Source organism: Brachionichthys hirsutus, chromosome 8 (genome assembly GCF_040956055.1).
Source record: "Brachionichthys hirsutus isolate HB-005 chromosome 8, CSIRO-AGI_Bhir_v1, whole genome shotgun sequence".
Lineage (NCBI taxonomy): Eukaryota > Metazoa > Chordata > Actinopteri > Lophiiformes > Brachionichthyidae > Brachionichthys > Brachionichthys hirsutus.
In genome coordinates, this window is record NC_090904.1 from 1,134,105 (window position 1) to 1,379,400 (window position 245,296).

Sequence of the window (245,296 nt, forward strand, 5' to 3'; positions counted from 1 at the left end):
CCTGGTGATGGGAGGCGGAACTCATTGATACGCGCTGAGGATCCATTTTGACTGGTTGTAAAACAGGAATTCACAGATTTGGCTTTTATGCTTTCATCCTGAGAAATGCATGAAACAAGAAAGGAGCGCTCTGTAAACGGGCCCACGCCGAGCGGGAGTGTTGCCGCGTGCGCGTGGCTTCCAGGTTGGGCGCAGCCTCCTCACTCGCTCACGCAGCGTGGATCTGAGGCACGGGGCGGACCAGGAGATGCTCTTGCAGCCGCAGCGGCCTCTCCTCCGAACCGACTGGAGGAGAGGTACCAGGGAGAGGACCCGTGTCCCGGGGGCGCAGGCCCAGCTGGGAGGGCAAAGGCAACACATCGCCCATGTGCCAACCTGTTTGCAACCCCGTGCTGACCAATAGGAAGCCAGCAGCGTGTGGAGCAGGGATCCGCTCGGAGGATCGGCATGTCTGTGTCTGCTCGCTGACAGCAGAGAGCCGGTCCTACCTGTCCTCCCACACGCGCACACGCGCACGCACACACACACGCACACGCACACACACGCACACACGGTTCTCTTGCAGCAGGCCACCGCTCACTTCAGGTTTTAACTTGCACCAGTCCTGCATGCCTGTGATTGTGTGAGAAAGAATTTATGGAGAATATCTGAACCGGTGATCTTGCCCCCCCCCCCATGTTCCTCCTCCCCAGCCATTCTTTTTACTCCCTCACCTGCTACTCGTTCAGCCTCATGACGAAACCCGCCTAACGCCTGAGCGCCTGCCGTTGAGTTGCTGGTTGTAATCTCATTCCCAGAGGCGTCTGCGCTGGGGCAGCTTTGGGCCCATCTTCTCTGGGGGTTTACATACATTATTATCCTTGTGATTATATTTTGGCCATATAACCTTTTTTTTTTTTTAGACTGGGGCATATTAAATGTGATAACTAGTTGTACCTTTTTAATGATTTCATTTTGTGCACACATTTCTGTTGATTGAGTTTTCCATGGACCCATGGATTTAAGGTGATTCTGAAAGCTGATCACTTCTCTTGATTCACCAAAGGATTAGAGGAAATCTCACACACTGATCTTCGGTTGAGCATTTAGAGCTCAGAGATGGAAACATCAAGTGGTTCTAGTTTAAATCTCAACGTAGTCTTTGGTTTAGCGTTCATAAAGGGAAGGATTAATTTATACTCCGTCATTTCACTGACTCTATAGTTAAAACTCCTAATATGCATATGTGTGGGGTGAACTGTTGCCTAGCAACAGCTTCTGTAAGTGAGTCAAATCAGAGGCCGGAGAATAGAATACATAGACTGTACATAACGTATGGATGGAGGGATGAAAAGGCAGCAACATGGATTTTAATTTCCAACAGGAGTTTCAGGACGTTTGAGTTTCTGGAGGCATCTGTTGATTTCTGTCAAATCCTCTTTGTTCCGTTCTCAAACCGTTCATGAGAAGAAAAGCTGCACAACAAATGCCGCTACATTTCCAATAGTCTAATTCTTCTTCTTGTAGTTGTTGTTTGTAGTTTGTGAGTATCGCGCTGAAATCCTGTTTGGTTTCGTTATCTGCAGGCGGGTAACTCAAATGAGTGTCTTCACAGAGTTAGAAACTGACCATGCGAGGATGAGCAGTTTTCAGAGATCTTCATTTCTGACCTGTGGTTGCTATGGATACCTGAAGGATTGCTAGTTGAGACGTCATAACCTGTCGTTTCCGTCAGTGCGCATTTCTTCTAGCGGCTAAATGAGACATGTCTTATTGTGACTGAAGGGATTTTTTCCTTCCTCTGCACCTTCTCTTTCTTATAAATATAAATGTAGTTGTATAAATACATGACGTAGTTGTATAAATACATGATGTAGTTGTATAAATACACGATGTAGTTGCTGATGCTGCTGTTCTCGTCCCAGTTGCTTGTGTTTTGTCCCATAATCATTAAGATAACAAAAATGTGTAGTTTTCATTATTTTAGTCGTGTTACTGTGAAATAATGTTGGAACCCAAGAGCCACACTGTGATGCATTCTGAGGAAAAGGAGTATTAATAAATTGTACTTTGAATGTAATATTAATTATTACATTTTTTAAAAGCATGCCTCCATTTATTATCAAATAAACGTCATCATTTTATTTTCTTAAAATGGGCTGTGTTGTTCATCAGCCTTTTAAATATGTAAATATACACTACACTGTCATATTTATCCAGATGAGCTGCTGCTGCTGTAAATGTGATCACTGTGGCTGCCATAGCAACCACCCCACTGACGTATATAGGAAGAGAGACAAAGGGTTTTCCCGCAGAGAGACCAAAGCATTGAGGCGGAGTAAATATATTTATGTATTTTGACCTTGAAAAAGTGCTAGTGATTAAAATATTATTATTTTTTTACCAGAGTTTTGCGATTCATCCATTGTCCTTGTCTTCCTGTCTAACTGATTGTCGAGGAGACCTTTTCAGAGCCACCGTGACTGTTTGAGCTTCAACATAAATAGATCCTCTCTGCAGCATCGAGTCCTTGACAGAACTTTTAGAAAGATTCCAGACTGCTTGCATTAAGGCTGTAATGTCAAGGCACTCATTTCCAGCCACTCTCTCTAATGCATCCACACAGAGGCTATCTCTGATAGAAAATGGTCTTATCCTCTATATATGGAGGCTCTCTGTTCTTTTTCAACCTTTTATCAGTCCTCTTTATGATTAAGCCAAGACATCGTTAACAAAATTGTTCTTCTAAACAATTCTGCACACATTAAAAATCAGCATGCAAATCCCTTTCCTTTGGTCTTTATCTTCAGGGATTTTCCTCTCAGTGCAATCGGGTTGCCCTTTAAGCCATATGAAGGTCAAGCAATTTATTCATGCTTGACATATTTACGCGGGTTTATTATCTTTATGTAGCATCTTCAGCAGAGATGTTTCTTTTAAATTCAAGGATTGCTTTTTGGACCGCCAGATGTGTTTGTCATAAAAGATACACCCAGGTCACATCCTTTTAGCAACTTTAATATGAATTTGAATATTTCAAATCCATTAATATACTACTACAAAATCTATACAATATACTACGGATATTTCTGTCATAATTCAGACCATCCATTTCTGCATTTGTTGATTCAGTAATTATTAATGGAATTGACACCCCATTGTTTCGTAGTTATTTGTAACAACCTTTGTCATGTTTGCTGTTGCAGAAACGAGCAGTGGCGTGAACTGACTGCAGTCCTTTTGATGTGCGATGAGCTCATTTGACTAATGTTGGTAATGAGATCAGCTGCTTTGTTCTTTATTCATACAGAATCAGCAATTTGACCATCGATGGACTTTATAAACTGAAAATAAAGTTTCACAGAAAGACAAAGCAGAGCCTCTGGGCCCCGACAGGTCTCTGCTGTCCCTCATCCATTCACATAAATATTTTAGTTTCTGCTGTGAGCTCAAAGGTTGGGGCCTTGTTCGCGTCCTTCATTTCACAACCATGGAAAACTGTGGCATTTCCGATTTGGTATTTGAGAGCAGGAGGACAGGGTTAACTAGATGTCGGCCAATTGGCGCTGTAGCATATGTGCTATTTGTCATTCTAATATAAATGTCTGTGGTGTGTTTTCTGAGTTCTACAAAGAGAGTTCACTATTGAAAGGCACCAGTCCTCTTAACATCTTGGATTATTTTACTTTTGTGTGGACTGATTTGATCTTTACCCAGTGGTGATCTCTATGAGTCTCCTAAGTGGAGTTTATATGTGGTTTTCATTGTCTGCATTAGCATTACGTCTACACAGATTGGCCTAGCCTGCTGGCTAACATGTCGGCTGATCATAGATCATACAGCCGTGTGGCCGTTTAATAGGCTGATGAGAAAATGGTCCAACACGTCGTCGCTTCGCTCCGGAGCCACAATGCAGTGGATCTTTTTTTTTTGCACCTCTGCTGCACGTGCTGCTCGGGGACTTAGTGTGGGACCCTTATGTGAAATAGGATTATCTCCAACCACACTCTGCTTAAATCAACAGGGTCGCCTACGCACCCTGTTAAAGCTCACACACTACACGTATCCTGAGAACCTCAATGCAATTTCTCTTCCTGCGCAGAAGGAGTTTGCACAATGATTTTATGATTGCAGAAATTGGTTTGACACACATTATGTGTGAATACAGTTCAAAGGCTTTGTGAGCCCTCAACATGTTGATCAGATGATTTCTGCTCTTGTTGGGAATATTAATATTTTCCCACTTCAGATGCCGTTTGCCAGGCCTTACAGTTTTATTCATGACATCAGTCTGACCTTTTAACCTATCAATCCTGTGTCATTTTAAGTCCTGTCCTCATTTTGTAAGTCTGTCATGCTTCCTTTCAATGCAGTTTAGTATTTTGTCCATTTTTCCAAGACTAAAGTGCATCAAGAAGCATCTTTGTCACAGATTTAGTGTACAAATGTGCCTTGAAGTTTCTGCTGCACTTCTGCTCTGTGGTTGAGGAGCTTCCACACCTGCCGTTTCCTTGTTTTGTGGACACCGTAGGCTGATTTTCTTCATTGAGTTAGCTGCTAGCTGCTTGATTGTGGTGCTGAAGTACATTTGTTAGACTATGACTGAACAATTCTGTCTCAGGGGAGAAATTCAGCAAGTCTATTAATGATCACGGCTTTAATGCCTCTGTCTCTCTACTCAGATTTACAGTTGTAAAACAACGGCTGGTCCATCAGTAGCATAAAGGGCAACAGACAAAATATTTAATAAGTCAATCTGATTGCACACTTAGTGTAAAACTAAAACTTAAAAAACTTAAGGTGATGGGAATATGTTCTGTAGGGTAATTTCACCAAAAACAAATCTGATGTAAAGATTATTGCTCTGATAGATAGACTAAAACTAAAATATTTATCTGGTCATATTCTGCAGGACGAAAGGTTCAGTCATCCAACGGTTTCACACAATCACAAGGTCTGAGAAGAAAAATATCTCCATCTTGATTTTTACCAAAAAGGTTCTTTGTCTGCTGGAAAATGACTCTCAGCTGATTTCTTTGTGTTTGTTTTGGCTTCTTCATGCACAATATAGTTCTTTATACGGTAGAGTTGAAGGATTAGTGGATAATTCCCCATCCCAAAACACTCCTTGGCAATAAACCGAACTAAAAATCAACTGTAGGCCTTAAAGTTGACATCCTGTGACTCGTAGCAATACAACAGGACAATCCAGTTTTAGCAGCAGTTTATGATGCATACACTTTTTCTCTTTTCAGTCTTTTGCCTGTTTATCGCTCAAGATCATAGCTGGTCAAAGACGTCCCTGATATTGGTGTAACAGTTCCTAGAGACATTTATGCACAAGGATGTCTGTTTGTCATCTGAACACAAAGTGAGGATTGGATTAGGTGGCGTCACCGAGCCCTGCTGCACCTTCAACAACAACAACCCAACTGGTTAAACCAACTCGGAGTCAGAAGTCCTTCTTCAACACCTGTCTGTCGTTTCTCAGTGACTCTCTGGTGAAGCCAGACGGTCGCCCACCCAGAGCTCAGGTTTCTGTCCATTAACAGGCAGCATTTACTCACAACTGTCACCAAAACGTGGTCTAGAACTGCTCTTTAGGAGAGTGTGTTTCTTTTTTTGTGATTTGGGGCTATCTATAAAATATGAAATGAAAAAATTCCAGATTTTGTAAAAAGTTACACAAATTAGAACACTTTATATAAAAATGTTCCATTACTTCATGGTGCGGGCTTTAAAGGGTTAAAGCCATTAAAGGATATGACTGTTTTTAATCTGAGAGGTTTTTGTAGGTTATTCTGTGACAATGGTGCCTGGTGGAAGGGCGCTGTGTTCCCAGAGATGATGGGCGACAGACAGGAGGGGGAAGATAATCCAAGAACAGGCATTTATTGGAAGGAAGAAGCAAGAGTGCAAGAGAAAGATGGAATGACTCAGCAGAGGGCGTAGACTCTTACGATGAAAGACCGTTAAGACGGATTAATGCTCCGCTGTTAAAGTGCTGCGTTGTTGTCCTGCTAACGCCCCTCGTACTTTACACTGATACAAGATCACCAAAATAAAGCAACCAAAGACGAGTAGAGGAAGAGGACAAATGGGGGGGGGCACGGCTTGGACCCAGCCTCCCTCATGTGACAAATAAAAGAGTCACGCAGTTCACTCTGATTCATTGGCGTCAAATACAGGGAGAGATGTGTGCGTGTGTGTGTGCGTTGGCTTTCATTCCCACATCTGGTTTAAGTCAAGCAGCTGGTTTAGATTTGGCCCAACTTTCTCTGTCTTCGTTTTATTTCTGCTCTCTTAGTTTCCTTAAAATCCTATTATTGTTTGATGTATCATTTTCTTTCTTCCTATATAGTCTCAAGCCATCTTCAGCTCTGTCTCTCTTTCTCTTCACCCACCTGTCTCTACATTTAATAAGCGATCATGTGAAAAGGAAATGTGCCGTCACATTTTCAGACCACTGATGCCTTTAGCTGGAATGAATGTTTAAGATTTTTACGTTTTTGTTTTTCCCCCCATCTCCACAAGTTGTTCCATTGTAATGTCGAGTCCAGACATTCGTCACTGACCAATGTGCCCACAGCTTGTTGACACAGCCTCACGTTTGGCTGCCCACCAGGCCTGATAGCTCACTGAGCCCAAACGCCATTGCTGCACTGAAACCACAACCATCCTCCTCCAGTCGAGAGGCAGGAACAGGTTTGCTCTGTTAAAAACGGGCACATCCTCCTTTCACGTTTCACTTCCTTTACATTATTCGGCCTGCATCCCGACTTCAGATCTCTGTGGAATTCCTTGTAACCAAATGAAAACATTCCCATCTGCCATGTCAGCAGTCCTGCATTTTGGTGGAATCCGTCATTCCTGCCCCCGCAGAGTCACACAGAAACACATGCAGCCTTTCTCTTTGTGAATGCCTCCTTCCATTTGTTGAATGAATGAAGCAGATGAGTGGGAACAGCTGAAGGAAAAGTTACTGATCAGTAATGGACTATATATCTCGGAGCAGAAAGAAGCATGATCGTGCGCAATATACCGTTGCTGTGGCGGTGGAATTATGGTGGAAATCAGTGGGAGTCGTCGACTGTGTGTGTGTGTGTGTGTGTGTTGAGTGGACAGCTGTAGCTAGAACAGTGAGGTTTTGTAAATGAAATAGAAGTGCTGGTTGGCTGTCCTTAAACTACATGGTTCAAGGGGCCCAATTCCGGTTTCTTTCCTCCCATATGGTGCCGATCAAATAACAATAAGAAGTCCATGGAATCTGATATTCTGAGATCAGAATCAAACCTCATTCAAATGTGGAAATCAATTGAATATGAATTGGATATGTGTATTTGTGGTTTGAACCCCAGCCCAAATTGCTACCGGCAAATTTCATTAGTGTGTGTGTGAGTGTTGAAGGGACAGAAAATGCCGATGGCACCATAAGGGGTGAGTAATTTTTTTTTAAAGTATATTGTAACGTCGGTGCAAACCATGAAACTTTTTTAGGTGAAAATCTTTTCAAAAGCCAGTAAAATCTTGGCCAGGATGGTTTGACTATTAAAACAGACGACATCAATGCGACGTCGTCCTGTCGGGATGGAATGCACATGAACATAAAGCGCTGGTTTTCACCACTCAGAAGCTCGTAATGTTATTACGGGTCAGACGAGCTGGTCAGGATCCCTGCAGAGATTCACCTGTTTCTGTTTATCTGAGTAACTTTAAAGACAATGGTGAAAATGTCTCTCCGTAGAAAATGAGCTGAGCTTATTCTTGAAGTTGTCTCGATGTTCTTTGGTTCACATGTTGAACTGGGACTCGCTGGTCTGCACAAAATGAAGGTTGTTCCCTGCTCCCTCCTTTAATCGGTTACAAGCTGATCCTGGAAGGGAAATCCCTGCTGGTTTTCTCACCTGTCCAAAGCACCTGTGTCCTTCTAGTCTTTTCTTTGTTTTCTGGGCATTCTCATGTGTTCTGCTTCTCTCTGCCAACTCCTAACAGAGATCCGTGCTTGGGACACCCCCCCCCTATCATTTTTATAAAACCAGTAATAATGAAATGCTCTTGGTGTGGTAATCATCACGGTGGTGTATTGTGAAACCAGTAACAACACTCTCGCATACACATCACAGACTCCAGCTATCTGTCCTGCATGCTTTGTTTCCCTAGCTGTCTCTGTGTGCGGGGGGCCTTACGTAAGACCACCCCTTGTGTTTATGTAAACCTGTCTGCTCGGTATTTCTCAACCCCTTAACATTCCCTCTATCTTTTCTCCCACCGCACCCACACTACACGTCTGTTGGATCCTTTTCGTGCTGCGTGCTCCAACGGGTAAACTCGGTCGCCGGCATCATAATCCGGTGAATTTGGAATCCTGACTGTCAGAGATGTCGTTCGGGACAGATGAATCACCTCATTGGGTCAACAACGCACTTCCATGGTGTCGTGGAACTTCATGGACCAAGTGTTCACCAGACATATAAATATTATCCTGAACGAAGCTCGTCTGCTCCGTGAGCTTCCCAGACCGTCCATGTGGTCTCGCTCCGGGATTCCATTTCCTTTCTTACGCCGCACACATAATAATGACGATAGAGCGGTTTGTGTCTGGCCGGGTGACTTGTTGACTCACTCGTTGAATAGATTGAGTCTGTGTGACTTTTAAAAATGACTTTTTGTTACTATCAGTGTTTGTGAGTCTCAGTCATTTGCGGGGAATTTCTGCTTTAACGTTTGAAAATATGTATATTGATAAGTCTTTGTATACTTTAATTCATTGGCGTCCTAGACAGCGTGATATTTATGTTTCCTATTTCTATTTATTCTTCTTGTGTTCCACTTATTTATGTTTTAATCTACGGATGTACAGCACTTTATATAAACTGCTTTTTTTTTTAAAGTGCTTTATAAATAAAGTTGAGTTGTGATTCTGTTGTCACAGATCAAATGGATTAACTTTTATGGAGATGTACGATTGCATCCATACGATAACAGGTTTGTTCCACCAAAGCTGAGAGGAGGAAGCAGGTTTCTTCCTTCTGGTTAACAGCATCACTTCTCTGTCACATGCACACACAGAGCCATAAATAAATGCCTCAACCTAGAACATGTGTCTCTAGTTCTGCTACTGTGGGTTAGTGTGGGAATAGGGATATAATCAAATATTAATAAACACTGTACTTGCTGTAATAAGCCATGTCCTATTCAGTGTGACGGACGTCAACCTCTGGCTGCAGGCGGGCGTCCTGGATGATATTTGTGTAGTGACTAAAAAAAATCTGTAGTTTACAGTACTGTTAATCACTGCAATAGAAATTGAATATTTACCTGGGTCACTTTTAAACTGCCTTGTGCGACTAAAAAAAACAAATATATATATATCATAATGAATTTTGACAGACTACAATACTGAAGCACAATGACATTCTAGAGTTGTGCTTGGCTGCAACGATACTGAGAGATTCCAGAGATCTATAAAAATGAGTTTTTTAATGATGTCCTGTGGTCACCAAATATCAGTTCGTGTGAACATGAAAAATACTAAAGTTGATGCCATAACATGTGTGTGTGCGTGTGTGTTCAGTCCTTATCTGTGCCAGACATTTTTGAAGTACGAGGTCACGCTTTGCTCTCAGATAATCAGAACAGTGTCTCCTTGTGCAAAGCCGAAGGAATTCAGCTTTATTGCACCTGTAAACTTATCAGCGTAGGTCAGTTAATAACTATATTATCTTCACTTCCGTTCAGATTGGATAATGATTTTGAAAGATGATATGATATTTTATTTTACCTGCTGTATGAACTGCAGTTTCTACTCTGTGTATAATGACGTGTTTTAACAGGACAATATGCTCTTTATTCTGAAGCTTCCCTCTGGCTTGCCAGCATGTGGGGGTTGTGATAAATATCTGACTTAGTCATTCCTTTCATGGCATCATAATATCTCTTGCAATGTAGAGTCGTCGGTAACTGGTTAGAATGAGAAGCGTGTTTCACACATTCAATGAGAGAAAAGCAATCTTTTTATGCTCAGTTTGTCCGTCCATCTGCCTGTTTTTGTGTAATATAACTGTATGCAATAGATAAACTTCAGTTGGATTATTTGTCCGTATTAATGAATAAGTTATAGACGTGACCCAAAGAAAAATCTGCTATATTTAGTCAACTAATATAAAAAAAATCTGGATTTTTTTGTACAAAAACAAAACACATTTGTGGGGCTATTTTTGCTATTTAAAGTAAAACATTCTAAACTATCTACATGCATTTGTTCCTAATTTTAAATTGAATGGCTTAACCAGTGATATTCCAGATCTAAATTTATACAGCTCACAGAAAAGTTTGCTGCTGTGAGATAGCAAATAAAGAGCCAGAGGAAAACCGAAGTCAAACTAATAATGATTTCGATGTGGTTCCAAATTCTAGGGACAGGCTTTCATGATCAATGGATCATATTAAGAGCATCAAGCTATCATGGGATTATAGCTTTATGGGTTCACTCTGGTTCAGTGACATAATGGGAAATCTGATCTGCGCTCTGGTTTACAGTCTGCGCTGAACATAAATTATATTTTAGTCTTCCAATCTGAAGAGGCAACTGGTAAAATAAGAAGACGCAGTAACTTTAGTTCATGGCTCATGTTTTTATTTGAGCCAGGCATAGTGTGCAACTACAAACTGACCCTGTGTGGGTCGTCACATGGACAAAACACAACGGAGGGACACGGCATCCACTACACATAACTTCACGTGTCTGTCTGAAGAGGCGATTCTTGCTGTGACATACTAGTAACTAGTATTTATCACACTTTGCCCGCATTCATTCCCTCTCAGACTAATACAGAGATGAGATCTCGCCGTGACCTTCGCAGAAGACGTAGCGCGTGATTGCTGTTTGTCCCGCACTGCTTTCTGGAGGCGGGTAATTGTTTATTTCCAGATTATTTGCCTCTGGTATCTATCTGCTCTTCTCTCCGCCATTCTTTTATCTATCCTCGTGGATGCAAATAGGACAGAAGCAAAAGTCCTGGGAACAAAGTGTCTCATCACAGGGGGTCTTCCTCCGCTATGCGCCCATATGCGTGTCACATAACCCATGAGGAGGCCAGCAGAGGTTAAAGACGTTGGAGTTTGGGATGGGCTCCCAGTCCCACTCTCTTTTGCTGTCTAAGACATGCAATCACAGATTCGTTTCTGTTAGTTCTTTTGGGTTTTGGGGCAAACTAGCTTGAGAAATATCCCCTTGATGCACCCACCTGTCCACCGCTGCATCTTCTCATTTATTTCTTTAACTTGGTGGAGATGAGATCTGTCATGTGGACCACAGACTGTCGAGTACATTCCTGTGTGAGTGGGACATGATCAAACAAACACTTGAACCTCCATTTGTCCAACTGCAATACTTCAAACGGGCCACATTTTTCCATGCCTGGAAAAGAAGCGTGTCGGGTTACCTTGACAACATGTTGGAGGACTGAGGTACCCATCATCAACTTGTGACTGCAGCTTTTATGTTTGCCTTTCCTTTGCTGGAAATGCATAATAGTCATAATACCCACCAAAAAAACACAGAAAATGTCCTTGAATGCACCGAAAGTGCAGTATCGACCGTAGGCTTGTTTTATTTCTTACCTTAATCATCTCATCTGATTCTCTTGCTCGTACAGGTTGAGTGTCAAACCAGCACAAAAAAGTTCACATGTTGATGATACAACACATGTTGCATTTGTCCAAGTCAGCAGAGTGGCTTCCTGTGGGAAGCAGCTGTGCTTTCCTTGTTTCAGCTCTTCTCTCTTGTCCAGAGTCATCAAGAGAGGAGAGCAAACGCTGTACTTTCCAGCAAACCGTAGTTCCACCTGGCCAGAGTTGGGGTTACGGTGCACGATGTGACCCAAGCTTCCAGCGCACTTCCTGTCGAACTGTCGGTGGAATGTACACAATGTGAAACACAAAATCGTGGGAAAGGTCGTGTCAGAGGAAAGAGTTGCTTTGGTTGTCCCCTACAAAAGTCGTTTCCATGTTTTGGCCGAGGCTTGTGACTCACTACTGTCATTGGTTATCCATCAGTGGCGTTGGAAAATGAGCGCAAGTGTTTTTCACAGTGGCAAACGGCATCCTCTGACGTATCTGTCTCGTTCTTTAGGCATTACAATGTTGGCTGTTTTTTTTTTATTATTGAACGAGCACTTTTTAATGTTTTCTGTAAACACTTCATTGTGTTGTAGTGTTTGCAGTGCATTGTCTTTGTGTGTTGTAGCGTTTGTGGTGCGTTATCTTTGTGTGTTGTAGCGTTTGTGGTGCGTTATCTTTGTGTGTTGTAGCGTTTGTGGTGCGTTATCTTTGTGTATTGTAGCGTTTGTGGTGCGTTATCTTTATGTGTTGTAGGGTTTGTGGTGCGTTATCTTTGTGTGTTGTAGCGTTTGTGGTGCATTGTCTTTGTGTGTTGTAGCGTTTGTGGTGCATTATCTTTGTGTGTTGTAGCGTTTGTGGTGGATTGTCTTTGTGTGTTGTAGCGTTTGTGGTGGATTGTCTTTGTGTGTTGTAGCGTTTGTGGTGCATTGTCTTTGTGTGTTGTAGCGTTTGTGGTGCATTGTCTTTGTGTGTTGTAGCGTTTGTGGTGCGTTGTCTTTGTGTGTTGTAGCGTTTGTGGTGGATTGTCTTTGTGTGTTGTAGCGTTTGTGGTGCGTTGTCTTTGTGTGTTGTAGCGTTTGTGGTGGATTGTCTTTGTGTGTTGTAGCGTTTGTGGTGCGTTGTCTTTGTGTGTTGTAGCGTTTGTGGTGGATTGTCTTTGTGTATTGTAGCTTTTGTGGTGCGTTATCTTTATGTGTTGTAGCATTTGTGGTGGATTGTCTTTGTGTGTTGTAGCATTTGTGGTGCGTTGCCTTTGTGTGTTGTAGCGTTTGTGGTGCATTGTCTTTGTGTGTTGTAGCGTTTGTGGTGCATTGTCTTTGTGTGTTGTAGCGTTTGTGGTGCGTTGTCTTTGTGTGTTGTAGCGTTTGTGGTGGATTGTCTTTGTGTGTTGTAGCGTTTGTGGTGCGTTGTCTTTGTGTGTTGTAGCGTTTGTGGTGGATTGTCTTTGTGTGTTGTAGCGTTTGTGGTGCGTTGTCTTTGTGTGTTGTAGCGTTTGTGGTGGATTGTCTTTGTGTGTTGTAGCGTTTGTGGTGCGTTATCTTTGTGTGTTGTAGCGTTTGTGGTGGATTGTCTTTGTGTGTTGTAGGGTTTGTGGTGCGTTATCTTTGTGTGTTGTAGCGTTTGTGGTGCGTTATCTTTGTGTGTTGTAGCGTTTGTGGTGCGTTGTCTTTGTGGTTTGTAGCGTTTGCAGCATCTTCTACAAATGGTGTACGTGTCGTCACATCGATTAAAGTTGAAGATGCTTTCTTAATTTGCTTGTCTTTTGTCCATTTGCTTGTGCTTTTCTTATGTTGCAGTGCATTCCAAAATGTGCACGAGTTATGCCCGAATGGCTGCTGCAGTTTAGATGATTTGAAGGCTCAAGTATTGGTTATCCTTTCTGGAAGCATCATGTCTGGTCTCTTTGTCTCATCGGCCAATGATGCTGTTCAATACAGCATCAATACAGGGAATGAGTGTGATGTTTGTTGGGTGATGGGAGGAGGGATTCAGGGGACGGCAGTGGAGGCGTCTTTGTTAGCCACACATAAAATACCAGTGTTTGGCTTTGCTTGTTATTGGTGTGAAAAGGCAGTTTGTTTCAGCAAGACTGCTTTTATTGTAAGAAGATCATTTACTGAGGACTCTTTTAATTGAGACTGTGACGCCTGCGTTCAGAGTGGATATGGCGAATCCACGACTCAGCAGAATCTTTACATTTAACTACAGAATGGATGAGCCCTTGTGAACTCAGGAGAATATAAATCAATTTATGTTCACCAGTTCATTTCCTCACTGAGTGGCCAATGAAGAGTTGTAGAGAGACAGCAAGCAGACAGACAGACAGACAAAGAGAGAAAGGGGTACAAATGATAAATGATTTCTGAGGGGAACATTTAGCAGCAAAGAGTCCATTTCATTATATGATTAAAATCTTTTTGTTCCATTAAATACAATTATTTGATATTACAGATCAGATCAGTGCAAATCTTTTCTTTGACCAAAATCATTATTATTTCAGGAACTGGATGAATTTAGTTTCAATAGTAAAAAGAAAGAAATTAAGGCTCGGCTGCAGTTACTGTCCCCGCCCTAATTCCCACCCAGCGTGTGATTAGGCAGATTCAGCAAAGATCCACTGACAATGGGACAATAGGATAAAACAAATTCAATAAAACAAGGAGTGCCGTGTAATGGCGGCTAATATTGCAGCGAGCAGGGCTGACCACAGTGCTTTTAGAGATCAGCATGATATTCAAGGACACGTTGTCTGTGGTAGCAGATTCATCAGGCGGCACAGCCATCACTAACAGAAACACCCCGGCCTGCCTGTTGCAAAGATTGTAGCAGCAGGTTGTTGGATTTGGGCAAATATCACCACAAAAAAAGACGTCATAGACAAAAGGGGAAGCTGGTTAGAGAGGCAGATGCTCGGGGACCGACACATCACACACAGAGGAAATTGGTCAGTTAAAAAAAAAAGCTCTTTAATGCTGATGCCTGTTTCCATGGTGATTGGGATCAATGAATGGTTGCCATGGAGCTTACCACTTGGAATTCTGGGAAGGGAATTATTTGTTATCCGTGTATATGTGTGTGTACCATCTGAACCTGTGGGTGGGTTTCATACAGAACAGGCTAACTACCCCTCAAAGGTCAAATCAGGAGGAGGTCTGGCTAATGCTAATCTGATAAGGTGATTTGTGTGTGTGTGTGTGTGCGTGCACACTGCTTATTAGGTATTGGATTTGCGCTCCCATCCACCTGATGTCAATAGAAAATGAGGTCATAGCCCCCACAGCCTGATTTGCTGTGTCAGCACAGGAATAAAGCTCAATGAAAGAAGCAGGCAGTGCGATGGAAACGTTTGCTGGGCTGCTTTTGAAAGTGCAGCTTGTTGACTGTTGGCTCAGTCCCCTTGCTGAGCAGATTTGCATCTCTCCTCTCACTGAACACTTGTTTTACTCAAAGCACATCATGTCTACCAAACTCGCATCGCGTCGTCTCCAGCGTGCGCCTCCGCCAATGTCTTGATGCGTGTCACCACTTCAGCCGTCGGGGCCGTGCTCGTCTGGTATACGTTGTTCCCTTTGCCTCTGCCCCTCTGGCCTATGAAGTGATGCTGATGTGGATGCGATGTGCCATGTGACAGGATGGGTCTTGAAGACATGGGGTGTGTGTGTGTGTGTGTGTGTGTGAGAAGATGTCTATGCTACAGTTTGCAAGCGGCATGGCGGACCAGAATACCAGAATAGACCAGTATGCTGATGAGGATGGTCACTGGGGTTGATGGGAGTGCACGTGAGTTTCCCCTCCCCCTCCTCACTAGTGATGTCAGACCACTGGCAGTAGGAGCCCATCCCCCCCCCATCCAGATTGAGCTTCATCATCTCCATAAGAGGAGCGGCTTTGGGGTGTCCCTACAGGAAGTAATGTCATTGAGGCTACATTTGATCATTTGTGCGTCTTCTTTGCTGCTTTCTTATCACGTCTTGCAGCATGACACAAAAGCTAATCCTTAAAAAGGACAAATAAGGGCACCATACACGCTTACACACACACACACACACACACACACTCTGAATCACTCACATTTTCCTCTGCAGTCCTATTTTGTTTCCCCCCAGTATTTAACCATGACAGGGTTGACAATCTTCTTAGGCTATTGATTTCCAAAGCCTTCTATAATTCCTAATACACTTCGACGTACATAACCTGCAACACAAAGCACAACCGGCACCAGATAAATAGGCTGTGCAGCCGTTTGTCCGTCGGTGTAGGTTAACAGGGACACGCAGCAACTGAACTGCGCCCTCGGGCTTGACCACACGTGTGTACCTGTTGTGTCGTTGTCGTGTTGCGGTTTCTAAATGAGAGGTAAAGGAGAAAGGAGGTGCAAGTCAAGAATCAGCTCCTGATGTTTGTTTTGGGTTTTCCTTTATAAAAAGAAAAGCTGAGCAGCCGTTGTTGCTTGAGTGTTAAAGGGCTGAAGATGAGGGTGGGGTTGACTGTGATGAGGTCATCCTCACCCAACGTTTTATGGCGTTCTAGCCAACGTGCTGCAGCTCGTGCGGGTGTGAAGCTGATCTCCAATCTGCTCCAGCTGTAGAGAGCAAAGAGGAATGTGTGCAGTGGCGTTTGTTTGAGAAGACTTTTCACTTTTGGTGTATAAAAGTCTACCCCCCCACCCTGCTCAGGGTCTGTATAGGGAATACTTTCTGTTGTTGCTGCGTATTCATTTCAAAGTTGCTGATTTCCAGTCGAAAGCGTTTGTGCTGCTGCTCCCTCTTTCGACTACATACATTATGGATGCTTAAGTACTCGCCTCCGTCTGAGCGTGACGTCATCCATTGATTTTGAATTTTAGCATTTGCCACTAATCTTCCAAAGGGCTGCCTGTCGTCGATCCAGCATTCAGGATTGATCAAAGTGTGTGTGACTGATTGCAGCTTAATGTTCAGGGGGACGCAGACACCAAATGTTAAGTTAGTAAAGCACATGCTTGGGAATCCTGCAATGACTCGCTGCCTTCGATGCACCAACACAAGGGAAAGCATTTCAACACTTTTATTGTTCGCAGCTTCTGTCTTTTTTTGCCTCTTTATGCGACTGCAAAGCTTTTTCAGCCAGACATTCATGGTTGATGGTTCATCTTCCTCACAAAGGCTGACATTGCTCATGAGCAGGTCTGATAACGACGTGTCTCTGTGCTCGCTCTGCAGGGCTGGCATTGATGATGTGGAGACAGACGTGGGGGAGATTGAGGCGAAGCTTGACAAGGTATCTGCCACTCCAAATATATTGTTGTTGTATCTGTACTGCACAATAAGCCATCAGATTTGAGTAACATACTTGATGCATTTGTTGTTTTTAAACTGGTGTTAAATTGTGATTCCTGTATCTTGTGAAAATCTTTCACAGAGTAGTATCTAGAAATTATATTGCATAGAACTGGATTTGATTATCATTACTGACATCAAAGTAATAGTTGTTGACTATAAGTAATACTTCCCTTTCTTTGAGACTGTCTGTGTTAGGAAGTCACTCCTGATACATTAAATTCACACTTTGAAACATCTGGCAATGCATTTAAGCTCCTCATTTCAGCAATGCTAAACTCCAGTATACACAATAATTATCATTACATTGTTGTAGTTTCATGTCATTATGTCATAGATTTTGCAGAATAAAAAACACACACTCTCCTGGCATAAACCCTGAGATCTACTGCTCCAGATGAGAGAATTAAAGGTTTTCAGAACTCTCTCTTGGGCATACAGTGCCCCTACACACACACACACACACACACACACACACACAGCTTATCCTGTAGCCTGTAAAGTGAGAAAGTGTAGTTGTTGCTGGTTTATGTGGCGACTGCATTCCTTTTCTGTGAGCTGTCTGCACCTGGTAATATCCATGTTTATGAGGCTTTAGCACTCGTACGGCTGAAACCATAGCCTGCTTGCTACCGATAATGAATGTGCACGACATTACTTTCCGTCTCAGTGTATGTTTTTATGGTTGTTTATTTCCTGTTTTGACATAGTGTTGAATTGACTGACTACATTTTCTGACTTATTATACATTGTGGTGAACCACACCACACACACACACACACACACACACACACACATTAAAAAAATATTAAAGTGATTGACAGACACACGAGCTTGAATAATTCCCACACTGTCCCAGATAAAGACATGCGGATTATTCTAAATGAATGTGTCGCCCTGGTTTGTGCTAACACTTATTCTGAAGCTTTGTTTTCATGTCATCAGTCTATTAATATCCGAGAATCATGCTGTGTAGAACGTGTGATCTTTAAATAGCCAGTGTTTTATGCTTCGGTGCTTTCTCCTAGCTGGTGAAGCTGTGCAGCGGGATGATCGAGGCTGGCCGGGCCTATATCAGCGCCAACAAGCTGTTTGTTAACGGCATCAAGGATCTGTCCCAGCAGTGCAAGAAGGAGGAGGCGATATCGGTGAGCCGAACTAGCCTCTCAACAAGCGCCATCTCATCTGGCTTTGCTCGGACGTTCCTGTGATTGCCCACATGAACAGTAACAGCAGCTCGCAGTATGAACACCATCGACCTTAGCGAGCCACCCAGCGGTTTACAACGTGACAGATGTGACCACATGGGATGTTACTCTAAAGCCTCCTTATGGTTTTCTTTTTTCTTGGGCTTCTAGTCGGTACGCACGTTGCCTGGGGGGGGGGGGGGGGGGGGCAGATTCCCGATTGTGCCAGTCATTGATCGTTCAGTGTTAATCTTATTTTATGGCTACAGATGCACATTATAGGTCAAATTAAGCTGCTTGAGATGGTGAAATGTGTTTAATGCTACTTAATGATGGAACGTTATTCCTTAGCAGCGGCGTTAGTTTTCAGCTCGAATGCCCCTAAACATGAAAAACGCATCTAAAACAGAAAGGAGCGCCTTCATCTGCTCATGACCCAATGGCTTCAGGATATGGCAGGGAAGCTCAGTCATTGTGTGTCCATGGTGCAGGATGCAGCAACTGTTACGCTGATGTCCTCGTGAACGATACGACGTGGCGTTCTCCTCATCCAAATCGTGTTTGGTGGACCTTGTGGTGTTCTTCGTATGTCGAAAGATGGTTCAGGTTTACACAGAAACTTGTGTTCATGTCACCAACTTTGCAGGAATGCCTTGAAAAGTGTGGAGAAAGCCTCCAGGAGATCGTCAACTATCACATGGTAAGAAACACATCGGCTTCAGACACACGCCAAAGGTTGAGGGGGAAGTGTTGTTCCAACACGCCGAGGTTCTTTTGGCACGTTGGCGTCTTTCAGACATCCAGTTCCCCGTGGGTCCAGGATTGCACAACACACGCACGCAAAATGTAACTGTGACCTCACTCTGTGACGGTGAATCTGTCCACACAGGCCAGTCCACAGGCGTGTGTCTGATTCAAACCACATGCTTCACCAGATGTGTACGGCGGCTTTAACACACACACACACACACACACTCACATGCATGCTCTCCCATAGACGTGTGAACCTTTTTCATTCACTCGACCAAGTGTGATTTGAAAAGTTTGTTCTGCTAGAAGCCTCAAGGCAGGTCAACATTAGAAGAGACAAGGTGACATGTTTATATCTTGAAGCCATAATACTTTATGATTATTTGCCACATTTTATTTTAGACACGGTGGCGAATCGCGTTTCGAGTCGTTGGCGTGAACATTTCTGTCCAATGCACACGTGCAAAGCTAGAACCCTGAGCTGTGGGAGGGCAAGAAGAACAGGGAGAGAGAGAAAGACTAGACGCATTTATCATAATTGCAGCTGCTTTTTGTTGCAGGGTATCATTTTGGTCTCAGAGTAGATTGCTGTCATCCAGAGATTTAAGGTTTGACATTTGGCATGAAGATATGAGACCTAAGAAAGATATGAAGGCATCTTTGTCTGTTATATTGTATAATAGATAGATCTTTCTGCTGAACTCTCGAGGCTGTAGGTGTGGACAGGATGCTGACCTCACCACCTCTGATTTTCTGATTTGGTTGAAGATCCTTCAACTTTTTGCTTTATCTTTTCTTACCATGCTATCCAGACAATGGAGCCAAGTTTATTAAATTAGATTCATATTTTAACATTTAATTAATGCTTGTTAGGGCTTGGTGTAGGCATATGAATTCTTGAGATGTGGCTAAGAACATATTTTGTGAAGTCACAGTAACCTTGACCTCCACCCAGTGATTTTAGGGACTGTGATCTTTGGAGGGTGACGGGGGGGATTAAATATTCACATGCTGCACGATGGGTCGGATCAGGACCCCGTTTTCACACTCCGTCTGCAGATCTTTAACCTGAGCAGTTTGGAAGTAGTGCTACTAGTAGTGCAGTCAGTGTTGGCCATCTTTCAGCTATCACAGAAGGAAACATCTGTTTCATTTCAAATGCATAAAAAGGGAACATTTTCTCATACGTATCGCACAGTTTAAACCACAGTGAATATTCTCTTTCTTTCATGTTCTGCATAGTTGGGTGTTTTTGACTAAACTGCTGACTGCTGACTTACACTCCTGAAGCATTTAATTGTAATTCACCAGTTAATCTTTCATTACTTGCGTTCATTACAGCTGCAGTGCCGTTTAGGAACCAGTAAAAGAGAAATGTATGTTATAGGTTAACAGAAGCAGACAGGAATGGAGAGACTGTAACACCCACCACAGTCGTCCAGTTTAATCTGAAGTGAATTCTAAATGTTGCCTCCTGTGTTAGTTCACAACAACAGTATATTGGTAAGAAGAGACGGAACACAGACATTTTACAGCCATCTAGTCATTCATCAACTCTAATCGACTACAGATGTGAAAACACATGACAGCTATAAAAAAAAGAAAGCCAAAGTCCTGATGGTAAAGTCATCACATGGTTTGCACACACACACACACACACACTCTCATGTGTGTTGCGAGTACTGAGGCGGAATTGTTCTCCTCGTCCTCGGACATCACAAAGCTGTATTAATAAATATTTCCTAAACGTAGATTTGCTGGAATGTGGAAACAAATTTGGAAATGTATGAAAAGTCCCTGCCTTGGTGGAAGATCTGTCAGATGAGGAATAGGATAGAAATAGAAAGCCTTTACTGTCATTTGCATAGTGGATATACAACGAGATTAGAAGTGCTGCAGAGAGCTTGTCCAGTAGTTGAGGGAAGAAGAGGGATTGGGAATCCTCCAGATGACGAGGGGCGTCGCTGTAAGGCTGCTGATGTGTTGAGGCAGCAGCTGAGTGAGTGCACATGGATGCACGTCCACATCGCTCTTCCTCTCCCCTCCTCTGCCTCTGGCCCAATCTGCCACAGTAATAACACAAAGGAGTTCATACCGCCACCTGCTGGCGAGATGTAGCATCTACAGTTTGGGGGGATGCATTGAAGTCGTCGCTCTTGAGCCTCCTTTGCCATTTCAAGCAGTGAGTGTTGATGGAGTATAACTTCTTCTACCTCTTCTCTGCACAGATCTTGTTTGACCAGGCTCAAAGGTCCATCAAGCAGCAGCTTCATACCTTCATTAAAGAGTGAGTATCTTTAATAGGTGGCATGCCAGAGAGGAACCTAGCAAATATTGTGATCTCCACATTTAGATATTTAAATTGCTTCTTTTTTTCTGGCTATTAAGTGTTTATATAATAGGATTTGTAACCGTATGTTCAAATAACCAGTAGTGATTAAATAATATACTGTATTTCAAACTAAGAGACCACTGTAAATCAAACCGTGTCTCTATTTTCCAACTTTTCCCTCAGAGATGTGCGTAAATTCAAGGACACCAAGAAGCAGTTTGACCGGGTGCGTGAGGACATGGAGCTGGCCCAGGTGAAGAACGCCCAGGCCCCCAGGAACAAGGTGCACGAGGCTGAAGAGGCCGCACAAGCCCTCATCCTCAGCCGCAAAGCCTTCAGGCATCTGGCTCTAGACTATGTGCTGCAGGTGAATCACACTGACACAAACTCTCCTTGGAAACACTTGAAGCTGTCTTTAAACGGGCTCAATGGCCTCACGCAGCCTAAAGTACTTGTTTTGCGTTTTCTCCCGGTTCTTGGTAGATTAATGTGCTTCAAGCAAAGAAGAAGTTTGAAATCCTGGATGCAGTGAGTAACCCAAACACATGAACGTGTGGGTTTTGGATATTCGAATACTTGTGATACCTGAGGCGTATTGGAACGCTCCCTGTCTCCCTGTGTTTCCTGCAGATGCTGTCCTTCATGCGTGCCCAATACACTCTGTTCCAGCAAGGCTTTAACATCCTGAATGAGATCGATCCTTATATGAAAAAACTGGCCACGCAAGTGAGACTAAACTAACGCAGCACACTGTGTCATTCATGCTAAAAGCAGCAACACACACACACACACACACACACAGATGCTCATATTAACCCTAATATTTCCCCTGAAGTGTCATAAGATGTCTTGATGCTGTGAACTTTCACCGAATTTCTGGTCGGGACTTTTGAGCCTTATAAATACAGATGTTTATCAGATATCATGCATGCATCTACAAATATTTGTATTTGAGTTTAAATGCACAAACCACACGAGTGTTTAAATCTGCGTGTGCATACGCTGTCTGCTTGTGTTGTTGTTCTTCTCGCTGTCACACAGATTGACTTTAGCCTGTCACTTTGCCCCTGCAGTTGGACCAGCTGGTCATCGACTCGGCCATGGAGAAGAGGGAGTTGGAGCACAAGCACGCCCTCATCCAGCAGAGGGTGAGACAGTAACAGACTTCTGTCCCCTGTCGCCCACATGCAGCACTTCTAGTACACCAGATTCACTGCGGTGGGCTTTTGGTAGAAGCATATAGAAGTCACACATATCAAACATTTGAGGATATTTTTATTTAAATTAAATTTCCCACTGATGGTAGAGATGTTAATAAAATAAAACTAAAATACAAAATCTCTCAAATTTAACTGTAACTTTTACTCACTAACATTAATTTGTAAATGTTGTTTTATATTAATATATCTTTCTACGGGTGCTTTGATATTCCTAAAACACTTTGCGGTCTGAAAATCAATTGGTGGAGATCTTACACTAACATCTCTCTCTTTCTGTCTCCTCATCTGATTCTCACCTGACCATGTTGCGGCTCCAGACTCTGATGCAGGTGACTTTTTACGTTTCACTTCCAACAGAATGTACAGTGTTCTGTGAGCTGCACGTCTGGATGGACATTTATTTTCACTTCTTGACATAGACAGCACCAGATGCTTCTCATAATGCTGCATATTTGCTTAAACTAACCAAAATACCCTACATAATTCTTTACATTCTTGGTTTCAGTCCCTGAGGATCCTTGTCAGCGTAAGAATGGAAAGATTGTTTGAATCTAATCAAGTGTGAACCATTCTGCTCTCTGTCAGGTCCAGCCATTGTTCTCAGAGATCCGTTATGAGACTTTTCTGAAGGGATCAGAGGCGCATGGAGATTTTGATTAATAGTAAAATGGCCCACATACCAGGTTCTTACAGGATGTCCATTCATTCAGTCTGTGGAAGTCATCCAGGCCCAATTATACAAAATAAAATATAAACTAAGCAGTGTTATAGAGATTATAGAGAGATATAGAGAGCACTGGAAGCGGAAGCTCCGGGCTGGAGCTTGGGGAGCAATATTGTCGGCTTGATTAAGCAGAAATGGCGGTGAGTTCCACGGACAGATGGACGGCTGAGTGGGCGAACGGGAGCGCCTTCCTTCGGGGAGGAGCTCTGCTGTGACGTGCTGTGTTTGATCTCCGGCTGCCGCTACGAGGTCAGCGGGGGGCGTGGCCAGTGTGGCAGCTGTATGCTAATGAGCCACAGCCAGGCTGCAAGTGGTGTCGAGTGGAGGAACGTCACGCTGCGGATGTCGGTACATTAGTGTGGGATGCTCGAGTAGGTCTCCGCTCATCCGAGTTAACCTGTGGAATACTCCGATGATGCTCGACTACTACCACCACTACTCCTCTCTGTAGAGTATTTTAATATATTATATATATAATTGAGTATTAACGAGTATGAGATGATGTTGGATGCTAATGTGGTGAAGATGAAGGTCTTTGGCTGGCTGGACTATGGACTGGTGAGGAGCGACATTTCTTTTTTGACGGTGTTTGTTTGTTTTTTAGCAGGATTACATGACCAGTTGTGTAAACACATGACCAGATGGGTGGCGTGGGGAGCATTAACCAGGCTCAGAAAGAAAATGCGTCCGTAGCAGAGGAATTATTCATCTTGTGACAACTACTGATAGAACCGTGTCTCCGTTTACCCCTGTTCTGTGAGAAAGAAAGAAAAAGGTTGCATGACAGAGATGGAATTAGGAGCCATGGAAAAACCGGTTTTGGTTTAAAGAAATGAAAGGATGATGACTATTTGTTTTGACAGTAAGAATAAAAATACTTCCTCCAAAGGAACAAAATAAACGTTTGAACTTCTTGCAAATGTAGCGATAAACTGAGAGGAGTCCAGGAACTAGCATCGATAATGATGTGCAGCGATGTGTTCCCTCTACAGGACTTTTCTTACGATGACCCCAAGCAGGAATTCAATGTGGACGCTCCTAACGGTGTGGTCATGGAGGGCTACCTCTTCAAGAGGGCGAGCAATGCCTTCAAGACCTGGAACAGGTGAGAAGAGAAGTCAGGTTCAGAGCGCAGTACAGGAGGTCGTCGACTTACGACCACAGTCGGTTCCGTGGGTTTTGTCGTATGCCAACTCGGTCGTAAGTCGCCCCATGTTAAATTACCGTAAGTATTTTATGCTGCGTCATGATACGGAAAATATCGGAGTAGAAAGAGACCATTTCCTCTCGATCGTAGAAACCGTCGTACGCTTAATTCGCTCGCTCGCTTTCCAGTATGTCGTAAAAACCCCTCGTAAAGTGCGGTCATATAAAGTCAAACAGTCGAGTCACACAGGTCGTAAGTCAACGATCCCCTGAATCGAGGAACTCGAGAGACAATTTAACTTTTCATACAAAGACAGGACAAATGTAAACTGGTTCGCACAATGAAAGAGACATGCACCATCAGGAAAATGACGATTTAATTTAAAATCACTGAATGTTTTACTGAAGTTTTACTTGCAGAAACTAACTTTGTACCTTCTTTCCTGCTCAAGGCGGTGGTTTTCAATACAAAGCAGCCAGTTGGTCTACCAGAAGAAGCTCAAGGTACAGAATGAGAATGAATTCTGCTCTGATTGTTCTGAGCTGGGATCACGTACAAGTAAAACGCTGACGTTAGCAGGAGAGCCTGCTTCGTGACTCGTCCTAAACGCGTCATGTGACCCCCCTCAAGGACTCTTTGACGGTGGTGGTGGAGGACCTGAGGCTGTGCTCTGTCAAGCCGTGTGAAGACAATGAGAGGCGGTTCTGCTTCGAGGTGGTTTCGCCCACAAAGTAAGTGTGTGTGTCCGTGAGGTCCAGTTCCCTGCAAAACGAAACCTCCCCCACAAAACCTTTGCTTTTATCATGCCTATTAATATTTTCAATTATTAACCCGTCGTATTTGGGCAGCACGGGGGTGCAGTGGGTAGCGCTGTCGCCTCTCAGCAGGAAGGTCACAGGTTTGAATCCAACTTGAGGAGTTTGCATGTTCTCCCCGTGTCGAGGTGGGTTCTCTCCTGGTTCTCCGGCTTCCTCCCACCACCAAAAACGTGCGTGTGCGTGAATGATTGTCTGTGTGTGACCCTGCTATGAACTGGCGGCTTGTCCAGGGTGTGCCCCTCCTCTCACCCGCAGACTGCTGGGATATGCGCCAGTAAAACCCACCACCCAGATTTCAGATGAAGCAGTTAACAAAACGAAAGAATGAATGAATGAGCTCTTCATATTTGGCATCTACTAATCGTAGGAGCTGCATGCTGCAAGCTGAGTCTGAAAAGCTGCGGCAGGCCTGGATCCAGGCCGTCCAGGCGAGCATCGCTTCTGCTTACAAAGACATCAGCGACAATTATTACATCGAGGTAAACACACGAGCACAAAGCCATGCAAGGCAACACTCACATGATAGCATCATGTAGCTTTAGCATCTCTGACATGCCCACATGTCTCTGCAGCGTCTGGACCGGACAGCCTCTCCCTCCACCAGCAGCATCGATTCCGCCAGCGAGCCCAGGGAGAGGGGGGATAGGGGCGTTCGGGGGGGTGGGGAGAGCCTCCTCCAGAGGGTACAGAGCCTCCCAGGAAATGATCTGTGCTGTGACTGCGGCCAGACGGCTCCCTGCTGGGCCTCCATCAACTTGGGCGTGTTACTCTGCATCGAGTGCTCAGGAATCCACAGGTAACGCAGTACGGGGGGGCTGAGTGCCCAAATCATGACTTTACTGTCACGTAAAACAAATCTCAACTTGTTTCCTTCAGGAGTTTGGGTGTCCATTGCTCTAAAGTGCGTTCGCTGACGTTAGACTCGTGGGAGCCAGAATTACTCAAGGTGTGCGCCCCCCCCAACAAACTTGCCGAAAGCTTCAATTTTCAATACTGCACTTTCTTCCCCCATAGCTGCATCTATAATTCCTTCCATGCATTTAATTGTGCTTCTCGTATTGTTTACGTACCTGTCCGTCTCTCATCTCTGTCCTCCTCGTGTTTAGTTGATGTGTGATTTGGGGAATACTGTGATCAATCAAATTTATGAGGGAGCCTGCAAAGAGCAAGGAGTGAAAAAACCTGGGCCATCCAGCACAAGGTCTGTCTTCTCCATTCTACATTACAGTGGGGTTTTTGAACCAATCTGAAGTCAGTTGGGGTATAAATGTGTGTTAGTTGACTAATCTGTAGCTCTCTTTCAGTGTCCTCGGTTTGATTTTAGTGCTCGAATTAATTCACACATTCAGTTATCTGGACATGTAATATTGTCAGTTTTGGATCATCTCTCTCCAGACAGGAGAAAGAGGCCTGGATCAAGTCTAAATATGTGGAGAAGCGCTTCCTGAAGAAGATGAGTGGCAGCGAGGTGTTTGCGGAGGGGGAAAGAAAGTCTCGGCCTTGGACAGTGAAGAAGTGCCAGCGACAAAGCAGCTCAGTTCGAGCCCCCCACAAGGTCCGCAGGAAATACCATCGCTACGAACCGGGCAGCGCATCACCGGCAAGTCTCTCAGCAGGTATCTACAGGATATACACGTATATTTGCGTAGTACCACCACGCTGTGAATCCCTGCATCAAATCTTTGTAATAATATTCTGTCTGTCTGCAGCAGCTGCAGCAAAGTTTCGTCGGGACTCCCTGTTCTGCCCGGATGAGCTGGATTCCCTGTTTTCCTACTTTGACACTGGCTCTGGTCCCCGCAGTAAGTCCACTGCTCAGCACACAATAGAGGCAGGAACAACGCACAAGAATTGGGGATTATCATAAGACACACAAACTAGAAAAGCACTCGGAGAGTGTAGACCACCGCCAAATCAGACAGTATCCAGACAGATGTATCCGGATCGCTCTCAAAATGTAATAGGATCTAAGCTAGACCAAGAACCATCTTCAAATTGTTTCCATCCATCCAGCACTTTTTCAGTGCAGACAAACAGACAGACAGATAAACGCCAGCAAACACATAACCTTTGCAGAGGTAAATGACTCCTTATACTTCATACTGTATTTCCTATGCTTCTTCTTCCTCATGCGGTACTGGCGTTGTGTTCAGGAGTCGTACGGGATGCTTGGTAATCATTAACGTGTCCGTGGCTTGGCGATCTTTGGCCCTGCAGGTCTCAGCAGTGACAGCGGCCTGGGAGGAAGCAGTGATGGCAGCACGGACATCCTAGTTTTCGGGTCAGTGGTGGACAGTGTCACAGAAGAAGGTATTGTCCCATTATTCCACTGTATCGTTTTTGTGTCATCTTTAAATGCATTTTTACAAATTAGACCCTTCATACAATTTAAATTTTGACCTCAGAGGAGGAGTCAGAGGAGTCCTCCAGTGGTGAAGTGGAAATCGAACAAGAAGTATCTTCTGACCCCGAAGACCCGAGAGAGCTCCACCCCGGGGCGCTCCTCCACCGATCCTCGCGTCTGCACAACCTGTCGCTCATGGCAGAAGCACTGGCTCACGGTGCGGATGTACATGCTGCATGTGAGGAGGAAGAGGGGAAAACTCCACTCATCCAGGCTGTGATCGGGGTGAGACACGTGTGAATGGAGTAGACTGAATTATGGAATACATGAGTTCATGTCCTTACTAGTTCAAATATAAGATTATAATGTTGATGGTCTGTGCTAAAATGAGCAAAAAATGATCTTCTAAATGGGCCAGAATGAACCTCAAATGCTGTCAGAAATGTCCATAACAATGAGTTAAACCTGTCCCTTGCTATAAAGTACACAACTAAAATATTAAGTAATGCAAAAACACCATAAATCAGACTTCTATTCTAATGATCTGTCCATGTGTGTCTATCAGGGCTCGCTGATCGCCTGTGAGTTCCTGCTGCAGAACGGAGCCGATGTGAACCAGAGGGACATGAGAGGTCGAGGCCCGCTTCACCACGCAACCTACCTGGGACGCACTGGGTAAGGAGCAGCTGGGAGGAAGCTCATTTACATCTTCACGGGATGCCAGTTGATTCTGCTTGAATGTAATAAAGATGAAATTCACAAGCCGCTGGGGTTTCTTTCTTTGAGTCACGCCAGAAGGATATTTCAGAGTAATCACTACAACAAGTGACACATAACACTTTTTCAAACAAGCTGTCAGCACAATAAAAGTCTTGTGCTGTTGCCAAAGCATTGACTAGATGGAAACGATGAAGACAACAGTTGATCTTCTCTCCGGTCTGCTGTTTAACCCAAATGTAAATGTAGATTCCCATTGAACAGCATCGTTCATGTTGTAAGTCTCTCTGTAAATCTGTTGTTGTCCTATTCTCCTCTTTTCTCCTTTCCTGTCTTTTTGTGTGCAGCCTGGTGTGTCTGTTCCTGAAGAGAGGAGCGTCACAGACAGAGCTGGATGAGCAGGGTCGTGACCCCTTAAATATTGCTGTGAAGGCTGCGAATGCAGACATCGTCACCCTGTGAGTGATCCTGGTTCAACTTGAGCTTAGCAACCAGTTTAGATACATATCCAATGCAAAAGTGTTGAATTTGACGACAGTTACAAGTAACAAATAGTTTATTTTTCTATCATTACAGCAGATGAATTCTCAATGTATTATCTTTGATTCTCTCCTGTCTGTTACTAATTCCATACTATTCTTTTTCTCATATCTGCTCCTATCGCTGTTCACATTTCATTTTATTGTCTGTTTGTTTGTTTGTTTTGGGTCCAGATTGCGTCTAGCTCGGATGAACGAGGAGATGCGAGAAGCTGAGCCTCCATTGGGTCAACCAGGTCAATACCACAGCAGCAGTCCCACTGAACAGCAGTATAGGAAATGCATCCAGGAATTCATCTGCCTCTCAATAGAGGAATGCTAGTGGTCATGCCTCTCTCTCTCTCTCGTTCTCTCGCTCTCTCTCGCGCTCACACACACACACAGATCTCATGTAGATCTAGGTTTATGGGGATTCTGCAGAGAGAGCCCGGAGGGTGGGATGTTATGTTGTCGGGAGACCCCTGATGGACGTTTCTAACTGTACTGACACGATGGGTTTTTTCTGCATCACCACCATGTTTCTTCGTGCCATTGCTCAGCACCATTGCTAATCTAGCTACACATCTTTGACATCTGCTTTTTGATGTTTCTGCTAACGGGGTTATCCTATAACTTATCTCCCTGTGGTGTAGCCTCTTGTATGAGGTTCAAGTTCACTGCATTAACCCCCCCCCCCCCTCACTATATCGCTCCAGAAGTTCCGAGTTATATCCATCTTACCCAATTCTTCTTAGTCGGAGATGTAAATAGACCCATTTCGAAGTTATGAGGGTAATATGTGAACTAGGTGCTGTTGGATGAGGTGAAGAACGTGGTCTTTGTTCCATTGTTTAAAGCGACTGAGGAATCGGCGTGCTGCAGTTGGGTGGACGGTCCTGTTTGATGTGTATTAAAGTGGTCAGGAACTGAAATCTGTGTAAAACTGTGACAACAATACTGACGGCCTTGTGGAGACGAGGCCCTTCCTTGCTTTGTAAGATATGTTGTGACATGAAGAGTGAGTGAGTGGAAGGGAGAGTATATGAGTGCATGTGTTTAAGAATACTGAGACAGTTAGTCACGTGATATTATGGTACATTATGTAAAGGAATAAAATAAACTGCACTTTTCCCATCTACAGTATTATAATTTGGTTAATTTCATTCATTAGTTTAGTTTCTTCCTAGATTGTTCATGTATAGTCAATTTATCTATTGTCTATTTTATTTATACTTAATCCCCAGAGGACCAGTGCAATGCATTTGTAGATGCAGTTTATTCTGCATTTCTTTTAATGATTGTCATTTTAATCTGAAAGGATTAGATGGAATTTATAACAGGCCTTGTTTATGCCATGTTATAGCCCTCATGAAAGACATTTTGCGCTTGTTTTCCATTTGGAATGGCCTTACGTTGCATTCAATGACACAATTGACAGGATATTTTTTCCCAGCCTATTTTTGAACCTACAGCTACAATGTTCTGCGTTTTATTCGCTGAAGTCATTGTTTACTCGTAAGAAAGGAAGTGAACGCTGAGATGAAGATGACCCAGAGCAGCAAGTTCTGCGATGAGGCAGTGCTCAAAGCCGAACTCAATTCTCCAGTTCACAGATACTCCAGAAGGAGGCTGATGGCGCCGCCATTTTGGTGCAATTGTTCTACTATCTGCGATGAAATAAACGAGCAAATGTTTTTGAGACGCTATACACGCATGTAGGGTCAGAGGACGTACGTATAAACGTGGCTTTCTTCACTGCTCAATGCTTACGGCATCCTCTGCATGCTTTGCCACAACTGTTTTTGGGAGGTTTAACATTGTTTGCATTCTGAGCATGATGAATATCTCTCTATGGTTTGATCACATGGTGCAGTGAAGTCCTGTGGTGTAAGCATGTACCACCATGACCCCTCGGGTGTTTCCTACTTTTTGCACCTCTGTGCGCTTTCTTCCATCTGTGCACCAAATCTGTGGCGACTTCCTCTGTAATATCTAATTATTTTTCTAGTTTATTTTCCTCAACCAAAGACTTTTTAAAGGGAAAGTGTCTGACATTGTATGATATTGTTTTTGTTTCGGTAGATAGAGCATAGTCTTACGATGCTTTGTGAAGTGACAGAGTGGTAGAAACACTGTTAGTGTACTCACATGTTCAAAGGGGTTGCAGAAATGTAACAGACGCGGGAGATTCGGATACTGCAGGAGAGATTCTGCAATAGTTCAATGTACTGCAAGTAGAACCTCTCTAGGGTGTGATATAACAGTACTGTGAGGAAACTGTTAAGGGCCCTGGCCCGTGTGGACGTATTAAATGTTGTGTCCATTGTGTGTATTGACATAGGAGTGGTTACAGGTGCTGTTCAAAGTAAAAAAAAAAGAAGATGTAAACTCTAGCCTGACTTGTGTATTTTAACTCCACACCAACTGCCTGCCTCTCTATATTCAATCATGAATTCTGGCTGTCTTTCCTGTTTCCTGTTTTTGTCTTTGTATTCTCTTTAAAAAAAAAAAAAAAAAACCTGTCAGACAGAACTGTAACACAGCTCTGCACTGCCCGAAGGCGTTCTTCTGTTCTTCTGACATTTAGATATCTTTGTAATACTTTCTTCCTTGTCATAAACACTGAGGGGGAAAAAAGAAAACCAAATCCATACAATAAAACTGAGAAGCTATTAAAAAACTAACCCTGCTTCCTGCCTGTTGCTCTCATTTCGGTTTCCTATTTATCTCTTACGCGTAACATTCTCTCGGCGTCTCAGCGATACATTTGTAAATCGTTCTGCTACACAGTGGCTTAGTGAAATACATATTTAAAGAAATGTGGCTGTGTAGACGTCCGGAGTGTACCCAGCGGGGGTAGGTGTGTGTGGAGGGGTTCATTGTAGTCTTTAGGCTTTTATTGTCTCAAATAGTGCCTCACTTTCTGGCCTCTGGCAGAAACACTGTCCCTTCAGTGTCTCCGGTGTGTAAAACTTTCATCTGAGAATTGTTACACAAAGTTCTCTCAGGCCATACATTTCACATTATTTCACTCTTGAATGATTTTTCACTTGCAGTTGAGGCACATGTCCACTTGAGCACAGAAACACTGACTGACATACCATTGCTTCTGTTACCACAGGGGTTGCTGCACGCAGCAGGAGAGTTAAATCCATGGATAGAGTGAGTGAAGCATTCTGGGCCGTCTTACTCGAGAATCAGTGGGATTATGGGATTCTCTCTGCTTTGGTGGTGGTGGTGGTGATCTTTAGGGTTTCCACATCTGTTCCTCTCTCTCTCTCGCACACACCCACACAATCTGGGAAAGTATGCGGTGCTGTTTTAATGTTTGGAATCTTTGATTATCCCTCGGGATTAATGAGGCATTCAAAAGAAATATATATAATTGTGTCCTCGGAAAAATCTGACTTGCTATTTATCAAGTAGTGGGGTACTCAGAAAGGGTAAGTAACGGTATACGTCATTTAATGTGCTGTCATTAGAATATGAAAACATGAATTGGTGCTGTGATGACTGGAATATTTGTAAAGGAAGAAACGAGATAAATTATGCCCTTAAGGAAAATTAGTTTAAAATATCCTGAATGAAAAGATGTCACGAAGAAAAGCTCAGGAGTTCCCCACATCTTTATGCTTCTGGGGCTTTGTTTTGTCCTTTGTCTGCCATGTCTTCCTTATCAGGCAGTGATATGTGAGCTATTAGAGTATCTGATTTTCATTGCATGTCCTGAAAAACTTTTGTTGTGTTTTACATTTTAACTGATGTTAAAGTTAGAGAAAAATAATTATCTGTACAGCGGACAATCTCTAGCCTGACTTAAATATCCCATTTTGCAGATTACATCTCCTGTGTTGATGTCTTTCGCGAGTTTTCTCTCCTTGCGTCTCTCCAGCCCGAGAAGTTGAGGAGAAGGAGCACACAGTTCAGCCACTGCAAGAAGCTGCAGTGAACACTGACGACTTTATAAAGCAATGGTTTATTCTAGAGGGTCAACACTGCAAGCACAAGCAAAAATGGCCTCCGCACAAGACTTCTTCGCAATTGCTCTTGTAAATATATGTTTGAACAAGTTTAAGATGAAAGTCCTTACGCTAGTCAAAAAGTTTATTCGCTGTAGGTCAAGCAATTATTTTGCACAAGTGATATTTCAGTTGATGTGACTCAGTTTTGGTAATGACAATGAAAAGGCAACATGTTGCTTTCAACACTTTGGTGTTTCATTTATGTATGCATAGAAATAATTCTCAAAATTAATGTAGCAGAGGCTAAGAATTTTATTGATATGTGTTGACTCACTGAAATGCCACATTAATGTTTCACATTGTATTTTTTTCACTGTCAAAGATCACATTAAATTATATACAATTGAATGCAATTTAAGGTAGAAATAAAATAGTTTAAAATTTAAGGCCTCACTGAATGTTTTTTTTTGTGCTTTTTGATTGCTTTTCTTTTAAGCTTTAGAAAACAAAATAGTATCAACAAGCTTTATGCATAGCTCTCTGTCATGCGTTAGGCATGGCCCACACTTAAGGGACGAACATGTTCTGGTAGGATGCCGTTCATACGAAGACAAAAGAAGAGTGATGAGGGACAAGTTGAGACGTCCGGGGGTACAAGAAACAGAACTGAACAAAATACTTAGTGAGGGTGGTGCAGCGAAATCAAGAGTTTATAAGAGAATATGAAGGAAAACACTTTTATTTTTATGTATTTATTTATTTTACTTCCTCCCCTCTATTATTTATTTAAACACTACAGTCTGGTAAGGGAGTTGAGGAAAGGAGCCTGGTCTCCACCCCGGATCAGTAGGAGGCGGTAACGCTCCTTCCCAAAGGTGGCCAGCCGCTGCTAAACACCAGAAGAAGAAGAAGAAGGAGAAGAAGAAGAAGAGGACGAAGAAGAACCCGGAAGCAGAGTTCTTCCTCCTGCTGCCGATAACGTTGCCTGGAGCTAAGTCGGTGTCGTCGTCTTGTCGGTCTGGGACCGAAACAACAGTCGTATTTCGTGTCCGGTCACGAATGCTTGCTTTCGCTGTGGTCTCAGGAGAGGTACGTGTTTACTAGAACCCATGTCGTGGTGAACGCGAGAGATATTCGCGTCATTTCCCGTTACTATCACAACTGGTGATGCTAACGATCTTTAGCTAACCATTGCTTCGGCCTACGTTAGCTAACGTTAGCATTTGGCAGCGAACACAGAAACGGTGACAAACAGACTGCCCGATAGCTCGACCTGCTACCATTAGCTATAAGACGCCGTGTGTTCTGTGATTTCGGCCTTCTGCCGCCGAGGACTTGAGTCTGGAGCTGGGAGGTGGTCTGCACTTTGTTTACGCTACTCTCAGCAGCGGACTTGCTATCTGATATTGAGCTAAACAAGATATTTAATATTAACTTAGTGTGGGAAAATAGAGGATTAGTGCCGGCTAACAATTGGGTCCGCATCGAATAGCCTATTATCTAATAGGAAATGTGACATCATTTGAAAGCTAACGATGCTCGAGCTAGCATTGTAATGTCAGCTGTTAGCCACATGATAGTTTTTCAGGAGGGAGCGGTGCAGCTGATTTGAAACTGAAGTCGAGTTAATTATGGAGAAAAGGCATCTTAATATAAGCGAAGGTCAAATCAAACAATTGATTTAAAGAGATCTGTGATCAGTCATTCTGTCTACTCTACAGTATTTATTCCACACACATAAAACGTTTACCAAGAACCATGAACAACTGAGACATGGCTGTGTTGAGTTCGAACATATTTCACACACACAACGTCGTGATCACGAATCAAATAGAACAGCTCCATACAGACAAATCTCTGATTTGAGAGTAATCAGATCAAAGGTGTTATGCAGTAATGTCAGGATTGACCTCGTTAGAGTGCTGCAAGGGACTACGTATGTCCTGATAGTGGTTCTACTTTTAAACAGTAACACATTTTGAGAGAACTAATTTGACGTCTATATCCACAGATGAACAATAACGGGAATAAGAGGGCACCGACCACAGCCACTCAGCGACTGAAGCAGGATTACCTCCGGATAAAGAAAGACCCCGTGCCTTACATCTGTGCAGAACCTCTGCCTTCCAACATCCTGGAATGGTAAGGTCTCCATCCTAGCGAGGCTTATCACAAGTCACCAAAGGTGTGGCCTTCTTGACGGTCATTGTCGGCGACTTTACGGTCATTGTCGGCACTTTAAGTTCCCTTACTTTCCAACGGCCAGTTCGGACTGAAGAGGACATTTCTTTCTCTTTTTCATCGTGGCTTTTTCCGGTGGCCGTGCATGTCCTCGTCATGCAGTGTGCGTGATGATATATGAATGGCAAATTAAGCAAAAACGGAAAAATGTCTTTGTTAAAAAGTCATCACAGTGCGAATTATTTCCTGTCTCCTCCAGGCACTATGTTGTCAGAGGTCCTGAGAAAACGCCATATGAAGGTAAAAACCTGCTGACAGTTAATTGTCACACCCCCTGTAAGACGTTTCTGCTTCCTGCTCTGGCATATTTGTATTTCTTTACTTTATTTTGGGTGGGGCTATCGAAGTTATGATATAATCCAATATGTCAATCTTTTCTGTAGGAGGATATTATCATGGAAAACTTATATTTCCCCGGGAATTTCCCTTTAAACCACCAAGTATCTATATGATAACACCAAATGGAAGATTTAAGTGTAATACAAGGTAAGAATCAGTTTTCTTGTCTGAGTTGAATTAAAATTTCTGGAAAGTCTTTGGTGGTTGCTTCAGACCTTTGACAAAGCTTCATCGGTTTTCTCCACAGGTTATGTTTGTCCATCACAGACTTCCATCCGGACACGTGGAACCCGGCGTGGTCAGTCTCGACCATCCTCACAGGTCTGCTTAGCTTCATGGTGGAGAAAGGCCCTACCCTCGGCAGCATCGAAACCTCTGACTACACAGTGAGCACAAACACCCAACATGGCGATGCATGACCTGGGCTGTCCCGGGTATGTGATGGGTGTTATTTATTTATTTATTTCCCTCCTCCAGAAAAGACAGCTTTCAGCCCAAAGTCTGGCCTTTAACCTCAAGGATAAGGTGTTTTGCGAGTTGTTCCCTGACGTCGTCGATGTGAGTATTCTGGCGTCTTTAGGCTTCTTGTCCGTTGTTCATTCTTTTCTTCGGCCTAATATTGTTAAATCTTTCTGATTCCCTCAACCAGGAGATGAAACAGAAACAAAAAGCTCAAGAGGAGTTAAATGTCCGCACTCAGCCCCTCCCCTTACCCGATGTGGTGCCTGATGGTGACCCTCACCACGTTCACTATGGCCTCCCCGCCCTCAATGGAGGTCCTGTCCCACTCGAGGGTGCCAACCCCGCCCCTGGCCTCCAGCAGGCCAATCGCAATCATGGACTTTTAGGCGGGGCCCTAGCCAACCTGTTTGTGATCGTAGGCTTTGCGGCATTTGCCTACACAGTCAAGTATGTGCTGAGGAGCATAGCCCAGGAATGAGAGGCGCTGGTGGTGTAGGGCGGCGCTCCCCCAGCAGGTGAGCCAACGAGTGGACTCCACATTCTACAAACACATGGGGGAGGGAGGGGGAGGGATGTTAAACCCCTCCATTGCCACCAACACGGACTTTGAAAGATGGAAACTAAAAGCCAACCCACCTGGGGAGAATTGAGAGAAGGTGGGGCAGTGGCTGGGGGGGGGGCTGGAGGGTTTCTTAAAATGGTTGTGATCCACTCTGCTTTGGTGGTTTATGTCAGCAGTAGGAACAAACTTGGCTCATGGGTTGTTGAAGGGTGTAGAACTTTGAGACGGGGAATGTACTGTTGCTCTGCTGACCCGACGAGCCTGTTAAATGTCCCGCATCATCACTGCAAAAACATGACTCATCGTAGACTCCTCAGGGTGGGACCGTACACGCTTTCAGTCACGAGACAATGTGCTGCAGAAGCCATTCATGTGGTTCTCCTTTATAAATGTGTTTAAAATCCTTTTTTTTCTGTATCAGGTTTCATCAAGCTGCAGTTCAAGAACCACTTCCTCTACTTTCACCTTCATTGTGTCAGGTTTGATCATATCTTTAGGAATAGGTTTTTAAAAACATGAGTCTGAAAATTCCCAAACATTTAGTGTCAGCATCATCTTGTGAGCTTTTTCACCTGAATCTTACAATCTGTAAAATATGGTGGAATATTACAGCATCCAAGCGCTCGGCGTTATCCTGTTAATCTAGCAGTAGAATGCCGTTATGACAACCGCAACTTGCCGGTAAAACGTGAATAAATTGAAGTATAAGGTTTCACCTTGTAATATTTTAGTCTTAGATTTGTTCACATTTCCACGGGTTACCATGGTTACCTATCAATCCATCAAGGAGGCTCTCAGGAAGCGCCGTGATTTGAGCCAAAGCAGATGATCCATCACAGGCCGAGCAAATTAGGAAAAACTGAGTGTTCTGACAGTGGATTCGTGTGTGTGTTTCTTGGGACAAAGAGCTAATGCTAACTTGAGAACTAATGGTACAAGTCCAGACATTCTTTCCCGGCAACCCATGAGCCAACAAGTGTACCAAGTGTCTGCCGACGGGTAATTAGAGCTGTGATTGGCTTGGCTGACAACTATATTGTCCAATTTAGGACTCGAGAAGAACAAGTGTTTGTGTTTTATTTTTGTTGGACCCCCCCCCCCCCCCCTCTAAATTGTCAGTTCATATAATTTTTGCCTTGTGTTTCGTTCCTATTTATATACGGCCCCAACGTCTAGCGTTGGCTTATCGGGCGTGCAGACAAAAAGGCAGGCTGTGGCTCAGGCTCACAGAATTGCTAATAATTTACTGCTGTGTTTTGCAATTAGTGAAGCTGGTTCTGCTGTGTATCTGAAGTTCCACATGAAAGGCAGGTCGCATCTCGGTTGCCCTTTTCTTTGCAGCATTTTTAAAATAAAGACAAGCTGCCGTGTTTGCGTGATTACAGCAAATGCCCAAAGTTCCATGCTTTTTCAGTTGATCTTGTGTGACATTGTAAGTTTTCATAGTAAATGCAAATAAATTTCCTTGCTTGGCAAGGCATTTTAGTAAACCCCTTGTATCTGATTCTGTTAAAAATTACGATGAAGGTTGAGTTGAGTCCGACACAAGGAAGGAAAGAAGCCATTTTTCTTCTCCCTGCATGGTGGCGCTGTTGCCTCACAGCAAGAAGGTCACAGGTTCAAATCTGAGTTGGGGAGTCTTTCTGTGAGGTGTTTCCATGTTCTCACCGTGTCTGTGGGTTCTCTCCGGCTTCCACCCAACACCCCAAACATGCAAATTAATTACACTAAATTCTCCGAAGGTGTGTGTGGCCCTGTGACGAACTGGCGGCTTGTCCAGGGTGTGCCCTGCCTTTTGCCCGTTGACTGCTGGTATAGGCTCCAGATACGAGGCAGATGAACAAATGAAATGTTTTAGTTCCGGGTTGTTAAAGGAAACAAAGTGAAAAGCTGTTCCCATACCGGGAGTTGAACCCAAGCTGCCTGGGTGAGAGCCAGGAATCCTAACCACGAGACCGTATGGGCTGCTCGGTTTCTCTGTTTTTCTTTTGGTTTGAAGAACTGTCAGTGCACCTGAAGCCATCAGTCCACTGATTGGCTGAGCCTCATCATGTGACTCTTGGACCAGGTAAACCTGCCCCCAGAATCTGGATCCCATTGATCACAAAAAGAATCCAGAGCTGTGATTGGTCTGCTGCAGAGCTAGCGAGTCGTCAGCAGTGGGAGGGCTTATGGGTGGAGGTCACCGGCCCAGCTGCAGCCCATGAAGCGGACCTCCAGGACTTTCACTCTGCAGCTCGGATCCTAACTTCATGATCCAGAACCACCGACCCGCTCTGAGCAACCAGCTACCGCATCATAGATAGATTGATACATACTTTATTTATCGTGAAGGAAATTCTGTAAAAAAATAGACTGCTGTTCCCATACCGGGAGTTGAACCCAGGCCGCCTGGGTGAGAACCAGGAATCCTAACCGCTAGACCATATGGGACCACGTGGGCTCAGCTGAACCAGGTTTCCAGGTGGTCTTTGTCAATGAGTTGTCCTCGATTGATCAATAAAGTATCTCCTCCATGAACTTTACCAGCTGTGTGAATTTAAAATAATCACGTCAGCAAACACCTGAGAGTCCCGACTCAGAAAAATGAGCCCAAAAAAAGCCTCGGTCCAGGTGAGGGGATCGAGCCCAGAACCACCTGAACCATAAAGAACTGATAGTTGTCTAACTTCTCTACCCACTGAGCTACTTCAAACAGCTAGAACAGAAATAGTTTCACCAGCTCTTCCTCTTTAAGCCATTCCATTAGGCGGCGCTGTTGCCTAGCAACATCAACAGCTGGAGTTGATCAGTACTGACTAGTTAAACTCCTTTCAGTCAAAGCAGAAATAATGATTGTAAAATACCTGTAGACGTCGTAGCTTGTTAATTCACAGGCGCAAAATAAGTTAAATTTAGAGATCACATGGAAGAGGAGCCGGAGAGACTTGAACCAACAACCACCCAATCATCAGACAAACGTTACTCCGAGCTGAGCTACAGCTGCTGCTGGGCTGCGGGGCCTCCTCAAACACAAGATGGGTCAAATCCGTTTCCTGCAGGCGCCTCCTTCGGAGCGCTCTTCCTCTCTCTGCTCGTCAGCGTTCACCAGCGCTGAAGACGGCTCAGCGGATACCGGCGATGACCCAAAGCGATGGGACGTCGGATCAAATCCTACTCTGGACGACAGGTAGGACGCAAAAGGGTGTGGGTGGGGTCAAACAAAAACCAAAAACTAAAATCCAAAAATGAAACCAAACAACTTCAAAAACTAAAATCAAACCAAACAACTTCAAAAACCAAAATCAAACCAAAAACCTAAAAACCAAACAACTTCAAAAACCAAAATCAAACCAAAAACCTAAAAACCAAACAACTTCAAACAAAATGCGATTTCCGTGCATTTCCGTTGCGAATTTCCGAATTTCCTCCAATTTCAACACAATGGACTTCGTGGGAACCAAGAACACAAAAGGTAAGTGGAGTTAATTATTTTTGTCTGTGTGCATAAGAATTTAAATATTACAAATTAGACCTTCTGTCTAGTTTACGTGAGCAAAACCTACAAATTTAAAATGTTACTTTTTTATTTATTCTATCTGAACTGGTCCTGGTTGTGGAACTGGTCCTGGTTCTACTGGATCATGGTCTTGATTCTCTAGTCCTGAGTGGTTCAAAGCTAATCTTTCCTGCAGGAATTTTCTGTTTTTCTTTTCATTTGAAGAACTGTCAGTGCACCTGAAGCCATCAGTCCACTGATTGGCTGAGCCTCATCATGTGACTCTTGGACCAGGTAAACCTGCCCCCAGAATCTGGATCCCATTGATCACAAAAAGGATCCAGAGCTGTGATTGGTCTGCTGCAGAGCTAGCGAGTCGTCAGCAGTAGCTGGTTGCTCAGAGCGGGTCGGTGGTTCTGGATCATGAAGTTAGGATCCGAGCTGCAGAGTGAAAGTCCTGGAGGTCCGCTTCATGGGCTGCAGCTGGGCCGGTGACCTCCACCCATAAGCCCTCCCACTGCTGACGACTCGCTAGCTCTGCAGCAGACCAATCACAGCTCTGGATCCTTTTTGTGATCAATGGGATCCAGATTCTGGGGGCAGGTTTACCTGGTCCAAGAGTCACATGATGAGGCTCAGCCAATCAGTGGACTGATGGCTTCAGGCGCACTGACAGTTCTTCAAATGAAAAGAAAAACAGAAAATTCCTGCAGGAAAGATTAGCTTTGAACCACTCAGGACTAGAGAATCAAGACCATGATCCAGTAGAACCAGGACCAGTTCCACAACCAGGACCAGTTCAGATAGAATAAATAAAAAAGTAACATTTTAAATTTGTAGGTTTTGCTCACGTAAACTAGACAGAAGGTCTAATTTGTAATATTTAAATTCTTATGCACACAGACAAAAATAATTAACTCCACTTACCTTTTGTGTTCTTGGTTCCCACGAGGTCCATTGTGTTGAAATTGGAGGAAATTCGGAAATTCGCAACGGAAATGCACGGAAATCGCATTTTGTTTGAAGTTGTTTGGTTTTTAGGTTTTTGGTTTGATTTTGGTTTTTGAAGTTGTTTGGTTTGATTTTAGTTTTTGAAGTTGTTTGGTTTCATTTTTGGATTTTAGTTTTTGGTTTTTGTTTGACCCCACCCACACCCTTTTGCGTCCTACCTGTCGTCCAGAGTAGGATTCGATCTGACGTCCCATCGCTTTGGGTCATCGCCGGTATCCGCTGAGCCGTCTTCAGCGCTGGTGAACGCTGACGAGCAGAGAGAGGAAGAGCGCTCCGAAGGAGGCGCCTGCAGGAAACGGATTTGACCCATCTTGTGTTTGACGAGGCCTTGCAGCCCAGCAGCGGCTGTAGCTCAGCTCGGAGTAACGTTTGTCTGATGATTGGATGGTTGTTGGTTCAAGTCTCTTTAGCTCCTCTTTCATGTGATCTCTAAATTTAACTTATTTTGCACCTGTGAATTAACAAGCTACGACGTCTACAGGTATTTTACAATCATTATTTCTGCTTTGACTGAAAGGAGTTTAACTAGTCAGTACTGATCAACTCCAGCTGTTGATGTTGCTAGGCAACAGCGCCGCCTAATGGAATGGCTTAAACAGGAAGAGCTGGTGAAACTATTTCCGTTCTAGCTGTTTGAAGTAGCTCAGTGGGTGGAGAGGTTAGACAGCTATCAGTTCTTTATGGTTCAGGTGGTTCTGGGCTCGATCCCCTCACCTGGACTGAGGCTTTTTTTGGGCTCATTTTTCTGAGTCGGGACTCTCAGGTGTTTGCTGACGTGATTATTTTAAATTCACACAGCTGGTAAAGTTCATGGAGGAGATACTTTATTGATCAATCGAGGACAACTCATTGACAAAGACCACCTGGAAACCTGGTTCAGCTGAGCCCATGTGGTCCCATATGGTCTAGTGGTTAGGATTCCTGGTTCTCACCCAGGCGGCATGGGTTCAACTCCCAGTATGGGAACAGCTGTCTATTTTTTTACAGAATTTCCTTCACGATAAATAAAGTATGTATCAATCTATCTATGATGCGGTAGCTGGTTGCTCAGAGCGGGTCGGTGGTTCTGGATCATGAAGTTAGGATCCGAGCTGCAGAGTGAAAGTCCTGGAGGTCCGCTTCATGGGCTGCAGCTGGGCCGGTGACCTCCACCCATAAGCCCTCCCACTGCTGACGACTCGCTAGCTCTGCAGCAGACCAATCACAGCTCTGGATCCTTTTTGTGATCAATGGGATCCAGATTCTGGGGGCAGGTTTACCTGGTCCAAGAGTCACATGATGAGGCTCAGCCAATCAGTGGACTGATGGCTTCAGGTGCACTGACAGTTCTTCAAATGAAAAGAAAAACAGAAAATTCCTGCAGGAAAGATTAGCTTTGAACCACTCAGGACTAGAGAATCAAGACCATGATCCAGTAGAACCAGGACCAGTTCCACAACCAGGACCAGTTCAGATAGAATAAATAAAAAAGTAACATTTTAAATTTGTAGGTTTTGCTCACGTAAACTAGACAGAAGGTCTAATTTGTAATATTTAAATTCTTATGCACACAGACAAAAATAATTAACTCCACTTACCTTCTGTGTTCTTGGTTCCCACGAGGTCCATTGTGTTGAAATAGGAGGAAATTCGGAAATTCGCAACGGAAATGCACGGAAATCGCATTTTGTTTGAAGTTGTTTGGTTTTTAGGTTTTTGGTTTGATTTTGGTTTTTGAAGTTGTTTGGTTTCATTTTTGGATTTTAGTTTTTGGTTTTTGTTTGACCCCACCCACACCCTTTTGCGTCCTACCTGTCGTCCAGAGTAGGATTTGATCTGACGTCCCATCGCTTTGGGTCATCGCCGGTATCCGCTGAGCCGTCTTCAGCGCTGGTGAACGCTGACGAGCAGAGAGAGGAAGAGCGCTCCGAAGGAGGCGCCTGCAGGAAACGGATTTGACCCATCTTGTGTTTGACGAGGCCTTGCAGCCCAGCAGCGGCTGTAGCTCAGCTCGGAGTAACGTTTGTCCGATGATTGGATGGTTGTTGGTTCAAGTCTCTTTAGCTCCTCTTTCATGTGATCTCTAAATTTAACTTATTTTGCACCTGTGAATTAACAAGCTACGACGTCTACAGGTATTTTACAATCATTATTTCTGCTTTGACTGAAAGGAGTTTAACTAGTCAGTACTGATCAACTCCAGCTGTTGATGTTGCTAGGCAACAGCGCCGCCTAATGGAATGGCTTAAAGAGGAAGAGCTGGTGAAACTATTTCTGTTCTAGCTGTTTGAAGTAGCTCAGTGGGTGGAGAGGTTAGACAGCTATCAGTTCTTTATGGTTCAGGTGGTTCTGGGCTCGATCCCCTCACCTGGACTGAGGCTTTTTTTGGGCTCATTTTTCTGAGTCGGGACTCTCAGGTGTTTGCTGACGTGATTATTTTAAATTCACACAGCTGGTAAAGTTCATGGAGGAGATACTTTATTGATCAATCGAGGACAACTCATTGACAAAGACCACCTGGAAACCTGGTTCAGCTGAGCCCATGTGGTCCCATATGGTCTAGCGGTTAGGATTCCTGGTTCTCACTCAGGCGGCCTGGGTTCAACTCCCAGTATGGGAACAGCTGTCTGTTTTTTTTACAGAATTTCCTTCACGATAAATAAAGTATGTATCAATCTATCTATGATGCGGTAGCTGGTTGCTCAGAGCGGGTCGGTGGTTCTGGATCATGAAGTTAGGATCCGAGCTGCAGAGTGAAAGTCCTGGAGGTCCGCTTCATGGGCTGCAGCTGGGCCGGTGACCTCCACCCATAAGCCCTCCCACTGCTGACGACTCGCTAGCTCTGCAGCAGACCAATCACAGCTCTGGATCCTTTTTGTGATCAATGGGATCCAGATTCTGGGGGCAGGTTTACCTGGTCCAAGAGTCACATGATGAGGCTCAGCCAATCAGTGGACTGATGGCTTCAGGTGCACTGACAGTTCTTCAAATGAAAAGAAAAACAGAAAATTCCTGCAGGAAAGATTAGCTTTGAACCACTCAGGACTAGAGAATCAAGACCATGATCCAGTAGAACCAGGACCAGTTCAGATAGAATAAATAAAAAAGTAACATTTTAAATTTGTAGGTTTTGCTCACGTAAACTAGACAGAAGGTCTAATTTGTAATATTTAAATTCTTATGCACACAGACAAAAATAATTAACTCCACTTACCTTTTGTGTTCTTGGTTCCCACGAAGTCCATTGCGTTGAAATTGGAGGAAATTCGGAAATTCGCAACGGAAATGCACGGAAATCGCATTTTGTTTGAAGTCGTTTGGTCTTTAGGTTTTTAGGTTTGATTTTGGTTTTTGAAGTTGTTTGGTTTGATTTTAGTTTTTGAAGTTGTTTGGTTTCATTTTTGGATTTTAGTTTTTGGTTTTTGTTTGACCCCACCCACACCCTTTTGCGTCCTACCTGTCGTCCAGAGTAGGATTTGATCCGACGTCCCATCGCTTTGGGTCATCGCCGGTATCCGCTGAGCCGTCTTCAGCGCTGGTGAACGCTGACGAGCAGAGAGAGGAAGAGCGCTCCGAAGGAGGCGCCTGCAGGAAACGGATTTGACCCATCTTGTGTTTGACGAGGCCTTGCAGCCCAGCAGCGGCTGTAGCTCAGCTCGGAGTAACGTTTGTCTGATGATTGGGTGGTTGTTGGTTCAAGTCTCTTTAGCTCCTCTTTCATGTGATCTCTAAATTTAACTTATTTTGCACCTGTGAATTAACAAGCTACGACGTCTACAGGTATTTTACAATCATTATTTCTGCTTTGACTGAAAGGAGTTTAACTAGTCAGTACTGATCAACTCCAGCTGTTGATGTTGCTAGGCAACAGCGCCGCCTAATGGAATGGCTTAAACAGGAAGAGCTGGTGAAACTATTTCTGTTCTAGCTGTTTGAAGTAGCTCAGTGGGTGGAGAGGTTAGACAGCTATCAGTTCTTTATGGTTCAGGTGGTTCTGGGCTCGATCCCCTCACCTGGACTGAGGCTTTTTTTGGGCTCATTTTTCTGAGTCGGGACTCTCAGGTGTTTGCTGACGTGATTATTTTAAATTCACACAGCTGGTAAAGTTCATGGAGGAGATACTTTATTGATCAATCGAGGACAACTCATTGACAAAGACCACCTGGAAACCTGGTTCAGCTGAGCCCATGTGGTCCCATATGGTCTAGCGGTTAGGATTCCTGGTTCTCACTCAGGCGGCCTGGGTTCAACTCCCAGTATGGGAACAGCTGTCTGTTTTTTTACAGAATTTCCTTCACGATAAATAAAGTATGTATCAATCTATCTATGATGCGGTAGCTGGTTGCTCAGAGCGGGTCGGTGGTTCTGGATCATGAAGTTAGGATCCGAGCTGCAGAGTGAAAGTCCTGGAGGTCCGCTTCATGGGCTGCAGCTGGGCCGGTGACCTCCACCCATAAGCCCTCCCACTGCTGACGACTCGCTAGCTCTGCAGCAGACCAATCACAGCTCTGGATCCTTTTTGTGATCAATGGGATCCAGATTCTGGGGGCAGGTTTACCTGGTCCAAGAGTCACATGATGAGGCTCAGCCAATCAGTGGACTGATGGCTTCAGGTGCGCTGACAGTTCTTCAAATGAAAAGAAAAACAGAAAATTCCTGCAGGAAAGATTAGCTTTGAACCACTCAGGACTAGAGAATCAAGACCATGATCCAGTAGAACCAGGACCAGTTCCACAACCAGGACCAGTTCAGATAGAATAAATAAAAAAGTAACATTTTAAATTTGTAGGTTTTGCTCACGTAAACTAGACAGAAGGTCTAATTTGTAATATTTAAATTCTTATGCACACAGACAAAAATAATTAACTCCACTTACCTTCTGTGTTCTTGGTTCCCACGAGGTCCATTGTGTTGAAATTGGAGGAAATTCGGAAATTCGCAACGGAAATGCACGGAAATCGCATTTTGTTTGAAGTTGTTTGGTTTTTAGGTTTTTGGTTTGATTTTGGTTTTTGAAGTTGTTTGGTTTGATTTTAGTTTTTGAAGTTGTTTGGTTTCATTTTTGGATTTTAGTTTTTGGTTTTTGTTTGACCCCACCCACACCCTTTTGCGTCCTACCTGTCGTCCAGAGTAGGATTTGATCCGACGTCCCATCGCTTTGGGTCATCGCCGGTATCCGCTGAGCCGTCTTCAGCGCTGGTGAACGCTGACGAGCAGAGAGAGGAAGAGCGCTCCGAAGGAGGCGCCTGCAGGAAACGGATTTGACCCATCTTGTGTTTGACGAGGCCTTGGAGCCCGGCAGCGGCTGTAGCTCAGCTCGGAGTAACGTTTGTCTGATGATTGGATGGTTGTTGGTTCAAGTCTCTTTAGCTCCTCTTTCATGTGATCTCTAAATTTAACTTATTTTGCACCTGTGAATTAACAAGCTACAACGTCTACAGGTATTTTACAATCATTATTTCTGCTTTGACTGAAAGGAGTTTAACTAGTCAGTACTGATCAACTCCAGCTGTTGATGTTGCTAGGCAACAGCGCCGCCTAATGGAATGGCTTAAAGAGGAAGAGCTGGTGAAACTATTTCTGTTCTAGCTGTTTGAAGTAGCTCAGTGGGTGGAGAGGTTAGACAGCTATCAGTTCTTTATGGTTCAGGTGGTTCTGGGCTCGATCCCCTCACCTGGACTGAGGCTTTTTTTGGGCTCATTTTTCTGAGTCGGGACTCTCAGGTGTTTGCTGACGTGATTATTTTAAATTCACACAGCTGGTAAAGTTCATGGAGGAGATACTTTATTGATCAATCGAGGACAACTCATTGACAAAGACCACCTGGAAACCTGGTTCAGCTGAGCCCATGTGGTCCCATATGGTCTAGCGGTTAGGATTCCTGGTTCTCACTCAGGCGGCCTGGGTTCAACTCCCGGTATGGGAACAGCTGTCTGTTTTTTTACAGAATTTCCTTCACGATAAATAAAGTATGTATCAATCTATCTATGATGCGGTAGCTGGTTGCTCAGAGCGGGTCGGTGGTTCTGGATCATGAAGTTAGGATCCGAGCTGCAGAGTGAAAGTCCTGGAGGTCCGCTTCATGGGCTGCAGCTGGGCCGGTGACCTCCACCCATAAGCCCTCCCACTGCTGACGACTCGCTAGCTCTGCAGCAGACCAATCACAGCTCTGGATCCTTTTTGTGATCAATGGGATCCAGATTCTGGGGGCAGGTTTACCTGGTCCAAGAGTCACATGATGAGGCTCAGCCAATCAGTGGACTGATGGCTTCAGGTGCACTGACAGTTCTTCAAATGAAAAGAAAAACAGAAAATTCCTGCAGGAAAGATTAGCTTTGAACCACTCAGGACTAGAGAATCAAGACCATGATCCAGTAGAACCAGGACCAGTTCCACAACCAGGACCAGTTCAGATAGAATAAATAAAAAAGTAACATTTTAAATTTGTAGGTTTTGCTCACGTAAACTAGACAGAAGGTCTAATTTGTAATATTTAAATTCTTATGCACACAGACAAAAATAATTAACTCCACTTACCTTTTGTGTTCTTGGTTCCCACGAGGTCCATTGTGTTGAAATTGGAGGAAATTCGGAAATTCGCAACGGAAATGCACGGAAATCGCATTTTGTTTGAAGTTGTTTGGTTTTTAGGTTTTTGGTTTGATTTTGGTTTTTGAAGTTGTTTGGTTTGATTTTAGTTTTTGAAGTTGTTTGGTTTCATTTTTGGATTTTAGTTTTTGGTTTTTGTTTGACCCCACCCACACCCTTTTGCGTCCTACCTGTCGTCCAGAGTAGGATTCGATCCGACGTCCCATCGCTTTGGGTCATCGCCGGTATCCGCTGAGCCGTCTTCAGCGCTGGTGAACGCTGACGAGCAGAGAGAGGAAGAGCGCTCCGAAGGAGGCGCCTGCAGGAAACGGATTTGACCCATCTTGTGTTTGACGAGGCCTTGGAGCCCAGCAGCGGCTGTAGCTCAGCTCGGAGTAACGTTTGTCTGATGATTGGATGGTTGTTGGTTCAAGTCTCTTCGGCTCCTCTTTCATGTGATCTCTAAATTTAACTTATTTTGCACCTGTGAATTAACAAGCTACGACGTCTACAGGTATTTTACAATCATTATTTCTGCTTTGACTGAAAGGAGTTTAACTAGTCAGTACTGATCAACTCCAGCTGTTGATGTTGCTAGGCAACAGCGCCGCCTAATGGAATGGCTTAAAGAGGAAGAGCTGGTGAAACTATTTCTGTTCTAGCTGTTTGAAGTAGCTCAGTGGGTGGAGAGGTTAGACAGCTATCAGTTCTTTATGGTTCAGGTGGTTCTGGGCTCGATCCCCTCACCTGGACTGAGGCTTTTTTTGGGCTCATTTTTCTGAGTCGGGACTCTCAGGTGTTTGCTGACGTGATTATTTTAAATTCACACAGCTGGTAAAGTTCATGGAGGAGATACTTTATTGATCAATCGAGGACAACTCATTGACAAAGACCACCTGGAAACCTGGTTCAGCTGAGCCCATGTGGTCCCATATGGTCTAGCGGTTAGGATTCCTGGTTCTCACCCAGGCGGCATGGGTTCAACTCCCAGTATGGGAACAGCTGTCTATTTTTTTACAGAATTTCCTTCACGATAAATAAAGTATGTATCAATCTATCTATGATGCGGTAGCTGGTTGCTCAGAGCGGGTCGGTGGTTCTGGATCATGAAGTTAGGATCCGAGCTGCAGAGTGAAAGTCCTGGAGGTCCGCTTCATGGGCTGCAGCTGGGCCGGTGACCTCCACCCATAAGCCCTCCCACTGCTGACGACTCGCTAGCTCTGCAGCAGACCAATCACAGCTCTGGATCCTTTTTGTGATCAATGGGATCCAGATTCTGGGGGCAGGTTTACCTGGTCCAAGAGTCACATGATGAGGCTCAGCCAATCAGTGGACTGATGGCTTCAGGTGCACTGACAGTTCTTCAAATGAAAAGAAAAACAGAAAATTCCTGCAGGAAAGATTAGCTTTGAACCACTCAGGACTAGAGAATCAAGACCATGATCCAGTAGAACCAGGACCAGTTCAGATAGAATAAATAAAAAAGTAACATTTTAAATTTGTAGGTTTTGCTCACGTAAACTAGACAGAAGGTCTAATTTGTAATATTTAAATTCTTATGCACACAGACAAAAATAATTAACTCCACTTACCTTCTGTGTTCTTGGTTCCCACGAAGTCCATTGTGTTGAAATAGGAGGAAATTCGGAAATTCGCAACGGAAATGCACGGAAATCGCATTTTGTTTGGAGTTGTTTGGTTTTTAGGTTTTTGGTTTGATTTTGGTTTTTGAAGTTGTTTGGTTTCATTTTTGGATTTTAGTTTTTGGTTTTTGTTTGACCCCACCCACACCCTTTTGCGTCCTACCTGTCGTCCAGAGTAGGATTTGATCTGACGTCCCATCGCTTTGGGTCATCGCCGGTATCCGCTGAGCCGTCTTCAGCGCTGGTGAACGCTGACGAGCAGAGAGAGGAAGAGCGCTCCGAAGGAGGCGCCTGCAGGAAACGGATTTGACCCATCTTGTGTTTGACGAGGCCTTGCAGCCCAGCAGCGGCTGTAGCTCAGCTCGGAGTAACGTTTGTCTGATGATTGGATGGTTGTTGGTTCAAGTCTCTTTAGCTCCTCTTTCATGTGATCTCTAAATTTAACTTATTTTGCACCTGTGAATTAACAAGCTACGACGTCTACAGGTATTTTACAATCATTATTTCTGCTTTGACTGAAAGGAGTTTAACTAGTCAGTACTGATCAACTCCAGCTGTTGATGTTGCTAGGCAACAGCGCCGCCTAATGGAATGGCTTAAAGAGGAAGAGCTGGTGAAACTATTTCTGTTCTAGCTGTTTGAAGTAGCTCAGTGGGTGGAGAGGTTAGACAGCTATCAGTTCTTTATGGTTCAGGTGGTTCTGGGCTCGATCCCCTCACCTGGACTGAGGCTTTTTTTGGGCTCATTTTTCTGAGTCGGGACTCTCAGGTGTTTGCTGACGTGATTATTTTAAATTCACACAGCTGGTAAAGTTCATGGAGGAGATACTTTATTGATCAATCGAGGACAACTCATTGACAAAGACCACCTGGAAACCTGGTTCAGCTGAGCCCATGTGGTCCCATATGGTCTAGCGGTTAGGATTCCTGGTTCTCACTCAGGCGGCCTGGGTTCAACTCCCAGTATGGGAACAGCTGTCTGTTTTTTTACAGAATTTCCTTCACGATAAATAAAGTATGTATCAATCTATCTATGATGCGGTAGCTGGTTGCTCAGAGCGGGTCGGTGGTTCTGGATCATGAAGTTAGGATCCGAGCTGCAGAGTGAAAGTCCTGGAGGTCCGCTTCATGGGCTGCAGCTGGGCCGGTGACCTCCACCCATAAGCCCTCCCACTGCTGACGACTCGCTAGCTCTGCAGCAGACCAATCACAGCTCTGGATCCTTTTTGTGATCAATGGGATCCAGATTCTGGGGGCAGGTTTACCTGGTCCAAGAGTCACATGATGAGGCTCAGCCAATCAGTGGACTGATGGCTTCAGGTGCGCTGACAGTTCTTCAAATGAAAAGAAAAACAGAAAATTCCTGCAGGAAAGATTAGCTTTGAACCACTCAGGACTAGAGAATCAAGACCATGATCCAGTAGAACCAGGACCAGTTCCACAACCAGGACCAGTTCAGATAGAATAAATAAAAAAGTAACATTTTAAATTTGTAGGTTTTGCTCACGTAAACTAGACAGAAGGTCTAATTTGTAATATTTAAATTCTTATGCACACAGACAAAAATAATTAACTCCACTTACCTTCTGTGTTCTTGGTTCCCACGAGGTCCATTGTGTTGAAATTGGAGGAAATTCGGAAATTCGCAACGGAAATGCACGGAAATCGCATTTTGTTTGAAGTTGTTTGGTTTTTAGGTTTTTGGTTTGATTTTGGTTTTTGAAGTTGTTTGGTTTGATTTTAGTTTTTGAAGTTGTTTGGTTTCATTTTTGGATTTTAGTTTTTGGTTTTTGTTTGACCCCACCCACACCCTTTTGCGTCCTACCTGTCGTCCAGAGTAGGATTTGATCCGACGTCCCATCGCTTTGGGTCATCGCCGGTATCCGCTGAGCCGTCTTCAGCGCTGGTGAACGCTGACGAGCAGAGAGAGGAAGAGCGCTCCGAAGGAGGCGCCTGCAGGAAACGGATTTGACCCATCTTGTGTTTGACGAGGCCTTGGAGCCCGGCAGCGGCTGTAGCTCAGCTCGGAGTAACGTTTGTCTGATGATTGGATGGTTGTTGGTTCAAGTCTCTTTAGCTCCTCTTTCATGTGATCTCTAAATTTAACTTATTTTGCACCTGTGAATTAACAAGCTACAACGTCTACAGGTATTTTACAATCATTATTTCTGCTTTGACTGAAAGGAGTTTAACTAGTCAGTACTGATCAACTCCAGCTGTTGATGTTGCTAGGCAACAGCGCCGCCTAATGGAATGGCTTAAAGAGGAAGAGCTGGTGAAACTATTTCTGTTCTAGCTGTTTGAAGTAGCTCAGTGGGTGGAGAGGTTAGACAGCTATCAGTTCTTTATGGTTCAGGTGGTTCTGGGCTCGATCCCCTCACCTGGACTGAGGCTTTTTTTGGGCTCATTTTTCTGAGTCGGGACTCTCAGGTGTTTGCTGACGTGATTATTTTAAATTCACACAGCTGGTAAAGTTCATGGAGGAGATACTTTATTGATCAATCGAGGACAACTCATTGACAAAGACCACCTGGAAACCTGGTTCAGCTGAGCCCATGTGGTCCCATATGGTCTAGCGGTTAGGATTCCTGGTTCTCACTCAGGCGGCCTGGGTTCAACTCCCGGTATGGGAACAGCTGTCTGTTTTTTTACAGAATTTCCTTCACGATAAATAAAGTATGTATCAATCTATCTATGATGCGGTAGCTGGTTGCTCAGAGCGGGTCGGTGGTTCTGGATCATGAAGTTAGGATCCGAGCTGCAGAGTGAAAGTCCTGGAGGTCCGCTTCATGGGCTGCAGCTGGGCCGGTGACCTCCACCCATAAGCCCTCCCACTGCTGACGACTCGCTAGCTCTGCAGCAGACCAATCACAGCTCTGGATCCTTTTTGTGATCAATGGGATCCAGATTCTGGGGGCAGGTTTACCTGGTCCAAGAGTCACATGATGAGGCTCAGCCAATCAGTGGACTGATGGCTTCAGGTGCACTGACAGTTCTTCAAATGAAAAGAAAAACAGAAAATTCCTGCAGGAAAGATTAGCTTTGAACCACTCAGGACTAGAGAATCAAGACCATGATCCAGTAGAACCAGGACCAGTTCCACAACCAGGACCAGTTCAGATAGAATAAATAAAAAAGTAACATTTTAAATTTGTAGGTTTTGCTCACGTAAACTAGACAGAAGGTCTAATTTGTAATATTTAAATTCTTATGCACACAGACAAAAATAATTAACTCCACTTACCTTTTGTGTTCTTGGTTCCCACGAGGTCCATTGTGTTGAAATTGGAGGAAATTCGGAAATTCGCAACGGAAATGCACGGAAATCGCATTTTGTTTGAAGTTGTTTGGTTTTTAGGTTTTTGGTTTGATTTTGGTTTTTGAAGTTGTTTGGTTTGATTTTAGTTTTTGAAGTTGTTTGGTTTCATTTTTGGATTTTAGTTTTTGGTTTTTGTTTGACCCCACCCACACCCTTTTGCGTCCTACCTGTCGTCCAGAGTAGGATTCGATCCGACGTCCCATCGCTTTGGGTCATCGCCGGTATCCGCTGAGCCGTCTTCAGCGCTGGTGAACGCTGACGAGCAGAGAGAGGAAGAGCGCTCCGAAGGAGGCGCCTGCAGGAAACGGATTTGACCCATCTTGTGTTTGACGAGGCCTTGGAGCCCAGCAGCGGCTGTAGCTCAGCTCGGAGTAACGTTTGTCTGATGATTGGATGGTTGTTGGTTCAAGTCTCTTCGGCTCCTCTTTCATGTGATCTCTAAATTTAACTTATTTTGCACCTGTGAATTAACAAGCTACGACGTCTACAGGTATTTTACAATCATTATTTCTGCTTTGACTGAAAGGAGTTTAACTAGTCAGTACTGATCAACTCCAGCTGTTGATGTTGCTAGGCAACAGCGCCGCCTAATGGAATGGCTTAAAGAGGAAGAGCTGGTGAAACTATTTCTGTTCTAGCTGTTTGAAGTAGCTCAGTGGGTGGAGAGGTTAGACAGCTATCAGTTCTTTATGGTTCAGGTGGTTCTGGGCTCGATCCCCTCACCTGGACTGAGGCTTTTTTTGGGCTCATTTTTCTGAGTCGGGACTCTCAGGTGTTTGCTGACGTGATTATTTTAAATTCACACAGCTGGTAAAGTTCATGGAGGAGATACTTTATTGATCAATCGAGGACAACTCATTGACAAAGACCACCTGGAAACCTGGTTCAGCTGAGCCCATGTGGTCCCATATGGTCTAGCGGTTAGGATTCCTGGTTCTCACCCAGGCGGCATGGGTTCAACTCCCAGTATGGGAACAGCTGTCTATTTTTTTACAGAATTTCCTTCACGATAAATAAAGTATGTATCAATCTATCTATGATGCGGTAGCTGGTTGCTCAGAGCGGGTCGGTGGTTCTGGATCATGAAGTTAGGATCCGAGCTGCAGAGTGAAAGTCCTGGAGGTCCGCTTCATGGGCTGCAGCTGGGCCGGTGACCTCCACCCATAAGCCCTCCCACTGCTGACGACTCGCTAGCTCTGCAGCAGACCAATCACAGCTCTGGATCCTTTTTGTGATCAATGGGATCCAGATTCTGGGGGCAGGTTTACCTGGTCCAAGAGTCACATGATGAGGCTCAGCCAATCAGTGGACTGATGGCTTCAGGTGCACTGACAGTTCTTCAAATGAAAAGAAAAACAGAAAATTCCTGCAGGAAAGATTAGCTTTGAACCACTCAGGACTAGAGAATCAAGACCATGATCCAGTAGAACCAGGACCAGTTCAGATAGAATAAATAAAAAAGTAACATTTTAAATTTGTAGGTTTTGCTCACGTAAACTAGACAGAAGGTCTAATTTGTAATATTTAAATTCTTATGCACACAGACAAAAATAATTAACTCCACTTACCTTCTGTGTTCTTGGTTCCCACGAAGTCCATTGTGTTGAAATAGGAGGAAATTCGGAAATTCGCAACGGAAATGCACGGAAATCGCATTTTGTTTGGAGTTGTTTGGTTTTTAGGTTTTTGGTTTGATTTTGGTTTTTGAAGTTGTTTGGTTTCATTTTTGGATTTTAGTTTTTGGTTTTTGTTTGACCCCACCCACACCCTTTTGCGTCCTACCTGTCGTCCAGAGTAGGATTTGATCTGACGTCCCATCGCTTTGGGTCATCGCCGGTATCCGCTGAGCCGTCTTCAGCGCTGGTGAACGCTGACGAGCAGAGAGAGGAAGAGCGCTCCGAAGGAGGCGCCTGCAGGAAACGGATTTGACCCATCTTGTGTTTGACGAGGCCTTGCAGCCCAGCAGCGGCTGTAGCTCAGCTCGGAGTAACGTTTGTCTGATGATTGGATGGTTGTTGGTTCAAGTCTCTTTAGCTCCTCTTTCATGTGATCTCTAAATTTAACTTATTTTGCACCTGTGAATTAACAAGCTACGACGTCTACAGGTATTTTACAATCATTATTTCTGCTTTGACTGAAAGGAGTTTAACTAGTCAGTACTGATCAACTCCAGCTGTTGATGTTGCTAGGCAACAGCGCCGCCTAATGGAATGGCTTAAAGAGGAAGAGCTGGTGAAACTATTTCTGTTCTAGCTGTTTGAAGTAGCTCAGTGGGTGGAGAGGTTAGACAGCTATCAGTTCTTTATGGTTCAGGTGGTTCTGGGCTCGATCCCCTCACCTGGACTGAGGCTTTTTTTGGGCTCATTTTTCTGAGTCGGGACTCTCAGGTGTTTGCTGACGTGATTATTTTAAATTCACACAGCTGGTAAAGTTCATGGAGGAGATACTTTATTGATCAATCGAGGACAACTCATTGACAAAGACCACCTGGAAACCTGGTTCAGCTGAGCCCATGTGGTCCCATATGGTCTAGCGGTTAGGATTCCTGGTTCTCACTCAGGCGGCCTGGGTTCAACTCCCAGTATGGGAACAGCTGTCTGTTTTTTTACAGAATTTCCTTCACGATAAATAAAGTATGTATCAATCTATCTATGATGCGGTAGCTGGTTGCTCAGAGCGGGTCGGTGGTTCTGGATCATGAAGTTAGGATCCGAGCTGCAGAGTGAAAGTCCTGGAGGTCCGCTTCATGGGCTGCAGCTGGGCCGGTGACCTCCACCCATAAGCCCTCCCACTGCTGACGACTCGCTAGCTCTGCAGCAGACCAATCACAGCTCTGGATCCTTTTTGTGATCAATGGGATCCAGATTCTGGGGGCAGGTTTACCTGGTCCAAGAGTCACATGATGAGGCTCAGCCAATCAGTGGACTGATGGCTTCAGGTGCGCTGACAGTTCTTCAAATGAAAAGAAAAACAGAAAATTCCTGCAGGAAAGATTAGCTTTGAACCACTCAGGACTAGAGAATCAAGACCATGATCCAGTAGAACCAGGACCAGTTCAGATAGAATAAATAAAAAAGTAACATTTTAAATTTGTAGGTTTTGCTCACGTAAACTAGACAGAAGGTCTAATTTGTAATATTTAAATTCTTATGCACACAGACAAAAATAATTAACTCCACTTACCTTTTGTGTTCTTGGTTCCCACGAAGTCCATTGTGTTGAAATTGGAGGAAATTCGGAAATTCGCAACGGAAATGCACGGAAATCGCATTTTGTTTGAAGTCGTTTGGTCTTTAGGTTTTTAGGTTTGATTTTGGTTTTTGAAGTTGTTTGGTTTGATTTTAGTTTTTGAAGTTGTTTGGTTTCATTTTTGGATTTTAGTTTTTGGTTTTTGTTTGACCCCACCCACACCCTTTTGCGTCCTACCTGTCGTCCAGAGTAGGATTTGATCCGACGTCCCATCGCTTTGGGTCATCGCCGGTATCCGCCGAGCCGTCTTCAGCGCTGGTGAACGCTGACGAGCAGAGAGAGGAAGAGCGCTCCGAAGGAGGCGCCTGCAGGAAACGGATTTGACCCATCTTGTGTTTGACGAGGCCTTGCAGCCCAGCAGCGGCTGTAGCTCAGCTCGGAGTAACGTTTGTCTGATGATTGGATGGTTGTTGGTTCAAGTCTCTTTAGCTCCTCTTTCATGTGATCTCTAAATTTAACTTATTTTGCACCTGTGAATTAACAAGCTACGACGTCTACAGGTATTTTACAATCATTATTTCTGCTTTGACTGAAAGGAGTTTAACTAGTCAGTACTGATCAACTCCAGCTGTTGATGTTGCTAGGCAACAGCGCCGCCTAATGGAATGGCTTAAACAGGAAGAGCTGGTGAAACTATTTCTGTTCTAGCTGTTTGAAGTAGCTCAGTGGGTGGAGAGGTTAGACAGCTATCAGTTCTTTATGGTTCAGGTGGTTCTGGGCTCGATCCCCTCACCTGGACTGAGGCATTTTTTTGGGCTCATTTTTCTGAGTCGGGACTCTCAGGTGTTTGCTGACGTGATTATTTTAAATTCACACAGCTGGTAAAGTTCATGGAGGAGATACTTTATTGATCAATCGAGGACAACTCATTGACAAAGACCACCTGGAAACCTGGTTCGGCTGGGCCCATGTGGTCCCATATGGTCTAGCGGTTAGGATTCCTGGTTCTCACTCAGGCGGCCTGGGTTCAACTCCCAGTATGGGAACAGCTGTCTGTTTTTTTACAGAATTTCCTTCACGATAAATAAAGTATGTATCAATCTATCTATGATGCGGTAGCTGGTTGCTCAGAGCGGGTCGGTGGTTCTGGATCATGAAGTTAGGATCCGAGCTGCAGAGTGAAAGTCCTGGAGGTCCGCTTCATGGGCTGCAGCTGGGCCGGTGACCTCCACCCATAAGCCCTCCCACTGCTGACGACTCGCTAGCTCTGCAGCAGACCAATCACAGCTCTGGATCCTTTTTGTGATCAATGGGATCCAGATTCTGGGGGCAGGTTTACCTGGTCCAAGAGTCACATGATGAGGCTCAGCCAATCAGTGGACTGATGGCTTCAGGTGCACTGACAGTTCTTCAAATGAAAAGAAAAACAGAAAATTCCTGCAGGAAAGATTAGCTTTGAACCACTCAGGACTAGAGAATCAAGACCATGATCCAGTAGAACCAGGACCAGTTCCACAACCAGGACCAGTTCAGATAGAATAAATAAAAAAGTAACATTTTAAATTTGTAGGTTTTGCTCACGTAAACTAGACAGAAGGTCTAATTTGTAATATTTAAATTCTTATGCACACAGACAAAAATAATTAACTCCACTTACCTTCTGTGTTCTTGGTTCCCACGAGGTCCATTGTGTTGAAATTGGAGGAAATTCGGAAATTCGCAACGGAAATGCACGGAAATCGCATTTTGTTTGAAGTTGTTTGGTTTTTAGGTTTTTGGTTTGATTTTGGTTTTTGAAGTTGTTTGGTTTGATTTTAGTTTTTGAAGTTGTTTGGTTTCATTTTTGGATTTTAGTTTTTGGTTTTTGTTTGACCCCACCCACACCCTTTTGCGTCCTACCTGTCGTCCAGAGTAGGATTTGATCCGACGTCCCATCGCTTTGGGTCATCGCCGGTATCCGCTGAGCCGTCTTCAGCGCTGGTGAACGCTGACGAGCAGAGAGAGGAAGAGCGCTCCGAAGGAGGCGCCTGCAGGAAACGGATTTGACCCATCTTGTGTTTGACGAGGCCTTGCAGCCCAGCAGCGGCTGTAGCTCAGCTCGGAGTAACGTTTGTCTGATGATTGGATGGTTGTTGGTTCAAGTCTCTTCGGCTCCTCTTTCATGTGATCTCTAAATTTAACTTATTTTGCACCTGTGAATTAACAAGCTACGACGTCTACAGGTATTTTACAATCATTATTTCTGCTTTGACTGAAAGGAGTTTAACTAGTCAGTACTGATCAACTCCAGCTGTTGATGTTGCTAGGCAACAGCGCCGCCTAATGGAATGGCTTAAACAGGAAGAGCTGGTGAAACTATTTCTGTTCTAGCTGTTTGAAGTAGCTCAGTGGGTGGAGAGGTTAGACAGCTATCAGTTCTTTATGGTTCAGGTGGTTCTGGGCTCGATCCCCTCACCTGGACTGAGGCTTTTTTTGGGCTCATTTTTCTGAGTCGGGACTCTCAGGTGTTTGCTGACGTGATTATTTTAAATTCACACAGCTGGTAAAGTTCATGGAGGAGATACTTTATTGATCAATCGAGGACAACTCATTGACAAAGACCACCTGGAAACCTGGTTCAGCTGAGCCCATGTGGTCCCATATGGTCTAGCGGTTAGGATTCCTGGTTCTCACTCAGGCGGCCTGGGTTCAACTCCCAGTATGGGAACAGCTGTCTGTTTTTTTACAGAAGGAAATTCTGTAAAAGAAAAGACAGCTGTCCCCATACCGGGAGTCGAACCAGGAATCCTAACCACCAGACCATACGGGACCACATGGGCTCAGCCGAACCAGGTTTCCAGGTGGTCTTTGTCAATGAGTTGTCCTCGATTGATCAATAAAGTATCTCCTCCATGAACTTTACCAGCTGTGTGAATTTAAAATAATCACATCAGCAAACACCTGAGAGTCCCGACTCAGAAAAATGAGCCCAAAAGAAGCCTCAGTCCAGGCGAGGGGATCGAGCCCAGAACCACCTGAACCATAGAGAACCGATAGCTGTCTAACTTCTTTACCCACTGAGCTACTTCAAACAGCCAGAACGGAAATAGTTTCACCAGCTCTTCCTGTTTAAGCCATTCCATTAGGCGGCGCTGTTGCCTAGCAACATCAACAGCTGGAGTTGATCAGTACTGACTAGTTAAACTCCTTTCAGTCAAAGCAGAAATAATGATTGTAAAATACCTGTAGACGTCGTAGCTTGTTAATTCACAGGTGCAAAATAAGTTAAATTCAGAGATCACATGAAAGAGGAGCTAAAGAGACTTGAACCAACAACCATCCAATCATCAGACAAACGTTACTCCGAGCTGAGCTACAGCTGCTGCTGGACTTGCTCTCGTTCTAACCCTAACTGCCACATGTTTCAGGTCAATATTTTTATTTGGCAACCATGAGTGTCTTCGCATGTAAAAGATTTACAATCAGGGCGGATGATCCGAAGAATCCCATTTAAGGGTGGAATTCTGCTCTCAGCTCAGACAGAACAATAATAACGAGGCACAACTTTCACAGCAGACGTTCTTCCCTCACCTGAAATAACTGCTTTGGGGTCTTTACTCACAGATTCAACCTAAAACCTAATTAAAAACTCTGCATCCAAAGCACCAAAGCATTACGAATAACACTCACATGACTCGACCGATCTGTTGGTGCTAACAGTCCTGCTCCGCAAAGTCAAAATAAATGTTTCTACATATTTCGATTGGCAGCATTAATCTGTTGCTTTTCATTTCTTTTTTCTTGATAGACATTTCAGTCCCTCCCTCCTATAATGAATACTGTACATGGAATTTGTTGTAAAGTATTCGTGACATTGGGAACCTCCCACAAGCAATATGCGGCGTTCCCATCTCCCATTGTTAATGGAGACAAAAACTATGTCAAGTTTGTCAGAATGAATTGACAGATAACTGATCGACAGGGAGTTCGGGGTTGTGATCAATGAATAAAGACAAACCATTCTGAAATATTCCAATATTTATTGAAAACAGTGATTGGATTATTTTAGCTAAATCTTTTTTTTTTTTCTTTTTCCCTGAATTAGTTCTACCAAATAGCCTCTTGACTATAATATGTTTAGATGACATACAGTTAAATATTTAGACAACACAAAGTTAAATCAAACACAACAGGGAGGACTTTCCGAGCAACACAAACCCCACAAACCCAAAGATCAACCGTCAACCACAAACGGTGGAAGGAAAGTCTCTCAGTTGAAGTAATGGTGTGGAAGCAATCGCACAATTATCCCTTGTGAAAAAGACGTTTGACAATCTATATTCAGACATGATTGAGTGTGTTCAGTGAACGGCACCACCTTTGACTAAGTGCAGGACACATAACTTCATAAATTAGACAAAGGTTGATCAATCAGAAGGCCCGTCGCTGATGATTCTCACCAGTCATTGTACAGCAGTGTGGATAGTTTGTCGTAACTTCCTATGGAGCCATCCCGAGTGTAGGCGGGCTATAACAGGAAAGAAATTCTTTTTCCCATCAATATGAAACGATTAAAAACTGGCCATCGATCGATCACACAGTCAGGGTTCACAGGTGAGTCTCTTTCAGCCCACGTGAAACATATTTTGAGGAGGGAAAGTCAGGGTCCTTTCCCATTTAAATTAAAAGCTTTTCATGTCACTCCTGACAACGGCGTTCCCACTCCTCTGTACTTCATAAATACATTCAACACTCAGTTGACGCGAATAAAACAAACAAATCACTACATACACACATACACTCAAATTAAACGTATATCCATCACGGTTCTTATCACACCGTTACCATAGTCGACGTCTTCATGGACTTCCCTCTTCTTGTGTCACACTAGCAAAGGATTTAAATATGGTAAAAGCCTTTCGAGAATAAGCAGACATGGTTAAGAGAGAGCCATTGTTGCGTTGGGCACAAACAAACGGGCCTCATTGGATTAGTGTGAAAACATTTGAACAAGGCTCATTAAAAATTAACGACTTTTAACTATCGGCTAGACTTGTACTAGCCTTGTGAGTCAGGCGTCTAAAGGTTCAAAGGTCATCGCAGTGTGTGACAGGAGCATCATCTCTCTTCTCACAACGCCTCAAGACAGACAGGAGTAAAATTTACCACAATACATTATTTATACATGTGGATACGCCGGGGGGGTAAGATAAGAACAAAAATCTACAATATCAGATGATACCAAACGACACGCGCATGTGATACGGGTTGGAGGTGAAACGCTGCCTTAGATGCATAACAAACAGTTATACTACTAGGAATAGAGATTAAAAGTCCCTTTGTACTAGTATGTGGGGAAGTATACGTTCACGTTCCTTTGTTCGGAGCGTGCAGCCTCCTATAGGTAGGGGTACTGCGTGAGACGCCGGGGGCTCAGCTGGTAGGCGCCGTAAGCGTCGGCCCGCGTCGTCACATTGACGTAAGAAGAGCCAGTGGCAAACTGATGCTGGTAGGCCGCAGGGAGGCCGTGCAGAAGACTACTGACGGAATCCTTACGACTGGCCGAGTCCCTCCTCGACGAGGACGAGCTGTACACCGCTGCATAGGTGGAGGGGGAGGGCCCGTGGCTGCCGCGGCCGCGGGCCAGCAGCTGCTCCATGGCCTGAGAAGCTGAGGAGAGGGCGGTGGAAGCCGGGTACGTGTACAGACCGGGACCGGGCGCCGAGGCAGCGGTCAGGGCCGACACTTCCGGGAAGCCGTAATGAGGAGCCGAGACAGCCGGAGGAAATGTCTGCTGGCGGCGCAAAGACGAGTCGCCGTGGGCGCACTCCTGAGACGAAGAAACAACGGGCTGAACCTGAAGAGGAGCGACATCAACAATAATCATGTTTGATGAACACACAAAGACCGACACGCTCGCTCTCGAGGCTTCACTTTCAAACGGAGCGTTCCACGTTTATTAACTAATCAGCACTCGATATCCGTGAAGCTTTGTGTCTCCAACTCGACTTGAACGTTACATCCCAGGAAGCTCAGGTCCCTTCTCTTCTCTCTCTGACCCGCTGCAACGGCGTGTCGACTGTTGTTCATGTGAATCTACCGTGCACCTTTTTAGACACAAAATTCACTAAACAGAGTATCGGGTGCTTAAAGCCGCCGCCCTCCTGCTCCGAGCAGCTTGATGACGCCCTTGACACAAATATAAAGACAGAAGTTCTCTCGTGAAACCAGCAGAGGCTCACCTGGCTGAGGTTTAAGGGGTGCAACTGGCTTGGCACCGGTCCGTGACGCTCCACGCCCCCCCCTGAACTACAGGGCTGATGGTTGGATGACCTCTTGGGCTTTACGTAGTTCACTGTAAAGTCAAAGATGGAACGCAATTCTTTTAGTTTTACACCCAAAATTAAAAGGCATCATTGACAGAGCAACAACAACAACTCTCACCAGTCTCCACGCGTGCATGTGAAACCGCCCCCCTCTCAGGCCCCTGGGTTTTGACTGAAGGCGCCACCACTGCCAGAGACTTGGTCTGGCGTGAGGACGTGGTGCTGGTTTGGTTGGATGTGCGGGGCGGAGGAGTCAGGGGACTCGCGGTGGACGAGTCCGAGTCGTGCACCGTCACGCAGCTGATGACATTAGTCCGCTGGCTCATGCAAACGCTAACAACAGTTCAAGCGTGTTATTTCAGAGTACACGATTATGTGTATCAAAGTACTGGAGGATAATTCCCAGATATGATCTACTTTTGGAAACAAATACTGTTCAGGTACTTTCAAATCTATATGTGTTTTTGTGTTGTACGTTTTTACTATTGGGTCTAGAGCCTGTAATAAAGTTTATATATATGTATTAAATAACTAATCAATAGGACCTAATAAGTCCTAGCACAGAAAATCACTCGAGCGCTTTCACGCTCACCTGGCGGGATGGAACTTGCGCTCATCCTCCGTGTCTGTGTCGCTGTGAATGGTGATGATGCTGACGGCCGGGCTGGGCGTGTCAGAGATCACAATCGGCTGGGACAGTGTGGCGCTGGCTGGGGTCACGCCGCTGCTACTCACTAAGGATGCAGTGGCTATTCCCCTAAACAGACAGGAACAGAGGGAGGCGAGTGATCAGCTGAGCCCCTCAAAGCAATGCTGATTTCAAGTGTAACAGAAACTTGAATGTGTATCGCTGATCACAAAATATCCAGCAGCAGGTTTTTAGCTGCATGTCACAGTAGCTAGAACCCCCAAGGAAAGCCCGGGGCGCTACCAACCTGTTCCTGTTCTCTCCACGTCTGCCTTTCACCTTCTTCCTCTCCTGCAGGGTCCTGGTTTGGGCTGTGCTCCTAATGTGGCAAAGACCAAACACGTTAGTTAGTTTCTATGCAAAGATTTTAGAGAGACGAGTATGAGGTACATTGACCTGAGAAGAATAAGAAGTGGAGGGTGAGTTGCTGAAGAAGGACAGTCGGCATGTGTGTGTGTGTGTGTGTGTGTGAAAAGGAGACAAGCACACAGTCCCTCCTCACCAAAAACAAAGCAGCCGACTCTGATCATTCTTAAATATCTGACTGCATCACAGTAATGGGTGAAGTACTGGTTTGTGTACTGGCGTGTGTACTGGTTTGGAACTTTAACACGGCAAACAGAAGCTGAGCCAAGAGGCTTTGTACTAAAATACGATCGATGAGAGCGTTTGGGAGAAGTAAAAACCTGCTTCTAATACAATCCGCTCCATTTATAGTCATTACGCGCCGTGTAGCCCACAGTCGATGTTAGAGGAAATACAACCTATCACCAAGGCAACGTAAATCAGGCAACAGGATGGAGATTATTTATGCTACGCTAACCCCCCCCCCCACTTAATGTTCTTTGGTTCCCCCACCTCCAGTTGTGTCCCTGTTGTGTGGAAGCATCAAGTGTTTCCAGAGGTGATTCAGCCACGTTTGACTGGTGAGCAGCGCTGTGGATGGCCACACCCGGTACCTGCTGCCATGACGACGGAATGAGGATCTGCTGAGTGCCACCGGGCCAGGCCTGCTGAGAGAAGACAAAAAGAAAACTTCAGCGAATGTAATACTCATCGCATCAACAAAAATTATGAACGCTGGAATGGGCCAAACAAACTGAGCCATGCGGAGGATAAATACACATCAGCACGTCTCTTCTACAGGCAAAAGACAAAGCCAGATAAGCGAGCAACCTTTCCCAAGCCATTCCACATTACAGCATTGGCCCTGCAACAAATAAATGTAAATGGAAAATGCACAGGATGATATCATGCAAAGCACAAAGGAACGAAGCAGTGTAAACAGATCGGTCTGGCCTCATTCTCTCTGTGTATATACATTGTTGCTTTGAGAGATTGTGGTTTTCGTTTATGTTCCGATGAGTGCCATAAGCCGTGCCCTTCACACAATTTTATCACGTTCGCTTAATGATAATAAAGTATCTTGAATCTTGAAAACGATGGCGCCTGCTAAAGAAGAAACACTGAGGAAAAAAAATTGTTTAGTTCGATGATGTCAAACAATCTGTTGGGAATGACAGGCCACGTGTTCTGGTGCTGAAATGTAAAGAGATGTGTCAAAGAGCAGGACTTTAGTGGGCGTGGCAGCTGCGATCCCCATTTCTGAAGGAGGGACAGGACAGACCATTGCAGCGATACATGCGCTCCATGCCTTCACACCTACGAGCGAGGGGAATGAAAGTGCATGAGCAGCGTGGAGGGCGTATCCTTCGGGTTGGAAAGAGGTTGCTAATCACGTCAAGTCAGATTCAGTCACAAAGGACTACTTTATCCACAGGGATACTGGCATCTCCAGAACCCCCCCAGAACCTTTCAATTTAACCACAAAACAAGCATTGACCAACCACGATTCGGAAAACCAAGACACATCTGGATGCACCATGGAACAATACTGGAATATGATGAACAAAAACAAGTTGCCACAGAGGGACAGGAAATGTTGCAAACAAATAAAAAGACAAGGTCGAGTGGGGCCGGAGAGAGGTGGCATGGTTAGTAAGAGGGGGGGGGGGGGGGGGGGGTGCATGTGCCAGGCTTTCTTCAGGGATATCGTTGCTTTACCAGCACTGTGGCTGTGTGCTCCAGAAGGGTGGGCCGACCCACCCCGGTGCCCAGCCCGAGGGGCAGAGAATACTGGGGCGCTATGCCTGCTGAGGGTGGGTGAAGAGTGGCCACCATCAAGGGTGTGCAGGAACCCTGGAGGAGGGAGGAAGGATAGGGGAGGGGAGGGTTAGAGCACGAGTCCTTAAAGGCCGTATCGGCTCCGACAAAGGGGACAAAGCAGAACAAACCGATTGCACGAGAGACACAAGTCGGGCGGCCGGACACCTTACTTCTGCTGTGTGCAAACAGTATTCCTAATTCTAATTTTAGTGAGTCGGATGTGTCCCCTGCATCAAACATCCAGCCTCCAGATGGACACTTCAGACGCCGCGATGCGATGGCAGATCTTAGGGAGTCGTACCTGTGTGAGCATGCTCGGCTGGATCTGCAACGACTGAGCCGACTGGTTCTGAGGTACTATGGGGTTCTCCATCCTCACGGGGAAAGTGGAACTCTTACTGGATGGCTGTAGCCCTGAAACAGTCACACGCAAGCTTATTGATGAGTAACATCAAGACTTTGATGATCAAGTCGATTTTTTTATCCATCCATCCGACCGTATCCAAGTTAAATCACTTTGTTTGGAAACTATTGAGAAACTCAAAGCCGGGATGCGTAACTTCTTTACCTTGAATAGTGGAGGGTGGGCAGACGATGAGCGTCTGCTGAAAGGGTTCCGTCTGGCTGCACAGACCAGCAGGACGACTTGGAATCGGAACGCTTTGTTGAGCCAGCCCGGGAATGTTGATCGTTGCCTGCTGGTACAGAGCTGGCTGGTAGTTTAGCAAAGGAACTGCTCCCCCTGCAGAAGGCACCTGTTAACAGAAATCAAAAGCCACAGATTGAGGACTGGATTATATTCTGTAACAGATGCATCCATGGAAAGCAGCAGATTAGTTTATATTCGTTTCAAATGTGTAAGAAATGAGGACGTGAGACGTACCTGGTTATGCTGGTTGAGTTGGCTACTAAAGGTAACCGTGAGGTTGCCTGCTGCAGCGTTGGGGACGGCATTGGTGGAGTACAGGGATTTGCTGCTATCGTAGGAGCTCCTGCGCTTGCAGATCTCCATGTTCTGGAAGCAGGACTTAACACTAGAGACAGATAGCATAAACATTAAGAATCACTCATCACCCGCCCTCCAAAGAGAACCTCTTTAGATGATGAACTTACTGGGAACTGTGAGGATAATCAACAAGGTGACTCATTGTGACAAAGGGGTGTCCCAGGGTTTTCGTCGGTGTGATCCGTTTGTCGGCATCCAGGCGGAGCATTCGCTTCAAGAGGTCTATAAACTCTCGTCTATCAGCTTTCTCCGCCAACATATCTGTCCCCTCCAAATGAGAAGACAAGTTCACCTGGAGTGAAGAAAATATGGCAAAATTAAGTCAGACACTGAAGAATGGGTGGAACGATTCCTTAGTTTGATGCACGCTGCGTTTGGCGTTCACAGCATGAACATTTCTCAAAGTGGAAAAACCTCAGATTAAATGCCGTGCAATATTTGTCAATTACCTGCATCATATCATCCAGACAGTTGAAGATGTACTTCCTGGCCTCTTTGGACTTGATGCCCATCTCCATCTCATGCTCTGACGGAGTCTGGAAAACGGAAATGATTTCTTATTACCATTATTTGTCAACGCCATTTCTTACAGAGTGTTAGAATTCAAAGCAATCCAATCACTGGACGTATGAAAATGCCTTCACGGTTTATAATTGAGTTAAAGGTCGAGGTTATTAACCTTGAGCCTCCAAAGTGGGTAGCTGGAGTCGGGCCCTCGATTGAAGAAGCGACTGGTCTTGGTGCCGGCACTCAGCAGGTACTCCGCAGGAAGTCCTTGAGTCTGAGAAATGTAACGGATCTGGAGACAAAAACGTTCATGCGGGATACGTGGTTAGGACCAAGGAAAATAGCATGAAAGGATTCCTGCAATACCTTCTACAGTACAAATCAGTTGACTTCTAAGCATAACTAGCAGCATACAGTTCAGAGTTCTATATAGGAGCAGCTGCAGTTCTCTCTGTGGGCAGCCTCAACCAGCATATCAGCTCGATTTATTTCATGTTCAAAGATAAGATATGCTCCACTAATGGTAGTACTGACCTGATCGTACTCCGATGCTCCAGGGTAGAGAGGCCAACCCAGAAATAGCTCAGCAATAACACACCCTAATGACCACATGTCAATGGCCTCGCAGAACGGCAGACCTAAAATGATCTCTGGAGCCCTGAACAGCAAGAGAAGATTAAAAGGACCCGAGCAGCAAACGTTAGACATCGGAGCACGTGGAAATGAGCCTTTAGATAAAAGCCTAAACAAACGCTGCGTTTCTCGTCACCAACCTGTAGTAGCGGGACTGCAAGTACGTCGAGCAGACGGCTTTAGATACGTGGCTTGCCGAGCCAAAGTCAATGACCTTAACCCTGTACGGCTGTCTCAGAGGATCGACGAGCATAATGTTCTCAGGCTTCAGGTCGGCGTGAATCAGACACAGGCTTTTCAGTTTCATCAGTGCTGTAGCCACCTAAAGATACAAGCACACAATGATACTCAGGACAGCAAGCAGGGCGTTCACAAATAGCAGTAAAGATTTGATAAAAATACAACAAGGGGATTTTGGTATTTACCAACCTGCTGTAAGATGGGTCTGATGTGCCTTAGGGGGAGGGGGCTAAACTTGCTGTGCTTGAGAAAGTCATACAGGTTCTGCTCCAGCATCTCAAACACCAGGCAGGTGTGACCCTTGTGCTGGAAGCATTCATACGAGCGCACAAAGTTGTATTCATCAGCGTTCTCTGCACTCAGCCTGTTCAGGATGCCCACCTATTGAACGAGAAACAAATACCTCCATGGAAGCGATCGCCACTCACAGCATGAAAATGCCAGCGAGTTGGAGTGTACGCCATTTCTCTATCGCTGACACAGGTCACGCTGCATCAAGCGCATCTTAAACTGATCTACCCAACAACAGGTAGCTGCGATGTGTGAGCGACCTGAAAGGGAGCTGGAACCCAACACACAACACCACAGTATGATCCGAGTTTAGCAGCGGAACCAGTCACTTCTACCACGCAACATAACGCCTCCGCCGAGCACCTCAGTCCCCCGTATTGTGATTTACACAAAAGAGTATTGTCCGTCATTTATTGTATCGATATATTTAGATTCCTTTCCCATGAAAACGTACATTTAGCAAACACATAACCTCCTCGGCGGAAATGTTAAGCTGTCGGGATCCTTTTTAAACTGTTTACACACCCAGTCCTCTCAACCAAATTAACCAAGCCTCCCTCCAAGAAAAGAAACCGTGTCTACCATAATTCTTTGATCGCGTTGGTTTTACCAAGTTTACACACTTTTGATTTTCATTTCACTGAAAAACCCAGTAATTCATATTTCTATAAGTCAACCACAAAGTAGTAGCCGTGGATTAATAATTGGTTATATATAATTAATAATGATCATATGACGCATCTTCACATTATCAAAGTGGCCAGTAGAAAATACCGTCTGTTGAATTGGATTTTTAGAGTTGATATTTAATACGACTGTACTACAGAGGACGCATGTTACTGGGCTGGGTCTCAGGAGGATAAATAAAGCTCGCACATAGCAAAAAACAAATGCCTTTGCTAGCATTTCAGCATCAATACATTAAGTTCAATCCACAGCCAAAAATGATCAAATGAAGCCAGTCGGTCTACTTTGAACTTTGTTATAAAAGCAGGACCGAACATTTAGAATTACCTCAATCTGGCCCTGGCGAGCATATGACGGATGGTTCTTCAGGATCTTGATGGCCACAATCTCATTGGTGCCCCTCTTCCAACACTTGGCCACTTGTCCAAATGTGCCTCTCCCCAAAAACTCCAACACTTCATAGCTGCAGGAGACGGAGCAGAGGATCTCATGCTGCACTAGCTGATAATCGCCTTCGCCGTTGGAGCTGCTGCTCTTGGTAGTCGGAGCTGAGTGGGGTATAGACTGGCCTGTTCCCCCTCCACCAACACCTGTACGGGTGGAGTAAGTAGCTGCAGGAGCAGAAAGCTCCTCCAGAATTTGGACACTGCCACATCCACTTCCACTCCCTCCGTTAACTTCCTCAATTTTTCTCTTCTGCCCATGCCGGTGGCCTCTCGTTTCAGAAGACATCTCAGCATGAGCATAAGAAGACGACGTCGGTTGCTCTGTGACGCGTCGACTGGATCCACGGGGAAGACTGCCAGTGCTATCAGCTGCTCGCACCACCACTTGACCCCTGGTGCCCGGTGCCGCAGCGGGAAAGACCAGGGATGGTGCGAAGGGCGGCACAGCCATGGCTGGGGCGAAGGTGTATGCCGACTGGCCAGCTATGGAGCCGTAAGCCTCGGTGGTGGACACGTCCCAAACATTGCTCTCCACCTTCAGCTTCTTCACACGGCAAAAGGCACTGGACGAGATGGAGGGAGGCGAGAAGACCTGCAGCTGAGAGCTCATAGCTGAAAAGAGATCGGAGCAAATTACACAGGCGTACGAAACAGAACTTAAAGCACCCGAGTCACTTCTTCATGTATGTTAAGAAGAGAGAGAGACATGGACATGCTTAAGGTTGGCTGAAGGTGTCCCAGCTCTCATCCGAGAGGCTTGGTCAGGTCGAAATGACTGGTAGAGAGTCCAGATCCTCCTACGAAGGCCCGAAACCACCAGGACAATAAGACTCATCGGGAGTTGTTACTATTCATAAGGCCCGTTGCCCCACCCCCACCCTAATGGGAGCGGTTATGTCGAGTAGTTTCTGTGGATAGAGGTCAGTACTGCATTGTATGTTGCTGATAGTTCGTGTCTAAATCCTCCTACTCAAATATGTTTTTCCCAGTTCGATTAAAAAATGGCTACAAGGCTCTCTGTCTGGGTGTTTTGTCTTTCAGCCAACCTTTAACCTTTAGTCTAACTGATTCTTTATCATTTATTCTTCCGGATTCACCTTGACCTGAATGACTGAAAACCGACATCCATGTTCTTCAACTATGAATCATCTCAGCACACTGAATTGGCTCATATTTTATTGCGTAAAACGCAGTTAAAGATAAAATTATCAGTCTACTGGGGAAACGCTGATTGCGACTTACGTCATATGTTATAAGCTATAACACATCATATAATGACGAATGCAGGAATTTAACTTAATTTACGATTTTAATATTGGATAATAAAGTACAGCAGTACGCCAAAGAGTATCTCGGTGGGCTCAGTATTAGAGCTTTAGCCTGATCGTTCACTAGTATATGTTGGCAAGATCGATAACGTTTCAACCTAGTTGTACCATGATTAGAAACCAGATATTGTAAACTAAATAAAACTGATTTACGATTATTGGAAAATTCAACTAAATCGTGACGATTATTTCTCGTAGCAACAACACATCCCAGTTTGAGTCCCGAAAGGGCGATTCTCTGCGGATCTGTGCGAACTATAGACGGAAATCAATGATCACCACGGTGTGCACGGCCCTAGCAATAGCAGATCATTACGTTGATTACGCTACCTACCCTTTAAGGATCAAACCAATAATCTGCGACAAGTGTAATATCATCCAACTCGCTAATGCTACCAAGCTAGCCCGTTAACATTGCAAAAAATATATGGTTATCAGCAGTTTACAGCTCAAAATAAAGTTAACGCGACGTTAAATCACGTAGAAAGTGTAAAAAACAAGACAGACGAGGAATATTTAGTGAAATACCGGTTTGGATGTTGTCACAATGTCGAAGAAGTTCTTTCTCCGAGGTTTAAATCCCACTGCAGCCTGCCGCTAGCGGATTAGCTCCCGTTCGCTAACAGGCGGCGCTAGCTAGGCCTGCATTGTTTCCTCAGTCTTGAGGGCTTGGCAGCAGCGAAATGCGCTAAAGCGCCGCGTTTTCGGAATAAAGACACAGAGGTCTCATTGTGTTGTTGCGCTAACTCATCCAGCCGCGAAAAGCGTGCGAATCTGCGGCCTAAAAAATAACTAATCCGTGAATAAAATCCCGTAGCCTGTAGCAACGAAGTCCCACTTTCACCGGAACAACCACGTCTTTATCAGCTGCAGCTCTGACGTCACTTCCAGTCACTCCCTGATGATGGATGATGAATATGATGAATATATTTATTAGATAGAATGTTAGAGTACAAGTACAGTCACACAGTAGCATGTATTACAGTACAAGTACAGTCACACAGTAGCATGTATTACAGTACAAGTACAGTCAAACATCCTGTCTAAGAGGAGCATTTCAAAAAAGCCCTTGCGGGCTTGTTTCCGTTGAAAGTCCTTCGTACATAAATCATCCACAAAAAACAATACAAATAACAATACAAATAAAAATAAATCCAATATTAAATTACGCAATTGATGCAACGTAACATTAGAAAGACAAAAATAAAATGTTATTACACCGCCAGTGCAAACTAACAATTAATCTAAAATAAATTACACCACTGATGCGAGATGACAATAAATAACTTACATAAATTACAATAAATTACTAAAGCAATTAATACGTGCAACATAGGTGGACAAAAAAAAAGGAGGGGGGGTTTGACCCGGAGAGAGTCGTGATGGCTATCTCCGTTTGTGTCCCCCTGAAAGGTGTATTTTTAGGGCCTTTTTGAAGGAGGCCAAAGAGGTGCATGTTTTGAGGGCGGGAGTCAATCCGTTCCACCCTTGGGTGGCCGTATTGTAGAAAGATGATTTACCCATGTTAGTCCTATAGGAGGGGGTAATCAGGTTGTTGTTTGAGCTCCCTCTAGTGTTGTGGCTGTGGGTGTCACTAAATCTGTGGAGGTGTTCCGTCAGGTATGCAGGGATTGAGGGGACTGAGGGCAGAGCTGCATTGACTATTTTAAATGCCAATCCCATTTTGAGTTGTTTAACCCTATCTTCTACCCTGAGCCATTTTAGGCTAGCAAAATGTCCAGGAAGAAGGTGGGTCATGGGCCCCAGATTGAGGAGTAGCCGAATCAGTTTATTTTGGGAGGTTTGGAGCCTGGTTTTCAGGGACATTTTGATGTTTGAATACCAGGACGTGCTAGCATAGTCAAAGAGGGGCTGAACGAGGGCTTGAGCAAGCGTCCGGAGAGCACTTTTGTTGACAAAAGCAGACATTCTGCCCAAAAATCTTGTTCGCAGGCGATGCGCAAAGAGATGAACGAGGAGATCTCAGACGAGCAATGTCTGGTTTTAAACGAAGTACAAGATACTGTGCACAACTGTTTGTGTGAAATAAATTATAACATTTCAGCCTTTGACAGCAGTTGTGTTGGGAGATTTACGCTTGTGCCATATATGGTCTGCAGGTCTGTGGCGATGCTCAGTGATCCAGGTAAAGGTAAATCAAGAACAAAAAAGAAGAATCAGCTAGACTTGTTTAAGGTTAGTTGAAGATGTTTCCCTCTCATCCAAGAGGCTGTTCTAACTGACTGGTAGAGAGTCGAGAGACTCCTTACGGCCTGCAGTTGGCATGCTGGATGAGACAAGTTGAAAATCAGGAAAAACATAATATAAAGTGCAAATTTTCTTTTTATTCTGATTTCATTTTACAGCAGAAATTATGTAAAGCATTCAGAAGACATTTTCCACATATAAGGGCAATATTCAAAACACTTTGCATGGCCTCAGCAGCAAAATATTCTTTTAAAAACATCAACATTTCAGTGATGCTTGTGCATGCACATTTGAAAAACAAAGTAAAATCTAGGCTACAGAAAAGAGGAATGAAAGACTGAGATAGGCATGGAAAACACAACAGCAGGCAAGGTGGGAATACTGCAGGAAATGAGAAAGAGCGGAGACAGGGTGAAAGAAGAGGACGGCAGGGAGAGGTCTAGCCATAGGTTATCTATAAGGGTCCACCATCCCAGCATGCAATGTGGTGTTTGGCCACGCCCTCTCAAAACAAGGCCTGAAAGGTAATGCCACTCATGTCGAGGCGGAGGCCATCTCTGTGCATGTCTATCAGCTGTCTACTATGGCAATATGTCTCTATTTTTTCATATTCTACATACTTTTCTTTTCTTTTTTTTACAATAACCATCCTCCCCAAACATATGATCGTATTGATGAAATATTATGAAATCAGTGTGTGTGTAGATTTGCGTGTGTTGATATGCATTTGCCTTTTGTAGTGTGTGTGTATAGCATATATCAAGGAGTCCAAAGCAATGTTCTTTGTGATATAAGCTGTGCTGATGTTAAAGAAGGGGCCGTTTAAGTGGAGGTTCAGGTGTTGCTGTAGCAGGAACGCTCCTGGCAGCAACACCTGACTGTAGCTGTCTCTCAGTACGATGAAGAATTCTGAAAACATGTGAAACACACATAAGAGAGATCCTCCGATTGTATATCTTTCAATGTACTTTCTGTTACAACTGTTTTAATGAAGTAAATTGAGGTGCCACATGCTCAATACTTCCTTGCATTATTTAAGAAATGTTTAAAAAAATCTTGTGCGTTTGACAAGAGCATGTGTAGAAATAAAAATACAATTTCTCACTACCTTTGAGCTTGGTTTATATTCAAAACAACCTTGTAAAATACAAGATTTGGGGATTTATTTGCATATAGAAAAAGTGATGCAAACTCAAACAGATCATATTTGCTGGTTATGGGAGAGGAATATCATGAGTGCATCAATCAAGGAGATGATTTAAACAGTAATGAGGAGGATTATCGAATAAACAACTGGAGCATTCCTAACATCCACAGATGTACACACACACACACACACACACACACATACACACATAAATGTCCACAGACAACTGTGTTAGCGATCATGACACTCCACAAACCATCTCCCCGTTCTTCAACCCTGAGTAAAATCTAAGGGAGAGATTTAATTGTTCCCAAAGACAAAAGCAGAGAGAGAAAGAGTGCAGCACATTTGTTTGCCTGAATGTGTACATTTGTGCATGCATGTGTTTTGGGTGCGTGCATATCTTTTTGAGACAGTGAGTTAAACACAAAGAAAATAAGTGCATATGACAGATATTTTGTCTTCTGGTAAATGGTTGCTTTTGTTTAAATGCCTCTTTCTGAGGAAAGACAGACAAATAGAGTCTGTGCAAGAAACCCACAACTTCCAATAGACTCATTGACAGTGCCCTTCACACATTGGTGCTTAATTCTAAGGTTCGCTTTTTTGAATAATGAAAACTGACACACAAGTGGGGATATGGTGATACTATAATTAGCGTCTCAGGAAGCGACACACAGCATCAATGATCATCCATTCATACCACTGACAAATTAGAACTTTTAATTTAGACTCAGATCAAGTTTAACACTGTCAAGTTCATTTTTAACACACAATTTAGGAAAATAAACAGGTAACTGGTAACTTTTAGAGGACATATAATAGATATTTCCTGATAGTTGTTTGTAATTTTCTGTTGAGCAGGCACTTTCTAAACAGAACTTTCCAGAAGTCTAAAAAACACATCATACAATAATGGCAGTGACAATGGCAACAGGAAAATGAAACAAATGATATGTCAAACACGGGGAGGAGACATTCTATTTGTAGATGAAAGCTTTGTCTGGAGGCCAGGCTGGATCTGCTGCAGGTGTGATTAGTAGTGTGAATAAAAGCTAGCATGTTGCTGAAGCACAACCACATTGTAAAGAATGTAGCGCCCTCTTCCCTTTTTCAGAATATCTTTCATTGCATCCATATTAAAAACCATTATGATCTTCATCACCACTAGTATCATCATCATCTACATGAAAGACTTCAGAACGTGTAGGTCTACGGGTGAGCTAGAACTAGATCTCTTCTACTGTTAACTGTCTGTGTGCTGCCTCTGTGGATCTTACTGTTATCTTTTGGATGTTGGTTTCTCCAACATATATTGTTAGGCAGAAAAAGCATTCATAATAGTTGGCACTACTGGCAAAAGGGTTAGATTTTTGCTAGCCAAGAAACAAAAGCGCAAAGTGTAGATGTTTTGTCTGAAAGGTCAGTTTCAGCTAACTTTGTTTTCCCACTTATAATTCTAACATTAGAGTTTTCAGTTGCATGCTTTAACAAAATGTTATTTTCAGTAACACTTATAATCTTAAAGTGAAGCAGTTAAAATCTGGTCACAGTCCATAGCCACTAAAATGTTCTTTTTGCTGTTTCTTTGTCTTAAATCTCATGCAAATTATCCCATTTGCATTATCTACATTATTTACAAGCAATACAGCCATCCTGTGTACCCAGGTCTCTGTCCTAAGTTTTTATTATGGGAGTAAAATAATTTATAATCTTAAATACAGTCCTCTTATGAAAAAGTGTCAGGGTCCTTGTATCCCCTTACCTCGTCAGTTTATATACAGGAATATGCAATAGTCCACAATATGGATTTGATCGCCCTTTAGGGCTAATATGGGGACCGACGCCCTTTTAGGTATAGGACCCATGTCCCGTACAGAGCAAGCATAGAGACCTCTCAGAGTCAAGACAAAGTCAAGGCAATGGTATGTGACTCTCGCCTCAAAACCACAGTCAGGATTTAGAGGTTCACGCAAAGAACAAACTAACATTGAACCATTAGAACGTGTCATATATAACCACACGGGGAGGGGGGGGGGGGGGGGGGGCAGTCTCAAGCTAAACCACTCTTGAGCCACTGAAATAAATAATCAGACCCTCAAATAAATAGAGTAAAAAAAGCACCCAAAATAAGTCATTTGTCCTTACAGAGTTCACATTACACAGGGCAAGGATACGTTGATGAGGACATAAGTGGGACACAACTACACACAGAAATACAAAAGAAACGACACTAAAGCAGTTTGGCAAGCATGCAGGAGCTTGTAGCTCAAACACATGCATTGAATTGAACAAACACAGACACACCATATCGGGCGAGCGAGAGCTGCCTCTGAGAACGACTCCATACAAAGTCCATGTAACAAATTAAGACATCATTAATCAGACCCAACCCTTATCGAACAATGCTCCTCTTACATTCAAGTGCAGTTCCTCCTTTAATGATCAGGTGACTAATAAGAAGATCTATGAGCCTGTGAGGCATCGCGATACATTTAATCCCTTGAATGACTTGCCACTATTTTCAAGATGATAGAGAGGAGGCATAAGCGGAAAAAAACACACACAAAACTTTGCATGCAAATGCAACATAAAAGTGTGTTTTTTGGTTTATGTTTTCTTATTCTTTCATGGATCACTGCTTGGATACAAAACACAAAATGTTCTTTATATTTTCTGCATGTTAAAGTAGCTTGCATCTTGAGTCAGCTGTTCGTCACTGCAGTCTTCACGTACATCCAGTCGGAGGTTGGCGTTACGTGCTTCCTTGTGTCCTCTTGTCTGACTTGTCAAATTGCAAAGAAACATACCCATGAAGAGTGCAAAAAATGCCATGAGGTTAATGTGATGGCCTCCCAGGGAAACTGTGGAGGAGGATCAGTGCTGTGGGCAGAGCCAGGTGCCCAGGCCCTCCCCAGCAGTCTGTCTGTCTGAGCTGCCATGATGGACACCTATCCTGTCCTCAGTCTGTCTGGGAAAGAGTGTTCGTTCCCTCTTGAGATAAGGGGGGGGGGGGGGGGAGAAAGTAATGAGCAGGGGAAGGGGTTGGGGAAAGGAAAAAAGGAAGGAGGTTTTAGAAGGATGTATGGCAAGAAAAGGGAAAAGATGAAGGGTGGGGAGGGATTATGGGTTGCTCACAGGCTGAGGGGGCTATGTGTGGGGCCTGGTGTTGGGCTCTCAGGACCCCTGACCTTTTCCTGCTCTCTGGCCCTGGGAAGAAAAAAACACACATCAGAGACATATTCAAATAGGCTCATTAACATGTATTATGTGTGCATGTTTGTGAGACTGTGTGCACTTCATTTTCAAAGACAAAACTTTGAGTTACAGGAAAAAATGAATAAACCACCACCACCCCTTTCCCACCCACACACACACACACGTACACAAAATCATCCTTCCCACCCATCAGTGCATTAAGGAAACTGGCAGGCGAAGCAAGACACTTAAAGTCTCCAAGTTATGTCAGTCAGAACATGCCCCGGTGAAGACCATACACAATCACTCTTCTAACTGCCAATCATGCAGAGGTATCACCATCAATCAGCAGTCCTTAGAGAGAGAGAGAGAGAGAGAGAGAGGAAGGGAGGGAGGGAGGGAGGGAGAAAGAAAGATGGAGGTAAAAAGGGAAGTAGATCAAGAGAGGAAGAGCAAGGATGATAATCCAGGATTTCCTTTCCTTCTGCCTCTGCTGTCATGCAAACAGGCATCAGCCACCAAGAAAGAGGGGAAGAGAGAAGAGAGAGAGAAGACTCACCCATTTAAGAGGCCTGTGATCCATCAAGGGGCTTCACAGGAACAGTAAAACAATACCAACTATTAGCACCAGTGTAGGGAGGGAAGGTGTGGCAGTGGGCGTTGAGTGCATGTGGGTAATGTGTATGTGTGTGTGTGTGTGTGTGTGTGTGCAGGGGCGTGTAAATACTATGCCTGACCTGTGGCGGCATCGGAGCAGGAAACGCAGGATCTTACGTGCAGCCTGATTCTGTTTTTTTGTTAGGAGGCTGCTGTACATGACACAGGAGTAAGGAAGAAATATTTATGCAAAGTTCTCTGTGTGTGTGTGTGTGTGTGTGTGTGTGTGTGAGTGTGTGAGAAAGGAAGTACCTGAGGGAGTGTCTATAGGAGCGGTAGTATTGCTGGATGAGGACTGCTGCTCTACGACTTTGTTGGAACTTCCTTTGCTCATGGAAACTCCGGAAACGGCTCTGGATCAGGATGGCTGCTAGGGTCATCCTCTTATAAAGTGCATACTGAGAAGGAAGACAGCAGAACATAGTGAAGCCGTCCTCCATGAGACATGTACAGTTTACAAAGTTCTTAATCCTAATACACAAGAATCTTATTTGCAAATTAGTGTAACCGACAAAGATGCCCTGAGTACCTGAGTACTGGAAAAACTCAATTTGACGGGTACAAAATTTCCAGATTTTGTACCCGTCTGTCGGTCAGCTTGACGTAATAGTGTTTAGTGGGTTAGGCTAACTCTTACCTGTTTGTATCTCTTATAGCAGCGCTGAATTACTGCCGCAATCTCTTTGTGATGTTCCTGAATGGGAGCCTGAAGAGAACGTCATATATATTAAACATCTTAAGCTTCACGTGAGTGGGATTTATGATAAAGTGAAAGACTGTTATGTATCACTCTGTGTGTGTGCGCAGATGAGAGTTGTGCATACCTTGTGTTTTCTGAGGGAGTGCAGAGCATGTCTGATGGTTCCGTACAGCTCACTCTGTTCTGCCTCAGTCATATCCAGGCACGACGTGCCGGTTTTCAACCTCTCCTCTTTTATAGCTGCACAGAGGAAGGAGCTCCAGTCAAAGGGGGAGGACGAGGCTTGCGTAGCCTGAGGACTCTGCTGATCCTCAAGCCCTGAGTTAGAGTTTGGTTTCAGGTTAGGAGTCGGGGGCTTGGGGTTTAGTAGCCTGCAGAAAAGTACGGAGCAAACAGAAGTATTTTCATAAAAAAACAAAGATATTTCGTGAGTTAAATGACGTAGATGTGGTAAGGAATTCTAACTCACCCCTCTACCTCACCGAGGTAATCAGACAGTAATCTGACATCACCGCTGATTTCTGTTTCGGTTTCATTAGCCTCTGGTTTCAGCCTACCAGTTGAAACATCCATGATATGATCAGCGAGCATGGTAATGTCCATCTGCAAGATGCAGTTCAGGAATTACTACCATATTTTGCAATCTGTTGGCTTTGCAATTTATCCTAATTTTATTATGGCATTTATTTTCAAACCAGTGCTCAATATACTCAAAGGTGCATAATGCTTTACATACATCTTATATTAAGTATGTTGTAAAGTTTATGTTCATTGGTGCATCAATCAATAGTGAATTAGTTCCTTCAGTGTGGTGTTTAAATACATTTATATAATGTTCTTCTTGCCAGTGAGGCATCAGTGTCTTTGGGAGTTTTCTCTCTTGTACATGCAGTTGAACAAAGAAGACAGCACTGATGATTCTTCAGCAAGTGAACTCAGTTGATTAAATCATGTAAAATACCAACCCTTGTCCGTGATCTATCTGGTTTAAAGTCTACATCTTGTTACTCTTATCTCTGTTTGGCCTTTCTCAGAGTGATTTTGTAAAAATGTTATTCCTTCTATGTTTTTGTTTTGTACATAGTTGTATCCATGGTCCATAACAAGTTCTGTTGTGGTAAAGATTAAATCTGTACACCTACTTGCAAATCCTCTGAGTTATCCTGATAGGTCAGCAGCTCTGTCTCCTCTCCCCTGTCAGACAGTATTCTCTGTCGAAGGTGAATAGCCAATCTCTCTTTTCCAAGAATCCTCCTGGCTAGACTACGCCCAGGCCCCAGAGTCTGACTCAGACTCCACCTGGTGCTCCCTCCAGATCTCCCTATCCTGGCCTGCAGGTGAGAGAATGGAGCACTGAGGTACCGAGTCTGGTTAGTCCTGGAGCTGGCCGGAGGTGAGCTCTTACAGTTGAGGTTGGTGAGTTGAGTTTGTAAGGTGTGGGGAGGGAGAGAATGCTGAGGGTTAGGAAGAGGGGGTGATTTGAGGAGGGGGTTGAGGTCATTAGTGCCAGCAAGCTGTTGCTGGGTGTCTGGGTTTTGTTTAAGTCTCTTGGCTGGAGGTGGGCCTCTCTGATCTCCCTGGGTTCGCTGTTGCGGTCTGTGTCCTGCTTGGTTCCAGCTCTGATTCTGGTTTTCTGGCTGGCTCTCTGATCTGGATCTCTTCAACTCTGGGAAGGAAAGAAAAAAAGGATGAAAAAGGAGAAACATTGATTCCGATCACACCAGACTTGTTAAGTTATTAAAGTGTCAACCCTTACATAAAAAGAGAAAATAACACCGATAAAATGCTTGAAATTGAGATACTTTGACAGTTTTCTATTTCAGGCTGGCTGAATGTGTGTTGGGAGTAACTAGAAAGGCGCATTGCTGTTAAACCCTTCATCTCTAAAGCTCTCCCTGTGACTTTGGTTACATCTCTGCAAAGCACAGCGCATTTAACCTGGGACATAGGAAGAATGGTTTCCTGGCTGGAAAAACCTGACAGCCAAGTCTCAATGATGGATAATTTAAAACTACTTCTGGTGACAAATTACACACAAAAAAAAATCATTCCCACCTGAGCTCGGATTTGGTGAAGGGGGGGTGTTTATCCCTCTGGTTTGTAATTCTCCTCTCCTTCGGTCTTGCCAAGTGTCAGCGGGCTGGCCCTGAGCTTGAGGAGACTGTTGTAGCTGCTCTAAGAGCTCAGCCAATCGAGTGTGGCCCCGTGATCGGGCGATGTTTAGTGGCAAGCGTCCCAGCGAATCAGGAATAGCCAGAGCTCTTGGGTCCCACTGGTAAAGCACCAATGCTGCTTCAGTATGCCCCAGAGCACATGACCACATCTAAGGAAGCCAAAGGAATGCACAGATCACACACTGGCATGGAAAGAAAGGCGCTTACACTGAAAAACACTATTCAGAAATCAGAAATCACTCACCAGTGGAGTGCAGGAGAAGTGGTCCACATTGAGGGGATCCACCTCCAGCTCGAGGTCAATGCTGTCACCATGCTTTGTGCTGCGGAGAAAGCCAACGTGAAATTCACTGCACAGTCTGTCAGTGCACAACAGGACGCCATGTTTGTGTGTTACTCACCGCCAGCGAATGAGCGTCTGAATGAGCCCTGCATAACCCTGAGCTGCAGCCAGATGCAGTAAGGTCATTCCTCTGGAGTTCTTACTGTGGATGAGCTGATTAGATGCAGCCCAACATGACTGAGACATCATCTTTTCACACACCACCACCACACGACCCTCGAATGAACCCTGATCCAGGGAAATCTGGATGGTTGGAGAAAGAAGAGGCAGAATTACTTTCTAGAAATGTTATCAACAGTAGTTCTGTGTCAAAATAAATAAAAAATTTCACTGCCATACAAGTTTTGCTTTAACGTCACAACCTCACAAAGCCCCTCACTTCCTCGGAGCTACAGACTAAGGTATTGCAGCATGCTTAGTTTGTTGTGAAGTAATAGACAGGACACGTTCAGGGTGGTGACTGAATGAACAAAAAACCTTAGTGGAATCAGTAGGTGATTAAACCATGACTCAGTCTTCAAATATACTCTCAGCATAATACAATGAAGAATTGCTTTCACAAAATGATTTGGAATGATTTTGCACAACGCTGTTTATCTGACCTGCTCACTATTAAATGATGGAGATGAAAAGATACATTTCACAGAAACTAAACCCCTTCTCCGTGCCTTACTTGAGACTGCTGATCAGTGGCTCCTCCTTCTTCCACTCCTCCACCCTTGGTTGCCATAGTTTCTGAGCTGGGGTTAGGATTCGTTATCTCAGCCATCCTCTGTTCCATTTGCTCAAGACGCTCTAAGATGGACATCCTGAACTGGGTATCTAAAGAAGTGAATGCGAGACACGTTGAGCATTAAGCATTAGCGAGTTGTTTGATGCATTTAAGTAAAATAATAATATATCTTAGCAGAGAAGCTTAGAGATATGCTCCAAGAAAATGAAGGGAATCCAATAAATCCCCCCAAAATGGACAATTGAAACCGAAGAGAACTGGGTACATTTGTGTGTATGAGAAATGTGTGTGTGTATTTGTGTGTGTGTAGCATGGCTGTGTGTGCTTCGCTGCAGTGCTCATTATGCCATCACACCTGCTGCGTCTCAATAAATCCGTCTGTTTTCCCTGCTCTTATTTTGCTGATACATTCCCATCTACTGTCTGCAGCACACAATCTGAGCCGAAGGAGCGTAATCATAGGAGTGACACAGAGGCTCAGTCCCCGCCCTCTTCTCTCCTCTCCACCAATCAGGTGAAGAGCACATTTCTCTGGAAATTCAGCTTGTTTGACTGTAATGCTAAACACTCGGCTATCAAAGCTGCAAAGGATCGGGTGTCCTTAAGAGCAGAGGCTTTCTGGTCACAAAACAACATTGTAATGCAGGCAGAGAATGATGACTTATCATTTATTATAATAAAATAATGAATTGATATTTAAAGGCATTGTTATAAAGTTGACAATAATTTAAATTACACAACTAATCAGGAATGAAATGGTAATTTCATGACCCCCACCTAATTGAAATGTTTGTATGTTTTCAAACAGGCCTTCCTATTTATCTTCCAGCCATACATGCTTCCTCTGTCAGGTTGTTGCAAAGCTCATGTTTGAAGAAAACAGGATTACAAATAGACCACTAGAACACTCCTTTAAAAGTAGAATACATATTATAACATGCAATTATAGTCTAGCTAATATTCTTTAACTTATAAATGCTAATACAATAATATATTCTAGTGTAAAAGGACTGAAGTTCAGTTTATAGCTTTTCTTCTTTTGAGAACAAATGCAGCAACCTTTCAAAATGTTAACGATTTCTCGTTTTTGTATTTAATGTGTTTTAAAATGTTTTGTTTCAGTTGTACCATGCAGTGTTCATGAAGGAAATAATATACTGAATTTTTAAATCGGACGAACGCACGCATTGACAGCGTGCGTTCGTCCCCGGCGCAGTGGAGCTGTCCGCTACTGGTGGTGCTGAAATCAACAGGCCGACAAAAGGACAAACATCCTCGAGTTCCAACAAGCAAACAACGGGGGGACTTCTAGCGAGGCTATATCCGAGGCGACCCTCTGGACTAACATATGTTTCACCACACACACACACACACACACACAGCCTAAATTAAGCCTGTGAACAACCACATGTTGGCCCGCCTAAAACACGGAGACGTAACCCAACACAAGAGGAACCAAATCAACGAAGCTACGAACCCGGAGAGAGATTCTCTCTGTTGCTGCTTCTGGTCGCCTCCGTTAGTTTGAAGCGTGTCACTCACATAGTGCTGCACGAACCGAGCAAAACGCAATAACAGCGAGAGGGGGGGGGGGGAGAGGGGAGAGAGAGAGAGAGGGGGGGGGGGGGAGAGAGAGGAGAGAGGGAGAGAGAGGGGGGGAGGGAGAGAGAGAGAGAGAGGGGGAGGGAGAGAGAGAGAGAGGGGGGTGGAGAGAAAGAGAGGGGGGGAGGGAGAGAGAGAGAGAGAGGGGGAGGGAGAGAGAGAGAGAGGGGGGAGGAGAGAGGAGAGAGGAGAGAGAGGGGGGGGGGAGAGAGGAGAGAGAGAGAGAGAGGAGAGAGAGAGAGGGGGGGAGAGAAAGAGAGGAGAGAGAGAGAGGGGGGGAGAGAGAGAGAGGAGAGAGGGAGAGAGAGAGAGGGGGGAGGGAGAGAGAGAGAGAGAGGAGAGAGGGAGAAGGCAGCTCTAGACCTAGACAGACAGAGACAGAGACAGAGGGGGAGAGAGAGAGAGAGACAGAGAGAGAGGGGGAGAGGGGGGGGGGGAGACAGAGAGAGAGGGGGAGAGGGGGGGGGGGGAGACAGAGAGAGAGAGCCTGCGGGGTAAGACCCGCTTCAGATGGGCCCGCCACACTCGGATCAGCGGGACGCTTCACTCAGATGGAACAACGGGGCGTGACAAAGTCGCGGGTTGATCCGTTATGTCTGTCCGTCTGTCCGTCTGTCTGTCTGTCTGTCCGGCCGTCTGTTCGTCTGTCTGTCTGTCCGTCTGTCCGTCTGTCTGTCTGTCTGTCTGTCTGTCTGTCCGTCTGTCTGTCCGTCTTTTAGGCGGTGGTTCACGAACAAAAGACCAGAGCGCGCATTCACAGGCGGCGCTCACACACACAGACGCGCGCGCGCGCACACGCACGGACCCTGCCCGCGGTGTCCAGCATCTTTCCTGTCACGTGCTCGTGCCGGCGCTGTCCTTGCCCTTCAGTCTAGCGAGCGGCAGCCTGCTGGGACTCCAGAGCCGCAATGCCGCATTGCGCAACGCAGAGACGGGGGCGAACGGAGCGCAACCCGGGACACGTGCACGTTTCCATGCCGCATCTCATAATCTAACCCCTCCGGTGATAATGTACGATCTCACTGAGATCATTTGAAGTACAATTCATTCTTTTGGACCATTTTTAATTTTTTTTTTTTTTTGCTGTTCTCGCTAATTGCATTTTAAATATGTGAAAAGTTTTTGACACTGACTCATCATGTAGTAGAAAGCACGTTTTGACACTAATCAATTGTTGTATCTTTGCAGCCAGGGCTGACCACACGTTGTTATTGTGATGGCGTCACATTAATTCAATTAACAATCAATATATCCATCCATCCATCCATCCATAATGCCATGTAATTCCACCACAGTAATTAATACCGCCACAAGAAGTAGTCCATGAGATATCATCAACATATTTGATCGTTGCAGAGCCAGATTATTAATGGCTCCCACTGTCTAAACCTATTATTATGATTATGATTGACCAATTGTTGTTTCTGTGACCCCTCAAAAAATCGTCAAAAATTACCTGCAATGTTGAGGAACGTTAAAAAGTGATCCAGTCAACAGCCGTACTTGCATCAACATTTTATAAACGGCTCCGTCGCCTAAGCTCCACCCTTACAGAGCATTTCATAAAACCTTTCAAACAACCGTTTGAGATGTCTTGTTGACAGTAAAGCCAATAAACAAAGGGTTGATCGCATATCCATCTCCAACTCTAGCAGCTTTATCAGAGTTTTATCTTATTCAAAATGACAGAGGGTGAGGCATAAAGGCTATACAAAACATTTTAAATAGAAAGAACAGGACACACTTCCATGGTGATTCAAGGCTAAGGGTAAAAATACATGAATTAAATACATAGCCTTAAATATTCAACATGTAAAAAAAGAAAATCACACGCACTCCATCTCTGTTACTGTTGCAGGCAGTTCTACAGGCACAAAATGAAGTCAAGCGGACGCTATGCTCAATTTGCTTATCGCTTACAGTCTTGATGGCGTACACAACAGCAGGCAGCAACAGGGTCACCATGCATCCCTACGAACGCTCACACAAACCAACAAATGCTCTCACCATCGAGGGACAGCCAGTCGTGCTGAGAAGAAGGCAGGGCAGGAAGGTCGCGGGCCTTGTACTCAAACACCACAGAGGAAGAGATGACCTCACCACCCATCGCTACTTGCAGCATCACCAGTCCTGTGTCGTGAGCTGGAAACAGATGCCATTTAAGGAATTAGGGAGACTGGGTGGTGATAAATATCCCGGAAACGCATATGTTTAATAGTTACACACCTCGGGTATTTTACCCCTGCGTACCTGTAGGAGACTATTTCACATGCAGTTTTCCTTAGATCACATTTGATGATTTATGTATTACATCCATTACCATTATAAAACATGTTTCTAACACCCAGAATCCCTTGCGATGTAACAATGGCGGCCTACATGCAAAATACATTTATAAAAAAATAAAACTAATGGAATATATTTATGAAATGTCACTCATATAGTTATGATTTTGGCAGTATAATAAATAATATAGAGACAACAGGCCATATTTATGTATTATTTGTGTACTGAACACAAACCTTTTTTCTAGAACCTGCTTTAGTTAAGAACTAGTGGCGTGACAGTTGGGGTACGGTTTAAATCTAAAAATAAACAACGTTTTTGTTTTTTTCTGTATCTGAGACATTGAAAATGAGACTGTGGGCATAAACAGGTGTGTTACCTGGGCAGTAGCAGCGCAGCACTCCAGGTTGGATGAGGGCGGCAGGGACGCTGATGTGGTCAAAGAGACAGCTGTAATCACTGTTCGACTCCAACCAAGGACCTGTGATCAACACCTTCACTCCACCCTGCAGAACACAGACGGAGGGCTTGATCTAATCACACGCGGTGGCTTCTTTGTTCACGGGAACTTCTTTTGCGTACAGAAAGGAGAGCCTGTGCAAGAGTACAGTATTTAACTGCATTTATGCATAAGCAAGTGCACAAAGGGTGTGCTGAAAATGAGTCCTGACTCCATCTTTTACGACAAACCTCAGAGATACAGTGGCCTAATTTAGTTTGCTCAATAATATGAACATAAATTGATTGATGTAATTTAAAAAGTGAGTCTGAAATTGTATTTACTGAAGAAAATGTCTTTGTTCATGAAATTAAAAAGTGTGATGTAATTGTAATATGATAAAATTCAAGTGTTCTTGGGTCAAAGTTGCAGAAACCTACTTGCTCTGTACAGTTTGTGTGCATTATGGAGATTTGGTAAATTAATTAAGTTTTTTAAATATCCCCCCCCCCAACTTATATTAATCACCTTGTTTTTGTAAATATAGTTTTAAATGGATGTTTCCTCAACTTTAATCATAATTCAATGTAAGAACTGGTGTCTGAGATATTTTAAGTGGTACCAGAGTGAATTAATGAAGCCACCCAGAGGAATCAGTGTAATGTTGAAATTTCATCAAAATCCAATCAGTTGAGTCGGCGATATTCTGACTCCTTAATGACCGCACTGCCAGGCTGGTGGTCTTGGTAAAAAAATTGCACTAAGACTGATTTGAATCTTTAACATCAGTTGAAGCAACATGCCATCAAAAGGACTGATTTTCCAGCAGGGAAGAATGCTGAATAAATAATGACCGATAATCATGTTGGGCTCGCTCACCTCTGGGTAGGACCACTCTGGAGAGTAGTCTGTCACATCGAACACTCTCCCAGTCTCCCGGAGCAGTCCAAGAGCTGCTTGCTCCACCTCTGAGCCCTGCAGGTGGCCTGGTCCTGCACCCTGCTCCTCTCCCGCTGCCCCCTCCTGGGGCATGAGAACCCCAGTGACAGAGGGCCCCACCCCACCTCCAGATTCTTCAACAGAGATGAAATCATTGATGAGATCAGAGAACTGGCTTCCAAACGAAGCCTCAAAGCCTTCCAGACTAATGGCTGCAACTGCCCCAGCTGCAGTCGCCGATGCCCCTCCAGAAAGAGGAGAGCTGTAGAGTGTTCCTTCGACGCTGGCACCTGCAGCTATAGACTGTGGACTCGCCGCTACTGAATTGCCGGCTTCTGATAAGCTGACACCGTTACAAAGGATCTCATTTTCCCCTCTTCCACTTCCTGCTCCACCACTCCCCCCACCTTCCTCTCCTCCTCCATTGTCATGTGTGGGTCGCAGGTAGTGCTCAGTTTCGACATTTGTGTAGGCCTCATGCGGACTTGGCTTGAGTAACAGCTCCGCTCCATTCTCAGGCGTTTTGTCCGAGCTGCCGACCTCTTGACGTCTCCCACCGGCCGAGTGGTCGGTGGTTGCATCTTGTGGTTTCAGAGGAAAGGAGCCCGCCGCTGCTCCTTGCCTGTTCCTCCCACAAAGGCCTTGTTGATCAGGGCTTCCTTGGGGAAAATGAGCCTGAGGGTCTCCATTGGTGAGTGGAGAGTCTGTTGGCAGGCCTATGTAAGTCTGTGCCTCGCCTGCTTCCTGGGCTTCCTTAGTTCCATTGATCTGTAGTTGGGACACCTGACTGGTCTGGGGGGAGGCCTGTAAGAAGAGACTGGTGGAGGGGTGGTGTGCAGGCTGGGTCAGACTTGGGACACAGGCTGATGACATGACAGCGCTGAAGTCCATCTGCTCCAGGGTGGTGCTGGGGCTGAGGCCCGCCCCTTCTCCCACGTAGCTACTCTGAGAAGCCAGTGGCTGCTCAAGGGGCGCACGTTCTGTCTTGATGTTGTTGACAAGCGCTGGGTCGTAGACAAAGCCATCAGAGGGGCAACGCAGTCCGAGATCATCACCGTCACACCCTTCAGTCTTCCCTCCACCTCCTCCATATGTCTGACCCTGCTTGGGGTTGTTGAGGAAGCAATCGGGGTCAAAGGTCATGGCAGTCTCAGGAAGGCTGACTGCGGCACCAGAGTCTAGAGAGCTGGACAGAACCAGCTCCCCTCCCTCACCTAATCCCACGCCACCAGGAAATGAAGCAAACCTCTGGTTTTCAGGAGTAACAGCCAACAGGATGCCAGTGGCGGCGCTTTCATGGGTGGATGTCAGAAGGTGGGTGTGGCCAGTCGAGTAAACAGAATCCCCAGTTAGCGTGGTGACCTCAGACATGAATACAGCTGTGCTTTGTGACAAGCCAGCTCCGATGGCAAGAGCTGGGCTGTCAGCAATATCGCTGGTGACCGACAACGGGGAGCTCTGGGTGGTGTCCGGGACCTCCGCCTGGCTGATGGAGGTAGACGAGGACACTTCCATGCTACTCTGTGGAAGTAGGGAGGGTTTGGTTATCCGTCCATTCCTCCTCTCTCCTCCACCAGCTCTGCTCCGGCCCCCCCCAGGGCTGGGCTCTGTCTGACCTTCTGACACATCGCTATTCTGAACCTCTGTGCCATCCGCTTCATCGGCTCTCTGGCCTGCTGCCATGCCTGCTCCCACTGCAGCTCCACCTCCTGCCGCTCCCCCTGACTCCTGCTTGGATGAGATGATTCGCTGCTTGACACTGGAACATTTCTGATGAAGGCTGCTTCCAGCACCTGTTTGAAGAGATACACAACATTGAACACAATGCACACTGTCTTCCTTCTCTGTCCTGCTATTTGACTGTGTTAGCAGTTCCTGTAATGCAGTTTTACAACCCGTACTTCACATGCAATACAGGGCAGAAGGGCGCCCCCCACTGTTCAGAAGAGACAACAAAAACTGTGATCTTAAACACGCAGAACTTAAAAGCCCAATATATGGTCATAAAGCCCCAAAATACATCTTTGAAGTTTATGACGTAAAACATCACGTGGATCACGCATGTTGAGATGTGTGTATAGCCCTCTGGCTAAACATCTGAATGATGCTTCATGATAAATATTTTCTGACAGGTGGAGCATGCGAAAGAAAGAGAAGATGGTCTCATGTTGTCTGTAGAGGTCAGGGTCCCTGAAGAAGTAGAGTCTGTATAATATAGGACCTTTAAGATGCTTATGCTTATTTTAGTGAGCTGTGTGAAGTCTGAATTCATAAGGACGTTTAGGTTTTCCCACTACATGTGTTCATCTACATTTCTTCTGAATACACTGATATATTCCCAACAGTTTAGGTGTCAGAGACTGAAGGCCTTAAAAACCCAAATGAAAAGTGCTTCAAAGGGCAAGAAAATATACACTCCAATGTTAATTTGTCTGAACTAGTTAAGGCAGCAAGATGAGCGAATAGTGAAGTGCTAATTACGTCAACCAGCCACTCAATTTGGCCAGCTGTCCGTAATATCAGATTAAAGATGCGTGTGACAAAAGTGTGTGTGTGTGTGTGTGTGTGTGAGTGTGTGTGTGCATATCTCTTAGTATGTAAAGCGTAGTTAAGAGTAGTTATCTATTCTGTGATGCTCATTTATGAATTATGCATGCTGGATATTTTTAGCATCTCTCTCTTTTTTTGGTTCCCACTTTCCTGGTTTCACATGGATATTTGCCTCTAGGTGGCAGCATGGTGCTGACCTGTAAAACCATTACAAGCGAAACAATCTACATTTGTATGAACCCTGATTGAAATAGAAACATATGTACTGAATCGCCTCACAAGGTACATTTATAAAGGACAACTATTTAAATAATTAAAATACTACTTTATCAAGCATTCTGTGATGTTTCCAAATCTTCATTCTACAAATTTAAAAAGAACATACAACTTTTTCGGTGGTTGAAAAGTTCCTTTATTTCATCTTATTTATTTATTAAGTCTTGTTGGCACATTTTGGCTGGGACGTTCATCTTTACTTTGAGTAACACAACATGATGTTGGTTTGTTCCTAAATTATTAACGCAGGTGAAACATGATATTCTTTTCCTTAAGGCAAGAAATAAAATGTGAAATCATTTCTGGCGAACCACCCGAAGCCCATGTCGCTTCATGCAGATAAGATAACGCCATACTGCGTCCCGCTCAGCTGCCGAGTTCTTTTTCAAAGCACACAAGAGACCCAGTGAACCAAATGAGTGTGTTTTAGATTTATTATACTGGTTTCTTACACATTCATGTTGCAGCTTGGTAAGCGTGTGTTACCATCTTTTTCATCATCACTGTTTCATGACAACTGGTATTGTTATTGACCGAAGGTGACTCATAGCCTGAAGTTCAGCTAAAGAGCGAGGGCTGATACATGAGAGCTTGGTGTGGGGGGGAAGTGAGTGCTGAAATGATGGTAATGCGAACTCACACATGGGCTTGAGCTGTCCGATGAGCTCCTCCTTGCTCCACTTGGCCCACTCCTTCCGGTCTGTGTTAATGGAGCAGAGGACGGGACCACATGGCTTCCCACTGTCATCCACTGCTGGTACATTCAGATAGTGCACCAGCACTATGTCTGGGTTCTAGGGTAAGGGCAGGAACACATGTACATAAAGACATGAATGTTGCGTTAGTTTGACACGGCCTAGGAGGGAAAGGATAGAATGAAAGAGTTTATTTACAGAGCGAAGAGGGAGAGAAATGGAGAGGGTACGCAGGAGAGAACATGGAGGTCAGGGAGGAGGCCAGACATAGCGTGCCAGATAAGATTCTTTCACCTGCCCATAAAAGATTTAGCAGCTCCAGCCCACTCATCACTCTCTATCAGCCGGCAGAGGCTGTGGAAGTGTCTACATGTGTGTTTGTGGGCACTGGTAGAGAACAAATGAGAGAAACAGAGGGAGGGAGAGCGCTTCAGCTTAGTTCTCCCTATACTGCAGGCCTCCCAGAGACATATGGAATTTCTACCCCATGAATGATTCAACAGGTGAGTTCACAGGAATCTATCTGTGTATTTGTGTGTGAGAAGCAAGAGAGAGAGAGAGAGAGCGAGAGAGAGAGAAACTCCTCTTGATGAAAGATTCAGGAGACAGACTCAGGTGACGGGGAGGGCCTGCTGAGGTGGAACAGTGGGCTGCTACAGCCCCCCCACTGTAATGCAACAGCACCCACAGTATCATTCATGATCGTAGTCACTGACGTGTTCATTACGTACTTTAGATTACGATCGGAGCGTACTAAATATTTCCTTTGAGATGAACATTGATGGAGCGCGGCAGTGTAAACAGTCACGTTTAGGATTCATCATGTAACACGCCTTCTGAAATTAATGTCCTCGTCTATCCCTTACAGCAGCTTGCCAAGAGAGGCAGATGTTTGTGTGTGTGTGTGTGCATGTGTGCGTGTGTGTGTGTGTAACACTGCATCTGTCTACTGTCCAACATCTTTATGAAAATCAACATGCTTTTCCACACAGGGGGACTCATATGTGTGTATTTGTGTGCTGTTGTGGGTATGGTGTGTGTATTGTTTTTAGCTCCAGGGTGTTTTCTCAGAAAGGACCACATGGAGAAGAGTCCTTGATACACACCGAGTCTGGGTTCGATGATACGCGCTTAAAAAGTTAGTCAATTTCTGCCAAAGTAATGTTTTTAAAACTCTGCAAAAATAAAACAGCTATGGGCCCGGAATGTTCTAAATTTATTCTAGTGTGCGCATGCATGTGTGATTGTGTGTGTGTACAGTATGTGTGTGGGACGCTCAGCCAACAGCCAATATTCAGCCAATAGTGATAATGTGAGGGGATAAGAAACAAGAAAGCTACGCTGATATGAATATCAATGTCAGCTATTGGTCTATAAAAGTAGTTTCATTTTTAGAGATTGTCTAATTGTTTGAGAAAAGTCAAGGTGGGAAAGGGGGTGGGCTTACCTGCAGCAGCCAATAGCATCTACGGTGGAAGGTGGGGATGATTGAGGAGTGGACGTAGCAGCCATACAGACACTAGAGAGAGGAGAGGAGGGGAGAGGCGAGGCGAGGCGAGGAGAGGAGAGGAGAGGAGAGGAGAGGAGAGGAGAGGAGGCCAGACAAAAAGTGAACAAATATAAGAGGAGGTGAGGACAGAAAATGGCAGAACAGGAGAGGAGAACAGGTTATACCCACTTAGATTATATTGTTTGCTCGAATGCAAATGCTGTATGTGTTCTTTTTCTAAAATACCATAAATCCGATGTTGACAATTACAGCAAAAGAGATTGTGAAATTTACTGCCTCAGCAAGACTAGACATAACCCACTTAGGATTCACATAAAGCCACCATGTTGTCATCGTGCAGACACCTGAAAAGAAACGTCCGTATTAGTAAAGGGGGACGGGGGTGGGGTGGGGTGGGGTGGGGACGGTTCAGGAAAGTACAGAGTGAAGGTTAAAAGGTGGACAAAATGAAGATGGTAAGAACTCTAACCACTACTTTCTCTTAATTGTTTGTTTTAATCTGAGTTTTTGTATCCTGTGATTCCGCCGAATTCTCAGCCAGCAGTCTCAATGACAGCAGGAGTTTGTGGCATTTAACGGAGGAAGAATAAATTGAGAAAAAAAAATCTTCATCGCTCACTTTTTCAGACAAGCATTCAATTCTAAGATCCCACACATCCAGAAAAAACACGCACTCACACATTCTGGAATAAATACGTTGTGTTTACAGACAAAATGACAGAGACACGCAAACAACCAGTGGCCAGGCTGATCAATCATCACGTACAACTTCTTTCTCCGACAGGCCTGTGCGCTTATATTTTCTCAACATTTTTTGCCTCTTCTCAGAAGTAGCCCGCCCACTCTCTAAAGTGCGCTTTGCCAAAGGCAGAGTGCATTTCCATATATTTCCATTCGATATGAGGAGCCTCTCCATCCACGGTTATGTTTTCTCTGCTGCTTCCTGCCTCTCCCCATCCTCGTTCTCCCCCTCCACTTATGTCTCTGCTCTGCTCGGCCCCTCATTCCATCATTCCCGTGCCCTGCTCGACACACTGCTTGCTTGCTTGCTTGGGGGGGGTCCTGGGGAGACATGACACAAACAATTACTGAGCAACTACCGGGGAGAGACGCTTGCCTTTGTATATGCGTGTGAGTGTGTGTGTGTGTGTGTGTGTGTGTGAGTACTGTATATAGAATTGTAGGAACATGTGTGTGAGATGAATGTCAAGGTGGATGTGTTCTTGTAAATAATAGAGCTACAGATGGGACTACTTGATGGCAATTACTGCCTCTACCTCTGGGTCTTCTTTTCCTGTCTCCTCACCTTTAATATCAGACTATGGCGCCCTCTCTGCAAACATTCACGCAGCTCCTCGCTGTCTCCTTTGCGTTGCCTTCTACCTCATTTTTTCCTGCTTCCAACACGTATGCTCAATCCTCTCACCTCATGGTATATTCCTGCTGAATAATCCATTTTCCAGTTGGCTGATGTGACTCAAACACTCACAGCCGACACGCACACACACACTCTCGCGCACAGACTCTGGCTGGAGGCCGGATCGATACCCCTCCCTGTTCTGCTGAAGGAGGCATTGACATCATTCCTGGCCCGAGGCCAAACATACTCTTATCCTTCAGAGAGAGAGAGAGAGGAAGAGAAACAGGGGGTACGAGCAGACATGGAGATAAAGCAAGAGGGGCTACTCTGGCTGTAGCTTCCGTTTATGTGCACCCTTGTGTTTTGTATATGTGTCTCTGAGTCAGAGAAAGTAAGTTAAGGACAGGACGGACAGTGACGCCATGCTGAGGCGCCATCATTGATGTTTTTCCACTCCAGCCTCTCACCTCCACTCCCTGGACTTTGAGCTTCATGTGGTCCTCTCGGGTGGTCTTCCCGTCTTTCCTTTTCTTCCAACAGTAGCCATCTTTCCTGTACTTCACCTTCTTACGATTATATAGGATCATAGACCCATTTTGAGGCCTGATGGAGAACAGGATGTAGAGTTAGTGAGGCACACATAGCCTTGCATTTTATTGATGAAACAATATATAGTATATATGCATATATATACTATACATAAGGTCTGACAACTGACTGTAATTTAATTACCTCCGCCGAAGCGGGGGTTATATAAACGCCGGCTTTGGTTGTTTTGTCTGTTTTTTTAACAACATAACTCAAAAGGGTCTGGACTTTTCAGACTTTTCTTAAAGCAAACAACATAGTTTTGTTCCCATAGTCAAGCTAGCGATTCCCATGCAGGTTGCCCCGCCCCTCTTATACCCAGACTCACAGTCCAGCCTGTTAATATTTTAGTAGGGTTATTTATCCACTCAGCAGGGACATTGGCCTCTAATCTCCCATTCTATAAACACCTGGTGAGATCAACATGCACGCGCGCACGCACACACACACACACACCAGGAGCTATGCATGTCGACTGAAAGAGATGCTGCAGAGATGTCATGGAGCGCAGGACCGACTGCCGTGTGTTCTGTGGGCTCAATGTCAAACCTGCTGAGCAACAATCAATCATTACTTCTGAAACATTAAGGACAGGTGTGTGTACATACCCCCCCTGCCCCTCTCGCTTTCTGTGTGTGTGTGTGTGTGTGCGTGTGCATGAGGAGGAAAAATGATTCAATGCCTTATCTCATGACAACAGAAAGCGAACATGTCTGTTAACAGTCAATAAACACATACACACACGTGTGTCTCTCTCACAGTCACATGCAACTTCACGCGCACACACACACACCGTCTCCTTTTCCCTCTGACCTCCTCTGAACAAGCAACATCAGGTATCTGTATCACACCATCTCTTCCCTAGATCTTTACTCCTTTTTCAGTCTCTCCATTCATTCACACTTTACTCTCAGCTCCTCGCCTCATCTATTCCTTCCTCCCGTATCCTAGCCTTAGTTCCTGCTTTTCCTCTCCTCTCCTCTCCTCTCCTCTCCTCTCCTCTCCTCTCCTCTCCTCTCCTCTCCTCTCCTCTCCTCTGTGCAAGAATGTGATGGAGACACATCTATATATGGACTAAGATGATTGCAATTTACTCAGAACACTGTGTGTGGTGAAATTGAATTTACTGTGAGTTGATTTTCTCTGACACCTTGTTTTGGGTTGTGCCTGCCAGTTTCTTAGTGGAGTGGAGACCCCCACCCTCCGATCAAGGCGGAGTTTAGTCCCTGAATCGAGCAGTGTGAGTCATCTCAGAGCTGCTGATTCTAATGATGTTATGGAGAAGATGGATGAGATCAGATGTATGCCTGTGTGTGCGTGTGTGTGTGTGTGTGTGTGAACAGACATACATGTTCATATTCATGCGTGAGGCTGCAGAGGTGCGTGCACGTGGACATTGCTCATGTTCCTTGCAAGCTCTCCAATTCAAGCAGACATAAATACTATTGATTGTAACTGGGCTGTGATGTGTGGGATATAAAAAGCTTTTCCACTGTTCAACAGTGTAGCAGAGCGAAAACAGAGAAGGCAAGGGGAAGGGAGAGACAAAATAGAGAAAGATAAAGAGACACAGTGGGCGAGAGAGTGAGTCCGGTAACAGGAAGGGAGGGAGGAGGAGGAGTAGAAGAGAAAAGTGAGAGGAGAGGGGGTGATTACCGAGAACTGATGAGGTATTTCACTGAAGGTCATTGATTGTTATCTTAATTTGACCCCTCAAATATGTATTTGAATAAAAACACACACATTTAGTTGCACAGCTGCGCGCACACACGTCACCGGTTCTGTTAGCCGAGCTCCTTTCCATTTGATGGGATTAGCTGTAATCTGTTCTAATCGTGCCTTGTGTCATGTGTAAATGGGATTATATCTAACTGCTGCTCAATAACACCAATATGACTGCTGCTACTGTTGCTGTGGGGAGGCTGAGGCGACACAGCAGCACAACCAATCAATGAGAAATCCATCCACAACATAAACTGTGCTGCTGGCCTCAGGCTCCTCCTGAGAGGAGTCCTTCAGCTCCGACAATGGGAGCAGGGAGGCATCACCTCAGGCCTCCAGAGGCATCGGTAATCAGAAGCAGACCCACAAAGTCACCTCCCCACGCTTCCCCCCATACATTTCTTATTTCCTGTCACTCGTTTCTGTATTTCTATTTCTCTCTCTTTTACACCGACATCTGTATTAACTAAAGTAAATGTCAATAAGGTGATTTATCAATAATTCAAGTTGCCCTTTTTCTTCAGTCCTCTTTTTTCTTTATCTCCCTCCTGCATTCCTTCCTAACTATAACCTCTCTTTGCTCCTTGTTCATTCACTTCAATGAATATTCAGCTTTGGGATTTGAATTTCTGTTCACCCCCCCCCCCCCCCCCCCCCCCACACACACAGCCTCCTATGTCTACATTATACATCATTTATCCTTATACATTTACATTCATTAATACTCTATTTCCAGCTGACAAGGTGCTTTACGGTGTGGCCATGTCCTCGGGCATGTAGGGCAGGAACCTTTCCACATCAGTCGATGCATGTTTTAATCCAGCAGGCATCGCGTCATTGGGATTAATCCAACATGAATCCGTGCTCGACTGATGCTTGTACAACCGCTGCGTGAACCGCTGAGCATTCTCCTCACCTGGTTTTTGGCGATGTCGTCAGCCACTCATCGTGTTTCTCGAAAGTGATGAGATACGCAGCAATCTCCTAAAGAGGCAAAGACAAGACAGAAAGGTTATGCTGGTGTGTGTGTGCGTGTGTGTGCGTGTGTGCTCCAGAGTTTGTGTGTTGCCAGGAGATGAAACATAACAGGTATTTCCAGATGACCGGCCAATGCCCACAGAGAATATGTCACTATCCGATAGCCACGGTGGGGTCTGGGTACCCAATTGGTCACAGAGCAGTCAGTCAGGAGACAGATATAGCGGACAGACCCTAAGGGCCAACAACCAATCACCCTCACCGACACACCAACGTATCCCTCCTCTAGGGAGGAAAAGCTATCTCCTAAACACACACACACGCCAAATAAACACACACAAAAGCAGACCCATACACCAGCGGAGAGAGCAAGCTGATAGGAAAAGTTTTTGTGTACTTTCCAGTTCCTCAGTTTACCCTTAGATAAATCCTGCTCCTGACTTGATTCCTAATTCCTCCGGCTCTCCTTTCATCTCCTTAGCTCACACTATTTCTTTTCTTCTTCCTCACTCACAAGAATCCATTAAGAAAAAAAGAAGAAAAGAAAGTTCAAATCATACAGGTGCATTCCACTGAGAGTGAGGCTAAACAAAGTGTCCGTACACAGACTCAGACACACCAAAGGAAGGATTGTTCATCGCGCTGGCTTTATAGCTGCGCATAGAACGACACCTTTCCTCTTCGCTCGCTGAACTCTCTCGATCCTCGTTTCCTTCTCAAAACATCTTTCCTTCTGTCTGAATGTCTGACTCCCGTCTTACCGACTTGTTGTGAACGACTACGAAATGTAAATGGTCCTCATAAGATAATCAGTGTCTCAAATGCAGCACAAAGCAACGGTGAGGAAGACATCAACACTCCAGCCCCTTCAGATCAACGGTCCCCTCGCCTGTCCTCTCCAGACCTCCTCCTCTTTTCCGTTTCTGTGTGAGTATATGTTAGCTATTTGCCCCAGTTTGACATGAGAGCACTCCAGCAACCCGCCGGATCGGAGGAGAGGGAGGGACAAAGAGTGAGAGGGGACAAATGGTGAGGAGACAAAAAGAGAGAGCAGCTGGAGGATGCTGGAGGATGCTGGCACTTATCTGGATTGTGTTTTTAGTATCCTCCATTCGATCCTCACATCACAACCCCCCATCCTCATCCTGCATCTATATGCGAGTTTACTTAAACAGTGTGTGTGTGTGTGTGTGTGTGTGTGTGTGTTGGGGGGATGTCATCATACACGATCATAATTATGCCTGTTAATGTCTATCAGAGGCATATGAAAGTTTTTAGCTCAAGCGAGTCACACACACACACACACACACACACGCACACACACACACACACACACACACAATGCCTCGTTCTTTTATGCATCTATTCATTAGCTGTGACAGGCAGCCACCTCTCCTCCTCCCAAACCACTTCGCAGCAAGTCAATATCCTATACGGCCCCTCAGTCCTAGCCAGGCACTTGGGCTCCCCTAGTGACTGTCTGCCAATGGGAGGTGGGAGGAGAGAGTAGAAGAAGAGGGGAGATGAGGGGCTGGGAGAGACAGAAGGATGGGAGGATTAAGGAGGGAGAGAGACTTGCAATTAAAGGCCTGCCCCATAAGAGCCATTAAAAAGCCAGAAACAGAGGAGTCAGCTGAAAAGGCAGCCTGACACACACTTTGAAACACACCCACACATACACACACACACACACACACATTCACTTAGCACACTGCTGCTCACTCCCTCACTGGCACACACGCCCATCTGAAGAGCGACAGAAGTGAGATGGTGAAGGTCGATCCTCAGGAAGTCACAGCTATTGTCACAGTGGAAACCAGTGATGGAGTGCTTTGGGGATGTCTGGTGACACACTGACCCTTCAGGAATACTCTGTGTGTGTGTGTGTGTGTGTCAGGGACAGGGACAAGTATCTTCCTCCAGAGAGATATACTCCAGAAACCCAGACATTCTGCATGTCTATGTAATAATACATTATGACAGGCCCAGCTGAATGCACACAGACACTTCACCGAATAAACACTATTCCTGTCTGTCTGTTCATGAGAGAAAGTGAGAAAGAGAGAGAGGCTTAAAAAATATCTTCCAAAGCAGAGCACATAAGTGGGAAATGGATCGGAGCAGCAATGCAGTTGGGGAAATCAGCCTCCCACTCATGCATAACTGAGAGCATCGCCCTCCAAGAAGTTTCTTGGAGTTGCATGTACAAGAAAGCAGACAGGCAGACACACACGAATTAGCACAGAGGCAGACACACACACACACACACACACACACACACGCATTCACATACCCTTACAGGCCTAAGGGAGATTTCCAGAGGAGGGATGGGAAGGGGAGGGGCGCCGACACTGCAACAGACTTATCCAGGAGCTTTCCCCGGGGAGACTCCGTTATAGGGTCTAGCCACAGGCTAGCGTGCGTGTGCGTGTGCGTGTGCGTGTGCGTGTGCGTGTGCGTGTGCGTGTGCGTAGGGGTGAGTGTGCGTGAGACTGAGTGCATGTGTGAAGCTTAATGATGAGCATCAACCCGACAGAGATCGGGGGGGAACAGAGTTGTCTGTAAACTGGAACTGTCACATCCTTTTGAAACGCCTCGAATGAAGGCTGCCTCTGGTTCTCACCACATTATCATTTGGCCTTGAAGCGTTTATTTGTGGGGAGGTGGAAAACTGAAGCATCCTTTTGAGCTACAACAGCACGCTTCTACCCTTTTCCTTGAGCGCGAGTCTTGTATGAATATCTGGTGGAAAGAACTGCATTAGCATGACCAGGGGACGTCTAATTTGTTCCTGAGCACCTCCACTGCTTCTCTTCTTCCTAGAACAACCTTGTCAGTGTCCGATGTTGATACGGTATCCAAAATGAAAGATTATTCTGATGCAGACCTGCTGGCATCACTCCAGAACACCATCTCAGCCAATTGCTCAAACCCTATTTTGTTGATTAGGGTCTATTTAAAAACATTCTTTATTTATTTTTTGGAAAGCGTGTAAAATAATAAATATATTAATAAATAATAAATATTCTAAGAATGCTTTCATTTGAAAAATATCAATCAATAAGCCATCAGAATTAAGAGTTGCCTGCAGGCATGTTGTTAAGAGACGTAGGATGGAGCCGATCGCTCTCAATGAACAGCTGTGGGTGACCTTTAAAACCACCAATGTCATGGAGCACTGGCCAGTCTCCCAATTAAAGAGTGTCACGAAGATAAAGATGAGTAAACTCGTTCAATCGTTACAAGAACCAGACCAAAAACGTCTCGTTTGCACGCCGTTCCTCTAGCCGGGTCAAACATGCGGCTCTGAAGGCTCCTTTTGCTCTCTTCTTCCACACAACACAACTGGATGAACGCGATTGTAAACCCAGAGCAAATAAAATTGTACTTTGTATTATAGTATATTCCCAAAATGCCTCACTCCCCGCAGTGTGTTACTTTCAACAGCCTTTATATTACCTTCACTGGCTAATGCGACTGCTTAATGCTGTTTCCATAACAACTGTTGCAAAGCCCCTGATCAGAATTCCTCTCAAGCCTGCCTCTTGTTTATCATATAAACACCTCATCACACACTGGGCAACACACACACTCGCATATCCACAGATGTGAAAAAACTTGTATACACATGAATACAAATGGTGGGCCTATTATTGTAAAACCCCACTTGTGTGAATGAATAAATGCGAACTTGGCAGGCTTTTCTTTGTTCTCTCAGTGGCATGCTACACGGATGACACACTGGTTCTGACCTTCAGGGGGAACCCGCCCGTCACCTTGCTGACAGAGAGGCATGGGTGTTGTATCCGTCTCTGTCACAGTATTCACACACACACACACACATCTACACACATGCTCAGATATAGGTGGACGTGCAGGAACACGCATTCACACGCAGCCCTGCAGAGGTTGGGCCTCAGAAGAGTCTGTGGTCGCTGCTGCCCTCGTGAGTGACGGCTTTATAATGAAACGGTCCCACTCCCCTCTCCTTCGCCCCCGTACTCCTCCTACTTTTGGTTTGACCTCTTTACTTTCTCTCCCTTGTCACTCACAGAGAAGTCTAAATATTGAAGGTGGCTAGTACACACACACACACACACACACGCACGCACGCACGCACACACAGAGTAATGTCACACGAACTTTTTTGCCTCTCACCTGAGAGCAAAGAAGAGTCAGGTCCAATCCACTGAGGGAACATCAATCGTACTTTTCTAAGACTTTCTTTCTTTTGCACACTTTACCGGTTCGCTTCCACCGGCATAGTATTTGCATTTGAGGAGACAGCCCCCCCCCCCCCCCCCACCCTCACAGCAGGCAGTTGAACACATCAAAGACCGCTACAGGTGTGTGGTGTCAAACACAATACCAGGACCCCCACTGTGTTTGGGCTTCTGAGATAAAGCCTGTCAGAGTCATCAAAAACTTCCACATAGTTAACCAAGAAATAGTGCACACACGTACGCACGCACACACACACACATAAACATAAACACCGAGAGGCATGTTTGAAATCTCTAATGACAGTTGTGTTTTATAGTGGAAGGTTGACTGAGACCGAGTCATGGTGGGGGGGGGTCTCAATGTGGTTGTGTTAACCCCTGATGTTTTACCTCGCTGTGAGTCATTTTGCCTCCAGAGGCGCATCACTGCTCTGCTATTGTTGGTGTTATTGTTCTGAGGGGATTTGGTATGGTAGAGAGAGAGGGAAACAAAGAACGAGAGGAAGAGATGTAGTGTTGGAGAGAGAGAGAGAGAGAGAGAAATAGTGTGCGCCACCTCTCATTAGCATAAAAACTTGTTTATAACAAGACATAAATTTGGCATCCTGTCAGTCTCTCTATTTCTCTCTGTTTCCCTCTCCTTTACCACCCTCACTCTCTTTCCCGCTCCGTCTCCGTCTTTCTCCTCTTCTGCTCTCTCCCTCTGTGCTGCTAAGCGTATTACAACACTCCCTGGTTCAGCCCTCTCTCATTACCATATTCTAATTACATTCGTTAAGGGGAGCATTTGGGAGTTTAATGAATAAATTTGAGAGATGGGTCTCCGTGGCGATCTTTAGGGTTTTTCTCCTCCTCAGTCAACTGAAGGTGGGAGCATAAGCGTGTGTGTGTGTGTGTGTGTGTGTGCGTGTGTGTATACGTGCGCACTCTCAGTAAATATCTCTGTAGATCCTTTTCAGAAAAAACAAACAACTCTACTGTAGTTAACTGCTGACTCCTCTCCTGAAAAAAAATCAATGTGGAATTCCTTCTGGCTCTACTAAATAAAGATTTCATGTCATTTGTTTGTTGTTCTGGAAAAGAAATCAGAGCCACCCGTGTTGAAATCATGCATATTTCACTCTCCTCCAGCATCAAAAACAAACTGCCAAAGACAAGCGTCAGTATACAGATGTACAAATCGCCTTTAATCTTGGGTATACACTATGCAGCATTTTTTTCTACCAACATTAGTGCTGCAGACTTCATACTAGGAGACAGACAGGTGGAGTTAAAAGAATAATACACAAAAGTAAACATTAAAGGTTATCAACTATGCTCTGGTGGCTGGTTTCCACTGCTTGATCTCTCTCTGCCTGGGATGAAGCCCTGGGCTGTAGACCTGAATAGACTGTTACGATCAGCCTTGCACTAACTCTTTCAGGGTATTGCAAAATGTGATCTACCTTACACATGGTTTAATAAATGCGTTCATCCATTTTGACACACAACTGCTGGCAGAATTTGGGCAAAATCCATGAGCAAGTATCTGCAAATCGCAATGCCTGCTGAACATATGGCTATGCCGTTATTAGTTTATAAGTGTATCGAATCGCACAATAATAGATCCAACGGGCCTCCTCACTGAGGCAACAGTATATTTATTCTTAGTGATGAAGCATTGTAAAAGGTAGAGCACAGCATTTGTCATCATCCTCTTTTCAAACGCTGTGACTCATGCAGTGGGTGCAAAAGTATGCTTGCTATCTTTAAACGTCTACATAATGTGTATATACTGTATGTATGCAACTAAATAAGACGGGGGATGAAACTGACAATTTAAAGGTCCAGACAAAGGCATCAGCAATTTCGCCATATATTTAGCGTTGACTATGTAAACTATTTCTAAAAATGAAGGTTTACGTAAATAAAGGGGTAGACAGATACGGCCGATGGTGTAACTTCCCACATCGACTTTGCATCAACAGGCAACGACAGGTTCAAGCATGCAGAGACTAGAACTTAAAGCCTCACGAGAAATAGTCGATATAGAGCAATGTACAGGGCAATGTTAAAGGGGACATATTAGGGACATATTATCCAGTCAATCCTAGTTTCAGTTTCCTTTTCAGAGGCGTTTCTGGCAGAGCGGTTTGAGACAGAAAAGAGGGACGCTGTCCTGCAGCATCTGTTTGAGACAGAAATGAGGGACGCTGTCCTGCAGCATCTGTTTGAGACAGAAATGAGGGACGCTGTCCTGCAGCATCTGTTTGAGACAGGAATGAGGGACGCCATCCTGCAGCATCTGTTTGAGACAGAAATGAGGGACGCTGTCCTGCAGCATCTGTTTGAGACAGAAATGAGGGACGCTGTCCTGCAGCATCTGTTTGAGACAGAAATGAGGGACGCTGTCCTGCAGCATCTGTTTGAGACAGAAAAGAGGGACGCTGTCCTGCAGCATCTGTTTGAGACAGAAGAGAGGGACGCTGTCCTGCAGCATCTGCGTGCTATTTTGACCAAAGACTGTCACAGATATTGCATATAAGTGTCTGGGAACTGTGTTAACTTGTGGAAAAGGGGTATAATATGTGACCTTTAAGACTTAACATACCAGCAGAGCATATGCTGTATACTGTCAACATGAGGCAATCATGGCGTTAGCCTTAACGTCGGTTAATACCTCATTTTGGGCTGTTGTCATGTGGATTAGTGAGCAAATACGACATACAATAAGTATAATGCGTGGGCTGTTTTCTTCCACGCATTACCAGCGTGTTCATTGCAAAGCAGCTAAAGACCTGAACGAACAGCGTCACTAGCCCAGAGAAGAAGTATGATATCTCCGTTCCGTGTTGTGGTGTTCATCATTCTCCACTCACCACTTTATGTGAGACATTCAAACAATTAGATGTCAGGATGCAAATGTAGCATCAGTATGCCTTTTATATCATTACCTCCTTAGCGTACAGGATGATGGATGCTGTATTACCGCTGAACTAGTCTTAGAATAGCGACACAGCTGCATTAAAACACAAGTGTGTAGACAGTTAGTATGGTGTATACACAAAGACAGAGAACACACAAACGCACACACTCACACAGAAATGCCATTTTGTTTAATCATGACTTTTACAAACACATTCCATATGAGAGCAGACGTTCCGTACGGGAGGCAGCGGAGGGGAGAGGCAGGTAGAGTAGGGATAAGGGGAAACACACAAACACATAACAATGTACACATGCAAATATTGTGTGTACATTTCAGGCTCATTTTATTTGAAAATGCAAACCATAGTTCTTTCACTGTATATCTTTTCTTCTATATTTTGATATGATGTAGTGGATGAGTAATATTCCCTTTTGGGCCGGACGCTGTATTAAACTGAGATCTGTAATATTCTAACATTAAAAATAAGAGATGACATGCATCTGGCTGACCCCTTCCCCTGAAACGCTCCATCAAATGCTTCAGTATGGAGAGCATAACCTTGAAATCCTCTTTTGATTTGAAACTCACAAAAAAAAAATTGTACAAGTATTAAAAATGATGAAACGTACTTTGAAACTCGCCCCATAACTAAGAAATCTAATTAATCTAATGTACCTTCATTCTCATTTAAAAGATATAGTCTTTTATTTTGAAACAAATCACGATGAGGCCAGAAATAAGTCAAAGAACAATGTTCAGAATGTGCAGCTGGGGGGCTCCGTGATATAACATAATATTTATATGTAACATGGGAACACAGACATGACGGTAGATCCTGGAGGTGCTGTTTTTCTCGCAGGAACAACTTAATTATTATTTTTTAATCATTATACTGTATTTTCTGAGTAACAAAGACAATTGATGAAGGAATTACACACCGACACATGCGTGCAGGTTTTAATATAAAATAAGAACGAGAGCCTGTAAGTGGCCATTAGTGGGTTGAGACCTAATATGAGCCAACACACTCAGATCCATATCAACTAAACAGACAGTTTGACACCCACAACAGTTTTAAAGAGCACAAACAAATGGGATATGACATACGGTTTAGCCTTTTGAAAATATGTCTCTGAATTCTGGTTGGCTGCTTCTGTAGCGTCTTCTGTGTATCTAATAATAAAGTGTATGTAAGATTTATATTGCACGGCAAAAACAAGCATGCAGAAATTGCATAAGTTCTTAACTATTTCTACAAAGGACTCTCTTTAACTTCAAGCATTTATTTTGCTGTAAACTAAAAAAAAAAAGCAATCGTTAAAATCGTCCAAACAAGCAATGTAGAAAATCTCTGTGGAGACTGAATTAACATTCTGCCAGCAACAGCAAAAATTAAAGATTCCACATTCATTTCTTGAGCAAAATTATTGAAGTGTTAACTTAGTCACTTATTCATGCATTAATCTTGTGAATATTTGATCAAGGAGGCTTAAGTGAGTAGTCAAAGAGATTTAAAATACAGCGACACAATCTGGGATTAAGAAGCTGTAAAACTGAACGCTATCTCCAACATCAAAGCCCACCATGATAGGTGGTCAATACCATAACCCTTACACAACAACAAATCCTTTATCAACTGTCCTTATTACACTCTAAAACAACTCAAGCTATGTCCGTTTTTTAAGGAATATATAAAAGTGAAAGTTAACTCTAAAATAAGGAAGCTGTTCATAAACTGTATTCAAGTATTCGAATGCTTGATTATTATAAAAGATCCTTTACTGAAACCTATACTTATGTAACCCATGAGTAGAAAGTATAAAATATGTATTAAATTCAGAAATCCTGAAATGAGCATGTTCCTTTATGAGTCTCTGCATATATAATTATGCTAAAAACACTAATGGAAAAAAACCCCAAGAGGTTCCAGCACATGTTAAACTTGATTTACGGTGTACTAGGAGTTGTACTAGGAGTATTTTATTGGCATATCACAGTTAATTGGGAATGCGAACATGCAAAATCGGCTTTTACGGACATAAAATATATTTCTAAGTCTTGCTGCTCATCTAAGGAGAAAACAGTTTGTAAAGTTAAAGTTATAAAGTTATTGAGACAAACTTCACACACACATTACAAGCACTCAAAATAGGAGTGCATGAACGATCTGTGTGTGTGTGTGTGTGTGTGTGTGTGTGTGTGTGTGTGTGGCACTTTCATGCTATATCTGTCTTCAATGAATTTAATCTAATTTACACAGTGCTCAGATATTACCGGGGTTCTATGAGGGGACATTAAATGATATAGAAAGTGTTGCCTTTGCCTTTGCAGCAGCATTACATCGCAACAGTCATTGCTGGCCTTTCAGTTGTGTGTGTGTGTTAGGAGCGTATACACAACACCCCCACACTCATAGTGTCTAATATCATTCAGTATCTACAGTTAACATTTTCTTTGATAAATTATTGTGGGGAAGATATTTATCTAGAAAATGTTTTTGTCGTGAAGGCAAATAACACTGTCTGAAAGTTTAGTAGAAATGGGACAGTTAAAAAACAGTGATATAAAGATAGAAAATGGGGGGGAGAGAGAGAGAGAGAGAGAGAGCGAGAGAGAGAGAGCCTGGAGGAATAATTAGTGATAATAACTTGATCCTCTCCAAACATAGAATACATCTAAACCCAAAACCAAAAGACAGAGATATGCTTAGAGATGATAGAAATCAAATGTAAGGAGTAGTGAAACACTCCTCTGGTATTGTGCGAGCGCATGTCTGTGTGTGTAGTGTAGACATGAGCAAGTGTGCGCCGGCTTTTCTGCCCCCTCATTAAAGAATGCTTTACTCTGGTAAATGGTCACGGCAAAAAACCTCAGTGTCAACAGGAGAGGTTGCCGCCATAGGCTTGGTCTGATACGCTCCTAGCACACACACACACACACACACACACACAGACAATAATACAATACCAATTTATGAATAGTACAAACTCACATTTAATTATTTTACTTTTGGTAAGCTCTCACACAACACCAGAGGTCTATTACTTTTGTCTTTGTTTCCGACACAGCAGACAAACCGGGTGTCAGCCGCTCCTGGTCCCGTGCCATTGTGCGTAGGACATTAGCGATTCACACATCAAAATCATAAATCAAGGGCACCTTTCTCCACAGTATAAAGGGGACAGAGAGTAACAGCCTCCTACTGGCTACCTGCTTACGCAGTGATTTTCAAAGTGGGGTTTGAGGACTTTAAAGTGTCTTCAAGGTTGTATCATGGGGTCCCCATAAAAACAATGGGGAAACGCAGATGCATGTGCTGTCTTGTATCTATCGGGGAGGGGGGGGTCTAACTTCTGAAGTAGAAGTCTCAAAATCCCGAAATCCTGGCAATAAAGGGTTAACAAACAACAACAACAGGATGAATAACAAATCGAACATGTACACAGGCTTTAACACACACTCATAGAATAATGTTTAGGCTACAGGCACACAGGTGAGTGGGAGTGGCTTCCTTTACATTTGAAGCTGTCCTTGATCTTCTTTTTATTCATCAGACATCTTTGGCATCACGAGCAGACATACTGACTATCTCACGCCTCTCTCATCGCCTTTCGTGCACTGAACACTCACAAACAGCATTTGTGTCACACGTGCATCGATCAGACCATTAGCGGGAAATACGTGCACGCCCTCACACACAGTGTGTTACCATGGCAATGCCTGCTCTTTAAATCACAAGCACAGACAGGAAGCAGATGGGGCAGTCATCTAAAATATATTTCTGCTTTAAGCAATCATGATAGTCTCATGGAGCAGCACAGCCAGATATGAGCATGTGTGAACTGTCACATAGATGTTAGCATCATGTCGCCACCACTATTTCACTGCATGACAAGGAAAGAGCTCTATAATAGTAATACTGCATGTTTCTATAATAGTAATACTGCATGTTTCATGTTTCTTACGGTTCGACAAAGAGAGTAGTTGACGGCGCGAGCGATTGCAGCGGCCCGATGCTCACTCATAGAACATATTTCCGTTGCCGTACTTGCAGTATTCTATTCTATTCTATTCATTTTTCATAGCACTAGTACCAAACTAATGTCGTCCTCCAGCGCTTGATTTTTGCACCCACGCACGGTTGACATTGTGGCACAGACGATGCCCTGACGTTTGCACCAACCCATTTTATAGTTGCATCATTTGAATAATTTCAGGGCTGTTGCTCTGAAGTTGATAACTTTAAAATGTGCATTTGATCATGCATTGACTTGCACATTTACATAGTGTATGAATGAACGTTTCACTGTCCAATAAAAAATAATGCTTTACGTTCATGAGCCGGAGTCTAAAGGTTGTCTTTGTTAACATTTACAGATGTTTGACAGCCTTTTTATCATTCTTATTCCAGCAATCCATGGAATTTACTGAAAACAACAACACAACCAATAACAAATCTTTCTGATAGGTGGTTAAAACATTCTCTACCATCAATTTGTCCACTTGAGTGTAGTTTGTTATCTACAACTAGTCTGTAGTCTATTAAAATGGACAGATACACATACATCCCCAATCTATTATTGAACAAAAGGCTCACGCCTCCGCTCAGCCCTTCGGGGAGGAATCCATCCCTCCATCCCAGAATAATTTCACACATCAGTAGATACACAAGAGAGAGAGAGAGAGAGGGGGAGAGAATGGTGGTGGTGGTGGGGGCACTCGGATGAAGAGAGGAAAAGAGAACAGAGAGGAGGACGATGAAGAATGTACAGAGTAAATATGGATGGGGTCACAGCTCAGTGCTTGTGGGAGGCCAAGGTGTCATGTGTGACAAAACAGCGATCAAAGGATCTTATGTCATCATGCACCCATGCACGACCCACACACACACACACACACACACACTCACTCACACACACGCTAAGGATAATCCTAATTCTACTGCAGAAACATTGAGGATGGGGAAATTCAATGCCAGTCTTGATTTCCTGCTAAAAAATTAAAAGAAGAATTGTATCGACACTCACTCATGAGCAAACATGTACATTCACAACCAAACGCAGACACACAGTCGACACAGCAAATAATTACTGGCTGCTTTCATTGCAGGCCTGTCAATAACACATTACCAGACTTCATGGGCAACATCTAGACCACAATTTACCGCACGCACAAACACACACACACTCACACGGGACTGAAACAATAAATTGAAAGCTTCAAGTCTGACGGCTGATTGCTCTGGAAATCCCACATATGAAATTGCGTTATGTGGCTGCTGTTGAAGCCTCGTCTACTTCTTTAAACGTCTGCAGTACAGGAAAATACAAATCTAAATCAAAACGATAAAAGAATCGCTTACGCTACAGCAGCTAGGAAATAATCAAACGCAATTATTTGGAGCTGTACACATCCCAAACAGACACAATGACTGAAACACATGCAGACATTGAAAGATATACGGTACGTGTCCGGGACACACAACGAGCCTACACAGGACTCCCCTCTGAGAGCAGCGGGCGAGGGGAGCAGCAGACACAATGCAGTGTTTAAGTATGCAACAAACTTCATGCCTGGGTGGAAGACGAGCTTTGAAGGAATCCACTGAGGGACACCCAACCTTGCCCTGAACTGAGCCTGCACCTCCTCTTCACAAAGCAAGTCATGGGAAGAGAGAAGGGGGGGGGGGGGGGGGGGGGTAATGAATATATGGCAAGTAGGAAAGGAGATTGGTCGAGAAAAGAGGGAACTGAGGCAGGAGAGGGAGCAATAACAAGGTGCTTTGCTCTACTCCCTGTACGGTGTGCACAAAGTTCTGCTCTTGGTTCTGCTTTTGTGTGGGAATCCCAAACCAGCAGCGGTCACGTTGTTCTACACACACACACACACGCACACACGCACACACACACACACACACACACACACACACACACACACACACCCTGTACTTAGCTCCATGTATGACCTTCATTGAGAGAATTGCATGAAAAATGTAATGACTTTGCTGGGAGAAAAACCACAGGCCAAATCAGCTTTGCATTGCATAACAATGCTAGACTCGGTAATCAATAACACAAACACACAGACACACATCCATAATGGAGTGCACAGCCTGCACATGGAGAAAATGTCTCAGCAGAGGCCGACCGCATCACAACGGATGGAGAACTGTGCAATGCATAACCAAGGAGCTATTGATGATAAATGTCTGCATCCATTTCCACCCATCAAACACTTCCCTAAGCTAACAGCGGAGTCTGGAACTACATGCAAGCGTTTCACACCCCACAAGTTGAGCTTGGGGTTTTCCAGCCCTAAGTAAAGAGTTCTTCTAAACCAATTTGGTCTCAATTTGCAATTTACCGGTTAGCCAGCAGCACAGTTTGAGTTAGTTACTGTTCATTCAGCAAATATGATGCGAATGTTTGGCCAACCCTGCCCAACAATAATGAGCGGTAGTCATGAGAATATGAGAAGGTTTAAAGCTGAATTTTAATGTTGAAGTAATAGTCCTTAAGTTACTTTAAAATAATTTGCTCTTCTTTGTGCATGAGCAGTCAGTTTTTCATGTTTTCCTCTTACGAGCAAAAATATGCTATGCAATCAACAGTTATCTATGGTTGCATAGCAACAACGTTAGGTTCAGATAGCAATCCTTAGCTCTATGTCCATAGGGCTTTTGAACTCAGCGGCAATCATATGTGGAAACATTCAATCTGCAGCCTCATGTCTTGGTGCATCGCCTCCAAGCTCTGTATAGTTTGAGACCCAGGAGCCCCTGATTCCAAAAATCCTGAAACCAGAGTTGTGTGGATAACAAAGCAAAAGAGACGACGACTCCTGAAACCGAAAGTACAGTCTGTGGGCTTTTCAGCTGTGAGTTCAGGTTGATGCGCCTTCTTTATGTCTCCGTGTCACAGTTTTAGGGTCCCCTAATGAAAAGCTGAGATTGTGTTTGGTTGCTTCCTCCTCATCGCTCAATGTGACATTAGCTAGAAATGAGTCGCCAACAAAAGGTTTGTCTCACTGACACGATATTTCCCTGCTGTGTGTGTCTCATTCCCACCTCGTTGGTGTTCCAGCGATGGCGCTCCTTGGGCAGAGAGGAACATTTGGGTAGACACTCCAGCAGCTTCTTAGGCAGGTAGATCTTCAACTGGCCCGGTTCATCTGGAGCGGGGGGGGGGGGGGGGGGGGGGGGTATTTAATCAGTCATACGTTTCAGAACACATCATCTGCATCAAATGCAAATACAAACTCTCCTTGTGTAGTATTATCATTTAGACAATTGAGTGTGTCAATATTTGCCATGTAATCTCAGAGAGTCCTGTGGTTAAGGCCTCAATTTGATATTTCCTGCCTCATTTTAGTGTTTTTAATTAAACACATTCTTTACTGGTGCTATATTGGTATTTTCACAGGGAAAAAAAACCACACCATTATTTCATTATGTGTCCTCATTTAGGTGTATTTGCACAAACATCTGTTCAGGAACTTGAAATATATAAATTAATTTTGTTAAACTAAATGACAAATCCAGCTGACCCATGTGTGGAGGAAGTGACATCGCACCTATTTTTGGGCAGGTGGAGGTGCATGGTGCACTTAGGGTCCACCCAGAAAGCCATTTAGATTAAGAAGAAGCCATTACCATAAATTATCCGTGCATTTGGGGGTTGGTAACCATCATGGCCAATAGCTTGGGAATCTCTTATCCCCTTTAAAAGCACTGTACTCTCAACAGTTTTATACAGACAATTTGGTAATGGAGTGGAGACTCCAGATTAGCTCCTCCTCAGAGGAATGAAGACAAAAATTATCAATGAATTGATCCCACTGACAACTAATGCCTGTGCAGTCAAAGACTAAAGTGGCGTATTTGTCCCAGAAATAGAACTCTAGTCTCGCTCAGCAACACTGTTGTGCTGGGTGACATATTCCTTTATTATTATGAACAAAGATAGTTGCATGTTTTCAGTCAGTATCTAATACACCATCATAACCAAATTTGCAGCTGAAAGTGGTCGGCAACAATGCACTCTTTATTCTGTCTAGATAATATATGTTTGAACCAATAGGTCCTAGATATTTAAGTAAACATTTACCATGTCTTTACAAAGCAGCTACACATTTGTGACCTTTCTTTAAAGATCCAACGCTGTCTCTGAGACGGGGAAGTATTTAAGTACTGAGAGATGGCCTAGCATTTGCCGGCTTTGGTCTTTTCAGGGGATTTGTTTACGATGACAAATATTTAGCTCACTCGATCCCTTTTCAGTGCAATAATGTGACTACTGGTGGAAGAACACAATAATAAAACAGGGAAACAAAGCAGAGCGAGACGTTTGTGTAGTTTTTGAAGGCGCATTAAGACTGTAACACCATCTGAAATATATGGCACTGCTGGAATAGCAGTGAAACTTTCCCCACTGCCTCGCGCGAGCAGACACCAAAACACTGAATAGTTGCTTATGAGGCAAAAATCCAACTGCACCTCAGGAAAATAGCAATTCACCAGTACAAAGTGTCCATACATAGATAGAGCCCCTGGTGTGTGAAGCTGTGAGTGTGCCTGTTTGTGAGTTCATGCCCAACGGGTGTGCTGCTTAGAAGTCAAAGAGAGCAAGCACTCAGAGGTTATTGATAAGCATTTGAGTAGAGGGCGTCCATTCATGACTCTCCTGGGAAGATAGGAATTATACTCTACCTGAGGGCAGATGACAGAGAAATGGAAAAAGCGAGATAGGTGGAACGGGAGAGTCAAAGTAGGAGACAGGAAGACGCAGGGAGACAATGAGCCAGGGACAGACAGTTAATGAAAAAATAAACTAAGGCAGACAGAATATTTAGAAAGTAATACATTTACAAGGACAAGAGGTGGAATATGGTGACACACAAAGAAGAAAGGGACTTGGTCAGGGTGTGTGTGTGTGTGTGTGTGTGTGTGTGTCTTCGTGTAGGTGTCTGAGTATTGTGTCAGTCAGAGGGGTGTTCAGGCACGTACGCTCACCCTAATCAATTATGCATTTATTAATAGAAGGCCTGAGAAGACAAAAAATCAAACAGCTGAACGCTGCAGCAGCTTAGTTAAACAGCTGAATGATGTAGTTTAGGTAAAGCCTAATTTCGTTTTTAGCAGCACCCCGTCTCTGCTTTGAATGCCAATCAGCGTTTAAACCACACCCCTCCCCCCTCCCCCTACTGTTCTGGAGAATTCTCATCGGAGCCTTGCCTTTGAAATAGACCAGAACCACCACATCAAACAAGCCCATTGCACATGCATATGTGCACGTGCGAACACCCACACATGCATGCACACCCACATACGCGTGCAAATCAACGAACGGCCATCACAGAATTTGCCTCAGAGAGGCTTTTTCATTTATTTTTTTTACATTGACCTTGGTAATCTCTTTCAAAGCACACCTTCATGGACAAGAACATCATCTTAAACAATCCTCACATTTGCTCTCACCACTGATGTACAAAGGAAGACCAACTTGGCAGATGTGTTGAATGCAGATTAGCTTTTACATCCCAAAGGGTTGCATCCAGTATTTCTAACAATGCTGAGCCAGGAATTCATCACTGTTTTATTTCAGAAATAACAAATAAAATCCCTCTAAGTACTGTCGCGATCCTCTTTTCCATCTGCTCCAAATGGCTCTCAGTGGAACTGCTCTATGGTGACATGGAGCAAAGACTCTTTTGTTACTGGATGATTCTAATGAATCATCCTGGGACATGTGGAAACACTTGAAAATTCACACTTATTTTTGAATCTGAAAACCGTTTTCGGACGTCGTGGTTTCGTACCCTCAGCAGTGAGCCACACTTTTATAGATCACTCGTTCAAAAGAGTGACAAAACCAGAATGTAAATATAGAGCTGGTGGCTCAAAGAGACACAGAGATGTGTGCTAAAAAGTGAAAATTGAGGGCCAAAGTGAAACATTGCTCTGGTATCCAATCAAGGCCATCATTTAGACTGGAATCACAGGATCACGGCCACAGACTGATGAATATTTTACCTCATAAAAACGTCATCTCCATATTTAACACAGAAACAAGCCAATGCCCTTGTGAGATGGCTGTCAGTTAATTATGAAACTCTCCTCAGTAACGAGAGAGAAAAATGCTCCAAATGCAACTCTTAACTCTCCCCCCACTGATATTAGGAGGCATCGGGGGAAATTTCCACATTTCGCCCCTTTTCGGAATGAAATTAATGTGACAGAAAGAAAGGCTCATTGCACAGCAGCTAGATAGAAGGGTGGCAGGGCAGGAGGGAGAGCCAGGGCATGGGGGGGGGCAGCAAATGAGATGAGTTAGAGAGCAGGAAGAGGGCTCGAGAGGCAAGAGGAAAGAGGGAGAGCAAGGGTAGGAGGGGGGAAGGGATGGAGAGATGGGTGTGCATGCTAATTTTATCATTCTGCTGATAAACTTTTCTTCCAGTAATCCTCCAGCTGGGACGTGAGAAAAGATACAAGACAGGGATAGGCTCGGCAAATCTCATCTTAAATTAAACCGCCATCCGAACCAGAATCCTCTGCTTAGTTCAGTTGTTTTTTTTATATTTATTGTGATAGTAAAAATAAGATGGTATGATGTAGGTATGAAACCATCTGCTGCTTTTGAAATGACAAATTGAACTCTGTGTGTGTGTGTGTGTGTGTGTGTGTGTGTGTGTGTGTGTGCGCGCGCGCGCGCGCGTGCGCGTGTGGGGAAGCGGTGTTACAGCATGTCCTTGCTTTGCTATACCCATCATTTCCACCTGCACCACCGTCTCACTAAGCAGTGTGTTTGTTTGCACAGCCTCATATCTATTAAATTCCCTTAAATTTGTCCCTCTAAAACACACACGCATGCACGCACACACACACACACACACACACACACACACAGCAGCAGCAGAGACATGCATCTCCATTGTGTCCTCTGAAATCAATAACCAATCACAGCAATCATTGCCTTTGTAGTCCCTCTAACACACCACAGCAATGACACGTTGCTACAAATACACAACCAGGCGGCGACCTCAGATTACACACTCCATCTCACTTCTGGTTTAACCAGGCCACTGAGGATTATAGATACATAATACCATGTGCACAGATTAGGTGTGACAGTAAACTACTGATGGCTAAAGTAAGTTCTGCCTCCTCTATGTCTATGTAGAGTAGTGTGTGTGTGTGTGTGTGTGTGTGTGTGCGTGTCTAACAATGTAGTGGCACGCATGAATAAACATCGTGTCGTTGAATGAAAATGGAATAAAGCCTTTTGGCGGGATGATGTGATGCAGCAACTGAGGTCTCCTTGTCATCTGCTCTGTAACAGATCACACACACACACACACACACACACACACACTCCCAGAGTCACCCTGGGCTACAGACAAGTGCGCACGTGCATGCACAAATAGTGTGAAGAGCATTTGTGTGTCTTACTGGTGTCAGTATCGTCACTCTTTGGAGGGGCGTGTCCTGTGTAACCGACTGCGATCCTGACCATTCGCTCTGGATTTCTTATCTTCTTCAGTCCTATAAAAAAAGAAACGGTGAGACAGAAAAAGACATGAGAAGATGCTCCAGACAGGTTCTCCTCCGCAGTTGCACACCTGACCTTAGGCTTCCGCCACTAAAGCCTGGAGTGCCCCGCATGAGAGCGGATCCATTTTCTGATCCACTAACTCGCAGCCATTGTGTTCGCTAATCAATCGGCCACAGTCGGCACACTGCCTCCATGTATGTGACTAACTTGCACCCGGCTTTAGTTTCTTTTCTCTCTCATCCTTTCTGTTTCCCTGACCACTGTTGCTATGCTACAAAGTAGACCAACCAGCGCAGAGGGAGATGGTCTTCATTTCTGTCTGCTGAATGTTCTTCTCATACCCACGAGTGTACTCCGCTGATCACGCCGCGCACATCTGCCAGGAAATGGAAAGAGTGGAACGCTGCGTCCAATTCATCGGGCTTTGATTCAAGCATCTTAGATTATTGCATCTGCAAATAACACTGAGAGGGCAATGGACAGTGTGTGTGTGCGTGTGTGTGTGTGTGCGTGTGTGTGTGTGTGCGTGCAGGTACAGTAGGGCAGGGAGATTGTTTTACATTTATGTGCCTGCTGATCAGACCATGGGCCAGCCTTCCTTTTGCCCACAGCTGCACTCCGCATGCCTGCATGCCTGCATGCCTGCATGCATTTTGCATGTATGGATGCTCACCTGAGAATATATTTCACAATTGCAATATATTACTTGTCTGGTTGAAGTAAATCAATAATTAGGTAGACAGAGCAATCTTGCTCATCATCACTCCCAAGTGGAGAGATGACTAAACAGTTCTGCCATTTCCAGAGTCAATTTACAGCAATCAGGAAAATCAATTAAACAAAACAATAAAATAAATGAGTACCGATTTATTTCTACACGACTTTCCACTGATGAGGAACACCTCTGGAAAACAGATTCTGACCACTTGGAAACGTTTTAATCTGGTTTATTTTAATAGATTTAAATGTGTTATTAAATCCTACTTATCTTTTTAATTAATTTTAAAACGCATTACCAATAACTAAAACAAGTTAACTTCATTCAATTAAAAGTAATTGGAAAAAAATGATGTGCAGATTTAATTATCACAGCCTTTCCTGTGTGCGTCTATCGGATCACCATTCCACTCACCAATTATACGTACAAATTAAATATATGTATATGAATCGAAATGAAATTATCTCGGACAGAAAGCTGACGTAATAAAATGACGCAAATTCAACCGGCTTTTTAACTGTTGAGTTTCAGCTGAGAAATGAAGGCGATACTGAGAATAGGCCCTTATGGGATGTTTAGAATGTAGGAGTCAGAAAAAAGAAAGAATCAATGAGTTTAGCTGGAGATATTGTCATGCCGCGACTTTTATCATTCTCAGAGATCTCATGAACAGCGTGAAACAAGGGTCTCACTGAGGGAGTAAAACTATATCATGAAATATGATATTCATGACCTGAAACGGACACACAGGCGCACACACACACACACACACACACACACACACACACACACACACACACACACTCCACCCCTACGCAAACATAAACAAGCACGCACGCGCACGCCATGACGGGATGAATCAAACGCCGGGTTGAGAGATTTGTTGTGAGTCGGTAGATTCAGGTTTCCTCGTGCTTAAAAGAGGGCAGAGATAAACACGCGCGCGCCCACGCGCACGGAGAGCGTCTGAATTCCTTCAGCGAGAACAACTCTCATCCTTCCTCATCCCGTTCCCTCTCATGGAGGAGACACCGGAGGGACCCCCCCCCCCCCGCTCCACACAGTCGCTGCTTCAGCACCAGTCCGGACGGATGAGAAGATGCTCAGCGCTCGGCCAGGACCTCCGTCCCCCCTCTGTCCCCCCTCCCCCCCCCCTCTGTCCCCCCTCTGTCCCCCTCCCCCCCGTCCCTTCATGGCTTCGTATCGACCCCAAATATCAGGATTCTGCCGCCTGAAATAAAATCCGTTATTCCTCTCTTACCTTCCGGCTTGTTTTCGGCAGCCATTTCCCCTCCGCCGCGCGCCTCATCCCTCCTCCTCTTCCTCCTCCTCCTACTAGACCTACTGGTGGCGGTGAAGGGGGGGGGGGGGGGGGGAGGCACGCGCGTGCACCGAGAGGACAGCTCAAGGAGGGGGGTGGGGCTGAGATGAAGGGGTGGCGGGGCGAGCCTGCTGCGTTCAGTGAGACGATTGGACCAAACGGGGATCCGTGATGGTGACTCGCGAAGTGATCGATCCCTCCCTCTGTTTCGTCCAGTTGGCCACGCCCCCTGTCGCGCACGCGCAATCTGCCTCACGTCACTGAAAAACGTCTGTATTCGAGGACACCTTGACAGCCTCCCACAGCATCATCATCATCATCATTCTCATCATCGCCCCCCCCCCCCCCCCCTTCGTGCGCTCATTTCTTCACATGAAACTTCTGATAAACCCGATTTAGGATCGCGTCTCGCCTCAAACTGCGAACCTTTCCGGACGGTCCTTTGTGCAGGCGGCGTCGGGGTTATTATGGTCTGGCGCGCCGCTGCCTCGTCCCAGCGCTGAAGGCCGCGGTGCTGAAAGGACAGCTCCTCTCGCCGGTGCGCTCAGACGCCGCTTCCCGTCTGGGACCTGCGGGAGAGAAATAGAAAGCGCGTCTCTCGTTTTGTCTCTTTCAAACGAAATAAAATATTTGTCTTATATTGACACTATATCATTGTACACCAGATTATCCCTTTTAAATAGTGGAATTTAATCTAGACCACATTTTTTTATTTATATTCAAACACACTCCCACTATGAGAAACCCAAACCCAAACCCAGCTGGTGCCTTCTCCATTTACTCTTACTTGTGAGGCGTGAGGATCTGGCTCTCGGCTGGACGAACCTTTCACAGAAATGTTGTCAGCATGTCTGCCTCAATCTCCACGTGGATCTTCCCACAAGTTTGCATGCAGAGAGCCGTTGAGCCGTCTATCAGCTTCCACTTTAGCTGCTCCGGGGTTGTGGAATCGCCGGCGTTTGTCTTTCCGTCAGTCTGTTAGCAAGATAACTCAAAAGTTATGGACAGAAGTGGAAGACATTTTCAGAAGATGTTCGGACTGTTACCAGGAACAGATGATAACATTTTGGTGATGATCCAGAAGAGATCCTGGATTATGGATCGGTTTTATATTTTCAGTAACATTGCGCGGTGCTCTATGCTACCACCGAATTTCAACTGGACCGGATCCAGAATGACGTTTGGAAACAATATTTTCAATTTTAACATTGAAAACCCCACTTACGGATTCAAAAATCTGTTAAAAATACGCATCAACTAATTTTTACTTTTCATGGTTGGTGTATAAAGATACCAAGAACTTTTTTTTTTTTTTTTACTTTTTTTCAGAACAGAATAGAACAAAGCATCTTCTGAGGCAAGTAATTAGGTAAACACTCGTAAAATAAAGAAAGAAAAAAGGAAAAGTAAAGAAAACTCTTTAATGAAATAATAATAATAATAAAGTAGTAATAATAACAATCACAATAAAAGACAAGATAAAGAAAGTAAAACTCAGTAAATACATTTAGAACCTTTAGCTGACGGTCTATGAGCTGCTCGACGGCTCAAAATTAATGTTTCTTCTCGTGTAAAAATGTTTGAGCTCAAACGCGACAAGCAGAGCGCGTCAGACGAACTTCCGCCTCTGACGCGCCTCTCCTAAACCAATGAGCCTTCAGAGTTAGAGGCAGTGGGCGGGACCGGGCTCAACGCAAGCATGGCGGCGTCCGCGGACGATGATTTTGAGTTAAATAACCGAGACTACTACTCTCTACTGAATGTCAGCAGACAGGTACCGTCTGCGCCGTGACGCGGGAGCATCAGAGGTCTTTGGTTCGAGTCTCCAGACTCCAGTCGATGCATCTCCCTTCGGCTCAGGCACTGCTATCTGTGCGGGTTGAGACCGGCCGATGATGCTGAGGCTGAAGATATAAAAGATAAAGATAAAGACCCTCCCAGACTCGAATTCACGCAGGACTTGCATGTTTTTATATAATATATATATACGTATCGATGAGCGCCTCCTCAAATCACACCTTTGATTTGATTAGATTTCCTCTGGATAAATATTAGCTCGGTATAATGAAGCATTTGCTGATATCATACCCTTATGAAAATGACATTGCCACAACTTGACTCTGTTTCTTGAAGGGTAGGATGAAAGAAGCTCAAATTAACATTTGGGCTGTATTTTTTATATTTTATATAAAAACTAGAATCGTAAAGACTTCACATAAAAAGAAGAAACCAGAGAGGTAATCTAATTGTGTCCTCTTTCGTCACAGGCGACACCGGAGGAGCTGAAGGCATCATATCGAAGGCTGTGCATGCTCTACCATCCGGATAAGCATCGAGATCCTGAGCTCAAAAGCCAGGCTGAACAGCTTTTCAACCAAGTTCACCAGGCTTACGAAGGTAAGGAATTTAAACACTTCAGATCAAATCAGAAAACACTCGTTTGCTCTGGACACCATCATTTCACTGTGTCCTCTCAGTGCTGAGTGACGATCACTCCAGAGCCATCTATGATATCTTTGGGAAGAAAGGTCTCGAGGTGGAAGGCTGGGAGGTATTTCATGTGTATATAGCACAATACTTTTGTGTTTCACACATCATGTATAGGATAAGCATGTTTTCACTTCCAATTTCTTCTGGCGATGATGCTGTGTAGTTGGTGGAGAGGAAAAGAACGCCAGCAGAGATCCGAGAGGAGTACGAAAGGTTGCAAAGAGAGAGAGAAGAGCGGAGGCTGCAGCAAAGAACTAACCCCAAGGTTTGCTCGTTCCCATTTACACGCCATTCTTTTTATCAACATTGCTACCTTTCTGTATTTACATTTGGACCAACACATTTTCTAATTCACCTTATGTCCCTCTCCCTTACTGTTGTCTCACGCTTTCCCTAATTACCTTTGAGTTTAGGGAACCATCAGCGTCGGTGTGGATGCCACAGACCTGTTTGACTGCTGTGACGAGGATTTTGAAGCGGTGCCAGGTGGAGGGATTCCCCATATTGAAATCAGCAAGATGCACATTTCCCAGTCCATTGAGGTGCAAGAAGAAAGTCGCTCACGTTGGCCGTCCACACACCTACTTTCCAGGGCCGGGGTGACTCTTGCATTGTCAGCGTTGTCAGCTTTCGTGTCTCGTTTCAGGCTCCTCTGACAAACTGCGACACGGCAGTGCTGTCGGGGTCGCTGTCCACCCACAGCGGGAGCGGAGGGGGCAGCATTAACATGAGCGTCCGAAGAGTTACTTCAGCTCGGGGCTGGGGAGAGGTACGCACGCAGCATGCACGCAACACGCACGCAACACGCACGCAGGACGCACGCACGCAACACGCACGCAACACGCACGCAACACACACGCACGCAACACACACGCACGCACGCAGCATGCACGCAACACGCACGCAACACGCACGCAACACACACGCACGCAACACGCACGCAACACGCACGTAGCATGCACGCAACACGCACGCAACACGCACGCAGCATGCACTCAACATGCACGCAACACACACGCAGCATGCACGCAACACGCACGCAGCATGCACGCAACACGCACGCAACACGCATGCAGCATGCACGCAACACGCAGCATGCACGCAACACGCACGCAACACGCATGCAGCATGCACGCAGCATGCACGCAACACGCATGCAGCATGCACGCAGCATGCACGCAACACACACGCAGCATGCACGCAACACGCACGCAGCATGCACGCAACACGCACGCAGCACGCACGCAACACGCACGCAGCATGCACGCAACACGCACGCAGCATGCACGCAGCATGCACGCAGCACGCACGCAACACGCACGCAACACGCACGCACGCAGCACGCACGCAACACGCACGCAGCATGCACATTAATTACAAAGCAGAGTGTAATAACTAAACTCTCAACCACAACGACGCTTTTAGAGGGTTTTTGATGAGGCCTTTTGGATGTGCTTATTATTTCATGTTAGAATTATATCATTCAGATTTCTTTTCAAGCACGAACGCTCGTTTTTTCTTCTGTGCATTCATCTCTGCAGGTGGAGTTTGGCGCAGGAGACGTACTCGGGCCACTCGTTGGGTTAAAGTTGTTCCGTAACGTGACTTCCCGGTGGTAAGGCGCGGCGGATTTATGGCTCAGCTGCGTTCGTCTGTGTAGAATATGTTTCTATCCGTTTCACGTTCTCTTTTCTTCGGCGCTGACATTTTTCTTTCCAGTTTCGTGACAGCTCAGTGGGGTTTGCAGTTCTCACCTCGAGGTTTGAGGCCAAGCTGCTCTCTGATGACAGCACGCCACCTGGACCAGAACACCATGGGTTACCTGCAATGGCGATGGGGGCCCAACAGCGCCATGACCACCAGCCTAGTGCGGGACACAAAAAGCAGCCACTTTACTCTGGCTCTGCAGGTGCACGCGTATCAAAGCACACATTCTCATGCTCTGAATATGCAGCACGACGCTGCCTGCCCTCAGTAAGCTCAACGTTTTGAAATCCACCTTAGCTAACGCTTAACCCCCCCCCCCCCCCTCCCCCATTATGGATGTTGTATTTCTATATCCTGACCCCTTCCAGCTCGGTGTGCCTCACTCCTACCTGATGATGAGCTACCAGTACAAGTTCCAGGATGAGGAGCAGACTAAAGTAAAAGGCTCTGTTAAGTATGTCTGTCTGCTTATCCTGTTTTCAAGGACTTACTCTCTGTAATTTGTTTTGCTCACTAGACAAGCACTGCGCCAAAATATTTGTATTCAAATACTTTTTTTCTTTCCTTTCCTTCCGCTTCTATTCCTGATATCAAATTGTTCATAATACTGTATTTACATTGTTTTGTTTTTTAAGAATATTGTGATGTTCATTTCTTTTTTGTGTACCTTTGTAAACCTTTGTGTTCCTCCTTGCCTGTCCAGGACCGGCTGGTTTGGGACTGTGGTAGAATATGGAGCGGAGAGGAAAATCAGTCGCCACAGTGTCCTGTCAGCCACGGTCAGCATTGGGGTTCCTCACGGAGTCACACTCAAGATCAAGTAATGGATAACTGAAAATGTGACCTCGTTCTGCTGTGGGTCCGACTGCCACGGCATGACAGTTAGATGTGTGTGTGTGTGTGCGTGTGTTACTGTGTCTTCCTGCAGGTTGGCACGTGCCAGTCAAACGTACCTGTTTCCCATCCACCTGACCGATCAGCTTCTCCCCAGCGCTGTCTTCTACGCCACGGTGGGACCCCTGCTGGTCTACACGGTCATCCACAGACTGGTCATCATCCCATACACACAAACACAGAAAGAGCAGTTAGTACACCTTCTCACTACCTCCCATTTTAATAGGACCCCTGGTAATTCACTTAGCCACCATGCTAGAATGTTAAAAGAACACGTCTTTATTCGTGTGAATGAGGAAGAGTTAGAAACTTCACCAGCGGCTGAAGTCCAGAGTACAACACTTTATGGATATTTTTGGTTATGTCTATTTGTATTGCTATCAGGGTTTCTTTAAACTCACACTGTCCTCATGGAGAGTTAATCCCAGTGGACAATGGTGTCTGTTTGGTGTGTCTCTGTGTCTCTCAGAGAGCTGGAGCTACAAAGGAAGAGCTCCGCCACAGACATTGCCAGGAAGAAGCAGGAGGCGGAGTCTGCTGTGGGTACATGAAACCACACAGTTTAGGAGTTGTGCATGGGATCATCGATCGTTGTTTCAAGAATCCGCTTTCTTCATTTGGTCTGAACATGTCTCTCCTATCCTATTTTGCGTTCCTTTACCCCTCCTCCTCCTCCTCCTCCTCCTCCTCCTCATCTTCCTCCCTTGGCTCTTCTGCAGGTTCTGCTGATGCAGGAGTCTGTGAGGAGAATCATAGAAGCAGAAGAATCAAACATGGGTGAGGGAACGCGCGCACACACACACACACACACACACACACACACACGGATGCTAAAACAGGGCGAGACACAACGTTTCATAAAGTACGCAGCCAGCAGTGAAAACTTTGTGGAAATTCAAGTGTGAACTTCAAACGCGTTTTTCATGCTTGTTGTTAACGTCATCGTAGCGTATGTTGTCGCTCCAGATCTATTTTCTGAGTCAATCATTTCCTGCTGTTTGAGACGAGTGATGCTAAAGTCTGTGCACAGACCACACGCATGTTACACCGGTATGATTCCATTCAGTCGGGGAACTGTGCCAACAGTATTTCTGTTGTAATATTCCGATGTGAAACACCCGCAGGAAAAATGTAGCTGAAGCAAAACTGAACAAGTTGACAGCCTCAATTTCACAATTTTTTTCCGACCATGTTAAAAATGTCCTTATCTATTGGCCTGCGCTCTGGTTTTAAATTGAGCTTCCACAAAGCCAACTCAACATTTGTGCCGTTCATTATGGTTCAGGTCTGATCATCTTGAATGCGTGGTACGGAAAGTTTGTGTCAGACACCAGCCAGAAGCGGGAGAAAGCTAAAGTCATCGACGTCACTGTTCCTCTGCAATGCCTCATAAAGGACTCCAAGCTCATCCTCACAGAGTCCTCGAAGGTGAGTGTCCGTCTCATCATTCGCCTCTGCCCGTCGTCATCGCCCGTTTCTCAACTTTCAGGCTTTTACTCATCCTTTTATTATAGTTTTATCGCCACAGCAACCCAACAGCAACCCAACGTTCTCCACTTCACCCTGTCCTTTGCATCGTCCTCCCCAACACCAGCCACTCATGCCCTCCCTCACTACGTCCATGTCTCTTCTCCTGGGTCGTCCTCTAGTCCTGTTCCCTGACAGTTCCATCCTCAGCATCCTTCTACTGATATAGTCCCCGTCTCTCCTCTGGACATGTCCAAACCATCAAAGTCTGGTCTCTCTGACCTCGTCTCCAAAACGTCTGACCCTCACTGTCCCTCTTATTTCTAATCTAATCTGGTCGCTCCCAAGGAGAACCTCAGCATCTTCATCTCCTCCACTTCTAGCTCCGCCTCCTGTCCTTTCCTCAGAGACACTGTCTCTAAGCCGTCCATCATGGCTGTCCTCACCACTGTCTTGTAGACCTGTCCCTTCGTCCCATCACAGAGCACACCTGATACCCCCCCCGTTCCAGCCTGCCTGCACACGATTCTTCACTTCCTTTCCACCTTGCATCATTTTTTTTTTTACTTTAAATTTCACCAGTGCAAACAGATACCTCGACATCAACACCATGCAGGACAATGTTCAAATATACATACCAAAGAATGGATGCTGTTCTGAACCCTCCGCTGGTGATGCACGGAGCTGCCGTCACTCATTCATGTTTTAGTTTCTTCCATAAAGCACCGGCTGGTAATAAACATTAAGAATATATTGCCGATTATTAGCGACACAAGAAATTAAACAGCATGAAAAATATGATTATTAATGACCTCATATGTTTCAGCGCTTTCAATCTGTATGCACGTGTAGGAATTTGTTCTTTATGTGCAGGCAGGATTGCCGGGCTTCTATGACCCCTGCGTAGGAGAGGAGAAGAGTCTTAAATTACTGTACCAGTTCAGAGGTGCCATGCATCAAGTCATCTCTGCAGACACTGATCCATTACGGATACCCAAGCAATGTCAGTATGCAGCCACTCCGTTTGAGAACAGAGCTGCACACTAAATGCAGCATGACTACAGCCCGCTCGATACTCCCATCCATGGCCTAACAGGAATGCGTTTTGTGTTTCAGCTCACAGACTAGAGGCCGAGTCCTAAGAGCCTGTCACTGCTGGAAGACGAGAAGGCAGATGCATGTAAAAAAGAGACGTTGCATAGACAGAAGAATCCAAGGATGGAGGGGGAACGTAAAGTAGTCTGCTTCTCTTCCCCGGTCCTCCTCTGTCACGGTGTATTTATTGAGTTGCTCCACTCCTTCCTTTCCTGCGGGCCGTCTCTGAGGTGCAGCGGTATACGAGAGGCAGCTCAGAGCTTCGCTGAGGTGACGATACCTTGGTGTCCCTGTCGTCTGCTCAACCTGACGGGGCTGCTCACCGATCTACCGATGCAGGAGCTCAGACACTGTCCCTGAATTTAGTTTGCACTGATGCTGCAGCGATTCCCATCAACGATGAGCTAACACCCGAGCTGTATTTCCACCCCGGATACCGATACCATTGTCTCGTGTGCGTCGCCCTGGTAGGTTTGAATCACGTGTTATAATATAAATGTTTAGATTAACACTATGCAGAATTGCTTCTCAGTGACCCCAAGGCCGGGCTAAACTGTGGATTGCGTTTTGTGTTTCCTGGTTCAAGTGTTTCATCCTAATTTTAGTTATATATTATGCCTTTTTGTGACATGCTGCTCGTCGGGGTGCCAGTCAGCGGGAACACACTGGTGCTCAAAGCTATATCTGTGAGGAGCTGGGAAGTGGGATGGGGGGGGGGGGGGGGTCCAATATCCTCTGATGCATGATGCACTCTGTTTGGATGTAAATAGCTGTAGCTACAAATGTCCCAAAGTTCTTACTATCAAACACACATTACATTGACATTATTACAAATATCCTTTTAATCCAATGTTAACCCGATCATTAAATGTGACAAATCATGCTTTATAGAAAGCAAAGGTAATATTTTACACACATTCATACAAGGGTCAGTTACCAAGTTGCTGCTGAAGCACTGAATTGAAGATGTACCTTTACTGAAACGTCCATGCCGTCGCGAGTTCTCTTGATTTGATCAGTTGCTTTTGCCATTGCTGATGATTCTGCACAATAAGGATATCAGAGCAGATACATTTTGATATTAGATGTTATTTTGGGGGATTCCTCCTGCAGGTGCTACATTATATCTATATCCTCCTGAGACCCAGCCCGTTAGCATTCTGTCCACTACAGAGGACGCGTGTCAACGGGCCGGGTCTCAGGAGGACATGTCCCTTATGCCGGAGGCCACTAGTCACTATCATAGTAGCCATTTGGCACCGGTTGTCTACGCTCATGTTGAAAAGTGGGATGTGAAGTATTTTAACAGGACAGCTGTTCACCTCTGCTCTAGTGCCACCATGAGGCCAACAGTGGAACTGCTGCTGGCTGTTCCTCAACCATCCAACTGACTCTGTCAATGTCCTGAACATTCATCCAATAAATACGAACTGATCGGATTATTGTTTCATTTCTGGAGTATTTTTGACCAGGCAGGTTGTTTGTGCGTTTGTTTGTTTTAAGCAGAGTGATATAAAAAGCAAGTTAAAATGGTAAATCTTTATTTACAGTAGTTTCACAGAAACACTTTGCACTACAGCACAGACAACGCTTTCTCAATAAAGGGGTAAGACAAGCCGGGATGTGAATAAACAAACCGCATCACCGTGAGACTTGTTAACGGCAATAACGACGATGCCTGTGAGACAGACTAAACGTTTGTCAGACGCGCATGTCCTGAGAAACGGCCAGTGGTCTGTAAGCATCGTAACAAGCATCGCTGCCTGGGTTCATGCTGGGCACGAAGCAGTCCCAGCTGTAAATGATGGATAGTGCAGAGATGAGCTTAGTCTAGCTGTGTGAGATTTGACCAAAAAATTATCACAATGTATTTAACTGCCATTGCAAACTCTTGTCCATGTTGCCAGACTTCAAATACTGAATCTATTCATTTTCACCATTAAAACACAATATTGCATTAAAGATAGTTCTTCCCGGCACACGCTCATCCGCCATGCAGTCAGCGCAGCCATCTATTCGCTACATCACGACAGCGTTATTCACGTAGATCTGCTAGTCGGTGAGGTTGTGTGAAGTTCGGACACGGCTGAAGGAGACAGACTGCTGCTAGACTGATCATCACATACAATCAATCATCAGATCGCCCAAACCAAACCACCTTCAACTCTACCGTCTCGTGTCTTTACAAATCAAACATTCATTGCGTGGCAGTCGCTCCCGGTCAGGCCATTCATTCTGAGTCGAACATCAGTCACTCCAGTGTGGCTTGCATTTAATCTGAAACCGCAGCAGATGGTGCATTTGAGAACCGAACGGCTGTAAACGTGTCCGTGAGGGTCGATAAGAGACCGAGGGGGGGGTTCTTCTGATCTTACCCCTCAGAGAACAATAAAACCCAATTGTGCCCATGCCCACAACCTTACAAAGGACTCAACACCATGGATCTTAATCGAGACAACTCATAGCAGCACATGCACTTCCAACGCCATCGGAGTTAACCATTCAAACACACACACACACGCACACACAACTGGACTCTAGCTAGGATAGCTTTATCTCTGTAGATACTTCTGGATGGCCACTGAAGATCCCTTCTATAAATATACTTTTTTCTCAAAGCATGAAAGTGTTCAAAGCAAAAACATTTTAATTATAATAGAACACCAGCACTGTTCAGCCACGTTCGATGACAGACAGTGTGAAAACACCTTTACTGAGTACCGTCACGTTACCCACAGAGCTGTCACACAAATAAGGTGAGATAACACGGTTTTAAGTGTTTTTGTAAAGCAGAGTGAGTGAAAGGACCAGGTTTGACCAAGTAGCACCTTGAGCCAGAGGCGTAGCAAGGCCGGAAGACAGTCTAGGCAGCAGAAAGACGATAACCAGGAGCTTGGTTCAAAGCCAAACAGACACAAAGCTGACGCTGGTCTCTCACCCTACATCTCCGTCCTACTGGATTATAACCTCAGTTTTATTCTATAGCACCGTCTGAAGCACTCAACACAAGCCAGCTATCATTTCAAACTGTTCAATCTGTCACATTGATGCAGGCATCTAAGAACGGACGTCAACTCCAGTTTAATCAGGGAGACCTGAAAGGAAGGTCTTCCTGACCGTTAAAAAAAAGAGAGAGAGAGAGAGGGGTGCAAATTGTCTTTACCATAAACTAGCAAGTCGGCATATTGGGTGGCAGTTGAGAGAATATTTGCTTTATATGGCAGTTCAAATGTTTCCAGTGTTTCCAGTACTACCGTCACCTACGGCCGGACATCTTTTCAGTGATTGCCTTACGCACGGAGTCTGTAGGGGGGCAGGAACGAACCTCAGTCAATCCTAAACGGCTCTCGGTCTGTCCTCCCCAACGGGGTAAAGGGATTCGGATAGAAAACGAGGGTTCTTGGCTGATTGTGATACTCAAAGATGCAGGACCTGAATTTAAGTGTCAGTCCAGCAGGTGGAGGAGAAGTAGGATGAGGACGGGACAAAGTCCTCGGGGTTCAGCTCGGGGGGGGGGGGGGTCAGTCTGGCAGATGTTTGTTGGGAACTACGCGCGGGCGGTGAGAGCGGCGGGCGTCTGAAGATCCATGTGTTTCTCGGCAGCTCTGGCACACGTATGTCTCCGGCACGTGGCTCTTGCGGATCTTTGCACAGGACAGGTGGATCCAGGTGTGACACTTGTTACACTCAATCATGGCCCGGCCTGCGAACGGCTTCATGCAGAAACACGTCACAAGGTCCCACGAATCATCATCTGAAGGAAAACAAAGACCGCGTTAAGCTTGGTCAGTCTGTGGAGCTGCTAAAAACGAGAGGCTCACCGGAGTCCACCATGATGTCTTCATCGTCCCCCGAGCCATCTTCATCTCTGAACACCACCTGTTTCCCCTGGCGGAACACCGTTCTGTTTCCGGGTAAGCCGTCCACCTTCTGGACCTGCACCGGCCCCCCCTCAAGCTCTTGACCGTCCCAGCCTTGACGCTCCTCGTTGGGCTCGTCCTTACAGGGTATTGGGTTTGGCAGACACTGGGGGGGGAGGGGGATGGTGACATCGTCTTCAGGCTCTTGTTTGATTGTCCGGTCACCGAAGCAGACGGGGTACTGGAGTTCTGCAGGCTGGACCGGGTGAAACCCACCCTCCTCCCCAGTCGAATGCGCTCTCTCCTTCCTCCTTTTCTTCTTCTTCTTCAGCTTGTCCGCTTTTCTGTGGTCATCCGGGTGCAAGGTCGACATTGTGTGCTGGCAAAGAGAAGACGTGCATCAGAGGGGAGACGACGGCACAACGAGGTCAACGTGCGACATCAGCTGAGCTCACATCCTTCCTGGCGTGACCCGACACTGAAGGCCCTGGCTGGGGACGTTTCCTGCTCCTGTCTTGGGGAACCTTTGGAGGGCGCTGGGGGCAGGAGGCCGGGGGTCCGGGGGTCCAGCCATCACTGTCAGCTGTGCTGCCTGTACTGTTGGGGGGGCTGGAACTACTGCGCAGTGGAGAGTCCTGTAAGAATAACTGGAGAAGTACAAATCAGGAGACCAGAGTGGCTTTCTAATGGATTCAAACTAGAGCTAACCAGTAAGATGACATAATACTAATATTCCTGTTTTTACAACCGATATATTGGAATTGTGCCAGTGATTTGCACTATTTTTCATACAGTCCCATGATAAATTAAAGAATTCCACAATAAACACAGATACATATAGAATTTTAAATACTTATTAAATACAGACGCCCAGACTCACCTCTTGCGGGTACGGGATATAACCAGCATAAGCCAGGACGAAAGTGCAAAACTTGTTAAAATCCTCGACTGTTCTTCTCCTGTGTGGCGGACCGAACCCCTGGAACACGGTCACGCACACATTAAGACACGCACGCATTAAGACACGCACGCATTAAGACACGACGCCGTCAGTAATAACGCCGGTGCACGAGCAGACGGGAACCGAACTACAGAGCGATCAACACCGCAATGACCGACAGCTAACGTTAGCCGGGCAGGCTAGCAACGTGCACAATGTAAATAAGGTTACTCGTTACTCATCGTTGGCTTGTGGGCGATGTTTAACAAAATAGATCTCGGATGCGGTTACTTATTTAGCATCAAAAGCGCTCACATAAAAGCATTAGCGATTCACAGAAGCCTTCTGACTGTTATCTAGCGGTGAATGTGACGTTTAATGCAGCCTCGGTTCGTGTTAGCGCGATGGGATGCATTTAGAGGAAGCGCTAACTAACCTTTAACATCCGCGACTCTTTATCCACAAATAACGTCTCGTTTAAGCGGAGACATTTGACAGTTTGATGATTGCACGCAAGCTTATCCCGACGTCAACACTAGCTAGCTAGCTGGTAGCTATCGGTATGTCAACATTAGCCAATCAAGCTAACGCTAACCGACCGGCAGCTGCTACGGCGTGTGATGACAACCCCAAAGTTGTGTTGACGTTCGCTAACGTCGTTAGCCGTCAACGTTAGCTAATGTAAGCTAATGTGGTACGCTTCCAACGTAAGCTAATGTCGCTCGTTGTAAAATAGTTGCGTAAACACTCACCTCGGACTGAAAGTCATGCGAAGCCGAGGGGTTGGTGGCGTCCATCCTTAATGAGCAGCCAGCCGCTCGGCGACAGGCTAGCGCGAAGGGCTACTCGACGCAACCATAAGCACTGGCGTTAACTAGCTAGATAGCTACCTAGCATTATAGCAAACGGCAGCGTTCTCTTGGTTGCCATTAACGATCTTACTTGGACTGATGCCCAGACCTTAAAACCATTTCGGCGTTTTCAAGTTGTAAAATACGTTCCTTTGAAGATAAACCGTTTGCAAACGTCAGTCCTGCATTTCTACTGCGATGTCCGATAATGTCTTCGTTTGGTCTGGTTTACTAGCTGCAGGGGGGGTGCGCCACTTCGGCTGTCACTAGCGGCTTGCCCCGTTACAAATTTACAAATCATACTATGGCGACGTCATGATCCGCCTTACTCTATTTCTGATTGGCTGAGTACGACGATGACGTATTCTCACCAAACAAGCGCTTCGTTTCTGATGTGCCGTCTGCTCCAAATTGGTTTCGGAAATTGAGGGCGAGCTTCGCCAATATGTTGACTGCTTATTTTAAATTAATGATATGGTTTAAATATGCTAATTATGCTAATTTATTTCGCTAGTGAAAACTTCCCTGCTTGCCCATTTCCACCAATGCGGAAACAAATCACAGTATCGCACCATAATGGCCTAACCAACTCAAACTAATTGAGTTATGATATTTGTAATGCGGCTTAAAACGTGAAATATGGTTAAATAAAAGATATACATGTATGAATAAAACCTCTTCCAGAATTAGTTGATCGCGCATGTCCTCGCCGCTTCCTGCAACACTTCCGCCCCTTGAGGAACGTCATCGTTATGCTAAACCAATCAGAGGAACAGCAGTGAAGTATCGGCGTCACAATAGTAGGTTTCGGAAAAATTCGCTGACTCAACGACACGGTATGGTCTCCCTCTTCTGGTTTGTACCATGTATGACAGCCAGAGCATCAAATATACCCTGCTTGACACTCTTTAACAGTCATCATCAGTTGCAGTTTCATTCTGGTGCCACTAGAGGGTGTCACTTTTCCAACTATTAAACCCCTACTCGCCGGTGCATTCTATTTCATTTGACTTGTTGCAGTGTTTCTCTATACATTTAGGGGATCTGCAAATCACGAGCCATTAATCCCCTCAGTGAATAAAACGCTTTAATGTTTGATGTCTATCAGGGAATTTCAGGTGCCTCTTGGAGAGGATTTTTAAGTGCAATTTCAGATAAGCACCATGTTTCCTGGTGCAATGTAATGGAAGGGGCCTTTTTTTAATTGAAATAGTGATTTTTGTATTATTATTATTATGATTATTATTATTAGTGAAAAAATAAACAATCAAAAATCATCTACTTGAGGAGGACCCTGGTCCAGAGCTGCGGCCTAATTCCCAGCAGCAGTGAGACATTGTGCATTGAGCAGTGTGCGTGCATGTCGCTTTACTGAGACTAATGTGCGTGCATGTCGCATGCCGTTCTGTTATCAGAACGGCATGCGACGCTTGAGATTATTTTGTTTTGTTTTCATTGTATGTTTATGTGTATATTTCTGTACATCAATGTATCTACATGCAGAAGTGAGGTATTTGTTCATGAGTGTAACTGATACATCTTCCAAAATCCCGAAATCCAAAAACAGAAAATGATTAGATATTTATGTATATACTGTATATATAAAAATGAGAGCGTGCGATACTCAGCCAGGGTGTTCGAGTAGGATTGGGGGGGGCTCAGAAATACTAATTACTTTTCCCGCCCACCTGAGCCACATTGATGCAAAAAGCCCTCGAGCAACAATTGGAAAGTAAATGCAGGTTAATAACACACACTTTGAAGTCTGGCAATTATTTCACCCATTTTCATTTTTTGGTACCTCAAAGGAAAGGTTGGGGGGGGGGGGGGGTGCTTAGAGAATTTTTGGTGTATAATTTTGCTTCTGCAGCTGACTACGTAGACTTTGATGTGTGTGCTGTGTTATAACTCATTAAGTATGCATTTATAGGACAATATCTGGTGTCCTGGAACAAAAAACAATTTTTGACACATTCCTGCAATCAGTTAAAAAAAAAAACTGGTGCGTGAAGCAGAGAAAGGCAATCTGGTGTGGCATTTATTTACTAGAAATATCAATAACTTTGATCCTCAACTCTATTGCATTCCTGCATCCGTCCTCTGTGTTTTGAGGACATTTTTGTTGGTACTTATATCTTAATTGCATTACACTGGCTTGTTTGTAAGCCCCGAGAGTCTCATTGCATGAAGGTAATTGCAATGTTGTGGTTAAATCGCCATGGCAACATTTTTTATCTGGTCGTTATAAACTTCAACATGAAGAAACTGAAAAACAATCCAGCTCACTTTCCACTGAGCAAGCTGGGGGCTTTGGAACCAAATGCATCCCATTAAGTTTATACACCAGCCTGTAAAATGTGTGTGTGTGTGTGTGCGTGTGTGTGTGTGTGTGTAGTGTGTGTTTGTGCGGTATGTAAAGAGAAGGAGGGGCCTCCTTTTATTCAATTACAGGACTCCTTTCTACCCAAATCAAGGAAGGAAGTTGTCTCAAGTGTTGACTGCCAGTCTGGCAGTGTGTGGTGAGACTGGAAACGACGATTTATACATTTAAATAACGCGACCATCCTGAACATCCTGCACAATTAGACATTAAAGAGCGGCATCAGCACAATCACGTTCTTCAACAAGCACCCTGCAGGGGGAATCCTTTTCCACTGCACAGATACTCATCTTTTCAGCCTTGATGTGACGATTGAAGTATTTGAAAAGTTCATATATTTTTTTTTAACGTGTATCCACTTGTCTGCCTTCAAACCTGTTCATGTTTTCTCGCTGATACATTCAAATAAGTAATTCGGGCTGAAAATAAGTAATTCAGGCACATTTTCAGGCTTTTCTTTCAACGGTAGAAAGTGCTGGTACAATCTGAAGCAGCTTGTACTTCACGGCTCTTTACTCATCTCAGAAAACACAGCAGAGGGAAAAGTACTTTTAGATGTATTTAACATATTTGATTACTTTTCAGATTAACATATTTTTCATACAAAACAGCTTTTTAGAAGACGTGATGCACTGTTAGATTAAACTATCCTGCAGTATCTGAAGCAGTTCAAATTAGTTCCGTCTTGACCAGTTGTTGTTGAATCACTTCTCATTGAATCACTGAAATGCATCACATCAATGTATCATCTAATTCTTTATCAAATATTAAATAGTGATTGGGCATTTTATAAATATATTTGCCGTTAATAATTGTAGTTTGAGCCAAGTATTGCTGCTGTATATTTACTAAGTAATTTGAATATGTCCTCCGATGTTGGTATTGGTATACAGTACAGGTACTTGCTACTTCTCATTATGCACCGCCACAGAGTGAGGAAGAGGATGGGTCCTGTCCGTCTGTCCATCAGGCATGTACTGAATATTTTAATATAATATTTTTTTCTGCAAAACATTCTCCACATAATACCAAAGTACAGCGGTGGTACCGCTCCTTTTTTCCTTTCTCTTTTGTAATTTTTTGTAGTTTTAATTTTTTTAGTTTCCATGGTTACACGTTTATCTTTGGTTCATTCTGGTGGTTGGTTTTGTTTTTGAAACAGATATTAAATACTATTCCTTTTTCATTTATGACACAAAACAATTAAGTACTGAAGTGACAAATGATTCTTTTCAGTTATTCTAACTCTTTCCATGGTTACATGTTGAATTTCTGAGAGTTGAATTTGTCTCAAATGAGGGTTTCTGGGGCACAACTCAAAAACGGTTCCGTGTTTTTGTTTTGTTTTTTTAATAAAAGATTATAAGTAAGCATCTCCATAAACAGGTATCTTTTGATATTTTTTTTAATTGGTTTTTCTTCATTGAAATGTGGCTGGGGATTTTGAATAATTCATCCAATCTAAATCCTTTAATTAAAAACTGAACTTTTCATTTGATATTTAAGCAATAAAATGTAATAGAAGAATCAAAAGGAAAATAAGTTAGGCAGCAGAATGAGTGTTTTATCATAGCATTTCATAAACAGCATATTAGTGTCAGTTAATGCGGCGCTAATTATAATACTATATGATAAATGCATTTATAACAATACGTGAGGTATAAAGTTGCTCATTACATTAAAGTAAGGTTCAAATGCGTCAGAACTGTACTTGAGTATTTAGTTACTTTCCACCTGGATTACATGGTGAACGGGGATTGACGTCTGTGACCGACTAACGGTCTCACTGCGAAAAATGGACACTAATAATACAAAGTAATGCATTTGAGCTAAAAAAAAAAAAAAAAAAGGAGCATCAGCAGGAAAAAAGAAAAACAAACATCTTGAATTGGTTGAGGACCAGATGGCCTCTTTGACATTAGAAGCCACTTTGGCATTTTAAGAAGGCAGTCCTAGAATGATTTTGGAGGAACTTCCGCAAAGCATGGTACCAGAGCCCACAGATACTTCAGCAATATTCGTAGCAATTGACTGTTTTTAATTTAAAAAACTGAATCATATGTTTCCTGGCCTTTGTAGTGTCCTCTCATCTCTTCTTATGGCCCGCTGATTTACTGCTGCACGATCTCTCCCACACAATCGGCTTCTTCCTTTTCCTATTCTTTCTTGACCATCTTCTCCCATCACCCGCCTTCAATCTCCCCCCCCCCCCCCCCCGCAGTGCAGATGCTTTACCCTAACGCTCAGCCGATCTATTTTCCCATCCTCACTTGTTTCTACAATCCTTCATGCATCTGAATCATTTTAGAGAGACACATATTTGCTGTTTTAGAGCTCAAAGGGATATGCCAAGGCAGAGTCCGTTTGAAGTGGCTTCACAAGGAGAACCAGAACCAGAGCAAAGGAGTGGAGAAACCATAAAAAAAAAAAAAGCATTAGTGCAATGTAACGTTGGTTAACTGGTATAATCCATTGGGAGTGCGGATTGATTCAATATGAACGTGCACCTCTTTGAAGATGCCTCTGGTGATGTTTCGAGTGTAGAAACGCAGCATTCCTCCATACCTTGCAGGCTGTACTTCACTGTACTGAATGTTTGACAGGAATGGATGCATGATGGCGCCTCATCCAGGAGAATCCAGGTCAGCTCCGCTTCCAGTAACCAGTGCTTGAAGGGTGAGATTTGAAACACCCTGATTGGCTCCTTATCTGAAAAACGTTGAAATTTGTGTTAATATTGTAGTCAATGCAGCCGGTGGATTATTGACAGATGTTTATGGAATTTGACGGGATCCTTTCTCATCCGGAGAGGATCCAGAACGAGGTCAGGAAAAACGATGACATTTTGACATTGAAAACCCTCATTTGCGGATTCAAAAATCATTTTGAAAATGTACTTTTCATGGATGGTGGTATAAAGATACCAAGAACAATTTATAATTATTGATATAACCTTCTGGTGATCACCATGCGGATGGTGTCAATCTAATTATGAGGGGAATGAGCTGCTTGGTGGAGGTCTGTGCTCTGTGCTTGTCTGGTTTGACCTGTAGTTTGTTGTGTGTTTACGAAGGTTCTCCTGTACCTACGAAACCTCAGTGGCCACACGATCACATCCGAACCGCTGACTCACTTATGTTCATAAAGACAAATGATCCAACAAGCTGACATTTACATTTTGAATGACTCAGCAGTGGAAATGACGCACATTGTGTCAGCGTTCTTCTGCCTCGTTGATTATTCAGCATTGGATGAAAAAAGCAGTTTCTCTCTACTGTTTAGCAATTACTTTGACAGAAATGCATTTATCATTTCCTTTTGGACTGAAATAGTTCCACATTTGTGCTCCTACCCCCCCATGGAGATCACGTGACCTGCTGCTAGGACAGGGTGTAACGTTCCTTCAACCTGTCGTGATCACACAGATGCACATCCAGCTGTGCAGCGGCGGTTCAATGGCAACTCGGTAACGTCGCTCAGAGACATTTTGCACCATGATTAAAATGATGCTGCTGTTCAGCGCGCACCAGCCCAGCATGCCTGGTCTGGAACATCCACTGGGACTGTTTGCAATGCGCCACGGATGAACCCCAGAACTTAAACACTGTAATCAGAGCCAGAGCAGGATATTGGCTAAATTACACATGAAAGCGGAAGTATTTGAAGGAACCATGAGCACTAAATATTTTGACAAGTTACAGTCTAACATAAAAAAAGATAAGTCACAGTTACACAAGAATAATACAGGCTCGCACGCAGAGGTTGAGCAGAGTGGACACTCGACTTGGACTATTTATCTGCTGTTCTTGAGGTTTTAATCTTCGTCTCACGATCGTCACACGCTGTTCTTCATTCGGGTCCGGAAAAATGTGGTTTCACATTCTGTATTACTTTATATCTTTAAATATTCCCGAACGAACAGTCACAGCAGTCGCGGTGAAAGTTCTAGCTGAGACAAATTAGCTCTCGATGAATTGTCCATGTTGAGTTATTAGTTATTTAGAATGTTTTAGAAGTGAGGCAATGTCTTTGTTAAGCTGAGAAACAGCTACAAATAATTAAAATGTCCAGCCATTGTTTTATTTAACCCTTTAGGTTTACAGTGAGTGAAAATATACGCAAACATGATTTCATATCATTTCTATAAGTTTAGCTTTAGCCTTACAAACTAACTTCTTAGTATGTTGAACTATCCCTTTAATTCATCAGATCACACCTCACCCCCTACCCCCACACCCCCAGTCCCATCACCACCATCCCCCACACACCACGCACCTTCACCCTTTCAGCTCTCCCGCCTCCGCTCCTCCTGAACCCCTCTAAGTGGATACCCCACAGGAAGGGCTTCTCCAGGGGGGAAATGGGTCCCAGATGTCTGCCTTTGTGCCACTATAAGATCCTCTGGAGGGATGGAGCCATGGAAGGGTGGGTATGGGGGGGGGGGGGGGGGGCGCTGTGCTGCTCGCAAACATCAATAACAGCAGCCAGGAGGGGAACGCTCTCCCGGGGTGAAGGTGAGGAGGAATTTCATGATCAGCTCATTTTGTCAAGCCAGCGTGGATTTCACAACACATCATTTATGATTGGTCACACTGCCACGTTCCCGCAAGTGGGGGGGTGTCACCGAAATGCGTCGGCTTCTCGGCCTGCGACGATAATTGAAGCGACTGCGTTACGAACTTAAAGAGACCTCTCTCCTTTTTTGTCCAAACTTCAAAAGCATCAACATGGCTGCTCTTCAGCCACGACCCAGCCACATGTTGCAGAGACAGAAACAGACAATGCATCTGCCTTCTTTGATATCCAAGCACCGTCCCTCTGAGTGTGCGTGTAAGCCAATACGCGCTGCTATATATCGATATGTGTATGATCTATTTTCAGCTCTCGGAAGGGTTAATTATGAGCCCAATGAAAATAAAACGAAGATGAGAGCAAGGCCTGAGTGTTTAGTGAAACATTATGTCAAGACTCTGACAAGGAAATGAAATGTGCAACATCAATCAGCCTATGAGGACAGAGATCAAACAAGCCTCCACACTCCTGCATCTGGTTCTGTTTGGACAGCCTCACTTTTCTCCCCCCCTTCTCCCTTTCCTTTCTTCTCCTTTTCTTTTCCCCTTTCCTTATTCTTCTCCTATTCTCTCTCTCCCTCTGTTCTTCAATGTGCCACGACATTCCTCCAGGCCTGCTCGCTTTGTTAGCTCATTTTTTCCATGATGGTGGCACGAAGCCACGCGTTCGCGAAAGGTAAGCGGGAAGATCAGCCTCAGCAACAATGACTTTCCTGTCCCTTCGCTGTCTCCACCAGAGCTCCCAGTAAGCCCCAGTTCTAATAACAGTTAATCCCGGAGTTGACTTAGGCTGTTATGTAAATACAACCTCATATAATTCACTTTCTCTGTCCTTTGATGGCCAGATGAGTTTTTTTCTTCAAAGTTGATTGAACCCAACTGGGATCGAGCTACTTTCCGCTCAACGTTCCTCTCTGAATGAAATGTAAACCAGTGCAATCATGAGGCTCATCAGAAAACTTCTGAACTTCTCTCTGCTCATACGCTCCTTCAAATACCATGGTAATCGCACCCAAATTGTTGGCTAGAACATGTCAAGCAGCGTGTCTAGGATAGGAGTTTTGGTTACAACCCCGGGAAACTGCTTTTAGTAAATAACGCTCTTCTCTGTGCCTTCGCGTAACATCTTTGGACAGCGATATCGAACTTTGAATTGTTTTTGGAGACAGGAAAGATGCCTCAGCAACGTTTGGAGGTGCTAAAACGTAAAAGGTACGATGAGGTATTGAGTGCTGTCGTAAAAACTTAGCGGATCACCACAGATCGGAGCAGCAGGAAACTCCCATTCTTGCAGAGTGATCCACACATGAGTCACTGAAGTCATGATAGATGAAGGTATAAACACGCCCAATGCTGGGAAACTGGTTTGTTTGCAAATGCAGATTTGCGCAAGATTTGGTCATCGTTCAAAATGCTGGTTCTTTTATCGCAGTGTTGAAACACAGATTGAGCAAACGAAAGTCTGGCCTCGGCACATTCTCAGGAAGACCTGTCTGCTGTGTCATGAGTGGAAACGTGGAGAAAATGTATTTAAGTGGCTGCAGACACACACGGGTTCACGGTGAGGAGGAACATGTGTTGGCTCGGCCTCAGGCCGTGGGATGGCACAATTAGGTGCTCTGTCACCTCTGCAGACTGGGATCACTGGGCCACAGAGGTCAGGGGTTATTTAGGGTCCCGTCTGTGCTGCCTTCCCAAACCAACACAGATGACTGGGTTACATGATGTCAGCACGAAACTCCAAGCTATGCGAACAAGTTTAGAACAGCACACATCCAAATGTGATGCGAATAAATAAGATAATCTCGGGAAATGATTTACAGTCTGCATGCTGGCATAATTAACCCTTTCATAAGGACGCACATGCATAAAGGAAGCGCGACAAACAGATTTACACTAAACCCTTTTTTTGTTTTTGCAGACTCAAACTCAGTCATTCAAAAAATCTTAATCGCAAAATTCGGTCTTTGGTGTAATAGTTGTGTTCTTAATCGCATTTATAGGCAAATGAACTCATGTTTGACAAAAGGAAAAACTTTAAACTCTTCATCAGCACTGAGCACTTTTTTTATTCCATAAAAAATATTATTTGACAAGTATTGAATATCATAGTTTATACTGGCTACAGCAGAAGTAAAAGGTTTAGAATGGCGTCTGTCCTCGTAATGAATTGATGAATGAGAATGTCGACATAAAGGCGCATGCGGACCGATGCACCAGCCCAAATCTGGAACCCATAAAGCCTCCAACATCTCTGCAACATTAGACACAGCTCTTCCTATTGGCTGAGAGCGCCACTTACCCCCTTCCTCTATCGCCCTCCCAGCAAAAGCTCACTTCCTGTGTCTCTGCCCGGCCCAGTACGAACCACGCCCTCTAGAAGTCCGTTGAGCCAAAGAGAACTGCCAGCAGACCCGGGGTTAGGGATTGGGTATAAAAGAGGTGGAGGAGGACTTGCCTGTCAGATGGTTTGTTGTTCTCCTGTCCACCAGGTTGAGAAGGGAATGTGAAAGGTGAGCAGTTTAACAAGGTCATCTGGCATCCGGTCTTATGGAGCTTCAGAAGCCTTAACTTTCCTGAACAAAAGACAAGACTTGTGCCACCGGCTGGCCGCGTCCAGGTTTGTTGTTTGACGAAAGAGCATCTCAGCGTCCTGTCTTTGCAGTGGAGGTTAAAAGGTTGTGGTTGGACAGTACAATGAGGGAAGAGGTGTCCTGCTCCGACTCTCCTGAAGGAGGTCTGGGGGCCAGTGAGGAGGAACTGGAAAGAGGATCTAAGAAGGCCCACCAGCAAGGAAATCGAAAACGCTCCCCGTATCCCAAAAAGGACAGCCTCAGTCACACAGAAGAGCGCAGCACCAGCAGCCCCAACAGCCTGCTGCCATCCGGGCCGAAGAGGCCAAAGAAAAGCCCGTCGACGGTCGTGTCATTGGCGCCCACAACGCTCGGCCCCAGATTGGAGCAGCCCTTCGAGGACCTCCATTCTCAGCGCGTCATCGCCAACGTACGGGAGCGTCAACGCACTCAGTCCCTGAATGACGCCTTCGCCTCGCTACGCAAGATCATCCCGACGCTGCCCTCAGACAAGCTGAGCAAAATCCAGATCCTGAAGCTGGCTTCACGCTACATCGACTTCCTCTACCAGGTGCTGCAGAGCGACGAGATGGATGCCAAGCTGGCCAGCTGCAACTATCTAGCCCACGAAAGACTGAGCTACGCCTTCTCCGTCTGGAGGATGGAGGGGGCCTGGGCCATGTCCACCAGCCACTAGGCTCCCATCAACTAAACCCTCTCGTGTCCACGTCTTCACCCCACTGCCTCAGTCTGCGTTTGCACCCATGTCCTGACCTCTGAACTTCTGAATTCCTTCCTCTTTACCGGCTCATCTCACGCCTTAGCACATCTTTCTGCTCGCTCTATGTGCTCTGAACGGTGTACTCCAGCTCTGACAGCCCTGTCCTGCTCCGTGTTTCTGCTTCAGCTGCTTTCCCTTGTCTGTCCTACAGTTTAGTCCAATGCAGCCGGATGCTAAGTCCCTCAGGTACGGACAAAACACACACAAAACGTTCGACAGACACTTTTGATTGCACGCATTATATATACTGTATATATATATGTCTGTACTCACCATGTCACCAGCACACACGTGTTAAATGGTTTTTTTCAAAAGTATTTCATTGAATTATTTATTGCCTTTCAGCTCAAAAAGTAAACAAAACAGATGTGCTTCACAAACAACCCGTAAAAGCAATAACTAGACAAATGTCTACGAAGCTGGGCTATGACAGATCTCTTAAAACGCATATTAAAACAACAACAAAGATTAAATGAAAAATATCCCCAAGTTCTAAAACCTTCTTTTACAAACTGCTGTGAGTTAGAAAGCAAAGTTTGAAATGACTTTGTTTTGGAATTATTATAAAATCTTGATAGATTTGTTATCAATACGTGTGATTAAAACACACTCTGACGTTTTCGTAATAGTTTGTTTGTCTTTGCGTTCAGATGTATAATTATGAGATGCAAATTATTATTTTTTAAACTTTGTGGTGTTTTATATATATATATATTCCAATTTACAGGAAAATATTCTCTGAGGTATTTGATGTCGTTTTGGAAAAAGATCATGTGAACTATATGATAATATAAATTATATTTCTACTTCAGAGGCTCTGTGTGTTCAAACTTGTCCTGAATCCACATGTCCAGCATCTAAACAAGAAAAAAAAAAGATCACTGATAACAATATCTACTAAATATATTTCAACGTTAGTTTTGACTGATTTGGGAATTTTTAATTATTGTCTGTGATTAAAAAAATATGTAGTCGTTTGTTGTTATTGACTGTTACTATACTGTCCTCAGCTAACTGACAAATGACACGTTTGTTCTATGCAAAATATTTGGCCATTTTCAATGTCAATTAAAGTAAAAATACAAATACAACATCCTAGCAAACAAATCGTAATAAGTAACAAGTCATGAAATTCTTCAAGCAAAATTAGAAATAATTTAAATAAAAAGACCAACAAATGAGATTCAGTGCAAATGATTGATTTTAAAATCAGAAGACACGTATAATGCTTAAATAAAACAAAGTGAATTGTGTCCAGACTCATCCACGACAACAATCCTCTGCCTAATATGAATATAAACATGTATATTTTTTCTTAAATAAATCAAAAATAAACTCTTTAAATCCAAACACCAGCTCTTTCTGTCAGACTGAATAGCGCAATAATAAATATGATTAAAAATAATGTGGGCACAACATGATTAAAGGCTGAAAGACGTTGATTCAAAGAAAACACCGAGCTTGTTTCCCTTTACTGAAATGAACTAAGAGGACGTTATCATGATTGTAATCTCAGCTCTCCAGTGTTTGACAGAACTCTGACGGATTTCAGACAAATGTTTTCCTCCAGAATCTGCAAGATCAACTTCATATAGGGTCTGCTTTTTTTCAAACGTCTTAACAGACACCAGATTCTGCGCAGGTACATCATGAAAGGAAAGGGAGAGCGAATAGAAATAAGTGGAGGCACATCTCTCTCTCTCTCTCTCTCTCTAGCCTTGCCCTCTCTCCCCAGGATCTTGTATCGTGCAATCAGGCCCTGCCGGGACCCAGACAAGCAGGAACCTTTAGATTGGAAACAGTTGTGAGGTATTAGGAAGGTGTGTGTAGCAGGGTTAGGGTCAGCCACATGGGCCTGTGTATGTCAGTGTACGTGCACGTGCACCGGTGTGTGTTTGTGTTGTAGAGAGCTTTAATTACCTGTACACCAGTGTGTACACGAGCGCACATCTGTAGATGGAATACACTTGCAGAGCTTGTTTCACTAGTTCTATCTCTCCTGTCTCCTGGTTTTAGTTTTACAAGACTTGCTTTTTGCGTGTGCGAAAGAGCAGCTTCTAAATAAAATGACGCCATGTGAGATAAGTGTGTGAAAGAAAACAGAGCGACAGTCTGAAACGTGGCCAGCTGTGGAGAGATGAGTCTGCTTTGTTGCTCTGGCTGAAATACGCAATTCATCTTGATGATCGGTAAACACATTTAAAGCCGTGTACATACAAATGGTACAAGCATTCACGCAAACTTACAGGAACGCTACACACACACAAATATATATATATATTTGTGTGTGTGTAGCGTTCCTGTAAGTTTGCGTATATTATATGTACATACACATTGAACAGTACACTGTCCAGACATTCTCAGCCATGTGCACACTGCAGGTGTTCCTCTTATTAAACCTCCAGTGGCCTCCGCAGCAGATGTCGGTGGCTCCAGCTCCACTTTGCTCCGACATGTGGACCGGAGTGTCCTTGAACGCAGCGCAGTAGTTATTACCTGCCACTTTGTCTGTTAGCTGTTATCATCAGCTCTGCAGACAGTTGCCACATAAAGTGCCAGAAATACAAGGCCCGACACCGACCTGAGCGTTGAGCAGACAAGACGAGGTTACAATGAATCTAGGAGACGTCTAAAGCATCCCAAAAAATGATCAGTCTTTCAGCACAGAATGTCCAGATGTTAAAGTTGCAGCCAAACTTTAGGTTTTCTGAATGCATAAAAATCCCGTTTCTTTTTCTCTCTCTCCTATTGGGTGAATCTTATGCAGGGGTTGATGCAATAATTTGAATGCTAGATACAGCAGTTTATATTATACGCCTCATAATGATCAGCTCTTGTCAAGACTGTTTTAGAAAGAATTCATTTAGTGCGGCTCTATTTAATGTTGTTATATTAAATAGCAGTAATTAGTTCCGCGAAAGACATTTTTGAAATAAGGAAATCAGGAATTGGTTTGACCTCCTTTTAAGCTGCATCATGGAAACTACAAGTGTCTTTATTAGTTTGAACTGTCTTTGTAGATCTATAGTTAATATCTGTCCAGAGTCTATGATGAGCACACAAAGGAGTTTTGTGCTTTTTGATGAGCATGATTTGAAGAAGTGCAGGTGTCTGGCTCGGGATGGCATTTTCAGAAAAAGAGGATTATTCTAGAGATGAAAAAAAAAAACTCTCTCCCATCAAAGCATGTCACTTCTCCTTTCTGCTGGAAAGTAGGGATCTGCCGCATTCCTGTGTGTGTGTGTGTGTGTGTGTGTTTTACAGTTCTGATTGACCAGCTGCTTCAGTACACATTAAATCCGTAGCTCGTACCCTGGACTGATGCGGGTCCAGATGTGCAGCCCTCTGTGCCTTATTTTCCATTTAAAAGCCTCGTCCAGAGGTGGTGGCTTCTGATTGTCATCGTTATTTTTAGAGGTCTAACTGTGAGTTGAGCACAGGTGTCACCCACACACACACACACGTGCCTTTGTGTGTGTGCTGCAGGGACAGAGGAGCTAAGAGAGGAAGGTTTTCTGGTCTGACAAAAGAATACCACTTAAACTAAGTACCTAAACGCGCCGGGGTCTGTCAAACAGTTCCATGCATATACAGAAACACAAAATGCAAAGCACAACTTAAAATAAAGGTTTCGATCATTTAAGGGTGACATTAAAATAACTGCTTGCGTAAAAACCCGGATCGCGATTTCTATGCTTTTAAAAGTTGCTGACTAAGTATTTTGCAACCAGGAAGACACATTTGAGTTTCAAAAGTAACTTAAGCACTAAAAGCAAATGCTTCCCTGTCTGTAGTCGTACGGAAATTTAAATATTTGCATGCTTATGACAGAATCAGTCATCGAACTCTTTCATGCTGGACTCTTTGTCTCCAAGCACGGAAAGACGCTCTGTAATTGGCGAGAATTAAGAATGAAACGTTTGCTTGTTAAAACAAAAGAGGAGACATTAAAGCGCTGTAGGGATTTTTCCACTTCCCTCTCAAATCTATTATTATTATAATTGTTTTTTTAATGTGTACACACCCTTTAAAACCTGAACGTAGGTCTCAAAGAATAGACAGTTTTATGTGTATTCCATTTTGGAATAATAAATGTATCATCTTAAAATGCTGTGTGTTTCTCATCTGTACAGAAAACCAACAGATGGAAACGTCTCTGCTCTGAAGGACTTTGTTCCGGCCCCGGCAGCGACCGCCTGCCCCGTTTTGAATCTTTTCTGTCTCCACGCTCAACTCGTGACACTGAGGTGAATTCCTCCGGCATGACTCTGAACAGCTCTGACGGAGTTTGCGCGACAACTTGTGAGGAGACACGAGAGTCAAGCACTGAACATTTTCGACAATAAAAGAAAACTAACAAACAGCTGGGCTGCATTGACAATAAAACAAAATGGCTGACGGTTTGAGCGCCGAGGGTAAAACCAGGACAACCATCATCCGACCGGATTCTTCACTTCGGATGACTCGCTGCCCGACAGACATTATGATGACTAATGATAATGGTGCAGTGATGGTTGGAGGCTGGTCACAGCCAATGAATGTTTACAGCTAAAATGCTAATAAGCTAATCGCTCTGTGCTAAGCCCCAACCTGGGGGGGGGGGGCACAAGGAATCTGATGCGGATCTTCTGCTTTGTTGTCCTGTGTTAAAGTAACACAGCGTATTACTTTAACTCTGCTTTAATGAACAAATGTCCTAAACTAGCCAGAACAATTCTGCAACTCTTTCACTCCCGTTTCTTTTCACTTCAGCGTTTCTGCTCTTCGTGTGCAGAAAGTCGTGTTTTCAAAGGCCACAGAACCTGTTTGTATTTTTCCTGAAGCTTTAAGAAATATCTTTGCAGTGAGTTTTATTTACTGCAAAAGTAAAAGCAGAGCGTTTCTTGTAAAAAAAAAAAAAAAAAAAAAGACAAAGCGATGAAGTGATTCCAGCCATAGTATAAAGGATTCATTTGAAACCGTAAGTAGTTAAATGACCATTTGAACATGTTTCCGTTGTCCTGTTTTGCATTTGCTTTGAATACTCTTTGTTGTGTCAGCTCCTGTGGACAATAAAATGTTTGTTGATGTTGTGTATGAGCGCAAAACGCTGGTGATCAAAGGAGCAGTGTCTTGTGTGTCGGCACGCTGTAGTTATTAGATGAACAGAACTCAAAGGATGCATGCATTAAAAAAAAAGAGTCATCTTGTTTAGAGCATTTAACTTACCTTTATTAAGGTTCAGAGACAAACATATTGGCAAAGGCAGGAAACAAGTCTCTATTTACACCGCACGGAAACAAAGTCCGTTTGGACTCAACCCAGACTTTGCCTGCAGCTTGAATTAAGATTCAGTTTGCCGAGCTGTTCACAGACAGTCGGCGCTGAAAGGCACGTGGGCGGATCATTTGGTCTCTTAAGTACTCACATGGTTCATTTTTGAGATTTCCAGGTACAAAAATAAGTCATTTGCATTAAGACTAAAGATAAGACATTAGATTTGTTAGGTCACTGTGGAAAGTAGGCACAGCTGCAGTGCTCTAAAACGGCTTCACACTCGTCGTTTGCTTCCATATCTCAATGACAGGCTTTCGGGTTGCATTCGCACAACGCAACATAAAGAAAGAAAGAAAAGAGCAAACATTCTGCACCGCCCACAGCACCGCCGCGCGCTGGACGTGCAAAGAGCACTTCAAAGACACGGATTCTCAACGCATAAATAGAAGTCAGGTAGGGTTTGGTGAGAAACGAATGTTTGCATATCCGTGATATTGGTGCCGTTCAACTGTTTGTACAGAAAAAAATATTTAGAAAACCTTTGGAGTGTTTCAAGCCATGCCGTCCAGGGATGGCACATTGTTCTCGTGAACTCTGGTTGCACTGAACCTGTGTCCAATTACATGTTGATATGGATGTTGAACATTCTCAGCATTATGGCTCCATTGTAGCTGCTAAAACGGCGTCGTTTGGTCTGGAGCGCAAAACGTCCTCGACGTCGACAGTGAACAGAATCAGTGGATCCAACAAAAGGATTCAGTTTGTCATTTACGTAAAACAGATCAAAGCAAAGAAATAAAAAAAAACCTTTACAAAATACAGCAGGAATGCTCATCCACAGGTAGAAACAATGGTGCGCTTAGCAACAGCGCTCAACGTTCAGAACCTTCCGTCCTGGGAGGCTCGTAAGTGCACTCGAATTGTCTTTGGATCGATCTTCGCTGAATATCGATGTCGCACACAGATCAGTGCGACATCGGCGACAACGTCTGAGCGGTCACACACCGGCGAGGCGTCTTTCAGGGACCTTCCAGCGTGATCGCCCCCTACCTGATATCAATACTACCGCGACTTGGGGTATTAACTAATGCCGCCGATGGCAATAACAGCACGTCTACACATTTAACATGCACTTCATTAAAGACGGCTGCGTCTCACTGCATCTGATGGGAAGCCGTAATAACAGCAGCAATATGAAAGTCTTTCCGTCCAACATGTGTTTGTCCGACCAGCCAAGAAAGAAACAAGAAGATTTAAGAAAATAGGTGGACATATAGAACAATACGAAACACATGCATCTCAAAATCCTACTGGATAAAAAATAAAAAGACACTATAAAAATGGTGCTGACATTCACAAAAAATATCTGCCACAGATCAGAAGAATGAATATTAAACTAAAATACAGGAAACAAGGTTCTGACTGTCAACGTGGCCGATGCGGTTCTGTGTCTTCCATTTTGTCCAGTTCACATTACAGAACACGGCAGTGCAAAAGACGAGTCGCTTCTTCATGGGATCCTCGCTCCATGCAGACCCATGACATCATCACAGAGGGACGCGTCCTCAGCGAAGGGGACAGCTTTGCCCTGCTCTCCTTCAGCAGCACCACCTGTGGGGATGACGCCACGCAGCCGAGGCGACCTTTGACCCCACCTTCCTGGTTGTGACAGTGCGAGTTGTTTCTTTCAGGTCTTGTGGAAGTTATTTACGAGTGAACGGCCGCAGAGCAGCCGTGTGCTCACGCTACGCCGCGCTGTCAGCTCCCAATGACACGAGACGGTGAAGGTCATTCGTTGGTCTGGTTCTGTCTCGACTAGATCATCGGTCAGGAAATGCTGCGTGTTTGAATCAGACCTGCTGCAGGTGGAGGAGTGTTTCTGAAATGATGACTATAGTGGTCAGACTGAAGATAAATGTGTCTGTGTGTGTGTGTGTGTGTGTGTGCGTGTGTGTGTCCACTGAGACTTGGTTTAAGGCAACATCATGGAGGCTTTTCTTCTTCAATCACATTTCTCCGTCAGTTTTCCTGAGTTTGCTCTGAATAAGCAAAGAGATATTTTATGACACACAAAGTGCAGTCCCGTAAATACGTTAAATGGAAAAGACAAAACCACAACGTCATCCTTACCCATCAGAGGCCACAGCTCCCATTGACAGCGAGGCGATGGCGGCGACGGCCTCGCTGTCCGAGTCTCGTCTCAGCCGCGGCCGCTGAGCCTGCAGGTAGGACAGACTCAGCGTGGCGGCCGAATCCTCCACACTCTGCCAGAACTCACCTGCAGAGGACGCGGAGACAGAAAGATCAATGGCGTCACCATTCCACTGTTGGTTCCGTCCTCTCCCTTGAGGGAAAGTGCCTGGACTGCATTATTAAAAAGCAGCACTCGGTGTTTGATCCGCCAGTTGTAGCTATTTGATCTGAATATAAACGGCGACTGTGTTCTAAGCAGCCCCGGGTTGAAACGTCCATGTTGATCATTGCAGAGAGGTAAACTGCCTCCAGTCTGCTCTTTGAAGGCCTTTCTGTGACACAGATTGAAATTAAAATGTTTACAAATGTGTACATGTATGAGCATGTGTGTTCTTGCTCTGAATGCAACAAGCATATATTTCACCCCGAGCCGAAATGATGGGATTAACCTTCTTGTGGCTTTGCAAATATTTCTAATTAATCTAACTTGGTTGGGATAACATTTGTGTGCAATTAGGAGGGAATGTTGCAAAGGTCGTGTGCCAGAGAAGTGATTGAAGATAACTGGAGTCAGGGTGGCCGTGTGTGTGTGTGTGTGTGCGTGCGTGTGTGTGTGTGCGTGTGTCGGCTGGAGGGAGGGATGGGAGACAGGGATGTTAAGGTGGCCGGAGACCAGGGAGGATGAAGAAACAGGGAAACAGAACGAAGGAGGAAAAGACACAAAAGAGAATGGAAAATAAAAAGCTGAGCGACTGACTCCAGTCAGCTGAGGCGAGCTGGAGAGAAGAGCGTTAATAAAATAAAATATTTTTCTCAAACCCAAATGGTCTTGGCAGGAAGTAAAATGATAGCAGCAGAAGCAAAACCATTTTTGTTTGGGAGGCCAGAAATGATGATTTAGCTGAAATGGTTTCCTTGGTTGGATCGTGGTGATAAAAATAGACGCATATTTGAGTCATTTAAGTTTACCGTATACATGTTGTGCTTTACATTACATACCGATAGACATAAAGACTCTGTTTCTGCTCCTCCACTACATTTATGTCCCTTTTTAAGCAATCCCTAAAAAGAATCTTCCTGGTTGGGATGACGGGTGAAAGTCATTCACTGGAAACTGATTTCTGCTCCAGTAATTTATGCCTTCCGTCTCTCGTGGTGCATCTCATCTAGTGCTTGGAAACCAGTTTAGAGCATGTGTGTGACAAGCCTGCCCATCAACGTGCGTATCTTTGACAACCAGCATGTGGCCAGCGGTGATCCTTTATTTATTCCCACGGCACGGGACCCTGCCTGGATCCTGTGGACGGCATGCTCTGGGCGTCATTGGGCTGCGTCGAGGCGGCCGTTCTCACCTTGAACCCGGACGACAGCCTGCAGCGACTGGACAGCATTTTCACAAGGCTTCTGGTCCAACACAGACTGGGACAGAGGCTCCACCTGAGACACAACATGGTGAGAGGACAGAACACACTGTACCTCCACACACACACACACACAGCTAACCTCCATGCCCAGTAAAGCACTGGTGCAGGCTTCAGAGGCATCACATATGGCCTTGAGATCGTGCCCCCCCTCCAGAGCCAGAACCACACGTCCTCCTGCCAGTGACATCAGCTGACGGGTGAGAAAGCCGAAACCTGATTGAAAACAACATCAATAAGTTAGTTCTGATTCGGAAAGACAATCTGATGAGTTCCACTCAATGCAATATTGGATCGGTTGCCTGAAAGAATGTCGCCGATGAAAATACTTTTTCAGCTTTAAACATCTCGGAGTTAAAAAAAAAAAGAAGAAGAATCTGACTGCAGCACTTCATTTCCTGGTGGCCGCAATCAGGAGGGACTGCTGCAACCTTTATTCAGCACAAATGGGATACAGGGACACGGTGGGTGTGTTTCATTTCCACCTCTGTGACGGCGGCGGAGGGAAGAGCAGCGCTGGCTGCGTCCGCAGCTGCTTGTAAATAGAAGTCTTACACTTTGCCGTGACCTTGTAGCCTCCCAGTGATGACGAATGCCCCTCCACAGCATCAAAGCCGGCCGACACCAGCACCACATCAGGGGAGAACTGGTGGGCGATGGGCATCACCACGGTCCTGGGGAGGGCGAGAGGAAGCAGCACGCGAGGAGCCGAACAAGACACGGGTCTTTAAGAACTAGACATTTCAATCATACGTTTTTGTAAACTGACAAGAAAACACGAAAGCAAATGTAAAATCTCAGTCTGGTGGACGTGATGGATTTTCGGTACTTGAGCAATGTCAGGCAAATATTTACTCGTCTGTAAACTCCATCCAGTCGAAAATGATGAAAGATAAATTATCAAAGCCTGTGTTCCAAGCGCTTGATCTCTGCTCTCGATTCCTTCCTGGAAAGACGCCAGCGCGAGAAGGTGGGGTAGCGTCCAGGTGTGAATTTGTGCAACTGTTTGAATGTGAAGCAGAGCCCCGCTGAGGAACAAAGGAGAGCGGCCGCGCCTGCAAGCCTTTCCTCAGCATATAAAGTTGAAGGATAGACTCGTGCTGGACTTCAGGCAGGTGACTGGAGCCGAATAGTTTGTTTTTGGTGAGCGACACAAACGAGACGGTTGACATATGACGACAGAGATGCCCACATACTGCGCTCTGCTCAGGGAAGCCCGCTTTTCTCACTTCCTCTCCTCTCCTCTCCTGCTGCCAGTTATTTAGCAGGAGAGCACAGCTCACGCCGCGTTTGATTCTCTCTCTCTCAGCGGCAGTTCAAAGGCGTTTGTGAGCATCTGGTCCTTATTAAGAGCTCGTCCCTCTTCTCACGTCACTGACAGCCAGCCATCTGGGATCCATTCGGCCTAATTACACCGCCTTTGGATTCCCTAACAATGCACCCCCCACTTCTCCTCTCTTCTGCGCTCCACTCCTCCATAGTTTGCCATTCGTCAGTAGCCACCGAGAAGCGTGCATGGAAATATGCGCACGCTCGAATATATGATACGCACGGGACAAAAGATGTGCATAATTACACTCAACATCCAAAACTAGTTGTGATTTCGGAGCAGCGCTACCTGTGGCTTTTGACCAGCTCACTAATCCTTCACACATTCCATCAAGATAGTTAATCTCAACACAGCTGAGGTTTCTCTTGATTGTACTAGAACCCAACCACAGCACTCCACCGCTATTTCCTGTCACTAACACACACCCAAAAACAGACACACCATCAATAACTCTGCGCTTGACGTTCTGTTCCATCCAGGCAGCAGCCAGTCTTCTAAATCCACTTGAATTAGAATTCTGGCTCTAGGTAGGATGTGTAATTGCATTAGAAATGACTATATAGCTTGTTAATTGTGTTTATAGGTGTAAAAAACACAACAAAAGGGTATTCATTCAGAGTGTTCGTACCCTTGTCCAAGAAAACAGGTTCTCTAAGGTGAAAGATCCTCTTCTGGATAAGCCTCAAAATCCAATCATCTGTTTCCCTCAGCTGAGCTCACCTTTCCACAAAATGTCAAAATGACCTGCTTGCACCAAACAGGATGTGTGTACATACGAGATGTATGCACACACACACACACACACACACATCTCTCCGGTGCTGCTCTTTGATTTTGACGGTCTTGCTGCAGCTTTGCAAACACTGAAGATGAAGCTATCGCTGTGGATTAAACATGAAGCTGTTGCTCCACGATGACATGCAACAAAAGGTCTTTGGGTAAACGTGGAGCCCGGACCTCAGAGCTGCAATGTGTTGCATCTGAAACCACAGGACCACCAGGGCGCCACAGAGCTTTGATAGTGGGCAGAGTTCCTAGCCGTGTGGTTAACTGAGGAAGTTTCAGTCACATGGACGCGTTTCTCAAACGGATGAAAAATGGCTGACCGGTTCTTCCTCCATTAGCATCCAGCGCTCCAGTAAACACTGGACTTAGTGTTTCTGCTCCTGCCTGTTGGCGCGGTGGATTTTTACCAGTATGGCTGAGCCCGTTAGCATCGTCCCTTTGACACGAGGCCCACCCACACAGTCTGCTGCATGCGAAACAGCGTAGCGCTCATATACTGTTCAAGCATCTGGCTATTCGGTGTTGTTGACAGACACACGCCGGGTTCATTACCGTGTGCAGCACAGCCATAGAACACTCATTTAGGAAAACACAGTTTGCATGGAATGAAAAGTGTGGCGACAGAAGAGACGCGTTTTCACGGTCTTAGCTCCAAAGTTAGAGGAATTTCTTCTTTTGTCCAAGAGTGTAGATATGAAATAGTTTTTCAGATGAAATTGGGAATTTTGATATTGAAAGCAGATTGATGTGTCTCAGTTGATCCATCTCAAGCTCTAACATTAATGTACGCGAGTGCAGTACTAATACACGGGACATCAGTGTTCTCTTTACCTGAAAGCAGCCAGGTAGTCGGCATCGCCCAGTGGAGGGTTCAAACCACCTGTCCATCCGACGTTGACGTTGAAGCCCTCGCCTGCACCTGCCCCCACCTGAAGGGGGAGATAGGGGACAGAGTGCATACGACTAAGATAGACGGACTCTCCTTGAGCATCAGAAGGCCTCTGTGAGAACTGAGACGCTGCGTGACAATCACAAATTTGTGTCAAATGTTTGTGAAATCCACAAAGCTATTGCAAAGCTTGCATTGAAGCAATCAAGGAAGTGACTGCATCTCTAAAAGACAACACCAGGGAGTGATTATGATTCCTAAATGAAAGACGGATGGCTATTAATTCAACACCCCTGCCCCTCCGTTTTGATAGTTTATCAACTGGCCGTATAAATCACTCGGAGCCACAACAGAGCTACACCCGTTTAGGATTCCCAAACGTCAGGCTCCAGCTATACTGGAAAATACTTCATTTGTTGTCTCTTATACAGAAAAAAACAACAACAAAATAAATACAAATAACATTCTCCATGTTTTTAAATGCCGTATTTTTACACTGAATATATATAACGTGTTTATAAAAAAGGAATGACTTTACACTACTCTTTATGCCGTTTACTTATACCAAATATTGTAGTGGATTTTCCCTCTGCTGACTTTGCTACGGACTCCCAGAATGCCAGACAGACACACTGCAGGTTCTCTTGGTTTGACCTCACAGAGAAAGAATGAACTGAGGCGTGGATTTTGGAAAAGTGGAAGAATTTCTGCCTCTCTCTTTGTAGTCCGCTAGCAGCCAGTTAGCCGTTCTCTAAGCCCTCCGCCATCAGTCAATGTGTCAGTTTGAAGGCAGACTGAGGAGGATTGACATACTCTTGGCAACAAGGCGTGGTAATTTCCTTAGTGTGTGTGTGTGTGCACGTGCGTGCGTGTGGGTGAGAGGACGTTTGAAAGAATGCCGATGAGCATCACAGAGCGTCTGTCTCCATTCTTCTCTCAGTGGACGGGATGTTCACAGGGAAAACGAAAAACACATGAGGCCTCCTGTCCTCTGCCAACTAGTAATGTACCCGCACGCACACACATTTACACACACACGTCTCTCGCTCTACTCTCTGTCTTTCATGTTTCAAGAGGACCCGGCTGGTTTCTGTGTAGCGCCCGGTACATTGTCACGGCCCTGACATCACATCCCATGGTGTGCTCTATACCTACAGCAGGACTCCAGAGGTTTACCACACAGTTCAACGCAGGCCGAGGGGCCACTTAAGGAAAAGCCACTTCCAAGCCAGCAGGTCGTTTCATGTGCCGCTCCTCACGGGGGGGTTTATGGAAAAACAATGATTATTGTGTCTTTATTATTCAGGGGGAGGATGGGGGAGCGACAGAAGGGGATGTGGAGGAGTGAATGGGTGGTGAATGCCCCAGAGGACCGGGATCAAATCATCCGACTGCGGATCCAAATCGTACTTCCAGAAAGACCGCAGGCAGAATTCTCGGGAACCTCCATTTCCTGTATTAAAACCGCTGGCATGCAATTCAACTTTACAAAATGCCTTTCGTATTTGACTGACAGTCAATCAGTCAAAAAGAATGTGAATGAATAAGAGTGTAAAAAGTCTAATGTGATATTTTAAATCGTATTTGAAGTCGGTTGATGTTCCACCGAAATAAGAGAAAGTTCCAAATGATGCTTTCAGATTCAACTCAAAGTCAAGAATATTGTGCACCATTAATAGACTGTCATACAAGTAACACTCATGCTACCAAGCTAGCGTTAGTAGCAAGGAGTAGCAGCAAATCTATTAGTTAACTGAATACCTGTCAATCAGGTGATACCTTAAACAAGCATGTTGGATCCTCCACTCTAAATGAGAACATAATTTAAATCTAAACGAATGTCCTGCCTTATCTAACAAAACCTGATGCCAGTGATTAAAAACATTTAGTCTCTTTAGCAGATTATATACGGTAACATTTCAACAGCTGCTTTCATCGTGCCACAGAATCTACTCTACGAACAGAAACTGCATTAAGCTACATACGCAACACGCACAGACACACAACCCTCTACACAACCTACCTCGCTGGGATGGCCACTACCGGGGAAAAAGTTGCCATCATCAAATCGATGTAGAGAGATGTACAGCACACTGGGGTCATTATAGAAGGCCTCCTGGGTGCCGTTTCCATGGTGAACGTCCTGGATGATGGTGGAAACGTGCACATGAATGACGCAGGTATCTTACATAGATCTGGCTTATGCTGAATTTGAATCGAGAGCCTAAACGTTTCAAAGACGACCCGCTATCTGTAGCCGACATAACACAGCTGCACACAAAATGTGTTTGTTCAATAACAATGCCTGTGAAAACACTCAAAATGGCCGACTGCCTCTTGGAGTTATTCTAGGGGGGCGCTGTGGGACTTTTCTGTAGAACATCCTGAGACTCAGTTTGCCACTTCTGATGAGAGTTTAAAAATGTTTTTTTTTTTACATTGCTTGTAATGTTTAAAGTATAATATACAGTAAATGCGTGTCTTCATTGGTTTATTCCCATCCATGCGGAAACCACTGCTGCTGGTCATGTGGTGGGTTCTTACCCAGTCCACGATGAGGACTTTGCTGACATTGAGTTTGTGTTGGAGCTGCTTCGCAGCAATGGCGACAGAGTTGAAGAAACAGAAGCCCCTGTGGACAAACCGGAAGGAAGAAAAGCAGCCACATCAGGACGTCTGCTGAAAATTAGTATCATAGAATCCCCACATGGGCTTGAGGAACCGGCTCCGCGGCTTCATTTGGTGCCCGTTCGGTCCAGCTTGTGACAATAACAGCGCTGGATCTAATGAACAACTCCGAGCCGCCAAGCAAACCTCAATGGCAAAGAATTCAGAAAAGATTTGAGAAATGAGAATGTCTCAAGTTTCCGTTGTTGTGGATCTCATCGACCAGTGCTGTCAAATAAAAATGGCTTATCATCTCATAAATAACCTCTGATAAGCACACACACACACACACACACACACACACAGCTACTTACAGAGGGGAGGAGTGGTTTGCGTGGTGTCCGGGGGGCCTCACCACTGCAAAGCCATTCTGAAAGGGGGGAGGACAACTTGAACACCTTGCTGCCTTCCTCAGGCTCCGCCTACACGCCATTATGCTGTTGTTGTTTACAACAGCTCTCTATTATTCACCTTCAGCTCTCCTTGGGCCACCTTCAGTGCCAAGTCTGTGACACATCCTGCAGCGATACGTGAAGCTGCCGATGTGTGAAGTTCATTCCAGATGGTATCGATATCTACCTGCCAAGTAATAGAGATGAAAACACGAAGTTAGTAGTTCAAAAGCCAGCCAGTGTTCCCTGAAGATGCCTGAGATGATAATTTCATTTAAATACAGCTAGAGCAGTTTGGAGAAGCGAACCTGACAGTTTTAACAGGAAGATCCATTTAGATTCACTGTTCTTGACCAATGGGCAGACAGCTCTGTCTCTGAGGACTTACATTCATTAATCCAAATTAGGTTTACTGAGGATTGGTCTTCATTTATTAAAAAAATAAAATGTGTCCGTGGTCACAGATTCTTTCCCGACTAGGAAAAACTCAACATGTGCTGATGTGGATGGATCATAGCCCCCGTCATGAGAGAATGTCGAGTGGCTTTTGAGATTGAAAGTAAGCAAATCACATGTTGAAAACATGAAAATATACAAAATGAAGAAACCAATGATGCAAAAACGTTCTGATGCGTACAGAAGGACGAACGGATCGATGCACTGGAGCCTTCGGGGCAGAAACAGCATCCAACTGGACGTTTAACTATTCTCAGAATTCCTCAGAGGTTTCTGACGTTTTGCATCTCGTCCTCGTACCCCGTCTTGTGTTTCTGTGTTCATCCCATGTTTCTAACTCACTGCCGAACAATGAAATCGCAGGAATGTCGTTTATCACAGACTTCGCCATCTTGTTTCAATCAAACCTCTTCAACAGAGCAGCAACGGGTCTCGAAAGACCGTCGCCTTATCAGCCGACACCCCGTCCCTTCCTACCTCTCCTCCTCTCCTCCCCCCTCTACTTAATAATTAACCACATCGCGTTAATCTCTGTTCATATATCATATTAATTGTTTCTACTGTATGGTCATTCCCCCCTTTTCCCACACTGGTTTCCCTTAAATAAAGGGTGTTCTAGCTTTAGTCCCTTCCTGTCTCACCTTCGTACAGCCTTTGATTCCTGATTGGGTTTCAAAGTTATCTTAGCCAAAAGAAATAGCATCAGCAATTTGTAGCATTATTTGCCAAATTGTGTAATGAGGTCTAATCATCCATGTAATTCTTGCTATTCGGTAGTGCAATTAGATAAGTGGAAGGATTCCCACGTGCCTTTAAAGTTCCTTGCAGTGTGTGTGGGACTCACCCCAGTTCCTCCACAAGGCAACCTCACAAACATTTGCTGCGATAAGATTCCTGCAAGAGATCATTTGCAGGAATTAACTGTCAAAGATGCTTATTTTATGCACAGTGCTCCTCATATTATTGTCCCAGCATGAATATGTTATTGATCAGTACTCTTACCAGCCAGCTTGCGATTGTCCAGCTTTAGGTGGTTGAGTGGGTTTGTACCAAAGAGCAGCACATGCTTCTCAGAGTGGACTGACTGCAGCTCCTCCAGAGTGGCCTTCCGACCGCGGACGCGCTGGACACCGCAACAAATATACATTATATACTGAATAAGAATGTCACTCTCAAGGTGTGTGTGTGTGTGTGTCATACCTCACACTGGCTCCTGAGACCTCGTTCATGAAGCCTGGACCAGATGCTCTGGACTCTCCCAGCATGCTCCGGGTGGCGGCTATTGTCCCCACAGGTGCATTGGTGTTTCTGCATCTGAGCATCATACACCAATCCTGTGTACAAATACACAAAGTACACATCACCGCCAGCCCTAATTTTCCCTTTTTACTATTTCCTCACAAGTAATGGAATCATTGATTTATTTTTACATCCCCACCTGTGGTGAAGCGCAGCTGGACACTTGCCAAAGGGCTGGACAGGGACAGGGACAGGGACGGGGACGGGGACGGGGACGGTGCGGCGGTGGGCGGGTGTGGAGCAGAAGGCAGGGAGGTGGAGGCCGGGGACGACTTGGTCCGAACCAGAGGCGGATGAGGCCATGTCACAGCAGGAGGGTCTAGCTGGAGACCTGGTTTAAGGATCGCCTGCCTCTGTGGGTGATGTGAGGAGCAGTGAGTGAAGCAGTGTTCATCAACAGCAGCTCACAGCAACGTTTAGGCAGACCAACCGTCAACCGACTTCAACCAACCTTCAGTCAACCGCCTCTGTTAAATAATCAGGTTGCTGAATGCTGCTCGTCTAGAACACGCAAACGATGGCAGGAATTCAGCACGGCCCATCGTGCTGCCACTTTACCCAAAGGCTCATTCTTTTAATCGTGAATAAATAAAGCAACAGCGCCACCTGCTGTCAGGAGCTCGGCTGAAACAAGGACACCCTCCCTCAGAAGCAGAGGGATACACAATTCAAACAATTTCTCCTTTCCTTTTCTCTCAAGTCATCAAGTCACTGCATCAATAAAGCAGGTCAATAATTCCGTTCATCAAAAAGATTGTTACCTGACTGAGAGCATGCGAGGCCTCGATCAAGCTCTCCAGCGAGGATGTAGACGACTCTGAGCTGGCAGTGCTCTGCCTCCGATGGTAGCCTTCGTCACATTCTGAGCCGCACAAGGACCCCGAGCCCGAACCAGATCCTGAACCGGTCTCCTCCAGGTCCATATCCTCCAGTTGGATCTGTGTAAGAACAGCTTTCTCAATGGAATCGCTTGTCAGCTAATATTACATTTTACAATTCTTGATGTTGCTTAATGTTCGCTTAAACAGAAAGCTGATAATTGTTCATACTCCTCTCCTCTCACCTTGTTCAGGTATGAACTCTGTTTGAATCTCTCCAGTTGGTACAGTTGGCTGAGATGGTGCTGAATGTGTGAGTGGTGGCTGGCATACAACGTAAGAGGGGAATGACTGTAGGGTGGGGGCTCTGAATGCGTTCGCTCCACAGGTCTGTGTGAGGGGGATGTAAAGACGCCTTCCCTTCTGGACACCTGAGGCTGCTGCTGCAGAGGAATGGAGGTCAAACCATGAACTGCAGAGAGAAAGAGGGAGACGGGGTTGGGCTAATAATGCTAAACAGACAGAGATCAGTCGGGGCAGGAAGCACAAAAAGGATGACAAGAAGACAAAGAATAACAAGATAAAAATAGCGTGACCATACAGGAACAAAAAAGAAAGAAAACGCACCAATTATTATTTGTATTCAACTCAAAAACAGATAGGTGCATTTGTATTTAATGTTGAAACTAATAATACAAAGGAAAGTAAACCCTTTTCGAGAACATTTTAATTTAACTGTTGAGATTTCCGTATGATTCGAAAACTGCAGCGCTCCATCAAGTGTCCAGTAGGGGGCGCTGTGGTGCCACAGAAAACACCAAAAACCTTTGAGGCAAAGAAAAGCCACAAGTGCAAGTCAGATGACAAGTTCCTGTAGCTTCTGGTGTAAAATAAATGTGATATTTATCAAAACATCGACTGATTGTTGTTAATAGATAGATACCGGCTATTTGTTGGGACTGACAGGATTCAAGCTTAACATTTAAAATCAACTACATTATAATGATATTTGATGTTTGTTTCCCCTGAAATAAAAGTTGTATACAATCAGACGTGCCTTTGTATTTTGCAAGCACAAAAATGTAGCAAATTCATATACGCAAATGTATATTTAGTTTCCTATTTTGTCTATATTTACGGTAGTCTCTTATTTTATGGTTTAGGCTTCACAAGGTCAAATGAAGAAAAGGTAAAACTGCAACGGAAATTGTAAACACACATACTAACCCTAATCAAATTAAAAACAAACTTCATGAATCAAATATTTACCAACATGCTTAGAATTAAAACCGACTCACTGTCATTGGAAAGAAAAGCTTGCATGTATTTTCTTTGCATACTCAAAAGCAGCCAAGCAATTAAGTACCTTTAAATCCAAATAGGTTCACGTGTTTACGTGTGTGTGCACATGCGCAGCTTCTGCTGCGTAACACCGTTACACGACTCACGAGAGACAAGCTGGGAATGCACCAGTCCGGTATGCGGTTCCAGTATGAGCACAGGCTGCAGGTGTGGAGACGGGGCAGGCTTTCTTCCATCGAGAGGCAGGTAGAAATGATGCGGAGCAGATCCTGCCAGCGGCTTCGGCACCCGTTGATTAGGCTGCGGAGAGAAGAATCAGCGACGCCTTCACCGTGTTGTAGCTCAGCACAAAGCAAAAGGGTCTTAATGAGTCACAGAGATCAACGGAAACGGGACCGCAAGGGCTTGTTTCACATGCTCCTCTGAGACAGGCTGTTCGACTGTACTTGTACTGTAATACACGCTACTGTTCGACTGTACTTGTACTGCTCTAGCATTCTATCTAATAAATATATTCATCCTCGTCTTAACCACGGAGGTAAATCATCAGATGCTTCCCTTTCTGTTTGGAACTCACAAATTGGCGGCATCACCGTGTATGCTTTGTGAATTTAGCATTTGAATTGAGGAATGATTCGGGAACACATTTGTGCAATCCAGAACTCACTTGTGTCGGAAGTCCAGCAGTGATGTTGGACACGGCATTGGGGTTGGCTGGCAGGGTGAAATGAGCCCAACTGCCATCCTTCAGCAACAACCGCTGTGCCTGAAATAGTCAAACGGAAATACGACGAACGCCCAGTTAAACTGTTCGTTGTTGAACCAAGAAAAATCACAAGCGAACAGAACACGGCAGCGTCTTAAATGAGTAAGAAACAGAAGGAGGCCTCACCTCATGAGCCAGAGCGCCGCTATCCGAATGGAGGAGGTCGCTGGGCGGCGAGGTGTTGCTGCTGCCGGCGGAGTCTGTGTGTCAGGAATTACAGCATTTGGTAAAATGACAAAAATCAAGAATGATGATGATGATGATGATGGATTTTGCTGTGTTGTTGAAGACGAATTGGATGAATGCCGAAACTCTACCCAGAGTCTCGGGCCTGTGCTTAGCCGAAGGAGGAGCGCTGATTTTGTGCTGCAGTGGGTTCGGTCTGCTACTGATGAGTTTCTTTATTTTCCACTTCAAAGTGGGCTCAGAGACTGTACACACACACACACACACACACACACACGCACGCACGACAATGATAGATAATGACTGCTGCCATACACAATAAGATTAGAATATACAGTATACTGATGCTGAGTTTCCACAACGTTAAAGCAACGTGCAGCACAGCTGAAACGGGCACGCTCAGGACAGAGCTTCATTGGTGAGGACTCTCTGAAACACAAACGGCCAGGAGGAAGTCACCTGTCCTGCGCAGAGCGAGGTCTTTACGCTGGTCACAGGGCGGAGCGTGAGTCTTGTTTGACACGTCCGGAACTGGAAGCCTAGATATCAAAATAATATGCGTTGACTGACTGGATCAAATAAGTAGGTATTGAGAATTGAATGTCATATTACTGTATTTTTCTATCTATTAATATTTGAGAACAAGGTGACTGAAGCGCTGTACTATTAGCACATATCAAATGGAGCTTTCTCACCTGTATCCAGGTGTGGGACTGCAATGGTTGGAGGTCACCCTCTCATGTGTGGGCTGGCTCTTCATAATGATGTGTTCCCGAAGTCTCTGCCTTACAAGAGGACTGGCTACAGCACCTATCAGTGAATAGAGCAGGGACATTTAACAGTATTGTTGGAAATCCCCTGCTTTTTCAGTAACGCTATGACTAAGATGAGGCAGGACAACAACAGAAATGTTCTTTTAAGGATCCTATAAAAAACATTACAGTATGAAGAAATGCATGACGTGATGCTTACTCTGCTCAATTTTCTTCTTTTGAACCAGCTGCTGTAGCTCTTCTCGTTTCAACGCCTCCATGCCTCTTTGTTCATGTCCAATCTGATACTGAAGAAAAAACGACGTCAAGTCTGTACATAATGACAAATTTACCTTAAATAAAAAAAGCACAAAAAACCCACGCATCTGTGCGGCGCTGATTACTGCCTCTAGACAGAGTACCGCGTGTGTCGCCCTCCAGCTGATTCAGCCAAATTATTCAACCATCTCGAGGTGACACTCGAACCCATTTGACACTCGCTCTGCTTCATGATGGGTTTTCTGGTGCTCCTGCAGCTTCAGTTTGGGTCTATGAGTTTTGTCTTGATGCACAAGCTTGTTCTTACCTGCAGGTGTTGCTGGGGACACTGGGAGCAATGCTGGGAAGTGAGTGGTCCCAGGAAGTGGGGAGGGTGAGGGGCCAGCATGACCAAATCTGGGCCAGGATGTAGGAACCTTTGTGTCACACTTAGGTCCATGGGGTGTTCCCCATGCATGGACAGCAAAACCTGATTGCTGATATTCACATCAACTACAGAAGGAGACAGAGAATATCCGTTCATTAATTTAAGGGTCTCTAGGTTGATCACTCGGGAGACTATTTGTTAGATAACAGATATTAACATATTATTGAGAGAAAATGTCAAAAACAAATTGAAGTGTCATTACTCTATATTCTTTACAAAAATATGATCAAGTGTACTCGGCTCATGCGAGGCGGCCATCGTACAACGCTGCATTCAGGAAAGTGTTGTGCTGAAGGCCCATAACAGACAGACGCAACGGAGAAAGCCGTGGGTGACTGGATTTCAGCATTGTGTGCTTCAAGGTCTTGGCTCAGGTGTGCTATAATCTATCATCTCCTTTACAGGTCTCACAGAAGTGAAAGAAATAAAATGATACATTCAGCGTGAAGGACAATTTAGCCAAGCCTCCGTGTCCTTGTGGAAGACAGATGTTCCCCGGTGCAGCGAGCGCAGACAGAAAGAAGGCTTTATGGTTAGAATGTAATCTAAAAGGACACACACACACACACGTGTTACTTAAAACCTTTCCAGTTTTGGGATAAAACACAAGATCAAAGAGGACGCGATACAGTTTTCAGGAGGCAACGTGACTGAAACAAAATAACATGGTGAGGAATGTTACGATTCAACAGTGTAGGAAGATACAGCATGGAAGGAGACTGGGGCAGACCAACGGTGGGGGTGGATCTACTGCATCTGCATGCCTGAGTGAGTAAAAGCCAGAATATTAGTCAACACGATGGCGCCGTAGGAAGGTCACAGGTTCAAATCTGGCTTGCGGCCTTCCTGTGAGGAGTTTGCATGTTCTCCCCATGTCTGCGTGGGTTCTCTCCGGGTTCTCCGGCTTCCTCCCACCACCAAAACATGCACATTAGGTGAATTGGTCACACTAAATTACCCATAGGTGTGTGTGTGTGTGTGTGTGTGGCCCTGCGATAAGCTGGCGGCTTGTCGGCTAAGAAAATGAATGAACTATTCGCACAGTTCCCGTAAGGTGACACCTTTTAACGGGCATGCTCCGCTGAACATCGTTAATACTGTAATTAAACACTTCTTTTGGGATTAACAGGTCGAGTTTTCATCAGTACAACAAACCACCAGCAGGAGCCACGAAGCGTCTGTCAATCCTCCCCAACAGAGAGACTGTCCGGTGAAAATAAACGAGTGTGAAGTCTAAAGGAGCCGCTCCCGTGGTGATCCTGCAGATCAAATGGTACTTACACACAGTCCAGCAGGTACAGAGTTAATGAAACCAAACATATTCAGAGGAGATGATAGCCGGCATCTTAAGCAATGCCGTTTCAGTCCTGTTGCCTCACTAAATAGCGCAGGGCACAGTTCATAGTAGCAACGCTGCTGGGAACAGACATCCAATTTCACTCGTTCTGTATTTCTGAGGCAGAGAAAACGTCAACAAGCCTTGAGAGTGAAAACTAAATCCACCTTGTCAGGTAACAGAAGAAACACGGGAGAAACCCGAGAGCTGCTTTGGATTGGGTTTGCAGACGGTTCAGAGAGCAATCCAAAACAGGAAGTTCTGGTTGAAAGGCCGTTCGTTAGTTCTGCTGCTGCTGCTGGACAAGCCTTTAATGACACTCGTCACGCAAACCAACAACTGTTTGGTGTTAATCAACAGGTCATTTCTACCTGCTCGATCTGAACAAAGAGCCCAGTGAGGTCAGAGTAGCGCCGGCGCCGACTGATGCCAATCAAGGAACGCCCCCTCGGGCCTTCAAAGTACCGCCTGACCGCACTCACAGTTAAACTCTTGGTTCTAGTTTCTGTGTTTGACGGACCCAGTGAAAGATGAACCAGGATGTAGCAGCTCGAGCAAAGCCTCGTGACCAGTTTGTGTTGAGTTCAAACGGAATCACCCCATCCAACATCCAGTGAGGATGGATGGGAACACAACTAATCAGCATGGACCCGCTCACAAACAAACAAACAAACAAACACACGGAAGAAGTCAGCGCCGGTAAGAGAAAGGAGACGCCCAGGAAGTCGATCGCACTTTTCTTCTGAACTGAAAACAAACATCTGGGATATATTTTGACACCAATAATACAGCAAAGACCAGCCTGGACCCTGAAAACCGTTTGTAGTTATCCATCAAACATCTGGTGATTATCACGTTAAAAGCCTTTTTTTTATTCGTTTTTAACGTAGGCTACTCGTCTGGAACCAACTTATTTAAGATGTCATTATCTTTCTGCACGGCCAGTAAATAAAGTAAGGATAACGAGCCTTTTAGCACATAGCGGTACTTTATTTTTTTTAGGTGTAGTGAAAATGTGAATTTCTCAACAACAAACAAAAAATGCAGAATCTGAATTTATGAAGCAAAATGTACTAAACTTTAATGTTGTAATGAAAAGCTGCTATTCCACACTAGTATATTATAACACCAACGCTGCACGCGTCAGGTGTCACCCATTACACGACGGCACACCAGCGCATTCAAAGAGCCAGCTGGAGCTCCTTCCACCCTGGACCTGTAAGCTTTCAAAAAGCTGCTGGAGGCCTCACATTCACTACGAGAGGACATTCAGCTCTCACTGCAGAGAGCCAGTGCACGTGTACAGGTTGGTTTCGTGCATGCCGTTTTATACTGGAAGCTATTCCTCAGCTAGATGTTAAGAGTATTTTAAAACGTGAGCAGCACTGCATCCAGCTCTCATTTCAGCATGATGCTAAAAATAGGCAGGAGACAAACCTCTGGTTTCTGTAATAGCTTATTCATTTCACAACCATCATCCTCTTTCTATGTGTCTCCTGCAGCAGCGCAGTGAAGTACACACACACACAAACAGTGACTTCCTGTTTCTAAAGTTAGTCTTCACCATAACATCCTCTGGGGTCATTTGGGCTAGAAGAAGCTGCTATTTTGGTTGAAGAGCTTCACTGAGTCATTTCTCTGTTTGACGTTGACAGACACGCTGCAGCAGATCTTAAATCCATAATGCAGCCCCAGAACGGACTCGATTTACTGTCGGACTAAACTAAAGTAACTTCGTCTGAGTGCTCGGTACTATTTGTATACACAAAACGCAGCCGGCAGGCTTGAACTTTCTATCTGTTAGATCAGCAGCAAAGCGAAGCTGGAGTTGACGCACTGCGTGTCATCGTGCAGCGGCAGAGATGCACCGTCCATGCGGCAGAGATGCACCGTTCATGCAGCAGAGATGCACCATTCATGCGGCAGAGATGCACCGTTCATGCAGCAGAGATGCACCGTCCATGCAGCAGAGATGCATCGTTCATGCAGCATCATGCACCGTCCATGCGGCAGAGATGCACCGTCCATGCGGCAGAGATGCACCGTTCATGCAGCAGAGATGCATCGTTCATGCGGCAGAGATGCACCGTCCATGCAGCAGGGATGCACCGTCCATGCGGCAGAGATGCACCGTTCATGCGGCAGAGATGCACCATTCATGCAGCAGAGATGCACCGTCCATGCGGCAGAGATGCACCGTTCATGCAGCAGAGATGCACCGTCCATGCAGCAGAGATGCACCATTCATGCAGCAGAGATGCACCGTCCATGCGGCAGAGATGCACCGTCCATGCAGCAGAGATGCACCATTCATGCAGCAGAGATGCACCGTCCATGCGGCAGAGATGCACCGTCCATGCACCGTCCATGCGGCAGAGATGCACCGTTCATGCGGCAGAGATGCACCATTCATGCGGCAGAGATGCACCGTTCATGCGGCAGAGATGCACCATTCATGCGGCAGAGATGCACCGTTCATGCGGCAGAGATGCACCGTCCATGCGGCAGAGATGCACCGTCCATGCGGCAGAGATGCACCGTCCATGCAGCAGAGATGCACCATCGTCATACTCTGTACTTTCACTAGATTAATAACACATTCCATTCATGATGATTGATGATAATCAAACCAGATTTCACATAATATATCAAGCTAGGTGCAAATGAAATGCTTTTACAATCCTGCAAGCCACTGAAGTCTGTACTAACCGGACTCCCCCCAGCAGGAGGAGCCCACCTCCTCCTCCTGCTCCTGCTTCCAGGTACTCCAACATGTGGGTCACCATCAGCAGCTCCCCCCAGCAGGAGGAGCCCACCTCCTCCTCCTGCTCCTGCTCCCAGGTACTCCAACATGTGGGTCACCATCAGCAGCTCCCCCCAGCAGGAGGAGCCCACCTCCTCCTCCTGCTGCTCCGGGGAATCCACAGCTGTCGAGGACATTCTGTCCTCCTGCTTCCGAGCAGCTGGAAGATCAGTCTCCTTAAGTATTCGTCCGTATGCGTGTTTGCTTGTGCGCGTCCGTCCTGGACCTGCCGAGGTATTAATAGCTTTCAGCTGCTTCTCTTGAATGCACACAACAGATCTTTGTGTTTGCATAAGTAGTTTGTGCTTGTGCGACAGTTGAGGCTGTGTATCAGTGCTGGTGTGTGTCTGTGCCGGTGTATTAATAGTGCCCATTTGTTTCCATCGCAGGAAGACAGTGGCTCTTTGTACGACTCTGAATATATGTAACCATGCTGGTTTATTTTTAGCGCCACCTGTCAGTGAAGACTCGCGTCATTGTGTGCAATCAAGTGCAAATGGCGCGCACACATGTTGGACGACTCTGAGCTTGTTTCTCGACATTGAACCACAGTCCTTGTGTGTGGCGTGTGTGTGTGTGTGTGTGTGTGTGTGTCACACTCGGCACATGTGTGTAATAATAGCATCGGCAATTGCTCCGAAATCCTTCAGTGTGTGTGTCAGTCATTGTTTATTAGCAGGCGGACTTTGGCGTGACGTTTTTGTTGCACCATTTAATTTACTTTAAAACAATTTGTAAAGTTGCACTGTTAGGAACTATGAATGAGGATAACTGAGAAATCACAGAAGATAAAATAGTTTATGTTGCAGAAAATTAGGTCTGATGTGCCCAAAATGTAAAAAGCACACTAAAGAATGAAGCTGTGAAATAAACACATTCCTGAAATCACAATGAATTCTGTCAAACGTGTTTTGGAGCATTTGATAATCGGCCACACCTCGACAAGTAAAACTCTCCCGGCAAAAATACTCAAAATATTATTGAAACAGTTGTGTATCAATTTTCAAAAAGAAACTTGAGAGAATCTTGATCATGCACAAAATATGTGGCCTGTATCTCATTATCAGAGGTCTGGTATTTGTTAACCATTGCAGCAAACTCTGAAGCAAACCACACAGCTCATTTCCTTTTCCCCCGAGGCTTCTGAGGAAACAACTTATTAAGGTCGCCCCAATAGCAGAATATCTAACTTTGATATAATACTAGTATATATATATATAAATGCCAACTTCTATAACAAGGCGAAAGACCTGTTCGCACAGGTCGGGATAACTTTGATATTTCAACACACAGTGCAGAAATAAGTCAATGAACAAAAAGAATGTTGGAAAAATGCTCATTTGTGCAGCCCCTGATTGAAATTCTGACAGTAAGACTGTTTTTTATTATGGAGTCAGTAGTTCAAGTAGCATTTAGCATTAAGGTTGCTTTTACATTGCTTTAAACGTGTGGTATTACAATCATACATGCCACATCAGAATAGCAGCACTAGATATTGTGAAACCCGTTCATGGTCGAGCCTTTTCTTTCCGTCACTCGCTTTGACCCGGGGTTCAGGGCACAGACCGTTGGAAGCCTCTCCTCGATGACGCGGCCCCGAGGCAGCACAGAAAGCAAACAAGGGCTTCCCAGCTACTCGCAGAGTTGTGAGAATATCACAGGCTGGGATACGCAGTACGATTCGGAAGCTGGTTTTCTCACAACCAAAACAGACCGACAATTGTTGAGATGTTTGCTTTTTTTTGTTGTCCTGCGGGTTTCAAAGGGTCAAAACAGCCCAAACCTCAGTCAGGGTGAAGTCACAAGGCCGGCATGAGAACGAAATTCTGTCTTGCCTGAGGACACACAAGATGTGTTCCAAGAAGGACTGACGCAGGCATCCATCTGTCCAGTCAGCGCAATAGCACCAAGACACACTCTTATTCAGAAAGGACATGAAATAATCGTCCAACATGGCCCACAGTTAAGAAACGCGGTAAAAAAATAAATAAGTAAGCCAAGTTAGCAAAGCTGCGTGACCACATGAGAAAGCACCTCTGATGGCTGATGCTGATGCTGTGTGTGTGTGTGTGGGGGGGGGGGGGGTCTCTGAGGAACGGATCAGGAGTCAGCTGAGCTGATCTTCAGTCAGGAACAGGAAATCTGATCTGGGCCTAGAACACAGTCCCTGTTGTTAACGCGCTGCTCTGGCTGCTACTGGGGGGGGGGGGGGGGGGGGACGGACTTTTAAAGGTTATCTGTCTTGGGAGAAGGTTGCAGCACAACAACGTGCACAACGCAGACATCAAATGATGCTCAACGATTAAGAGAACAAAAACCGACATCCATCCATTTCCTCGTAGATGAGAAGATCATCTCATCTACAGATGCTTTTCTGCAGGTGTTGCTGGAGCCCATCCCAGTTCGCTACGGGCGAGAGGCGGGGGAACACCCCGAATGAGTCGCCAGTGCATCGCGGGGAATAAACTGACGAGGCGAAGGTGACCTGCATCCTTAGTACCATCTCAATAAGGAGCGGTTTCATCCATCGGGTGATTCGACGCATCCTGAACTGAAGGCCAAATAAAACAGACGTGTCGCCTTTAAAAAAACACTAATTACATCCCGTGGATTTGAATTAGCGCATGTTCAAACAAAACAGAACGCTGAAACCGCACAGTGCAAATATAAAGTCAGAGTGAAGAGGCATAAGTAAGAGACGGCTGCAGGAGGACAGAGGTCAACCACGTTAACGTCAGAACGTCTCGGTTTGCAGAGGACAACGTTCCCAACGTTCCCAACTCTCCCTTCCCGAACCCGATTCCCGGTTTGTGACGAGGACGAAACCGGAAGGCCGTCGAGATGCCGAAGTGATCAACAGTTTGTGTACGGAAGCTGGTCCTGACCAAGAAGCAGGTTATTATGATCGTATTCAACGACGGGAAAACACACCCCCACACCCCCACACCCCCCCACACACACACCCACCCACCCACCCACACACACACACACACACACAATGCAACTTTATCCCTGCAACAACAGAAAGGTATTACCTCATCCCGTCTGGACCTGGACACATGAGAGCACTAATCCGTGCGTGCACATGATGGCTGTGCGTGTGTGTGTGTGTGTGTGTGTTTTGGGCTTGGGTGGAATCAAACAACATTCACAACTTCTGTCTTCCAGTGTCCAAACTGTCCAACTAATCGTTTGTTGTCCTCCAGGGAGTCAAATATTGGGACAGAAAAACCTCCAGTGGGAATTTCTGCACGTACGACGAGACCTTAATGCCACAACTACACGTGTTCCTTATTTATCGCCTTACAATAATGACGTCACACGCCACGTGATAATTGTGGTGTGACGTAACAGTCCATTGAGCAGGTAGTAAGGTTATTCGTTAATTCACTACTTGGGCGGGGTCCGTTTCTTTAAACACCAAAATGTGATTGAAAATCTCTGATCGAGTTTGGAACAAGAACAAAGTTTAGCTTTTACAGTCGAGCTGAAATTAACTGTTAAATATCAGTCGTTATCAAATAGTCGAGCTGACGTCATCTCGAGCCGCCAATTTACCGGCAGGAGACTTTCAACGTTAAATAAAATAATGAAATAAGTTTTAACGTCTTCCCGACGCGCCTACCTTCTGGAAGTGGAAGTTTTGGCTGAAACGTCTTCTCGCCTCATCGCTTTACGCGTCGCTCCTTGACGCGTAAAGTTCGGACTGGAATTAAAGCCGAACCGGGAGGAGTCGGCGTTTTTATCATGCTCCGATAAAGACCGGGGCCGCGCACAGTCACCGAGCCTCCCCGCGCAGCGCCCGGTGTTCGGGCTCCATCTGCCGAGCGCGCCGCCGACGCGCCGCCGACGCGCAGCTGGAAGTCTGTCCGAAGTTACGCGTTAGAGCTGATAGAAGAACGAGGAGGCCAGCTGTTCGGACTGATGTAGAAACAATTATAAGAAGAACTCTGAATGTATTTAATGTTTCTCAGAGTCGCTTCCTTCTGATTGGATCCGCTCACGGGGCTCCACTGGGCTCCATGGGGTTCCACTGGGCTCCACTGGGTTCCATTGAGATCCACTGGGTTCCACTGGGTTCCACTGGGCTCCACTGGGCTCCACTGGGCTCCCTTGTCTTCCCATAGTGGGGTTGGGGACCATCGGTTGTGTTGTGCAGCAGTCAGGATGGTTGCACAGCCGCATTGAACAAATGTTAGAATCAATATGATGGCAAGAACCAATCAGGAAAGGGAAATAGTCTCTCATTACTTTAGGAAATGAACGTCTGTCAGGAACATTTGCAAAGACTTTTAGTGAATCTCCGAGTGCTGCGAAGGAACTGGATCACGAGGAACCGGATCACAAGGAACCGGATCACGAGGAACTGGATCACGAGAAACTGGATCACAAGGAACCGGATCACGAGGACCGCCCCAGGAGAGGAAGACAAACGGTCTCCTCTGCTGCTGAGGACAAGTTATCATGAACGAACCACCGCAGGTGGACCAACGGTGATGGAGGGCGAGTCCTCTGAGTCCTCTCTCTACCTCTGCGTCCTCGCTCTACCTCTGCATCCTCGCTCTACCTCTGAGTCCTCTCTCTACCTCTGCATCCTCGCTCTACCTCTGAGTCCTCTCTCTACCTCTGAGTCCTCTCTCTACCTCTGCATCCTCGCTCTACCTCTGAGTCCTCTCTCTACCTCTGCATCCTCGCTCTACCTCTGAGTCCTCTCTCTACCTCTGAGTCCTCTCTCTACCTCTGCGTCCTCGCTCTACCTCTGCATCCTCATTTTCAAAAGGGTAGCTTTGAAAGAGACTCTGCCACAATTAAACAGTACATTAAAAATCCACTTCTGCAAACTGATTTACCGAGAAATAGACACTGCAGCACCAGAACGTTGATCCGCTCTGCCCAATTCCACCGTTTCAGCTGACTGTTGTGAGCAGTGCTTTCAGATAGGCCTTTCTTTGTTGTTGTTTTTCCCAACTACTGAGTGAATGACGCATGAACTTACTGGGTCACTCGTGCTGACGTTCCAATGCGATGTCTACGGGTGGGGAGGTAGAGGCCCCCACCCTACATGACTGTGTCAAGTTCTATAAACATCGGTCAATAATAAACAGAGATATTGAGAAACAAATTTTGGAGCTGCAATGTTACAAATATTTTCAAAGCGATCCAGAATCCAGGATCTCTTCTGGATCACCACCAAAATGTAATCATCTGTTTCTGGTAAGATTCCCAACAGCTCCTGAAAAATGAATCAAAATCAGGTCAGAACCGTTTAAGTTATCTTGCTAACGGACGGAGGAACAAACGCCGGCGATCACACAACCTCCTTCTCAAAATGTAAACTTAATAATCTAGTTTTGCTTTTCTGTGTTGTAAGAGGTGCTCAAGAACATATCTGATTGAAGCCTAAAATTGAATTGTGTTAAAGTTGATTGAATTACAGTATATTCCTGATTTATCTTGTTGTGTTTCTTCCACAATGGGATCGAGTCCCGACTTTACGCGAGCAGACAGCCAGTTCTCACAAATCATGGGATGAACTGAACTCTCACAGTTTCTTTCTCCCATTTCCTGCCAAATCAATAAAGTTATGATCACTGGATCTACGATAATAAACCAAGTCAACTGGTAGCTGAGCCAGTTTCTTTGTTCCGTTTCGTGCGACCTTGACTTTTCCTGATCCGTGAAGGAGCCGGTCGGAATCCCGTGATTTAGTCGCTGTGTCGGACAACGTTCTGACCCGGGCTTAAAATGGCCATCAACAACACTCAGCCTAATTTCAACAGCACTCTTTGTCTCTGTGCTCTTGGCAGGACATCCCACAGTCATGAGGTTGACTGTGACCTGAATAATTTTCAGATGCGCACAAGTAAATTGAATTTCATAGCAGATCATCCATTTTGAACAGCACATGCTTGGCACGGAGCTTGTTCTATATACAGATATATTTATAGGGAGAATTGGCACAGATCCTAAGCATGACATTTAAATGTGTACATTTGTTTATTTAATGTATGTTTCATGACACTTCATTATTCATAGTAATCAGCCATCTTAGGCCTGGAGTCACGCTTGTTTTTATAGCATGGCATCCTCTTGGTCACATACAGTGATGCGTGTGGGCGAATAGCTTCTGTCCACACCGGCTGCACTTTGTGTTTTTCACAGTAGACATTCAGATTTAGGTTTATGCAGAATCAATCAATGCATCGTTGGTGGTTTTAATTAACAGAAATGTGAATTTGGCTCCATTTCTGTCTTCTTACTGCAATCATTGACAGAATATATGAATTAATGTATACAACCAAAAGCCAGAGCGGTAAAAGAAGGACACGTGTGGGACTCCACGGCGGAGTATTGTGGACAGCAGGACGCCCTGCTCTTCCAGTCACAGGAAGCTAGTAGGAATGAGAAGAATGTAGTCAAGCAATACGTTGATGGTGGGAGCAGCAATCGGAGGCAGATCGCCAAAGCAAAAGAGAAAAAAGAAGAGTCGGGGGAAAAGATAGGGACAGTGAGAGCGTGATGAGACAGTCGAAAGGCGAGGAAGCAAACTATAAAACACCAACACCCAGGATTCAGGATTCAGATGAAGGAACTCCTTTAATGGTCGGACCTGGCTCTCCAGGAAGACCGAGCAGCAGCTGTCCTTACTTTAGTATTAGTCTGCAGTACTGCTGGTAAGCTGCAGTGATTATTACACCGAGTGAGTATTTTTACATTAACCTTGATGAAGTGTTGCAGGAAGTATCATGTAAAAGTGGTTACTTAGTGATTAACCCACGTCTTCATCACTAAAGTGTTTCACCCACCGTTCACTGGAATAAACTGTCTACAGCGTTTCATATGGGTCGGAAAAATCTAAAATCAAAATCAAAAAGAACGAAATTAAGTAAGAGTGAGAATCTCCCTTTCATTGAACGTGTAAAATAGAGGTTGTGGAAATGCATTGTTCTTCTAATCCTCACCGTCCTCTGTACCATGATGTTCAGGAAGACCACGCTAACGCTACCTAGCGTCTGTGGGGCGGCTTTCCATTCCCACCAGCAAAGAGAAGCCGACCCACAGAGAGAGCAGCGAGAAGCCTGGTTTCTCTGGACGCCTCCTCTCTCACGGGCAGGCGCGTGCTGGAGAAGGTCAACAGAGAGGGTCGAACCCCCCCCCCCCCCTCTGAGAAGGTTTGTGTTACGTGCAATGCATGTTTAACTGAACAAGCTTTGCGAGGTTTAAACGTTTGTGTAATTTATGCTGTCGGAAAAGATCTCAGGGCGTCTCTTGTTTATGAGGCTGGGGGAAAATAACGAATGCAGCTGGGTTAAACGTCCCATCGGCAAATGTGAGAGAAGCCAAACACGTTGAAAACTCAAGAACAAATAACGTCGACGGAGGGGAATGTGGGAAAAGCAGCCACTTCTCATGAACACGCACGTCGTGCCCGTTTATCTGTAACGACGGCGTTCACAGGATCAGGATGCATTTAAGCACGCGTAGAACTCAGAGCGTTGTTTATCACACAGGCACATGCCAAACAGCCTCAGGATTGACCTCTCTTTAAGATCACGCATGTCCAGCCCAGCGGAGTAGAACCCTCTGAAGCTGGACCGATGGCCTCCTGTCCAGCCAAGGCTTTGAACTATTCCTCAGTCCAAGCCTGTTTTGACATCTGAATGTGTTCATAAGGAAACAAATATACGTACAGTCACATATAAAGAAGCATCCTCAGACTTTCAGAGAAGGTTGTACAAACGATAGAGACGCCCATGATGGGACCAGATTGTCTGATCCAGCGAGCCTGAGAGAGGGAGAGTCCCTGGGGGCCACTTCCAGCTGACAGTGGCCTCTTAACCTTCGGCCCCTCAAGCCAAACAAACTCAGTTTGGTGATTTATCACACAGAAAGTGACGTCCATCACGTTAGTGGAATGGCGTGCTCGCTTTCAGTGACTCCTCGCCTTAGAGACATTTATTTATCCTCTACCAGTGAAAATCAAAGACAGCTTTACTTCGTACACTATTTGTATTTTTACGTTATAGTTGATCAATTACTGAGTTGCTCCATTCTTAAAGTGTTGGGTGAGAGAGGAAGCCAGTGCCGAGGCCAGATGTGCAAAAATAAGGAAATGGAAAAGCTAACCCGCTATAAAGACAACTATTAAAGTTTTATTGATGCTGCCCTGATGGCGTCTTGATTTATCCATGTCGTGTTTGTCCACGGCTAAATAACGCACGCAGGACCAAGATCCAACAACTCGAGCATGTCGGGTCTCTGCAGGGACCGGCTGAGTTTAAATTTATACAGGTCAGTCGGTGCCGCTGCAGTGAGGTAGGGTTGTTTGGGGGGGCAGACTCGCTCTCCAGCATGCATTGGTCTGTTTTCAATTTCCATCTCTCTTCTCCATCCTAAGAAACATTTCCAATAAACCAAGAATTGAACTGCAATATTTGTTTGTGGGTTTTTTTTGGTCTTGCACATTTCATATTTCTCTATCATACTGGTCTGAAACATTTGCAGTGACGTCAAAGGATAGTGGAGCTGTAGCCAGTCCAAAGTAAGCATGTCAGCCTTTGCTGCTGAAGATGAACCAAAGCAGCAGCTGGACTAATAGTAGAATGAGACACCTACCGGTTGTGCGTGCTGACATCAAGCGAGGGGTTCCTCCGTGCGGCTGCAGCTCTGAGCCCAGCTGTGCACTGGAAAGGGGCAGAAACAGTCACAGCGAACTCCCCGAGAGTCAGTGTCGACTCACTTCCTCATGTCAGCTCGGCCATCAGTCTCTTTTTCCGCTCCCTCGCGTAATCACTCCCCCAAAATACTGAGAAGACCCAGTTGCTCTGCCCGTCAGCCCTTCTACTTGTCAGTGCAGCCCCTGCACACCAGAAGCTCCTCGGATGGAGGGAGGGAGGGAGGGAGGGGAGTGTAGGTTGTGTCTGTGCTGGAGAGACAGAGAGAGAGAGAGAGAGAGCGACAGATTCTGCAGCCGATCGCACCAGATCGTCAACGGCAGGAAGTGATGCTTTAAGATGCAAAGGACAGGATGAAGGACGCCGCATCGAGACGTCAGAGACACGCGGCAGTCGCGTTTACGCTGTTCTTGCTTCATGTGGGTTGTGACATGTAAAATAGGAAAACCAACCTTTTTCTTTACTGTCCCTGTGAGACAAACCTCTGATGAAAAATGTCCATTAAACCCCACAATCCCATTTTGCTTACGTAAAATGATGCGTGAGGGAAATCCACAATAACAGACTCATGAACTTTAAACTAATTAAAAGCGCAAATTATCTAAGGTACGGCAAAAGTCCACGTTTTATCAACTGAAATTGACAAACACTGGGTCATGGAACGAATAGATAAGCGGTAGAATTACCACAGTGGTGTTCTTTCTCTAGAGGACAATGGGGGTCCTGTGAACATGCACTAATCAGCAGCAGCCTCACCGACCTAACACGCTTCTGCTTGACCTAGCTTCAGACAGCGTACAACAACCGAAGCTGATTAACCGGACTTGATCTCGGGTGGTGAAGGCCTCAGGATCTTCTGTTTGCATGAGAGCGATGTGCCTAAAGAGGTGAACGACCCCCCTGACCTCTACCACTGTGTGGTCCGGCCCAGCTATGGATTAGCTTTCAGGTTCAAACGTAAGTTCAGCCTTTGGGAAAACATGCTGACCAAAGGAAACCCCGGTTTGGTGATGGTGACCCTTTGACCTCCCGGTACGTGAGAGGGAGCCCGAGATCGGGTCGTCCCGGTGTCGGTTTCGCCTCAAACAAACACACATTTCAAACCTGTATTTACAAAACCAAAAAAACAATACATTTAAAAGACATCATGTTGTATGGAATCCTCTGGTGGATCTTTCACATCCGGTTTGCTGAAGTGTTGGATATTATTCACAGACACAAACGTAACCACGTCATTCTGAATATACATAAAGGAGGCAGCTGTGGGTATCGAGGATTCAAACAGCAAACATCTTCACTTTGCAGCACAGAGAGGAAGAGGAGATGCTGGGAGGAAGCAGCACAGGACTCGGAGCTCTTGAGGAATACAATGGGATCTGCATCACATGGAAATATAAAGTGGACAGAGGCCATTCTAAATTCCTAAACATAGCACGAGGAGAAGCAGATGGAGAGCGGGAGAATAGGAAAACACTGGGAGGGACTTATCGGAAAAGTATCTGATTCATGATCGCCACCCGGATTCAGAAACAGAAAGTACCGGCACTGCACCTCTGACCCTTTGAAACAAATCACATATAAATAACACAGACGGTCCGATTGTTGGGGACGATTATCAGGACAACAAATATTTAGCGTACTTGTGGGTATTTTGATGTGCACATGGTTTACTCAAGATAAACTATGGCTCATCCTGACAAGCCCGGTGTTCTATTCATTTTGGGGCAACAATAACTTTCTTTTTTTTTGTGGTCTTAGCATGCATCCAAGACAATGCTAAGCTAACGACTCGCTAAAGGAACCGATGCATGTGTTTTGAGGATATCTGCGTGATGTCAGCTCCACACGACTTCTGTTTGGTTTCAAAATAATGCTGACATTCAATTGGAGAAAAAAAAAAGCTCTCCACTGATGCCGTCGAGACAGCCCAAGAACAGGTTGTGATGACCTCTCCTAAAATCGGCGTTATACGAAGTCAGACACTTCCTGTTGTGCAGCCTTTAATCAGCCGGAGCCTCGAGGCGACCTTTCTCTGCAGGGTGGGGGACATTTCCTGAAAGGTCACCGTCGCTCCAGCAGACCAAACACGGGCTGCTTTGGCGCTTCTTGCATCGCACTTTCCCTTTGTTTATCATTCTTAAAAACAACCCGAGTCCGACCATGTGGCCAAAAGATGGGAGGCCGGAGAGGAATCTGAAGAGTTGCACTCCAATGGGGGGGGGGGGGGCAAGCAATCATTGGATGCGGTGATTAAAGCGTGACGGGGGCCTCTTCGTCTCTCGAGTTAAAAATAGAAGGAGCGGGAAGGTGGTTTGGGGACTGGGGGGGGAGTTTGGAAAGGAAAGGACGAACTGGAGCTGCAGGAATTGTTGAGCGACAAACAGCTGGGGGGGGGGGGGGGGGGGTGCAGCTGTACTCTGTCTTTCAGGTTTGAGATCACTTTCAAATGTTACATTGCCTCGTTCTCCCTCGCTCACACACACACACACACACACACGCACACACACAGCAGGAAGGAGTGTAATGGCTCCCTGACAGCCAGAGCCCAAAAGCATGAAAGAATGTGCAACATGAGGCGAAGGAACAGCTGTATGGAGGGGGGGGGGGGGAGGCAGCCACAGTGGAAATGATGAGGCGGGGGTGGAAGTGTAGCGGGCGGACATTTCTGGAATCAAAAATTTATTGGTTCATGTCAAATGTAAATCAACCCCCAGAACATCCTGAGAGCAGGGCAGATGTTCCGCTCAGCTGTTGGATGGGGGGGGGGGGGGGGGGGGGCTACCTTTAGTGGGAACCACCCTGGGGGGGAGGGTACTGCTCGTCCATGTGGCGTGGAACGACGGCCACGCCTTCGCGACCCGTTTGCCACCAGCCTGGGGAGACGCAGAGATAAGCATCGGGACGTTGCGCTTGTGTCTGTGTTTCATGCCAGAAAGCATCTGTGTGCGGTTTATTGGGACACACCCCATTTTTCAGAAGACGAGCTACGTTTAGGTTCCACGTACACACTCAGCGAGGGGGGGGGGCTGGGGGGGGGGGGAATAGCATTCATATAAATATATCACGAGGCCGAGTCTGATGACTTGCAGATGGGCACACATTAGGGTCAGAGCCCGATTCTAACGAATTCATAGATCTGTGGTGTTCCAGAAAGCCTTTAACCCCCCCCCCCCACCGTCTACCTGCTGAAGACACCACCGCCGCCGTGGTTAGCCATGACACTCATCTCAGCATGTCGAGTGTGCATGAGACCAAAGTCATGATGCACCTGTGTGATGGTGGAACTGCTGCGCCCCCAAACCCCCCACCCCCCACCACCGCAACAAAAACATACACACACACACACGTACACATTGGCCACCTGTTCTTTCTTACTGAAACGGTGTCACTCATTGCCAAACTGTGCTTTCTGCCTGTGTCTCTGCTGGTTGTAGCCATGGCGACCACAGGGCTGGGGATGGGGGGGGGGTTAGCAGGTACACCTGCCTTAAAACAGCAAATGAAGATGCAAAACAAGAATTATATGAACAGATAAAGCTGCTTCGTACGCAGACAATTCAAACAATGAACGCATCTCATGACTTTACCTCGGCGTGTTAACATGCTGACACTTTACAACCAAAGGTCGTCAGTTTTTCAGCTTCCCTGTGGAAAACCTAAATATCCAACCAGTCAAACATTTTGACAAGATAACGGCGCCAGCCGATGTTCAGGATAGAAATATATTAATACCATTTAAACCTCGGGGGCGGGTTGCATAGCTCTGTAAAAACTGTGGTGCAAATCCATCCACCAGATCAAAAACTAAAGGGAAAGTCCGGATTCATCAAAGCCGTTTCATCTGATGGATTTGTGGTTGTGATCCCTTCAACACTGCTGAGACCGAAACGATGGCTGCAGTTTGAAGAAGGGAAAGTTCCCAGAGAAGGAGAAAGCAGCGTGGACTGGTAGCTTCCTGTACGTTCAGCGTGAATACGTTGATTTGTTACCCGTCTCCACTGCGACGCTTAAATCTGGTATAACCAGTTTAATACCGGAACACCGCAGTCCTTGCATTTCTTGCTCAAGGGAACTTCAGCAGCAGCGTCCACTGACCTTTAGCCTGCAGCTGCGCAGTTTGACAACGGGGGGGCTGAAAATACAGCATCGCTAAGTAGCATGAGATAAAACCAAATAATCAGCAACGGATCCACATCTCTCAGATGACCTGACCCGAACCCGAAGCGGTCTAAATGGTATGAACTGATTAAACATTCAGATCAATGGTGAAAACGTGTATATTTAATGTGTCTGTGAACAATAGAAGTTAAAGTTTTATTAACATTCTTAGATATAAACGAGCACTTCTTCCAACTCTCCACCAAATACCAAGAACTGCAGAATGAAATCAGGGTCACTCTCTAACCACATGACGTGGTGAATAAATGAGAATAAACACAGTGGCATGCAGCGTGTGTGTGTGTGTGTGTGTGTGTGTGCGCGTGTGTGTGTACAGTATTAATACAGGGCACGGGGAAATACAGAGGAAATGTTTGCCCATTAATGTGACTATGCAGCCATTATTTTCCAAGAACACTTCCTTTCTCACACTCACACTCACACTCACACTCACACTCACACACACACGCACACACACCTACACACGCACACCTACACACACACACACTACATCTTGCTTAAGCTCTCTGTGTTTTGATTTGGCAGTAATAAACAACCAGACAAATTTACAAATTTGAAAGACCTTTATTGAGGAGACGGCTGCAAAACCCAGACAGGAAACTTGGGTGACAAACAAAGGGGAGGTCATGCCCCCCCCCCGCTAGAAGACTAAAATGACTTCTCCAAGTCCCCAGATATTTGTATTATTTTAGAATAAATATATCTGTGGGGAAAATGTCTCCGCTAACAGTAAAACAACGAGCTTGATTCGAACAGTGGACTGTTTTAATTTGCAGAATCTGATCATGTGCCCCTTTCCACTGTGAAAGCGGAATACCTCCTCAGCATCGCTAAAAAAAAACCTGCTTCTTTAAAGATGTTCTTGAAGAATGTATTTTCTGTCTGTCTCCTTTTGCTCTGAGAGCAGGGAATGTTATTTTGACCCATGGAGGGACAGAGTAGAGAAACACCCACGGGCCATGCATGCGTTCCTCACATTCTCAACTGAAACCACATGGCGGGTTTAGCCCTAATGATATTTGGATGACTCCTATAAAGGGCGTCCAACATCCAATCCAGATAAGTGGGCACAGAGTCAATGGTAAAAAGGAAATAAAGTCCCCTCCGTCTCAGAGACAGACGGAGACAGACAGCGCGAGACAACGTTGTCCTCTCATTGTGACCGTCTGTGCAGTTTGACACGAAACTCCCTCTCTGTGGTTCCGTCTCACACACTCGAACAAGAGAAAGCAACACGCCCTTGTTATTACTGGAAAGTCACAACTGACATCCTCCTGCAGGCGGCAACGCACCAGCTGAACAGTCGCACCCCCAGCTGGGACGCAAAAAGAAAACGCTTATTATGGCACAGCCCTCAGACACACGGAGGCAGCCGTCCGTCCGTCCGTCCGTCCGTCCGTCGTGCACGCGTGCTGCTCAGAGCCAGAGGGGCGCTCCGACGACACGACACCACCGCCCGTCGGCACTGAAACGGCCATCGACGGAATCTTTTCAGACCGTCCTGTTGTGCCTCTATACTGGGGTGATTCTGCTGCATGTGTGTGTGTGTGTGTGTGTGTGTGTGTGTGTATGCACGCTCATCTTTATCTGTTCTCCGTGACGACGGCGGGCCTCACCCAGAATCTTAACTAAATCACATACGATAGTGTCATTCCTAGAAACCCTTCTCGTGCAACGCTTTGGTCATCATGAGATTTTCTTTGGAAATTACTTGTAGCTACATTTTTGCCACATTGTGTAGGATGTAATGATACGTTTAAAAAAAAATTAACATCTGTGATGCGGAAAATAAGATTTGGCAAGCACATGAACCAAGAGTGTCCGATTCTATATGGTAGACGCGGCGCAGCATTATGATTCATCTGGTTTTCTGTTTCTGCCCGTTTTAGAATAGAAAGCCAACATTGACTTTCCCCTTAGAGTTTACGCTCCACCGCCGTCTGAAGAGAAGATCTGGGTTCATTGCAGCTACGTGTTCACTAATTTAATCCACCGTCCGGGTCGGGACAGGTGCACCTTAAGAGCTGGATTTTGCTGAAACAAGCTGTCAGACATGGCAGAGGAAAGACAGAGACATTAAATCAAAACAGCGAAATAAAAACTAAAACTTCACCAGAGGGACTGAGAGAGAGAAAAAGATGGGAACGAGGGATAGGAAAGAAAAGGTGGGCGACATACAGACATGAAAGGAAACATTACAACTGCTATTATAATATAAATGTTCCAAATAGTAGTATCTACAGTAACTACTATAATATCTGCATTAATAATAAGAAATGAACTTAATGAATGTGAATTCCGACCTGGAGGCGTTTTGTGCCGACACTGCATGTTCTCCTCATGGGGGAACCCTCGATGCTCTCCAGCTGTCCCTTCCCCTCGACCCTGCAAAGGATGATCATAAACAATGTGCCGAAGAACAATACCAACACGAACTAATAATAATATGATCATGATGAACAACAACAACAACAGCATCGTGTGGTGACGTGAAAATCAGCGCCATTTCATTGCGAGAAGAAAAATGCCGTTTATGATGCAGAATCTAATTCCTCCTGTATATGAATGGAACCTTTGGGCTTTCTGAGATTGGGCTGTCACTGGTTCACCGTAACGCAGCCGAAAGATGCTCAAGACTTATCTGTGTACGTGCAGACAGCGATACGCGGCCTGTGGAGGCTCCTCGCCGCTCCTGAAACGCCACACCTACGGGATGCTGTTGCAACCGTGTCTCTCTTTTCCTACATCTAGGCCCAACGGTTGAGCAGACCGCAGGAGCGCAACCTTATCAGCAGGCAGAAGAAGTGCCTCCGCTGAAATGTAACTGTCGCACAATGACTGCGTATCGCTGATAACCTTTTATTTGTTCCTACTGCACCTCACCACTCCTGCAATCTTGCCCCATACGCGACCAGCAAAGAGAGATGTGAGCCGAGGTGAGCCCAAATCTCCCTCGGCATATTGCGCGCTGATCAGATACGTTTTCTTGCACGCCTGCTGCATGCGTGTTCACCAGCAACATCTGGGTTTCTCTTACGCCACACAGCTTTGTGGTGAGGGTGTCCAGTGTGACCTGAATGAACGGTTTCTGACCTCAGTGTGTGACTGTGATGAGAAAGTGCCCCCTGGTGGCCGAAATGTGTCATGGAAATATTTAATATTCAATCGAGGAAAGACGAAGGATTATATTACCCCAGATTATTATTGACATTCTGGTATTAATGTATTGAAATGATTAGCTAAAACCCAATGTCATAATTTAATGATAATCAATTTAATTTGACCTTAACAGCTACACCTTCTTTGTTGGCCCAATGGACCTGTTTTATAAAGGATGTTCAAATGAGCAAGGATGAAACTCGTTACTTGAACAACTGTTTTGGGCCAAAGTGGTACCAGAAAGTTCAATTGAAGTTCATCCGACCAGACAGGCGCCGTTAGTTATCAGGATCAGAGACGAGATCAGATCAATCCGCTGTAGGAAGCAGCGGGGTTAAAAACAGAGTTACCGGATCACACAGCCAGAATAGACCGACCCAGAGACGACAGGAGAAAAAGGCTTGATCGATTTCAATCTGATGAAATAGTTGGTGTGCCCGACAGAGACCGTCGTCCGCGCCGCCGAGTACAAACTACGCAGTGCAGTAATCCTTATTATGTCCATCAGTATTAAATAATGTAAAGCAGATTACCGCCATTACTTAGTTTAAGACACGAACGTCAGTCAATCTGTAAACCTGTACAACCTTGAACGCATGTTAAAGTGCAGCCGGGACCTCCTAACGCTACGATGAAGCAAAGGAAGACTAGGATTACCTCGATACAGTTTAGAGCCTGCATGAACGCTCCACGGAGTTCTAGCAGCAGCCGCACCTCGACGTCGCCTGCAGGGAGGACGGTTGTATCTGTCTCAAAGCAAGAAGAAAAGAACACATGAAAGAAAACACTGAAATTAAAGCGTGATAAAAGTTATACTTTACATTTTATTTCCAATAGGTGATCAGCCTGGTGAGTTACCGTGACCTCGATGACAGAACCTCCACCGACGAGCCCAACGGCTCCTCTCCGCTTTAGCCGGGGGAACCAAGTGTCCATGATTTAAAACCTGTCAGACCAAAGAATAGTTTCCCACACAAACTCATCTAAGATGGATTGTGGTCAAGTCCAACTACGTTACTGTAGTTAAGACGAGAGCTATTTAATGAGCATGTCCTACAACATTCATGAAACCGACTCGTACATGACCGTTATTCTGCAACGAAGAATAAATCACACAGAGCTGACTTCTATGTACAACTGTTTATTTTTGATTTCCAAATCATCTGACAAAAATAACATTACATAAACACCAATTTATAACAGGAAAAAAAAAATATCTTTGAAGAAAATGAGACAAAAGATACATTTTCATTACACTCGATATAAGTGACATTTTGATAATTGTAGCCACATCATGCTGATTTACACAGGCAGATTATGGCAAGGAGATTAATCGGTTTGCATGTGTTACAAACATTACATTAAGTGCTAGGCTTGCTTTATTTTATTTAGAGAATGGCATGATTTGGGGCTTACAATGCAGGGTGAGAAATCAATTCCAAATTCAGATTTGCTCCTCAACAATGATGAGGCCAATCTCATAATCAGACAACCTCATGACTCTGATGAAGTGAAGCCAGCTTCGTTAACCCTCCCCTGCACTGGAAGGCTCATATTGTGGCACACAGCTTGGGGCAGAAGTAACCATGGCAACACTGAGGAACAGTATTCACTGATCACCAACAACGTTTCTTTCATTCAGTGTTTACCTGAAGCAGTTTGACATGAATACAAAAATAGTTTGCAATAAAATGAGTCGTTGCTCCGTTAATACGATACGAGCATCTCAAAGGAATTTCTGTTTTACAATAATCACCACTAAGTTGCGTATGTTTCAAAAGACATTTCTCCAGTGACACTTTGGACCATGCCTACATTATGTAGTGTCAAAAACGTACAACTTGGTGACGCTCCAGATAAAAAGCAGCATTGTATGGATATTGAAGAGTTCACTTCTCCTAATTTGACTTGTTAGACCAGACACTGGCAGGGAATGATGACGGCGGAGCAGACAGAAGGACAGGAGAGGTGAAGACACGGAGACAACATGGAGGGAATAGCACATACTGAAGGAAGGATGGTTACTGAAGAACAAAGACCAAGCTGAGCACAAACGCATCCCGTTTCTCCTCGTCACCAAGTCTTTCAGCCGATTCCTTCTCTGCAACTGCATTCACACCACTCCCCTTGAGTCCGTCCTTTAGGACTAGACGGAACGGGAGGATCCAGCAACACGGCAACAACTTCAACGGCCCGTTACTGAAAATTACCAACATATCCCAAAGGATAGCGTCAAGGACATCGATAAATGACTGACAGGACGGAAGAGTTACTGTTGGTGGGCGTGAATGCAGTCTCATCCTAGTCCGTCTAAGCTCTGCCAGTCAGGCACTAATATATATATATATGTGCCTGACTTCTGGTATTTTGTGCGTTAAAAAGGCAATGGTAAGTTTGAAGGGAGAAAGAAAGCACAGAAAGACGAATGAATGACTTCATTAATTGGACTCTCCCAAATCTGTGAGATATCTGAGGTAATCATTGAAGTATGACTCATTAGACAGCAATAAATACCGACATGGATACAAATATTACAAAAGTAAAAACAGAGGCAAATGCTGAATGCTGAAGCAAATCTGAGCTAGAGGAGGTAGTTTTTTTAGGTAGATTATGGTGTACATCCATTTTGGACACTCCTTTTGTTTTTTAAGAACTACATTGAGTTAACTCCATTACAACCCCTGTCCTAATCAAATCATTGGAATAAGGAAGTATGAAAAAAATAAAAAGGCTTTGCATGAGAAATGGACAGCTGATTTCTACAAATGACATCTTGCATGCTTTTACATACAGGGTTTGTAATGGCAACTAGAAGAACACTTCTAAAATCGAGTAGGTGTAAGTGTAGCTTGCTGGTGATAGTGTACCACACGTTTTGTAAAGAAAGCATCGTTACTGTGTTATTCTGCCAAAGACGGGTCCGTCTTATTTGACCCGAGGCCCCTTGATGCATGTTTTTCAAGTTCCCGTATTTTAAAAACTGCAATGCAAAGTTCAAAACGCACAGGTTCAGAGCGGCCTGTCACGGTAAAACCCCAACAGGAAACTCTGGGGACGCATTATGTTTACATTCTGAACTGCACTTCATGGTGTTGTACACAGCATCTTGGTTTGGGAACTTTCTGGGAAAAAGCTCTCAAAAACAACACTTAATCATTAGATGTAGGGTTATAAAATGGAAGCCGACATTTCCTTCCCCATGTTAGAATGTAAAGGGCTGAACTTGCCCCCGCGGCCCTTACAAGTTCACCAAACCTCCCCCTGCATTAAACATACAAGCATCAGCGACACTGGATCGCTATCTTAAAACATAAAACAGAACAAAATCAAACCCACATCTCCATACAGGAAGTACGCATTCAGAGAAAATCAACATGGAGCCTCCTTTCAACTTCAAAGGTCAGTGTTCAGTAACAAAGCACGCCATCCCTCCCACCTAACTGGAACACTACACACGAGTGGTACTGCCTAAAGACACGCAGGTCTCAACCGCTCCAAGTTCAATCACAGCAGAGACATCTGCGGGACAAATGGAATTTTATATATTAGATATATTTTACATATACTAAGTAAACAAAGTGATTTCCAAGAAGAAAACCAAACTAAAAATGATTATGTGAACATAGAACTATTTAACCATCTGTGCTGTGCATCATATACATGTCCCTCCCCGAATATCAGCTTGCAGAGTGTCACAGTGACAAAAGGCCATTTGGAATAAAGCCACAGTGACTTAAAGTCTTATTCTATTCTAATCCGTAAAAAACAAATAAACAAGTGGGCCGGACAAATTAAAGCCGAAACCATTTATCTCAACAATTATGATGCTCTCTCTCTCTCTCTCTCTCTCCGTCTTCCTCCAAGATCCGATCCTTTGACGGATGCAGTTTTTGGTCGGACATGAGGCCCGTGTGGACAGCTAAAGGAAACATTTTAATAGAAGTCTTCCAAAAAGCTGACAGAAGACAGCCATATTAAGAGACGGCCATCTCAGCTGCAAACGGCAGCGTATAATTTGACTTCTTGACATCCTCTGATGTTGACAGGAATTTTACTTCGATATTAAACAGAAATGCCAACCCATACATGTTTCGCATAAACCCACATGCAACAAAACCACACACCCCTGGCCTCTAAGCATAAGCGTCATTTGGTTTTAGGCCTGCATGCCGTCTGACGAAGCATAAGCCAAAGACAACAGCAGAAAGGAGGCATAGAAGTTCCTGTCAGACTGTCTATAGGCTTCCAAAAGCCAGAGATAAAAATCACACGAGTTTAGTAAATGATATAATGAGAATACCCATAGATCTGGAGTCATCATCTGGATGTGCTTTAATGTTTCAGCTGTATAACTAGCTCGGTCTATATGGCTTGTACATTGAGAGCAGCATGGTATGTTTAGCTTTCTGAAAATGAGCCTTGGAAATTCAGTAAATATGTCAACCAGCATTAAAGAAATAATCTGCTATTCCTAAATCACTCAGCAAAAAAAATATTTCAGAACATGGTAATAATCAGTCGAAAGCAAATAGGTGGGGGGGGGTCATTATTGTCTTTGCATATATATATATATATACCTCTGATAAACATTGCCATAAGAAACACCTAGGTAGCCCTATGTACAGCAGCGGACATGTCATATTTACTGTTTATATATAAGTGGTATTTACACAATGCAACCACTAGAGGGCTGCGCAGCATACATCATCATACAGGAGGGGCCCTGGGTGGAGGTCCGCAAACACCACCACAACCAAGGCCGTCCGACATTCTAGAAAGTCCACTTCCCCGTCAGAACATGAAAGGGGTGCGATATGTGTGAAGGTCTGAAGCAGCTTCCCGAGCGCTCCACCCACCGAGCTTATGGTACTGAGTACTGAGGAGGATTCATGGAATCGTCTTTAAAGGCGAACCGACGTGTAAAACTAAAATCAGCAATGGAAATTACATCCAAATCTATGCCGAGTCCAAGCATGGTATGCAGCTAGATATATATATATAACCAAGACAGGCCCCATTGGTTTGGCCTCAAATACTATTCCAGTTAGATTTGGCGTTTTAGCCCTTCAAAATCTGTGATAATATAGATACTGTATGTACATCACTTTAAAGGCTGGAGTAAAAGGTGGTATAACAGTGCTTAGCATACATGTGCTAGTAATGAACTATTTACACAAAGGAGAACAGTTTCAATAGAAGAACAAGCCATAACGCTTGCTTTGATTGAATGTTAGTAAAAGTAGTGGCTAAATCTCACCTCGAAATCAGGCACCCCAAAATCCAATCTAAACATCAGTACATTAAAGACTACGTTATGTACGCTGCCGTAAATCCAGGCAGTGACAGTTTCCTTCATAGGCCGTCAGGCTCGTCAGTCAACTTGCTAACATGTGAAATGAACCGTGGAGAAAGGCGTTAACCGCACTTTTGGTGAAAGGCATGTTCAACGTCGTAAACAAATATTGCTTCGGGAAAAAAAAAGCAGAAGAAAGCAAAGGATTTCTGACCCATTGAAAAGATTCAGAGTAACGTGCAGAAAGCGCTGAACTTTCATCCTTACTGTCTCCTCTCTGTAAAAGTGACCGATTCACAGAGGTGAATATGAAACATCCCCCGTAACACGAAGAGGTAGCTCAACTGAATGGCTAAGTGAATAAATGAGGACGCTTGTGTTGGTGTGTGCGAGTCACGTACACAAACTAAATGTCCAGGCATCTGAAGCAGCTGTTGGTTGACTTAAAAACAAACTCTGAAGTATATAGGCAGCAGCTGTATGTAAGGTTTGATTTGTGAAGTCCCCTTGTTTTCCGTCTCAGCATCTCACGGCTCTTTATGCCGAGATGCACAAAGACCACTCACCCGAGTCACGCATCGCTTTCTCTCGTCCTACTCCACCCCTCCGCTTAGCCCGTTTTACACATCTCCAGCTCTCTCGCACCGCTGCGGTCCGGACGCGCCCTCTAGGAGACTTCGCTACCGAACACCTCCAGCACCAGCGGGGTGAGCTGCATGCTGTGCTCCGGCTGGAAGGAGAGCGAGCGGTACTGTTTGGAGTGCTCCTCGTTGAGGCTGCGCAGGTCGGCCAGCTTCTGAATCATCTTGGCATAAAGGAGCCGCCCTCCGGGGTGGTGGAGCTGGATGAAGGCTTGCAGGGTCTCTGACAGGCGGTCCTGGAGGACTTCGATGCGTGCATGATCCTGGACACCTGGGCGATCTGCAGGGGAGGAGACGTTATGCAAATCAACAGAAATTAACTGTTAAACTTGAATTATGTTATCAGAAAACTGCAGACTACAAAGGTTGCGTTCATTGTGAATATTTATACCAGAAAAAAAGGAAGAAAAGGGTCTGTATATTTTGTAGATATTCTTTCCCGGTCAGGTGGCTTGCTATTTTTAGATCAGAGACACCTCTGCATTCTTAATAAGACTCCTCATATACACAAAGGAATACAAATATCCACACATGTATAATGAATGCACTCCATCTTCTACTGATGCATCCAAAATGACCTCAAAATAACAGGCTGCGCTTTTGTTACAGCAAAACTATCGATGAATAAAAAAAAACAAGCAACAGTAGAGATCACTCATGAACAATTTATGACGACCTACGACCTATTCCCTCCCCCACTCCACCAGACCTACAGTACCTGGAGAAAGCAAGCAGATGGCCATCAGCAGGACATGTTCCTCCTCTCGTAGGCTGAGCTTCTTCAAGCCGACCTGGAACTTCACTAGAGGCTCCAGCAGCTCCAGAGTGTGTCCCGCTGCACAGGGGGGGGGGGGGGGGGCAACACATTATAGGGGAACAGCGCCATACTGCATCACACAATGACGGCCCTTTATGAATATGTACTGTATGAATGCTTCATTCTGTTTATTAGTCCTGTTAGAAGAGCCCCCCCCCCCCCCCCCCGTGTTTATTCTCCAGCCTGTTAAGAACTAATGGCTGAGAAATTCCATTAATATGGAATTTTACATTTGATCCACGTACATGGCATTTCTCAGGGGGTGAGCTTTCTTAATAGCTACATAAATGAGTATTGAAGCTCAACGCTGTCAAAGCGTTGAGTAATTGTATACTCTATTCTACTTGAAGTTGAGACAGTTCTTTTTTTTTTAAGGTTTTTTCCTGGAATAACTTGTTTGTTAGAAATTTTAAACATTATCCGTCAAGAAAATTCTCGTGTTAGGTATTTCTAAAATCATACACAACTCTGTGATGTAAACCTTTAAAAGGCAGAATGGAATCAGAATAAAGTAGATAGCAGAACCTGTTTGTTTGATGAAAGCTTGTGTATTGATATTGGTATTGATTAGGGGACATATCGACACGAGACATTTGAGGAGGAGAAGCACAACACAGCGGCTTTGTGTGGTCCAGCCCGGGTGTTTGACGTGATGCCCAGACATTCTTGGGTTAATCCCAAAGAGAGAGTGTCTCGTGTGAAAGGCAAATGGAAGTAAAGCCCTCTGGGGCTTCTGCCGATGCATTGGACTGTTTTTTGCAGGAAAACGTGCCTTACAGTCTTTTTCCGATGGGGTGTGTGTGTGTGTGTGTGTGTGTGTTGCTGCCTGTGAGGCACGTAGATTTCCTTGTCCCTCTATCATAAAGCACACAGCTTACTCTTCCATCTAACGCATTTACAGCTGTTGAGGTGTAAATTACACAATAATCCCTTTTGATTTATTCTATAATAATAAACGTGCTTTCTCCGTTCTGTTTTTCTCATCTCAGTAACATTATCTATGCTACCACGCTAATGAAGCGGTCGCCTCGTTAGCTCCGCTTCCTTCCAGGCCTAATGGAAGTCTTAACATGCAACATGTGTGTTTATGCTTCCTTGAACATTCACCGACGTGCCCCTCAAACTGTATATTTGGCAGCGTTGACACTGACCTTTGGTGACATCGCTAATCTGGTATTTAAAGTCAGGGCCGCCGCAGCTCCAGGACATGTCTTCCAGATTGAAGCTCTGATTTGAGCGCAGCATGATCACCTCGATGGCGCTGGACTTGAGCAGAGCGATCTGGTCCTCCGCAGTCAACTCCCTGGAGGACAGATAACGCTAGATTTGTGATGCAATTGTCCTATAATAACCTCGATCATGGGGTGATACAGGTCACCAGTCAAGATTCAAACAAAGTGCCATCCCCTTTCTTGCTTTTAAATGAAACGAAAGCATTTTGGTTATAAATGGTTTAGTGACTACGGGTGTGAGATCTACAAGGTTTATTTTACCCAGCTTCTGTAAAGCCCCGTGTATTGAAATGCTGACCTGATACAAGCCCGCCTGTGTGTAAGTAACATGATGAAATGTATCTTAATGCTTATAAAACGATGTTAGAGTAAGTAGGATGAGACACGATTTAACCCTGCAGATCTGGGGTGTTATTGGGCGCTGAGGCAGACAAACATTCCAAAGATAATCTGACCACCTCCATCACTCGCCACCAGTGGGAATGGCAACTTTCTGGAAATACGGGCTTGGACTCGTTTCATCTTCTGACTTTGGAATGACCCCGAGTCACTGGGAGTCCGTGTGGAGGATGAGGACCGAACGATGAGAACGCCTCAGCCACTAAAGTTGCTTTAGGGGCACAAATAATTATTGAGCTGCAGAGCTATCTTTTGATTGGACATTGTATTCTTCTTATCTATTAGCAGCGAATCCTGTAGCATTTTAAAGTGAAACCTACGACAGCCTTCCTGTGACAATCGTATCACCTCACACACGCAAAGAATGTGTGATCAGACAGAAACGCTCCGGGTGAGCATGATAGCAGGCAGATGACTGCTCAGGAGCAGAGGAGCGGGTTCCTCAACGTGCTGATCGTCACTCTGTGACCGGCGTACAACCTCGGCCAGCGATGGAAACAACGTCCGCAGTGTGCCAGCTATCTGCAATAAACAGTCTATCAGTAATCTGTGGCCTTTAGACCACAGTCCTCACTGCGGCACACTCAACTGATCGGGCAGAAAAACAGGTTTGTGTGCAAAGTCTTCAAAGCACATTTAGGTAAAAGGTCACTCAGGGACACGCGAGCAAAAAGAGAGAAACAGACATGAAGAGGAGTTCTGAAACTCCTTTATCAATTTCTTTATCTGAACATAAATTCAACAAAGAGAAGACATGAGGTTGGCTGCAGGTGCAGGTGACGAGCACACTGGGACCAGGTCATTAGAATATTTGGATCTTTTCTGCTCTTCAACATGTTTTCTTGCAATCCTACATCGGTCATCGTGAACTGAGGCAACCATCTTTAGCCCGCCTTTGGACCGAGCAGATAAAAGCATGTTTGTTTTCTGGCTAATAACAGTGACGAGGACATATGGGATGATGCTCTCCACTCACGTACCTGAATCCAGGGATCATCTTTGCAAAGCCGATGACCTTCTGGATGCTATAGGAGACCAGGTCAGCCAGGTGGGGCAGCATGGATAATTTGGAGCCGTCCTCCTCGCTGGAGTCAGGGCTGCTCCCCTGCTCGTGGTACATCATCAACAGGTTGTTGAAATTCATTTTGGTCTCTATCGACTCTGCAGTGAGCAAAACGATAAGTGAAAGGTAGGAACACAAAAGAAGGTAGAGAGAAAAGAATGAAAAAGTGCTCGCACACAAAAAACTAAACGACAGCCGTCCCTTTCTACAGATCTAAGTGCAGAGACAACGGTTGCATGATTCAGCACATGCCCCACTCTTTCACCTCGTCGCATGATGACCTTTAACTTAGTTTATGTATGTAATTAATAAAATAAAATACTGAGAAAAGCACTATATTTGAGGAAATGAAAGAAATTTATAAATTCTGTTTAATCAGCAATGAAAATGAACATTTTCTGATTTCTTCCAGGACATAAGCCAATGTTTGATAAACACATGGCATACATAGATATAGAAGCCCCACCTCAAAATATTAAAAACAAATCCAGAACTTGCTTCTTATGCACATTTAATCTAGCAGATTATATGTCCGATCGATGTCCATCAGACTCACTCTAATTAAAAAGTCCCATCTCGCAATATTTGAAAGGGGGGAAGAAGAAGAATCATGGAAATGTAATGGGTTCATTTTGCCACTCAAAGGTCACAGCGGAATGACTGTGAAATAAAGATGTTGTGGAAAGTGTCTTGACCTTTGGCCACATTTCTTGGTGATGCAACAGAGGCACAGAAAAGCACCTTAAGGTCGATGGTAACTATTACCAGCAAACTGCTGACATCGACTGAACAAGCACAGAAGACATTTATCTCTGACCAATCTCATAATAGAACAGGGAAAACCATTCCGTACCCCGAGCCTGTTCTATGCAGCCGGGCATGCTCTCCCACGACACAGTCCAGTGACCTAGGTTCTGATATATCATGTCTATTCTTGTGTATCGGCCTTTAGAGCAGTGCAAAACCAAGTAAACAGTAAGTAAACATACCTGGTCAATAAAGGTGATTATGAAGTAATTAATGAATAACCCTTATTGACTTTAATAGATATTAAATGTTGATATTTTTCACATCAGTAATATTTCTGAGGAGGAGAAACAACCACATTTTCCTGTTTTTAAAATAACATTTGCTTTATTTAAGGGGATTATTTTATAAAAGGATAACTTTTTAAAAACAAGTTTAATTGTGACCCAAAACAGCCATGGGTTAAGATTGATCTGAAATGACTCGTCTCTATTGGGCCTCCCTTACCTGGAGAGTGGCTGAAGGAGTCAGAGGAGGCGTCAGACAGAGAGGCGAGGGAGGCAGCCCTACTGGCACTGCGTGTCACTGGGCCCTCGCGCACAGGAGGCTAACAGGAGGGAGAGGCATCGAGACAGACGCTGAATGCTTAAATAGATGCAGGCAATTAGAATAAAAAAATGCATGAAATATTCAGAACGCCCTGCCGCGGGTCAATTTCACCGACGACAGATAAATAGAAAATAATTTACTGAAATTAGATTTTCAACCACACAAAGAGAAAATTTATAAAATTCCACCAATATCAAAACACACCTGTGACAACCCAGAAATCCTCATCTGAAGCTAATCTCACAGAAAGAGCCTAAATTCAACTGGTAACCATGGAAACAGAAAAGATAAAGATCGAATTCCAAAATATTAAAAGGCACTATTCTGCTTCATGGTTTGTGGGAGAAGAAAAAATAAAAACACTAAAAAGAGGAGTCATTTGATAATAAATGTAGTACAATTGAGCTGGTTCTGGTTCTTATCCATCAATCAGAACAATATCTCAGAAACAGCCCCATGAAGGGTAGATCATTAAGACCTACCTCAGTTATTGTCATCGGTTTGATAATGATTTATCTTTTTAAAGCACTCAAGGTAGGTGAGGGGGGTGTGGGAGGTCGTTCAAATGATCTTTGATCACTGTGATGGGTTTTGTGTTCATTATCTTGGGAGCAGGAGAAGGATGTTTAATGCTGAATGGATGTTTTTGTAATTACTCGACATTCATTTCTTTTTCCTTCTCCAAATATTTGAATTACTGCTTTATGGTGACTCTACTCACTACTCTGGCAGTTCCCAAGCAGACAAACCAACAGCGGCAAATGTGACTGAGATCAACTGTATCGTGACACGAACCCTGAAGCGGCAGAAGTCGGAGTAGGAGTCATCGTATGTTTTGTGGTGGGCCTCCACCAGGGTCGCGATGACCTGACTCTGTTCGTCGGTAAGCCGTGGTCGGCGTGCCTCCTTCTCCGCTTCGCGCTGCGCATCCTCATCCTTTCTCCGCTGAATCAGATCCTTCTTTCTCTGCACTTCCTCGTCGGTCAGAATGACTGAGGGTGTAAGAAAACAAAAAGGGAGCGTTAGAATCAAACACACATGGAAAACAAACTGACAAAAAAAAGCAGAGGAAGAGCATGGGAGGGGATAGACTCCCATTTAGAGACCTCCTGCTGCCATGAACAACTGAAAGCATTGTCTTTGTTCCGTTGGCTCCTTGTTGTTCCAGCCACTGAATTATTCCACAGAAACAGAGAGAGAGAGAGAGAGCTGGGCCTGAACAACATGTTGCTGTTTTTGCAACCACAAAGCCCTTGGCTCCTGTTCAAATACACTTTAGGTTAGCACTGGTGCCATGGTATTAGTGGCATTACCAGAAAAACAGGGACGACAACCATAAGATGGACGTTAGAAGTCCGTTCTTGAAAGAGGCCGACAGACAATTTACGGATATTAGGAGAAAACAAGAAGAAAAATGTACCTGCTATTTACAGACAAAGAAAATAAACGAGACTGTGTGGAAAGACGAGGCCTCGCGGGAGTGAACCCAACAGCAGGTGTTTAAACTTCAGTCCAAGTTTACCCGCGGTATACAATATGGGGAGGCTCCACCAGTTCAAACAGAACATGTAAACACCCTAATGGGGGCAGAACCCCAGAGATGCTTGTCCCTCGTCAAAATAATAAAACTAGGAAAGCACTCAGACCTCCGCCTCTTTATTATTATTTGTTTGATGTGATGGCGGCCTTCGAGCACGGGACAAGATACATCTTCATCAAAATCACAATCTTGTCACCGAATTAGCCGCGCTCTTGGCTAAATAATATCATCCCTGATAGTATGCTGGACTCAACTGGCTAAACTGAAATCACGCCATTACATAATTAACTGCAGTAAATCACATTGTGTACGGTCAAGTGTATCCCCGTAGACATACTTACACTCTTTCATCATGCCAATGTCCACACAACGTTTGAGCCGGCATGCCTGGCAGTGGCGCCTGTTGTCCTTGGTGATGGTGCAACTGCCATTAAAAGGACACGTGAAGGAAGCCTTGCGCTTCATGCTGCGTCTAAACAATTCACACACGGGTACGAGAAGGTTACAAGCACAGAACGTAATTTAAAACCTGTAGTTAACGCTGTTGGTGTATGTCTATGTAACTACAGTATGCTTAGACAGTAATTTAGCATCTGTACCTACACAGGATATGCAACCTCGTGATGTATTTGTGCACAAAATCATGCTAGAATGGAAGCGTAACTTGACCTCAAAGGGAAGCGCTGTAAATATTGGCCCGTTCCACGGTTTCTAGAGGTGAATCACGCCAAACGGTGACGAGCGCATGATGATTTAATCAGTGAGGGAATGAACATTTATGTATGAACAACAACGCGCTGATGTGAAGAGACACGCACAGATAAACGGAAGTGGTGAGAGGTCAAACACGAGCCAGCTGTGACACGCGGAATTACGTTATCAAAACATCCGCGGGGGGGGGGGGGGGCTTCATCCCCTCCCTCTAAATATGAACACTGTAGGGAACAGATGCAAATGAGCGCCTCATGAAATACAAACATGCTTGCAAAGCTATGGCGTGCTGCTCGGCCTTCATTCAAACTGAGGTAAGTAAACATACATTCACTTATTTTCTGCCACTTTTCTGCTCCGCGGGTCACGGGACTCGCTGGACGCCATCCCAGCTTGCTATGGGCAGAGGCAGGGCACGCCCCGAACGCGTTGCCAGCGCATCGCGGGGGCACACGGACAACCGTTCACACGCACATTCATACAGGACTGAGATATTCTCTACCTGCTGCTGGGAATCTGTGAACTCAAATGATGTAACCGTGGGTGGTAATTACATTTAATGTGTGTATCTCTGTGGGTGGTCTCATATATGCGAGTTCAGACCTGTGTTTGTATGCTAATGTGTACATATGTCAATAACCTGGCTAGCATGCACCGCTTTGCTTTTACCAAGGTGATAAGAGCAGGTTTCTGCAATGCACAGCGCCTATTTAGTCTGTGGGTACATTCATTTGTGCCTGCTTTTTGACTGATCATATTTGTGACATCACATATGCATTTGGGTACCTGAAAAATCCTTTACAGCCCTCACAGGTCATGGCGTTGAAGTGGAAGCCGGTGGCTTTGTCGCCACACACGCCGCAAATCCGTGGCACATTCCTATCAAACTCATCAGGGGCCAGAGTGGACGTACTCACAACCGTGGACTCCATCACTAAAGGAGGAGAGGGAGAAGGTAAAGCAAGAGATGGAAATGCAATGTCAATGTTTGACTGTACTTGTACTGTAATACATGCTACTGTGTGACTGTACCTCTACTCTAACATTCTATCTAATAAATATATTCATCATCAAACATAACCTCCTTGGCGGAGGCAATAACCAGGGCCCCCTCCTTTAGGGTAAAATCAACTCTGCGTGGGCTCAATTAACAGCAGCGTTTTTGTCCTGGGGTAACTGTCACAGGGGAAGCTCTGAAATGGGTTACATTTGATTATATAGCGCTGCAAGTATTGATTTAAGTTAACAGCCTTGTGAGAGGGAGAGAAAAAACTAAAAGGCGAGGCGACATCCTCATACACGATTACTGGGCTTTCAATAAAACTCGATTTTTATTCTTTTCTTTGTTTGGAATGAGATGAGAAAGAGAAACAAAAAGGAGATGATGGGCCGAGGGCAGAGAGGATAAATAAGCCAATACAAGCCTCAACACTCATCACCAACAGCCAATCAGGTGAGAGAGCCTTTGAATAATTTATAATGCTTTGACAGGTCACTCCATCACTCGTGTCCAGCTCAAAAAACACAGGTCCTGCAAAAAAACAAGTCCCACACTCCTGCAAATGCGACAAATGCTCTCTTACTTCTGCTGGTAACGCACCAGCCAACAGTCAAGCAGAGCTAATTTACTGTATTATACAGAAGGGTTCGGTTTAGATCATAAAAGTGCATAAAACTCAAACTCGAGTGACTGACACCATGAATGTTGTCATTTTCTAGCACAAATGCAGACAAGTTATAAAAAGAAAAAAAAATAACTGATTGTTATACATAAATGGTTTTAACTGGTTGACAAACCACTCGTCCCTGGGACAAAACACTTTCCCTGTCCCTGGGACAAAACACTCTCCCTGTCCCTGGGACAAAACACTCTCCCTGTCCCTGGGACGTAACACTTTCCCTGTCCCTGGGACGTAACACTTTCCCTGTCCCTGGGATGTAACACTTTCCCTGTCCCTGGGACAAAACACTTTCCCTGTCCCTGGGACAAAACACTTTCCCTGTCCCTGGGACGTAACACTTTCCCTGTCCCTGGGACAAAACACTCTCCCTGTCCCTGGGACGTAACACTTTCTCTGTCCCTGGGACGTAACACTTTCCCTGTCCCTGGGATGTAACACTTTCCCTGTCCCTGGGACAAAACACTTTCCCTGTCCCTGGGACAAAACACTTTCCCTGTCCCTGGGACGTAACACTTTCCCTGTCCCTGGGACGTAACACTTTCCCTGTCCCTGGGACGTAACACTTTCCCTGTCCCTGGGACATAACACATTCCCCGTGGGAGACCCTTACGAAGCCCCAGGTGGAACGGACTGATCACTCCCTGTGGAGTCATGAGACAAACACCCATTTGTCTGAACTTACTGTGTATCATCAACTTATCGGAGAAGTCTGTCCTTTGTGATTACATTCAGTCTTGACAGCCCATTAGACTAAATGCAGAGTAATATTGAGAAAGTGCTAAATAATTCAGTGGGCTATTAGACCAGATCTGTCCTCGTTCCAGTCTCCGACTCGCGTAGCCAGTGAACAAGTTTTCTGCGTTCGGCTTCAACGTCATGTCTCACTGTTGAGTGATATACTGTACATATTCAGTGTATGCTGTTATTACGCATCAATCAAACCAGCCAGTAACATCACAAACCATTACTCGTGTGTTTTACACTCGCAAGGGGTGTTTGATTCGCTGATAGCCTGGTCTGAAGCGGCGATGAGAAATTAAGCTCCCCGAGAATTGTAATTCTTGTTTCAACCATCTGCCAGCTGATTGGTCAAGTAGTGGCTCAGGGAGCGCTTGATTTGTTTAGCAGCAGTGCATTCTTCAGACGTAGCTTAGATTTTGCACATTAATATCCCTCCATCGTGTTGTTTTGATTGTGGAAAGGTGAAATTGTGATGCAGACTAAAACCTGATTTATTGTTCCACCCGACCAATGACACTGCTTCTGGGAAGAAAAGTGAATGAAATCTAACGGTAATACAATTTAGAAATAATCCATGTGAAGAAATTAATTACGAGATGTATACTTCTAGGGAGGCCTGTCACAGGTTCAAATCCAACTTGGGGCCTGTCTGTGAGACGTTTGTATGTTCTCGCTATGTCTGTGTGGGTTCTCCGGCTTCCTCCCACCACCACCAAAAAACTTGCAAAGTAGGTGAATTGCTGAAGCCTCCGAAGCTTAACGGTGCACAAGAAGTGAAATTGAAGTGAAGACAGCAAGCAAATGAAACAAAATCAATAAGGGTACATTCTGTTCTCTTTCTCCAGAGAACATTCCAATATCTTATATTTCTGCAACAACATGTCCATCTGAAATGAGGCAAGTGAAAACAACAAAATGGAAGCGTGACAATCAATGTCAGGCAAACTTGATACCAAATTGTTTTTCATACACTTGGTCACAAGACTTCCGGTTTACCGTAGTGAATGAATAGAGACTAGAGCCGTGTAAGGGTTTATGGGCACTCGGTTCGTAAAAACTGTTGGTGCAAAGTACAGTTGTGAAAGGAGGGGACACGACGCTGCGTGTCCCATTCATGACTTAGCTAAAGAAGACCCTTCTGGTCTGAATCAACTGATTGAACTTGTTCACTCATTAACAAGCCAACATTCATTTTGTTTCAGGTCAATTTGTGATTATTTGTCAATCTCAGATTCAATTGAAAAGAGGAACAGACAAAAAGAAATGCAAATCACAGCAGAGTCTTCATCATTAAAAAAAGGAAAGAAAAGCCTAAAAATACAGTCATGAGCTCCTTCAGGTCTTGTGCCTAATATAAATAAAAGTCTAATCTCTCACAACTTCTCATCTTGACAAGTATCAAGAGGAAAAAAAGGCAATTTCCTTTTCATGTTGAATTCAATTTGTATGATTTCTTTCTTTTGGCGATGCTTCCCTCTGATGTTTACGTCTAAAGACCTGATTCCAGTGCTGATGTGGTGTGTTAAAGAAAGATATTTTAGTTAAAAAGGGACAGGGCAGAGTGAACAGCATCACATGCACCACACCCTCCTGCTGACCCAATGAGTAAGAACACTCATTGGGTCATCTGGTTTCTGGGGGTCGTCAGGGAGTTTGGATTAAATCGAACGATTGCTTGCACAACCAAAGACTTCAGCTCCAGTCGAAGCGCAGAACTTCTCGGATAATAAAAGCTGAGAGAGGAATTTACCACCTAGTCTAAAATAATGACATGTTTTACAGATCACACCTTTTGCTCCACAGCTGAATAACTAATATATGAAATGAAGATGACTATCTAGGTAGTGGCAGAAAGAACGACAGAGATTGTATACTGGAAGGTTGGATTCTGAGTGATACAACAAGCTTCATCTCTTGTTCAACAGATGTAAGTACGCGTAATACCACAAGCTGCTTCTAGCTTGTCATTTTAACAGTGGTGAAAGCTGCAAAGTAATTACATCACTCCAATTTTGGTAGTGTAGCTGGAGAAGAGCACAGGGAGTTTCCTCTTCTTTTTACCCAACAAACTAACCTAGGGAGAACAAATGCTACTTAACATGCAATGGAGCAGTGACTCATCTTTTCCTATTTGATTTATTCACATCATGGATGAAATGACACACGTCTCATAATCCAAGGACTGATGTTCAAACTGGTCGCAGGCTGTTTTTAACGCCGCGTCACCGTCCGCAGAAGCTTGAATGTTCCAACAGTTAACAGACCATCAGATAAACAGTCTGGACTTTAATAAAATGTGGAAAACATTTGTCGTGTCATGACATAATACCTTCAACTAAACAGAAGACTAATAATTAAAAGGTATTAAACAGATTCATCAAGGTCATATATATGAATGACAATATTCCGCTACTTGTCATGTGTTATACGTCTGAGTTGGCCAAATGCTCAGGAAACGCAATACTGATCAATTTGTGAAAGCATGACCTTAATGGTAATATTAGTTATTTAGTCTCCGACATGAACATGCACTCACTCCTCACACATGCAGTGATAAAACTGTACGCATGGAAAAATTAAGATTTTTTTTAATTTGAGTGTAGAGCTTTAAAAAATAAAAAAAGGTTAATTTATTTTATTTGTCTTTTGCATTTCATAGAAAGTTTTAAAACAAGAGCAGTATTATGTACCACCTGAATGCAATAAATGTGTTTTGTTTATACAATATATTTTTTTATTTATTGTGCTTCGTTGACAGGAAGCTGTCATTGTGAGAAAAGTCAACAGATGTCTTGATCCTGCAGAGACTTGTTAAGTGTGGATATTTAAAAATAGCAATAATTGCAGGTTACCATGAAGTCCTGTTTCCTGTATCACTGCTGCAGTTAGTGTTTCTACAGTTTGTCGGAGTTGCGGAGATATTCATGCAAGGATGCCAAGGTGGACTGTGGCAGGAATCCAATGCCAGTCATAAAGTAGCTTATTTCCTCCCAATCTCCTCCTCATTTCATTCGTAGCTGCACCATTGTCTCCATGTATGAGACTACCAAACAGGAAAATGGAAATTGGCTTCCCTTGTCAGGTGTTCCCTTGATTATAGAAGAGACAAAGACCTCAGCTGTGAGAAAGATTTGACCACAGCCCAGCTGTAAGATTAACTAACAGTCAATATCAAGCAAATATCAGAACCCACCCGCCAACAATGCCCACTGATGGATAAAATAAACCCGACTAACCAAAGGGAAGCCACGAGTGATCGTGTGTTGAAAATAAACATGATTGGGGACAAAACACAAGACAGTCAAGCGGTTGAAGAGGAAGATAAAGACAGTATTTCAAGGAAAGATCTTTTTAACAGCACACAGACATGCAGGAGAGAGAGGGGAAGGCGGAAAATAAAAAGAACTTCTGGCATCACGTCCCAAGAATGTCAGCAATGAGCTTACAGACCACATCCCAACACATAAGAGTCAGAGTCGGAATAACATCCAGATCTTAACAGCACTGGGAGAAAGACGGATTGCTGTGGAAGGCCTCATTGGGAGATGGAGGCCTGTGATCCAATGAGCATCCTGTAACTACATCACATGACGCAATCCCACAAATGCTTCTGAAATTGTTCCATACAGCCAAAAGTGGGAAAGAGATTTAAAGTAGGAAAAAGAGGACTCAAGGGAGAGAGAGCAAGCGACAGCGACAGCGAGAGAGAGAACACTTGTGGAGGGAGACCGAGAAAACTTAAGGCTATGTGTTTTACTGCATACCACAGGCTGGGTCACTTGGAGTACAGAAGAGACACGAAACAAATCAAATCTGGAATGACCCGGGCTGCAGAGAGAGCAGGGGCAATAATGGAAAGGTGCAGGCCTGCGTGTGACTCATATGGACATCACGGCCTACAATAAGGGTAGAAAAGACTAAAAGGAAAGCGAACAAAGGTTGGTGTGAAATTCAGAAACGCCGATACATGAACACATGATGAAGAATGTGCAAAAGAGGAAGTTAAATAAGGTTGTACACAAATGCATGGAGAACAGATAGAGGAATGAGAACAACAGACAGAGACAATGCGAGCCTGACAGCGGCGAAGTAGCCCCGAGTCTGTGATGCAGTTAAAGAACAGGCAGAACAGACGAGTCCGGTCCTGTCGCTTCCCTCTCTCTCGCCCCCATCTCAGGCGTTTTTCACGGATCACAGGGAGAATGTTACAGCAGCACAACAGCACATGACAAGGTGACCTGTGCCCCACACAGGATGGGCTAAACTGGGGTAGAAGGGATGGGGGGGGGGGGGGTCTCGTGTCCAAACGTATGGTCTCTGCTGCACTGCCGCCCCCCCACGGCTGCCCAAGCTGGCCTGCAAGGGGAGAGGGAGGTAGTGACGGCAGCCTGCCCCCTTATCCTGGGCCCCTTGCTGGACTCTGGAGGGGAAAGAGACGACGCAGGGAGAGGCCCGCTCAAACACACAGCAAAAGTCCTGTAGACGTCAAAGCGCAGCTTGAAAATAGAATACAGCTTTTCAAGAACACATGAACATACACTAAGAAAGCCAGGTGGATAGAAAATAAGGGGGGGGGGGGGGGGGTCACTTATCCAAAGAGTTATATAACCCTCATAAAATGCTGCTTCCCTTCAGCAACTGACTGTTATTTGTAATTCTTCTAAAATTCACTTCTTGAAAACAAACAAATACATTTTAACGTGGAAGGAATTACGTCTTGCACTGAAATTAATTCAAAATCCATATACGGTATATATAAATAACATACACATTCCTCGATATCAAACAATAATACATATTTTGCTTGCCAACATAAGCTCTTCCTGCGCGGCTTGTTCTGCACATGGAACAGATGTTACATGTGTGAAGTGTTTGACCTAGAAACCATCGGCAACAGGAGCTAATTGTGGACCTAAAGACGTGAGCTGGACGAGACACTTCATTGGTCTCAAAGGTGCGTACATACACGCGGGTCTATACGGTTCAGTACAGTCTCGTTCTTTCTATAGCGCTACATGTGAGAGGAAGCAACCAATCACTGTCGTCGCATTAGGGGAGAGGGGCAGGGTATTCAGCGTACTGGAGACCTAACGGACTGCACCATCACCAGGACACACAGCTCCAGGAACAAACGCGCCACATCTATAGGCAAAACAGAAAACAATGCCATTCTGCACCCTCTGGCAGGACCCCTCTGTCCTGTGGACAATTCAGCTGAAAACGAATTAAAAAAGGTGAGAAATATTTCACACTAGTTTGGGCCAAGTCTCCCGACAACCATTCTGTCCAAAATATAGCTCAGAAATGTCCACGTGATGCCAAATTAAGAAGACAAGTGATCGCTGATCTCAAGACCAATGGGTCTTTCCCCCAATCACAGACTTTAACAAAAACAACACCCAACAAAATATTTTTTAAGAGTCAGACTGTTTTATAAACAGCAAGACTTCGAGCACTCATCGGAAGAACTGGAAGCTGATTCAACTTCACATTTTAAAGGTAATGCCAATCATACAAATTAATTATGTTGTCATCAGTCAATGGGCCAGTTATGACTGGTTGTAGTGTAAAAAAATACTTGTAGAAAATAAATAATTCTGCCAAGCAACTGTATAGGTTGGTAAAATGAGGGATTCAATCTTTCTAGTAAACTTACGTAGATGAGTTTGTTGACCGAACGCAAGTCTGCCTTAAGTGAGTCGCATATGACTATTAAGTGTTTACTAACACAATTAGACATACGAGCGCATACAACTCACTTTTCAGTCCTGAAAGTTCACCTTTCAGGAGGCCAGAAACGGAGTCATCGCGACTCTCTCCAGATCAATCCCCCGCCCCCTTACCTTGCCCCACCCCTTTTTTTTTTCTCCACCTATGTTGTACATATGTGTCTTTTTAATTTATTGTTATTTTGCATCAATTGAGTAATTAATTTTTATTGGTATTGCTGCATGTCGATGAATTACGTACGAAGGACTTTCAACGGAAACAAGACCGCAAGGGCTTTTTTGACATGCTCCTCTTAGACAGGCTGTTTCACTGTACTTGTACTGTAATACATGCTATTGTTTGACTGTACTTGTACAGTCAAACAAATTGACTGTCTTACCTGTCGTTTGTGCATAACCTGGTATAGTAGGAAAGACTGGAAACCTTGATCCCAAGTTGCTGCTGGCAGTTCTGTTCAGTACAAAAACAAGATGGCATGTCGCAAGTCACTGAGACGGCCTTTATCTGACCTGTCTCTGCAGTACGGAGTCATTTTCCGACTCGAGAGTCATAAAAGTATAACTTAGGTCCGGGGTGGGCACATTTCTGTGAGCTAATATAAATGACACATGAAAGCTATAGCATTAAAGGATTTGGCCTTTTATAGGTAGCATTACAGGAAAAAGGTCAAATGAATGAGGTTTAATTATAATACAATTTTATTTAATGATATAATTTGGACAAGTTCGGCGGGCCGGATTAAAAGACCAACGGGCCGCATATGGCCCCCGGGCCTGGGTTTGCCCATGCCTGACTTAGGTAAACAAAAACAAAAAACAACAACAACACACATATAAAAACGTGTTGTAACTCGCTGATTAATGCACACTTTATAAATATGGTAATCTGATCTTTGGCAACATAAAGCAACTCGAGTCTGGACCGAAGCAGTCAAGCAGTAACTTGTGAGCTCCATACCTCAGCTCAACTTTCCCATCAACACCGAGAAGCTTTTAATCCCCGTCAGTCGCCGTTTCCCGTCGTCTTCATGCCCGGGCGGAGTGCGTCCCCCTCCGTGTTTGCTGGGCGCGCTGGCTCGGGCAGGAGAGGACCGCGTCGTTGTGCTTTACTCACAAGCGTGAAGGGACTTGAGAGAGAAAACGTCAAACTCGTACGCCCTTCAGGACGTCGGTGCGCGGCGGCGCTGGTCGTAGCTAACGTGGCTAGCTTAACCCTTAAACGCGGTACAAAGTTCACGCATCTCATGAACCGTGTCGCGGTGATAAAACGACCAAGGCGCTGATAAGTAATGTTGACTGTAAAACGCACGCGCTAAAAAGAGAAAACTCACGTCCAATATTATCATCCGACGAGATACACTAATCCGTCTTCAGGACCCAAATAGATGGCCATTACTTTCTGCTACGCCCCGCCCCCTCTTCAGCAAGTCTACGAGAGGGGTTTCCCCCGCAGCCCCTCCGCCAGCCAATCACAGAAGGGGCAGGTGTAACTCGCATTGTAATTGGTTCCCTTTCGGCCGAGTCTGTCTGTGCTTGGTTTGTTCCGGTGCCCATAACCCCGAGGTCCGCCCCCGCAAATAGGGGTGTGTCGTGACGTCACATGCAATGAAGAGGTAAACATCTTTGACCGCGTGAGCCTTAAAGCGACATTGTTTTCACTCTGAGCCCCGAATCCGCGGGACGCGGTGCGGGGTGCGCGGTGCGCGGTGCGGGGTGCGCGGTGCGGGGTGCGCGGTGCGCGGTGCGGGGATCACCGCGCTCATCGGGCACGCATCTCAATAGATGTTTGTTTCGTACCGCGGTGTTTTTGTTTTGCAGCTACAAGCTGGGTTTGACATTCAAATAAGGCGCTATACCATCACCATCGATATTAAGCTGCCAAAATTAATGCTATTAAATATATATTAACTCCCAAAAAATGTAATTTCATGCATTGTGCTTCAGGCTCTCTTCGACACTGTGTGCAGTGAGGCGTGTTGTCGGAGGGGTGTGTCGCCTCTGCGGCGCAGTGGTAGGCTGGGCAGCTGTTCCGCTGCATGGCGAATGTGCCGACATTTGCTATGCATCGAGAGAAGACGACAAAATAGACACGACACGATTACACAGGGGAAATGTCGCCTTCACCAAAATGTTCTTTTGTTTCTTTTTTGACCCACGTATTTATTTAATTGTCCTATTGTGTGTGTGTGTGTGCGCGTGTATGGTGGGGCCAGGGTGAAGGTCAGGGGTGTGCCTTTAATGTAAACACGCTCAAAGGGATAGATAGGGGGGGGCTCATCCGGTCAGATTCATCCTCTTCCCACTCGGCTCACTCGTTCTCTCCATCTCTCCATCCTGAAAACAACAGACCTGTTTAAATTCAGACTCAGAAGGGAATTCAGATTTTGATTGTGAGGTAGTTTGTAACTCTCGTAAGCCCTTCATTTATTCCCTTATGTAACACTCCACATACAGCTACACCGCATTATGCACTGCTTGGCACCTTTCTAAATCCCTTGCCAGTGTTGCTTTGATTACATGGCTAGAATTGTGACAACAAGTGTGACAAATTCAATTCTGTACATATCTGTATGGTAAAATAGTACAAATCACTCAACAAGGAAGCCCGGACCATAAAACCCAACCACGCACGTAGAAAGTTCAGTGTCAGCTAAAGTTGTTACATTCTGTGCTAACCTCACAATCAGCATATCCCCAACACCTCTACTCAAAGACATCCGTCATAAGCTTGTTAATGGACGATGTGTCGTAACTCACGGTCGAGTTTGTGGGTGTTAAATTCATGTCAATTGAGAGGTGATCCTTATCCTGTGGCTTGGGTGGCCTCCAAGTCTGGCACCGGATAAAGCCATTCAGTTAACAAGGATTTATTTGGCTCCACAACACCCTGACATGTATTCTGGCCCGGCCCACTTGTGTACTCAGACACCGTGACCTCTCACAGTTAGTTGGCTTGCTGTCTGGGTACTTGGTGAGTTGAAATCAGAAACTGTTGCGGAAACGTAAATAGCTTTATATTAGTATTTAACCCTTTAAAGCCAAGTACAATATCAAAAGAAAAGAAAAGAGGGTAATACAATAAGAATTACAATTCCACAGATCCTATATATGTTTTCTACGTGTGTTACATCTGTAGTAGCCGTGCCACTGGATGGTGTCCAGCCTGCACCAACCATGACGGCAAAGCTGTGCGAGAAGTGATGTAAGCAGATTCTCACAGGCAATCAATAACCGACCATGCAGGACATTTACTAGTGGCAAGTTGGCAACCCTTGAAGAAGGTCCGCTGGATCGTCCATTCTCACACTCACAAACACTGCTGTGTTCTCTTCTCTGGAATACGTTACAAGGGTTTAGGACAGTACCATCCTCAATGTCATCAGACTGCTAATTTTACGACCACGATCACGGATACTGTGTCCATTGTAGTTTTTATTAACATTTTGAACTTGTTTTTTATTAGTATATACTGTACACATATAGAATATATACCTTAAAACTGTATTTAAATACTCAAATATGTGCACTTGTTTTTCACCCTTTTATTAAATCTTCATGTTATAAATCACTAAAAATAATTGGTTCTGTAATTAAGTGCATCAAAGCATTCTTTTATTCCAAAAGCATTGATAATAAACCAAACATATGCTTTAAAGTTTGTGAAAAGCCTTATTTTAAAGTAATACTGTTGCAAGTGTCCAAGTTGTTTCCATGTGTAAAAAATAACTCACTGTAAGTTCCCCATAAGATCATGTTTTTTTATGTTGTGTGTTTCTTTTACATCAGTAGTGCAGCCAATCTTACACATTGTTGGAATTCCATTGTCTTCTTCAAATATTTACCAAAGAGACCAAAGGTTGTTTTTCTTTACATAGGATCTGGAAAGTGTTCTTGAATTCCCATGGTTCTTAGGCTTCATAAAGCTGAACTGATCGACTGACTTATTGAAAACAGACATTGGAGCCGCTACACGAGTCAGTTCTATAATTCAATGATGCAGTGAGACTGAATGGAATCTGTCATTCACAGACAGAAAGATCTCAACCCTTATGCTGTACTGAGCTGGGAGCTGCAAGATGGGAATCAGAATGCCAGAAAACCACCAAGGTATTTTAAAGCCCCCCTAGTTCCCTCTTCTGGGAAACTATGAGCACTAATCACCTATAATACTCACAAACATGCGCTTGCAAGTTTGCAGATGATGCCGTCAACAAGGGTCTGAGTTACATCTTGCCTCACCTTGACTCTCAGTCTCAGGGATGCATGCAAGGATCCCGTTTGTGGACTTAAACTTGCCGTTCAACACCATCATCCCTGAAATCCTCCAACAGAAGCTCCTAGTGCCCGTGTCCACCTTCCAGTGGGTCATCAATTACCTCACCAACAGGCAGCAGCAGCTGATGGGAAGCATCACAGGACACTTTCATTAAAACCACTCACACAGGAGCTGCTTATTGCAGTAAAGTCCGACTCCTCGTGGACTGGGAAAGTCTACAGATCATAAGTGACTGAGTCTCTTTAGTAGATGATTTTCCTGTTGTCACATTCTCTCATTCATCCGACCAAAAAGGTTCACAGTGATGTGATGTAAACTTTTATTTTGAAAATCAGATCTTATATTTCGAAAAACCCAAATCGGATATGAATATTTAGCCAGCAGACGATCTTATTAAGAGAGTAAATAGCATAACCATTAAAGGTATGGTCGAATGTAAGTGACAGTATGTTTATAACGAACTATTGCTAGCACGCCCTGCCTTTTGCGCGGTCGCCGCAGCGTGTTTGGTTGGTTAGCTTATCTGTTAGCGACTTTAAGCGTTAAACTAGCAACCTTTTAATTTGTTTATGACGTAATGCTATGAATTGCGACGATAAGATATAATAATACTGCTTGTTGTCATGTTGTGTCATTAACAAATAAAAGACACAATATCTCTTGGTTTCGACGGCTCGGTCCCATGGTGTAATGGTTAGCACTCTGGACTTTGAATCCAGCGATCCGAGTTCAAATCTCGGTGGGACCTCACCCTTTTGACCGTTTTAAGAATGTTCGCAGTGATTACTAGTAAATTTCGAAATCACACAACTTACAAATGTAACGTTTTCACATCACTACAGATAATATTAACCTATGACGTGTTCCTAATGCAGCCTCACGGGTAGTGCGGTTAGCAGGAGCTAACAGCATTACCATTTAGAGCAGTGGAGATCTGCTCCAGAAAGAGGAATACTGTATCCTTAAAATCATTTTACCTTTTTTTAGCAAGTAAATAAAGGAAACAGCTTTTCACGATGAAGCACACACATTTAATTAGATTTTATTACATAAATTCTGTGTGAAACATGAGATGCATCATTCCTCTCACCACCTCTTGAGGAATAAAATATATTACTTCTTTCACATAAAAATGCATTATGAAAAATAATGATCGTGATCTAAATACCGCACTGTTTATAGAAAACACAAATATCACACTATGAAAATGTTTTGATAAGAAAACCTGTGTAAAATATCCTTATAAAACCACAAAGTCTTTGGCTTGAAGTGAAACTCAACAGAGCACAACTGAATAATTATGTCACCATGGGTACAGTTAAAAAAGCCCAGCTTATGTTATGGAGACTTCCATAAATGACAAATTACTTTTTTATTAACACATTTTTAATTATTAGTATTTGTAGAAAACATATCGACTCAGTGACCTTTAAATTTGTTTAAATGTAACTTTGTTTTAAGGCTGACCTTTGACTATACACAAAGTAATTTGCAACACTTTGTAGACTTCATTAAATTGTCTCTCGGTCTTAGAGTTTTACGTTTAGCATAATATGCTACACATCTCTTCTCAGTATACTTTAAATGTCTATTTGCAGTGAAAGCAAAATGCAGACTGATGCAGAAACAAATATGTTTTAGACCACTGAGTTAAAATAAAGACAAAGACAATTACTCATCAATTAAAATACGCAACTTCTCTCATTCAAGACTCGATTATTACTACCTTCATTACTTTACTTCTTCACAAAACCTCTACCAAGGCAGCTCAGTTTCCCGTTATGTCATTGCATGTGGATATGGATGGATATAAATGATATGACTTCTACAACCAAAACTATTTTAGTAATCCTGCTCAAAAACAAACAAACAAACAAACCAATGGCAACAAAACAGTGCCTCCTTGGATGAAAATAATAATAATTGTTACTCAAGTAGCTTGCGAAAATTGTTATTATGTTATTGTGGGAATCGTTTTAAACCAGATTATACAAATGACTTCATCATCCCCCCCAAAAAAACACACAAAGGTTTGTGCCAAAGGTTGAGTTGAGTTGTTCCTGATCTGTCAGACGTGGATTCTCTAATAAATACAGTCAGAGTTAAGCGGAGTGGTTCCACCTGTGCCAGCGCAAGAATGCAAACACCCACACTTCATCACACAATCTGCCAAACGGTCCTGCGCTCATCTGTGTAGCTGCGGTCCGAGCATGACTTTGTTGATGAAATTGACGATCGCCACAGCTGGCTGCTCTGGGTCCAGTTCTGCAAACAGGTGACACACATTCTCCGTAGCGCTGCCTGTCCGCCTCGCCACGAAGCCAAACATCCTGCAGCAAGAATGAGACGCAAGAGAAGAGGAGCGTGCATCAAATGAATAAAACAAGCAAGAGTCAGATTAACAAATTGGGTCATGATTAACCGCAAAGAAAGCCTGCAGCGATGCAAGCACTTACTTGCTTGACGTGCTATCAGAATTTATCCACCTGAAGCACGGGCACAGACAGAAACATAAATAACAAAGAGACATGTAGTATGCACGCTGTATTCACCAGACCTGACCTACCTTTGCTCATGGGGGGCAAGACTGCTGAAAGTCACACTGCTGATTGGGTAGTGTCTCCTGAAAAACAGCCTTCGTAACACAACAGGATATTAGATCTCATTTCCCTTCGGTATTAACTGTATGAAGTTGGACCTGTTTTAAAAATTATAATGCTCGTTGTCATATCTATGACGTACCTTCTTTTACTGTCAGTTAGAGTGACGCCCTGAGCAGAAACTTTGAAGTGGACGACAGTCGCTGCAGGACGGGGACTGAGAGCCAAAGTATACTTGGTTGCCTTGGAGACGGCCTCGGGCCCCGTCAAGGACTCGGTTTCCACAGAGTTCAGGTAGAGCACATTGCAAGCTTATTCATGAGAGAGATAACAGAGCATGGATTTATAATACACATACATTATGTTGCTGTTGGTCATTGCAATGGAAATATGAGGTGTGAGCATCCTCTGCTGGTCAAAAATAATAATAAAATAAAGGACAACTACGTGCAATACATTGAGAAGTTGATCCAACATTTAACTTCTTCTAAAAGAATCAGCTAAATAAAAACAAGATCAAATCCTACCGGCTCCTTGTTTGAGGAGGTTAGCCGCTGTGCTGGTGTTTGTTGCACTCTGCGTCTCCTGAAGCTCCCCAACCAGGTCTGAAAGAGCACAGGATGCAGTCACGCGCGCCAATAGCAGTCTATAGCTGGGCGTGGTCGCTCTTAACAGACATGATCTCCAATCAATGACATTTAAAATGGAAATGGTCATTTTAAATGTCAATGTAATAACTAAACTAATAACTAAATGTAATAAGTCTTGTTTAACCTTTTTCTGGAATGCGAAGGGCACATGGGAGAGAGATGGGAGTAATAGAATGCTGGTAGACGAGGGCAGATAAACTACCTGGAACAAGAATGAGAAAACATGTCAAACAGACTATGCTGATGGGAGATTACAGATTATTGAATCAAGTAGGACGGGCGGTTTCAACCGGGAGCAGGGGCGCTCAATGGTTGAGATCGTTCACAATCTTCTCCACATCACTAATTATGCGACATATTGTGGAAGTTTTGCCACATATAACTGACCAAAGTAGGACTCATTCCGACAGCCCTTGATTCTCACTCCCCGTGGGCTCTTCTCGATAAGGAAGTGTCTCACCAGCTGTTCCAGAGGATCTCCTGCAAAGGAGGAGAGACAAGCTAGACGAAAGAACCGAGGATCAAAGCTAAAGCAGACGGTCTCACTACAGAGCATATCCTGTAGAGCAAATGTAGAGATAATTGTGTTTTCCTTTCATGCAGAACCAGAATGCAAGTCAAATACCAAAAGAGTAAAAAGCTGTAGCTGTAGAAAAGCAGCCAAACGGAAATATGTTGGTGCAAATTCTCATTCATCCAAGTAACGGTAATCCTTGAAAGCTGAATCTGAAGTAACTGGAACGGGGGGGGGAGTATCAGGTGTGCTCTGTGATGGGAGAGTGTCAGCGAGGCTGACCGTGGTGAGGACAGCCACGATGGACGGCTTAGAGACAGTGTCTCTGAGGAAAGGACAGGAGGCGGAGCTAGAAGTGGAGATGATGAAGATGCTGAGGTTCTCCTTGGGAGCGACCAGGTTAGATTAGAAATAAGAGGGACAGTGAGGGTCAGACATTTTGGAGACCAGACTTCGATGGTTTGGACATGTCCAGAGGAGAGACGGGGACTATATCGGGAGAAGGATGCTGAGGATGGAGCTGCCAGGGAACAGGACTAGAGGACGACCCAGGAGAAGAGACATGGACGTAGCGAGGGAGGACGTGAGAGTGGCTGGTGTTGGGGAGGACGTTGGGTTGCTGTAGCGACCCCCCCCCCCCCCCTCATGGGACAAGCCCAAAGTACAGTAGTAGAACTGGTGACTCAACTGTAAACATGTCATCTTAATGTGTTCGTGACTTCAGAGGAGCCTAAATATAAAACCAAGCGCATCATATTTGATACAGGAATGTTTGAAACCACAACATCACCGTAATTTCTTTCTCTGATGATGTCCTGTATAGACACTTGCAGTGCATAGATAATCCACCAGGGGTCAGTAGGTCATGCAACAGTAAAGATTACAAGCTGCTGTTTGTCTTTGCTGCATTAAGGCTTCTTCTCCGCAGATAAACCAAAAGCATGACATTGTGCGAAATGAAAATTGTTCTTTTGTATTTTTGAAATTACTTGAAGACATTTTCAAAGGAAGCTCAATGTACTTAATATGTTCTTGCTCGTTTATGATAAACTATTAACAATAATTTGCACAGAAATACAAGATGTATCTTAAACTCATATTTGCAAATTGATATTTAATTAAATATTCCAGTTTCTCCCAAAACCTGGAATATGGCCTTAATGGTACGGTTTACAACTACAACAACATTTTCTACATGAAGTAGCAATTACCTTTGCTGCCAATGATGTTAACATTAGGGGGTGGGGTGACCACCTTGAGGGCCAGGCCATAGGCCCCCTGGAAGGAGTTACTGTCTCTGATGAGGAACGCTCCCGGTTCCTTGTCCTTCAAAACAGCTATGGCTGCAGTAGAGAGGACACATTAGAGAGCGTATGTTATAACGTGCAGCAAGTGAAGCAACGATGATAATATAAATCTGCGTCTTTCCCTCATCATGGCCTCACCGTGATCTCTGGAAATGCTTGGCTTGTACCAGTACTTGGAGCTGTCCTGGACAAACTTAGCATTGACTCGGACGTCTGCCTCCTCCCTGCAGCCGTGCTGCGGAGACCCCCGTTTCTGCTCTCCCACTAGAGTATTGCGATGGGTTGGGGAAGCAGCTGAGGAGGCCCGGAGGAGAGAATTGTGTCCGTTCAGGGATCCTGGTGTGGTTGCGGTTCGTTTCTTCTCGGGGAGCGGTGGCTGGGTGGCAGGGATGGTGACTGCAGTGTACCCAGTGTACGGCACATGGGGGACGTTTAATAATGGACAATAGCAGGACGCCAAAGGGAAGGTTGGCGTGTTATATCCGTCGGGCACAGGTGATGGCGGTTTGGTCTCGGCTGAGCTGTCCCTGTCTGGAGTCAATCGTTGTCCTTCAATGTCTTTTCCTGATTTGGAGTCCTGGGGAGATGATTGGACGTCATCAATAGGAGAATTTGGGGAAGTGGTGGAAGGGCTAGAATTTAAACTGAGGTCCATGGATGCAGCTCTGCTGCCGTCTGATGGGGCATCGCTAGGAAGGGCAGAACCATTCAGTTGGACTTGGATCGGGGTGATGAAGACGGTGGCATATCTTGAAGTCTGCGATTGATTAGGTCCCTCTGCATTTCCTGAGGCCTCGGCAGCCTCAAGCCTCCCATCAGAGTTAATGGATACGCTGGACCTTTGGCTTTGAGTTTCTTTCGGTACTGGTGTGATAGTTTTGTCATTATTTGTGTTGGACTGCAGGTGAGTGGAGATCTCTTTGCTTTGAGGAGGGCTATCAGCTATTACACTAAGAAAAAGCATAGCATAGAAATAAAAAATAATGATCTGCAAGACTGTATAACAGTATTCTTATTTTCTCAATTCTTTTCTCAAAAGTTTCGCCCACCGGTCTCCTGTGTGTGTCGGACTGCTGCCCCCAATGATTGTGTAGTCATGATCAGAGTCCTGTCCTGGGATGCTCGACTGACTATTGGAGTCTGATGTCGCCCCAGATGCCTGGGATCTGTCATCGTCGGTGTCAGCCATTGCCTGTTCCACTTTGAGAAGTGAGAAAAAGATGGGTTAGATGTATATGAAAGAAATTGGAGAAAGGCAAGTGATAAATACGGGGACAAAAGCAACCCCGATTGTGTCCATTGTTCACCTTTGTGATGCTCGACATGCTGGTTTCCCCTAGAGCCAGAAGGGGTTTCAGGTAGCCTGCCTCTTCCAGGAGAGGGGCTACTAGTGGGCAGAGGTGAGGCAGATCCAGAGCGGTACCCTGAGGTGTAACCCCGACTCCCATGGCTCTCGGCTGGAGACGACTGGTAAGGAGAGCAGGGACAGGAGTGGCGAGGCTGTGGGGGAGTGTGGTACCCACTGCTGGCTCCATGCCGCACATCCATCAACGACTTGGGGGTGGGGTAGCCCTGGTGAGCTCCGATTGTAAATCGAGAACGTTCTGGGTTCGGGCCCCGATCTAAAGTGGAGTGACACCTGCAAAATGTGGGCATGGCTGAGTTGCACTGCCATTTTCCAACCTCTCTTTCCACCTCCCATAATTGAGGCCCCTCTCTTGTTTGTTGTAGCCCCCCTACTGATGACCAATGAGAATTTTCCAGTTGGTCCATTTTCATTTTGTGGAATGCTGTAACTGAGGAGGATTGGTGTTCTCGCCTACTCGAGCAATCCCGACACGAGCAGCCAGAACATGGCGATGGAGAGCCGAAGAGCATTTCCCTGTAGGGGCTTGTGGGCAATGACTGATGGGAGAGGTGAGAGGCTGCATTGTGGCTGGAATAGTTGAAGAAGTTACATTCTTCCCCAGCGCAGAGTCTGCTTGAGGTTGGAAGGGTGTGGCTGTGTGGGTGGGTGCATTCAGTGGAATAAGGGTAGCAAGGCCTGACGCGACAGGGCGGGGGCGGGGGTGGAGGCGGACGTTCCCATGGCAACTCTGGCAAAGGATGGACGCTTTGTCGATGGCAGAGTTCAAAATGAGTTAAATGTGGAGGGGGGGACACAGATTTGGTCGGTAACGCTGGCAGAGTTTGGCTTTTTGGATGCTTTTTGACGCTACACTGGCGAACACAGCGATTGTTAGCAAGACAGGGCTCTCTCTCTCTCTCTCGCTCTCTCTCCCTCTCCCGTCCAGCATCATCACACCTTGTACCTGCATAACCGTAACACGAGTGCTCTCGCCTCAAGCCCCGAGGACTTGATGGGTCTCCGTCATCTAAAATCGCTGTTTCTCTCTCCTCCTCTTTCCCTTTCGCTCTCTCCTTTACCCCATCCTCCCTGTCTCCTGTCCTCAAGGCAGTGCTTTCTCTGGCCGGGGAGGTCATGGATGGAGACGTGTTAGCTGGTTGGTCAGAGAAGACGGAAGAGCGACTGCAGGCGGATGCGTTGGAGCCAGAATGAGCTTGGTTGACAGTTTGAGTCTTGACTGTTGGGCTGCTAGTGAGGTATCCATTAGCCGCTACTGCTGAGGCAGCCGAGCCCGGCCCACGACGTTTCCTCACTTGGGCGTACAAGCTGCCATCCAAGGGGCCTCTCGTATGAGAGATATCTGGTTAAAGTACATAAAGAAGTACGGTAAGTGTAATGTGATGCTTGACTTGTGCAAATAGAGTTGTGTGAGGTTATATTTCTTACTTTCCACACTGTCTTGGTGATACAGGTTGAAGTTTTCATAGGAATCCCATTTGACCACAGGGTCTGAGGTGTTGTAGTCAACTTTGACAGAGTTGTCATTCTTGCTGTGCTCTCGACCTTGGAAAGCAGACGTTTTGATGTGAAGCACGAGAATGTGAAACAAAAAAGATTTGGGGCATCCAAAGGACACAATAACAAAGGTCTATAGTCACCGTTGGTTTTCTCAGGCCCACTGGAGAAGATAAACTCGACTGCAGCATCCGGAGGGAACCTGTCATCTACAGACAGATCAGCACAAAGGCACTGACTAACATGCACGGCCATCTTTGTTACAAAAGGAACACGTGAATCTCTTGGCAAGTGACGACATTTACTATTTTAGATTGAACTAAAGGCTACGAGGTGACTGTCACTGATTCACCTCAATTGACAAGTTGACAATAAAAAGTTTCATCCCGTGCGTTGAAAAGCAACATGCACGTGATCCCAGTATGTGAACAACAGGCCCTAACACATTTATAGACATTGTGCTGACTATTCCTAAAGAAGCTCTAGCACTGAGCTCCAACTATATTGCCAGGCTGGATATTTTCACGAAGCAGTTGACTTAAGTGGATTGTTTCGGTCAGTAGGTACGCAAGAATAAGATGCTTATTCATTCATTTACTACATATTGAAATACCTTTCTGACTGACCAACAACTGGAAACTGCCCCGGCCCACTCATGTCCTAGGAAACCACTTGGTGTTTATACCTGTGCATGCCAGGTCCAGCTCAGTCTTTCCAAACCACAGTTGGGCTCCATAAACAGTGCAAGTGTGGAACTGGATCCTGAACACCGCCTCCCTCTCTGCCGCTCGACTTCTCCGGTGGTAGCACTTCACCTGTAGAGAAAGACGCAGGAGAACAGTCATCTTACCGGGAATGTCTCAAAAGTGTAACAAAAGAATTCAAGCAACTGTCAAGTTCCCAAAAAAAGCCTATAACAGTTCAAGAGAAGTCATCTCTCACCATAATGTCCCCCTTTAATAAAAGCGCTGGCTCTATCGTCACACAAAGCTTCCTTTCCCTGGAACTCTGCGGATCACTGGACACAGACAAATGAAAAGCAGCCGTACCAGTTCAAAACATACATAAAACCAGTCCAAACATGTCCCAGTCGGGTAAAACGGCGATAAACAACATTAACTTCAACATAAGCAAAGACGAGCCTACACCTAAACACAGACAGCGACTTATACGGGCATCATGTGTCAGTTGGATACACAAAGAAAACGTGTCTGCCGTGCACTCGGGTACGACCGGACGACTGTCCATGCACTCACTAGACGCCCGAGGTGTAAACCAGCTGGAGAGACTGGTAGATCTTCAGGAAAGGGTAGAAACCTGCAGCCCAAAGAGGAAAAAATAATACTAAAAAGGAAACAAAGGAGTTGTTGTTTTTCTGCTAACGGTTTATATCCCCTCTGACCGCTAATAATTTATAGCATTGAATCACCACAAAATTACTGCAAGCTATTATGTGCAAAGCAGACCTCCTCCCGCTTGGAAGTTTGGCAGCGATGGAATGAGGATCTGGTGGAGGAACAGAGGACTGCTGTTCATCTTGGTGGTGCCGGACAGCAAACTGCTGAAGTAGTAGATGTACCTGAAGCAGAGAGGTGAGGACATGACGGGGTGCAAGAGGGCATTCACGGCACTGGAGGAAACGCAGGCGTGCAGGAGCCTCGCGTACCTCTTTTGAGAAGGCTGCAGGGAAGAGGAGACTTGTTCCTCACAGAACTTCCTCATTGCGAGTGTGGTGAGCACCTGGTCCACGCTGTGGTCACAAACATGTGTAAGAAATACTTTATTACAGATCTGGGCAGGATTAGATGCAAGTTTATTGTGTGTTCTTTGTAGCAGACGAGCTGTAAATGCATTATGGTTGTCATTAGTGATTTTGGATACCAAATATTCAATAGAAAAATGAGCTAATCAACAGCTAAAAGGATTAGACAGATGATCAGACAGGCTATATATTATATACTGTTATATATGTCATGTTAACGTTATTTCCATACAACAAAAACTGCCAAAAAGTTGGGGATCCAACTTTTCTTGACCAAAAAAAAATCATTGTACACGATATTACATTGAGCGTGTCAGATTACCCAGCTGATATCTTGCTGTAGTGCATGTAGGCTGCCACGATGACCCCCGTCTTCCCTTTATTTCCCTGTCAGAACAGACCAATCAAGGACTATGGATCCTTTCACCATTTTCTGAGTGAACCTGGCAGATGTGGATTTAGATTTCACGGACCTTGCAGTGGAGAACCACTACATTTTGGGGATCAGCGGTCAGACTGTTGTCCATCGCTTTACAGACAGCACAGATCCTGTCCAGGGGTGGGGCATGAAAGTCCGGCCAGCCGTAATCCTGCACCTGAAGCACAGGGGGGGGGGGGGTTTCCCTCTGTTGTGTTTCTGTGACCAAACCAACGTGTAATACTCGTACCTTTGGGTTGAGTCTGGTGATGTCATGCCTCTTCTCTGATAAATTTAGTAGCTGGAAAAGACACATCAAATGTCACAAATCTGTTTTACATATCAGCCAAACGCTGAAAACAGGACTAAAGGAAACGTGAACCAGATTATCTCGTCCCTCTACATAACAACATTAGGTATTGAGTTTTTATTAGTTTGATTTTCAGTTTTTCGACGAACCAAAAACTTGTCTTGGTGCTTGGATGTAAGCATGGATGCCACTTCCTGCAGGTTCCTGCGGTAACGCTGCTCCTCTAGGTCCGGCATGAAGAAGACAGAGATGATCCTCTCTGTGATGTAGGTGAGGTCGAAGTCAAAGTGGTGCTCCATCACACGCTCCATCACTCGTTCCACACTTTTACTCCTGGTGATTTAAGAATTCATTGTTTTGTTGCAACCCAAACAGCCAATGAGCATTTTGTTAGCCTAATAGCATAATTGCCCAAAGTCTTATGCCATTACTATTGATGATGGGCAATTATGCCATGAGGCTACTGATTAGAATCTTAAATTCCTTGAGATTACTGGGTATTTTATTTGTGCGTATTTAGATTTTACATGGAGGTTTTCTGCCGACTGACTCTAAATCAGGATTTTCTCACCTTGCTATGGAGCCTCTCTTCTTCTGTTGTGTAGATTTACAGGAGACGTGCTGAGAAACAAAATAGAAAAGCACTCAGAGAGACCAGACCTCCGCCAAGCAGCTCATTCCCCTCATAATTAGATCTACACCATCCAAAATGTAATCAACAGTTTCTGGTAGGATTCCCAACATTTCCTGGATATTTCAAGATCCTTCCAGAACGTTTTAAGTTATCTTGCTAACAGACGGACGGACAAACGTAACATACATAACTTCGGCCTGGCCTTGGCGGAGGTAACAATTATAACAAACTACAAAAATCACACGGACAGACCCTCCAAAGAGTTTTTATTTTGATCTCCCAGATCTGGATTTTGACCTCGATCAGGATCAAATTGCGAATAACGGTGGAACTTCATGCCCGGGTATTATTATACCAGGCTATTATTGGTTTTTTATGATATTGTTAAAATATTAATAGTAGCCTTGCCACATTGAAGAACATGAAGAAGCAATACGGAATCTTCATTTGTACTAAACCACCTAAAAAAATGTCTGATTTCACTGCACACACACTCTGTGATACGCTTGTGTGAGAAAGAGAGTGTTTAAGGGCGTGCGATGGAGAAAAGATGGGGGAACAGAAACACAGGGAGGAAAGAGTAAAGGGTGGAGTGAAGGGGTCCTGCTGCATTCAGCTAAAGCCTTGAGCCCCTCATCATCATGTAATGCATCTATAATAGTGGCTACGAGGATAAAGCGATATGTTCAGGAAGGAACAGCAGGAATCACACACACAACACAAGCATTTGCTCCCATGCATAAACACACACACACACACACACACACACACACACAAGAATACAAGGGGCAGGAACACTGATCCAGCTTAAAGTCAGAAGAGGAAGACACCAGAGTTAACCGGAAGCAATTTGCAACAGGATGCCAGTGTTGTTAACCTGGACACGCACACACACACGCGCACACACACACACACACACGCACACACACACACGCACACGCACACACACACACACACACACACACACACCTTTAGAAGCTCTACCAGCCTCGGGCTTGCCATCGATGCATGGCGACTGTACAGCGGTGCGACTGAGAATGGAACCATCTGGTTCCGTTTGCTAATGACAGCGCTCGGGCTCGCCGCCACCGGGACGGGTCGGACTCGGGCGCTGGATGCATGGCCAGTCGGAGCGCAGCTTGAATTGTTCAGCTCATCACCAAAAATGTCTTCAACCAAAGACACTTTGGGCTTTTGAGAATATGCTGAGCCTCCGTCTGAAGAAGTCAAAGCGTGAGAAATCTACATTTAACTTAGCAGACGAGCAGCTTAAACGTTGCGCTGAGTTAAACTCAACCAGCTGCTGCATGAGGAAACATTTAGTTCTCGAAATGTCGCTCGGTGACATTTTGCTTCGTGAGACTAAACAATTGAGAGAATTAACGTTGTTAAGCTATGTGAGCTAGAAGGCTTGAAAGTGCGACAGCTGTTCGCATCTCATTTTCACCCCCCCCCGACAGATCGACTGTGGCTTCCACATCACTCCCATTTCAAAGAGAGGAAATCCAGCCGAGACTCTGGTGGCGCAGCGGTCAGCGAAGAGAACACGCTTTTCACAAGCTGCTCTCTGGATCCGCCGGCGCCTCTGTGCCATCGAGGAGGAGGGAGTTTCATTCTGGCAGTCTCCTCCGGGGTGACATCAGGCCCAGAGAGGGAGGCGTGAGTAAGACTTCCCGTCTGACAGCGGAAAAGCTAAATAACAACGGTCGCTTATTTCAAGTTCCATAGCGTCACAAAAGACACTGAACGAGCCAATCGCTCCACACACTGGACCGGCGAAGGAGGGAACAAGAAGAAGTACGAATCAGGGTTAAAGGTCAAAAGAGAAAGCGGCAGAGCTCAAACATGAAGAGGATGGGGAGAGTGAGAACAAGCGCTGGACAGGAGAGAGACATCAACAGCTGAACACGCTGACCACTGACAAACAGCTATTTTAATAGAGCTCCTAATTTTAGAGCTCTTAAAGGCTCATTTTGTTTATTCGATGGTCAGTCGTCGCACAAATCCACCTCCCACTTTCAAACGACGGCGGCTACAACAGATCTGCACTACAACTCCGCCTCTCGAATTAGTCTGTGACGGCAACATTTATCTTTGCTCTTTGGCGACTTCATTAAAAGTCACCGTCTATAAATATAAATGTAGTTACTGTCAGCAAGCGTCGCATTATATCAAGAGAAATATTAGACACGGCCGCCTGGAATATAAACAAGGCTTACTGTGCACCCATCGCCCAGGAAATGAAAGGAAGAGTTAGATATGAGGAGTGTGTTTGCATGTGTGTGTAAAGCAGTAACATTTAATTAACCGTGAAGGCTCTTTGTGCATCAGGAGGATAGTAAATAGCAAGCAGCCGCACAGCCGCACAAACCTCCGGTCCCCCGTTGATCACACACAAACGCATTGTTGACACGAAACTCTCAAATCTCAAATCACGAGGAAACACGAACGAGAGCAGCTGGTTGGAGCATTTCACTGTCCAGCGTCAACATCCATCCGATGACAGCAGAGCGGTGGACTGGATGCGGGATGCAGCTGCCCGTGCACGCCGTGCGCTGTGATCGAGACGCATTACGTAACGCAGACGAGCACACGGTGGCGAGGGGGATCGATAGCAGACGGATACGGAGGGGAACGGTGCGTTTAAGCAGCAAACAGCGCCATAGAAAAGGTCGTGCACGATAAGATGCATGCTGGTGATGCACGCGGGAAAGCGTGGCGACACAAACGCATCCCACAAACAGTTCGGCACAGGTTTAAAAGCTTTAAAACATTCGCAGGAGCGCAGAGAAGATGGGCTGCGTCATGTCATTAACGTTAAAGCTCGTGAATTCTCTCCCCGCTATTAACAATTAAAATCTGCGTATCTTTTTGTCGGTCATCTCGACTGCGTTTGCTTCAATCGGGTAGAATTTGAGCTCGACTGCTCCCGCTTTAATGCGCACGCTCGGGCTGCAATAGCAAAGTGAACATGGAAGGTTTTAAAAGCGTGCAAGACGGCTCCTCAACAGAACAGAGAAACGCACGTCGGACTCTAAACCGCTGAGCAGAGCTTTCGAGTGAGGCCGTGTTTTTACCTGTTCACAAGCAGCCTCAGTGATTCCTCCGACGCCGAGCAGTCCTGAGTGCGGAGTGGGATGCGACCTCCCTCTCCAATGAGCTCCCTGCCCACTCTCTCTCTCTCCCTCTCCCTCTCTCTCTCTCAAACACACACACACACACACAGACCAGTCGTTTTACGCGCGCATGCACATGCATCCTCTGGGCTGCCCTGTCACGCCACCAGCCCGCTGACCTCGCTAACGGCCTGATGCAACCAGAGGCCGGCGGAGAGGCCGCATCAGCAGGAAACGGTTCATGCGACCAGACAAACGTGTTGCAGAAGCAAAGCCGAGCCGAGCCGAGTCGAGCCGAGCCGAGCCGAGCCGAGCCGAGCCGAAGGAGGGAACCAAAGTAAAAGGCGTGAAGAAGAACGGCGGCCACAGACCGTAGCGGCTTAAAAGCAAAAGCAGCCCCGCGTGGAGCTTAGCGTGACATGAAGCAGGCCATGGGCGACCTTTGACCCAATGGTCCCCTTTATTTATAAATGCCCCTGATTACACACACAGCTGCCTCTCACTTATTTGCGTCCTCACACACATCACTCACTAGCAGGCATTTATGGAACTCTTATTTTCTATATTTACCAGCCAAGACTTTTCCTATCGAGCTTGATCATCATCCTGCGTGACTTAAGTCTCCTCTCATCAGCGGCGCCTGCCGCTCCCACGGCGACCACGGGTTGTTTTTGGCTGTCGCCTTAGCAACCAGTCGGAACGATATGTCCCCTTTTAATGGATGCTACTAAGGCTGGACAGCTGATGGTACCCTACACACAAACACCGGACTATTCCAATGTTTGTGTGTCGCAGGGGTCAGGAATCTACGCGCGAATGGCTTCAATGGCCCATTTTCTTTTATTCCAACAAGAGAAGCTCAGACGTGACTGAATTACTCGTGACATCCTGGCTGCCGTCCACGGGGACGGTTTCTCCAGCCAGACATCGAGGTCAGTTCATGGGCGTTCTCTGCTTAAGGCTCGTGGTGTATGAACATCAGAACCCCCCCGGCGCTGGGGGGGGGGGCAAACGCCACACGGGGCGGAAAGAAGATGAAGTGTGCTATTTATGATGGATTCAGGTGGGACACGTATGACTTACCTTGGCTTCACACTTCTTGTGAACTGCAAGCTTGCACTCTGCACACAGGGAGGGGAGAGGAGAGCGAGACCGGTCAGGGCGGGCCCGGGTGTCTACCCGTCCGGTTCTGATGGATTTGTGGACTCACCGTCGCAGAAAGCTCCCGGGCCGTCGACGCTCTCCTCGCACACGACGCATATTTGCTTCCTCTTGGAGATCTTCTCCGTGCAGGTGAGGCTCCGTGCTTCCGCGAGCTGGAGACAAACAGGACAAACGAATGGACCTGAGCAGTCAGCAGTTCTGGTCTTTCTTGTGGTTTAATGTAGTTACATGTTGAAGACACTCATCTCATCTTAACGGAAAACACAGGACGACACCTGCTGGACAAAAGGTAGTACCGCAACCAAAAAACACCCCCCCCCCGTCAGGAAAGGATGAATGGACACATTAAAAACAAAAGGATTTGGAATACGATCAAAATGAAAATTAATATGGAATCATGTCATGTTCTAGAACAATTATATCAGGACTGGACAGGCTTGACCGCCGGATGCAGTAAAAACAGAAGATAAGACGAGGGAACATTTAGACAGCAGAGACGAGGGAACATTTAGACAGCAGAGACGAGGGAACATTTAGACAGCAGAGACGAGGGAACATTTAGACAGCAGAGACGAGGGAACATTTGGACAGCAGAGACGAGGGGACATTTAGACAGCAGAGACGAGGGAACATTTAGACAGCAGAGACGAGGGAACATTTGGACAGCAGAGACGAGGGGACATTTAGACAGCAGAGACGAGGGGACATTTAGACAGCAGAGACGAGGGGACATTTGGACAGCAGAGACGAGGAAACATTTAGACAGCAGAGACGAGGGGACATTTAGACAGCAGAGACGAGGGAACATTTGGACAGCAGAGACGAGGAAACATTTGGACAGCAGAGACGAGGGAACATTTGGACAGCAGAGACGAGGGGACATTTGGACAGCAGAGACGAGGGAACATTTGGACAGCAGAGACGAGGGGACATTTGGACAGCAGAGACGAGGGGACATTTGGACAGCAGCGGTTCCCAGCACCAAAAGCAGTGCTATGGAATTGGAGTGTTACAACATCCCAGCCCTTCTGAGTTTTTGCAGCCAATAGCGACGTCATTCTACAAGTATGTCTGACCCCCACAGAGCGTCCACAGCGTTCCCCTTCTCACAGGGCCTGGAGCAGAGAGCAGGCACCACCGAAAGGATATCTGTGCGGCTCCAGCTGCATGAGCTTTTATCGCCTAACTACAGGTAAACTGCAGGTAAACTATCAGAAGCTCTCCTCTGTGAACCAAACAACAGTTATTTAATACACCGATGTGTGTGAGGCTGACAAATACAATCACCATTTCATGCTGCAGTAGCAGAAGTACCATTACTGTGTTGTACGCAAAAATATCTTACAGATTTAGACACAACAGAAAAGCTGTTACACGCATTTTGTAGCACTGTGCTAATGCATGTAGACGTTTAAAAAAACATACGGCTGGAAGAGACACACACGCGCACGCGCACACACACGCACACACACACACACACCTATTTTCAGCATTTTCATGGTGGTTTAGAGGCGACAACCCCGAGTCACTCCTCATGTAGGCTATAAATAACATGCCAAAACTAGAGCACCCCCCTGGTTGGCCACCTGCTGCCGTCCCTTCCTGGGTGAATGTGTGTGTGTGTGTGTGAGTGTGTGCATGTGTGCGTGCGTGTTGTTTCTGCTCTCCAGCATGTGAGTTGTCATTGAAATAACTCTTGCAGACCAAGGTGTTTCACGCCAACATAGTCTGTCGTACTCTGCATTAATGTACTGTGTGTGTGTGTGTGAGAGAGAGAGAGAGAGAGAGAGAGAGAGAGAGAGAGAGAGAGAGAGAGAGAGAGAGACTGAAAAAAAGAGCAAAATAAAGATCTCCTGGACTGTTTGCATGTATGACATATTTCATTCCTCTCCACAACAGAGTCCACCCATTCATTTGGGACCATGGAAAACACACACACACACGCACACACACACACACACACACACACACACACACACACACACACTAAATCAGGGCATCAGAGGATTTGAAGCCACACGTGATCTGAATAGTCTGATTGTGTGTTCTGCTGCACGACTGTTTAAAGTGAAATTATTCAGAACGACTTTTCTGACACGACTTCCTCTGATGTCAGAACTTCCTGCGGCTGAACCAACAGACTCTTGACTTCAGTCTCTATTCAGGTCCTGCAGAGGCTTTTCCTCTTAAACTATGTGGCTTGCTCCTAAATCCACACCTAAATAGAACGAGCAGACAGACGGACGGACGGACGGCGGGTCGGGACCAGCAGTAACTGAAACCGCTTCCTCCTGAGGGACATGATTAAAGGGCAGATCCACTGCGCCCGACTTGGTGGTTTTTTTTAACCCCTTGTTCATTACCTGTGATTCCTGCGCATCCAGAAGGAGATGCACATTTATATGACCATCATAACAATTGTTTAATGGTGGCTTCGGTCTGCAAACATGTGATTCGCGCATGTGATGCCTAAACGGGACCGTCGGCATTCGGCCTGTGGAGCACGAGACAAAAATACCGAACCGGAATATTTTGTGAAGTCCAGGGCTCTAGAATATCCTGGAGGACCACGTGGGTGTGGGGGGACTCCAACAACCATTTCACACCAACATGAACACTTCCAGGCAGTTTGGAGCCGCACGGCGTGTTTCTGGGCTGCAGGACAGCCGAGGAGCTTCAGCGTCCCCGTCTCCGGAACGCATGATGTTTATTCATGTGTTCATTCTACGCTAGTTACTAACACGCCCGACACCCTTTGAGTGTCACATTGCTGTCCGCCCGCAGTTCCCTGGTGAGAGCGTCTTGACTTACCTCAGCGAGCTGAAGCATCTCAGGATGTTCTTCTGGGTTCGCCTTCACAGAGATCTGCCCGGCGTCACCATCGGCCCCGTGTTTCCTCAACCTGTCAACGTTGGTGCTGTGAACGCAGCCCATACTTCCAGCAGACGTTCCGGCCGCTCCTTCCAGCTGAAGCGCTCGTCTCCGGAAGGTCCGTCTGCTTTTCCTCCTCTCGGTGTTTCACGTTCTCGTGTTTCTGCAAAAGCTTATGCCTCCTCGTCTCCGGTTCCTCCTCACAGCCCAGATACTTCCTCTGTTCCCCTCTCCTGTTACAGCCCCTGTTCCTCCCCACTGAGGACTGTCAGACCCCCCCCCCCCCCCCCCCGTCCCCTTGCCAATACCTCGTCACGTTTATAGGCCCTCAGATATTCCTCGTCGTGACTCCCCTTGCTGTTTCTCCATGGGGGAGAAGGGGGCAGCTGTTTGGGCTTGTTGGTGTCAGGCCCTTCCCCTCAGCCCCTCTCGCTCTCGATTGGATCGAGCTTCATCCCTCCAGACTCCTCATCTTTGCTTGGGCCCACTTCCTCGGGTCGCTGCGACGACTTTTAACCATCTGCTTGTCTGGATTTCTTTGGAGCCAATGAATATTTTTTAGATTTGCATCTCCTTTGGATGTTAAAACGCAGAGCGTGACTCAGCAGCCCAACATCCTCTCGGTGGCCTGAAACGGAAAGAACGAGGAGCTTTGTCTTTCAATCCAACATTGTGAAATTCCATTAGGACTGCAACTCCAACACACACTTAACTGTATTTCCTCAATCTGGGTCCTCCAGACGAAATGCTGCTTCAAGATGGACGTTTTTAGAGTCGCAAGGGGAAAACGTCCAACAATAAGCTCTTTCTCGGGCCGTGGTTACAACCACACAAAGCGCTCTTTGGTGTAAGGGTTAGGGTTAGCTGCTCAATCAAGTGACAGTCCCTCAGAAACGTTTTCCAGCATCTTCCGGCCGGTCAGCTGACCGTCTTTATGGCGCTTCAAAAATGCTCTAAACACCGGGGGACATTTCACTCGATGCGTCTCCTGTGGACCAAAGTTGCTCAAACCTGTCAAGTTGCAGCTCGAGGCGGAGGAAAGGGGGGGGGGGGGGGGGGGGGGGCTCCTGTGTGACCAGCTGCTGATCCGAATGACAGCAGAGGTGGGGGCTCGACATGGGTGGGTGGGTGCACCAGACTGAACTGTGAAGATGCAGACACCGAGGTGGAAGCAGAATATAGACAAATACCTGCAGTAGTGCAGTAATGTACTCAGGTATTTCTTCTGTAAAGTACTTCAATAATCAAGTACAATAATACTGTTTACTACTTACCAGCTGTTTGCATGACAAGTTTCATTCAACCCAAAATGATGTCAGACGTTGTTAGAATGTTAAACAAACTTTATCGTTTAGTTCTGTTGAGCCTAAATTTAAAACAACTTCAAGCTGCTCAGCACTGCTGCACCAAAAACACAACGAAAGACGCCTCCAGAACGCCAAGATCATTGTAACTCAGTGGGATTCTGCTCTATGGACCAATGGAACTAAAGAACTTCTGAAGCTCGGGACGGTCACTTTGCTTCCCCGGGTTCTAGAAACCTGCGATGTGGAAACGGTAGGAGGGATTTCCTTATCAGGAAGGCATAGAGGGAAGCTCCTCACTATCTGCGAGGCTCGGGCATCATTCATTGGGTGTTCCGAAAGGACAGCGATCCCAACAAGTTACTGTGTGTTAGTCATCTGACTTGAATCCCATAGATCTCTGGTGAGATTTGAAGAGGAAACGGCAGGACAAAAAAAAAACAGGAATGTGACAGAAGCGGAGGCCGTTATTCACGAGGAATGGGCCCGGATTCCTCAGGAATGCTGTCCCAGGCTGGTGCCGGGATCATAGCAGCCAAAGGGAGCGCCATTAGGCACTGGGGAAGCTTTAAAAGGGCAAAGGAGGCAAAAATAAATTTAATTTAATACCATTTGGAAGAATCAACTGAAATCTGATTTGTTAAATTTTTCTTGATTTTATATTTCAAACAGCTGATAAAAGTATATTTTGCCTATAAACCACATCGACAATGGGGAGTGAATACTTTCCTACCAATTGGGAAATTAGTTTGACAAAAGAATCACATTATATCCAGATACGTTCAATTATAACGCGAAACGTTTCAGGTTATAATTACAGGCGCTGGAATTCTGATGAGCAGAACCTCAACGGGTTTCGACCAAAGTCAGAATCTGATCAAATGGTGTGAATTTAAATCAAGCGTAGGATTTACCACGTTGTACTGCCGAGTATTTAAACTCAAACATGTTATCACTATAAAGCAAACATTTTGTAAGATGCACAAATTTAACGCAATTAAAAAAAAACGTTTGTTCTAATCAGATAAGTTTGTATTTTATTTAATACAATAATGAACTTTTCACGTCATAACGCGATGCTGATCCGTCGCGATGCTGATCCCCCCCCCCCCCCAGCGGCCGTCCTCCTGTCTGTGTGTGAAGCTCAGCAGGATCCTGGGCAGCTGCCAGCAGAGTTCCAGCCCAAAGCAGGGGGCCGACGCTAAAGAAACATTTCCCCCGGACCACACGGGAAGCAGAGGAACCCCGAAGACGACCGAAACGTGCTTTGATTTAGCTTTTAATGACTCGGCCACTACAAAAGGTCTTCAGCATTAACCCATCGGGTGCCAGATAATCTCAGTGATGATTTGATATGGCGGGATCACACCTCAGGCCAAGTCATTTTAATAAAGAAGCTGCAAGACGTTTGAGTTTGTCGACTTTGGCCGCTAAACACTAGATTAGTGTTTAATGTATTTTTAGGTTCCCAACGACCGATTTAAAACTCTTCCATAATGCGTACAACGACGAGATTTTACGTTATCTTATTTCATCTAAAGGTGTAGAAACTGACATCGGCACTTCATCCATTAGTGTGAGACTTTTTATTTTTCAGTACGTCACTCCTGCAATACTGTTATATATGTACAACACAATGCCTTCTTATTTTGGCAAAGTGTCCACCAAAATGATGAAATAAAGTTTGGTTGAGCAGTACACACACACACACACACACACCAGAGTTAGTACCCGATCTCTTATCAATGTTGGAAAACGCGTATTTAAGACATAATTTATTGAACCGATTCAAACAAAACTTCTTCATCCTCGAGTGGTCGTGATGAAATTGGGTCAGAATTAAAGCCTTTACATTTCATTTAGGATAGACAGTCAATGGTTTTGGGGAAAAATAAACTTGCTAAACTAAATCTCTAATCCAACCTCGCCACACCTGATTCACAAATATACAAGTTCATTTTTCCTCCATTTAGCCATTTATTTATCACAATTAACTCAACGTGTTCATCGCGTATTTTTCCGCTACTTTGATTTTCCATTTAAAACAAGTCCAGTATGTGACTATTCTTTGAAACCAGAATAGTCTTGATTGTGGGGCAGGGAAGGGGTGATAGGTGAGTAATTTGAAAATGGACAGGTTTCTAGGATGAAAGAAAGGGGGGGGTCCAAAAGATCCTCTTCCATGTATAGAGTTTTTTCATAAGCTATGTGAGATTATTTCTTCCTGCGTTTGTCGTGTTCTCCTTGCCATGCGTCTTGTCATTTTCTCTATTCTATGTCCTCTGCGTCTTCTCCTTGGTCTCCGTCCATTAGCAAAGCGGAGAACTTACTGGCTGAGCTGAACTTCTGCAAAATTAAAAACAGACCCTGGATCAGTTCTCTTAGATGGAAAAACAGCTTCAAACAGTTCCGAGTCATTTCTAAGGTGCGTTTGTTTTTAAAGGATGCCTTTTATCAGCTAATGCGAGAGGAGAGGGGCTGCTTGCGGCGGCTTCAGGGAAACCTTTGATTTACAAGCACTTTTGATGAGATCAAAATCTCAACCTGGGCAGTCAGAGACTTACAGGGGTTGGGGTTTCTTCAAATTTCTTTGGCTCTGGGGCTGGCCGGGAGTCTCGGTCTCCTCTGTTATCCTTTCTACAATTAGAGTTGCCACACAGGTTAAAGTGAGCAGAGCGCTGTGCTGGAACGCTAGCCTGCATTGTCGACGGCTAAGAAGAACAGGAACGATGCCGCTTTGCATCCTGGAGTCCAGGTCACGCAAATTGAGACTAAAACACAAACTGATTTACGCCCTACTGCCGGTATTTTAGCACTGGAATTACTTGTTTGCAGTGATCAATATTAGACGTCATCAGTTAGCCTCTCGGTACAAACGCCCAGTAAATGTCCTCCGTTTGAGGATTCGGGGAGTTGCTAGCTTTGGATGGCTGACCTGTCTGCCTCCTTTCTTCGATCTCTGTTGGGCCCCTCTCCTCGGACCCGCCCTGCTGCAGGTCCTGACGGCCCCCCTTGCACCCGTGGGGGCCCATGGTGTCGAAGCACACCGTCAGCCTTGTTCTCATCTTAAAGGAGAGGCCAGACATTTGAATGAAGAGAAGCTGGAGGACTTCATACAGAAGACTACACTCACGACACACCGAGGCACAAACAGCCAGTGAGGGGGGGGGGGACCTCATTTAATTTAAATCTGATATTGGCTTCAGTTTGCAAAAGGTTTCTGACAGAACTTCGAGATAATGGAGCCGTTTGACACTTTCATACTTGGACGGATTTCTGCAGCATAAAAATCAGAAGTATTAATTTGGGAAAAACAACATTTTAGCTCCGTCCTGTAACGACTGCGTGCCCCGCCCCCATCTCTCTGTGTGTGAACATGTTGTCGGCTGTTGAGGAACACCTGAAACAGTCGCTCTGTAAAACCTACCCACGGTCGATCAGCCGTGAGACGCAGGTCCCGCTACGAGGCTCAGCTAAACATTAGCCACCAAACTCCACGTTAGCTTTAGCCGTCGGCAAAGAGCATCAGACATGAATGGAATCCAACGTTCTGAGGTTCCTTCGCTTGCACCCCATCCTCCACCAGGGAGGGGGGCGTTCCCTGCAATCAGCAGAACGTCTTACCTTTCTCTGATCCTCTTTCATCTGCAAAACTAGAGACAAAAAAACAAAAGGCGCTAGATGAGATTCATGGAGATGTTATTTCTTGGTGTAAAACACACATTTATTCAACCATAAGAACTCTGCTCTTTAAAAACAGTAAACAGTCAGTCAGCGTTGACATCCTGTTGCTGCTGACTGGCTCTTGAAGGCATCTTGTCTGCGTGTTAAACGTCCTCATGCTCTTGGGACCGCCCATTCCCAAATCAAAGCAGAAGAAACCTCGGGACTGTCCTCACTGCTCCGTTTTCACCTTAGGTCTCGCCCTCGTAATTTGCCCCCTGCAGGGCGTGGCACGCCGGTTCTCACCTCGGTTTGGGAGGAGCCGAGCCGCTCGGTGAGACGGGAGCTCGTCCGTCGCCATCGCCGGAGCCTGCGCTGGCTGCACTTCTCTTGGCCCATGCGTTCTCCTTGGGAGGTGGCGCAGGCATCACTTTCAATGGCTCCTTGGATGAGCCGGTGGAGGGGGGGTGTGGGGAGGCCCCAGGAGAAGAGGGGTCACTGTCTCTCCCACCGAAAACCTCATTCTCCCCAGAGCGCTCACCATCTCGACATCGGGACCCTAGTGAAAGAAGAGGAGCGCTCGTTTGCTACCGTTTCTCCTGCTTCCTGACTCTCAGTGGCGAAGAGAGAAGCTTTATTGATGCACAATATAACGTTTTATGAAGAAATATCTCACCTCTGCCAGAAGTACTTCCTGGCTGTGAGGACTCACTTCCGGTGCGAGAACGCTGGCCATGAGGTTCCTCATTGCGCCAGCTTGGATCCCTGAAAATAATGTCAAACAAGCGCCATCAGCAGCTGAAACTACTTTGGCGTCACGGCACGAGCGAAGGAAACCCCGACCTGTCTCGCATCTTTCTTTCAGGTCCCCGGCCTTTGTCCTCATCCAGCTGTCGCTGCAGCCTCTCTTCCTGCTTCTTCAGCCTCTCCTCCACCTCCCTCTCCCTGGTTGCCGTGTCAACCGGCTTGGCAGCACCGAAGATAGACGAGGCCCTGGTGTTGCTGCTCGGAGCTGGAGCTGGAGCCGGAGCTGAAGCTGGTGCGCTACCACTGCTAGCTTCTTCCTCCTTGGTAACAGTGCGGGGCTTAAGGTTCAACTTGGGCCTCTGCTGGGGGGCTGGTGCGACAACAGCAAAGGATATTGAATGTCAATGGAATTTGTAACTTAAGCTCAATCCCAAATATCCAAATAACCTTGTTTGAGATATTTAATAAATAATGCTGACTAAAGACAGAATTCAGACTGAACCGTCACCTCTTTCCTCACGCCTGTCATTCCGTTCTTCCTGGTCCCCATAGCGGTCCCGGTCCCCATAGCGGTCCCGGTCACCATAGCGATCGCTGCTCCCTCGACTGTCGTCATAATCACGGCGGAAGCCACTACCGAAGGCCCGACGACCTCCGGCACCACCACGAGAGTCATAACCTAGAAGGAGAGCGCAAGCTAGACGTTTGCCACGGGCAAGAAGAGCTACAGGTAGGGCCAAACAAGCTAAATGACACACCTCCTTTATCATAGTCTCTGCGGTCCCTGTCGTCATAGCGATCGCGGTAGCGGTCTCTTCCTCCTTCATAGCGGTCATTGTCCCGCCTCGGCCCATCTCTGTAACGATCCGACTCGTAACGGTCCCGCGATCCTGTAACAATAGAGACAATGGAATGAAGAAGCGATGCGGCGCCTGACCTGCAGGTACGAAGCAGCGTCAGACAGTAGAAACAGACGCGGATAAACACTTACACACGAATTACAGAGTTATTCTGACCCTGGGGGACAATTTAATTTCACAAAAGGAATGAGAATAGATTGCTTAAAACTAAAACTAATATTTAACCAAACCACCCGATGGAACTGAAATTTAAAATGTTAGAAACGGGTCATAGCGCATAAAGACTCACTCTCTCCAAAGCCATCGTCTTTTCTTTGCGGCACTTCGTCGGCGTCTACAGCGGGGCGGGCCCTCCAGTCAGAATCTGTCCGGTCAGGTCCCATGTCCGACATCCGTCCCCGGCCTCCCATAATTCCATCTCTCTCTGAGGTTTGGGGAAATAAAAAGAGCACAAGTTTAATTATTCAAAATTGAAGAAAAGGGACCTCAGTCCCAATTTACCACACGCAGAGGTAGAAACTGATCACAATAACGCAAAACTTCTTTTTTTTTTTAAGAGTGATTTGTATTTACTAAAGTACCTTCATAACTTAATGGACATTTGAAGGCGCATTTTTATAAATTAGAGGGGAAATGAAAGTTTTATATGTTATATTTCTTTATAATGGAGCATTAACAGCAATGTCCATAACTCGTTTTATTTATTAGTGGCCATGTGCAGTGACATTATTACGCCGAGGAGAACTGCACCTTTATCGTTGGACTGATCTGCAATATCCACACGAATTCTTCGGTTTCCCAGGTTCTGTTGATGAGACAACAGTTAGTTACATGCAGTTTTTAAGACAAAGAAACGGATAACATAAAAAAATCTCAGTTAAGATATTATTGTGCAATACAAGTACAGGGAGGGTTTCACTAATGTGAATTTAGCTCCAGGCGATAAATAACCAGAACGTTTGCTTCCATGGACACAGACGTCCCCTAAACCGTGACCCGTGTCACAGGACAAAGTGGCCAAACCAACTAAAAAATCACTTCAGGTGTGCCTTTAGAATGTGAAAGTAAGCAAAGTGAAGGAGCCCGTATAATTACACACGTTTTGTATGTACTCCTAACAGTTTTTGAGCTGGGGATATATGATCTCCCCCCCACCCCCACACACACTTTAATTTGATGAAAAAGGACGACTCTTCATAACTTCTTTGGCGGGGGAAGTGGTTTGGACGAGCTACATTTAAGGGAATAAACATTCAGCCGCCCTCGTCTCACCTCCTCGTTGAGGCTGAGGGCTCGCAGGAGGGAATCCACATCATCAAATTCAGCGTAGCCAAAACCCTTCAGTCTCTCCGGGTTGCCGGGCTCTCGAGGGAGACGCACGGCACTGATCTGGAGAGGAAGACATGCCAAACGTGAATCAGAGAAGGCAGCAGAATGCAGTCCAGGTATGCAAATTTAAATTCCGGAAGGATTTGTTTAACGAGACGATGGAGAAAATGCCAGACGAGTAAGTTCTGCAGAGATTTAAATGATTTCTAGCAACTCCCACGATGCATCTCTGTTCCCGACGCGGCGCCCCGTTCACGTGTAAGACGCGCCCGCCTCCATGTTCTGGGCCACACAAGGAAACCGACTTGTCTCGAAGCATTCCTGCGTTCACAGGTTGAGCAGTCGTAGCGCCACACTTTAAACACCCGTCGATCCAAAAGGGGGGAAAAAGACGACAGACTTGGCGAGTCGTGTTCTCAATTACTAACTAGAAAAGCTCATCTGGTTCTGCAGCATGCCAGGAAGTAGAACGTTACCGTAAGATTTAAAAAGCAGGACTCACCGAACACTCACGACAATGACTCGTTTAACAGGACGTTCAGAAGAGTCAACGCGTTGCGGCTCCGGTAAAGACATTCAGAGCATGCGCTTTTGCTTGCTCCACTTACTGCCAAGCCGCTGAAGAACTCTTTGATCGAATCCTCACTGACATCATAGGGTAGGTTGCCCAGGAAGGCCGTGTAAGGCGGGCTACGGGGCAACTTGGACCGGTCAACATTGGGTTCACGAGCAGAGCGAGGCGCCGTGGGCAGGCTGGAGCGGTCGATGGGCGCCGCCCGGTAGCTGTCCTCCTCCGTGTGCCATGACGTTGAGACTGCGCAGGTGAGAAAAGAAACATTTAAATAAATACAAACCGAGTTACTGATCAACATCTGATGATCTCACTTTGACTTCAAGTTCCTTTTAATTCACGGAACTGTGCGATTCAGAGACGGCAAAAAGAAAAGTAGCTTCGTAAGACCGTGGAGTGGCCTCTCACCTAGCTAGCTCGATAGCACGACCCCACCGATCTCATTCCTCAACACACCTTCTTTGGAAAACAACTAGAAGGCTTTCCGCTTGCTCACCGTCGCCATCCAGGTCGTCGGTCTCATCGGCCCAGTTGGTGGACTTGGTCGGGTAGCTGGGAGCCGCACTGCTTCCTCCGCTCTTGTCCTCTGCGAGGAAGTCGATCAGAGTGAGGGTCTTCCCCTTCTTGTTCTTCTTCTTAGCTAAAGAGGAGATGAACACATGAGCGCAGAGACGGCTACGAAACGCCGACTCGGCAGTCTGAACAGTTTCTCCACTAAAATATTCGTAGTGCAACAGTTAAAGGGGACTGCAGTGGAGGAAGTAACACTAACACACAAACTATTCTGTCTAAAGGCTATTCGGAAGCCGACCAGTAAAGGCTTGCCTCACCTTTTTGGTGCCGCACCTCCAACCCACCTGTAAATTCTAGGTATGAATCAATCGTCGGTGTAATAAAGTTCACACCGTGGATCGAGGTGACAAAATTATATATCAATATCTGTCTAAAATAGTATCTTGTTTCTGTTCATAATCAACGTTTGTATTAACCCCCCCCCCCATCTGAAGAAGTAAATAAACGGCCATCGGCACAGATGATGAATCATCATTTAATAAATGACTCGGGCATTAATTTCCGGCCTTGTTTGCTGTGGGGCGGGACCGAAGCCTTTTCCACGCGTTACATTTATAACCTCGAGTTTCCCAGTTATTGATCTTCTGCATTTAGACTGTCCACCATTTGTGATTGTGCTCAGAGGCAGAAAAGCCACACGTGTGACTCCCGTTTGGGCTTTTCACACGGCAGCCGCAGCAAAATGGATCAGAAGCGCATGCGGAGAGTCCCTTTGCGTGAGAAACAGTTACCGGTTCGACCACGCAGCTCATCCCACAGAACAGGTCTGCTCTGTTCTCAGCGACAGAGACGGCTTCGAGCTTTATTGTGAAAATCCCGGCTGCCGTGACATTCTTTACGCACGTCGCTACAAAAGATTTACAAGATGTCCCAATTCCAAAAAGCTGTCATTGTTTAAAACAAATAACTGCCACGCATCACGCGTACGGCCTGAAACTAAACATATACTTGTACGCACGTCGCGTACCGACCACGCAGGAACTTTCTCAGCGCGCCGCAATAAGGTGATAATAACGAGCGTAGCTGCGTAACGCTTACGCAAATGGAGAAAAGTGACTTTTGCTAACGCTACTAAAGCCGAGCCGTCGTGAGAATCATTTCTACACTAAAATCTGTGTTAGCGAAAACCTCCACGCGTGTCTTCGTGCGTGCAGCGACGACGGCTCAGTCTGCTGACGGGGAACTACCGTGCTTAGCCAACTCGGGTTTTTTTGGGGCCTAGCGCACGTCGCGGCGCCAGGATCCAAGTGCGCCACGATCGAGGAATGACTTGGCCGGTTGGAAGGGACGCTTTAAAGTTGTGAAGCTGCCACGCAAGTTTTAAGGCCCAAATGGCGCAACGACCACGTTTCAACGCACCGAGACAGCAGAAAGCCGAGGCTGCACACGTGGGGAGAGTCCCCGGGCCGGCCGGACTTCTCGGCCCGACCCCCCCTCCACCGAACGCGCTTGCGCTCGATGCTTATCTGCGCTGAGCGGCGCAGCAAGCCCCGCTACAGGCGTGCAATGTGCCCGCCCTGCGCACAGTTAATGGCGTTTCATAGCACGCCACAAACTGGCCCCAACGCGTGATGAGGTCTAAACTCAAAAGCAGATAACTCGCTCATCACAGCAGCCATTCCGAAAGTAAAACACACCGCGCAGAAGACGAGCATAATAATGGCCAGCCTCTGCCTCGCTCATTTGCCTTCCTCAGTTGGCTCTTTCACGGCTCGAAACCACAGACTAACCCATTTATACGCGCTCGACAACGGCACAAATAAATACTACGACGCGTTAACAATTCCAAAATTAGAAATGTTTAACCATAACAACGAATAATTAGATAAAATTACTCCTAACCCACCCCAAACGCTCAACCTCGTAAACCTCACCTGACGCCGCCATGTTGGAGAGCGAGTTCGTATCAGTACCCGGATGAACGCGTCAGAGGTTCGCCATCGGGAGCGCGCATTGCCGTTCACAGACACAACTCATCCCTTGTATGTATTCAGAGCCGGGTTAGAACTTTATTGACACACTGTAAATCTAACAGGAATATTGAAAACTTTATTAGAAGCCTCTGTGTTATTTACATCGTCCCTGGCAAGTTTTTGTCCTTCATTGATTTCTAATCTTCGAGTTTTCTTTAGTACTACTATGTATCCCATTAAACATGGTGTACTTTAATAAAGTTATTTTGCACAAATAGGCATCCAGAACATCTATCAAATACAAATAAAATCACATGACATGGCATAATATTAATTGTCATAAACATAATGTAATATAACCACTATCTTGTAAATGAAAATCATTAGATGCTACAAAAGGCTTGTACTTCTTAAAATAGATCAGAGGAAACTGTCAAGATAGCAACAATGGTTCAAAAACAAAATAGTGAGCTGAAAATAAAGTTTTGAAAACTATTTACAGGGCCAGGTATGCACTATATTTTATTTTAGAATTATTTGTTGCCATTGTAACATAGGGACAATTACAATATTTTACTTGTAAAGGGATTACCGTAATAGATTGTCATTCTCGGAATCAACTGGGCATGTTCAAGTTTGATTGAAGACATTTAACCTCTCATCAAAGAGGCTTCCTGTGTCTTTCAGGTGCTTTCAAGAGAATATAAAATGTGTATAATTTTTAAGTGTATTGTTAAATTATTAATTAATGTTTGATATGGTTTGTTTACTTGCCCAATTTCATCCTTTTCCATTTCCGTTGGAGTTGTAGCTTCTCATTTCTTAGCACTCACGTGGAAGACCACAAAATCTCCCTTCATATTATGTTTTCTATAAGCTCCAAGGTTTGCTTGGTAACTATGTACACCTTTTTGTCTATGTGTGTATGCACTATGCAGCATTTACAAATGAAGTCCCAGATCTCACTAATGTTTGCTGCTGCATGGGGTAAAGACAGCTAAACTTATTTTCCAGATTTGCAGATCTGAAAATGTAATTTTAGTGTCAGAATGTTTGGAAAAACATGTGACTAATGACGAATTGTTCCAGTATTTGCTTTGGTAACTGCAGGACGATCATAAGGTCGTAGCCCGAGTTCATTTCTCCCACTGGAAAGAACCCTTCGTGAAGGGGCAGGGTCAATGTGGTGCAGAGAGGAAGTGACTCTTCAGTAAGCAGACTTGTATCTGATCTTCCCTTTTTTTAATGTTTTTGGACCAGAATGGCCCAGAAACATAGAGGAAAACAAAAGTACAGCACTGTACTTTATTTGGCTGTGTCTCCATACTTACACTTTTTTTTAAAGGTCTTCTGCCCCCTAGTGGCCAAACATCATCCGAGTAAAAATCGTGTAATTTATTTGCCGCATCTTTTTAGACTGTAGCCCTTTTGTCAACAGATCACCATAATAATCATTACTAAAACTGACATGCATATTCTGACATGGTGCAACAACAAGAGATGCAAGAGCGGCTGTTGTGATTGAGTCTGTGCTTTTATTCACTTTTATTTTGCTCTCAGATCAGATAAGTGTTGCTTTTAAGGTAGCGACGTTTCAGCGTTATACAGTCAAATGCATTTATTCCAAACTTGTGTTTGTCATCTTGGTTTAAAACTGATTGTAGTTGATCAGACAAGAATGGATTTCTTTTCATAATGGAATTGCTGGGAGTTCTGTATTTTTATTTATTTTTTGGGGTGGGGGGGGGTCCCATACTCTTTAATCCAGATTATTTTGAAGCTGCCAGCTCATCCAGTGCATCCTGGAGCCTGTGCCAAAGACAAAGAAAGTACTTTTAGATTTTTAAAACATTCATGTGGACACATTATTTGACTGGAACTGCCATGATGGAGACACAATTAATGATCGAATTCTAATCCACGACATCTTGTTAACGCTTACTTGAAGTCTCCACCATCCAGCAGACCCTTGTATGCGGAAATCTCAGCCTCCAGTTTCATCTTCATGTTGAGCAGCATTTCATACTCATGGGTCTGTTGCTGGATGTTTGCACGCAGTTTGGTCAGCTCCTCCTCCAGACGGATAATGATGGAATTGTACTTCTCCATTTCCATATTGTTTCGTAGCTCCGTGTTCTGCAATGTGTCCTCTAAAGATGCTCTCTGTTAAAGGATGAAGAAGAAAAGAGCGGAATCAAAGGCATGCGAGAAATGTCATTTTGGTCTCTCTCGAGTGACAGCATGGGAAAGTCGTGACTCTCAATTGCCATTACGGAATAAAGATGAAACTTAACCAAAACAAAACATGAAATGCTTGTAAAATAAATGCTTACTAAGCTCTGCTGGGATGCAAGTTCAATCTCCAGGGTCTGTATCTGTCTGGATAAGTCGCCTATCTCCCCCTGGGCTCCCTGAAGGGCTTCTGTGTTCTGTGATACCTGCATCTGTACGTCCACAATCTAAGGAGAAGCGGAAAGTGTGTTAGACAACAAATTAAATGCTGATGACCCTTTTTTAACATTCCTTCACCTGATTTTCATGCCATCTTTTGAGTTCATCTGCATTCTTCACGGCAATTTTCTCATAGTTGGTCCTCATCTCGTCCATGACTTGGGAAAGGTCCTGACCTTTGGGGGCATCGACATCCACTTGCACACCTGAATGGGAGATCTGATTCCTGATCTCCATCACGTCCTACGAGCCAACGGAAAGACGAAATACACAAAACAGTCGGGAGTTGTGATTTATGAGCCAGCAGAAGTCTGATTTGTGAGGAGCTGCTGCTTTCTCACGTGTTCATGGTTCTTCTTCAGGAAGGCCAGTTCCTCCTTCACAGCTTCAATCTCACTCTCGATATTCATCCTGCTCATGTTGGTGTCATCGATGACTTTTTTCAAGCCAGAAATGTCGGCCTCCACGGACTGCCGGATTGCCGTCTCATTGTCGAACCTGGCGGAGTGCAGACACATTCAACAAGTTTAAAATGGCGTGACAGGAGGTTAAAATCACAGGTTCTAAATCACATGCAAAGTCTGCAATGACAATATGGAGAGTGAGTTTAAATGTTCCATATTTATGTCGTATCGAGATTCATTTTAACCCAACATACTTTACTTTGAAGTCATCAGCAGCGAGACGGGCATTGTCGATCTGCAGCACAAAACGGGCGTTCTCCGCAATCTTATCGAAGATCTGGACCAAAAAATAAAAACGCATTAGTGAAAAAGAGATTTTTAACAGTCTTTTATGGTTCTCTAATTGGACTGAATAGAAATGTGAAACTTAAGAGCTCAGATCAATGAGTCGTCGATGTTCCAGACAGCTGCAGAATGAAACCTATGAGTTCAATCCTATTTAATTTATATAACAATAGAAAGGGAAGAATCCGGCTTCACATTGAGGACGCGACATTCCTAAAGCCACAGATACGTTCAGTGGAAAGAGGAACCACAGAGTGAAGGACAGGAAACGGAGAGTTGCTCCTGTGCCAAATCTGGTTCCAGCGCTTTGCAGGAAAAAAAAGTTTCCTCTGAATAAGTCATACACTTCATCGCCTCTGCATCCCCCCCCCCCCCCCGTGGTATCTGCCACTGTGTTTCTGCATGTCCTTGCTGTGAATTCAATGTGTTTGTGGGTTCATCAATTCTGATGTGCCATTGATATCCTGTTTCAGAGGAAAGGGTTAATACGTGCCCCTTACTGCCACCATCAATGTTCCATTATGCGACGCTGAACCTCTGGAGTCTCCAGAACAATACGACATTGGACTCTGCTGACTGGAGACCACTGTTATACAACTGGTACACTCACGCACACACATTTTTTGGTAGCAGCCCAAGAGCCTTTGAGTGTGTGTGTGTGTGTGTGTGTGTGTGTAATTACCACACATCTGTTTCCCATTGAGGCCCTCCTACACCAAGGAATGCTTGCCGAACCACCGTTTACAAACAGAGACATTTGGAAATGCTTTTTGAGGGTTGTCTGGGAGCTTTTCGCTCTGTCCCACATGCTCCCCCCTCATGCTGGTGATTCATGAGAGGAAGTTCTGGGAATGAATTGGTTTTCGGGGGGGGGGGGGGGGGGGGGGGGAGTTAAAGCTCAGCAACCACACCCTGCATTCTCTTGTAAAGAAATCTGATAACCTATAAAGAAAATGCTGCTCATCTCGGCAAAAGCACGATTAGCACTTGAAGATGAATAAATACGCCGGTCGTTCTGGATTTGAAACATTTCCTTGTGATGATGAATAAATTCAGGGAGCAGAATTTACATTCATACTTTTTTATTTCAGCCGTCATCGGCTGCTTCGCTGCGTTTCAGACGGACATTCCCCACTCGTCCTTCACCTCCATTTGAATGATTGTTCAGCTTACCTGTCTGCGCAGGTCATCGACGATGGGATCATACTTGCTGTAGTCTCTGATGTTGCGCTCCCCCTTCTGGAGAGCCTCCATGACCTTCATCTCCAGCTCCTTGTTGGCCTGTTCCAGGTTCCTCACTGTCTCCAGGTAGTTGGCCAGGCGGTCATTCAGGTTCTGCATTGCTCCCCTCTCGTTGCCAATGATCCCAGCACCTCCACCAGCCGCCCCGGATCCACCGCTGCCCATTCCAGCACCCATCCCGCTGTTCAGCCTGAAGGCAGTAGAGGAAGATGCCATCGGGGCACCGGATCGCAGGATGGACGCCGAGCTGGTGGAAATGCGGACGCCGTGGTCACCAGCACCACCATAAACGCTGGCCGAACGGTACTGTGGCGTGGAACGGGTCAAGGAGAGGTGGGAGAAGGGTGTCTGCTGCACGTTGAATCTTCTAGAGGTCATTGCGAAGAAGTTTTGTCCCGACAGGGAACGAGATGAAAAGTAAGATGGAGACTCGCTGCTGGCCGGCTGAAACAGAGACGCTGGCAGTGGAAAGTGGGGAACTTATACTCCTACTTCTCTCCTTCAATCACAGCTGGTCTTACAGACCCTGCCCACTTGAACATCGCCCCAGTCCTCATTTCCTGCCCCGCCCCCCCCCCTCCCTGATCTCTCAGGCTCTCATTCACCCGTTTGTTCCTCTTTTCACGGTGTATTTTCTGTCTCCATGGGAATCTGTGAGGTATTTTTTCTGCTGTGAAAAAAAAAAAACATTCCCTTTTGTTCACCCAGCACAAATCGGTTATTCCAGCGATCTGTGTAAATCAGGCAAAAAGACATTCGACAGCAAATTAAAGAATGCAGTGATGAATGTGCTAGACAGGACAAAGGACACGAGTCGACTGTGAGAGCCGGAGCAGAAGTTAGCCTCGCTGTTATCGGGAGAGCGATCTGGAAAACATGCAACCGAATTCCTTTGGTTTGCCTCTCAAAGCCACAATATCTACAGTTCGCTGCACAGCGTCTCCGTTCGCGGCGAGCCAGGCCCCAAAATAAACAGATCGGTCCAACCTTCCTTTTTAGACACAGCTGAATGCACCCTAAGGCCGCTGCATGTAAGCACAGAGTATTGCAGCTAAAACAGAGAGAGGGAGGAAAGCACGTAGGTTTAGAGTCTTAAGAATGAATTAGGGACTCCGCCAGCGTGACTTTGACTCAAAGTGCTGTAGTTGCAATCTGAGAGCCACAACCGAAGAACGTTTAATCTCGTTTTCCTGAGCTGCAATCATCTGGAAATTTCCCAGACAGACACGTTGAACCGAGTCAACAATGAAACCCGCCATACTGTTAACCCACACCCCAGGCTTCCATGCAGAACATGAGGAGAGAGAGGAAGCATGAAGACAGAAGGAAAGTCAATCGCACCTTGTCCTGTATTGAATAGAGTTGAAAGGGCAGAAGAGCTGACCTCATTTTCCAATCATACTGATTAGATCAGGCTTATCTGTGTCCGATGTGTCGCCAGCGAGGAGAACAAACTTTGACTGCTCCTCAATGCATTCTACTCTTCTCAGCATTTTGTTACTTCATATAGATAAACTGCATATTGCTTTCTACTCCTACATGAACGGGGGGGGGGGGGGGGGCATTGTGTCATTTGTCTGAAAGACAAAGCAGCTGCACATCCTTTGAAAGGCTCACAGGTTTTAAATTCTGGTCAAAGATGTTCGCACCCCACCCCAGAGAATTGGATTAGAGAATAAATCACCCCGGGGGGGCATCTGGCAAAGGCTGAACACCCTCCTGAGCTTCACACAACCTACTTGTTTTGTTTCCTCATCTTGTGTCGCCCTCGTCAAGTTGCGCTGCCGCTTACATTTCACAGCAGCCTCTCCTCATGCAATTGAGTTTTCTCAATTCTTAATGTGAAGAAAAAAGACAATCAAAGCAAACAGCGATAAGTTTCTATTAAAAGGAATTAAAAAAAACAAGAGAAAAGTCATGCATGTTTACCAGACAGTTTTATACAACATGCAAAATCTAGTACATTTGCATACATGTATTGACCCCCCCACCCACCCTTGCTTTTAAATTAGATTTTTGATTCCTGCTTAGACCCGGTGTTCACATAAATATATTCCTTGTGGGTGAATGGCAACTAGATTTTACTTCCCAACACACAATAAAAAGGGGGAAAATCGCTGAGTCAGAGCAACAAACCACAGAAATGTAGAAAGCACCACAAAGGCGTTCCCAAATCTCAGACTGTCAGATAATTGCTGCCATCGCCCTGGAGCAGCCGTGTGGCCGCAACACGGCGCTCCTCCTCTGGGCAGAAAACATGCTTCCTATTGCTGCCACCAGGGGGCGTGCTTCTCACAGCCAGCAGCAACACGACGCTCCTTCTCTGGGCAGAAAACATGCTTCCTATTGCTGCCACCAGGGGGCGTGCTTCTCACAGCCAGCAGCAACACGACGCTCCTTCTCTGGGCAGAAAACATGTTTCCTATTGCTGCCACCAGGGGGCGTGCTTCTCACAGCCAGCAGCAACACGACGCTCCTTCTCTGGGCAGAAAACATGCTTCCTATTGCTGCCACCAGGGGGCGTGATTCTCACAGCCAGCAGCAACACGACGCTCCTTCTCTGGGCAGAAAACATGTTTCATATTGCTGCCACCAGGGGGCGTGCTTCTCACAGCCAGCAGCAACACGACGCTCCTTCTCTGGGCAGAAAACATGCTTCCTATTGCTGCCACCAGGGGGCGTGCTTCTCACAGCCAGCAGCGTGAATAATGGTGTTTTGTACCGCTCTCCCTTTACTCATAAAAATGGCTTTATGTGCACTCCCATTGTTAAACTCCCAACAGGCCCGAGTTTCAGTGGAAGATGTTTGCACGGGGGGGGGCCCATAGGTCAGATACAGGACGAGTCATCAGACAATATATGGATGACAAACATCATAGATAGGTATCAGAGTAGGCCTGATAACCGTACATTTAACGATATGTGCATCGCTACTTTTGTATCAGAGTACCGCGTTCTTGGTCAAACGGAACAGTGCAAAAATGCAATTCGGTTACAAAATTCATTAGGCGCGATAGCTAAAAGAATACGGACCAAGCCAGCGATAGTTAGATATGCGCGGTTTTCTGAGACGAAAGATCCAGAGTTATTCCATCTGAGTATCCTACAATTGTTTTTACCATATCGCATTAAAGACGACCTTAAGCTGGCTCCATTTGAAACATATGAACAATTCTATGAAAACGGGGAGGTGCGTTTTAGTGATGGGTCTGTACATTCTGTTAAGGCGATCGTTGTTTCAAATAGGCTTCGTTATGAAGTGGAGCATGAGGATCTGGATGAGATCCAAGAGAAAATGGGCTGTGAAGACATTTTGGAAGAAGCATGGGCACATCTCTGCCCAGAGCTGGAAGTTGAAAGGTTGGAGTCGAAGGAGGAGTTTAAACAGGTGTTACAGGAGGTCCTCTCTGAGCATGACCAAGAGCCCATCCCTGACTTGGCTTTAAAACGTGAAGAAATCAGTCATTTTGAGAGAACAAATGTGATGAGTCGTGCTGACGGTCTCGCACTTGTGCGAACCCTGAATGAGCAACAGCTGTCCATTTTTTACAAAATACGTCAATGGTGCTTAGAAGAGGTAGCTGGTAATAATCCTGAGCCTTTGCACGTATTTATTACAGGAGGCGCAGGCACCGGGAAAAGTCACCTCATCAGGGCCATTCAGTATGAGGCATCGCGGTTGTTGGCCCCTATTTGCCACGGTCCTGATAATGTTAGTGTTTTATTAACGGCTCCAACAGGGATCGCAGCATACAATTTACAGGCAGCTACTATCTACTCGACATTTGGCATTCCCGTAAATCCAACAAAACAGTATAAAAACCTGAGAGAAGATAGGCTAAATACGCTGCGCGCAAAATACATAGACGTTCACATCTTAGTTGTTGATGAAATTTCGATGGTTGACCAAAAGATTTTTATGCACATTGAGGGTCGGTTGTGTCAAATTAAACAGACACCTAAATCAGTAAAATTTGGAAACATTTGCGTGATTGTGGTTGGGGATTTTTATCAGCTACCTCCAGTGAAGGGTGAGATTTTGCTCAAAGAAACAGTGGGCATTAATTTTTTTAGAGATCTGTTTAAAGTTGCAGAGTTAAAAAAGATTGTTCGGCAACAGGACAGTTGTTTTGCAGAGCTCTTAAATCGGTTGAGAGTGCGTTCAAAAGGGACACCCATGCTCCAAAATGACAGAGATATTTTGAAGCGTCGTGAAACAGGCGAAGAGCCCGACGTGCTGCACATTTTTTCAAGGAGGGATTACGTGCAGACTTATAATTTGAGGAAACTTCATAGTGTGTGTTCTGATGTCATCAACATTGATGCCCGTGATTTTGGTATTGATAAGAACACAGGTAAATTAAAAGAAATACCAGGTCATCTGTGTCTCCATAAATCTGAAAAAGCCAGTTTGGTGGAGTCACTATATATTGGCGTTAATGCACGCGTGATGCTGTCTAAAAATATAGACGTTTCTGATGGCCTAGTAAATGGGGTATGTGGCATCGTTACACACATAGTAGAAGACCCTCAAAACAAAAAGCTTCCTTTAGCAATTTGGGTTAAATTTGACGACGACAGAGTAGGTACCAACAGAAGGAAGCAGACCCGTACCCCTGCAGACCTAACTGGTTCTACCCGCATAGGACCAGAGGA

At 45.1% G+C, this 245,296-nt stretch overlaps 12 protein-coding genes and 13 non-coding genes across 29 annotated transcripts; 16 read left to right on the plus strand and 9 right to left on the minus strand.

Moving 5' to 3' along the window:
* Positions 1-15,310: 15,310 nt before the first annotated feature.
* acap3b (ArfGAP with coiled-coil, ankyrin repeat and PH domains 3b) lies at positions 15,311-33,055 on the plus strand. The gene is made up of 25 exons (XM_068741983.1): positions 15,311-15,339; positions 16,803-16,860; positions 17,948-18,067; positions 18,753-18,806; positions 21,085-21,143; positions 21,372-21,555; positions 21,672-21,716; positions 21,819-21,914; positions 22,262-22,336; positions 22,726-22,737; positions 24,125-24,237; positions 24,731-24,782; positions 24,910-25,010; positions 25,465-25,576; positions 25,670-25,893; positions 25,974-26,043; positions 26,204-26,298; positions 26,493-26,713; positions 26,807-26,899; positions 27,315-27,407; positions 27,503-27,726; positions 28,007-28,116; positions 28,506-28,616; positions 28,872-28,933; positions 32,513-33,055. Exons 1-25 carry the CDS (start codon positions 15,311-15,313, stop codon positions 32,623-32,625), a joined length of 2,526 nt encoding a protein of 841 aa, XP_068598084.1. The 3' UTR covers positions 32,626-33,055.
* Positions 33,056-33,624: 569 nt separating this feature from the next.
* On the plus strand, positions 33,625-37,692 carry ube2j2 (ubiquitin-conjugating enzyme E2, J2 (UBC6 homolog, yeast)). The gene is made up of 7 exons (XM_068742611.1): positions 33,625-33,727; positions 34,650-34,780; positions 35,079-35,119; positions 35,263-35,365; positions 35,466-35,604; positions 35,696-35,776; positions 35,868-37,692. The coding sequence occupies exons 1-7, from the start codon at positions 33,698-33,700 to the stop codon at positions 36,156-36,158; spliced, it is 816 nt and encodes a 271-aa protein (XP_068598712.1). The 5' UTR covers positions 33,625-33,697; the 3' UTR covers positions 36,159-37,692.
* Positions 37,693-38,603: 911 nt separating this feature from the next.
* Positions 38,604-38,675, minus strand: trnae-cuc (transfer RNA glutamic acid (anticodon CUC)). Its single transcript has one exon. It is a non-coding gene; the product is annotated as a tRNA-Glu (tRNA).
* Positions 38,676-41,625: 2,950 nt separating this feature from the next.
* Positions 41,626-41,697, plus strand: trnae-cuc (transfer RNA glutamic acid (anticodon CUC)). Its single transcript has one exon. It is a non-coding gene; the product is annotated as a tRNA-Glu (tRNA).
* Positions 41,698-43,258: 1,561 nt separating this feature from the next.
* trnae-cuc (transfer RNA glutamic acid (anticodon CUC)) lies at positions 43,259-43,330 on the plus strand. Its single transcript has one exon. It is a non-coding gene; the product is annotated as a tRNA-Glu (tRNA).
* A 1,573-nt stretch (positions 43,331-44,903) lies between these two features.
* Positions 44,904-44,975, plus strand: trnae-cuc (transfer RNA glutamic acid (anticodon CUC)). The gene has a single exon. It is a non-coding gene; the product is annotated as a tRNA-Glu (tRNA).
* A 1,589-nt stretch (positions 44,976-46,564) lies between these two features.
* Positions 46,565-46,636, plus strand: trnae-cuc (transfer RNA glutamic acid (anticodon CUC)). Its single transcript has one exon. It is a non-coding gene; the product is annotated as a tRNA-Glu (tRNA).
* A 1,589-nt stretch (positions 46,637-48,225) lies between these two features.
* On the plus strand, positions 48,226-48,297 carry trnae-cuc (transfer RNA glutamic acid (anticodon CUC)). The gene has a single exon. It is a non-coding gene; the product is annotated as a tRNA-Glu (tRNA).
* Positions 48,298-49,840: 1,543 nt separating this feature from the next.
* trnae-cuc (transfer RNA glutamic acid (anticodon CUC)) lies at positions 49,841-49,912 on the plus strand. The gene has a single exon. It is a non-coding gene; the product is annotated as a tRNA-Glu (tRNA).
* A 1,589-nt stretch (positions 49,913-51,501) lies between these two features.
* Positions 51,502-51,573, plus strand: trnae-cuc (transfer RNA glutamic acid (anticodon CUC)). The gene has a single exon. It is a non-coding gene; the product is annotated as a tRNA-Glu (tRNA).
* A 1,589-nt stretch (positions 51,574-53,162) lies between these two features.
* On the plus strand, positions 53,163-53,234 carry trnae-cuc (transfer RNA glutamic acid (anticodon CUC)). Its single transcript has one exon. It is a non-coding gene; the product is annotated as a tRNA-Glu (tRNA).
* A 1,543-nt stretch (positions 53,235-54,777) lies between these two features.
* trnae-cuc (transfer RNA glutamic acid (anticodon CUC)) lies at positions 54,778-54,849 on the plus strand. The gene has a single exon. It is a non-coding gene; the product is annotated as a tRNA-Glu (tRNA).
* A 1,573-nt stretch (positions 54,850-56,422) lies between these two features.
* On the plus strand, positions 56,423-56,494 carry trnae-cuc (transfer RNA glutamic acid (anticodon CUC)). Its single transcript has one exon. It is a non-coding gene; the product is annotated as a tRNA-Glu (tRNA).
* A 1,589-nt stretch (positions 56,495-58,083) lies between these two features.
* trnae-cuc (transfer RNA glutamic acid (anticodon CUC)) lies at positions 58,084-58,155 on the plus strand. Its single transcript has one exon. It is a non-coding gene; the product is annotated as a tRNA-Glu (tRNA).
* Positions 58,156-59,482: 1,327 nt separating this feature from the next.
* Positions 59,483-69,027, minus strand: hipk1b (homeodomain interacting protein kinase 1b). The gene is made up of 17 exons (XM_068742232.1): positions 68,299-69,027; positions 67,183-67,374; positions 66,894-67,075; positions 66,655-66,778; positions 66,293-66,412; positions 66,063-66,149; positions 65,721-65,905; positions 65,491-65,641; positions 65,176-65,362; positions 64,909-65,021; positions 64,506-64,640; positions 63,300-63,454; positions 62,689-62,760; positions 62,346-62,510; positions 61,872-62,086; positions 61,670-61,782; positions 59,483-61,284 (listed from the first exon to the last, which is right to left on the minus strand). The coding sequence occupies exons 1-17, from the start codon at positions 69,025-69,027 to the stop codon at positions 60,826-60,828; spliced, it is 3,384 nt and encodes a 1,127-aa protein (XP_068598333.1). The 3' UTR covers positions 59,483-60,825.
* Positions 69,028-76,234: 7,207 nt separating this feature from the next.
* Positions 76,235-116,534, minus strand: LOC137898358 (calmodulin-binding transcription activator 1-like). Its single transcript, XM_068742386.1, has 21 exons — positions 116,510-116,534; positions 114,428-114,520; positions 110,048-110,151; positions 95,789-95,856; positions 93,030-93,165; positions 91,140-91,211; positions 89,638-89,791; positions 86,112-87,964; positions 85,173-85,299; positions 84,515-84,649; positions 80,846-80,994; positions 80,231-80,415; positions 80,074-80,152; positions 79,711-79,978; positions 78,798-79,321; positions 78,125-78,258; positions 77,780-78,026; positions 77,593-77,661; positions 77,208-77,353; positions 77,036-77,107; positions 76,235-76,310 (listed from the first exon to the last, which is right to left on the minus strand). The coding sequence occupies exons 1-21, from the start codon at positions 116,532-116,534 to the stop codon at positions 76,235-76,237; spliced, it is 4,716 nt and encodes a 1,571-aa protein (XP_068598487.1).
* A 1,734-nt stretch (positions 116,535-118,268) lies between these two features.
* LOC137898597 (dnaJ homolog subfamily C member 11-like) lies at positions 118,269-124,269 on the plus strand. Its single transcript, XM_068742642.1, has 16 exons — positions 118,269-118,343; positions 118,837-118,966; positions 119,047-119,120; positions 119,223-119,324; positions 119,473-119,601; positions 119,706-119,828; positions 120,601-120,674; positions 120,779-120,968; positions 121,135-121,220; positions 121,470-121,586; positions 121,695-121,850; positions 122,130-122,199; positions 122,380-122,437; positions 122,946-123,088; positions 124,001-124,130; positions 124,244-124,269. The coding sequence occupies exons 1-16, from the start codon at positions 118,269-118,271 to the stop codon at positions 124,267-124,269; spliced, it is 1,683 nt and encodes a 560-aa protein (XP_068598743.1).
* A 3,405-nt stretch (positions 124,270-127,674) lies between these two features.
* Positions 127,675-129,819, minus strand: phf13 (PHD finger protein 13). The gene is made up of 5 exons (XM_068742720.1): positions 129,775-129,819; positions 128,963-129,061; positions 128,538-128,717; positions 128,044-128,461; positions 127,675-127,976 (listed from the first exon to the last, which is right to left on the minus strand). Exons 1-5 carry the CDS (start codon positions 129,817-129,819, stop codon positions 127,744-127,746), a joined length of 975 nt encoding a protein of 324 aa, XP_068598821.1. The 3' UTR covers positions 127,675-127,743.
* Positions 129,820-139,521: 9,702 nt separating this feature from the next.
* On the plus strand, positions 139,522-140,094 carry twist3. The gene has a single exon (XM_068742478.1). The coding sequence runs from the start codon at positions 139,522-139,524 to the stop codon at positions 140,092-140,094; it is 573 nt and encodes a 190-aa protein (XP_068598579.1).
* A 7,342-nt stretch (positions 140,095-147,436) lies between these two features.
* On the minus strand, positions 147,437-161,424 carry LOC137898452 (histone deacetylase 7-like). Its single transcript, XM_068742488.1, has 24 exons — positions 161,278-161,424; positions 160,912-160,999; positions 160,635-160,749; positions 160,399-160,478; positions 160,071-160,184; positions 159,880-159,953; positions 159,655-159,753; positions 159,134-159,287; positions 157,931-158,157; positions 157,629-157,805; positions 157,007-157,220; positions 156,769-156,902; positions 156,571-156,691; positions 156,413-156,462; positions 155,192-155,299; positions 155,035-155,090; positions 154,598-154,685; positions 154,077-154,196; positions 151,996-152,093; positions 149,604-149,722; positions 149,131-149,264; positions 148,980-149,064; positions 147,565-147,712; positions 147,437-147,473 (listed from the first exon to the last, which is right to left on the minus strand). The coding sequence occupies exons 1-24, from the start codon at positions 161,407-161,409 to the stop codon at positions 147,437-147,439; spliced, it is 2,772 nt and encodes a 923-aa protein (XP_068598589.1). The 5' UTR covers positions 161,410-161,424.
* Positions 161,425-187,509: 26,085 nt separating this feature from the next.
* On the minus strand, positions 187,510-203,152 carry LOC137898194 (vitamin D3 receptor B). Of its 2 annotated transcripts, XM_068742204.1 has the most exons (9): positions 203,134-203,152; positions 195,388-195,535; positions 194,232-194,362; positions 193,146-193,342; positions 192,249-192,348; positions 190,912-191,092; positions 189,452-189,603; positions 188,202-188,318; positions 187,510-187,763 (listed from the first exon to the last, which is right to left on the minus strand). In XM_068742204.1, exons 2-9 carry the CDS (start codon positions 195,531-195,533, stop codon positions 187,510-187,512), a joined length of 1,278 nt encoding a protein of 425 aa, XP_068598305.1. In that variant the 5' UTR covers positions 195,534-195,535; positions 203,134-203,152. The 2 variants fall into 2 exon arrangements, with proteins under 2 accessions (XP_068598305.1, XP_068598304.1); XM_068742203.1 differs by lacking the exon at positions 203,134-203,152 and having other exon boundaries at positions 195,388-195,533.
* A 4,553-nt stretch (positions 203,153-207,705) lies between these two features.
* trnaq-uug (transfer RNA glutamine (anticodon UUG)) lies at positions 207,706-207,777 on the plus strand. The gene has a single exon. It is a non-coding gene; the product is annotated as a tRNA-Gln (tRNA).
* Positions 207,778-208,046: 269 nt separating this feature from the next.
* On the minus strand, positions 208,047-221,243 carry LOC137897952 (tensin-2-like). Its single transcript, XM_068741950.1, has 24 exons — positions 221,165-221,243; positions 218,025-218,074; positions 217,603-217,786; positions 217,394-217,444; positions 217,199-217,321; positions 217,048-217,112; positions 216,630-216,713; positions 216,430-216,542; positions 216,220-216,280; positions 215,906-215,981; positions 215,649-215,778; positions 215,107-215,172; positions 214,895-215,011; positions 213,408-214,808; positions 213,150-213,300; positions 212,239-213,050; positions 212,005-212,136; positions 210,667-210,759; positions 210,404-210,481; positions 210,157-210,234; positions 209,772-209,940; positions 209,596-209,664; positions 209,486-209,515; positions 208,047-209,359 (listed from the first exon to the last, which is right to left on the minus strand). Exons 3-24 carry the CDS (start codon positions 217,762-217,764, stop codon positions 209,215-209,217), a joined length of 4,206 nt encoding a protein of 1,401 aa, XP_068598051.1. The 5' UTR covers positions 217,765-217,786; positions 218,025-218,074; positions 221,165-221,243; the 3' UTR covers positions 208,047-209,214.
* Positions 221,244-228,113: 6,870 nt separating this feature from the next.
* eif4ba (eukaryotic translation initiation factor 4Ba) lies at positions 228,114-236,173 on the minus strand. 4 transcript variants are annotated; one of them, XM_068742841.1, is made up of 15 exons: positions 236,160-236,173; positions 234,209-234,352; positions 233,750-233,955; positions 233,085-233,201; positions 232,563-232,617; positions 232,102-232,236; positions 231,711-231,842; positions 231,461-231,631; positions 231,049-231,322; positions 230,882-230,970; positions 230,512-230,764; positions 230,167-230,195; positions 229,478-229,607; positions 229,107-229,179; positions 228,114-228,888 (listed from the first exon to the last, which is right to left on the minus strand). In XM_068742841.1, the coding sequence occupies exons 1-15, from the start codon at positions 236,170-236,172 to the stop codon at positions 228,811-228,813; spliced, it is 1,899 nt and encodes a 632-aa protein (XP_068598942.1). In that variant the 5' UTR covers position 236,173; the 3' UTR covers positions 228,114-228,810. The 4 variants fall into 4 exon arrangements, with proteins under 4 accessions (XP_068598942.1, XP_068598940.1, XP_068598939.1 ...); XM_068742839.1 differs by lacking the exon at positions 229,478-229,607; XM_068742838.1 differs by lacking the exon at positions 229,107-229,179.
* Positions 236,174-237,717: 1,544 nt separating this feature from the next.
* LOC137898150 (keratin, type I cytoskeletal 18-like) lies at positions 237,718-241,055 on the minus strand. Its single transcript, XM_068742147.1, has 7 exons — positions 240,572-241,055; positions 239,308-239,390; positions 238,991-239,147; positions 238,728-238,892; positions 238,532-238,657; positions 238,141-238,361; positions 237,718-238,007 (listed from the first exon to the last, which is right to left on the minus strand). The coding sequence occupies exons 1-7, from the start codon at positions 241,016-241,018 to the stop codon at positions 237,968-237,970; spliced, it is 1,239 nt and encodes a 412-aa protein (XP_068598248.1). The 5' UTR covers positions 241,019-241,055; the 3' UTR covers positions 237,718-237,967.
* Between the last annotated feature and the right edge of the window lie 4,241 nt (positions 241,056-245,296).

Coding starts and splice junctions, on each gene's coding strand:
- ube2j2 (XM_068742611.1), top strand. CDS start 33,698: ATGCTTGCTTTCGCTGTGGTCTCAGGAGAG. Junction 34,781..35,078: donor CCTTCCAACATCCTGGAATG/GTAAGGTCTCCA, acceptor TGTCTCCTCCAG/GCACTATGTTGTCAGAGGTC. Junction 35,120..35,262: donor TGAGAAAACGCCATATGAAG/GTAAAAACCTGC, acceptor TCTTTTCTGTAG/GAGGATATTATCATGGAAAA.
- hipk1b (XM_068742232.1), bottom strand. CDS start 69,027: ATGAGCTCTCAGCTGCAGGTCTTCTCGCCTCCCTCCATCTCGTCCAGT. Junction 64,641..64,908: donor AGCCGAGCATGCTCACACAG/GTACGACTCCCT, acceptor TCCCTCCTCCAG/GGTTCCTGCACACCCTTGAT. Junction 61,783..61,871: donor ACATGCACGCGTGGAGACTG/GTGAGAGTTGTT, acceptor TTGACTTTACAG/TGAACTACGTAAAGCCCAAG.
- phf13 (XM_068742720.1), bottom strand. CDS start 129,819: ATGGACGCCACCAACCCCTCGGCTTCGCATGACTTTCAGTCCGAG. Junction 129,062..129,774: donor CGCATGACTTTCAGTCCGAG/GTGAGTGTTTAC, acceptor ACCGTGTTCCAG/GGGTTCGGTCCGCCACACAG. Junction 128,462..128,537: donor CGGGTCACGCCAGGAAGGAT/GTGAGCTCAGCT, acceptor TCTCTTTGCCAG/CACACAATGTCGACCTTGCA.
- LOC137898452 (XM_068742488.1), bottom strand. CDS start 161,409: ATGGACCTAAGTGTGACACAAAGGTTCCTACATCCTGGCCCAGATTTG. Junction 157,806..157,930: donor AGAGTTCATACCTGAACAAG/GTGAGAGGAGAG, acceptor GTTCTTACACAG/ATCCAACTGGAGGATATGGA. Junction 149,065..149,130: donor GTGCTTTACTGGGCATGGAG/GTTAGCTGTGTG, acceptor GTTGTGTCTCAG/GTGGAGCCTCTGTCCCAGTC.
- LOC137898597 (XM_068742642.1), top strand. CDS start 118,269: ATGGCGGCGTCCGCGGACGATGATTTTGAGTTAAATAACCGAGACTAC. Junction 119,121..119,222: donor TCGAGGTGGAAGGCTGGGAG/GTATTTCATGTG, acceptor GATGCTGTGTAG/TTGGTGGAGAGGAAAAGAAC. Junction 120,675..120,778: donor CGTAACGTGACTTCCCGGTG/GTAAGGCGCGGC, acceptor TTTTCTTTCCAG/TTTCGTGACAGCTCAGTGGG.
- LOC137898194 (XM_068742204.1), bottom strand. CDS start 195,533: ATGGAGTCCACGGTTGTGAGTACGTCCACTCTGGCCCCTGATGAGTTT. Junction 193,343..194,231: donor CATTGGCATGATGAAAGAGT/GTAAGTATGTCT, acceptor TTACACCCTCAG/TCATTCTGACCGACGAGGAA. Junction 191,093..192,248: donor CTCCTTCAGCCACTCTCCAG/GTAAGGGAGGCC, acceptor TGCTCACTGCAG/AGTCGATAGAGACCAAAATG.
- twist3 (XM_068742478.1), top strand. CDS start 139,522: ATGAGGGAAGAGGTGTCCTGCTCCGACTCTCCTGAAGGAGGTCTGGGG.
- acap3b (XM_068741983.1), top strand. CDS start 15,311: ATGGCGGACCAGAATACCAGAATAGACCA. Junction 18,068..18,752: donor AGAAGGAGGAGGCGATATCG/GTGAGCCGAACT, acceptor CCAACTTTGCAG/GAATGCCTTGAAAAGTGTGG. Junction 25,894..25,973: donor GAGTGCTCAGGAATCCACAG/GTAACGCAGTAC, acceptor TGTTTCCTTCAG/GAGTTTGGGTGTCCATTGCT.
- LOC137898358 (XM_068742386.1), bottom strand. CDS start 116,534: ATGGCTGCCGAAAACAAGCCGGAAG. Junction 87,965..89,637: donor CGGACAGCTCAAGCCCATGT/GTGAGTTCGCAT, acceptor CTCTTCAAACAG/GTGCTGGAAGCAGCCTTCAT. Junction 77,354..77,592: donor GCTATAAGAGATACAAACAG/GTAAGAGTTAGC, acceptor CTTCCTTCTCAG/TATGCACTTTATAAGAGGAT.
- LOC137898150 (XM_068742147.1), bottom strand. CDS start 241,018: ATGACCTCTAGAAGATTCAACGTGCAGCAGACACCCTTCTCCCACCTC. Junction 239,148..239,307: donor GCTGATGACTTCAAAGTAAA/GTATGTTGGGTT, acceptor GCACTCCGCCAG/GTTCGACAATGAGACGGCAA. Junction 238,658..238,727: donor AAAGATGGCATGAAAATCAG/GTGAAGGAATGT, acceptor GCTTCTCCTTAG/ATTGTGGACGTACAGATGCA.
- eif4ba (XM_068742841.1), bottom strand. Junction 231,843..232,101: donor AGACGATGGCTTTGGAGAGA/GTGAGTCTTTAT, acceptor CTATTGTTACAG/GATCGCGGGACCGTTACGAG. Junction 231,632..231,710: donor CAGAGACTATGATAAAGGAG/GTGTGTCATTTA, acceptor CTCTCCTTCTAG/GTTATGACTCTCGTGGTGGT.
- LOC137897952 (XM_068741950.1), bottom strand. CDS start 217,764: ATGGAGCGTGTGATGGAGCACCACTTTGACTTCGACCTCACCTACATC. Junction 217,113..217,198: donor TAGTGGTTCTCCACTGCAAG/GTCCGTGAAATC, acceptor CTGTTCTGACAG/GGAAATAAAGGGAAGACGGG. Junction 210,235..210,403: donor CCTTCGCATTCCAGAAAAAG/GTTAAACAAGAC, acceptor GTGCTCTTTCAG/ACCTGGTTGGGGAGCTTCAG.